This window comes from Amphiprion ocellaris, chromosome 11, assembly GCF_022539595.1.
Source record: "Amphiprion ocellaris isolate individual 3 ecotype Okinawa chromosome 11, ASM2253959v1, whole genome shotgun sequence".
Lineage (NCBI taxonomy): Eukaryota > Metazoa > Chordata > Actinopteri > Pomacentridae > Amphiprion > Amphiprion ocellaris.
This window is the reverse complement of record NC_072776.1, coordinates 6,337,540-6,572,539: the sequence shown is the minus strand read 5'-3', so window position 1 is coordinate 6,572,539 and position 235,000 is coordinate 6,337,540. Positions and strand designations below refer to the sequence as shown.

The 235,000-nt window shown below is 39.4% G+C and overlaps 12 protein-coding genes and 3 long non-coding RNA genes across 39 annotated transcripts in view; 7 read left to right on the top strand and 8 right to left on the bottom strand.

The window, feature by feature from the left end:
* The window catches only part of si:ch211-214p13.3 (nectin-3-like protein), a 35,728-nt gene extending 16,116 nt beyond the window's left edge, over positions 1-19,612 (bottom strand). Inside the window, exons 1-9 of one of the 6 annotated variants that reach the window (XM_055015077.1) lie at positions 19,003-19,611; positions 17,446-17,550; positions 14,070-14,411; positions 13,644-13,946; positions 8,400-8,493; positions 3,244-3,404; positions 2,586-2,682; positions 2,368-2,467; positions 1-1,387 (exon numbers count right to left, since the gene is read on the bottom strand). The exon at positions 1-1,387 is cut by the window's left edge and continues 6,374 nt beyond it. In XM_055015077.1, coding sequence (XP_054871052.1) covers positions 2,377-2,467; positions 2,586-2,682; positions 3,244-3,404; positions 8,400-8,493; positions 13,644-13,946; positions 14,070-14,151 — 828 coding nt within the window. In that variant the 5' untranslated portion in view covers positions 14,152-14,411; positions 17,446-17,550; positions 19,003-19,611 and the 3' untranslated portion in view covers positions 1-1,387; positions 2,368-2,376. Of the gene's footprint in view, positions 1,388-2,367; positions 2,468-2,585; positions 2,683-2,755; positions 3,164-3,243; positions 3,405-8,399; positions 8,494-13,643; positions 13,947-14,069; positions 14,412-17,445; positions 17,551-18,755; positions 18,900-19,002 lie in introns of those variants that run through there. The other 5 variants (XR_008603202.1, XM_023285985.3, XM_023285989.3 and 2 more) reach the window with 5 other exon arrangements.
* A 12,736-nt stretch (positions 19,613-32,348) lies between these two features.
* LOC111578116 (uncharacterized) lies at positions 32,349-36,649 on the bottom strand. Of its 2 annotated transcripts, XM_035954806.2 has the most exons (5): positions 36,561-36,648; positions 36,153-36,470; positions 35,982-36,072; positions 33,382-33,439; positions 32,349-33,287 (listed from the first exon to the last, which is right to left on the bottom strand). In XM_035954806.2, the coding sequence occupies exons 1-5, from the start codon at positions 36,634-36,636 to the stop codon at positions 33,219-33,221; spliced, it is 612 nt and encodes a 203-aa protein (XP_035810699.2). In that variant the 5' UTR covers positions 36,637-36,648; the 3' UTR covers positions 32,349-33,218. The 2 variants fall into 2 exon arrangements, with proteins under 2 accessions (XP_035810699.2, XP_035810698.2); XM_035954805.2 differs by having other exon boundaries at positions 36,153-36,649.
* Positions 36,650-39,168: 2,519 nt separating this feature from the next.
* On the bottom strand, positions 39,169-51,812 carry LOC129350012 (uncharacterized). The gene is made up of 3 exons (XR_008603207.1): positions 51,595-51,812; positions 49,610-49,783; positions 39,169-42,989 (listed from the first exon to the last, which is right to left on the bottom strand). It is a non-coding gene; the product is annotated as an uncharacterized LOC129350012 (long non-coding RNA).
* A 5,712-nt stretch (positions 51,813-57,524) lies between these two features.
* fstl1b (follistatin-like 1b) lies at positions 57,525-82,701 on the top strand. Its single transcript, XM_023284705.3, has 11 exons — positions 57,525-57,677; positions 57,815-57,871; positions 73,471-73,572; positions 73,659-73,788; positions 75,609-75,641; positions 75,943-76,073; positions 77,904-78,022; positions 78,415-78,527; positions 79,333-79,443; positions 79,539-79,633; positions 81,225-82,701. Exons 2-11 carry the CDS (start codon positions 57,815-57,817, stop codon positions 81,264-81,266), a joined length of 933 nt encoding a protein of 310 aa, XP_023140473.1. The 5' UTR covers positions 57,525-57,677; the 3' UTR covers positions 81,267-82,701.
* A 1,245-nt stretch (positions 82,702-83,946) lies between these two features.
* lrrc58b (leucine rich repeat containing 58b) lies at positions 83,947-94,911 on the top strand. Its single transcript, XM_023284706.3, has 4 exons — positions 83,947-84,648; positions 90,876-91,004; positions 91,172-91,449; positions 93,026-94,911. The coding sequence occupies exons 1-4, from the start codon at positions 84,191-84,193 to the stop codon at positions 93,217-93,219; spliced, it is 1,059 nt and encodes a 352-aa protein (XP_023140474.2). The 5' UTR covers positions 83,947-84,190; the 3' UTR covers positions 93,220-94,911.
* A 5,470-nt stretch (positions 94,912-100,381) lies between these two features.
* On the top strand, positions 100,382-115,548 carry gpr156 (G protein-coupled receptor 156). 4 transcript variants are annotated; one of them, XM_023284708.3, is made up of 10 exons: positions 100,382-100,634; positions 103,003-103,155; positions 106,131-106,258; positions 106,348-106,483; positions 106,575-106,685; positions 108,881-109,006; positions 109,305-109,400; positions 110,085-110,321; positions 111,016-111,174; positions 112,502-115,548. In XM_023284708.3, the coding sequence occupies exons 2-10, from the start codon at positions 103,015-103,017 to the stop codon at positions 113,840-113,842; spliced, it is 2,475 nt and encodes an 824-aa protein (XP_023140476.2). In that variant the 5' UTR covers positions 100,382-100,634; positions 103,003-103,014; the 3' UTR covers positions 113,843-115,548. The 4 variants fall into 4 exon arrangements, with proteins under 4 accessions (XP_023140476.2, XP_035810705.2, XP_054871046.1 ...); XM_035954812.2 differs by having other exon boundaries at positions 100,615-100,750; XM_055015071.1 differs by lacking the exons at positions 100,382-100,634; positions 103,003-103,155 and adding an exon at positions 103,410-103,770.
* Positions 115,549-117,404: 1,856 nt separating this feature from the next.
* On the top strand, positions 117,405-161,691 carry gsk3ba (glycogen synthase kinase 3 beta, genome duplicate a). Of its 4 annotated transcripts, none has more exons than XM_023284703.3 (11): positions 117,405-118,331; positions 128,308-128,501; positions 139,089-139,172; positions 147,616-147,726; positions 150,129-150,259; positions 151,210-151,316; positions 151,520-151,617; positions 151,726-151,833; positions 156,247-156,433; positions 157,758-157,881; positions 158,410-161,691. In XM_023284703.3, the coding sequence occupies exons 1-10, from the start codon at positions 118,244-118,246 to the stop codon at positions 157,859-157,861; spliced, it is 1,212 nt and encodes a 403-aa protein (XP_023140471.1). In that variant the 5' UTR covers positions 117,405-118,243; the 3' UTR covers positions 157,862-157,881; positions 158,410-161,691. The 4 variants fall into 4 exon arrangements, with proteins under 4 accessions (XP_023140471.1, XP_023140468.1, XP_023140472.1 ...); XM_023284700.3 differs by having other exon boundaries at positions 117,408-118,331; positions 157,758-157,856; XM_023284704.3 differs by having other exon boundaries at positions 117,409-118,331; positions 151,726-151,821.
* A 2,957-nt stretch (positions 161,692-164,648) lies between these two features.
* On the bottom strand, positions 164,649-173,099 carry nr1i2 (nuclear receptor subfamily 1, group I, member 2). 11 transcript variants are annotated; one of them, XM_055015074.1, is made up of 10 exons: positions 172,931-173,099; positions 172,758-172,812; positions 170,509-170,705; positions 169,085-169,215; positions 167,686-167,855; positions 167,292-167,599; positions 167,046-167,191; positions 165,238-165,354; positions 164,959-165,064; positions 164,649-164,871 (listed from the first exon to the last, which is right to left on the bottom strand). In XM_055015074.1, exons 3-10 carry the CDS (start codon positions 170,691-170,693, stop codon positions 164,715-164,717), a joined length of 1,320 nt encoding a protein of 439 aa, XP_054871049.1. In that variant the 5' UTR covers positions 170,694-170,705; positions 172,758-172,812; positions 172,931-173,099; the 3' UTR covers positions 164,649-164,714. The 11 variants fall into 11 exon arrangements, with proteins under 11 accessions (XP_054871049.1, XP_035810691.2, XP_035810690.2 ...); XM_035954798.2 differs by lacking the exon at positions 172,758-172,812 and adding an exon at positions 171,273-171,356; XM_035954797.2 differs by lacking the exon at positions 172,758-172,812 and adding an exon at positions 171,273-171,356 and having other exon boundaries at positions 170,509-170,699.
* Positions 173,100-174,817: 1,718 nt separating this feature from the next.
* cfap91 (cilia and flagella associated protein 91) lies at positions 174,818-182,795 on the bottom strand. Its single transcript, XM_023284711.3, has 17 exons — positions 182,616-182,795; positions 182,452-182,528; positions 178,818-178,966; positions 178,588-178,668; positions 178,373-178,429; positions 178,111-178,283; positions 177,829-178,006; positions 177,150-177,307; positions 176,892-177,041; positions 176,649-176,782; positions 176,465-176,569; positions 176,291-176,362; positions 176,027-176,173; positions 175,723-175,944; positions 175,476-175,624; positions 175,290-175,381; positions 174,818-175,052 (listed from the first exon to the last, which is right to left on the bottom strand). Exons 1-17 carry the CDS (start codon positions 182,701-182,703, stop codon positions 174,844-174,846), a joined length of 2,241 nt encoding a protein of 746 aa, XP_023140479.2. The 5' UTR covers positions 182,704-182,795; the 3' UTR covers positions 174,818-174,843.
* A 2,206-nt stretch (positions 182,796-185,001) lies between these two features.
* Positions 185,002-189,131, top strand: si:ch211-214p13.9 (cell surface glycoprotein CD200 receptor 1-A). 2 transcript variants are annotated; one of them, XM_023284716.3, is made up of 7 exons: positions 185,002-185,381; positions 186,462-186,497; positions 187,101-187,406; positions 187,764-188,033; positions 188,167-188,263; positions 188,356-188,398; positions 188,504-189,131. In XM_023284716.3, the coding sequence occupies exons 1-7, from the start codon at positions 185,312-185,314 to the stop codon at positions 188,570-188,572; spliced, it is 891 nt and encodes a 296-aa protein (XP_023140484.2). In that variant the 5' UTR covers positions 185,002-185,311; the 3' UTR covers positions 188,573-189,131. The 2 variants fall into 2 exon arrangements, with proteins under 2 accessions (XP_023140484.2, XP_054871053.1); XM_055015078.1 differs by lacking the exon at positions 186,462-186,497.
* Positions 189,132-190,447: 1,316 nt separating this feature from the next.
* Positions 190,448-193,537, bottom strand: si:ch211-214p13.7 (uncharacterized). Its single transcript, XM_035954808.2, has 4 exons — positions 193,410-193,537; positions 192,643-192,662; positions 192,494-192,531; positions 190,448-192,208 (listed from the first exon to the last, which is right to left on the bottom strand). Exons 1-4 carry the CDS (start codon positions 193,427-193,429, stop codon positions 192,020-192,022), a joined length of 267 nt encoding a protein of 88 aa, XP_035810701.1. The 5' UTR covers positions 193,430-193,537; the 3' UTR covers positions 190,448-192,019.
* A 2,994-nt stretch (positions 193,538-196,531) lies between these two features.
* On the top strand, positions 196,532-203,195 carry si:ch211-214p13.8 (B- and T-lymphocyte attenuator). Its single transcript, XM_055015079.1, has 7 exons — positions 196,532-196,543; positions 196,768-196,822; positions 200,027-200,359; positions 200,458-200,496; positions 200,581-200,709; positions 200,801-200,832; positions 201,345-203,195. Exons 2-7 carry the CDS (start codon positions 196,813-196,815, stop codon positions 201,654-201,656), a joined length of 855 nt encoding a protein of 284 aa, XP_054871054.1. The 5' UTR covers positions 196,532-196,543; positions 196,768-196,812; the 3' UTR covers positions 201,657-203,195.
* A 2,069-nt stretch (positions 203,196-205,264) lies between these two features.
* zgc:113337 (uncharacterized protein LOC503741 homolog) lies at positions 205,265-219,747 on the bottom strand. Of its 2 annotated transcripts, none has more exons than XM_023284713.3 (7): positions 219,564-219,747; positions 219,017-219,097; positions 218,597-218,917; positions 216,673-217,002; positions 211,940-212,224; positions 210,582-210,683; positions 205,265-206,710 (listed from the first exon to the last, which is right to left on the bottom strand). In XM_023284713.3, exons 2-7 carry the CDS (start codon positions 219,087-219,089, stop codon positions 206,703-206,705), a joined length of 1,119 nt encoding a protein of 372 aa, XP_023140481.1. In that variant the 5' UTR covers positions 219,090-219,097; positions 219,564-219,747; the 3' UTR covers positions 205,265-206,702. The 2 variants fall into 2 exon arrangements, with proteins under 2 accessions (XP_023140481.1, XP_023140480.1); XM_023284712.3 differs by having other exon boundaries at positions 205,265-206,694.
* Positions 219,748-221,686: 1,939 nt separating this feature from the next.
* On the top strand, positions 221,687-226,484 carry LOC129350009 (uncharacterized). Its single transcript, XR_008603204.1, has 3 exons — positions 221,687-221,811; positions 222,705-222,805; positions 225,197-226,484. It is a non-coding gene; the product is annotated as an uncharacterized LOC129350009 (long non-coding RNA).
* A 1,558-nt stretch (positions 226,485-228,042) lies between these two features.
* LOC129350014 (uncharacterized) lies at positions 228,043-234,835 on the bottom strand. The gene is made up of 2 exons (XR_008603209.1): positions 233,963-234,835; positions 228,043-229,387 (listed from the first exon to the last, which is right to left on the bottom strand). It is a non-coding gene; the product is annotated as an uncharacterized LOC129350014 (long non-coding RNA).
* Positions 234,836-235,000: the final 165 nt, after the last annotated feature.

Genomic DNA, 235,000 nt, shown 5'->3' with positions numbered 1-235,000 from the left:
TCCTGTGCTGGGGTGACTGAGGTCTTATAGTGTGTGCAGGACACTATTCAAAACCATCTTCTGCTTCTGCATCCTTCTGTGCAGCACTCTCCTCAGGATATGGAAGAACAGACAGGGACAGAAGGAAACTAAACAAACTAGTAAGGATGATCAGCTCTGTCCTGGACTGCCCTCTGGACTCCATCAAGGAGATGAATGAGAGGAGGACGTTAGCCAAGCTGACATCTATCCTAGAAAACATCTCTCACCCCATGCATGAGACTGTGGGGACCTTAAACAGCTCCTTTAACAAGAGACTGCTGCATTCACAATACAAGAGGAAGCAGAACTGCTCTCCCAGATCAATCAGCAAAACATGACACTGTTCTCTTACAGCTCCTCATGTGTACTAATATCACGTTCAGCACAGGTCTTTTCCCCTTGATAATGTTTTTGACTGAAATAACAAAAGTGTGGGTACATTATCCTCCATGTCATACCCGTATATATGCATATTCATACATATCCATGTTTACTCATCATGTCATAGCTATGTTATCTGTATATGTATATCTATCTATATCTACATCTGTATGAAATTGAAAGATGGACAGGCGTGAATTATTTTTTTAAAATTTGGTGAACTGACGTGGAATGAAACCAGCTGTCCTCACAACCACTGAGAAAATATTGTCAACGTTGGTCTTTTGAAAGGAATAATAAGTGCCACATCAAATGTCAAACACTGACTGTTCCCATGGATCCCTCTGGAAGAAATGTTAATCCAAGAAAATGGAAAACTTAGAACTTCTACGTAATACACTGTAAACTCATGAACTTCAAAATCCCTTTGACGTCATTCAGGACCCGACGGGTGCAAGAAAACAGACATGTTTGCATGCATATGCTAATGTACATGAAACAGTTCATGCTTATGTGTTTGGGTCATCAGAGTAACCTGGTCTCCTGTGTATTTAACAACCGTTAAATCTGTTGATGTTAAGGAAGCAGGCAGTAAAGCCACATCCTATACAGATGAAATGATAGGAAAAGTCAGTTAAGAAGACTTCCCTCTTCGGTCAAAACAGTCGTACATTTTGGTTTGATAGTTAAGCAGTCTCTATTCATTTTCTGGCACTTATTTAGTTTAATACTTGCTTTGCGTACTTGTTGACAATTGCATCAAGCAGCCAAGCAGGGATCCCCTACAACAACTGCAAGACAGAAATTTCATGCTAAAGATGGAAACTACAAGAAAAAAAAAAAACAACTGAAACCAGGAATGTGAACTGACACATGACTCTGCACCTGTTCTCCATCTGTTCGGTTGTCGTTTGTGGTGAAGCCTTTGAATTCCACACTCTGACTGTTGTCTGTCCTGTTGCTTTTTCATCTGTCAAATGCGTTCCTGTGGCAGACAATTCAAAGTATTTGATTACAACAAGATTTCATTTCAATCCAGAATGAACATTTTAAGAATACAATGCATTTTTAAAAACTCTGCTGTATAATTGAACACACAATACAAAGTAAAAAAGATGACTTTTACTGTTTACTTTGGCAGTTGTGTCAAAAGAAGCAGATATAACTAGAAATGCCCCCTGGTGCTTGTATACTTCCATCAACCAGTCAAGCTGTAGTTTACATCCATGTCAGCAACACAGTACAAATATACAAAGTAAAGATTGTAAGTTCAATGAGAAAAACAAAAAAATCAGCAACTTTCCTCCTATGTGTTCAAATGTTTAACCAATAAGGCTTCTAATAGAACACAACACTGTAACACATAACAGGACAATATGGATGTTTCTGCAAAGAAGCTAAAGATTCTAAAATGCTTCACCAACAACTTCAAGTGGCAGCATTTAAGATTTTTACAGTCATCAAAGTTTGGCATCCAAGATTCATCACCAATTCAGTATCTGAGCAAATGTGAAACACGCTCACACTCTGCCCTTCTGTTCCTGAGTTATGGTGCTTAACAATCATCGTTATTTCATCATTTTATTCTATTAGACATTTGTGTGCAATTTTAGCATAATATATGCATGAATTCCTAAGTTTGCCCAAAACTTGTCTGACATTTGGTCACCAAGTTCTAATAAGTTCTCCCTTGAATCCAAGAGTGCATTTTTGCAAAATATAGTGAAATTCCCTTCAGGCATTTCTGATCTATTGAGTCCACAAAAATGGCATGAACAACCCAAAAACATGGCTGTTGCCAGCCAACAACATAAATAAACTGAAATTACTGGTGCAAAAAATATAATACACCTCAAACAACATAATATGCATGAGAAATATTATGACCATAAATTAATTCTTTAGTGCACAGAACGATTTTAAGGCACATTTTAATAAATTCACAGTTACAGATATTTTCTCTACCTCTGCTTGTTAGTCTTGTACTTCTACTGGTCCTAGAGCGTGAGCTGGTGAGTTGGAAGATGTGGGAACTGACTGATGGCCACGTACAGATTCAACCATTCTGTTTAGTGAAATACCAATTAATAGACAGCAAAATATTTACATTATATGTGCAATACATGCTCACATATTGATAGTATATTACACTAAACTGTATGCAGAAGTATTTTAATTGGTACCTTTGTAAAAGCCCAGATTTATAGAATTTATAGAAGCCCCACATTACAATCAGGGAAAGCAAAAGACCAAATAAGATCCAACCAGCAACGCAGCATCCTACGAAACCAAACACACAAGAAAAAAGAACACAGTCAGGAGAAACACTGACATCACTGCTGTTATCTATTAATAAAGGTTAGTGTGCCAACACGTGCAGTTATTTATTGTAATTTTTTGTCTCTTTCATGGCATTTAGTTTCATTACACATTATATCACGCATCACTATGTACCTTTGTTAAACATTTCCTGAGAACCTTTCTTGTGCTTACAGGCACTGAAGTACAAAAGTAATTGACATATGAAATGAATGTGACCACGAACAGGAATTTTTATAAGACGTGACATGCTCCAAGCTTTAAGTAGCTGAGTTCAGTAGCTTATTGGGTGGATGGTGGGCAGATATCCATTAATTTACTTGTCTGAGTTGTGTTTTCAGCAAACCGGACCAGCCAACTACTTCTTTTAGCTCCTAGTTGCATTCCAAGAATTTCCTTGGTCTGGAATGTGCTCCTCGTCGGCCCTCTGAGTTGTACATGTCTGGAGAGGGCCAGGAAGGTCAAAAACAAGCAGTGATTTTATTCTAAAATAGATTCAAAAAATACAAAACCTGAACAAACCTTTTACCACAACAACCTCAATATAGAGCTTATGATTATTTTTTCCATGTTGGTTCCGTGCTTCGCATTCATAGAGGCCATTCAGATCAGGGGTCCAGCTCAAAAAGTGTAGTTTTGCACCATCTACTCTGACAGAAGACTGAGACAAAGACTCGCCGGATCTGGAAGAGATGAAGAAGGATCAACATTAAATGCACATTTAAAAAAAAAACAACTTACAGCATAACAATAAAACGGAAAAACATTGCAAACTAGAGTTGTACCAAAAGTCAAATGAATTTCAATTCAGAAATCTTTATTTGAGGTAGCTGTTAACTATTACTGAAATACTGCATAAAGGCAACAAAATAAAACAATAAGCATCTGGACAGCTCGCTTAAAAACCTTTTAAATCCAATTTCTTCAATCTGCATAATAATAAGTCCAGTGTCAGGATGGTAATTTGACCATGCTAACAATTTCCCTCTGTTTCTAGTCTTTCTGCTAAGCTAAGCTAACTGGCTGTTGTTGTAATTTCATTTTTAATGGACAGATATGTGGATTTTATCCTTACTGTCATGTAACTATGTCAGAAGGCAAATAAAAGCTGAACCAAAACACTGGACCATTTATTCTGTTTTTTATTAAGGTTTTCAGTCTCCAATGTTGGACTAGGAAAAGGTCTCAATGAGCAGCAGTAAATACACAAATCCTACAGGTGTAATATCTTCCTTCAACTTCTCACACAGTAAAACTCCTTCATTTAAAAACTGACTCTTAACCTTGAAACAAACAGCTCAGAAACCAGTTTCCCCGCAGGCTCCTATGAGTTGACCTACATCAGCACAAAGAGTTTCCCCAGTTGTCGTGTAATCATAAACGTGTTCAAAATTCCCTAAAGCACTTCTCATGGGAAATGACTTTAACAGCTGTGTCTGAAATTTCACTCGTGATCTTGGCAACAGCCCTTGGGCGGACAACCACAAGACCACATGGTGCATATAGCAGTTAAAGCCGTTCATGATAAGGCAATATCTTCATTAGCAGATGGAGTTCCGTTGCTGGTGGAGAGCAAAGAGAGTGAAATTCTTCTTTGTTGCCAACACATGGCACGACTGACCATGAGTCTGTGAAGAATGACAGTTTAAAGTTTACTATCCATCCATCCATCCATTATCTATACACTGTTTAATCCTCATTAGGGTTGTCATTAGGGCTGGCGTCAGTGCATCAAGTGTCATCAAGCACAGAGGTCTTTTCAGATGAAAGTACATTTTGCATTTCATTTAGAAATCAAGGTTTCAAAGTCTGGAGTACGACTTGAGAAGCAGCATCCAAGGTGAAGTCTTGTGTGAAGTTTCTGCAGTCTATGATGATCTGGGGTGTCATGTCATCTACAGGCTCCCGGAGGCAGGCATTTTATGAACCTTATATTGTATGTGTTACTCAACAGATATCAAAATAAACAAGAAATGGGTCTTATAGACTGAAGAATTCATGGCAATCATTTAATGATGGTAATACAGTAACACTATCAATGCTAGCGACAATGGTTGAAAGTAACAGTGTTTATTTACACAAATTTTGTCCTGTTACTTGCGTCCATTTCAATTTACTGTATTTTGTAGCTCAGATTCTATGCAGTTGTAATAGCAGAATACTCTTCCATGCCCCTGTATGTATTTGACAGCAAGAAGTACAAATTAATTTTAACAAAAAAATAAGAGATTTTATTTTAAAATATATAACTCGAATAAAACACAATAGTTTTTTTTTCTCAACCAAACAATGCATAAAATCTGCTCCATTTGGACCAAATAAAATGTTTACACATAAATACTGTTCTGATATCATATGTACCCGCTTAACATTTTATTTGTAAGCATTACACTGAGTTAGACATTTCCTAATAAAGTAAAGAATATGAGTACCTTTTTTACAACTTCCTATTAACCCTCTGAACTCCAAGCAGTTTGTTTTTTGCTCTTGTGGGATAATTTTTCACAGCAATATTAAGTCCTGCACCACTATGGAAACAGCACAACCATGGTTACAAATTTGGAGAACTCAAAATGTCTTTTCTGCAGTAGAACAAAGGTATAATTGTCATGTCCAGGTTCCGCTCATAGGTCATGTTTTAATTAATTCCTGTTTTATGTCGCTAGGTTCTGTTTTGTGTGCATACTCACCCTTTGTCTCGTTTTACATAATCTGATGCTCCCCAGGCTTCATTTGCGTTTCCACCTGTGTGATCACCAGCCCACGCTGATGTGCTCCATCTGTGTGATCATCTTACCTGCCCTAGGGTAAATACACTCAACCCTCTCCTAATGTTCTCTGCGAATCTGTCTTGAGGTGTCTGGACGACATCAAAGCGTGTTACTTGATCTTCCCAGTGTTAGCTCTGCGTTTTTTGTGCTATGGATACAGTTGCCTGATTATTGTGCTTTTTGTACGATAAGCTTGGAGTCGTGCATTTGATTCCACACGCTGGTTGTACTGTATGATAATAAAGCCATAAAACATAAAAAAGAAAAGAAAACTTTTAATTATTAAAAAAACAAAATGAAATAAATTAATTAAAAAACTGGACTCTACAAGTAAAGCATTTATCCAAATACCCGCAATACTGTCAAACGGTGGCTTTACATACAATACATATTTAACTACTTAGATTTTCAATTTGTTTCCTCCATCTGCACTATGTCAACACTCCCTGCAGTCCAGTCCAGTCTAGCAAAAAAAAAAAAAGTCACTGAATTTTTGTTACACGACTCGTTGGTTAGAGATGAGTCACTAAAAGGGGGAAGCATCTATAGTTTCCCCTCTTGTCTTATGTGAAACAGGTTTTTGGTAGCCACACTTAGATTGTTAAAAAAAAAAAAAAAAAAAAAAAAAAAAAAAAGTCGCATTAAAGGCAGGATTGACTATCATGTTTATTGCTGCAACATATGGGCCAGTCTCGACAAGACATTGTGTAAACAACAATTAATCTGGGTTTCAAAGGCAACTGTCTTTGGAGATGATTTAGGCCTTTAATTATTGACTTGCTGCTTCCCAGTTCATGCAAGCTCAGTGTCATGTCAACATTTTAGCATTTCATGATTGGTAGCAACTTCATATAAAAAAAAACCCTACAGTAATATTGAGTTGGTGGGTAAACATTCATCAGCAGCAACGGAAAAATGGAAAAACTGGAAGTACTGATGGTTGAGCCTATTATTTCTGGTAACAAAGCGTGACCTGCATAAAGCCGAGTGTGACTCTGATCACAGAAATGGAAAAGTACAGTCATGTGAAAAAAATAAGGCCATTCCATGGAAATTACTGACTTTTTCAACATATTTGAATTGGCAACAATTCAACCTTCTTTGAAACAGTCCCTGCAGACACTCAAATGACACATTATTTACATTTTGCACTTATTTACATAATTTAAATATTAAAAAATTAAAACGGTGATGCACGGCGGTAGAAATGTTATACTTTGTTGCCTCTGTGACTCAGCAGCTTGTTGTCATTATCTCTATTAATCTGCATCCTGTCAAAGAGTGAATATAATGTAAGGCCATGTGAATCTGTCAACACGGTAATGACATTAAATACATTAGCAAATCCACCAATGAAAGGTGGATGGATATGGAAAAAGCCCAGTCAAAGCACAGAGTTGAGTCTGATTAAAATGATAATGATAGGATTTGAAAACTGTACTTTTCTGTCAGGAAACTTGTGTAAATTTATCCAAAAAGTCAACTGTTTCCATGGGAAGTACATATTTTTTCACATGACTTTATGTGCTGCTAATTAATGTTAGCTGTTGTAGCAGGACACAGCTAACATCAGCAGCCTCTATATTTCTATATCTGACCTTTAAACGTCAGTGTCAGCCAAGTTACTGTCTATAGTCTATTGATATCACAGCTGCAGCAGAAGTAGTTTGCATTTTTTTTTTTTTTAAATCTCTGACTACACTGTTTCATGGTCTGGTTATCTGACCATCCAACCATAGATAGAAAAACACAGAAACGAGAACAACCAAGTCCCGAGTTCAACTACTAAAACCAGTAAATGTGAACAACTAATCCAAATGTGACAATGTAAAACCAACTGAGGAAAACCTACTAAACCTAAGAAAACACAGAGGTTTCCACGAGATATGAAGCTGACTTCATTCAGTGATGCTAAAAAAAACATTACAGCAAACTTCCTTACTTCCTTTTTTCTCTCTTCTATTCATACATTAACAGCTGAATTCAATACTGCCCTTTATTGTGTTTATTATTAGAAAAACCCACCAACAATATTCCATCATGTGGGTGTGGTTCTAAATACAAAAAAGCATATCTCCAGGGTTTGAACTCTCAAATAATAAATGTTGGGAAGTATGCTTAACTACTTATCTTTGTCCCTTTCATGGAGACATTTGGCTCCTGTGCTTTGAATGAACCTATTCTGAATACATAACACCTCATAATTCAGCTGTGTATACTTTACAAGATGCCAAAACTGCAGCAACAACAGTCGCTTACTTTGTAATAAAAGTAAATGCAGTACTTTCTTACCTTCTATGTGTTCCTTTACTCTTTTTGTTTAGCAACGAACAAAACAAATAGAAAATGTTAAGAAGTGAAAAGCAAATAGCGATTTCATGAGGCAGTGGATTTTGACTGTACAGTCATTCAAAGAAATATTCATGTTTTCAAGCTCTCAAGTGGTTTGAAGACATGACTTATACATTTACCTTACATTTGACAAAAGGCAAGTTGATTCCATTCATATTTTAGTGGGGAGGCTTATTCAAGGCCTGTCCCTAATAAGCTGAAGTTTAATTGCTGACTTCTTTACTTTGGTACAACAGTGTGTTGATCATTTGCCAAGTTATCACACTTGTGACTTTAATTTGACATTGTGTTCTGACGTTCACTTCTCAAAATTCACTTTCAGCACCATTTAAACTCTTTTTTCTGTGGGATGCGTAGGACTCGGTACTTAAAAATTCCAACTAAAATACACATTCCATTACATTTCAGCACACGCAATTCAAACCACGTAACTGTCCGTTGACTTCATTTGACTATTGGCACAACTCTGTGATCACTATGCAAAGCAACACAAAGCAATACAAAACAAAAAAAACCTGTTGTTTGGTGTGTCAACTGAAATTCAAATTACTGTACCTTCTCCAGGTAAAATTTGCTGGAGGGTTTGCTTTAGCCTCGCATTCAAATGTGTTTGGTGATGTTTTAACGATGTTCACTTCCACGGGGGGAACTGCAAAAGAGAAAGGTAAAAGGGGACTGTGTTATTTCTTTAACTCACTTAATCATGACTATACTAGCCATCACATAAACACACAGTAACAAAAAATAAAATAAAATACATGAATAAAGTTTGTGTCTCTGTGCTTCCTGACACAAGCTGATCGCAGGAATCAACAGACCTGACTACAGGAAACTATAATTTAAGTTTGCAACAGTAAAACCTCTACGATAGGGGGGACTCTTGGAAATTTAAATGGATGTTAGAGATGTTAAATTATTAAGATGGCTTTTCCCAGTTTCTGCATCTCTCGAAGAGTTTTTTTGCGGCCACTACGAGTGGGACCTTTCAAAAGCATCAAAAGTTGATGACGTCACAGCCTTCAGGTGACATCGCCTTGGTGAAAGTTGATGATGTCATGATGGGACTTAAGTCCGTGACTTAATGGTGGCAAAATAAAACTAAATATGACTGAGAGATTGAGCAGCACCTCACCTCAATTAGTTTCAAGTTTACTTTTGATTCAATTTTGATTTTGATCAAACTGTTTTTTATTCAGTTGTATCCTTTGTTCCACTTACATCAAACCAACACTGTTGCTATCAGAATAACATGTTTGAGTGCTTCTAAAAAAACACGTTTTGATTCATTCGTGGTGAGAGTCATCCTTCAAATTGTTGTTGATTGAAACTAGCAAAAAAACAGTAAGAAAAAAAACAAAAAACAGTTTCTCAGGAACACAAATATAGTAAATCAGGGTCAACCCCTTAAAATAAAAAGCAGAAACTGCAGCTGTAATTCATCCACAGCAGGCCTGACACAAAAATAAAGTGTGGGCTTGCAGGGAAATTCCACCAGAAACCAAACATCCTGAACGACCACGAGTATGCTTTCTACTGGATTACTGTACTGCGTAGGATTCACAGGTTCCTCAAGATTTTGGGAGCAAATGTGAGATTCAGCTGCACATCTCCAGCTGTACCAGGGTCCAAAAGTATTCACCTCTGTAGTCATGAAATCCGATGGTTTCGGAGGTCACACAGGCACAGAACTCATTGTCGTGTTTGTGAATGAAGCTTGAGACGACTTTTTCTTTGCGACTTTGTACATTATCATGGTGGACAGAGCCATTAGAAGAAGGCAAACTATGTCCATATGAGGAATCATGCGGCCACAAACAGTATTCAGCAAAAACCATAGCCTTCAGATTATAAGTGGATGGAATGAAGAGACTCAAAGTGTACCAAGAAAACACTCCTCCCACCATTACTTTCTCAACAGCCCAGACTCTTACTGCAGGGCAGGGCAATCTCACGGGTTCATCCTGTTGAAATAGTCTGAGTGGAAGATGGTCACATCAGTTACTTGAATTGCATGTATTATGTTACACTATAATGACAGTGAATAAAGCTCATTTATGACAGTTGAATGCAAGGAGATCCAGAATGAACTTCCATGCTGAGGCACTTTGCAACTGAAACTGTTGTTGTCAAGTATTTACTTATTTTTCAGACAGTGTCACAGCTGAGCAGTTTGGTGAGGGCTGCTGAGGGTTTTTTTCTGTCGAAAGAATTTGGGTGTGTTTTAGAAAAATGATTACAAGCTAAGTCTGTTTAATTCTGGGTTGACTCTGAGGTGTCTCCTCCCCTCCACACCGCAAAAATATTGCATCTGACCAACAAGACTTATTGAACAACTGACAGACGCTGATAAAATTTCTGATAGTGTTTCTGTGTAAAGTGACAAAGCAAACTGTCACTTCACAGAATTAGCCGTCATTTCCTCCTCTGTGAAACTGCATTTCTTGATAAAATAAATGTGCTGTTTCTTGTGAAGGTTTTATATCTCGTCCAATTTTAGTTTGTGTCAGCGGGCAGCTTGACCTCGATGGAGGTCAAGCTTGACTTCTCTCTCATTTGGAGAACCGGAGAATGCAGTGGCAGTGAGGAGGAACTACTGGACACCCCTGTGAAAAGAGAGTATATTTTATTAGCTGACAGACCTCTATAGAAGTGGCCAAGCGAAACCCAGAAAGACTGACCCTCACCGTGGTCTTAATCCTGGGATGGGTATGAGAGACAAACTCGACGATAAGATGTAGTGAGACTATGCATTTTGCTCCAGTCACAGGAAATCATCACAAAATTCACAACAGTGAGTTTTTGCAGTATTTCCACAACAAAACTCAACCACAACATGCCAGTGTAATTACGCATCGGTACAAATGGAGCTTTATGTTAGCTCAGACACAGAGTCAGCTAGTCACAATGACGTTCTGTATCCAATTGTTGACTCGTAAGTCCATCCATTAAACATTCCTTTAACTGAGGCAGCATTCATTCACTTTGCTGCTCTACGGTCACCGCATCGCTGTATCACTGCCTCTACAGATCCCCAAATCATTGGTGCTGTTTAGAATCAATTAAGAGCCTCTCAACAGTCAAGTCCAATGTCCAAGTTGCATAAGTAACCAAGAATTTTTGATTTGTTTCGGCTACTTCAGTTTCATAACTTCAAAACCACACCAGGAAATGTTGGACGTCCCAGCCCCGCCCATCTGGACTGTCCACCAGCACAAATATCCGCTCCAAAGTACAAAGTATGTGCTCCAAGATATGTTAGATCTATTTGGATCAATTCAGTGGGTCTACTTGCAGTGGAATGGCATGACCTTCTGTTACAATGACACAGTAGAGTCATTGCTCAATAAAAAGTTCTTATCTGACGCTACTGCTTTAGCAGGTAATAGGGGTCTTCTTTAATAACTAATGTTTTGCAGACGTAGGGGCAAAGGAGCTCTCATCTTTGCCCACTAGCTTCCAGCCTACCCATCTGTAAGGATCTATTCTCCTTCCTGCAGGAAGATTAATGGCAGAGGAAACAATTGCCATGTTGTTGACTACAAAGCATCAGCCAACCTTATTGACAGCGCTCCTCAGTCACATCTGTGCCACAAACGCAGTCTTCCTTGCTATCATTTGACCAAACAAATCGAGTGCAAACATCGTCTGGTTCTCTGTTTGTTCAGCTCATCCCCTTCTTCAGTCTTACAACTTCATTTGTGAATTCCACATTCATTTAAGACATTTAGACCATAAGAAAGGATATTGTCACATCTGTCTCCTCTTCAGTGGATAAAGAGGGTCACCCAGAAGGCAACAACAAACATCTTACTCTTGCACTGTGTTGGTTCAAAGTCAATTCTCACTTAGTCCACATATAGATACTCTGTTGGAACAGTCCTTTTTGAAGCTTGGGCTGTTTCTTAGATGTGGAAAGTTCATTTCACGCATTGAGACGTTCTATTTCTTGTATGACCTCACTATATTGGTCTTCTCTTAAAGTAAGCATAAACAATCCATTGGCCTTCGGTTTTCAAAGCTGATTAACATTATTATAAAAGGTGCTCCGACCTTCACTGCCAACACTCGTGCTTTCTGTACCCTCCCTTCTATCTTCAGTGGCTGGAATGGTAAACCAATGCCAGCCAAAAAGAGATAAGCCTCTATTCAACAAGGACTCTGGGAAGGCCTAGTCTAGGCCTTGGTTTGCTCGCCTCAACATCCCATACCAACGCTGTGGTCTCTCCCCTAGCTTCACAACCTACTCTTTCTGCTCAAACTCCACAGCGCATGAACATATTTTTCACCTGAATGCCATCAAGTCATGCCATAACTACACAGAATTGGGGCACGGTTTTGTGTCAGTTCCCGTGTTCATTCTCCAATTATAGTATATTTCCAATTCCTTCGTATCAAGGTTCTATAATAATGTCTTGCCAGACGTATATCTGTTTGTGTTTAGCACACTGCTGATTCTGTGCATTCAGATGAGCAGGTCATGCTGCTTGCATGAATTCAAAGGAAATGCAACACGCTTGTCGCTACAAAAAGACTAATTTTATTAAATTCCATTTCATTTCAAGGTGGCTCTGCTCATCTGCTACCTTCAGAAGCGCAGGTGTGGGTGTTTGTGATCTCAGGGAGTTTCTTGTGTCATGCTTGCTCAGATTGTTCCAGAGCATCACTCGAGCAGAGTCACCGCCCAACATAAATGCAAGTCATTCCAAAATAAATGGTTAAATCTGTCCGAGTGTCCTATAGCAGTGTCCACATATGAAGCTGCATATATGAATCTGGACAGGAAAAACAGAACTTCCACCTACTTTCAAAGCCCTGTGGGAATACTTAGTTGCATCACAGGATAAGGTCTTTAGCAGTGAAGTAAGAAAGCATTGCACTCATGTGACATCATTTGCCCCAGTTTCCTCATTTTTGTCACCTGATCCTTGCCTTCATGGGGTTAGAGCTGCAACAACAGTGATGCCAGCAATATCATTAAGCCACAGTCTTACAGAGAAAAGAAATCCTCAACTACAGCTGTTGGGTCAAGAGCAAACAACACAAAACATACACTGTTAAAACTGCAGTAGGATGGAATTTAAAAAAGGCCAAAAATAAAATAAAATGTCAGAACTGGAAAATATACAGTCCTCTTTTTGCAATTCCATTATGCCACCACATGCTGCTTTCACCAGACGTTGTTGCAATTTATACTCTCACCTGCTCTGTGTAAAGGCCTGTGATTGGCTAAAAACTGCTGTTAGACTACTTTCTAAAGCCTTTAAACAGAGCAAAGAGGAGGTAAAGTCTAGTTTCTTGTTAGATCACTATAATGACAATAAGCTGAAAGGATAGTGTGAAATGTGTAAACATTTTTTCAAAAACAAATAAACAAAAAACAGCTGAATTTAATTGTCCAAGTTTGAAAAAATTACATACAAGGCAACTTAAAAAATTACTTCATGGTAACACGAGTGCAAGAATCAGCACTATTTAAATTTCCTTTTATGTGAATAAATGTATGGTTTAGAGTCTGTGCACAGCCAGTAGTCTTTTTTTTTTTTTTTTTTTTTTTACAAGATGATCTTATAAAATGGTTCATGTATTTGTCTCATGGTTAAGCAATACATGTAAGCTTTTAAGAGCAACTCCATAAATTGCTGCTGATTGTAGTCCTGGTTGTGTTTGAGTGTTTACCCTTTGTAATAATTAATATAATTAATTAAGCTAGTGTCAAAGTCTGAAATTGCCAATTATGAAATGAACACAAACAATACAAAAATACGAGTCACTGATGCATGGAAGTATCTGTATACCTACAGTGGACCTGGATGGTGAAGGGCAGAGTTTTTTCTTCCGACAGGGCTGCACTGGTGACGACACACGGGACTGATTGATTGTTGATTTCTATGGTAGGCACACCGACCAGTGAGCTGACGGTGGTAGTCGTACCGTTGGCATACTGGGTGGGGCTGGTTGTCACACGTACTTTTTCTCCAAGAGTACCAGTGATCCACTTCACTTCTGCAGGAGGCCTGGAGACAGCAGCAGTGCAGGTAGCAAAGGACACCTCGTCATCACCCACAGTGGGAGTATTAGACTCCAGACTGGTCACTGGAGGCACTAGGAGAGTCACCGTGCACAAAAAGAGTCAACATGCATGCAAGAAGGTAAAAGCAACTTTCTCTACTTTGCTCTTACACACATAAACATCCAGAGCACCTTAAATACAAATTCACACTGTACCAAGCACGTTTAGAGGTATCTCCGTCTTGTGACTGCCACTGGGGAACAACGTGAAGATGCACGTGTAGATCCCTTCATCCATCAAGGTCACGTTGGATAAAAGAAGAGTTCCATTGTTGCCTTTGAAATCCCCAATGAATGTAAATCTTTTGTCCTCTCCATTGAAAAACTGTGGTCCAGTTGTGGGTAGGATAGTATAGAAGTTGTTGTTCCGAGGTTTTTCTCTGGTCTTCCTCTGCCATGAAATCTGAGTGAGGGACTCCTGAGTTTCAATAAGTATGCAGGGTAGAACAGCTTTTCCATCTTGAACCACAGTTGTGTTCCCACCAATCACCTGGAGTGCTGTAAAGTGAAGGAAATTTTATCAGGCTTTCAGATCATGAATCCAACATCAAATTACAAGAGAATCTAATCAGAGAATCAGGCAACCACATTGCTGTGCGGACTGTCTTCTTGCCTAATTAGAAATAACTTCTTTTTTTAAAAAAAATGTTTATTTAGCCTTTATTTAACCAGGTCGGTCCCGTTGAGATACAATGACCTCTTTTTCAAGGGAAGCCTGGCCAAGACAGCAGCCGGAGAAACACTGAAAGCGCAACAATTAAAAACAGACAACACTAACTCACTCAACAAAATAAATAAAATGCATGCTAGATTAAAGCACAGGATTAAGAATTAAGTAGCTGCTGCAAGATACGGTTTTCAAAAATTCCAATAGTGATGAGATCCTTCAGATTCAGTGTCTTCTGCAGTAAGTTCCAGGCAGCAGGTGCAGAATACTTAAAACAGTGTTTTCCTAATTCAGAATGCATCTTTGGCATGTTTAACAAGTATAAATCATTGGAACGAAAGCAGCAGTTGCTGTGAGTTCTGGAAATGTAGTCACATAAACAACGTGGAAGTAGACTTAGGATTGCTTTATAAATTAAAGTTTACCAGTGGATAAGACGGCGCGTCGTCAAAGAGGGACATTCAACTCAATCATATAAGGTGCAGCGGTGAATGAGGCTCTGCAACCCATGATGAACTTTAAGGCACCATCATACACAGAATCCAGAGATTGCAAACAATTCACTGAGGCATTCATGTATAAAAGGTCGCTGTAATCAAGCACAGGGAGAAAAGTGGCAGCAACCAACTTTTTCCTGGCAGCAAAAGAAAAACAAGACCGTCTTTGGTAGAAGGTGTGTCTAGACCATAAACTGTTTCTGGGTGGTCTGGGTCAGCTTTCTCAGATTTACCAGGATTTAGCTTTTCCCCAACATTAAACTTGCTGCTCTGCGGTGAAGTAAAAATGATGAAAAAGCCGACGTATGATAAGATTGATTAAAGATAATCACCCACTCAGTTGAATTTGCCAATTCCTGAAGCATCTCATCTCATTATCGGTGTCATTACTAAACAACAATCCAAGAAATCACCCAAATTATAAACGCATCTACCCTAATAATAAATGGACACCTACTGATGTTACGCAATAAGCTCAGTTCACTTTGTATTTCAGATAAAGCATGCATTCCTGATATAGGAATTTATGACATAACTGGCATGACTATTCAGGTAAAATTTCCAAAAGTCATGGTTGGACTACTCTAATTGGATTTACTGGGACCGTTTCTATGCTACTGCCACAGCAGCAACCACACCCTTACTACAGCAGCCGTTCGCAATTTAAGGTTAAAAAAAAAGTGTCTCTGGAGAATAAAAACATCGGTCTTTATTTACCACATCACCTCCTGCTAGGTTTGAACTGGCATTTAAGGGGACATTTTTCAACATTTTAGCAATTAGATGTAAACATTTTCTTCTGCTATTTGAATTCAGTCACATGTGATGATCCAAGTCACAAGTTCTTGTGAGTGTGGTGCGATGTAAAGTAGTTCGTTTAATACATTGCCTTGAGGTTTTATTTACTCTGGAACACTGGGAAGCTTCATCTTCCATCCATAACCCAGATACTGACATATATCATATAGCGGTAAGCAAGAAAATAAGCAGTTAAGTGCCAATTAGAATTAAAATTAGATATAAATCAAAATTTTCTTGCAATGTAACTGTCATAAACAAGTACCTCTTCAGTGGGACCCCTCAGAAGAGGTATTTTTACAGTTCTGTAACACAAGTTACTGAACACTTTGTGAGCGGCCACGGCTCAGACAGTTTAACAGGTTATCCACTTGTCAAAGCGTTGGTGGTTTGACCCCCGACACCTCCATGTGCTGAAGTGCCCTTCAGCAAGACACTGAACTCCAAGTTACTCCCAGTGGTAGGTGAGCACCTTGCATGTCAGCTCAGTCAGTCAGAGTGCTTATTCTGACCTTGTCTACTGCTAAAAGTGCCAAAAAAGGGCATGTGAGAGTCAGAACTGGACAATAGAGCAGTGTTGCCTGGTGCCTGTACTACGTAGCTAGTTTGACTTATCTAGGTATATTTTAGCTATCTGGCTTTACCTAAACTAACCACTGCAGTGAGGATAAGCGTTCTACAAAGCTGGTTATGAGCTTTGGTAAGTCAACCAAAAGTCTCTGAACAAAGTTTTCTAGATGTGAGCGGAATCCGCAACAGATGACCCATAGCAAACATGGACAGGCCTACTGGCACCACACTGGAATATTTTACAAAAGAAGGTCAAACTATAATAGAGAAATCCAAAGATCTTGAACAAACAATACAGACTTGAAGTTACACAGCTGCAGCAGCTAAAGCAGTGACATTTGCAAAGTGCTGCAAACTATGTGAATGCCAACAGGTGTATGAGTATCACTACCAAATTACGTCAGTAGATCTGACTATCATTACAGCTGTATATTGTGATCAATGATTGTGTCATTTAGATGTGTTTTTCTGCCATATGAGACAGTTTTATTGCTTCAGCTGCAGCACCGGTGATGTTAAACTGCCTGAGAACAAGTAAAAAATTAACATGTAAACATAATCCAAAGCCCGAACCAGACTGACTCTCATATCGTTCAGGAGGCCGAAAACTAACTGTGCACCACAAAAAGAAGAAATTATAACCCTGAACCAAAATGAGGAGCTTAGAAGGTAACACAAGCTAAAAGCAACACAGCTGCTGCAGTCAGGAAGGAAAACCTAAAAAACCCCACAGACTTTGTAAATATGCTTTTAAATATCAGTCTTTTGTGTACAAACAGCTCAGATGTAGGTTTCGTATTCAACATTCAGTTTAATTAACACCATGTGTAATGACAAGCTAGTGGAGACAGCATGGTGCTCTGTGCAATGGAAACTTTGAGTCCTGGCATTATGTGGATGTTATGTTGACGTGTACAACCATGTAAACATTGCTGCAGGCCATGCACACCCCTTTGTGGCAATGTTATTCTTTCATCATATGATAACAATGTGTACTCACACACTGATGAAAGGAACAGTGTTCTGGGAACAACAGAGAGTTCCAGGTTTGACTTGGCCTCCAAATTCCGCAGATATCAGAGTTATCGAGCGTCTGTTGGATGTGCTGGAAAAACAGCTCCAGTCAATGAATGACTCATCTCCCAACCCAGAGGATTTAGAAGATCTGCTGCTAATGTTTCGGTGTCTGACAACAGGACAACTTTCAGAGGACAGTTATTTTGGCAATACGAGGGAGACCTTCAAAATGATAGGCAGCTGTGCTGAGGTTGGAGATTACAACAAATTAAATACTGTTTATCTCATAGTTTCCTTCAAGTGTGTGTCCTATAACAATGCAAAAGGTCCTCTAGAGTCAGTGTTTGATTTGTCCATTCAAGGCCAGTGTAGAAACACGGCAGTAGAAAATGGTGGACTCCCTCTGTAGGCATAAAGGACTAAATCTAAAGTAACAAATACAATGATTCTTATACACTAAAGAACACATTTCTGCCTAAAGATCCTCCACAACCTGCAAACTGTACCTTTAATGTTGTTGCTGATTGTCTATTGTCATCTTTGAGGGTGGTGTTGGAAAGTTTATTCATTGATAGCCAGTTTAAACGTGGTCTGATGACAAATGCTAACCCTAACCCAGAGGTGTAAAACATTCTCAGATACTTGACTTATAAGCAATCATTCTAATACAGCAATGTAAAAAAGACAAGAAAAAATCCTCCTCATGAGAAGTATCACATGCAAAATGTAGTCAGATTGGGAAAAGTACACTATAAAATTAGATTACTAACTTTTATGCATCAGTATGCAGGCAGCATTAATAGTGATAATAATTTAGAAAAAGTTGACCTATTAGTTCATCTTTATACCGACTCCTTCTAGTTCCGCATTCACAGCTAAAAAAAACACCCTAGACTGACAGAAATTTTATGTTACAATAAATAACAGCTTTTTTTTTTTTTTTTTGGGACATTTGAACATTGTTTTCTTTTTTGGATGCACAACCATCCCAATGGCCACTATGAATAGAATCACAATCAGAATAATCAAATATGTATTTTGTGTCATTTTGTAGGGTTTTAACTGTAATGTTAAAATTACTCACGTTATAAATAACACTATGGGGTCTTTCTTGGTAAATTCACACTGCCAGTCTTATTTCTCTGAACAGTAATTTGGTTCAATGCCTGTTTTAAACATTCATAAGTGAATAACAGTAGTGATGTCATTGTTTTCCATCGAATCAAGCCTCCAGCCATTAATCACGTTTGAATAATTTATCATTTTTTTGGATCTCCGTCATTAGAATCTTACCGTCTTAGCATCTGAATCATTTGGCAGACCTTTTCGTCAACTCAAAAAATGAAAACAGCTACGAAGTCGAAGCTCTGCGGGCTATGCGACGATAAAATGAGGCTGCAGCGGCCCCTCTGCTAAACGGAATCCATCGGTGCATGCTGCGTTTTGAAACCGTTTTCCATAGTACGGTGTTTGTTGCTAACCACAATCGCAACAGGAAGCTGAGCACCGGTGAGAAAAACATAAAACCACAGTTACGTACCTTTTATTTCTCTAACCTGGTGAAACAGCAGCAGCAGCAGTAGAATCGTGTGCGCCATCCCCCTCCATTTACTACACAAGGCTTCTTCTCTGAGAAGGAGGCTGTTCTAGGAGAGCTGCGTGGTACTAAATGAAGCAGCCACATTGATCCCCTGACACATAGGACTGTCACCACCAGTACTCGTTTTGTTAGTTATATTAGTAACTTTACGAAACGTTTTATTTGTTTAACGTTGTAAACATTTCTGCTGTTTCATTCTGCTGTTGTTAACATGCTAAACTGAGAAACAAACAGTGTTTGAACTCGTCATTAAAGCTGTGAAAACGACCACTTTTATGTAGTGACAGCTGCTGTAAAACCAGCTTAGCTTGTTTGCTGATGTGTTTAATTTAGTCATAGCCAGATTTTGTCAGCCCAGCTCAGAGATGATGATCATTATCTCCAGCCTGCATATTAATCCTTCATCAGATGATAGAAGCATGAAATGATCCCTGTCTGTTACTACATTAAGCAGCAACAACCTTCAGTGTGAATGTTTAATACTGATGGTTTTGCAGGTTTAATGATGTTAATAAAGTTGCAGCTAGCGATGGTCCTCTGATACCCGAGTCTTCGACACATGCGCGGGAGCTCATGAAGCAAACGTATCGAGCCACTGTGCTGACGCGTGGTTTGGTCACGTGACGCGGTGACGTTTGAATTACTTCAGTGACGTTTGAAGCACGCAACTGCTTCGAATCGCCTGATTGGTTCAGTTTGTTATGCGACTCACTGGGCGGGATCGAGTGTGTTCCGGGATAGGAGATCCCTTAGTGTCGTTCATTTGAATGATTTTCCGCAGAATAGGTGGTTTTGTTGCTGTCGTTGACAGTTAGTAGTGTATATATATATAGATAGAGATAGAGATATAGAGATATGGAGATATAGAGATAGATAGATAGATAGATAGATAGATAGATAGATAGATAGATAGATAGAGCTGCAGCAGGAGCCAATCAGGAAAAGGTCTGTGCATGGCATAATTTCCATTTGCTGCCGGATAACAAGGCAACCACGAGTGTTATTTTTATTTCACCTGTATTTACATTGTAAAACTCAGGGCAAGCCCTCATGTACAATGATGCTGCTGTAGAAAATATAATTACACTATTGTTGTTGCCTGTAGGAGCCAATGCCCAATTTCAATGGAATGGAAAATTACTTGAATGCACTCAAATTATGATTGACTTTGGTAAGTGATTGTTTCACAGGTCCAGTGTATGCTGTGTGATACCAGGCTCATCTGTGCTGTGTGAACAGGCTTTTTTTCAGTAAAAGAAGAAACCCCTCGAGCCCGACAACTGTTGATAAATTGTTATTTCTGAATAAAAAATCATATCCAGTTACACAAGCACACCCACTGATCTGTTTTCAAGCACACCCTCTTTACCAACCTCTTTACCAATTAACACCATGACATACTTTGCCAAAATCCATAATATAATCTGTATTTGCACCAGCCCCATGTGAAAATTATATCAGTCTGTATTTAGAGAGCACATCTCATGAATGTAGCAGCACTGTTTAAATGTTTCATAACACAGGATATAAGTGAAGAGTATATAGGGTTACAGACAAACATGGCAAATAAGAAACATGCTCTTCAATAGTTATTGTCATTATTATTTCCACCAAGCCCTTATCGATCATTTAGGGGAGGAGCCAAAAATGATGACGTCTGAAGCCTCGATGCCCGGCTGTACCAGTAGGTCGTGAGATGTGAGATTTCGCTGTGGGAGTCATAGAGCTAATTTACCTTTGTGTGTTTAGCTTTTGTTTTTATTTAATGTTGTTGTATAAAATAAATATATGTCTGCCTCCAGAGTTGTCCATGTGTATTGCCTCTTTCCAACCTTTGAGACTGTCCTGTTTGAGATCTAGACACCACAAAGGCCATTACAGATGATTCTGTTATTATATTATCTGACAATTACACAATTTGTCCAAATGCAAGTCTTAGCAACCAAGTTATGATTTTATATATTTGGGTGAATTAAACCTTTAAAATCTTAGGTAGGATATGAAGTAGTACTTTGTGTGGAATACTCAGTGTAGTTCTGTGGACAAACTTACTGGGGGCAAAGTAAAGGTGGAATGCTCCTTGAATAAACCTTTTAAATTCTAAGTTCCCTTTGAATGAAATCATCCTGTAAGTTGTGCATTTAAATAGTAAATTGTGCACTTTAGCGATCATCTATTGTGGTAGCTGTCTTTAAAAAATGCTCTAAATGTGTGGCCGTAACAGAACGGTGCAGCCTTGTGAGTGCAGCCTCTGGGTCTGCAGACATTTGTCATCACTGGCAGCAGCACATGAGACTTTGGAATACAAGTCATCTGCAAATTTCTCCATGACTGACTGAAAATATGCCTCCAGAGCACACAGTTACTGGAATACTGGGAGTAGCTACAAAGCTTTTGAAGTGATCTGAAGGAGGCTTGTTGTTTTCTTCATCATTAAAGTTAAAATTAGAAAATTAAAGCTGCAAGCAGCGTTGGACGGGTCCTCGCATCCATGCTCGTCGTCGAATCCACGCACGTCCACCAGGTGGCGCTGCGACCGAGAGTGTATATTGGCCTATGGATGTGATCACGTCCGCACTCTGATGACACATATAACATTTCAGGCAGATCGGACCATGTCCAGGCTAGTTATAGAGCTTTTCCTTCTATCCACCAGGTGGCGTTATGACTGTGGCTGTATTTCAGCATGTGAATGTCATCAGGGCGGGACTCTGATCATACATGTAAAGTTTGAGGCAGATTAGAGTATGTTTAGGGCAGTTACACAGCAGTTGATGTGTCATGTAGAAGCATCAAAGTTTGGGAGCCTGCCATGGCCACGCCCTCAGACTTTTGTGGAGCATTTTGATAACTTTTGATCACCCATGCCTGGAGTACATCCTGGCTGAATTTCATATCTGTCGGTGTTACCCTGTTTGAGTTGATAGCTTTTCAAAATGTCTAAAAATGACCCAAAATTGAAGGTTGGTGTTAAATTCTAGAAAGAAGAAGAAGATTAAAGAAAGAAAATACATAAAAAAGAAGCAATTAAATAAATGGGAAAAAGTTAAGACAATTAAACTTTTATAAAGTATGGGGGGAAAAAAGATGTAAGAAATTAAAGAATTGTATTTAATAAATAAACAGGAAATTTGTAAATAAGTGTTGTAGTCTTTTGCAGTTAATTGATGGATAGGCGTAGTGAGAGACAGCCAGACAATGGGGTAGAAATAAGAATGAGAACAACTAATATAGCACAGGGTTGCGAGCGGGAATCGAACCAGGGCCTCAGCATTGAGGACCAACTACATGCGTCAGTGGCTTAACCCGCAGAGCTATATGATCACACATGTTGGCTGTCAGCAAAGGTGTATCAATCCAATAGAAAGTCTAGGGGTAGGGTTCGGGTTACAGAGGAAGGTCCTGACAGTAGCAATGTACCAAAAACATGGATATAAAATTATACATTTTTTCATAATTTAATATTAAGTCACACTAGCCAAAAAATTCTTAGAATAAAGTTGGGGTTTTTCCTTCAGCCGTTGTGGTTGCACTGTACCTTTAGGTTATCTAGACCTACAACGGCTGAAGGAAAAACCACGGATTAATTTCTCAGAATATTCGGCTGCTTAGTATTAACATTAAAAATATTTATGTGTAATATTAATTACCCTATTTTTTTCATTACAACTGTAAGGACCTTCCTCTCCAACCCTAACCCTACCCCTAGACTTTCTATTGGATTAATACACATTTTCAAGACCAGAACATGTGTGCTCATGTAGCTCTACGGGTTACGCCTGTGATGTTCAGGACTCATTCTTGTATTTTACACTCTCTGGTGTTTTCTTTTCTTCATGTCTAGTGTGTGAATCATTTCTGGTTTGTCTCTTCAGTGTCTCATGTGGCCCTGCAGCTTCTCCTCCTCCACCTCCTCCTGAAGCCTTCATCTTCTTCATCATCAGCTGCTCAGTGACTCTGTTGGACGTCTCACCGTGTGGCAGCAGCTCAGGTCAGTGGTGAAGATCCTCTTTATCAGCTCCACACCCACAGACGTAGTGAACGCAGCGTCTGTTGTTGTGCTAATAAGAAGCTGCATCTGAGCAGCAGCAGCTCTGTTCACTCCAGCCTCAGTCACACATGGAGTCAGAGCAACACTCTGTCAGAGCTGATTCCTCAATGTTAGATCTGATTAATCTCTCTCTAGTAACAGGTTATGTACCACAGGCTTTTAAGGTTGCTGTAATCAAACCTTTACTTAAAAAGCCCACTCTAGATCCAGATGTTTTAGCCAACTATAGACCAGTTTCCAACCTCCCATTTCTCTCCAAAATTCTGGAAAGAACAGTTGCAAATCAATTATGTGAACATTTACAAAGGAATAGCTTGTTTGAAGAGTTTCAGTCAGGCTTCAGAGTGCATCATAGCACAGAAACAGCTCTGGTGAAAGTTACTAATGACCTTCTCATAGCGTCAGATAATGGACTGGTCTCTATACTTATTTTATTGGACCTTAGTGCAGCATTCGATACAATCGACCACAAACTTTTATTACAGCGACTAGAACATTCTATTGGCATTAAAGGGACAGCACTGGACTGGTTTAAATCCTACTTATCAGACAGGTTCCAGTTTGTGCATGTCGACAATGACTCTTCTGAGCATACTAGGGTTAATCATGGAGTTCCTCAGGGTTCTGTCTTAGGACCAATACTGTTCACATTATACATGCTTCCCTTAGGCAACATTATTAGGAAGCACTGTATTAATTTCCATTGTTATGCTGACGACACTCAATTGTATTTATCTATGAAGCCAAATGAAACTAATCAGCTAGCTAGACTGCAAGATTGTCTTAAGGACATAAAGACCTGGATGACCTATAATTTCTTACTACTAAATTCAGACAAGACTGAAGTCATTGTATTTGGCCCCAAACATCTTAGAGAATTGCTTTCAAAGCATATAGCTACTCTGGATGGCATTACATTGGCCTCCAGTACTACTGTGAGGAACCTCGGTGTTATCTTTGACCAGGACATGTCCTTTAACTCGCACATAAAACAAATCTGTAGGACTTCCTTTTTCCACCTGAGAAATATTGTGAAAATCAGGAACATCCTGTCTCAGAGTGATGCAGAAAAACTAGTCCATGCATTTGTTACTTCTAGGCTTGACTACTGTAATTCCTTATTATCAGGTTGTCCCAATAGCTCTCTGAAACATCTACAGCTGATCCAAAATGCTGCAGCCAGAGTACTGACGGGAGTTAGCAAGAGAGATCATATTTCTCCTATATTGGATTCTCTTCATTGGCTTCCTGTTAAATCTAGAATAGAATTCAAAATCCTTCTTCTGACATATAAAGCTCTTAACAACCAATCTCCATCATATCTTAAAGACCTGATAGTACCATATTATCCTAGCAGAACTCTTCGCTCTCAGACTGCAGGCTTACTTGTTGTTCCTAGAATCTCTAAAAGTAGAATGGGAGGCAGAGCCTTCAGTTATCAGGCGCCTCTCCTGTGGAACCAGCTCCCAGTTTGGGTTCGGGAGGCGGACACCCTCTCTATTTTTAAGACCAGGCTTAAAACCTTCCTTTTCGACAAAGCTTATAGTTAGGGCTGACTGGGGGACCCTGACGGGGTATGCTTGTGTTTTCATTTGCACAACTGACTTCCCCTCTTGACGTCCCTTAGTTCTGCCCCTAGTTATGCTGCTATAGGCCTAGACTGCTGGGGAACCTCTCTTGATGCACTGAGCCCTTCTCTAACTACCTATGTATTTACTACATATACCATTATTGCATTACATTCACTCTGTTTCTTTCTGTGTCCTTTCTCCGAGTGTCCCTGGTCCCAGAGCTGGATGCTGGATGCTTCAGATGTGTGGCTGTGTTTTATGGTCCTTGTGTCCCACCCCCCCACCTGTCTATCTCTACCCCTCTATCTCTACCTCTACCCCTCTATCTCTACCTTTCTACCTCTTCTGTCCCTCTCAACCCGCCCGGCCAGCAGGCAGATGGTTCCCCCCACATTAGAGCCGGGTTCTGCTCGAGGTTTTTTTCCCTGTTAAAAGGGTGTTTTCCTTGCCACTGTCGCCTTTTGGCTTGCTCTGGGGGTCAGGCATATGGGTTCTGTAAAGCGTCTCGAGACAATTTGACTGTAATTGGCGCTATATAAATAAAATTGAATTGAAAATTGAATTGAACTGAGAGCTCTCAGCAGTTTTCTACCCATTTAAGAACAGGACAAACCGAAAAAGCTGTTGTATCGATTTGTCCACGATTTCCTCTCATGTGTCCATTTTAAGGAGTTTGCAGTCAACCAAGGCCGACTCAGAATCACTCCCACCGGGAAGATCTGTGAAGGAAGGTCCACCCGGCTGGTCCAGAAGCTCCGGTCCAGCAGAGCAGCGTCAGGATGGAGACGTAACCGGGTGAGTTAACTAGAGAGGTGACACATTCACATAGAAAATCCAACAATTCCTTCTGTTTTTACAGTTTGTGACTCTGGTAAATGGTGTCATTTTTCAAAGCTGGTGGGTTTTGGGCTTCACAGATTGAACCTAAATGCTTTTCTTAAACAAACTGCTGAGCTGCTGCACAGTGAAATGTTTGAGCGGAGCTCAGGATGAAAGCATCAGAGCTGTTTTACATGTTTTTATGTTCAGCTAATATCATTTCCTCTGGACAATGTTTGTGGTGTTAGAAGTGGACGTTTGTAGGGAGTTTTCAGTTGTAATACTTAAATGCATAAATATTTGCAGTGGTGGTTTCACTGCAAGCATCTACTGATGTCACCAGTGAAGTAAATAAAAACAGCATTTGTTGAACTTTACGCCTCTCAGTGTCTGCAGTTAGTTTAGCTGAATCAATGCAAAGATATTTCTATTTTTCTACATGACAGGAATGTCAGTGAAATCCAAATGCTAAGAATAAACAAGTGATCTGCCTGGTCACAGATCCCACTTTAATCCAAAATAAAGACTTTGCAAGGAAATGAACTTGAAATATGAGCCACCAGTAAAAGTTGTGATCAGACAGAAGGGCCTGTATTTTATCTTTGGAGAAGTTTAACATGTAAGTTTGTGCAGCTGATCAGTGGTGAGGCCTGTGGATGACTGGAGATGTCTGTGGACACTTAGACGAAGCAGCAAATGTGTTGAAAATGAGTTGTCTTCTCAGAGTCTTGAAGATGTTTTGTCAGAGCTAAGAAAGAAGTAAGAGATCCTGCAGGTGATTGTTGAGTGGTGTTGAGGAATTTGAATGTAGAGGAATAGCAAAGACATTTTGAAGATATTTAAGCCATAAGTTGTATTTTATTTGTTTGCTGTTCTCTCCCATTTGTAGTGAAGATAAGTGATTTGACATGAAGAATGTGATTTGTGTGGCTTTGAAATTGTGTTAAAATGTAAAAATGAGTGATGAGGAGAAGAGTGTGACTTTTTAGTATTGTGTTTTTTAGCGTGTTCTTTAAAAGTTGTAGGTAGATTATCTTCTTTTTTTGATTTTGTGGATTGTTTTTTTTTCTTTCAGTGTTGACGTCACCGCCTTGACGAATAGAAGAAAAGCCTGTATTTGGGTATGTAGGACTGGTAGTCCAGAGGTAGTGGTGGTGGTTTGGAACCTGGAGAGTGCAGGTTTGATCCCCCACCCTGCTCAAGCTTTTTTTTTACATTTGGGCAAAATTTGCAAAAAATCTTCTTGAAAGACACGTGCCTTCGTGCCTTCGTGCCTTCGTGCCTTGCTTATGGGTAAATCTCCTGGTTTTACTTTTTGCCAGGATCCTGGTCCAGTCCAGTGACACTCCACTACCACCCTCCACAAGGTTCCCAGCAGGGATTCGAACCGTGACCATCCACATGACAGACACACACCCTCTGTGTGAGCTATCTGTCACACAAGGTCCCTGGTGGAGTTTGTTGTAATGATGGTTGCAAGAGGTTGTCATGCAGCCAAAGTGTAAAAAGAGCCTTGAGCTGGATTCAAACCAAGGACCTCCTGGATGAGAGGCAAATAACTTACCACTGCACTATCCTTCCTACTGGGTGTAGCTGTTAGTTTTCGTAAATGATGGTACACAAAAGTATTAAGGAAGTGAAGATAATAAAGGTACTAAGGTGGATTTGAGAGGCAAAAAAACTTACCTCTACACCACCTGTCCTACAAGATGTTGCTCTAACTTTGCTTAAATGATGCTATCAATTAGTACTGGCGCAACCAAACGACAAATAAAAGGTGTGAGTGGAGATCTGAATCATGTGAGGTTTGTTTGAGACTGAATACACCCAATCTCATCTGCTCTGCAAAGCTAAGCAGGGTTGGGCCTGGTTAGTATTTGGATGGGAGACTACCTGGGAATACCAGGTGCTGTAAGCTTTTTACTTCTCCTCACAACCTGAACAACACACTGCTAGCGACAGCTATCAACTAAAACCTCTTGGTTTCTTTATTATACACTCTATGAGGTGGATAAGCTGCAGCTCATGCTGATTTATTGCTGCTTCTGGTTGGAGCCAAAGAACAAAGGCTTCACCTGTTGGAGCAGCTGATGTCCTGCAGCCTCTTCACCACAGAAAGCCTCTGACAGCTTCAATTCTTTACACTCTGACTGCAAGACACCAATCACATAGGAACATTTACATGTATGGAACAAAGAGCTGAGCTGACACTCAACATGTGTTTGAGCATTTATTGATAAAGACATTCAAACATGTCTAGAGATAGAACACCAATGCACGGTATAAGAAAGGTCAGAACAGACTTCACCTGCTCAGGAAACTGAGGTCCTTCGGGGTGCAGGGAGCAATTCTGAGGACCTTTTATGGTTGTGTGGTGGTATCAGCCATCCTGTATGGACTGGTCTGCTGGAGCAGCAGCATCACGGCTGCAGACAGGAAGAGACTAAATAAACTGGTTAAGAAAGCAAGCTCTGTCCTGGGCTGGTGGTAGACAGGAGGATGATGACAAAGCTGTTGTCTATCATGGAGGACATCTCCCACCCCCTGCAGGAAACAGGACCATCACCGGCAGCTCCTTCAGGGACAGACTGCTTCACCCACGATGTTTGAAGGAGGTCCTTCCTTCCTGCAACAGTCAGACTGTGTTCAATCAAGCCTGCTCCCAGTAGTTCAGATCACCCATGAAGTAACTGCAATAAAATGTAAATAAGTCAATATGTGCAATTTCACAGGGTTTTTTTTTTTACAAGCATTTGTATTTCTTCTCTAAGGAGAAAGCATCTATTTATATCTGTGCACTGAGTGCTGCCTTTTTTTTTTTTTTTAACTTTTTTTCCTATCTGCTACTGCCACACTGAAAATTTCCCCACTGCAGGATCTACCTATCCATCCATCTATCTATGGTCCATCTACCTCCCTACCTATCTATCCATCCATCCATCCATCCTTCTATCCATCCATCCATCCATCCATCCATCCATCTCTCTCACAGGTGTGGGGGTTGATTCACCTGTTCTCAATCACCTTAATCCACGAAGGCCCGGTTCTTCATTCTTCCGCTCTCTGCCAGACCACAGACTTTGAAACCAGAACCTTTCTCCTACAATTAGTCTGGTTTCCCCTTTTTGTTTTCACCTTGGTTTAGTTATCCTTTCTGTGTTGGTTTTAGTTTCATTCGTTAAATAAACTCCTTGTAATCTTTGACCTGTGTCTGCAGATGTCCCTGTGACACCAATGATCCCATCTGATATTTAGCATGTTTTCAATTATTGGTCCCATTTCTTAAAAAAAAAAAAAAAAAAAAAAAAAAAAGCCCCCTGAAATCTGATCAGATAAATGAATGTGAAACTACTTTGGGTCTGCTGCAGCTGCCTCCCTCTGATCTTGTTCCTGCCCACAGCACAATCTGATCAGTGAAACACTGAAGGACAACTTCAGCATGTAAAACATAAATAAGCAAAGGCTGCAACTCGTGATTATTTTAATTTTATGTACTGTTCAAAAACTTTATTTTTCCTGCAAATGTGTAGTGATTCCAAATCTTGGTTATTGATCTCCTTAATCTGTATCGACCCGGAAAAAAAACAAACATGTCAGGCACCCTATGATGTTAACTGTTTGCCTGAATGTTTTTGTTTAAAATCCTCAGTAATAACCTTTGACTGGTTGCTCTTAACCCTGTAAAACTCACTGCTGCAAAAATACAACATCAGCTTATTTTTTAATTACTATTTTCTATTATATATATCTGAAATAAACCCTAATCTGTGGGTCTGACAGCAGCGTGAGGTCAAAGAAGCTGCCATCAGCTGCTGCACTTCTGTCCGTCCAGCAGATGGAGCCATGGAGCTGCAGTGAAGTGAAGAGCAGCACAAGGCAACCACCACTTCCATCCACTGACGCATTCAATTTGACTGACGCTAATGTTTTATTGACTTCCAACCACTAAACCAATATGATCACTGATGCACTGAGCTGAAGAAGTAATGTTACATTTCAAACATAACTGGGGAAATAACCGAAACTTCTTCCTTAGGAAAGGAGAAAGTATAAGAGTATAAAGGCAGTGCAAGAATAAATAAGAAAAAAACGGTGCAAAAATTGCCCATAGCATTATATACAGATGACTTTATTCTTAAAAAAAAAAAAAAAACAACAAACATGTAGAAGACTATATACAGAGGATCAGGTTTCAGGTATAGATAGATCGACAGATGAATCCTTACTGTGAAAATATTTAAAGACATTGAACATTGTGCAATATAAGGTCAGTCAGCAGCCTCAGTTCATGCACCAAGAAAACTTTTATGCATTTTTTAAAAATAAATTTTCTCCATTTACAAGGCAGGGAGATAACCGAAACTTCTTCCTTAATAGTTCCTGTTTAGTTTGTATGCTGTGGTGTCAGGATTACTACACGTGGAAATGAATATCAAATTAAAATCATTTCCATATCTTGACAAGTTGTTGCGATCAAAAAGTAAACTAAAGCTGCAAGCAGCGTTGGACCAGTCGGTGCTCGGACCCTAATAATTCCTTGCATTCCAATAGGGTCTTCGCACCGTCGGTGCTCGGACCCTAATAATTCCTTGCATTCCAATAGGGTCTTCGCACCAGTCGGTGCTCGGACCCTATATATATATATATATATATATATATATATATATATATATATATATATATATATATATATATATATATATATATATATATATATATATATATATATATATATATATATATATATATATATATATATATATATATATATATATATATATACAAATATCTTTTTAGGTCGGAACAACACTTTAAAAATTCACAGATGTTCAGAATGCTATTATATAAGACATGAAAAGCAAAAAGCATTTGATAAATTGGAAGTAACAAGCATTTGGCATTTTATTTTGAAGGATGCATGATTTGAACATGTATTAATAAGCAGTAGCTGCATATTTTCTGTTGTGGAAAATGTTTTCTCACGTCCTTCTTATCTCTCACAATCTTTTTTCACCGTCTGACTCCTTTCTCTGTCATTTCCTGGTTCATTCTCGATATTGTGAATTTGTCGCCCTCTGCCTTTCCTTCCTGTCTCTCCTGTCCTTCTCTCCATCTCTGACCTCTGTAGGTGACGCCTGCACTTTTACTTTCTCATTTCTGTTAAAATGCTATTTATAAGTGAAGGGATGCGCTGTTTAGAATGTGTTTGATGTTAATGCAGTGAGTTACAATCAAATCATTAATTTACTGGTAATAGTTGATATTTAGACCATTCTTCTTCCCGTTTTCGCATCCTGTTTGTGCACATTTACACATCACACAACAGAGAGAAGATGACATTTATAAGCATACTGTATTGATTTGCTGGCAGAGAAAGAGCAGTTTTCATGTTAATGCACTTCCTATGAGTAAACTCCTAAACACCACATTCCCTATTTGTTATGCTATTTAACACTCAGTGCAAATGTATTACTTCCATAGTAATGATTGATGATGCATATATCATAATTTGAAATATTATTGATACATTCTGTCTTAAACTGGAAAATAACCCTTATAACTTGAAAAGTATCTTAGCAAAAGTAGAAGCTTCTCACAATACACCTTCAAATTATAAGCAACTATTTTTCTTCTTATGGGAGCAGCAGAAACTCTTTTAATGGCCAATATCTTGGCTTGTCAAAGCAGGAAGAGCACACTTCTTGTTAGTGATACTACCCACATTTCGGTTTGGAGACAGCTTTTGGTATTGTGCACAATCACTGACTTGTCTCACTGGAGCACTGACACTTCATGGTTGTTAAGGTTGTTAAAACTTAACCTAACTGCACTGACAAATCAAAACATCTGTTGTGAAATGTGTTCATGTGCTGCTGAAACATGATCTCGGACATGTGATATATATTCAGTAAAAACAGAAAACACTGCAGCTAACTCAGCTAACGATATTGTAACAGTGAATAGAGAAGCATTTATGAGGTCTGCACTGAGAAAGCAAAGGCTCATGAATTGGCTGTAAAATAAAGCATATAAAGATACAAAATTCTACAATGTTAATAGGCAACATTTCTTTTTTTACAGATAAATGAGGATGATCTCTCACCTGCAGAGGACGAGAAATAATATGATGCAGCATAGAAGCGGTCCGACAACAGATGTGAGCGCCAAATAACTTGACGAGCGGATTTCTGCATGAAATCAACAGTGAATTAAACTAAGTAGCATGTGTTGTGTTGTGTAGAAATGATTAGCCTTGCTTTGTGCTTTACCTACCTTTGTTCTCAGACACAGTTAAATTCCACTTAATACTGTTTACACCATGCCTGCCAGTTACGGTACATTCATATAGTCCTTGATCCTCAGGTTGAGCATCAATAATACTCAGCTTTGTAGGTAAATTACAGTCTATTGTCACTCTGTTAGAGGAGAAATTTGATTGTGTCTTATTGAGAGAGATTCCATGTGTATAAAAAGAACTGCCATATATCCAGTTGATTTGTGTTGTGTTTCTGTCGGATATGTTGCAAATGAACTCGACTGATCCTCCTCTGGACACCAGCATGTCCCTGCAGTCATCTGCAGGAGGAGAAGCTTGAAGGAAACAACCAATAAACATAAAAGGAACTCTGTACTTACATCTGAATGGAAAGCATGCATCACAAAGAGAAATCAGCTCTGTACCTGCAAAGACATGCCACATCCCAGAGAGCTGAATAAAGAGCAGTGCTACTTGGTTCAGGCTGAACATGATGTCCATCAGACAGAGGAAGACAAAGTGGAGTCTGACTAAACTGAACTTTTACATGTGTTTTGTAGTGGGGGTGACAAGAAACGGAAGTGGTTAGTCGAAGTTTAAAAGAAAATGCATTTAATGGAGCATAAAATTGAAGTCAAAATCAAATCAGCAGTGTGATTTATTATTTCTTAATTGAAAATACACTGCAAATGATTTCATTGATCCTAATCATTTGATGAACTCAATTATAAAGTGTACATGAGGTGACACAACAGGAAAAGCATTTCTAGTGGTGAAGACACTTTAACCGCGTAGAGTGAACCTGCTGCTGAGCATGTTCACAGTGCATGTCAAATATTTAACACAATCAGGTCTCAGTGAGCTGTATATGCCTGCAGGAGTCAACAGCTTGTATGGATCACAAGACACTGTTACACGAACCAGATCTGACTTCCTACCAATGTTAACCGTCGAGGTTTATGCCATTTTGTGCGCTTGCATAATTACAGCACAAATCTCGTTCACTCCTTGTGTAAAGCAGCAGAGCAGTTCACACTTGTCTCCTCCACTGGACTAATTGAAAATGAAACTGTACATTAAAAGTAAATAGTTTAAAACATAAGAGACTTTCATGTTATGAAGCTTTATGATGGCCAGGCCCCACTTTTGGGTTGATTTGAGGTAACTTTACTGTCATTCTGACAAACATTGTTAGGAAATGACTTTGAAAAACAGGACAACATTCACTGTGCAATGCTATTATTAAAACATTCATGCATAAGAACATATTAAAACCATAAATATAAAAGATAAGTAAAGGTAACCATATGTCTTAAAATGAAGACGCTTGTCCTCCCTCTATTGACCTTCCTTTTAAACACCTGCTTTGAAACTGACAAAATAAAACAAGACGTCCATAAAATTTCTTCTCCTTCTTGTCCGTGTATCTTTGAAGCTGTCGTTTGAACGGCTCTCCAGCTCAGAAGTGACCATAGATTGAATTCAGCCTCTCTTTGTACTGACTCCTCTTATTTGTCCTGCCGCCACCCTGATGGAAGGGCACATGTGAAGACAGGCAGTCAAATTAAGCCAGAAAATTAAACAGAAAAACTCAAAAATAGTAAAGATGACAACGTTCTCACCTCTCCTCCAGACTGGTCTTGGTCTAGATCCTGATTCGGTGTCCTGGTCCTAAACCTTCTGCAGAGATAAAGCAGTAACCACTAATGAAACCTCACTTCTTAGCACTTTAACACGTCAGGTACTTTATTCTATCAGCCTGAGCGAGTAAAAGTTCCACAAGCATGATGGATCTTATAGCAACAAAAGAAAATTTGTCCAACATTTCTAGCTCCAATTCTGACTTTTTTCAGGTCTTATTTTTTTTTTTCAAAACAGAAGAAACTATTCCAGATGAAAGCAAACACATTCTCAACTGCACACAACATAAACTACCAAGTTACAGCAAATTTACCATAGAAAAATGATGCTCCTCATTAAAGTGTATGTACGCATTCATCCCCATAATATTTTCACTCTGTATATGAGTATTTGTATTTGTTTTTAATTGTGGTTATTATAATAATGGGTTTGTAATTACTAACATTCTGTTGAAAATATTCACGACAGTAATGTGTTTACTGATAAAACAGAAAGTGACATAATCACTCAGCCCACTGCATCAACTGTAAGTTACCAACGGTCATTCTGTTTGCATGATGTTGCATGACATTTACAGAGTTATATTCATGCATCTTTCCCTTCCCATATCTCTTTTCATGTTGCGACACTGCAGTAACACACATTTGAGCTCACGTACGCGTCCGCAGTGGAGAAACATGTACAAGTTCTGCATTGCCAGGAGCATAGCAAGCATTTCAGGTACATTTGTGCAGAATTATGGTCCACAAAAGCACCTTAAATAGTTCCTTGACGCATATACATGTTTTATGTTGAATTATATTGTGTATAAGACACAGTTCATAGATATAACATCTGAGTGCTGTTTCAAGATTTGCTGTTTCAAATTTCTGTGTGGAAATACTGATGCTCAAAGGGCTGGATATCAAACTTTAACACTAATAAAATGTGCTCTTTACACTGAATGTTGATAAAATATGGAATCAGATGTTAATCTCAGTTAGCGTCTTCCACCCTTTTCTTAGCAAAACTATCTAAAATGAGATAACACAATCAAATTCACTGTTTAAAAACAGCTCTGTATTAAAAAAAAAAAGCTGTAAAAAACTTGCTGCAAAGGTGCTGGGAAAACGTTAAAAACAGAATATTGGAATATTCAAAAACTGGAAAACTTGTGAAGAAAATGACAACTATTTGTAAATTAATATTACTATTAACACATATAAGTACACTAAAATTGTGTCATTTTATTTCTGCGCTATAGAAATAAATAAACTTGACTTACACACTGTAAAAAATGCTATTGTAAAAGAATACAGACTTTTGACGTTGATATTATTTACAGTTTTGGCCTGTTTTTTGTTTACTTGTTTGTTTTGAAGTAAACATCTACAGTTATACTTTTTGGGGGATTTTATTAGATGTTAGATTAGATTAATTAGATAATATAATATACATAAGCTTTCTTATAAATTCTTAAAAATATCTGTCAAAATTATATATTTTTTTGCAGATTTAAATACAGTAAAACAGTGGAATTTTATGTTTGATTGTTTTAAATCCAAGAATTACTATTGTAGGAAAAATGCAGATTTTTTAGTGGACATTGTTTACAGTTTAGTTTTCTTTTTACTAAGGGTTAACATGTGGATGATTTTATTTATTTATTTGTTATTTGTTGTAGTTTCACAAGTTATTATTTGCAATTTAACAAAACAGGAAAATGTAAAATGTAAAATACCAGTGTATTATTGTTAAAGTTAGCGTTAAAAACTATTTTTTGACAAATTTTTCTGTATTTTTTAGGATTTTTGACTGTAGCATTTTAACTGTTCCAGTTATGTGTATGAATGCAGTCTTGTGACAAAGAGAATATGCTACAGGTCCTTGAGAAACCCAGAGGTGATTCAGAAACTTGCTGTTTAAGTCAGTAAAAATTAAAGCTGATACCACTGTTGTCCTTTTTTTCTATTTTATAATTTGCTAATAAATGGCTTAGGTTTAAGCAGTTTGAGTCTAAACAGCCAATAACTAACCATTCACATATTTTTTTTTAAAATAAAAACTCCTCAAAGTTTGCCCCAAACACAGAGAAAACACACAAAGGCAATAGCTTCCGTGTCCTCAGTGTTAGCTGTGACCTTGAACTATATTCCATTGCCACTTGTCATTGCCACATTTTCACCACCTTGCAAATTTCCTCTCACTAGGGCACCACCTACTTACAAAAACAAGTAACAACTTAGACTGAAAGTGCAGACAACGGACATTTAAAGGCCAAAGGGTTGTGAAGGGCTGATTTATTTGTGTTAAATTACAGTTCAGACTTTGTTTGTGGTGCTCACACTGTTAGATGTTTAAAATATTCAACACAGCCAGTTTCTTTAAAACCTTTTATAGAATCTATGGTAAATAGTCAGAAATTATGCTTTGTTTTTTAATTGTGGATAAACATTCAATGTAGGGAGACACGGAATCACAACGCGATTGTGCTTTATAATCAAATCAGCCATCCCAGTACTGACAACCGCTTTGTAACCGAATAGAAAAGTGTTCATATTTACAAATGTGAAACAAAAAGGAATTAAAATGTATCACTCACCTGCAAAGACACAGCGCTGACAACATGATGCCACACAGAAGCAATGAAATAGAAGGAGCGAGGATGTATACCAAATACGGTCGATCGATTTCTGCATGAAATCAACAGTGAATTAAACTAAGTAGCATGTGTTGTGTAGACATGATTAGCCTTGCTTTGTGCTTTACCTACCTTTGTTCTCAGACACAGTTAAATTCCACTTAATACTGTTTACGCCATGCCTGCCAGTTACGGTACATTCATATAGTCCTTCATCCTCAGGTTGAGCATCAATAATACTCAGCTTTGTAGGTAAGTTACAGTCTATTGTCACTCTGTTAGAGGAGAAATTTGATTGTGTCTTATTGAGAGAGATGCCATGTGTATAAAAAGAACTGCCATATATCCAGTTGATTTGTGTTGTGTTTCTGTCGGATATGTTGCAAATGAACTCGACTGATCCTCCTCTGGACACCAGCATGTCCCTGCAGTCATCTGCAGGAGGAGAAGCTTGAAGGAAACAACCAATAAACATAAAAGGAACTCTGTACTTACATCTGAATGGAAAGCATGCATCACAAAGAGAAATCAGCTCTGTACCTGCAAAGACATGCCACATCCCAGAGAGCTGAATAAAGAGCAGCGCTACTTGGTTCAGGCTGAACATGATGTCCATCAGACAGAGGAAGACAGAGTGGAGCTTCACGTTGAGCTTGTACATGTATTTGTGGAGGAGGCGCTGAGAAAAGGAAGTGGTTAGTTGCTGTTCTGCTCAGCTCAAAACTAACTATTGTAGAATAATACATGAAGTTGTGTAAAAAATCTTGTTTAGAATTATTCAGTTCAACAAAGAAATATCGACAACCAAATTAAAATCCTTTGTGACAAAGAGCTAAAAAATACGCAACACACAACAAATATCTTTCCCTCTAAACCTTCAGTGGCTCATGTGACAAACTGAAATATAAAATGCACCTATATAAATGACAATGTTAAATGGCAGGAAACCCACTCCTGCATAGTGCTCAAAACACTTCGCCCACAATGTGTGAACCAAGACTCTAACTGATATGTGAGATTTCACGGCTGCACAACATGTTGGGTACTTTATTTCATGTGTGATAGACATAATAAACAGGTACTCATGGCAGTTATCTGAAGTTGCTCAGCATGTGATAGAAACACTCTTTGTCTTGTCTTGTATCGTGACGATGAAAGCCACACATCCTAAACACCGATTGACGCTTTTAACAAAAAACATTCACAACTCAGTCAGAAAATCAGGGTTCCGTCTGTGCACATGGTTTGCACTCACATTGTCATGACAGAATACAACAGAGCCATTGGTAGCTGTGTAAGTGGCAGTCCATGTTTCCACTGATATTGTCCCCAAATACTGCTTTCCCTTATTTCCCTTAGCGTGCAGGTGATATGACACATTTTAGAGACCATGTGGACATGAACAGATGCTTAACTGACTGCTCCCTGACTTTGCTTTTAGCTGCATTGCACCTCTTCTTCATGAATCTAAGACACATATCCCCAGCTGTCATAAAACTACACTATATACAATAACTGTGTAAAACATAAAAGAGCAAAAGGTTTTAGGTAGTAGACCAGCAGATATACAGCACAGTGTACAAAATAATTAGAAGAAAATCACCTTTTTTTTTTTTTGCATAATTCACTGTGGATTTTGCTCCCATCATCCACACTTGGTTGTGCAGAAGTCTGATAAGAAACCTCACATTGTCTTCACCACCACCTTGACAAGAATAAGGAAGTTGTTCAGACTGATTCCTGCAACTCCTCTACAAAGCACTTCATCACTGTGTTTCCACTGTTTTTATACTACAGTGATTCCTATTTTATTGACTGATGTCTAGTTCTGTTACTGAATTTCAGATCTAATTGAGTGTAGTCCCGTCACATGACTTCAGAGGGCGCCCTCTGGTTAAAACTCTGGTTACTCCCTAGCTTCAGGTGCACTTTATTTAGTTGTGGTGGTATTTTTGTGACCTCATTGAATGACCTCATTGCAAATTACACATGGAAAATAGTGCAGATGAAAATATTGGAGAATTTTTTTTCTTAATCTGTATATTGTCTTTATAATCAGGGGTTGGTGATAAACCTACATTCTGACTTTGTTTCAGCAGAACTGCTGCACATTGGCTCGGTGGTTAGCAGTGTTGCCTTGCAGCTCGAAGATCCTCGGTTCGCGCCTGAGATCTTTCTGCATGGAGTTTGCATGTTCTCCCTGTGTAGACGTGGGTTTTCTCCAGGTACTCCACAGTCCCACAGTAAAAAAACATGCTGAGGTTAACTGGTGTTTCTGAATTGTCTATAGTTGTGAATGTGAGTGTGATTGTCTGTATATGTCGTCCTGTGATAGACTGCTGACCTGTCCAGGATGTCCTCTGTCTTCACCCTAAGTCAGCTGGGATAGACTCCAGCCCCCCTGTGACCCTAATGAGGATTAAGCAATGTACAGATAATGTATGGATGGATGGATATCAGCGCTGCACAACTAAATATTGAATGGCACATTAAAGTCGGCCAAGTTTAAATATAAAAGAGAAGATTTATTAGAAATGGTGTTCTTTTATTAATGCGATACACTTAATAATATCATGAACAAAGGATCCCCATTAAGACGAGAAGAAAGATTCTGCATCATTTTTTAAAATACTGGAAAAAGTCAAGCCACAGCATCTAAACAGCAAAGACTGAAGAACTGAAAGGTGAAGAAAAAACTGATGATCATCAGCATCATTCATTCTAGTCACACATGGTGTTGCTCCACTTCAGCTAGAAAGAAAAAGTCGCACTCAAAAAGCTAAAAACTTAATGACAGGATTAATAAACAGCCTTTGTAAGTTCATATAGAAATGAAACCCAATTGATGAAGTAAGAACATGCATGCTGCTATGAAATAATAAGTGTCCATATGTGTATGTGTTTGTCTACCAAACTCAGTCTCCACCACTGTACGAGGAGTCTCTCATTTCCTTTATTTCTGTACACACACACACACACACACACACACACACACACACATACACACACACACACACACACACACACACACACACACACACACACACACACACACACACACACACACACACACACACACACACACACACACACAGACTGAGGGGCTTGACTCTTGACTAGACAAAATCAAAGTAGAACAGGAACAGGAAGCTCCCCTCCTTCACAAAGGTGTCAGAAACAAATTCACTTCAAATCAATTCGTACACTGTCAGGAAATATACATGTAATGTGCATGACGTTCTGCTGAAAGGCTTTTACCAGGTTTCTGTTTGTCTACGTCATTTTCTAGTCGCAGTGTCTGTCATTATGCTCAGGCAAGAAATGCACTCCAGTATAGATCATGGTAAAAGGCAGGGCAGGATGGCTGCAGTAAGCATTCATGAAACGTAAAATCTAAGAAGGCTGTGAGCAGTGAGGAACTGCTTTTATTTTGTTATGCGCCAGCAGGTGATGCTGTCATCTCCTCTGTCCTTCTTCTTACTGCTGATACTCAACAGCAAAGCAGCAGATCAGCATATGCAAATACAGAATGTGTAACTGGAAGTATGATGAAATTAGCATCGCTAAAGAAGCACAGAGATCTGTCAAGAAGATTTGAGTGTCTTTATGTTTTTTTAAAAAAATAAGCTTTAGTCTTCCTACAAAATCTGGTGTAAATGCCCTCTAGTGGTGACACTATAATGCAACTCACCTGTCATAGTTTCAAAAAAAAATGTTGCCAAGTTGTAAAAACACTTTATTATTTGGACAGTTCACAACAGCACTGACTTGAACATTATCAACAACTTTAAATTTTTAAAAAAATTCATTATAAATGTACATATATACCACATGCATGTGTGAGTTTAGGTTACTGTTCCTCAGGTTGTGGCATTTTAATACACACTGGGTAGTAAAATGGGCTCTGTTCATTCACCTTGGAGTAATTACATCTTGAGCTCATGCAGTTCTTTGAAATCTGAAATTTCACAGTTGAGCTTGTTAAAGTAAATGTTTCTTGTTTTAGTGAATGTTGTTATTTACAGTTTTTGTTGAAACTGTTTTCAAAATGTGTTGATAAGACTGTACGATCATTTTAAAGGATACAGTTTGAGGTGCTGTGTCGCTGTGGGGGTTTTTTTGTAAATGTTTTAACTGTGTTTCTATCATTTAGTGTTGCCTCACTGATGTGCAATGGAATTCAAAGAAATTTCATCATCAAGGGATTTTTTGATGCTGGTACATTATTTTAATGACAAGTTTAACAAATAGAAACAAACAAAAGATATTTATTAATAGTCAGCAACACAGACTTTTTATAGGGGTGGCCAGGCTGAAACTGATAGAAACTAATATCTCAAATGTCTGGAGGCCAAACAGTCAAATTTTTTGGATATTTTTATTGTTCACTTATGCAGGTATGACGTTTAGAAATACACCTTGAGAACTCATATATGCCAAGCTTTTTAATTTCAAAAGATTTGAAACAGTCAAAGTTATGCTCTTTTCACTTACACTTATTCCAGTTCTATGAGTATGGCCAAACCCCTCTAACAGGCTTCACTAGTGGTTGTCTGAGGTGGCCAGAAGTTTGCCAAGACTGTAGCATAAAGGGGCCAAGAGCATCTTGGAGTCACCTCTTGGCTCTACATCAGTTAATATTTAAGGCAAAGCTACAACACTGTTGGTAAACATAACGTTTGTGGCTGAAATATTACTGGAAACCTTCAAGTCTTTTCATTTTACAGTGTAAACATCACCATGCAGGAGCAAACTTAACTGAACTACCTCTGGCCCTGATGACAGCAGCACACCTCTGAGGCAATGTTCCCTGTAATTTTTCCTGAGTGTGAGCAAACACACAAACTCCCTGAGCGTCCCTTGGACCACTGTGAGCAACATCAGACGTGTGCACTGTGGTCACACCAGCATCACATCCATTCAAGTTACATGGTTCATTAAAAGAATCAAATTACAGCATTTACATTTCTGTTAAAACACTTTGTCAACAGGAGCCAGTTGAAGGCTGCAGTGATTTTAGTGACACTACAATGTATAAGAGTGAAGTTATTGAATATTTGTCTCTCTTTACTGTTGCAGTGGTTTTGCAAATTGCAGAAGGACCCTGTTCACTCCATAGACACCAATGTTATTCCTGTAGCTTGAAAGACAGCTACTTTTGATAAAACTGGGCTTGTAGCACATTGTCTACCTTACAACAATGGGAAAGAGGCACCGTTTATGTTTTGACAACCTATATCTAATGAGTTATTGATGCTGGAAGTGTGAATCTGTGAATATCTTTCCAACTTTACCGAACTTGGGGCCACTACCACCTAAGGAGTGATATATTTAATTTTGAAAAAAGCATTTAGCCATACTTAAAGCTTTAAGTGCTTTATTAACACGGAACTAAAAATGTTGTATTGTTTTATTATCACAGGTTCTGTCTGAAAAGAGGTGGCATCATTTTAAACAGTGAAATCAAACTAACAAAATGAAATGACCAACCAGTGAGCAACACTGGATTCTGCAAAAACATAAACAACTTTTTTTAAAAATCTAAATCTTATCTTAACACAGTTAATGTATTGACTTATTTTTGTGTGTATGCATGTATTTATTGATTTATTTAGTACTGTTAACATATCAGAGTTCTGAGTGAATTTTTCTTAAGATAGGCAAAGGCCATTTATTGATTACATATAGGCTGTTAAATGTTTATTAAAAACTAAAAAGCATTAAAAAAAAAAACAACTTAGGCATTTATTGAGTCACTAAAATACTGTAGAGTACAGACCACAGCAGCATGATTATAAGCATCCTCTGGTAAATTAACAACCAGATACTGATGTCTCTCACCATATGGACTTCAGGAGATGACTGGGGGATGATAAACTGTGACCTGCTGGTTGGGTTCTCTCTGTTCTCATGTTTCTTACATGTTTGTCCCCTGACAGCCGGGTCCTAATGTTTTTTGAGCAACACACCATACTATGACGTTTTTACAATGATGGTTCTACTATGGAACCAGTTTGACATGTTCAGGTGTTCTTTGTGTGAAAACTCAGAGATTTCAGGTATCAGAAGGTGGTTTTCAACTTTCTTTGTTAACTTTCTGCTTCAACTTTAAACTAAATTTCCTTCACTAACCCCGCCCTCTGGACTTCCAGGAAGCTGTGTTCCTATTGGCTGTCCAGGTGGCTGCTTGGTGTTATCAGGAACACCTGAGCAGCTTGGTGTTATCAGGAACACCTGAGCAGCTCAGTGTCTTCCTGCTTTATTTAGCTGCAGTCAAACATTTCCTCTGCTTCTCTTCACCACTGAACCTGGTTTGGCTTCGTTGCTTTAGTTTGTTATTTAGGCGTTGGTTTGCAGCTTCCAGCAGTAAAATCGTCTTTAATGTGTTTCTTGGTGTGTTTTAGGGCTTTGTACTGGATAGTTGTCTTGGTAAATGAGGTTCTTTAGCCACAGGTAGCACATGGTGCTAATGTGTGCAGTTATTAGTGGATTTGCTGCAGCTGAGTTGTGTCTTTATCTTGGCTGTAGTGAGTCTTCAGAGGTTTTTGGTCAGACACATTCTGTATTTTGGTTTGTGAACCAACGTTGGTTGTCCAGAAGGTAAGAGTTCCTGTCCTGATTCTCTGTTCTCAGAGGTTCTCTGGTAGGCTGCAGGAGACTTTAGCGTTTGGGTTGTGCTAGTTTGGTTTTTGTATGGTTTCATTTGGACGACTATCTTGAGGCCCCTCCATGTGGTTTAGTGAGGTTTTCTGGAACAGTTCTACAAAGCAACCTGCAGCAGAAGAGCCTTTGAGAGTTTTTAGGAAGTTCTGGAGACCAGACTTTAGAGCAGCAGAAACATCTGTCAGCAGTTTGAGCAGGAGAAGGTGAGCTTCAGAGTAGAAATGAGACAGAAACCTTCTTGACCCGTGTGGTGAGGTCCTGTACCAAGAGTTTGAGCAGGTTGTGAAGAGTCTGTAGTTCTTTGTTCTGAAAGCACAAGAAGAGTCGACTCATTAAAGGAGAAAACAGGAGATATTGTTGGTTCTTCTGTCGCTCTGCAGTTTCCTTAGACTGAATATCAAGTTTATATTTTAAATGATTTCCCATGTGAGCCCCAGAAGACTTCAATAAACTCCCTCCATCCCCTGAACACAACACATTTTATTACCATGTTAAATCTTTTTTTTGTTTAATGTTTTTGAGTTTTAATCATAGTTTTAGCATAGTTTTTTTTCCTCTTTGCTTGTTTAGTTTTGTCATCTGTGTAAAAGGTGGTAAACAAATAAAGTTGAATTGATAAACTGAATAATTGACTAACTCATGATTGTGACAACAGAAGTATTTTCGTTGTGATTTAAAGGTTAATTTAATTTTTAAGGTTGGGGTTAAAATCTTGACCAAAAAAGAAGGTTAAAGAAATTAACTACATAACAAAAAGCAATTAAATCAAAGGGAAAATAATTAATACAATAAAACTTTTCAAAAGGTTTATTATTAAAAAGTATTTTTTGAATGTTTAATTATCAAAAATATTTTATCTGTAATTTTGAATATTTGTATTTGAAAAATTCTGTTTAATTTCATAGTGACATGTATTGTATCTTGTTTAATTATCTAATTCAGTATTTTGTCTGTTTAATATAGTTAAACATTAAATACAATTAAATTCTATTAAACAGACAAAATATTGAATTAGATATTTCAACAAGATACAATACATGTAATTATGAAATAAAACAAAATTGATTTTTTTTCTTTCCCAATATTTAATTTTTTGATTAAATCTTGAAGGTTTTTCTTTTTAAATGTTTTACCACCTTCTAATGTTTAATTTTCTTTGTAAGTGCTACATTGTATTTTCTGTTTAATTCCTATTTGAAGTTTTATTGTCTTTAAGATGTAATTTTCTAATTAAACATTTAATATTATAATTAAATATTTTGTCTCGTTAAAGGTTTAATAATGTAATTAAATGTTTTGTATTTTTTTAAAGATGTAATTTTCTCATTAAACATTTAATTTTTTAATTACATATTTTGTCTCTTTAAAGGTTTAATAATGTAATTAAATGTTTTGTATTTTTTTAAAGATGTAATTTTCTCATTAAACATTTAATTTTTTAATTAAATATTTGGTCTCTTTAAAGGTTTAATAATGTAATTAAATGTTTTGTATTTTTTTAAAGATGTAATTTTCTCATTAAACATTTAATTTTTTAATTAAATATTTTGTCTCTTTAAAGGTTTAATAATGTAATTAAATGTTTTGTATTTTTTTAAAGATGTAATTTTCTCATTAAACATTTAATTTTTTAATTAAATATTTTGTCTCTTTAAAGGTTTAATAATGTAATTAAATGTTTTGTATTTTTTTAAAGATGTAATTTTCTCATTAAACATTTAATTTTTTAATTAAATATTTTGTCTCTTTAAAGGTTTAATAATGTAATTAAATGTTTTGTATTTTTTTAAAGATGTAATTTTCTCATTAAACATTTAATTTTTTAATTAAATATTTTGTCTCTTTAAAGGTTTAATAATGTAATTAAATGTTTTGTATTTTTTTAAAGATGTAATTTTCTCATTAAACATTTAATTTTTTAATTAAATATTTTGTCTCTTTAAAGGTTTAATAATGTAATTAAATGTTTTGTATTTTTTTAAAGATGTAATTTTCTCATTAAACATTTAATTTTTTAATTAAATATTTTGTCTCTTTAAAGGTTTAATAATGTAATTAAATGTTTTGTATTTTTTTAAAGATGTAATTTTCTCATTAAACATTTAATTTTTTAATTAAATATTTTGTCTCTTTAAAGGTTTAATAATGTAATTAAATGTTTTGTATTTTTTTAAAGATGTAATTTTCTCATTAAACATTTAATTTTTTAATTAAATATTTTGTCTCTTTAAAGGTTTAATAATGTAATTAAATGTTTTGTATTTTTTTAAAGATGTAATTTTCTCATTAAACATTTAATTTTTTAATTAAATATTTTGTCTCTTTAAAGGTTTAATAATGTAATTAAATGTTTTGTATTTTTTTAAAGATGTAATTTTCTCATTAAACATTTAATTTTTTAATTAAATATTTTGTCTCTTTAAAGGTTTAATAATGTAATTAAATGTTTTGTATTTTTTTAAAGATGTAATTTTCTCATTAAACATTTAATTTTTTAATTAAATATTTTGTCTCTTTAAAGGTTTAATAATGTAATTAAATGTTTTGTATTTTTTTAAATGTTTAATGTTCTTCTTGTTTAATTGTATTCTTTGAACGTTTAATTGTCGAAAATATTTTATCTGTAATTTTGAATATTTGTATTTGAAATATTCTGTTTAATTTCATAGTGACATGTATTGTATCATGTTGAATCATCTCATTCAATATTTTTGTCTGTTTAATATAGTTAAACATTAAATTACATTAAATGCTATTAAACAGACAAAATATTGAATGAGATGATTCAACATGATACAATACATGTCACTATGAAATTAAACAGAATATTTCAAATACAAATATTCAAAATTACAGATAAAATATTTTCGACAATTAAACGTTCAAAGAATACAATTAAACAAGAAGAACATTAAACATTTAAAAAAATACAAAACATTTAATTACATTATTAAACCTTTAAAGAGACAGAACGGCATCAGTATAGCTCAACGCGTTAAGCAGGTGATCCATGTACAGAGATTAGTCCCTGACACAGTGATCCGGGTTCGATTCCCGCTCGCGGCTCTTTGCTGCATGTCCTCCCCCAACTCTTTTCCTCTCTGTCTTTCTCTCACTGTGCCTGTGAAAATAAAGCCAAAAAATATCTCTAAAAAAAAAGACAAAACATTTAATTAAAGAATTAAATGTTTAATTAGAAAATTAAATCTTAAAGACAATAAAACTTCAAATAGGAATTAAACAGAAAATACAATGAAGCATTTAAAAAGAAAATTAAACATTAAAAGGTGGTAAAACATTTAAAAAGAAAAACCTTCAAAAATTAAATATTGGGAAAGAAATTTTTTTTTCTGACAAGCCGATAAAACATTTGAAAAAACAATTAAACATTAAAAAGACAAAACATTTTGAAATCAAATCAGACATTAGAAAAGAATAAAAGGTGAGAAAAAAGCAAAACTAAACGTTTAAGAAGAATCAAATTAAAGACAAAACATTTGAAAAGACACCAGTTAGTCTGAAATGAAAACATCAAGTTGTTTCTTCAAACATTTCCTCTTTCTATGTTCTTGGTTTGATTGTGGACAGATTTACTAAGAACTCATTTCAGAAAACTGATTTCCAGATAAAGTCTACTAGTAGTTGAAGGCATTTATCAAACTAATGTTACCTTCTGATCTCCACAAACTTTACTGTTCAGTGAAGAGAATCAAAGTTTGTAAAAAACCCACAGGTGAAGGTCTGAGAAGAACTCAGATGGATGGTCTAAATGTGAAATCAAGACTCATGGTCACAAGTTTTAAGGCTTCTGTGGAAAGGTTCAAACTAACAGAGAACTACTCAGGAACTTAGAAGATATCAGTCCTTGGACTGTCTGAAAGTTAAATCTAACAAATAACAAATCTCTATGCTTTCATTTCAGAATACAATGAGACATTAACATGCATAATTTCCAATTTTAAAAAATGGAAAAATTGGGGTGTTCTAAAACTTTTTACTGGTAGTGTATATTCCATAACAGCTTAGTAGGATTCCTGAAATTCGGTTTTAGTTCTTGTGTGCCACCACAAGATTTTCAGTGGCCCCATCTGGCCCCCTCATAATAAACTTCTGGAGGTATATTCACACTTTTAGCTCGATGACAGGGAGCAGAGTCTTTCTGAAAGATGCACTTATTTGGCAGGTTGAAATGGTCCTTAATGGTTGGCAGCAGTTTTTCCTCCAGTATAGCCAGGTATCCAGCGGTATTTAAGGATCCATCTACAAACTGCAGGCGACCTGCTCCATGACAGGAAATGCGGCTCCATATCAGCTGGCTGGTCGGGAATCTCACCTCCAAAGAGTTTGGATCTCCACTCTGTCCATCAGCCACACGCAGGATGAATCTCTTCTCATCCGTGAAAATGACAGACTTCCACTGCTCGGGTGTCCACTCCACATGCTCCTTGCACCAGTTTAGCCGCACCTTTTTATTTTTTTTCTGTGAGGAGGGGCTTCTTCTTCTTAGGGCGTCTGTTCCTCAGGAGGCGTCTCCTGACTGTCACTGCGCTCGCCACCACTCCCGTATGCTCCTCCCATTCGCGTTTCAGCTCGAACGAAGACGCGCTGCGGTTTTTGGGGAACAGGCGCTTCAGAACTCGGTCCTGTTTGGCCGTAGAGACTCGTTTGCGTCCTGTTCCTTGTTTCCTCGCTGCAGAGCCGGTGTTCTTGAGTTTGGAGCGAAATCTGCTCACTGTCGACTGATTACAAGACACTCTCTTGGCGATGTGACGGGTGGAACATCCCTCCTCGTGTAAAGCAGCAATAGCAGTCTTTTTCTCCTGCGTTAACTGCGCGTAACTGGCCATCCTGACCAAAGCAAAGGTTGCAACAGCTGAGCAATGAAAGTGCATCACATCTTAAAGTGCAGTAGTAGCAACCCAAGCAGCTTTATAGCTTTATTTCGTACAGATTGCATAAGGTAAGCCTGACATGCGTGGGTGGTGATGTAACGTTGCATCAGCTGTGACTTTCTGTCATGTAAACATGCTCTGCAAGAGTTGCAGTTGTGTCAGGATGCAGTCAGGAGAACTTTTCATTTTGTTTTCCATTTGAACCACTTGAGGGCTTCAGGCAGAGGGGCTGGTGGGATCATCAAACACTGGGAGTTCAGATCAGCCCAACTTTGTAAATGTAACCAGTTATTTCAGATGTTTCAGAGTAACATGAATAGAAAGTGCAAGTTGCCGAGCTTTAAGTAAAGTATGGTCATCCAGCTTTCTTTCTATATGTAGCCCATGAGCCACATTATTATCACAGTGACTGCATGATAGCTTGTTTATTATGATTTACAGTCACTCTCCCATAAAGCTTTGATGCTTGTAGCTCCATTTAGGAAGTCATAGCTGTCTTGGTGGCCACCCTCACTAGTGTCTTTCTTGCATGGTCTCTCAGTTCTCTGCTCTGGGCAGATTCCTGCATGTTTTTTTTTCCATTTCTTAGCAATGAATTTAACTGTAACCCCCCCACCCCCACCCCACCCCCCCACCCCACCCCCGTTTGGACATAATATGGGTTGTAAGCCAGGCCGTTTTATTTAGTTTTTTGTCTTAGTTCACGTAGTGGCCACTTTTGTTGATTATTTCTTGATTAGGTCAGAGCTCTGTTTAGTTTTAGTATAATTTGTTGATTTCTGTGGGAAGTTTGGTTGCCTTGGTTAGTTCAAGTCTGTTTTTAGGGTTCTGTTAAATAAAAATCCTTGTTTGAGTCTTAGGCCTTGTCCACACGTAGCAGGGTTTTTGTAAAACCGAATATCCTGTCCCCTCCGTCTAGAAAAAAACTTACGTACACACCACCTCGTTTTTAGAAAAAAACTTCATCCACACCTAACCGCATAAGTGCCTTTTTCAGCACATTCATAAGCATGCCGGACCTTTAGGTGGCAGTAGTTCCCCAAATCCTAGCAAGGTGGTGGAGAATAACCGTCCTTAACGTCGTCCTTCGCCTGTGTTGTTGAATGTGGAGCAGTATCTGGGCTTGTAAAAACAAGCAAGTAAAAAGCGCCTGTACAAGAAACAGCGCCCAAAACCTTGTGAGAGCATCCATACTGTTACCGAATGTAAACACAGGTCGCATATGTGACGTAAGAACATATTTTGTCGCAGGCGGTGACGTTTCAAAACGCAAAATCCCGGTTACTGATGTCCACATGCAGACGCATAAAACGGAGAATTCGCAAATCTTCACTTTGGTCGGAGTTTTTAAAAAGAATCGTTTTTGATGACGTAAATCTGCGTTTTCGTGTGGATGATAGGCCGAATCGTAGAAAAATATCTTCGTTTTGTGAGATACCCGGCTATGTGTGGACAAGGGCTTCGTCTGTCTGTCGTCTGTGGTGCCTGCGCTTTGGGTTCAACCCCGCCGGGCCCCTTGACAACTACATAATTCCATATGTGTTAATTCATAGTTTTGATGCCTTCAGTGAGAATCTACAATGTAAATAGTCATGAAAATAAAGAAAAATCATAAAATAAGAAGGTGTGTCCAAACCTTTGACTGGTAGTCTATGTTACTGTACTGTTGTGATAAATATTTATCACAGTTGTAACAATTGGAAAGGTTGGTGCACCATTGAACACTATATGATGGACAATTTCTTGTCATTGTATAAATATGCACACCTCAACAGCAGTAGCCAGAAAATTACAACCACTCCAAAATAATCAAAAAAAAAATTTAACAGGAGTATTATTATTATCCTGAGATTTTGTTGCAGCTTTGTTCTATTGGATTGAGTTAGTTTGACCTATCTGTACCTAATAAACTGGCAGATGCATGTGAATTATTTCTCATTTCTTCTAAATTGCTACTCACTTGTTCCCTAAATTCTTACATTTTCATCCATGGTGCCTAAATTACCAATAAAACCATTAAGTACTTTTTGTTACCTGATTCAGAATTGTGGGCTGTATTACAGACTGTTGCCATACAGACTTCTTTTCTGTCACTTTGTCCGGTTTCTCCTTCTCTTTCTCCATTAATGCAGAGCTGATGGAGCAGAATTTGATTACAGGCTGAAGATCTGTTTAGCGGGTGCAGGCTTACTGAAGGTCTGTAGAGGGCTGGAAAGAAAACAAGCTTCATCAATTTGCCTGACAGATGGAAGGAACATTATTTAAATGTGTCTCCAATATCCTGATGTTCAAAGAAAGGGCATCACTCTTTTAAACCGTAAATGTCATCCAATTCTCAGTATTATACGGTGTTATTTCTTAAGGATTGCATCAGATAAGATTGACACGCGTAGGTAATAATATAATATTTCATCAGCTGTTTAAGCACCGCAAGAGCTGCAGTCATTCCTTCCTGGTGTCTGGATGGAGCCTGCTGAACTTTTCACTTTGCTTTCCATTTAGAAGGATAAACTAAAGCAACCCAAGGGCTTCTGATAACATTTCAGCTATAAATGTCATGTGGAAAACTGTTGCAAATGCTCATTTTGGAACATTTTGAGAGCAATATTACTTACTTTTGCCTAAATTAGAAATAAATATCTATTGGTTTTGCACTTTCCTCGAATTTATTATATGTGTGTGTGGGCGCACTTCTATGAAGGTGCATTTGTCGGTGTTATATCTGTGATGTGACAAGCTGCACGCACACATTTGCACTCACTTCCCCTCCCTTTCCATATGCCGTATTGTATGCATTTGTTGTGTTATGTGTCTTTATGTCATATGCACTAGTGTGTATGTGTGTGTGCAAACCCTGGGGCCTCTTTTGTCCAAATTCTTGGTTAGTGAATGAGGTCTTTGGCAGCAGCAGCCAGCAGGTGCCCCTGGTTATATTCACCATTGTGAGTAGAGCCTCAGCTAACAAGCAGAAAAAGAGAACATGGCCTTTCACTAACAATGTATGCGTCCTTCCAGCATCATCTCAATCTGATTCCATTAAGGGCAGAGAAACGTCCCCAAACCGTCTGTCTCTGAACACAGCCGTGATTAGGGCTGATTACCCGTTTTGATTACAATCATTATCCGTCCTCCACTCTGTTTGATATTTGCAACTTGGAATTTATGAGGACAGAGCAATATTGTGCATAATATAGTGAAACAGGAGCCCTTAAGCATGATCATATTATCTGATTCTGTGGAACCCACCTACACACATATGCAGCTACTAGAGGATGCGTCTAGCCTCAACCCTTAACCACACAGTTTCACAAGCACAGGGTGTTGTTTCCATCTTCTCAGGGGTAATTGCACTGACTTAGAGTTATTTTGCGGAGGCATTTATGTTTGTAGAAATATACATACAATGACATACAGGATTTAAAGTTCCAGTATTTACATTTTTGTTCATATTTGACAAATAATGATGGACAAAAAGAGAAACAAGTAAGAATTTAGGAAGTATATCTAAAATCCAAAAGGGTAGCCTTAATGTCCAATTCAGTCGCATTCTATAATACAGCAGCTTCCCTGTAAAGCTACAATATAATTTAGACAGACTGGGTAAGGAGAGAGGAGTGAATACAACTGATTAGATTAGACAGCTGAATCTCATTCAGGAGGCAACACGGGTTGTTAAAATCTGATATGAAAGATTGCATTTTCTTTGCAAAATCATAATTACATCCTCTAAAGTGCATCAGCTTCTTCATTCAGTCTGACATGGTGAGGTAAAAAGAGTGGTTCGAAACAATAATCTGTTTTTCTGCGGTGCTATTTAAGGTACAGATGGGTTACAAGTTTAAAGAAAAAACATCATAATATGTCTTATAAGGGAGCGATGGAACACAATTCTCCCCAGTAGATATTTGGAAGTTTTGATGATATGGTTAGAAAGCAGTTCAATCTCTTAGAGGTATTCAACTGAGTTAAGATGCGCATTGATTAAAATAATATTCATACTCATCAAATCCTTCACTCACCCCTCGTGCCCTTTGGATGGAGGCACCGTCATCCTGGAGGAGAGCCATCTCATCAAGATAGAAATATTAATCACAGGATGAAAGTGATCACTCAGGTCAACTTTGTATTGATTTGCAGTCACCTTTCCCTCTAGAGGGACGAGTTTCTCTTAACCAAGCCAGAAAAGTGTCCTCCACAGCATAACAATGCACCCAGATCCCCCTTGCTATATGTTCAGTTTTCTCCTTTGTCAACCATCTGTTGGTTTGGCTGGCGCTCCAAAAACTGCCAGAAGAGGGCATAATTGTACCTTGTGCTCTGAGAATGTCTAACTAAGAGATCATAGCACCAAAAATCTCTAAATCTGACAAGTCCAAAATGTATGTTTTAAGTCTGCTTGTAGGTAAAAACAATGGATGCATCTTGAGACGTGATCTGAAAATATCTGAACTTCCCTGCTCCAACTAAAAGCATACTATGGAGAGCTTCAGATCGAAAAAGTCTGCCTCAACGTGTGCTCTAATTCATTTTCTCATTTAGTTTTAGTCATGATCAACGGCAGTCATTTTCTGATAGTAGGTATTAGAGATCAGTCCTCTCTGAGGTGTTTCTAATAATGTCTTACATGGGAGTTTAGGTTATGAAGGAAACTGTTTCAGCACAATGTGATGGATCTGAAAGCATCTGAAGAGATTTGACGAGGCCACATCACATTTCTTGCATAAAGTGTCACAGCTGAAATCCATCCTAGACGCCTCTGAAACACCTCGTTGTCCTTTTTCTCCACTGTGAAAAGGTCAAGTCCACTGTTGAAGGTGGGAATAAGTGATTCCTACTAATAGGACCCAGCAAGAAAGCTGTAAAAAATTTAACGTGAAGGCGATTTATCCTAACCCTTACCCCAAACTTCACCCTAAAATTGAATGATTTACGCTGTGGGGACCTGCTTTTTTGCCTCCTCTACCCACACACTCAGTACAAGCTGCCTCTGAATCCCACTCATGCTTTTCCTCTGCAGGCCTCAGTGAAAGAGATGATAGAAAAACTGTGATTAAAGAAAACTCTAGAAGCCAAAAAAAAAAAAAAAAAGAAATTAATTGAATGTGTATGGTGTAGTTGTGTGTGTGTGGGATTTGAGTGTGTGGGCTTCTTAGTGACTGGGGCTAGTTTCTGATCCTTTCAGGCATTGATGGATGTTTGTGAATATTTGAGATGCCTCTTCGAAAGCCTCTGGCAGAACACAGAGAGACATCAGAGGATCTAATACCTCTGTTCTGAATACTGCACGGTTCGCTCGTTTGTGCGCGCGCAGTGCATGAATTTAAATCAGTGGTGGAAGAACACGGTTTTTACACTAATGGCTGGAAGAGAGGGAGCATGAATTGTTTGTTGGACGTCTCGGCAAGAGGAGAGATTAAACCGTTTGTCTGCATAAGTGCTCATCTTCTCTCCCAGCTGCTTCCAGAACATGGTGAAAGGAAATGTGATGTAAATATGAGTCAGTGTTTCAATTTTCACACATATCTGCACTGGGGTGAGTGTATATGTGTGTGTGTGTGTGTGTGTGTGTGTGTGTGTGTGTGTGTGTGTGTGTGTGTGTGTGTGTGTGTGTGTGTGTGTGTGTGTGTGTGTGTGTGTGTGTGTTAGCTGCAAAGGAAGATTCATGCTACAGTTATGTTTCTTTCATTTCCACAACAACTTGTTCAGCTTGTGTGTGTGTATGTGTATGTGCAGCCGTGTGTGTGCAGATGACACAATGGATGAACTGTAGATCAGCTTTTGGATATCAATCAAGCCGCTCTTGGAAACGTTGCATTTTTTCTATTAATATATTGTGTATATGTTGTTTCGGATGTGGACATGAAGAAGGAAAAAAAGCCTGTCACAATGAAGAGGGTGGTCAAGGTTTGGAAAGTGGATGTCAAATGTTAATTGTAATTTATTTGATGCATTTTTTACAACTCTGTCCTGGGTCAATAAATAATTGCGGGACTTTTTGTAACATAGTTAACAGGTATCATAGTTGACATTTTTGCTATTTTCAGGCCTAAAATCAACATGGCCGCCTATAACCAAACACCACATGGTATTTTTACAGAAAGATTCTTCTAAAATATTATATATACAATTGAGTAAAATTGAAATTGAAAGTTATTTTTAAAGATATTGTAGTAAACCTGTTGACATGCCATAAATCCACACTTGACTCACACACTACTTTATATTAAATAACTCAGAAAGCCTTGGAGTCTGGCCAGTCTTTTCTTCAGGAGGAAATGACATCATGTGGAGCAAGTCATGTGATCTGGAATTAACACACTTCCTTGAGAGGTGTTTTTGTAATGGGGAACTTAGTTGAAGGTGATTTCTCAGACACAGATACAATTTGTTATTTTCCACATAAAAATATGTCATGATTATCTCAACTTAATAAAAAGAACACAATCAAAACAATTTTTGAATAAGCTCATTTTATTATTGTTTAGCTCATTAGAAGGTGGTTGTTATTCTCGGACGGTTATTTAGTTGACATTTTAGTGACATCCAGTCATTTTTTATTAATAAGTGATTAATAAATAATTATAGAATTTGTAAAGATATGATCATAATGAACATAAAAATACATTCATTTTTATTGTTAATAAAAATGTATGGAAGATATATCCTATGGACTTCAAAAGTCCCTCAGTTAAATATTGACTGTCCTAAAGAAAACGTGTTTACATGCAACTAATTTCTTGTGAGAAATACTTTTGGCCTAAAAACACAAAGTGCAGGACTGCAGAGGTTTGGTGTTTGGGTCTCCAGTGTGGTTAGGACTCAGAAAAGACTGTGGTTTCCATTAAAAATGAAACATCTTTGTTTCTCATGCTTCAAGTCACGTCAACAATCTTTCCTTTACCTTCATTATGTGCCGCGAAGCCACGAACAAAAAGTGCAGTTTGTGGGAAAAAAATGAATAAAATATGTTCTCAGTGAATGTTTTTGGAACGACATTAAAAGAGTGCTCTGGTGATTTAGCATTGCGCTATTATAACCTTGTCAAATTTAGAGTGTGCAGTTTAAAAGGGGATTAAAGTTGATGAAGCAGAACCAGAGATGATGCCTTTTTTATTCGCCGCATTGTTCTCGTCAAACCTCTGCACCCACATGGCCCTAAAACATGCAAGATGAGTGTTGACAGTTTGATCAGAGGTTGCAGGGCAGCAACTAAAGCCACAAACCACTAGCCTCAAGCAGAGATGAGAAGCAGGTTATAGGTCTGCTAAGCTCACTTTTTTCTAACGCAACACCCCCAGATGTTTATTTTAATTTTCAAAATCATAGACTTTAGGCTTCACCTAACTCTGAGTCCGCATCCTATCAGTCATGAGGCATGTTATCAGACATCACACAGCTCCCTGTAAAGCCACAAAGGGTCTGGTTTAATATTTTCACATGCAGTACTACTCCCCAAGGCCGGTAAAAGAAGACTTTGATGTGTAAAATCAGTTGAGATCCCCTTTAAGTATTAACATTTACTGTAGTGGCAATTACATTCTTCAAAACACATTTTCTCCATAAGCAGTTTCTATAGGAGTCGTGGTTGGTTAGCAACAAATTGCCAAACAAATGTCAGCAGTTGAGTCGTCTCACCGATACACTAAAACAAGTTTGTCGGTGTTGCATTGTTGCTTTGTTTCACAGAGGAAGTTTGCTTCTGCAACTCCCAGTGGAATCACAAAGAGAAAAAAAAAAAGCATTTTCTCCTACTTTCACTCAGCTTCCTGTATTAAGAGTAAAACAAGGAGGAAAACGAAGGTCACTGAACGAGTGAGACAACATGGAAAAACACTGACTATCCATCGCCATATGCACAAGGTCATCTAAGAGCAGAAGCACCTTTGGCAAACAAAGAAAAGGATTTTTTCCCCCATGTTTTTCAATAAACACCAGTAGAAACATAAGAACATGCACACACACAAATACACACATGCAATCACACTTATGCAAGAAAGCCTAGAATGTCAAATAATTTAAATAGGTAGATTTACTCAAAGGGGATGAAGTTATGTATAATTGATGGCTTGGCGATGGGAGAAAAAAAAATCATTCATCCTCTTCTTTCTATTCACATTCAGCGTAGCTTTCAATGCCTCATGCTGTCCTTCTTTAATCACTCCACAACACCAATAGTGGTGTGTAGTGCTGAAATAACAGGAGCCTTTGAAAAAGCTTTAAATGCACAAGGTAAAAAGGTCTTTCTGTCCAGGACTTCTATGAACGGACTGCTAGAGAAGGACACGTTGCCTTGTAAATCAGTGATGAATATGTATATACAGTGAAAAACATTTGCATAACACACATATGCAAAACACAATCTGCTATTAGAAAACCCTGCACTTATACACACACACTCATATCCAGACAGACAATGCATGCTTACATTCACACATGCACAAAGGCAGAATATGTAGAGAGATTGGTATACGAGGCTAAAAAGTGAATGAATGAATGAAAAATGCAGGCAAACTACAACCACATGCATAAAATCTCTTTTGCACACATTTTAAATTCTGAAGGCAAAAAGAGCATTACATATATTTATAAATTTATTATGGATTTCTATGCAAAGTGTCTTAGAGTGATAATGTTGCAAAAGCAATGACACATTTAAAATGAGGCAGAGCTAATTGGAACATGGCTTCTGTTGTGGTTGTGTGTGGGCGCATGTTTTCAGTTGCTGTCGACTCAAATGAGCTTCTATTAATTCCATTTTTAACATCAGCACATATTTAAAAAACAAAAACAAATGAAAAACTCCAAATAAAACAAAAGAAAACTACTACTAAAATAATAATCATAAAAATTACAGTACTTCTTCACATTTAGAGGATATTTTCTAGCCTTAATTTTATATTAGATTTAAATGTTTATTAAATGATATTTACATGTGTGAAAATAACTAAATTACTTACATTATATAATAATTACTGATACAAGGCATCTCTTGTTCAACAAGCAAATTTATGTAAAACTACATAACCAATGCATACTTCTTTTTCTGTTAATTGTTGTTGATTTTATGTAATTTTAGAAACATATTTACAGTATTGAACTTGAATTTACCGGTTCCATCTATTAAATAAAAAAGGAAATATTTGTAAATTTACAGCAAATTTGCAATAATATTTTAACAGTGATTTATTGTTAAAAATCCATTTGATTTGATGGAAAATTTAAATTTTATAATTGTTCAAAGTTGTGTGTTTTTAGTGTTGTTTTATGTGTGCATTTACAGTCTATTTTTATAAATGTGGACATTTGTGGATAACTGTGGATGTTTTTATGTATTTTAAAAAAAGGAAAAATCTGTGAAATTAAAAAATACTTTTTTTTCTGGTAGTACAGGTATCCAGTTTCAACAAATACATGTGAACTTATATTGTATGAAATCTGAACATCCAAACAACCACATTCTTCCCCCAACATAAATCTAAAGTGAAAAATAAATTTCACTTGAACATCACACTGACACATCAAGTGTCAAGAAACTCAAATCCAAAGGAAAATTCACATTACAAATATGTTTCTTTCATTTCCAGAACATCTTATTTAGCTTATTTTGAAGTTCGTCTGCCCCCTAGTGGCCAGAAATAAACTAATACAGCTTTAACCATCTAAAAACAAGCCAATATAAAAATACTAGATGATTTAACAACTGATGTCACTTGGAACTTACATTATATCTAATGGATCACTACAGGAAGGTTGGAATTACTGCTATAAACTCAAACTATATTAGAATAGTAACGGATCTGAAGCCAGAGAATATCCAACCGAGCAGTACCTTCAGTGCAAAAAAATGTATTTATTCACACACAATCCAGCCTACACACCTTCTTGGTTCCTCCCCCTCCTCTACTCTTCTGTAAACGTCCTCGGAGGACTCCAGACGTTTTCATTGGCCGCAGCTCGAGCAGAGGAGGAGGAGAGACTGACGGACTGGCAGGAATTCCACAGCGCTCCTCAAATTTCTTGAAATCACGGACCTTCTGCTCGACCGCGTCCCGACGAACATCCAGACCTTTTCTCGGAGCAGATTTCCGCTTTTCCCACAAAGGTAACGTAGCAGACCGAAACCAGGCTTTTCCACAAGTTTTCCTAACACGAGAAATTGGCGTGAAAACCGATGTTCGCTCGCTCATTTGCTCTTTCTTTCCCTTCTGAACCGTACTTTCTCTTTTTTTTCATGTCCAGATGTTGCGAAGTGTCGCTGTGCTCCTTCTGCTGGCCGTGGCTCTCTCTAATGCGGAGGTAAGTTTGGTTATTTTCACTCTTAACTTGGAAAATATTGCCTTTGTTAGGTCAAGGTTTGGCACCAAATGTTGTTTTACGCACGCACGAAAACACTTTTATCACCGTTACGCACCGAGCTGTCTGTTTGGAGTCACACACAGCAGCTTTGTTCACGAAGCTAGACGGCTAGAACACATCTGGAAAAGGTCGGGATCAGTCTATTATCCGAGAAAACATGGTGCAGTGGTATAAAATGCACCAGGTTCTCCAGACAGTATTGGGTCTGTATGTTGTTAGGCTATATTTATCTGCTTAAGGAGAACCAAATATGCCATTATTGTTGGCACTGTGCGCAATTATGGGCTTCATTGCAGAGAAAACTTGACAGTTTGCCTAAATTGCCACTGGACCAGTCTCTTCTCATTCAAATCAGTGCACATATGAGGCACTGGAAAAGTCAGTTTTTCTCCTGTCTTCACATTTTCCATCTTGCTGGACCACACATAAGCCCTCCTCCTAGTCTCAGTGTTTTTTTGAGGAGTTGTGAAGTTAACAGCACGGCAAAAGCTGCCATAAGAGGACAAGAGTGACACAGGAGTGACAGACAGCTGTGAAAAGGAAAGAAGGGTGGGTGAGTGTTTGTGTATATCTCGCAACCTCTGCGCTCTTTGGGGGGTTTGATGGCCCGACCTCATCAATATTGTAGGATGTTGTGGTGGAAAACGCTCTGCCAACTGGCAGCTGCTCCAACGGCACACAAACACGATGTTTGGGTGGTCATTCGGAGAGCATGTGTGTTTGTCTGAGGTGATGAGTGTGCTCAGGGGTTGTCAGGATGCTCACCTTGTGGGTCTCGCACTGCAGCGCTAAGTAGCCCAGCCTCTGAGTAAACACAGAGGTAATGTGCTGTTAGATTAGCTGGCCTGATGGCACACGGAGATGACCGACTCAAACAACACACGAGTTTCAGCACTTGAACAGTGTGATGGACGTAAAGTCATGTATGTGTGGACTCATAGAACTAGCTTTAGACATTTTGCAAAATTTGCTTTGGTATAGCGGTTGACTGACATTTTTCTCAACATCAAGGGTCAACATCAAGGGGAATGATAACGGACATTTGGAATCGGTGTACATTTGCAGAGAAGATGAAAATCTTGGGGTCAAAATTTTGTAGGGGCCAAACTCTAATACAAAACTTCATTGAAATGTATGTGTTTTGTGAAGTAGACAGCTCAACATGTAATCGTCAATGCAAGGACTTGTTGCACATACAGCAACATTGTGCTTTATATGGGATTTTGCTTGAGACCACCATGTGGTGACTGCAAATCAAGAGAAGTGACTGCATCAGAGCCAAAGCAGCATATATTTTTTTAATGAATTTATTTTATTGGTTTTCAAAAATTTAAACCAATAATCAATAAAATACTGAATATCAGATCTGAAAATCAGCTTAACCAATTTTTGGGCGAATCCAACTTTGTTACCAAGAGCTAGGTGAGAAGATCAATAGCGTTGTTATAATTGCATTGCCACACTATTCTCTAATGCTACACAGCGCTGTGTAGAATGGTCTGACTGCACCTCATTATAAATGTGCTTTAGGGGGAGAATCACTCTGGCGTGTTTGTATTTCTTTGTCAGTCACGACTATCTAGGGTGGTGCTGAAAACAGAGTGCAGCAGTGATTGGGTGGCTTTATATGATGATCCAAACCTTTGACAAAGCTTGGAATTTTCATTGTGTAAGTTGTTACTCATTGGTTGTTGTTGCTGTTTGTCGTAGTGAAGGGGATTTTGAAATCTATCTCCAGCAAGTCAGACTAGCAGCCAGCTGGCCTAGCTTAGCATGAAGACTGGAAAGTGGCGCAAATATTTTTTTTCCATCTGTTCAACTGTGATCAATTTCCAACTACCAGCGCCTCTAAAGCTCAAAAATGATAGCAACGTTAGCAGTTTCTTGGAGTCTCTGCTGGTTGCCTGGTAACTGGTCCGAGCCAAGAAACAGACGAGCACCTAATCCGCTGTTTCCCACTTTTAGCCTTTGTGCTAAGCTAAGCTAAGCTAACCAGCTGTTCACTGTAGCTTTATAAATGCCATCCGCACATGAGAGTGATATCAAACGTCTCATAAAAGCCTTCATAAAAAAGTTATTTATGTCCGGATACATTCCTTAAAAAAACAGTAACACACACATACCAGGTGGCTCTTGATGGCCTTTACCCCCAAAGACACAGCTGTTGCACACCTGGCTTTGTGCTGACTCCTTCCGTTGTCCTGCACAACAATTACAGGATGAAGAATTAAACAGGGGAATAACTGTAGCCTAATTAGAGTGTAGATTTTTCAGCGACGTGCGGCTGTGCCAAATGTGGGACACCAGATAAACCAATTGTCTGCTGCTTAGTCTATCTTTATAGCTTAATGCAGATGGCCATTAGTGTCTCAAATGCAGCAACATCGCTCATAGCCTGGCATGCGTTTCCTTCCCCGCTGGCCTTCCGCCGCTGTTCCTAAATTTGCCTGCTGGCTGCTAAATGTTCCATTGTGTGCATCTTTATTGAATCCATGACCATGCTCTGTGAGGTATGGCGTGGTGGAGACAGAGCACACAACAGGCTCTGTTGAGTGTAGCCACTAAGTAAATGGGGAGGAAAGGCATCTATTCTCCAAAGGTAATTACCTTGATAATATATGGCCTGTTGACTGACCGTGGGAAGGGCCTGAGCTGGCATACCAGTGTGCCGGTCTTAAAGAGGTCAGAAGTGAATCTGATGAACCTATAGAGTTTAAATTTGGGTTATGTTTGGATGGTGGAATGCGCGGACTGCTGTTTTTATTGGCTGGCACGAGTGTAGGCTATTAAAATCTGGACACTAACTTCTGATTTATTATGAAGGAGAGTGTTTGTGTGCTTCCTGAGGTGAGAAATTGCTGTGTTTGAAGATAAGCTGCTCAGAAATGTAGTGTGGCAGGGTGGCCGGGGTTGAGACTCAGGCAAAGCTGTGTGTGTGTGTGTGTGTGTGTGTGTGTGTGTGTGTGTGTGTGTGTGTGTGTGTGTGTGTGTGTGTGTGTGTGTGTGTGTGTGTGTGTGTGTGTGTGTGTGTGTGTGTGTGTGTGTGTCTGCAGGCTGGAAATGAGATATGCATCTTGTGAGTAAAATGTTGATGTTTTACTCAAACACACCGGGAGCTTGATATGCAAAGGAGGTCGGATGCAGGCGTAGTGAAAGTCATAAGAGTTTGTGTCCTCGGGGGACACGTGCACACACAGCCGCATACAAACAGAGAGCGAGGGAAAGAGACCACTGTTTGTATTTCCGTTTTTTTTATGGCATGCAGTGTTATTGTATTATCCTGCATCATCCATGGTGACAGGGTGGAATGACACAGCGGTTAATTTAGTTATGGGCGCAGTGGATTTTGAGCAAACGCAGACGTCAAGAGGAAGTAAGCAAAGCAACGCAGCCAGACTCCTGCCTTCTGGTCCAACAGTTGACAGGATAAAGAACAAACAGAAGCAGGAGTGGCTGGCTTTCCTTACTGTGGCCCTGGATATGTAGCATGCTCTGATTGAGCCACGGCCTCTCAGGCACCCCGCCATGTTGCCATGTTGATGCTTGTTCTTTCTCATTCAAGGTGGGCTAAAAATATCTGCCCAGGTGGAGGGAACATGAGCATGAGGGGACGCTGTGTCCTCTGTCTCTATCAGCCTGCTCTAATTACTGTAGCTCAACATCCAGTCATGGATCCTGCGCAGGGCGGTGAGCTAGAGTGATGTAAAACAGAGAGGAGATGGAGCCACAGTCATGCAATTATAACAGGGGAGATTGGGAGTGAGGTAAGGCTTGGCTGTGTAGTGAGGGGGTAGAGAGGAAAAGAAGAAGAAAAAAAGAGAGGGTGTGCTGTGTTTCATGTCCCTGCAGTGTGTTCTCTTCACTCTTGGCTTGGCTTGAAAGGAGTCCTCATTTAGCTTACCAGCTGTACTGGTGTCTTATCATTATCGGCGCTCTGCACTCAAAGGCACTACGCACATAAATTAACACACACAAATGAGAAAGAGCGGACACTAAAGTCTTACTCAAAGACTTTGTAAGACACAGATAATGAATATGTGACATACCTAACTTACTCTTTCGCACTGAAAGTTAAACATGTGTTTTAGCAGAAAGGCTTAAAATCAGTCCATTCAATAAGACCCCCTGAAGTTATAGATGATGACAGCTTCCCACTTTATTCTTTCTTTAAACCTGCAGTCAAGTGCAATGAAAGCGTTATTAGTGGGACATGATGAAGTCTCTGTTTGGTCACTGATTTATCCTCTAAAAACAAACAAATAATCCCTGCCGGCCTTAAAATGTCTTAGATGCAACTTGCTTCCTGTTAACATGTGCAGATCCATGAAGTTTTTGCCTCTCTTTCCATCTAACTTCCTGCTTGCTGCAGCTGGAGCACACCAGCTCACCGAAATCAATTATAAAGAAGACGAATGACACAGAAAGTCACACTTTGCAACTGAAATCCTGGATGAATCTGTATATTTGGGACTGTTATCGGTGCAATGCAGTGTCAAGGTGGAAACACCCAGCTGTAGAATTTACTACTTTTTTGTGCTTATTACGTGTCTCCTAGCATATGAAAAACATCATGGACATGTTTTGCAGGGTGAAAAAAAATATTTCAAGGCTTTAAACCTGAAGCCATGAACTTGATTTACTTCCAGCAGAGATTGCCCTGTGTTCAGTGGCCTGTGAAGATGCGCTCTGATATCAGGTCCTACATCTGGAATGCTGTTTGCTTTGTGAAAAGGGCCCACTGTAGGATGAGCGATTAACTGGCTGCTATTGTTCTCTTCCATCATTAAGCAGAAAACCCATAAAACTACCACAGGTTTAAAGTGGCTTATGTGAACTGATGCAGCTGCCACATGGAACAAATTTTGTTTTCTTGCAATGCAATGAATCAGAGCTGTTTGCTACATTTCAGAAGAAATTAGAAAAAGAAATCATCTACCATTTACCACAGACTGCATTGTTTGTGTTTTTTATTATCGACCCACCAAAGTTGACCGAAAATATTTTGCTTTAAAAATGCCAAACATCTCCTTGCTCCATTGTCTGCATTGTGAGGATCTGCTGCTTTTTGCTGCCCCTGTAATACTAAGCCCAATATAATTATTGTAAGTGTGTATTTTGGAGACAGTGATGGACATTTTTCATTTACTATTTTCTGGCATTTTATAAAACAAACAGTTCACTGAGAAACCAATCTTCAGATCGAATCATAGAGAGAATAATCATCAGCTGCAGCCTGATTTTCTTTCTCCACTTAAATGACCAGGATCAGATTATTTTCACATTATAAAAAAGCAGTACTGCACTCCCATCACATAAAGCATTAGTCAACTTGTGACCCACACCTGCATGTGGGTGTAGCAGTTGTCAGGTGTGGCGTGAAAGACTTCAATAGAGGTCAGCCTTGTGCTCAGAAAAACATGTCAAACACAGGTCTTTGTCTGAGCAGTAACGAAATGTAAGCTCAGAGGCCCAAGTAGCAGCTTTTTTTGAAGCTTCAACTGCACATGACAGTCTTCGTCCAGGGAATGGAGATGTCAGTCTTAGAGCTTGGGTTATTTTATTAGACATTTTATTGTTGCTTTAGTATGCATGAGAAAAGATGTGAAGCAGGGGGATGACTTTGAATATCCAGCACAAAATCAAAGAAAAATTTGACAGGATGATGAAGAGTTGGATTTGCAAGATCTGTAAGTTATTGCAATTTATCTGATCAACAGCCCCAAACCCAGATATATTCAGGTTAGAAGAGCAAAAAGCAGAAGAAGCTAGAACTAGTGAATACCCGGTGTTTTTATATGTTAATGAACTGATACAATTCATTAATTATCAGAGGAGTTGGGTCAATATGTAATTGAGAGACTTGTGAAATCCATGGGATATATCTTGCATACATTTTTATTAAAAGTTAAAAAACATATATGTTCATTGTGATCATGTTTTTACAAATTCCATAATTATTTATTATGAAAACAATTACTTATTCATAAAAAATCACTGGATGTCACTAAAATGTCAATTAAATAACTGTCCGAATTTAATATCAACCACCTTTTAATTAGCTAAATAATAATAAAATGAGTTATATTCAAAATTAGTTTTGATTGTGTTCTTTTTATTTAGTTGAGATAATCTTGATAGATATTTCTATTTTGGCAATATATCAAATTTTATATGGAAAACCTATTCCAAAAACACCTCTCAAGGAAGTGTGTTAATTCCAGATCACATGACCTGCTCCACATGATGTCATTTCCTCCTGAAAACAAGACTGACAAAACTCCAAGGCTTTCTTAGTTATTTAATATAAAGTAGTGTGTGAGTCAAATGTAGATTTATTGCATGTAAACAGATTTGCTACAATATCTTTATAAATAACTTTCAAAACCAATTTTACTCAATTGTATATATAATATTTAGAAGAATCTTTCTGTAAAAATGCCATGTGTTTGGTTATAGGCGGCCATGTTGATTTTAGGCCTGAAAAGAGCAAAAATGTCAACTATGATAGCTGTGAACTATGTTACAAAAAGTCCCGCAATTATATATTGACTCAGTTGCTGATTAATTTGATCAGCCAATCAGTCCTTTCAGCTCCCATGAAATCCTGATGTTTTGTCAAAGGTTTCTACCAACAGCAAGGACAAGTAAAGTACAAACATGCCTACTTAGAGCTCATTAGACCTGGCATGTGTCCCAGATAAAATATGTGGGTATAATATCGTCACAGCACAGACGGACAATAAAGGTTTGTTCTCATGCATGTCCGTAGGGCGACAGATTTTCAATGGCTGCACACAACAAACACAATCCTACAGCCTGTAAATGGGCCTTTTTCCTTCTACTAACGCGTTCTAGCTATTAGCCCCAATACTGGCCTCAGAGAGGGAGCAGAGAGGAGGGCAGGGAATCCACTCATTCCCCCGGCATGAGTCGGAGCCTCCCTCCTTCTCGCCCTCACTTCCCCTCCCCTGGTGGTGGAAGAATGCCCAGAACAGAGCAAGGTGTGGGTCAGAGAGGAGAGAAAGGTGACAAAGTGGGGAGAGAGGGAAAGTTAGAAAAGGATTAGGGGGAAAGAAGAAGGCTATCTGGTCGAGAAAGAGGGAGGAAGCTGAAACAGATGACAGGATCTCATTTTTATAGGGAATAAAAAGGGTGACAAGAGAGAAGCAAAGAGTGGGGGGGTTTGAATGAATAGAGTGTGAGACAAAAACAGGTGGTGAAGACAGGGGACACCGTTGTCCTGGTAGCGTCACAACAGGGTGAACATTGGAGAGCAAGCGGGGGCTGGTTCACAGCAGTTTTAACTGCTAGCAGATGTGGCCAGACTGTGACTTAATTTCCTGCTTTTCTTTTCTACCGCTCACTCTTACTTTCTCTGGTTTCCTTCCTCTCTCTGTTCCTCTTCCTTCCTGACTGTACTTCATCTTTCTGTCGTCGTCCGCTTTTGGCTTCTTCTCCTCGTTTCTGTCAGGGTGTAGCTGCTGCATTTCTGCTCTTGAACAACGGGTCTCGTGGGTGTAAAATAAGAAGCTGCAGACTGGGGTGACATCATCCCGTCCGTTGGTGCATTCCTTTCACACTGAATAAGAGACAGGGAGAAGAATAACAAGGCAGATCAGTGTAAACTGGCCGTTACCCAGAGTCCCTTTTGTTTCTGCAGGTTTAATCTCAGACCTGGCCTCCTGGGAGAGCGTTTAAGACCACCCGTGGAGCTCTTAGAACGCGCTCATATCTTTACAAAAGACTCAAATTAGTCTTCCTTTGGCCTCATTATTCCAAGGACACGACTCGTCTTTTCTTTTTTGCTTTTCACTGTCAATCAGTTGTCATATAATCCATGAAATTCTATCCGGGCGTTTGATCTCACAGGATTCGTGTCGGTAGATTGTGTCATTTTTGGGGGATGGATGTGTGTTTCTGACGGGAGGCTTTACTGTGATCTGATCTCAAGAGAAGAGGCTGAAACTGATTTGATATGAATGAAGATACAGTCGAATAGATTCGAAAGGGAGAGTTTGAGAATTGTGGGATTTGAATTATTGAGGACAAACACTACAGCTTTCTAAAACGACTCAAAACTAGAGCCGGTGATAGTCTGTGATGTTTTCCCCCGTGTGGTGGATTTAGCCACAAGCTGGACTGAATTCCTTAAAGGAGGAAGCTGGATCATCGTAAGCTTACAGTGTGTGCTGAGTAAGAGTGGTTCTCATTCTTCTTTGGCTGCGCTGCACTTCTTTTCTGGTAAGGCCTGGTTAAGGAGAAGCGAGAAGGAGGTCTTTATGGGCTGGAGGAAACAAGCTGCTCAGTTTGAGCCCTTCTCCGTCCTTTTCTGCTCCTGGCATGAGTCCATGGGTGTCATGAAGCTGGAGCGTGTTGGACAATTTAGAGCTGGAGAGACAGACCACGAGGAAAAAAGCAAGGAAATGCTGGAGAGGGGGAGAGCTGGGGCACCTCTGTGACCCAGATACTGAGGAGATTTTGGCTTCAAGATGAACTGTGTCGGACCCCGGCTGAGGCACAACACAGCTCAGGAATGCATCCCCCTCCCTTACCTTCTCATTCTCCTGATTCTGTCTCTTGTCTGTTTGCCTCGCTTCCACATCCTGTAGCTGTAAAACGCTGGGCTGCAGTTCGAGGTTGTGAGGGTGAAGTTTCCACATTTGTTTGTCCATCTGTCACTCGGAGTGTCTCTGTCTATGTCGGTTCTGCTTTGAACAACAAGAAGATGCTTCACACATCTGTAAATCAGCATTTGTTTAGACCATGTATAGACTCTGGATACGCATTTCAGGAAATACGCTTCTTTGCTTTCTTGCTGAGAGTTAAATGAAAGTGCAAGAACTTCCTGACTCACAGTCCAACTTGAAACTTCAACTTGTTATTTAACGCTTTGGTTTTGGTTCTTTTCCTTTGTGTATACCTTTATACATCCAGTCTTCCAGTTTTACTCATGTCCTTCTTCAACTCTCTGCAAGAAAGCTAAAAAGTGTCATTACAAATAATCTCAAAATGCCAAACTACTCTTTTAATACATTCATATGCATGCAGCGTCCCCACAGCGGTTAAAACAACCACATTCAATAAGATGTTCAGTATTAGCACCCGATTTTAAGCACTAAGTTTATTATAAATAACACCTTCAAAATCTGCAAATGGAGACAGATTGGTGCCTTCAGGCCACAGCTGGGAGCTTTAATGCCTGTCTTGACTTGACTGCTTCATGTTTATGTCAGAATCATGATTACAAGTCTCTAATGAGTTCCCAAATACGATTCCTTTTATGAAGATAAGTTATCAAAACATCATATCTAAATCTTTTACTTTATTCTCAGTTCTGTAGTCAATAGTTTGCCAGTGTTTTTCCATTTTCATAAAATTAACACACAACATGGTTGTCATGGTTTTATTCAAATTTGTCGCAGCTTTCTGCTGTTGAAAGGTCAGAAATTAGTAATGTAGATGTAACTGCACTGTAAGTAAAATAAATAAGGTGGCAGAATATTAGAAAACATTAAATAAGTTTTAAAAGAATGCCTGCTCTCTGACACTGTATGTAAAGTAAATAATTCTACAGTAATAAGTGAGGCAGTGTGAAGGAGTTTACCATCTTTAGATTCAGATTCAGATTCACTTTATTGTCATTGCAACAAGTACAACGAAAGGTAAGGTGCAGGCCATACAGTGCAAAATACAAAATATATATAAAAGCTTTGTAATAATAAAAACAAAAACACAAAATGATAAGATGGATTTAGTCAATGTTTAAGTGTTTCAAGCGGTCTAATGTCCCATCTTTACAGCGAGGTGCATGCTTACTAGACACATCTAGATGCTTTTCATAAATCCAATACAACACCCCTGCAATGAATCCTGTCTTGTTGAGGCTTTTTGCATTCAGTTCTTGTTGCAACTCTGTGTGTCATAGAGGTGTCGATGCAAGTGAAGCTGAACCACTCTTCACCTTTTTATAATGCAGAACCAGAAAACACAGCCTCCACATTGAACATAGCGCTGAATCAACACCTCTCCAACGCGGCAGAGAGGAAGAAAAAGCTCGATGTGAGAAGGATCGGACTGCGGGCTTGATGTATCGGATTGCATTAGCTGAGGCTCGGTGTACCAAATGGACTGATCCAGCTGTTTAAACTGATCTTTTTTTTTCTTTTTTATTAACGGAAAAGCAACATTCGCGATTTAATGCACTTATTTTTTAAGCAACTTCCATTATGCTGTTTGCTGGTGTAAGCATATCCCCCTGCAGCGTGTTTACAATCTGTAAATCAATGTTTTCTATGCTAATGAGGGGCAGAGTGCATTGTGGGAATGGATTCACAGTGGCAGTAAAGTGACATCCACAGGAGAGAGGCATTGACTGGCTCACTGGAATCAATGGAACATCTCCAAGTTGTACTCACGAGCACACAATGTGCACAAAAGACAAAAATGCACATACTGTTTTGAGTGTGAATATGTGCGAAAGGACAAGGAGATGAGAAGGTTGTGCTGGCAGATGTTCTAATGATGTTTATGTGTTGGTCTGTGCAGATATCTTGCCCTGCTGCTGTTGTACCGCCTGTTTCCTCATCAGCAGCTGAAAACGGAAGAGGCTTTTCTGCACTGAAGTGAAAATACATTGCCCTTTAACTCAAGTCTGCCTCAGCATGCAGCCATTCAACATGTGGCAGGGGAGAAACTGACTAGTGCACACAACCCCGCCTTCCCTCCTATATCTTCACCATCGGCTTGTTTCCTAATACTTAGTCTGTCTTAATAAATTCCGGTTAGTATTCTTCCTCTCACTGCTCTCTTATTTTCCTCCTCTGACGTCTGAAGCGCTGCAAGGCCTCGTCTCGGTTCACCGGCACATCTCTCGCAGCTGTAAAAGGCCACGGCACTGGGAATAAAATGGCAAGATGGAGGGAATAGCAGAAATTAGAGATGCAGAAAGAGAAAGATGGAAATCATGCTCTGAGGGTTTAGAGAAAAATCACGTAACTTTTAATCTTCTTAAAACCTTTAAATAATTTCATCCTCTTGACAGAAAGACTAAAATGGAAAAAAATTAAAGAGTTGAGGGACATAAGCTGTGAAATGTGTGTGTGTATATATACGCTATCAGTAATATGCTTGAGGCAGACTTTTCTACCGAGGACTGTGTTTATTCTGTTATCATTCACTAGTCATTTACCACAGCACTGGCTTCTGTGATTGGTTTTAAATGGGAGAGAAGTCATCATTTGTTGTCAGTGAAAAATTCATATCATTTAACTAGAACACCCACAGTGGGTGTGTTGTTTGTGCTGCGCTTGTGCATTTTTTCTAATGTCAGCTCTGCTGGTGATTGGGTTAATGAGTGTGTTTACATGAGTTCTGCTTATGGTCGAGTTAGTGGACAATCTTTATCATCCATCCATCCATCCATCCATCCATCCATCCGTTTTCTTTCGTTTATCCGGGGTCGGGTCGCGGAGGCAGCAGATGAAGCAGGTCAGTCCAGACGTCCCTCCCCCCGGTGACGCTTTCTAGATCTGCCTGGGGGATTCCAAGGTGTTCCCAGGCCAGACGAGATATATAATCCCTCCAGCAGGTTCTGGGTCAGCCCCGGGGTCTCTTCCCAGGTGGACATGTTTGGAAAACCTCCAAAGGAAGTTTCCCTGGAGGCATCTGAATCAGATGTCCAAACCACCTCAACTGGCTCCTTTTGACGCGAAGGATCAGCGGCTCTACTCTGAGCTCCCTCCGGATATCTGAGCTTCTCACCCTATCTCTAAGACTGAGGTCAGCCACTCTGCGGAGGAAGCTCATTTTGGCTGCTTGTATCCGCGATCTTGTTCTTTCGGTCACTACATAGAGCTCATGACCATAGCTGAGGATTGGAATGTAGATGGACTCTTTACCACGATGATTCAGTATACCACCCGCATTACTGCTGACGCCACACCATTCCCCCTGTCCATCTCTCGCTCCATTTTCCCATCACTCGTGAACAAGATCCCGCGATACTTGAACTCCATCGTTTGGGGAAGCAACTCTCCCCCAATCTGGAGGGAGCAGTCCACCAGCTTCTGGCAGAGAACCTTGGTCTCAGACTTGGAGGTGCTGATCTGCACCTCTCTCTCTCTGCTGATGATCTTTATCATGTACATACTAAAAATGCAGTGGTGTTCCGAAGTGGATATCTCAAAGGAGGAGCATGAAATTTGGGGATATGTGAAGATAGTTGAACATTGATAACACTCTCAAATCTGTAGATTAAAGGTGAAAATCAAGTTTATTTTACCTTGTGAATATGACTATATGATGTTTTTACATGCTTGAAGAGATATCATGACTTAAATAGGCAGTTAACATGATGGCTGACCAACTCCACCATGAATCTGCAGTGTACCGGTAACTGCTTAAAAAACGCAGATTCAGACTTTCCGGGTTTCATGCATAACAAACGTAATGAACCAATCCTATCAGTTCCACCAGGGTGCAGTTTTCCATGTCATTATCCATCTTCAGAGCTGTATTCCCGTTTGGCAGAATTACTCCAATATTACAAGTTACCATTCGGTAGTGTAAAGAACAGTTTTGCAGTGTTTGAGCAGAGTCATAGATGAGCTGGTGTGCTTGAGTTGCAGCAAGATGGGAGACCTTCATAGATCTGTGCATTCTCCAGGAAGAAAAAAACTACATTAAAATTTTTTTTAAGGCAGACAGGGATTATTTTTTATGCAAATACCTTCTTAATATGTAACTTTAATTCACAGACATGACTTTTTAGATGTTTAAAAAATGACTGTAGAGAGAGACTTTAAATATGAAGCTGCAGCCAAAACACATTTCAGCTTAACATTGCATAGCAAGACTCAAACAGGATGAAACAGCTACTCTTGCTCTGTCAGAAGAAAAAAAAATCTATCTGCCAACACCTTTAGAGCTTACTAAATAGCACATTTTATGTTGTCACATCATATAAGTCTTATCCTGGCACTCAGCTGCCAAGCAACCAGCAAAAAAAAAAAAAAAAAAAAAATCGACTTGGCCCAGAAACAGCATATAGCACATAAATTAATGTAAAGGCTTGAGAAAACCTTGAAAAAAACCTTTTTTTCATATTTATCAGTTAACTTCAGAGTTCTATTTTAATCTTTTTCTTTGTGCTAACCTAAGTTTACACTCTACACGCTCTAGCTTTATATTTAGCTTACAGACCTCGGTTTGGTGTTACTCTGCTCATTTAACCGTCAGCAAGAAAGATAAAACATCCATTTCAGAGTTTGTATTGAGGATATACTATATGGTAGTTAACATACCTTGAGCATTTCTGCACTGGTGTTTCTTATTGGTCTTGTTCTAGAAATGAACGGAAGGGATGTGGAGGAGAAAGATGAAAATGAAACCTGGATATTGTTGGAAATATTTGTAGGACTATAATTGTCAAGGTTCGGTGTAAATACCAAATTACACCTGAGATTGAGTCTTGTAGCTGGGCTACTATTGTGCATGGGAACATGCTCGGTAATAAAGGAGAATGTCTGGCCGGTCCTGCTCATATCAACACTGAAGGCTCCAGGCCACATGCAGGCATGATTTATGACCACATAAGGAAATCTCCTGTTGTTTGGTGAAGGTGACATGCAGCCATTTTGTCCATTGTTTTCTACAGTTTTGTGTTTTATGTCTGTGTCAGTGGTGACATCTGAACAACACGCTCTGCTGTGATCTCATTACAATACCGGTTCCATTCGCCTCATGTGATTGACACTTCTTTGATCTTGCCACAACAGGAGCCTGTACATGCGCTCACTATGGCAACAATCCACTTGAATCGACTGCAAAAAAAGAAAAAAAAAAGGGACCTCTTGCCTCTGTATTCATTAGCTAAATGTCAGGGATCCTCTGCCGGTTCTGCTCGGAGGGAGATGGACAGACGGAGCTCCTACGTTTTTTACCAGTTTCATCTCAGGCGCTCATCCATTATTCATGTTCTTGTTGGAGGTTTCTACAGGTTTCAACAGGCCTCTAGCCCATCTGTGTCAAACAAACTGAATTGTCCAACATGCTCAAGGCCACAAGGATCGCTTTGAAGATTTTCCATGACCTCAACTTAGGAGTGCAAGTGTGTATGTGTGTGTCTGAACCGTGCATAGAAATGAAGTAAATCCTCTCTCCTCTCGCCAGTTTTGAGTTAAAGTTTGCTCCGCTGCGATGCTTGCATGTGACTGCTCCCCCCCTCCTCCCCTCAACCCTCAAGCTCCATCCTGTTATATTTTATCATTAGAGCTTATGAAGGTTCAGTGACAACAATCCACCTCCATTTTAACCTACATACCAGACCGTGCTCACATAAACACACACACACAGAAACTTTGGAAGCCAGCTCACGTGCTTCACACATACACAAGGCCAACGTTCCGTCTCAGAGGAAACAGCGGCTTAGGGAGGAGGGAGGGGGAGTCTGGAGAAACAGGGAGGAGAAAAGATTTCACATAGCATGGGAATGGGCCCAAAGGAAAACACAGCTCTGACTCCAGATGTGGGAACACCCTGTATACACATGCAAACTGGAGTACACACACAAATACACACATGTGCAGAGGGGCACAGACGGGGGAGAGGAGGAGGTAATGAGGGTCATAAACAGCTCTGGAGGCTCCGCTTGGCGTCTTCTGATTGGTGGGTTTGCAGCTCCGCTGAACTCATTTTTGGAATCTGTTGGCAATTTGCTAAAATGTACAAACAAAAGATAAAGTGTCAGCAAGAGATGCAACGCAAAAGAAAGTTTAAGCCGAGAGAGAAAAACTAGAACAAGAAAAGAGTGTTTTGGGGCTGACAGGTCGGCTGCACTCCGACTCGCTGGTTCTCGCCCCGTCTTCGTTCTTTGTTCCCACTGCACACATACTGTTTTAATCTGCATCACTGACTTGTTTAATTCTCTCCGACTTCTTGATCCAAGTGTGGCCATCACTGATAGGATGACTATGAATGCGTCTCCAGAGACCTCAATAAAAGTACAGACACTGAAATGCAAATTACTTGTTAAAGAACAAAGCAACAACCAGGAATGTAAATGAAGGCCAGAAAAACTGTGGCTTTTAATTCATCATTTGGGGATAGAGCATCTCCTAGAGGGGAAATGCTATCAAACTTTGTGGGATGACTCAGAACTAATATATGCAGGTGGCTCCAATTAAACAATATGTTGAAGAACCACAAGTAGTTATGTTAATTTTTTCCTTATTTTAATTTGAAATACCTTGCTAATTAACAGACAAATACAGAAACATGATTTCATGGTGGATCACCATCTGTCATTTTGGGTGTTCTGTGAATTGAATGAAGAGGAAGTATTTTAATCAAACTTGATTACACACCACTTAATGTGACAGTAAAATTTGAGTCCTACAGGCGCATTTGTGTCTTAAATATGTGCTCAACGTGTTTTTAATGCTCTTAAGTAGTCCAGTTAGAAGAGCAACAGCGCCGCCCTGTGTGTGAAACCAGTACAAACTATTTCTAGAGCGCCAACGATGTGTTTTCATTTCTTTCAGGAGCTGCAGAGCAAAAGCAAAGTGTGTGCCAATGTGTTCTGTGGGGCCGGCAGAGAGTGTGCTGTCAATGAGAAGGGGGAGCCCAGCTGTCTGTGCATAGAGGTGAGTGTTGGGTGTGGGGTCCTGCAGCAAAACAAGATTTCCCCAAGTTCACTTCCATTCTCACTCTTCTTGTTCTCTCTGCTCAGAGCTGTAAACCCCACAAGAGGTCAGTGTGTGGCAGCAATGGCAAGACCTACAGGAATCACTGTGAGCTGCACAGAGATGCTTGTCTGACCGGCTTGAAGATCCAAGTGGCCCACGACGGACACTGCCAGGGTACGAGCCCCAAAACTTTGGATGATAACATCACTATCACACAACTTTCCACTTGAACTTAGCAACACCTGGCTTTGTCAATGTCACGTTTACACTCATTGTAAATTATCCACGCATGAGGGAGGTTAAGACCATAATCATGTTATCATCTTTATATCAAAGAGATGTTCTTATCAAGGGCTGTAAAGTGCTCCGATAGTCTGCAAATTGCTTTGATTGTCTAGACGACCTGCCAGATCTGAACAATGGTACTATAAACGTGATTTGAGACACTTTTCTGTTAGTTATTCTGCTTTTGGAAAACACAAAAGAAATACAGTATTTTATTTGGTGGTATATGTACATCTAAGAAGCAGGGTTTTTCCTGCATGGAGGCATATTTCTGGTGCCTCCCTAAAGAAGTTTAAGCCAGCACCAAAGAAAAATCACTAGTGCAGTAATAGTGACACAAACATCTCAATTTTTTAAACCATTTTGGGTTTAATTTACTCAAGAAAAATAGATGTGTTTTAATTAAATAGTCACAAATAACAGAGCGGTGCATAGATTTCTGTCAAAAAAAGTGACATAAACTCATTGCTTCTACTGTACAGGGACCAAGCATGCTTACTGTTGTGCATAATCACCCCCCAAAGTCGCATTCTGAGCCAGGAAAAACCCTGAGAGTGAACATAGCGATCAAAGTTTTTCTCTCCAGATGCTGATTTAGATTCCTCAGCCCAAGTTGTCTGCCAGTACAAAGCACTAAGTCAATACCAGTTCCCCTTGTTTTCCAAATTCAAAATACTTTACTGCAAAGAACTCAGTGGAATGAGTTTGATCTAAAGTAATGTGAAGCCGGGGACTGCTGGAACAACTCACATCATTGTTAACTCAAAGTTAGGTTAAATAGGTAGTGGCAACAATGAATTTTTGTGATGCTGTTGACTAAAAACCTGCATTTATAAGTACAGCGTTGACACCATGAACAATCCTGTCTATGGGATTGGTATATCTCTCTTTCTACTTAAATATTCCAACTTTGTTATTATTGTTGTCAACAGCAGCCTCTTATTGTTCTAATATGACTCACTATTGACTTTAAACCACGACACAATCATTTTTCATCAGAGTACATTTTCAGTTATCGACTCAGAGCCTCAGATTTTCACTAAACTAATGACTCACTGATTTATAATGTGTGTGAGGTAGAAAGGCCAAAAAGCCTGTCTGGCATGCTGTGAATAATGCCAGTCAACTCACCTGGCAAATGGTGCAAGTGCTGATAAAGTTGCTCATAGTTAATTGAACTGATTAGTATGTGATCTCTGAACTAGCACATATTCACGGAGCTGATAATCAGAGGTGACTGGGTTGATAGACAGCCATATATGGCCACACACGCACGCACACACGCACGCACACACGCACACACGCACACACACGCACACACGCACACACACACACACGCACACACGCACACACACGCACACACACGCACACACGCACACACACACACACACGCACACACACACATTGTGCTGCCGTTCCATCCACACCTGTGGCCTCTACTCATCTTCTTAATACTTCTAATATTATCTCGAGTGAACTTTCACTTCTCACACTTCACTTGACAATGTCATACACTTTGTGTCCCTGTTGGCCTGAACATTGATCAGTGAGAGAAAAGGCACTTAGAGAAAAACCGTTACATCACACTGTCCTCTTTTTAGACCTTTGGTCAATTGCTCAGTGACAGCCAGCTCATCTCCAATAATCTGAATCAAGGCAGTGCAATTGATTTAGTCTCAAATGTAATTTTCTTTTTTAATCACCTTTAGAGAAGAAAGCAGAGCAGGCCGCTGCCAGTCCAGGTGAGTTTGCATGTTTGCTCTCTTTTTTATGCTTTGACAACTAACAGTGTTTACAGTTTTTTTGTGAAATAATAAAGATCCAGATAATAGTTCATAGATGGGTTGGGTTTAGTATGTACATTTTGCTATTAGACATGTGCACTAACCATAATTTGTAGTCTAACAAAAAGGCCATAACAAACCTTGAAATACTGATGTATATACACAAGGACAGGGGTCAATTAACTCTTTCATGATAAATTTTATCATTTGGATTATTTATTAATGCTGCTGACCTTTGGAAATTTTCCCACCTCTGCAGTTGTGTGCTACGCCGCTGACCGCAATGAACTCAGGAGTCGCGTGATCCAGTGGCTGCAAACTGAGGTTGTCCCAGATGGCTGGTTTGTCAAGGGGTCCAACTTCTCTGACATCCTGCTCAGATACTTCAAGGTGGGCTTTTATTTTTCTCTGTTGCAGAAAGACAGAATGTACCCTTGTCTATATTTGTGCACCCCACTCCACCAACGCCATTCTTTTAGTGAAAACCCCAGTTTATTTGTCCGTACGGGCCTTTTCCAACCGTCCTGATCCTTAAAAGCAGCCCGGGACTGTGCCTAATTATTCATGTGACACAGCTTTCAAGCGTGTCAGCTGATGGTTGTAATTCAGTTTAATGAGGATCTCTGTTCTGCAGAGGAGGACCCCTGCCTCTTCATGGTCTCACATGAATGACATTAAAGCAGAGGCGCAGATGGTGCATTGAACTGTTTGCTGAAGCAACTGTATTTATTTGTCCGGTCTTCCCCAGAATAAAAAATTTTACAGCCATTTTTATTACTCCTAGCTTTATATAGTATCCCATGAATGTTTTCACTTCATTTGTCTTACACAAACAACAAAAATAGGTCATGCAATGGGTAAACTATCTGAAGGGTCAAGCACTAATACTGCCACCCTATTTCTAAAGCCTTTGTGAAGTTGTCCTCCAGAGACGGTACTGCAAAGCCAAGACATACAAACAAAGCACAACTCCTGGTATTAATTCAGTGCGAGCGATGGACGCACAACACAAATGCCAAAAGTAACTATTTGAACCGAATTTTTCACGTTATGCCAAAAAGAAACACAGGCTACAAGGATGTGCCCAGCTCCCTAGTGCTGATGCTGTGGGGAAATTATTGCGTTCCCAGACAATGAGAGAACTCCATTGTGAAGTTTTTGGATGACATCACCATTATCGGCCACATTACACACAACGAATAGAATGTATATCAGGATTAAAGCAACAGCTGTGAAGTCTTGTACACAGAAAACAACCCACTGCTCAATAAAAGCAAAGAGCTGATTATTGATTTTTGAAAAAATGAAGCAAAGACATACACACCTGTCTGTATTAGTAGAGCTAAAGTGGAGCAGATTACACTTTAATATCACAGAGAAGCTTTTATGGTCATTAGCAAGCTCAATAATAACTTCTTAAGAATATTTGGAAACTAAATTTCCATGCCAAGTTCTTGTTAACTTTTACAGCGGAACAATAAAAACCATTATAACTGGAAATACCACTAGTTATCTGGTATGGAGTGTGCACGTGTCAAAACAGGAAGTTTCTGCAGCAGATGATTAGATTCAGTACCTGTTTACTGAGCATCAATGATATAACTGATGTTGCTGTTTGGCGAGTGATACAGAATGTCAATGTCAATGTCAGTATATTTATATAGCACATTTAAAAATGCCCATGGCCAACCACAGAGCTTTACAGTAAAATAATCATCAACAATAAGAAACAATAAAAGCAAAACAATAAAACAGTAAATTAAAACAGATAAAAGATCCAGTAGAAGTGACTCTGCTCAGCTAAAGGCCAGGGTGAACAAATGGGTCTTAAAACGTGTTTTAAAAATGGAGAGGCTATTCGCAGACCACACAGAGAGGGGAAATGCGTTCCACAGTGTGGGAGCCACAACTGCAAAGGCTCGATCTCCTCTGGTTTTCATGAGGAGTCGAGGAACGTCCAGGACCATCTGGTCAGCTGACCTAAGGGCTTCAGAGGGTTAATGCACCAAAACAGATAAATATTCTGGGGCCAGTCCATTCAGAGACTTAAAAACAAATCACAGCCTCCAGTAACTTTTTTTCAGAGTATTATTTTCATCCTGGAGACATAATGTTTGAATCAGATAGTTCATTGTGAAATATGAACCATGTTGTTTAGTCCTGCTCAACCATACAAAGACATTAACTGTGACTTTGTTGTGTTTTTCCGTGTTTTTGCAGTCGTACGACAATGGTGATTCTCAGCTGGACTCCTCTGAGCTGCTCAAATTCATCCAGCACAATGATTCGGTTGTGGAGTTGCAGTCCTACGCAGACCAGGAGAGCAACAAGCTGCTTAGGTCAGTGTGTTTGTGGCTTTTCGCATTTTCATGAGTGTGCACAAGAGAACGGGGTGAAGGAGCAACAGTTTCCTACTGTTTGCAATTTTTTTTCCACTCGCTGTCAAACATTTTCTTCTGTAGTAATGCTTGTACATACAGACTCGTATCTGTTTGTGCTATTTTAAGGCACGTTGGATAAGCCATTAAACCCTATCTGGGCCAGAGCAAACATTACTGAAGGCCTCCTGTGGGAGCCTGTGCTGGCGTAAACACCTGTACTCTGTGGAATAATAACCTCTAAACTAATTAGCATTTCCACAGCATGCTTATTGTTTCTGTAGTTTCCTGTCGTCACTGTATGTGGCAGCTAATATTTGTTCTGCATTTGCATGTGTGTTTGTGCTTCCCAGGAGCCTGTGTGTTGATGCCCTCATTGAGCTCTCTGATGAGAACGCTGACTGGAAGCTGAGCTTTGATGAATTCCTGAACTGCTTGAAGCCTGGCTTCAATCCACCAGAGAAGAGTGAGCTTAAAGCAATACTTTCTATACTTTGACATAGTGGAATGTAAAGTTACACACTGATAGACATACTATATATATATATATATATATATATATATATATATATATATATATATATATATATATATATGCAATGATAAAATGTCAGTAGTGTGGCCCAAACTGTGGAAATGAGGCTGAGTTGCTGCTCTTTTCTGAGGAATTTGAGACAGTTTCATGGTAGTCGCTTCAGTCTGCTCAGTCATCTGGTGCCGATGTATCTGGGATAAAGTTCACAGGAAGCAGAGGCATTGCTCTGTCAACCAGCGCTTATGAAGTACTGAACCCTGGAGCTTCACCAGATCCAACAACACACACACACACACACACACACACACACACACACAAACACACACACACACACACATTTGGCAGTCTGACTGTTTACTCCTTTTTAAAACTCTGGTTTTTAAACGCATACAAGATTCCTTTGGTCACGGAAATCAAGATTTTCTAGCCAGGAGATTTCAAGAGAATGATGCACATCTTTAGACATTTTGAAAAATGTCTTGTTCTGTTTTTTTCCTAAAGTTCTGCTTATCGTGGGTGTTGGCAGATTTTCAGACTATACATGACTAAGCTAAAAGCAGCTAGCAGCATGTCACAGGGCAATTAAGCTGTGTGGCATAATGTGGTATTTTGAAATGCTGACAAGTCTGTGTCATGGAAATTGGTATCAGTGTCGTGCTGTTCCCCCTTACCGTGCTGCTACGGCCTATTATCTGTGGTCTTGGATGGATAACTTGTCATGTGTTTTTTCCTTCAGAATGTGCCTTGGAGGATGAAACGTACGAGGACGGAGCAGAGACCCAGGTTGAGTGTAACCGCTGCGTCTGTGCATGCGGTAACTGGGTATGCACTGCCATGACCTGCACTGGTAGGTTTAAGTGCTGGAAGCCATCTTTATTTAGTCTATTCTACGAAACGTTTCCGTGATTTATTCTTCAAAACAACCATTTTTTATCTGTCCAGACAAACAGGCGACTGCGGATGAGTCAGCAGATGCTGGAGCAGAGATGACTGAGGAGGAGTGGAACCTCCGTGTGGCTGAGCTCAACAAGCACCAGGTCTGTTTTTCTAATCTGAAAATCCACCTAAAGTATATCAGTCATATTAATGACGACATAAATCAAAATCAGAAGCCCTTCCCCTTTGTCTTCCCATCCTGAAAGTCTTCCCCAGAATTTAACTTTCCACACCATGTGGCTGCACTGATGGTTATTAAAGTGTATTTCAAAGATCCATCACTGTCCGCCACTCGGTTTTAAAGTCCATGCAACATCCCAAACGTGAGCCATAGGTTCAGTGTCTGCTTTTAGATTCCTTCAGGGTATAACCTTGATTGCTTGCAATGTGTTTCTGGACAAAGCGTATTTGAATCAAATCGCTCAGGCAGCACAATACAATTCACAGAGGAATTGGTAGGTGTAAATTTTTATGAGTGTGTACCTCCCTAACACAGCCCAGTGAGCCTCAGTATCAGCCGCTTTATCACTCCTGGCATAAAAAAGTAAAACAATAAATCTAAAGCTGTGAAATAAAAAAAAAAAAAAAAGTTTTGTAAGTGAGATCAATAAAACTATGTTGTAGTGATGGCACAGAGGGCAGATTTCAGATAAGAAAGGATCATCGGCACCAGTTTTCATGTTCTTACAGAATTTTCGAAGGCTGTGGATGTGCCTCAGTTACTAATTGCTTAATAATGTGTATTTCAAAGAGTGAGTTAACTTAAAAATAGACACAGATCAGCAAAAATGCTCTACATAAAGAAGAGTTTTTATGCGGTGTGTGTGTGCACATGCTTACGTGTGAATGACAAGATAGCTGTAGGGATCTGGCTTGAGGCCATGGCTGAATCAGCAAGGTCACGTACTCTGTGTCCCAGAGGTGCAGCTTATAATGCCACTCTAAACAAATGTAGCGCTGTGGGTAAAAGTTCCCTTTAGATACAGTACACCTTCAAAATACAATGTTAATGGAAAAAAACATTCACGTGTAAAATCTGAAGCCTGTAGATGCGTAGACGCATGTACTCAAGGCATTATTTATTCAGAATATTACATACACTGGAAAAAATGCCCTTCTCAAAACAAGAAAAAAAAACTTATTTCAAGGAACTTTTACCTTGAAATAAGTGGGAAAAAAATCTGCCAATAGAACAAGTGAAAAATGGCTTGGTAAGATTTCTTGAAATAAGATGTGATATTTAGAATATTGAGATCTTAAAATTAGCTGGAAAAACTTATTTTAAACAATATTTTACAAGGATTGTAAAGCTTAGGTGTCTTAAAATAAACCAGACATGCTAAAAAATAGTAGCAGTTTTTCACTCAAAAATAGATTTTTGCTTTCATGTAACCTCCTAATTTGAGATGTATTTAACTTATTTTGAATTTTCTTGTAAAATACAACTCAAAACAAGATAATTTCAAGATTGTTTGACTTAACAAGATATTTAAGATGCATTGTCTTAAAACAAGTCCCTCCATCTTGCTGAAATGTCGCTTGTTAAGTGAATTTATCTTAAATCAAATGGGATGAGACATTTTGACTAAAAATAAGACACACAGACTTGGTATGATTTTGAGTTTTTGCAGTGTATTAAGCTGTATCTCATATTTGTTTTTCTTTTTTTACTTTTCATTGTTTCAAATACAGGAAACAGTTGAGAAGATGAAGGCCAGCACAAAGGAGGTCTAAGTCAGGATGCAATGAAGGAGAGGATGTACGCCATCAACCCCTTCTTCCATTACTTGATTTGCCTTGTGGCTACGTGTTACTAAACTGACTTTTTCATGTTTCTCTGCTATGTTAATTATTATACTTTTTTTTTTTTTTTTTTACAGTGTTTATGTGTTTGTGTTGATGTTTGTTAGATTCGGGGGCAATCTAAGAGTATAATCGGATTCCCCTGCGTTCAGTACTGTCATGTTTGATTGTATTACTGCGCCCCTACACTAGCCCTGGGGCTATTTTTACTACAATCCTTATATTTTTTACAGTTATTATGAAAAAAATACTGTCAAGTTGTCACTGTTTTGGGCTGTGGAAGTCACTGTTTGAGAAGGTAGTGAGGTTAGGAGCCTGTTGAAAAGAGGGAGCTGACAGAGCAGAGGGAAAGCTGACTACTTGATATCTGGTGCAGTGTGTTTCTCCATACCTTTGGTCAGCAGATTGTTTGAAAATGCTGGGACAAGAGGGTAAAGCTACTAGTGCTTTTGATTATGTTGCCCTTTAGAACTGCCACAGTAGGCCATTACTTGACCATTGCACTTCACTTTCTTTCTCCTTAGCTTTTTGTAGGCTTTAGTTTACCACAAGGCTGAAATTTAGTTGTATCTTACTGCTAAAAGTAATAATTTTGCTGCAAAAAAAGAAAGTTAGCTTCTATGTACAATATGTTATTGGCTTGAGTTGGAACTCACATTGTTCCTGTGTTACATTTAGGCAAGTCTCTTTGGTGCTTTTTGATTCAACATATCTGACAGAGACATAGTAGTCCAGCTTCCGGTGTGAAGCAGCACAACTACACGACACTAACTGAGACTTGATCTGAATGTAGCACGGAGAAATCTGAAACCAAAGTCTTGATGAAGTATTTGAATGATGTACAAAAATTCTCCAGGTAAAACATTACCCTGGACCCAGCAACAACACTATACCTGTGCTTTCAAAATCACTCTAACAGAAGGACTAGCCTCACTGTCAGCTAAGGTAGCGTAGATGCATCAATAACTGGGTGCAAGTAAAATGTGCGTGTGTGTGTGTGTGTGTGTGTGTGTGTGTGCTGTTAAAATATGATGGAGTGTAGTTTGGTTTGTTAAATGTGTTCATTTGTTTGAATCTTGTATTGAAATTGGGAGGTTTGACAGTAAAAAAATTAGTGCCTTAGACCTGCAAACAGTCCAGGTCTCTACCTTTGCCTGCATGTAGGCTATCATGTCACATGGCATCGCAAGAATGAGTGTGCTTTGCTGATGTTTAGCAGTAAACTAGTGCTTTGTGACTCTATCCCTGATAAATGTCTGTGTGAAAGTTGCATTGCTAAGTCCTGGCTAAATCTTTATATTCCACTAAGAATGCTCAGACTGTAAGGAGTATGTATGAATGCCAATAAAGCCCATTCACCACAACACAGCTTTGTCACTTTGCGTGTGCTTTTATCTGCAAAATTTTACTTTGAAAAAAAACTGAAAGGAGTGAAGGAGAAAAAAAAAGTTTCTCTCTAAGGAAAATAATTGCTTTAAGTAGAAGCCATTAGATGAAGCTATTAGATTTTCTAACAAAGACAAAGTGCAAGGAGCTGCCAGTGGAGTTTAGAATTAAAGTTAAAAATGTACCCATTACTTCTCAGGCGGTATTCAGAGAGGCCATCGAGTACATTCCTGAATTGCACTGTCCACATAGTGACCTTAAGCCTCTCAAGTCGGCAAGTCAGTGGCTGCTGGTTGTTGTCAGGCCCGACTTAAAAAGACGTCTCATTCAGTTTTGCTGCCTTTGCTTCTAGATGTTAAAAAAAAAATGTTACTGTTGGTAATACATATTAATAAGAAGGAATATAATAATAGCTTTTTAAAAATGAACTGACATTTTTAAAAACCTAACACTTGCTCTTCAACTGTTTTTGCTTTTACCACTTTGTTTCTGATGTTTTTTTTTTTTTTAAATCTTAAAACATGTTATTGTGGATTGTAAAATCTACATAGTTAAACCTTTACATATGCACTTGTATTAAAATACTTTATAGGGGTACATAAAGTAGAGGCTATTGGCAAAATACATTTATGGGCTTAACATTGTAGTGTCTTCCAGCTGGCACAAGTCAGTTCAATACACACAAACATGTAGTGTTTTGTTCCTAAAATCTTAATCTACACAATAACAACTTATTACAGCAGAACCAGTTCCTCAAAACTGAGCATGAAGAGTATCCACTTCTGCATTTTGCCTGAAAACAACCTTGACAACAATATGTAGAGATCTGGTTTCAGTGGGAAAAACACAATTATTCTGTACATATTTGCAATTCTGTGCACATCAAGTAACCACACTATTGCATAATGTAACAGAAGCAGGGTGTTGCATAATGGCTCAAGAGGGGTGCAGCTAACAGGATGGATCATCAGCTACAGTGTTCAGGGAGACTTAACAACCTAATCATGCAGTTACATACAGGAAAGTTTTAACGTATAGCTGTAAAATGTCAATAAACTGCCGCAAACCTGCAGTCTGTGGTTCCACCTCCCTTAATTAACACTTCGGTAATGTAACAGATTGGGAAAGCAGCCAATCCGAGATCGAGTAGGCGGGACTTATCACAGAATCAGCCAATCTGTAAACACGGCTGCAAAACTCGCCCTGAATGGCTGCATTGTTGAAGCGTGCAGAGTAGATAAATGTGGCTCCAGAAGCATGTCGACAGAGCAAAATTAGTGACCTAGATTTAGCTAGAGATGCTACTAAATGGTGCTGCAAAGTGTATAGAAACATCTCCGTTGTCCATGTCAACAATAGATAGCGAGTCCTGGAGCTAACTCGCGCTTTACGGGGGACTTTAAACTTGCAGCAAAACTTCTGCACGGACTTCACACGGAGTCAAAGAAATTCAAGCTAAAATCGCCAAAATGGAGACTCACGAAGGGGCAGCGGCGGTAGGAGACGGTGTGCTCGACTTTTCACGTTTGAGTTTGACCACTTTGAGCCTTGACAGCATGAGCGACGAGAGGAAGAGGGACACCAGACAGCTGTACCTGAACTACAACCGACTGGCTTCGCTGCCGTCGTTGCTCAGCGTTTTCTGCAACCTCGAGTTTTTGGACATCAGCAACAACGGACTGTCGGCCATCTGCGAGGGCATAACGAGGCTAACCAAGCTGAAAACGCTGCTAGCGAAGAACAACCGCCTGGACGAGTTGTCGCTGCCCAAAGAGTTCGGCTCTCTGCAGCTGGAGGTGTTGAACTTTAGTGGGAACCGATTCGAGGAGATCCCGCTGCAGTGTACGAAACTGCGGCGCCTGCAGTCACTTTCACTCGGCGGAAACAGACTGAAAAGTATACCCGCAGAGATAGAAGACCTAACCAGGTAGGTCACACACCAGCTAGCTTAGCACCGACAACTAACAAGGCAGGATTCATGGGCGACTGTCCAGCAAAGTAAACGCACGTAGCCTGTTTTCTTAGTAGCTAGCTTGTTGGCTTAATCGACCATATTGCATAATGAGATTATAAAACAGTCGAGCTTCATCTTCAAAGTCCAATTTTAATATTGAGACACTTTGGAATGTACTGTACACTTTAGACGTGTTTTTTTTTTTTTTATTTTGCCGTTTCAGTCGGTTTAGCCAGTTTGCTAACTGTGGTTCCCAGGTGTTGTTGCTATGGTTACACCAGTTGTTTGTTAGCCTTTAGCAGTGATTTACTGTTTCCTGGAACTTTTAACCAACAATGCCAGCTAATCAGTAACAAGACCAAATTAGAGCTGAATGTATCCAGGTAAGTAATTCCATTAGTGAGCTGACAGCAATAGTCTTAACCCTCCTATTATCTTTGGGGTCAATTTGACCCCATTCAATATTTAACGTCTCTAAATAAATGATTGACAGCATTTTTCTTTTCTTTTTTGACCCCAGGCTTTTAGCTGCAGAAAACATGCAAGAAATATCAACATTTTACACAATTTAGTTTTGGTTTTTTTGGATGATATTGAGGTCACTACAACAGGCAATTTTATTATTTTCAAAAAACTTTTGGGCCCTAAACTTTTTGAAATTGTGTTTGTTTTTCCTGGGGTCAAATTGACCCCGAACATAATGCATGTTACTAGTCTTGATTGCAGAAATTATTTTTCCATTATATGTTATAGAGAACATAAATATGTACTTTGAAGTAACAGAAAGCTATTAAAACACCAAAAAGATATCTCTCTCCAATTTCAGGTCAGTCAGTGAGATTATATTGTGATCTGCAGATTTCTGGTATTCTGAATGTATAATTGAATTGGGTGGGGGGTTGTTTTTTTGAAAGGTTTGCTCAGGCAACAAAAAGACATAAAGTACCTGACATATAAACTTGGGGAACGATTTTAATTCTAATAATTTTCTGGAGGTTTAAATTGCTGGAGTCAAATTGACCCCAAGGATAAAAGATGTAAGTACATTTGAAGGTAATAGGAGGGTTCATCGGAATAATAATAATGATCATAACTGATTTATTTAAATAAATGAGACATTTTTAATTGAAGGATTGTTCTCTTCATTGTATATAACACTAAATTGGATGTTTGAAAGTGCATAGGTAAATAAACAATCAACAAGTTGATAAATAATTAACAAATAACTCTTTATTGTGAGGATTTGATGATGTTCTCTGTCTTGTGCGTTTATAAATTGAAAATGTAATGGTTTTGAACTTTTTGTTGCTATAAAAAAATCTACTACATTTAATAGAATTCTGACAGGTGTCTTTTACAAATGACTTATTTGAGCAAACAATGTTGCAAATGAATAGCTAAGCAATAAAAAAAATCTATGAATACATTAGTCTCACTCACTGAATGTAGATTGTGGGTATAAGTTTGCCATTGGCTGCTCATTTCACGAGTCATTTCCCTCCGCTTTTCAGTCCACGTGTTTAAAAATCCCCTTCACTAGGAGATCAACAACCTCCCACACTTAAAATTTCAAATTTTGCAGAGGATTTGGGTTTCACAGTAATTGTGCTAGTTGTTTTTTTAAGTCATTTTAATGGCTGTGCTTGCCTCCTTGTGCCCAAAGATATGAAACGGATAAAAACAAAACAATCATGCATTACACTCACAACCACTCAAACCAAATTCTGGAAGTGTGGTTACCATGACCAAGAGTAAGGGTGGAAAAGCTACTCTTTCAGAATCTGAGATTCGTGCACAGGCTGTTTCTCTTCGAAATGCAGGAAAAACTGTTCAGCAGGTAGCACAAGCCCTTGGCGGAAGTATCCATTGGGTGCAGAAGTAGTGGCAAAGGTACAACAAAGGAGGATCCTTCAAAGACTTGCCTTGCTCAGGATGTCCATCTGGCCTAACTGCAAGAGCCAAGGATCTCACAAGAAAGCCCAAGGGTGTGCTCTTTCACAGTATCTGCGTGCAGGATCTGACATGAGTCACTTTTTATTGTTGTCATGACATATGGAGTACTGTAAACCCACTTTAGTTGCACTTAGCCTACTTAACCCACCTATTTATTCGGCCAGAAATATTTCTTTTTTCAGTCACACTGAGGCAACTGGTAGCGCTTTTAAAGTGAATTTTAATGCGGCTGAATTTTCTCTTTGTTTTTCTGTGTCTTTTTGGGTTTAAAAATATTTACAAGTTAATCAGCTCTTAACATCTACCTCTTCCAGTCAGTTCATTGTGTAAACCTGGTGATTCACAGTGTGGACAGGGTAATTTTCTGCTCAAGGTGTTCTGTAAACATCACGTTGTGTTTTTTGAGATATTCCAAATAACACTGTTCGTAGTTTCAGAAAGCAGGAGTGTCATGGAGTACATTTGGGGCACATTCATTGTTACAGGACAGTGTATTAAACATGATTAGATGCAAAATTGCAGCAAATAGTGAGAGACCTAGCTACATAATTATATGTTGTCATTCAGGAGATTTCCTAAGAAGAAAATACCAAATAGGGAGAATGTGGCTCATGACAACACACAAAGGGCACTAACCTTTCTGTTATGTGTTAAGAGTGTAGAAAGCAGAAAAAGGCTGCCAGCGATGAGCCTGTTGTTAATCTTGGCATGTACTGAGTTTGACATTAGAAAGTCACAGTGACCCATTGTCAGGGCAAAGATCGAACCTGTTTTATCAAAAACACGTGCACAGTGGTGCAAGACGCAGACGGTAGAAAAAGTCACTTACGTTAGAATTGCATGGAGACAGGCCGTAGTATTTTGGAACTTTAAATCTCCTTCGCTTTAGCTGCCAAACTCAGCCACAGTTTCTTAAATAGATTGAGGTCTGGTCTCTGACAGTGCTGCTTTTGAGAGTTGTTTATCAAGCCGAAAAGGAATAGTGGGTTTTATTGTGAAGAGTCTGGCTTTCTAAACTTAAATGACCTGCATAATTAAAGATGAACTCAGAGCTGCAAACATGCAGTCCTTTCTGTTCATCTGCCAGCATCTGAAGCGGTTGGCTTCATCTCTGAATGAGAACCCTGTTATTTTTCTGAGTTGCAATTAAAATCTTACCAGATTGAACCTAGTAACATTTGCATATAATTTTCAACAGCGCACAAATGTGAACTGCATGCATAGACAGCCTTAAGCATTATATGTCACTTAATGTACTGTCCAATCTCACACGTGGCAAAGGTGCTGCATATGCTGACACTCTCCATCACTGTTGTGGGTCTGAATGAAGCCATAACGAACTTTAAATGAAAGTGGCTCAGATGTAAATGGCAGAATGCTCTCACTTAACAGATTGACAGTCATCAATGTTGAGCCATATGGGTCCAGTAATGTCATTAAACAGATTTTTGGTATAAAGCAGGATTCCTATTTTCAATATAATAGATATTAAAGGTTGGCAATTTGATGATCTTTTATCACAGAGCATGTTAATATGGCATATGATGTTCTTTTCAAAGGAATTGTCCAAATCGTTGCATCGTTAAATAAAGAAATTAACTACAGTCCTACTCAAATGTTTCTATGAACTAAGCAAAAGTGCGACAGAGTTGGACACACATTCTAAAAGAAGCATCAAAGTGGAAGAGATACAAATCACCACTTTCAGTCAGATGTTTTGGAATACAATCATGGCGAAAACAGGATGAATCGAGCCCCGTTAGTCTTGAATTGTGATTTAGATTGTGAACTGTGATCTTAACCGAAAATATCATGTCACGGGACCTTTTGGCCAAATCGCCCATTCTTAATACTGCAGCTCTACATATGTTATGTTTTTTTAGTTTCATTTAAAGTGGGGCCAAATTTTGAAAATGTCTGATTGTCTTTCATTCTGAGTCTACGGTGAAACATTGAATTACTTCTTTAATATGCAGAATATACAAGGCCTAACTTATGGTGTTGCATAATAAAACATACCTCAGATCATTAGCAATGTTCTTTTTAAAATATTCCTGTGTATCGTGTTCTTAATGTTTGTTAGCGTTCATCCGATCCTTTGCTTTTACAAATTCACCTTCAGATTGTGTGTGGTATTTAGTATATTAGGCTGCAAAGGCAAACTTTGATCTCAGCAGATGTATGAGTATCTTCTGCTTTTAGAAGCTCCGTAATTACCAGCCAAGGTGCTCGTTTTCTTGTATTCATTAACACTTGCATCATTTTTGTGACTCCACATTTAATCGGCATCTCCTGAAGCATCTTGGCAACAGATGCCAGCTACTCCAACCTGTAGCTCCTTCAAAGGGTCTGTAGGCCTCTTTGTGATGTAGATTTTGTCAGAAATTTTGCTAATGAGCTATAGGAGTATTAGATTAATTGATTATACACAGGAGATTGTCATTTCACTTTTCAATCCTCCCAAAACAAACTATATTTCATCTGATCACAGTTTGGAAAAACACAGGTAAAAAAAATACAATGAATGAGGCAGAATTACCTTAAAGTTTACTGAAACACGTGAATAGAACAGAGGTCCTCCCATTACTGTGGTGCTTTTTGTGCTTTTCCATTTTGACAAGTCTAAAGATCTATTGTGAAAGAGGTCTGTTTGTATATAATTTTGACCCTTTGTCGGCATTCTTTTTACTGTGGCTAATATCTAAGAATAGGTAAAATCTGTAAAACTGTAAGATCTCTGTGATATAATATATGTCTTGGTGTTTGTACAGAAGAAAACTTCTCCAATGTTTCTTGGATGAAATTTCACAGAAAAAAAGGCTACAGTTGTGCTTAGCTGTGAAAACTTTGAGTGATTTATACCGTCCTTGATACAACCTTATAACCACCCAGTTTGGTTGATTTGTGTCACTGTGTCGGTGTGGGCTGTGTGGGCTGTGAGCAGACCCTGAATGTCTCAGTTCCCCTCACAGAGGGGGTTGCTCTGTGCTCAGCCACCAAGGACAGTATAATGGTTTCCTGTCTCGCAGTCGCTGTGTCATCAGTTCCAGCGGGCAGATGGCCTGACAGCTTACTTTCGCTGACCAGCCATCCATGGCCCTCTCCCTGTCTCCCTCTTTGACTCCCAGTTACCCCCTGTGTACTCTATACCTCCATTAACCCACCAGGGCTATTTGTTGTCTCGATAACACAAACATGTGCAATCAATTTTGCTGTCTGCTGAAACTGATTGTAGTGTTTTTCAGATCAGCACCTAAAAAACCTAATTTATCTCAAAATGAAAAGTATGTATTTGTGCTCTTTACTGTGTGCAGGAAATGCATACATGCATGCACAGTACAAAAAAAACCCCATTTGTTCTATCTGTCATTTGTCTTTTTGATATTTTGTAAGCAAACCCTGAGAAAAATTTAGACAAATGCATCTGCATGAACTCTTAAACATGATGTGATGCATCTTTTGCGCCCCCTTGTGGCATGGTTTGTAAGTTTAATGCAGTCACTTCGCTTTATTGGTTAAAATAATGCACTTTAATTTCATTTTTAGCCTTGTTGTTGAAAATGCTGACCTAACTGTGGTCAACATTGACGCTGCAGCACATTTAAGTCGGATCTCAACTGTTGGAACTGAACCTCTAAACATACGTTGGTAAATCGCTGCCACATTTATCAAAATAATAATTAATCATTAAGTTAATTATTACATGCTGTACACTACAAACAGAGTGTGGGCTGGGGTGTTTTCCTCATTCATTAGCAATTTTTTATTTATTTATTCAACCTTTATTTTGACAGGTGTAAATATTTGATAAGCAGTTCTCATTTGCAAACATGACCTGGCTTGATTATTGAAGACTCGGTAAGATATCAGATGTACAAAATTAAAAGCTGTTTCTTCAGTCTCAAAATCACATTAGGATCAACTCAGTATCTACAGCAGTAAAATAAATATATCTACATTGAACACCATTCAGCAAAATAGACAGAGTGCTTCTGGTCTGCATTTAAAAGGTAGAGATGCAGGTACTAGAAAAATTGCCCACACACTGGCAAAACAGTAGCAGGCTCTATAAGGACAGGAAAGAATGAATTCATGAACAAAACTGACCGTCAGCAGCACAAAGAACAGAATAAAAAAGATGCGATTAATTGCAACAGCATGTGAACATCACTGTTATACTATGCACTTCTCAAAACACAATTTGATGTAAAAAATGTGTTTTTGTTCTCTGTTATATTTTTTGTCAGTTTGGAGTTGTTGTATCTGGGCGGAAACCTCATCTCAGCCATCCCTCCTGAAATAGCGAACCTGCCCTACCTCAGCTATCTGGTCCTGTGTGACAACCGCATCCAAAGCGTCCCACCGCAGCTCACCAGGTAACAGAATCATTCTGTCACAACCTCCAAGGAACGCTATCCTCAAAGAAAACTTCAAAAATGGAGCTATACATGATATCACGCTGCACAGATCTGATAGCTTCCCGTTCCTGTGGTCGTGATTTGTAGTTGAAAGCATTTCAAAGTGCCTCTGTGTCGTATTCTAGACTCCACTCGCTGCGATCTTTAAGTCTCCACAACAACTTGCTCACCTACCTGCCGAGAGAGATCCTTTGCCTGGTGCACCTGCAGGAGCTCAGTCTCAGAGGCAACCCGCTGGTGGTGCGTTTCGTCAAGGAAATGACTTACGACCCCCCGTCGCTTCTAGAGCTGGCAGGACGTACCGTCAAGAGCCGGAATATTCCTTACTACCCTTGCGACCTGCCCTCGAACCTGCTGCGCTACCTGGACCTGGCCAGCAAGTGTCCCAACCCCAAGTGTGCTGGTAAGACTTTCCCTCTCAGTGCATTTGCACGTTGATACTGGGTTGTTTCTAGGTCTAAAATGTAAGGACTAGTCTGCTTTTTTTCTTCCATATGCAGCTCAGCCTTTTGCACTTGTTACCTGCACTTTGACCAGTTGGGCATGTTAAGACTTTGCTATTTATTAAGTAGGTCTGGGGTTGAAGCCCCGGCACTGTGAAGCAGCCTTTGTTTGGCCCTTGAGCAAGGCCCTTCAACCTGCCATAGAAAAATGTCCTTCACAATTTCAGTTTTAAAACATTTTAAAGACCTGAAGAAGTAAAAATATGCTGTAACCTGTAAGAAAAAGGCAAATAAGCATAAAAAAGCAGAACTCAGCCTAACAGGTTTTCTGTCTGTTTTCCTCGTCTAATAACTATTTGGGGAAACCTTAATTTTATCTTCACAAGTTGGGAACCACTGTGATAACATATCCATATCCAAACTGTTAGGAGGCGTACACAGAGACACTTGGGAGACTCAGATGGCTTAAGTAGAGAAAGAGGTTTACTGATATCAGGAGAAGTGATACAGCAAGCAACACAGTGATGTGAGCATTGGCAGCATCAATTCTTAGGGTTCTCTTCAACCTTGGCTATATACTGAGTTGGAAAGAAGGTCTTGTTTAGATTACAGCCCAATATGGAGACAATATCTAATCTTGACCAATTATGTTTGTCTCACACCAGTTGTCTCTCATGTATCTTCTTCTGCAGCATCTGCCTTTCTCACGGTCATATTAGAGGCAGAGGGCCTGGACGTACTTAGAGCCTTAGTTTAAAAGAAGCAAATAGCAACAGAGTTCAAAAGTAATAACCCTTAGGATCATTTGAGATGATCTATAGGATCTACAGGATTATTTAAGGTGACTGTAGTTGACAGATGCAACCTGCAAAATATTCTAGGATGTCTTCAGCTAACAGCTGCAAGGAAATAATTCAGTAAGGAGAAAGAGAGTAATTTTTCCTTCACACAAACTGGTCTTTTTTCTTCATTCTCTCTTGCTAGGTTGTGTGTTCTTGTGTACAAGTTTCTGTGTTTATCACTGCGGTTAAATATATAAATACAGTGGTGTAAAAAAGTTTTCGGACACCCTTAAAATTTTACACAATCTCAAATATTATCATGAAATATTTGTGGAAAAATCTTTTTTGTCTTTCAAAAGGTGTGGCTGCATTCAACAATCATAAACAAATACAAATGATATTTCTTTGTTTATTGTTTACCAGAAAACTAACAAAACTAAATTCTAACAAATTGACCCAATACTCTAAATTTCTTATTTTTATGGAGCCAATCCATTTTCAGTTTTTAATGGCTATTTTTTAGGATTTGTTTAGTATTTTGACTTTATTTGTACTAAAATAAATTGCACTTAAAGCCCCAAGAGTGATTCTCAGTGCAATATACATGCAAGTGTATGGGGTGTATGAAAACGTTTTTCCACCACTGTATATTTTATCTTGATGTACACACACACACAAGTACACAACAGTACAAATCATTGACCTGCCACTTTAACTTGGCTTTGCTTTTCCTGTCGCTCCTGACTTCCTCCAGGTGTGTACTTTGATTCATGCGTGCGCCAGATCAAATTTGTGGACTTCTGTGGGAAGTACCGGCTGCCCCTCATGCACTACCTGTGCTCCCCTGAATGCACCTCTCCCTGCAGCTCCAACCCCCAGAGCGACGCAGAGTCCGAGGACGAGAGCAGCGTGCCGGCCGACCGCCTTCAGAGGGTGCTCCTGGGATAATACGACACGGAGGAACCTCCGAGCCTGCGGCTAAGCAGCGTCTTGTCAGTCTCTCACTGTGTTCTATAATTCTACAGGGTGGAACTTGCTCCAGACTTTACCAGATGTACGTTCTCACACACATACTTTTACATTCAACCACCTAAACGCACAGAATGTGAGACTGCCTACGGCGGCCCTGAAAGGATGCTAAATCAGTTTTATGAAGAATTCTCTGTTTAGTCTCACCGAATGTCATCCCAGGTAACTCGACTAAAGGATGGCTCACAGTTCTCATGTCGCCACGAAAAGCCACATCTGCCAGTGCTGTCTTCTTAAACATGCTTGTCTCCTGATCGAACACAGGAGGGCAGTAAAACTCCTGTTTGGACTGTGAAACCCGAAAGAGCAACAGGATTCTCTTTTCCTTACAGGGCAGCATGCTTTATCTTCAGTATGACACTTTATGCTTTTTAGTAGCTCCAGCACATTATTCTGCGTTTTCAGTTTTGGAGATGGAAATTTTATTTTTTCTCCAGCTGTTGGAAACACTCAGCCAGTTTTCATTTACATTTCCAAGAAAGCATCGAAGCAGTTATCCTAACTTAGAAAAAGCCTGTGGGTTTCTTTAAAGTGTGCCAAGAGAAGCTTAGAAGCTTTGAAAGTTGTTTTAAACTACAGTAAACTCTAAATTGATTGAGTATGACGTGGCAGACGGCCCTATTTACACTGGATGGTAATTAGTGTGTCCCACACAACATTCAAAGAACAAGGTGGCAATCTTTTATCAGTGTTTTTGTCAGCACAGTGTTCATGGCACACCACCCTTGAAAAAAATGTTGCCGTGATGGCTTGGTTGTTTTAAATGAACTCGGAATAAGGGCTGTGTATGTGGAAGAATGCTTGTCCAGGCTTACTCACAGGAAGTGGATGTGGGGCGGACCAGGGAAAACCACTCACTGTGTTAGCACAGAAACAATAGCTATTCATACAGCACAGTGGCAGCCTTCATGTTTATGTTCAGAGCTGTGAGTTTTCTCTGTGCATAAACATACAAATGCATGTGAATGAAGCCCACAGTCACACAGGTTTTTGCTCTGAGTTGATCTTTTTTGAGGCAGAAACGGAATAATTTCAAACGGGAGACAGCGCTCCTGGTTACATCTCTGCTTCGACTTTCGGCTTCTGTGGAAAGCTGGGAGATTTTATAGCATCCCAGACAATTTGTGTCCATTAGTGAGGAGGAGAAATCCTCGCTGGCTTCACACTAGACCTTAATGTTTAGAAAACAGAAGAACATTTATGTTACAGTAGCACCTACACTACAATGATTGATAAGTGCCTTACTAATGGTGACTTCCAACATATTAAAACAAGTATGTATGAGTATGGGAAAAATGTGACATATGCACCCTGAAATGTGACAAATTTAACATTATGAATTACAAAGTCCTTTTTAACAGTTTTTTGTACTCATCAGCTTAACCACAGTAAAGAGAAAAAGTAACCTTTTATAATAAACTGCTTTTTTACAAAATCTTTTTTTTCAAATGTTAAATACTCGACATTTATAAATGACCTGCAGAATAGATTGCACTTACGCCGAAAATATATTGAGATATATTAATAATATGTACTTTTGCCCCATTCAGATAATCTAAGTAGAATGTATACTTTAAAATACAATAATAAAGACTTATTGTAATATCTCTAGATTGTGTTTGTATTGTGACCTTTTGTGATTCAGTTTCGTGTGACATTAGATGCAACAATGTAGAAAACATTTTAATTTTTTTGCATTTGAAGTCACATTCATGTTATTTTCATGTTTATATACAAGTTGTTTGAAGGGGAACTAGTTCTATGTGTTTGTGCACGTTAGGAGAGTTGTGTTTGTGCGTGTTTAAATGTGCGAATCCACTTTGTAGCTTGAATCTGTCCAGGTTTCATTTGCATATGAAGGTGAGTTAATTCTTGAATCTGAATGCTGAGAGATGTTTTCTGTAACCCTGAAGTAAGAGAAGCCAGAGTGAAATCATTCTGCTGCTAATCCTGTAACATTACCTGCCAAGAGCCACTAACTAGTTTGTTTCCTTTTCTCTCATCTCTTTTCACAGTTTCTGGTCCTATCTCAGCGTCTTTTTCAATTTCTTTCCACCTCGCTGTTTCTTTCAGCCTGGCTGGCAAGAATGATGCTTTGAGTTTGGCATATTTTGTTTGTTTTGAATGGTCTTTGACCAAGTCACAGCTGGGTTCCTGTGTTCTTCTACTGTGTCTTTTCTCCCTCATTTTTTTACTCTCAACTCTTGCACACGGGAGCCTTTTGCCAACAGCAGGCACCTAGGAAACACTCCAGCACACTGTGTGGAGTTGCATTACCACCATGTTTTGTGCACACACACACATATACACACTCTTGGTATACATTGTGTGTCAAACAAGGGGGTGTCGTCACAGATGCAACCTGAGATGGAAGCCAGGATGAAGTGCAGTGAGTTGTGATTGGCAGATGAGGGGAGTAGCTGTCACCAACATCCAGGAGTCAAATCAGCTTCTGTTCTTCAGCACGGACCTTGGATCACTCCTGAAGTGGGAAGATGCCATCCCTGCTTTAGTCACATACAGCCGAGCAAGGTAACTATGTTGTCTGTGTGGTTATAATTCTCCTATACAGTGATTGTCTTCATTGTTTTTGAAAATTACTATTTAAATTCAGATTTTTTTTCAGTTTCATGAGACACACTTCTCTTAACTTTGAGGCTAACAGTACATACGGTATTGCAGGTGATCAGCACATCAAAGAGGAAAGTGCTTCGATGTTAAGGGGTGGTTGATACTCTAATCCTCTTACTGCCCTCAGTCAGAGGCATACCAGCCCATATCAGCTCACAGTATAGCGAGTGTGCAGCAACATGCGTGCCAGACCTCACACATGACAAGTTTCACATTTACACTGAGCTGAGCCTTTACATACGACAGCCACACACTGCAGACACCCCGATAACAATCAAGCCTTGTCTTTGAAGTTACACTGCTAATCCCACGAGCAGAAAGTCTGCTTGGAGGGAGGAAGTAGTGGATGTAGGGTTGAGGAGAGGAGAGGTGGGCGAATAATCAGCCGCTGCTGAGTAACTCTGTTTAATTGCTGTGGTTAGTAAGTTCCTCTTTCCTGTTCCTCTGCTATTCATGCTGTCACATTCAGTCTTGACCTCATCATTTCCTCCTTTATTCATCACTTTGTAGTCACCGAGATTGTAATAAAATTGTCCCCCAGCTGTGCAGAACATTAGCGGAAACCTTTGTGAAGAGTTTTGACCACATCGGATAGTAAACATTTGATTTGTACCCTCATTGCATCGTATTTAAAGGGTATTTTTGGACATTTTTGCCTTGCGTTGGTTGTGTATAGTTCAGAAGCAGACCTGACAAGTGGTGAAAGAGAGAGAGAGGGAGACGACCTGCTGGAAATGAACCAGAAATAAATTTTCTAGTTTTCTTTGAACTTTTAGCTATAATTTTCATCAGCTTTTCCAAGACAAGTAATTGCATCTCGTTGCTTTATTGTTGGAGCTGAAGATGACATAGAGGTGATGCAGCAAAGACTCAGCTGAAAGTGCTACAAAAAAAGCATTTTTGGGGGGAGAAGTACTGTGGAATGCTCTGAAAAAGGATAGTAAGTGGCCCTTAAGTTGAGTTTTTCTTGATGGCATGTAATTTTTGATGCTTGTATGTGGGCTTTGGATGACTGGAAGCTGAAGCAGGGTTGGAACATGAATTATCTTCAATAATCAGTCATAGTTCAACTTTGTTTGAATAGAGTTTGTTTCATGATCTCAAATCCTGCTATAAAAAGGCCAACAGATTAAATTCAAAACCAACAAATAAACAACACAGTGCATTTAGCATTTAGCAGCTGAAGATTATTTCCTTTGTCGCCAGAGGAGACCATACAGCAAAAATGATGTTATAAAGTGTTGGATTAAGAGTGGAATTGTCTTCCAGATTCAAATCCAAATTAATGATTGGCTTCATATGAGCTTAGAACTGTTTCAACTCATTAATCACTCACATGATCTAGCAGTTATTACATCATCAGCTGTTATGCTGCCTTGTACCAGCAAGACTAAAAAAATCATTTTTGCAAACACACTGAGTAGGTTAATGCTTTACCTCTTACATTTACCATATTAATCACTGCCTGCATTAGAAACACAACAACTGGAACCTGCTAAAGAGCTTTGATCCAATGCTGCTAATCCAGGCCCATAGCAACACTGCAGGAGGAGCTGCAGCGTTCCAGAGAGGGATTTGTCTCCGGGTATGTTAGTGGGCAAACCTGGGCATGCCACAGGGGAGCGTCCAGGCTCTGGCAAGGACAGCACAGCGCTGGAAGGGGTGTGTGATGCTTCACACGGAGAACAATACATATCCACCCACACGCTCGGTCTCCAGCGTTACAGAACGGTGGGACTCGCTGGCTTTTTGGTCAGATGTTGAATCACCGTTGCAGATGCTTCCATGTCAGGAAACGGTGGTGCGGCCTGTCAGGAGTGGTTCAACAGGAAATGGCATGTCAGGCATTTTGAAAGCATTGCTTGTTTTTTGTTTCGCTTGGTGGACTTCCAGCCGCCACACGTCCACAACATGAAAGATAGAGACTGTTACCGACACCCGTATTTGGTAATTATAACATCTGAATGTTACTCTTGATCCCTGGTAACGTCAGTAGAACATGAGTCCTGTTTCATCCAGGTCAACCTCCCAGCCAACTTGTCCTTCTTGACTCCTGCTTTTTGAGTAACAGTCTCATGTCCTGAGATGAAATATTCAGGCTCCTGGTAATCTGAGTATCAGTGCAGCCAACCTGCTGCTGCTGCTGTGGTCTATTTGAACCTGATCTTTAGGGAAACCTGAGAGTGATTGCCATGCTTTGGCTGTAACAGAGCTGTGTTTCAGTCCCTCAATAGGGTACTAACATGGTGTCATTTGATCCTAACCCACATGTAGAGATGGTGAGTTTATGGGCTTTTGTCCTAAATCCTGCAGGAATTAACCACTTTGTTAAATACTGGGGGGGTCTTTTGCAAATGATCCAGAGTCCTGGCTGCTAATGAACATCAAATGGTCCGTTCTGAGTTACTTAATGCTGTATTATGGTTGTGTTGTGTAACTTCATAATCAGCTGTTCTCCCTTTATCAGAGCGTGGCAGCACCCGGTCTACATGAAAACATCTTTCAGCACCTTCCAAAAGGAGTGTCTTGGAAGGTGCTGAAAGAAACCTATAGTATAGATCCAACATAGACACAAGTTTGGTCTTGAAGCTTGACCTGATGGCATGCATCAGTTTCCTTTTACATTTAGACATAAACAGATGTTTAATTTGATTTATCTGTTTCTATTTGATTTGACTTTTGTTTTCCTTTAAACTAAAGCTTCAAACTGTAGGCGGTCTAGCGAGGAAGTTGTTCAAACCGTAGTAAATTTACTTTTACAAGATTCTATATAGATTGTTTTAAATTTATATATCCATGCTATCAGATTTTAATGTCAGTGCTGTTAGTCATCAGCACACTTAGTAAATAGTATCAGGCATTGGGTGAGCATTTAGAAGCCCAGTATTGTGCAAAATGCAGTCAGTCCACCCATTAGTATTTTTTGTTGATCATGTGAGTCTGTGCAGGTCTCTATGTGTTGTGTTTCAATCAACTCTGCATTTCTGGCCAGAGACAAAACAATTATTCTGAAATTGAAAACAAAGCTTTTGATTGATTTTATTCCAGGCCTTCCTGTTTTGATGCTAAGTTTATATTTTGTTTACAGTGTTTCGGTGTGTGCCAGTTTGTGTTTAAGTCCAGTGAGAAGCTTCAGTAACACAAAGTTTTTCATAACTAAAGCAATCTTCAGCAATGCACAAATATGAAGCACCCAGCTCCTTTTTATTTCACGGGTTTTTTAGTACAGACTGTGAATTTACGTGTAGAATGAACACTCAGAAACTGAAACTTTGAATAAGAGTTTTTCAAGAAAATTGGCAATTTTTAACATAAACTGTTAAACAGATTTGCAAATGAATCATAACTTCATGTATATTTTCTTTACGTTTAACACATGAAACTATTTAATTCAAGTTTAATAGTGAAGATGTGTCTAAAATTAGTGACAATTAACTCAAAAATGAATTCTTTCTATAATTTCACATTGATTTGTTCGTTAAATGAGACTATTATGTATGATTACAGAATTTTTCACAACAAAAATGTTGAATAAATGTGTTTTTGTCAGTATATAATACCTGTACGTCTTGCAAATCTTTAAAATAATAGATTTTATCATACATAACTTAAATTATCTAGCTATATATTGTTAATACTATACAATATAGGTAATTTAATTGTTTTTGTACTTTTAAATATCCTTGATTGAACATTAAAAAGCCACAAAATAAATAAAAAAAATAGGCTATACATAATCTCATGTAAAATTACAGGTAGAGATGAACAGAAAATTTTTACTTGTGGAAAACTACCTAGAATGAACTCGTGCTAAACCCAGGATAAAGAAAATCATGTGTGCGTAAAACTGAAAGGGGGTTTGATGAGTGGATGAATGAATAACCGCATATTCTTTTCATCAGAAATAATCTCCCTGAGTGTCTGTTAAGCTGTCAGTAGTGGTGGCACTCCCTCATCAGGAATGACCCCGAGTGTAGGCTCCCACTGTAAATCTCTGTGACGTCTTAATAACACCTTTATGAATCTTATAGCTGGCGGAACAAATGCAGAAATATTCCTGCTGGCTCACTGCGCTCACAGGGGAAACTTGTTTTGTTGTTGTCTTTTGATGTACTTCATCAGCCTGCAGAGCAATCTATCCACCATCTCTCATACATGACAAAACAGAGATGATGTCTGTTTCTTTTTCCATTTAAACAAACCCTGTTTTCAGTGCGTTTTATTTGGACATGGAGTGCGACGCCCTGTGCCGTAATTTGCCACCCAGCCCTCCTGGGAGCCCCTGTCACAACCACAGTGGCCACATCACACTCTGAACCCCCTCTGTGGCTCATTTGGAGCAGGAAAGCTTAAAAAAGAGAGAGAAAGAGAAAGAGGGAGGGAGAGAGCGCACAAACACCTCCTATTCTCTCTTATGACACACTCACACACCTCCCTCCCTCCATGCGCAAAGGAGGACTCCTGCAGTTTTGTGGACTTTTCCTGAGTGACAGGATCTTCCCGGAGTGACACTTTTACGGCGAGATCAAGTAGTGGGATTCTTTCCAAGTTTTGCAGCCATGGGAACTATGTCGCGATGTTAGACAACGCGTTATCTTTTGATTTATTTTCAGTTTTTATCGCAGCGTTTTTGAGTCTCGGTGCGCGATGGAGTCTGAAGCCGAACGGGGCGATGGGATCCTCCGTGCGCTTTGAAGACCGAGGTTTGCGCTTTTAAACTTCATTATGGGCTTCTTTACTTTTTTTTTCACTTCTTCTCTTTTAATTTTGGTTGACAAACTGGGTGTTTTACAGTGCAGCTTTAGTGACGCATCCATGGGTGAGCATCTCTTCTACCCAAAATCACCTCTGATAAATGTACTTCTGATGGAGATCACCATTTGTAGTCTGTAGATGTTTCATAAAATACTTCTGCTAAAATAAGTCTGCTCATAACACTCTTGTTTTACTTCCATAATATTTCCAAAAATGTTTATTTTCTCCTTTTAGCTGACAGTTTTATGGAACTCTAACCTCACAAGATGCTTCCTGAAGTGGCTTTCACACAACACTGCTGCAAGCTCCAAAGTTCAAACCAAATATTTTGATCGAATTTTGACAAATGCAGACTGTTTCATAGACCCAGGCTGCAAAATGCACCATGTGCCCAGAAATGACATGCACCAGGCCTGAGGCGGGATTTCAGTGCCCGTAATTGCATTCTAACTCAGCTTAAAGAATAAACTTATAAACGGATTACTGACTCAGAAGGAATGTTTCAATATTGCCCCCTGAACCAGGCTTTACATCTGGCCGTTAAAACGCTCTAATCTTTAAAAGATAAACAGAGTGATTGACAGGACAATGAATGGCTTTACTCTGTTTTTTATTAATTTTGAAGTCACAGGCCATCCATCCAGTCTGCCTTTAAGTGGTCTGTCAAAAATGGGGTAACTATGCCTGATAGGTAAAAAATAAATGTGCAAAATTCACGAAAAAGGCTTAAAATGAGGCTCAGAATTAAGTGAACAAGTGAAAGCGAAGTTGCAGACAGGCGAGGCCCATCCCACATTTAAATACGACATCCAAGGCCACAAGTAGCTCAGGTATTACTTGTGGTTTAGCCTTCAGGACTTCAAAAGGCACTCCTCATGACTATTCTGAACTGTCAAAACGTCCATAAAATCTAACTGGGCTTGGAGTGGAGCCCTGCTCTCGCTGATTACTCAGTGACCCCCACAGCTGGATGCTGGCCGACCTTTGTTGACCTCTGCAGGGTGGCGGGTTTTCTTCCAAGCAGAAACCTATGGAGGCTGGATTTTTTGAAAAAAAAAATGGCGGAAATGCCTCTCTTTGCCGGCTTTTCCTGCGGGAAGAAGCTGAACTGTGATCTAAACTTGGAAAGTGACGAAAGGACATGAACAGGAACTCCAGACATTTCCCAGATATGTTGCCCAGAGGGCCTCATTGTTCTGTTAACACCAGGAATTTTTGGAAATAGGTCACTGTGGACTTCATATAATAATTGACATCTTTCTGTATTGTGTGTTTTCTTCTCCTCATGTCTCAGTCAATTTAAAGAATTCCCACAGGTTTTCGAAGGATCCCAGAGATAAACGTTCTCAGAGCCTCTCAGATCATCTTAGTCATCCTACAGACAGTGTCGAGACCCGCGATGCCTAATTACACGCTTATAAACACACACCTGTCTGCCAATTTGTATTAATACAAGTGGTCGTACACTGTTTCAGCAGCATGTAGCTGAGTCACTGCAGCAACTACCATCATCAGACTCTCAGTCTAGCTTCAGAGTATCAGGTGATACCATGGCGCATAATTAACACTGCAACATGTCAGTGCAGCGTGGCGTAGCCTCATAAAAATGCCTGTGGCAAGAGTGACAAACTACTGTTTGGTGATAAAGTTTACCTCGTCAATCTCAGCGCTAAGTAACTGCGCTGATTGCAGATTATGTGGCTCTTAGTGAAACTTTAAATGATGGGTTTGGTGTATTGGAGTTGAAAGATTTTCTCTCCTTTGAAGTCGTCTCTCAATTTGTGCACAAATATGTTTGTGCTATAACACCTTCATGACATCGTGCTAGTGAGGCTTCCAGTCACACAGGGATCTTTGGTTGCTAAATTTGTGGTATTATGGTTGGAAGTGCTTCATGCTTTACCTTCATTTTAGTCTTTTTTTTATTTTTATACAAGTCTGAGTGTCCATCAGGCTTTTTAGTGCTTCATATTTAAAGCTTTCCCCTGTCGGTTCACTCTTAGTGAAGTGCAGAATTACTTCCATGTCCCTGTCACTCCTCTTCTCTGAGGTTTCTGTCAGAGCACCACACTGTGGTGGCACCAAGTCTTACAACTATTTAGTGCTTTACAACAGTGGAAACAGAAGCAGGACTTCACATAATATGCATTACATTGCTCTCTGATGCTTTCTCTGTTGGCATTCTGACCACACAAAACATGTTAGGACTAAACAGAGCATAAGAGATTTTATGAGTTTTCTTTGTGGTTTGCTGTAGGTCATTTTACTAAGAGCAATGTGTTGTATTCTCATGCATTATCGCTGATTCTTCCATAGGATGTGTGTGTGATGGTGGACAGACTGGGGCCGATCATGGAGCCTGAGCTGAACTGCAGCTCCCAGTGTGATTCCCCACTTTGCTTCATCCAGTCAGGAGTCAACAGGGAAGACGGCCTTGACATTCTGCAGAGACTATGTGGTCTCAGCACGGTAATCTCTTGCTCTTTTTGTCCACGTTAACGCACAAACTCATAACGATAGAGTTTAAAATGTAGCACACATATTATTTCAGGGGTCATACCCAGTTAACAGAATATAGGTGAAAGGTTAAAGTGTCTACATACTGTTTTAATACTATAGTCAAATATGTGCTGTTTTCTGTTATTTTAACTGCTGATAACGAACTGATCACGTGTATATTAAGAGTGATGAATGACACAAGACTCAGATAGTTTAATAAACATCTGTGAATTACTTGTAAAAGTGTTTTTTGTCTGTTCGTCTATTTGGGTTTGCAGTGTAAGATTTTGTAAATTTCTGTATTAAATCAGTAAAAAGACACATGAAATGAGAACATACTAGAAATGTGGTACTATTCCACTGGAGAAACCATTTAAATAGTAAAGATCCAGAAAGGGAATGGGGATGGACAACTGAAGCTATGTTTAGTACCATGTCAGTCGCTGGTGCCTTTAAGAGCAGAGCAGATCGGCACTGTGAGGCGGCCACAAGAAAGTCTAATGTGACTTTCCAAACAGAAACTATACACAGTGTCAAGGAACACAAACAAGCCTTTCTCTCTCTGCTACACCGCACAGAACCGAGGTGAGTTATCTCTTTGATTTCTTTCATGCTTTATGATGTTAATTTATGCATAAATCAGTCTCAAAGAGCAAATAGCATCTTCACCCAAGGGGGAAAGGAAGAGTGAGCCGCACTGTGTTTGCTTTGTTATGCTAATGTTTCATGTGGCAAGATAATATTTTAATGTACTGTTTTACTTTATTCTAATATCCCTGCAAACCCGCTTTATTATCTGTTGAACTCAGATGACACGAGAAGTGTTTAGCTAGAATGAAATACCCTTTGATGAAACGTAACACCGTGCATTTGTGGCTATTTGGGGATGTAGACGGCTCGCCCGGCACAAGTGTTTTTAAGCCTAACTGTGTAGTGGAAGGACAAAAATACAAGGAGCTGAGCCAACTTATTCCATAAAATGCCACCTGTTTTTTCTTTCTGGATGTGTTCCCAGATATGGCTACTGCTGGCAGTGTGCTGTCTAAGGAGCAACTTCTTTGCCCCATCTGTCTGGATTTGTTCAACCAGCCAGTCACCACTCCTTGTGGTCACAACTTCTGCAGGGAGTGCATACAAAGATACTGGCAGAGCGCTAATCTGGCCCAGTGCCCCATGTGTAAGCACAAGCTGTTCATGAGGCCTGACCTCAAAGTAAACACATTCATATCGGAGGTGGCATCTCAGTTCAAGGAGTTGGCAGAGAGGAGATATGAAAATGAAATCAACACCGTGGATGGATCAACAGGCCATGAAGCAGAGGTTTCATGTGATGTGTGTGTCGGAAAAAGGGTGAAGGCTCTCAAGTCCTGTCTGGAATGTTTGGCCTCATTCTGCGAGACTCACCTGGAGCCCCATCTTGTCCTCGGCACCTTCAAGAAACACCGCTTGATTAGCCCCATGATGAACATGCAAGACAGAGTGTGTAGGAAGCACGAGAAACTGCTGGACCTGTTCTGTAACACGGATCAGACGTATGTGTGCCAGTTCTGCATTAAAAAAGACCACAAGGCTCATCGCACTGTTCGCATAGAGGACGAGAGCAGAGACAGGAGAGCTCAGATTAGAAACATGAATGGAGAAGTGGAAACAATGATCCACTGCAGACAGAAGAAGATCGGCAAAATCAACCAAACTGTTCAACTCAGCAGAAGAAACACAGAAAGAGAGATCGAGGAGAGTCGACAAATCTTCAACAAACTGCTCCGGTTTGTCCAGAGGGGCCAAGATGAGGTGCTTGAGGTGATCAGTGCAAAGCAAAGGCAAGTGGAAAGCAGGGCAAGAGGGATTATCATGGAGCTGGAGCAGGAGATTGATGAGCTGAGGCACAGGAGCACCGAAATGAGCCAGTTCTCGCGCACCGAAGACGATCTTTACGTCCTCCAGTGCTTTCCGGATTTCTCTACAATTCCAGCCACCAAAGATTGGTCTGACATCTGCATGGAAAGCGCTGAATACGTGGGTACGCTGAGGAGAGCGGTCAGGAGAGTCTCCTGTCAGCTGGAGGAGACAGTAAAGGCTGAGGTGAAAAGGCTTTGTGAGACTGAATTTCAAAGGGCTCAACGGTGTGCCGTGGATGTGACGTTGGATCCTGACACAGCTCATCCCAAACTGGTGCTTTCTGAGAACAAGAAACAGGTTTATCACAATGATGTAGCCCTCAATCTCCCTGACAACCCAGCGAGATTTTACCCCGGCGTTAGCGTTTTGGGAAAGGAGGGTTTCTCCTCTGGCAGGTTCTACTATGAGGTCCAGGTGAAAGGGAAGACTGAGTGGGATATCGGAGTTGGACTTGAATCTGTCAACAGGAAAGGAGGGAGTATACTAAACCCAGAAAACGGCTACTGGACTCTGGGGATGAGGAAAGACGGGAGCTACTGGGCGCTCAGCAGCCCTCCTATTTGCGTGCCGCTGGTTGAGAAGCCCGAGAGGGTTGGGGTGTATGTGGATCTGGGGTGGGGCCAGGTTTCTTTTTATAACGTGGACTCTCATTCCCATATCTACACGTTTACCGGATACTCTTTCGGTGAAAGACTTTTCCCCTACTTTAACCCCCGGCGCAATCACAACGGGGTCAACTCAGTCCCTCTTATCATCTCGCCTGTCAATATCGAAAATTGATCTGTTTCTGCTACTTGAATCCTTGCAACTATTTTTTATTTAGCATTTTAGATATAAAGTTAAAAACCTGTAGTGTGATACTTGTTGCTCTGTGTGCCTGAATAAAATTTTGCCTACTGACATGAATCATGTGCTTCTTTTGATTGCTTTTGCGTCTATCATTCAAAAAAAGAAACTGCAGTTTTGGACTGTGCATGTACACGAGTTGCTTCTGAAACATTTTAGTTGTGATTTTAAGCAGTTTGCATGGATGTGTGTGCGTACAGATGGCAGTGGAGCTCCCGAGGCGTTCCCTCTCTCCAGTGCTGAGTGCTGTGGTGTGGACACTGCTCTCCTGTGGCATCCTGCTGGCATTCTGCTTCCTCCTCTTCACCCTGCGCTTCAAAAACAACAGGTAGAGTACAAAGTGAAACATACACAGTATATAAACCCAAAGAGTTCCAAAGGTTAACTTATTCACTGTCATGTGTGTCATATGATCAGGATAGTGAAGATGTCCAGTCCCAACCTGAATGTCCTGACCCTCTTTGGAAGCATCCTCACCTACAGCAGCGGCTTCCTATTTGCTATTGATGAGCGAGCTCACTCACAATCTGGAGCCTCTATAGCTGTGCTACAAGTAAGCATCTATCCAAATCGTCACTCAATACTTCATTATAGTGTTGGGTATTCTAGATTGTTAGGTAATCACATGGTGCTCTCCCCTGCAGGCTCGGATGTGGATGCTTTGTGTCGGGAGTACCCTGGTCTTTGGCCCAATTTTGGGGAAGACGTGGAGACTGTACAGAGTGTTCACCCAGCGAGTGCCTGACAAGAGAGTGGTAAGCAGATTCTTGGGTTTGGTTTGGTGGTCTTGTGTTGAGCATCAAGAGATCAGGGAGTTGAACTCAATAAAAATGACTACACCGCTGTGTAATATCACTAAAATGTTAAACGGGTCAAGATACAATGGCAGGACTTTTTGTAACATAGGCGACAGGTGTCATAGTTGACATTTTTTAGGCCTAAAATCAACATGGCCGCCTATAACCAAACACCACATGGCATTTTTACAGAAAGATTCTTCAAAATATTATATATACACAATTGAGTAAAATTGAAATGGAAAGTTATTTATAAAGATATTGTAGTAAACCTGTTGACGTGATAAATCCACACTTGACTCACACACTACTTTATATTAAATAACTCAGAAAGCCTTTGAGTCTGGCCAGTCTTTTGTTCAGGAGGAAATGACATCATGTGGAGCAGGTCATGTGATCTGGAATTAACACACTTCCTTGAGAGGTGTATTTGTAATGGGGAACTTAGTTGAAAGTGATTTCTCGAACACAGATACAAATTGTTGTTTTCCATATAAAACTTGATATATTGCCAAAAAAGAAGTATCTGTCATACATATACAAGCAATACACAATCCTCACAGATGACTAATTTCTGCTGCATTTTGCTGCAGTCGGTATGTTGCTCTGCTTTCAACTTTACAATCAGGTGTTTAAGTCTGGGGCTGTACTTGTCCTGACCACTTGTCTTGGTTTTCATTTTTTCTTCTTTAAAAACTCTTGTGTGGTCCTTGCAATGTGTCTACGATCATTGTCATGTTGGAAAATGCCTCATTCTCATATTCTCAAACACTGAATCATCTTTCACCCAGTATTTGGGAGTACAAACTTGTATCCAGTGTGCCATCTATAATGTCATCCCTCCTACACCATCTGTACTCATGCCACCCCATATCTGCACATTGACGCCTCCAGGTTTCACATTCAGCATCAAAGAATCAGCTTTCAATATTTATCAAGCCTCTTTTAATGTTCTCTGGCAAAGTTTAGTCTTGAAGTTTTTGTGAGCAACGGTTTTCTTCTTGGGCACCATCTGTAGAAGCAGTGTGCTCTGCTCTGTTTCACTGCTGCTGTCTGAGCATCACCGAAACACCCGCTTCTTCAAACAATACTTGTTCCAAATCAGACGCCCTCATCTGTCTGTTTCTCAGTGCACGATTGCCGAAATGGCAAATTTGTGTGTGGTTGTAATTTTTTGAAGACAGCTGCTGCGCCTTCTGTTTTTATGAGTTTCCTAAACCTCCTATCCGCTGATACAACCGTGTGTCAGCTTTCACTGATGCTCTTTTATCCTCTCACATCTTTTGTCAAGTCTTACAGTCTGGTTTCTTACTTGTTGAGGGAATTCCTCTCTATGTGGAGCAGTGTTACAGTATGCACAACCCAGGATACAGCTGAGAAGGCTTTGGTGTTCACAGAGTTGTTTTTTTTTTTTACAACCTTGCTCTTGCAGTTAGTATTTAATGTAAACGACCTGTTACTACTTTGCTTGCAGTTATTGCAGGTTAACTGACTTTTGTTGCCTCAGGCTTCTAATGTAGGGTCTGCATCTGATCAAACACCCCACACTTAATATATTATAATAGAATTAATTCAAGATGATCCAATTTAAAATAATGTAACATGTTAGTGATATTGTACAGGAGTGCACCTACATTTATACTGTAATTTGATTTTTCAGTTTTAATTTGCAACTGGTTTTCCACATTGCAGTTCAGATATGGGTTGAAGTGGATAAAAAGAAGTAATGTTGACAAAGCTTTGAAAGAAGACAGCAAAACATGAGGCATGACAGACATTTTCAGGCCAAGATGTGTGGATCTTATATAGATCTTATATAGATATTCATCATGCATTATCTGTTCATCTTAAACTTTTCTACCATCACCTAATTCCACCAAGATTGCTTTTGTCACATCTGTTTCTTTCTTTTTACTGCTGTGTGAATGTTATTATGGATATTTGTAATAACTGCTTCCATTTAAATAAAGAAGATCTGCTGACACCTTTATAATTTAGATGGTGGTAAAGTCTTGGTATGAACACTCAGGGAGCTTTTCAGTCCTTTTTATTACACCCTATCTGGTGTCTGACTAGTGTCTCTGTATGGGAATCAAAATCCTGCCCATGTGAAGTGTTTTGAATGCAGTTGGCGACTTTTCTTTCTGTCACAGATCATTCGTGACATCCAGCTCATGGGCATGGTGGCTCTGCTGATCCTGGTGGACATGCTGGTTCTCACAGCCTGGAACCTGGCAGACCCCATCAGGTGTTTGCGATCTGTCGGAGCCGTTGTCAAGGTAGGATTTACTGATGATTTTGTGAGAAAAATAAGAAGTTATGAAACAAGTTGGGATTTGGTTTTGCTGGACTGCAGAACAGTGTGAGAGCTGTGACATGGTTAACTTAATTTATGACTGATGAGCTCATCTGAACTGAATCATCGTGATTTGAATGAGCCTTACAGGAAAGCAGGCTTTGTGACTGCAGCAGTACAAACTCATCCTCCCACTAAAATGTCACTGTTGAATCGTTGTTGATGATAGAGCCAAAAGAATCAAGTGACAACTCACTGATAGTGTTGGTTTCTCTTGATAGGTGGTGGAGAGAGACATTTCTTACTCTTTGTCTCAGCTGGATTCATGCTCTTCTGTATACTCAAATCTGTGGATCATCATTATTGTGGTCCTGAAGGTAAATGATCTTTGTTCAATCACTATTCTAATGCAATAGTAAAGCAAATGACTATTTTGAGATATTTGCTTGTAATTATAACAATATGTATGAGTTTATATTGGATTTTATGTATTTTTTTTACATGCAAAATTGCTTTATTTCAATGTAGAAATAATAAAACTAGGAATTCGTATGCAGTAACAGAGGGCTTTCCTGGTACTGTATAATTTGTGCATGTTATGACAAGTAGTTGAAATGGTTAAGCTAGCGTGTCCAATGGGAACTGTTGCATGTCCGAGCTCAAAACTAAACTTCAGATTTCTAATATTTAATGGGTTAGTTACTTCTGAATGTATACTTCATCCTCTGTCATCTCAGAAGTCATTAAGGCCATTTAATACTGAAAATCTAGATCTGAAGTTTAGTCCTGAGCTTGGACATGCAACAGTTCCCGTTAGACATGCTAACTCAACCATTTAAACTACTTATTCTAACTTGTGTGTTTATTTACTGTCTAGAACCAAAGCTTTTATTTTGCAAGGAATAATGACTATTAAGCTTTTTATTGATAATCAGACAATATAAGATATTTCCTTGCACACTCTACAAACTACAAGAACTCAGCATTAACAAAAAGTTTGATTTAACCATGTTTCTTTAAAATATCTTTCTTTTCACTTCATCCCCATATCTTTTTCTTAGGGCTGTCTCCTCCTCTATGGCACTTATCTGGCTGGACTGACCAGCAACGTCAGCCATCCTCCGGTCAACCAGTCTCCCACCATCATAACCACTGTCTCTCTGGTCACCTTCTCCTCTGCCGTGGCCATCCCTGTGTCCGTCTTCTTGCAGGCCTGGCCCAACCTGGTCTACAGCACCGTGGCTGGAGCCATCTTCATCTGCACACTGGCCACTAACTGCATGCTGTTTGTGCCTCAGGTTAGAAACAAACACCACAAGATGCACATACAAGATGCATGACAGTGCTGTGAAAATGACATCTCAGGAAAAAAGTGCATCGTACCCACATTAATGCACCAGAGTTTCTTACTTTGGATCCTTTCTTTTTGATTAGAAAAACACCTCTAACATCTCCCCAGTTTAGTAGCTTCATCATGTAGTTAGAACTGTCATGCAGTGATACAATACAGTGTCTAGAAACCGGCTGTAAATATAGAGAATCTATCAGCCAGGCAGAGACTGCAGATAGACAGACGTATGACAGATGAATGACAGCTATGTGGATGACTTTCTCTTTTTGTTTGGATAAGGCTAGTAAATTCTATGAGTGACACTTGAAGTTTCCGTATGTGTGTCGGTTTTCCATGTCTGTCAATGGAGCGTGACTCACACAGAAGGTGTTTATGAGTCAAACCTACGTAGGCTGCTGCAAACAGGTTTATGACTCTCTAAGAGTCTGGCAGAGAGTCTACGTTACAATAAAGGAATGCATCTCCGGTGGAAAGGAAGGAAATACTTGAACAATGAGCATCTCGCTCAAACACACCTGGTCAAAATCCCAGGTCAAATCATGACGTTTTCTCCTAGTGTGTGCAATGTAGCACTTGCTGGAAATTAGTGTAACCTACCGCATTTTTCTGCTCTCTAAAATATCACACTTGCCACCACACAGCTGACCCAGTGGCGGCAGTTTGAAGAGGATCAGAACAACCCAAGTCAGATGGCCAAATATTTCAGCAGCCCCAGTAAGAGCCAGGGTTCTGTGTACAGCCAGGATGAGATCTACTACCTGCTGGGGGAAAACAGCTCTATGAAAAAACTCCTGAATGAGGTACGGTATTGATGTATTTTCTCTAAATCCATTCAGTAAGAAGAAACATGAAAAGAATTTAAATGGAAATTCGATTTACTGTCTCCATTTTCCTTAATATCAGTCGTTTACACTGCATAGTTATTCAGCTGGTTTATAAAATGTGTGCTATTTTAAGCTATATTTTTGTATTCATCGCATTTTTTGACTAAACCCAGAGTAGAACTCACATTAGCAACAGTTAGCATCAGTTCATTGTAGAGCTCCAGGGAGGTGATGGAGGTGAATGAAGGAAGCTGAAGAGAGCAGCAGGATGGAGAAGGAGTGACAAACAGCCACATGACTGTTGGTCACAGCTGAGTCACTAATAGCTTCACAGTTGTTCAGAAAAGTGCACAATTTTTAGTTTTTTTTAGAGAATGTGGTTGGTGTAAATAATTAAATTTTGGCTTTTTTTTTTTTTTTTACACAACACGTGTAGGGTAACGTGGTTTTGATGAAATGTCATGTTTTTTTGGTTTCATTGTTGATGACATGGCACTCATGATTAATTCAAGGTTACAGATTTTAAAGAAGAGAATCTAAAAAGTGGGCAGAGCAGGGTAATGACTCTTAGTTCTATTTAAGGCACTTTTTTTTTTTTTTTTTTTTTTTACATAATCTGATTGGAATAAACTATATTTGGCAATTTTTTTTTTACATAGCACATATAGAATGAAGTCATTCTGGTGAAATATCTCAAGGAAAAGCCAGAATTATTTACACTTTCAAAGACATGTCCCACATTGTAAGTTCAAGGTAGCTCAAGTTGCAAATGTTAAATAAGTGAGCGGAGCAGGGAAATGATTGTTAGTCAGAGTTTTACTGTTGTGTCAAGGAGCACAGAATTTTTCGTTTTTTTTTTTTTTTTTTTTTTTTTTTTACAGATTCTAGTTAGAGGAAGCAGTTTATTTTTACCATTTTTTGCATGATTAATGTACAGTCAAATAATTTTGATGAAATGTCATAATTCAAAGCTTATTATTGGTTACATTTTTGCTTGAATGGCACGTCATTAGCTTAAGGACTGCCAGAATGTTGCAAGTCCAAAGATATTTTTTGTTTTGCAGTTTCTGCATTTGATAAATGTTGTAATTTTAGTGATTTGAAAAAAAAAGATAACATGCCTTTCAAACCCACCAGTGGGTTTAGTGATTTAGAGAGTTAATAGAATAACATTATTAATTAAGTAAGCAATATTGCTCTGTTTGTATTGATTCAAAATGCAAGAAACCAATGTGCAAACTTTCCTCAGGAGCAGATTTTTTCTGTATGTCTCAAACTTGTGTTTCTCAATGTAATCTTGCAGAAGAATGCTGTGATTGACAGTCTTCAGGAGCAGGTGAACAACGCCAAGGATAAACTCCTTCGACTCATGTCAGCCAGCCAGCCGTCTGAGGACCAGGACATGGACTCCTCGGCCACCAACCTCAACTCCTCCTCCACTCAGACCACAGAGCTTCAGTCTGAAGGCCCCTCTTCTTCTTCGCTATCTCAGAGAGAGTCTAAATCCAGACTCTCACCCCCTCACCTCTCTCCTTACCTCCCCGCTGCTCCTGTTTCATTATCTGTGGTTTCACCGTCCTCTGAACCTCCCTCTGCTCCAAACTCTGCAGCCCCTATTTCTGTTTCCTCCCCTCTCCCGGTTGAAGTTTTCATGAGTGAAACCCAGAGAGATGTTGCCGTTACTGGCCCTTCAAGCAGAGACACAGCTGAATCCAGAACAGGGGAGGATCTCAAACAGTCCCTCCCGTTTCCTGGTTTACTCAGGACAGCGGAGGAGACGGTGCAGTTTGTCACTTCTCTACAGTCCCGTAGAGGTCTAAACCCCTCTGAGGCTGACACTCAGAGTGGTCTAACAGTTCAGCTGGGACCAAACGCAAGGCCAGCTGGTTTTATTAGCAGCGAACAGTTGCAGGAGATCCTCCAGGAGCTCAGCGTGGATGCAGTTATGGAAACCACACTTCGATCTCCGGGTCAAGCATCCAGAACGACACTGACTAAAACATCCGCACTCTCCCCTCTCTCCTTGCCAACGCCTTCCTCCCCTCATCCACCTGTTCTCTTCCGCTACCCCAGCATCTCCCCCTACGCCATGAGGAAACGTCGGCCGCCCTTTCACTCCCCCAGAAGAGGTTTGTCCCCTCCCTGCTTCTTCACAGGATCAGAGATTCCTGCATGTGGGAAGACAGGAGATACTTGTAAGCACCAAAACAACCCAGGAGAACTCCCTGAAGGCATCACGGTGGATGACGCCTTTCTGCAGGTTTACAGCAGCGACCTTGATGTGGAAAAAGAGGAGGAGGAAGAGGATGCAGAAGGGCATGGAGTTAGAAAAAAATGTCAAAGATGTATTTTAAGGTCTCACAGATGTGCAGAGCAACATGAAATGGAAGTGGGTGGTGAAAACGAGCAGCGCCATAAACGTATCAGAGACTCCTGTGGGTACTGGGACTCGGACTCGAGCAGCTCGACAGATTATTGCTACTACCACCGTCCTTACTGTGACTCTTGCCTGCAGCGAGGCTCGCTCCTGAGCTCGGACAGCTCCTCAGACTCCTCCGACAGCGAGTACGACGACTATACGAGCCTCTACCGCTCCCCGCGGCCCGTGGTGTTCAAAGAAGACCTCAAACCCACCTTTGTATGAACACATTCACTGCACTTTAGATATTTATCCATTTCCACCACTTGAATTTATGTCCTCACAAATGTTGTGCTTCTATGATGAGAGATAATTTGATAATTGATACATACCATATGAAAAGATGATCAGTCTTCTTCAATCTTGCATTACTGGATGGTCATTATTTTACCCATGAGGCTAGTTTTGTATCTCAAAGGCACACATTGTTGTTTGTTTTTTAATATTTCTCATGGCATTATTTGTATATTTCTACTGGCAGATGAAAGTCCTTGACATTTAGAAAAGTGCTTTTTCAAGGAACTTAATTTTAAAAAATGGGATGACAGAAGCAACTAAATTTAAAAAAAGTAGCAAGTAAAAGCACAATGATGCAAAATCAAAGAGTGTCACAAAATATTATGTACACTCTATTAGCTGTATTTATTTTGATATTTATTTGCCGATGTTTTGGTGTACTTTATGGTTCATTTTTTTTTACTATTTTACATTATCATACGTATATTTTAAACTGATGTAATGTCATTTTGTTGCAGAATCTGAGATCTCCTGAACAGCCTTTATGGATCTGTCTAGTTACTTTTCTCTGTGTGCTTTTGTTCTCAGTATCATGCCCTGTCTTAAGAGTAATTAATATGCAAAGGTAGCAGTCAGTTGGAGTGTTTGCCTGATGTGTGTCTGTGTGAGAGACAGAGACCTGCTGACCTTTGGCTTCTAAATCCTTACTCAGGACAGCGAAAGAAACTCCACACCACTCGTTCTGCATCTTTTCCTGTTTTACTGTAGATGAGCCTCCTCAGCATGAACGGCCAAACAGAAAATGTCAAAAACAGCGGCTGGATGCAAGCCTACATTAATGTGCTCAGGGGCCACGGTGCAAAAATGGGCCCCTGTTAAGTCCCACTATCACATTACCCCAAAGCACTCAAACCAGCCTGTATTTATGTGCATATGTATTTAAGGCATATACTATATAAGCATTAATTTGGACATCAAACAACTGATCCTCAAGATTGTGAAAAAACTACAGGAACTACCTTAGGACCCTCATCATTTCAGTTTATAATTGTGCCTAACAAATGTGTCATTAAGCAAGCATATTACCAAAAAGAAACTGTGTTAGAGGATCTGATATAGTTGCATCCCTTGTTTCTTTGCTGACCTTCATTTGACTTCTAGTGCTAAAAGCAATGTTTTCCCGTATAAGAAGAGCTCCAGCCTCCATATCATGAGACTCTAATCATCAGTAAAATGGTTCATGAAGACAGATTTCCATAATATTCCTGCAAGACAGACAGAAACTCTCTTCCATCTTATTTCAGATTTCTCTTTCCTAACTTGCCGTTTGCTCTCACTCCCTTCCACTATCTGTATTTTTTCCTTCCGCAAATGGGGAAAATGTGTGTTTGCCGGGGGAAGTGTTGCTATGAAGGGAAAAACACTGTCTTGCATTACTTCTGCTCAGCTGCCTGCTTTTGAGATGCTGCTGCTCTCTATTCTGCATATGAAGCATTGAAGGGCAGCCTGGGAGAAATTCCCTTTGATATGGAGCATTGCAAAGTATAAATAAACCACACAAAAGACAGACCAGCAGCCCACCGATCACTGTGAAGGAGGGAAGACTTTCCTGCCACGCTAAGATAGCTGACCTGCATTCTGTTTCCGATGAGCAACACTGGCATACTGAGGAATAAAAAGCTGTTGGCAATCAATCACCTGTGTTTATTTTATACATTTGTTTCCCTAAATAACCTGATGCACATTATAAAATGAGTTACACAGCGGTGACAGTCACACTGATGCATGTGAGGGCAAGTGAGTTTAGGTCACCAGAGAGGCATAAAATGTACAACTAGCTAATAAATCACCCTTTGTTAAGGGTTTAGAATTTGTACCTGATTGCTTTATTCATGGTTTACGCCTTACAGATTGGTTAAAACCTGTAAATAATATTAATTTCTAGACTTGAAAAGGTATTTCACTGATTGGAATCAAAGGTTTGCCATTTAAACATTCACAAAATATTATTTTTTTTAACCAAATATTAAAAAAGAAAGCCATTATTGCTACACATGTAAAATGTACAAATAAGGCAAAGATATTAAATCAGAATTAAATGTTGATTATAAATAGGAAATATGGCATAATATCAAACTGTACAGCCTATTGTTGACAGAAATTTGTGATTTTATATTTTTATTTTGTTTCAGAAAGTGCTTTGCAAATTGAAAAAAGAATTTACATTTAAATAAAAACAAAAATGTAAATGTCAAAATGCCTTTTACCAAATAATGCTTAAGATGAAAAATGAAGAAAAGGAATTTTTCAGAGGTTCAAGGTTTAAGATTCAGCTTTATTCAGCAATGCACTCTGCAGTCTGTGTTACAAACTAAAAATAAAATGTACAAATAAGTCAGATGTGTTAAATTAGAACACAATCAGTCATAAATAGAACAGGTAGTGTGAAAACAAAACTAAACTCTGAGCCATAATACCACACGCCAGCAGTAGCGAATTATATGTGCAATAAAGATAATTCAAAGAATTGGGGTAGTGTGGGACTAAATTTTAGCAACAGAATTTTATTCATTGCATTTTTTATGCACACAATGCAGTTTAAACTGCAGTGCAAATTGAAAAAGAGAATAAAAATAAATACCATAAACAGCAAATATTAGGGATAGAAATCCTCAGCCAAAGGAATTTTTCAAGGCTTTAAGGTTCGGCTGCAATCTGCAATCTGTGCTACAAAGTCAAAATAAATTGAATAAGTAAGTCAAATATGTTAAATTAGAAAGGAATCAGTAATAAATAGAGCACGTAGTGTAAAATATAACTTTCATCAATATTACTACATAGCCTGCAGTAGTCAATGATATATGCAATATGTATTTATACATAATTCAAAGAATTAAGGTAGCTTGAGACTGACTTTTAAGAATAAAACTTTATTTATGGCATTCTTCATAGACACGGTGCAGCTTAAAGTTCTTTACCAACTGAGAAAGACCATTTATAAACCAGTTAAAATGGCAAGATAAGGATGACAAATGAACCTGGATGAAGAGTGGCAGTGACAGGTCAGCCATGCACACATGCATGATCAGAATTACTAAGCAGTACAATCAGATGGACGTCTCAGAGGGATGCGTTAAGTGGAAAGTGTTGGAGTGAGGTGGAGGACTGGCTTTTGTAACCAACATAGCAACAGTGCTGCATGACCACCGGCGCTCTGTGACAGCTGGGTCCATTTGAACTGACAGTCTGCCGCTGGAGCTCCATTGGCGGATGAACTCATCAATCCTAGGCGTGGATCCGCCCCGTGTCCCTGTCGCGGCGTGGGGAAAAGCCTTTGAAGTCGGGGAAGGCGGCGCCGAGCAAATTATGCCATGTGGTGCTCCGGAGCGGCGCTCTGATTGGTCCGCCGGAACCCCGGTTAACGCCCATTTCTGAAGGATCCCCTCTCTGATTGGCTCATTCGGCCACCCCAGATTCACCGTTTGCGCGTTCACGGTTCTCCAATTCTGCGCCGCGGCTTGCGTCAGCAGCGTGAACCGGTTTGGATGAGGACGCAGCGGTCCTTGGAAGGTTTTACGCAAACGGCGCAGCTCACATGCGCAGCGACAAAGACTGCGAGCCCGAAACCTATGGGGAAGGAATAAAAAAAAAAAAAAAGAAAAAAGAAATTCAGTATCGTCGCAATCTGTACCTAAAGACCATCATTTTGTGAGGAGCTCGCTGCCTCCGGGCCTCGGTGAAGACGCCGAAATTTGACAGCGGCGTGGCCGGATTTTGTGTCGGCGTTGGGCCAGTGAATTGCTTGTACAAGACTGTGGCAACTGGCAGATTTTCCGTTGGACGGTCTGTAGGCTAGGGTATAGCGAGGGAGCCGCCATGGCAGTCGGATCATTGAGCCTCCACATCGGGATATGAAGAGGAGCTGCATGTGTCCCGATTCATCCAGAAAACGCCGCATTTCTCAGTGATCCGCGCCGGATCAATATCTGAACTCTTTGTGAAACTGATTCCGCGTCCTGAAAAGAAATCACTTTTTTTTTTTTTTTGCTTTTAAACCGAGGGGGCCACAGGGAGAGGCCAGATTCATGACTGTTTTAGTCGGAGACGTGTCTTCAGAGGCCCGCTGAAAGAAAACCTGGAATACACGGAAGAAACGATGCTCTGATCGGACGTCTGCTGGGAAAGAAAAGGGTAGTTCATTCGGTGATACCAAGCAGAGTGAAGGATCGTGGGATAAAGGGAGCTCTTTCTGCCTGTCCTCCCTGTGAATTCCACTCAGATTCATTTACTGTCATCCTTTTTGGATGAGAAGGTTCGGCGAGTCGACCTGTCCTGCCGTTTAGCGAGTCACAGTCTCCGAGTCGAGAGAATCTAAAAAGGGATCGGATCATGTCGGGTCGGCCCAGGACCACATCCTTCGCGGAGAGCTGCAAACCAGTGCCGCAGCCCTCCGCTTTCGGCAGCATGAAAGTCAGCAGTAAGTACACCCCCATGTAATTCTAGAGCACCTTTTTCTGCATGCACCAAGGCCCAGCGTGGGGCTGCTAGAGGCTCGCCAAATGCCTCCTCGCTAACCGGGCTGGAAATGTGTCAAGCTAGCACCCGCTGTTAGCTTCCCTGCTAGCCTAGCCCTGTCATGTATCTGTGTCACAGACGGTGCCGTGAGCGCACACCGCTGCGCTCTGACGCGCCGCCCCGGGTCCGGTCAGCCTGACCAGGGTTAGCAGGCCGCGCCGGGCAGGGCCGGGCCAAGAGCGAGGTAGAGCTGGCACCGGCCCAGGTCACACACAAAAACACCCAATCCCTCTCCTTTCTTTTTTTTTGTGATTATTGTTCCACTTGAATGTAGATTAGGTCTCACAGCGGCGTTACTACACAGCGCCTATCATATGCGTAATGGAGTTAAAGCGATAGGGCCGGTTTATTACGCAACTGTTAAAGCAGGAAGGTGCGCCCGTGGTTGACTGACGCGATCCTGGAAAGGGCTGGTTTCCGCTGCTCCTGTTTCTATGTCGAAATTAGACGTCGCGACGCCCGGAGGAAGTGTGACACACAGTATCCTGTTCTGTGAAGCCTCAGTGGCACCGAGCCGGAGGCTGGTTATAGACTGGCTGCAGAGATGGAACCATGCGGCTGTCAGGGCCTAGCAGGGAGGCTGTCAATGCTGGACACATGCAGTTCATCCCATTTCTGCTTCATATCATCCCATCTAATTAGTGTGTGTATGCCGGAGGTTGCAAATAGGAGCTTGATCACATGAGGAGCTGCTCCAACTGTCCAAAAGTCTGCATTCCAGTGACCTCAATTCTAATTGGTCAGACAAATGAATGAAATTTGAACACCTACAGCACCTTTGTCTTATCTTACACACATTTGGGTGTCTGTGAGGTGAAAAAACGTGTTTGTCGAGGAATATCGGTGGTGCTCCAGGGCTGTGATGCGATCATGATGTGTGGTGTTGGGGTGAGGCCCGAGGCTGAGGCTCTCCTCTGGGCCTTGGCACTGGAAACCACTTAGTGGACGATGACACACACAGAAGCAATGAGATGCACTCCAGCCCCAAACCTAACACTCGCCTTGCCCCAGATACTAGTATGGAGGTTTTGGAGCATCCCTGTCAGTGTGATCTAAATGGAAAGGGCAGGGGAAATGCTTCTCAGTGTGTGGAAGTCTTTTGTCAGTAGGTCAGCTATGTGTAAGAACTTGAGGACCTCGTGTTTGGCCTGATTGTTTTTCAGACATAAGCCACTGAATTAGCAGAAAATGCGAGGCTGACCTTGTTGGATTTAACGTTGTAGAAGTATTTTTTTCTTTTGCTGTGTTTTTTTCCAGCCGGATTTTTTTTCTTTTACTCCTAGAGGCTCATCTGGTTCGTCACTACATAATTATGAGTCTTAAAAGGCTGAACCTGGAGTCGCCCAATTTAATGAGCGTTAAATAATTGGATTTCTACAAACAGGTGGCGTCCAGCCCCGTAGAGGAAAGTGCAGCCGTTGATTGCTCAGATGTCCCTCATGGAGAAATGTCAATGCAAAGCAGTTCATGCAATGATCTCTGAAGTTTTATCTTATACAGGAGGCACTGGGATGATGTAAAACAAAGCAAATAGCTGGTGACACTCAAGAAAATGGGAACGCCAACTGTCACTTGTGGGTTTGTTAGGCTGCGTTTTGCCATCTTAATAATGGATTGTGGTCAAAAAGTTGACAGCAACATCTTGTACTCCAGTATAAATGTCGTAGTCACCTTGTCTCAAAGGTTGAATTCCAGTTAAATGTACAGTTTTTGCCATTCCGAGTGAAATTACAGTGATTTTCATTTTTCTTCTGCTTAGCAATCTGATGGATAACACATCAACGAATCAAAATTGAGTCTAAATGCAGCATAAAATCACCAAATAATGTGTTAATATTATTTGGTGCCAATTCACAGTATAAATAATCTCAGGGCACATTAAGGTCAAGATAATATAATATCATCACCTTCCTAAAATAATGGCCGATGCCAGTTTTTGACAAGAATGTTTTTTTTATTTTTTTTTCCTAAATCATCTCCCATGATGCTGCCCACCTCTGGTAAAATCGCCTACATCCTCATCTGAACAGATCATGCGATTCTACCCCTGCCTAGGCCAAGGTTCAGTATGGTGCGGTGTGGTTCAGTTCTTTGTGTTTTCTGAAAAAATAGAAAATTGACTTAGGCCAATATTTTATGAAGATGTCTATTATATTTCAGCAAAAAAAAACAAGTGAATCCAGTCATTCTCTGAGCAGACACTTTGTGACTAATTAGGAAATATTGTGAGGCTTAAGGATGCCGCTCAACAGTTTGTTGATATTTAGTTATCATTTATTGTCTTAAAACTGTAAAAAAAAAACAAATGGTGAAAAATGCCTCATGACAAATTCCTTACAGCTGAGGTGACGAGTGTCTTTGGTGTGGTTGTTCTTTTCGACTAATAATTCCAAAGTTATTGAGTTCGCTGTCATTGAGAAGTGAAATTTTCACATCTTTGGTGAAGGACCCAGCAAATTATGGGCCTTTTTGCCTGGATAAATTGTTTAAGCTAATCAGAATCTTACTATTTTCAGCTCTACTGTAGTGTAAAGAAATGGTTACTTTTGTGAAAATAGTGGATTTCTCAGAAACAAGTGGCTACAGAAACTTTTGTTATACTTCTTCTATTTTCTTATTTATAAAAAAATTAAAATCAATCAGATTTCACTTTCGTAGGTGCAAAATATGCAGCATCATGATTGTACTTTGGATTGACTTATATATAGCACCATGGCACTTTGTTGGAATCTACCTTGACTTGTTTATTTCTCCCTTTCCAGTATGTCGTCTACCACCACCATCACATAACATGTACACACACACGCACACACGTATACACACACACATGCACACACAGACACACACACACACACTTATGCTCATTTGTGTGCGAATAACTTGGCTGATGATCCTAAGCAGCTGTATGATCCTGGAGAGAACACTCCGACCCCTCCCACACATGCAGACGGAAACACACACACACACACACACACACACACTCACACACACACACACACACACACACACACACTTACATTCACACACCCACATGAGCACTCTTAGGTTTTGTTTTTTGGGGGGTGAGGCAGCTGGCCAAGAACAATGAGCGGCTTGTTTAGCATTTCAAAGCTGCAGATCTCTCTGCCTCTTTCTGTCCCTCGCTCACATTTTGCAAGTGATGATGGGAACAAAATGAACTAATTATACTCTTTGATTCCAAATGAAACAGCGGGGCTCGCAGACAAGACAAGAGCCACCAGAATCGCTCAGGATTTTCCACAGAGGGCTGAGTTTTGAGGGGAAGCGTAAAAGGAAGATGATCAACCTCTGCTCGGTGTGTTGGGTGTAGTCGGCGTGGTGGCAGGACTGTGGAGCCGAGGCTCTGCAGGCTGCACACCCATCTGATCTCTAAAATCTCTGCGCCCACATCGTGTCTGGTCATTAAAAAGTCTCCTGTCTCGGTGTGCTGCTTTTTGCTCTGTATCAGTGGTGACATTCCTGCGACTGGATATTCCAGCAGTTATCTCATCAGCTTTACAACAGGGACCAAACACTTTGCACTTTGCGTGATGCTCTGCACCGACACAGTGTGTACATGCTTCTGCTGGCGGCACAGACCAGGCATGTGGGCAGCGGTGGCCGGGTGAGATTCCCCACACTGGCAGAATGCTGCTCAGTGACCAGCAGGCCGGCTGTGGTCGGACTCAGCAGCTTTCCGGTGCGAATGTCATCTGGGCGTTCCTGTAAAAACAGAGGATGCATGTCAGGGAAACTAAACTTCATGAATGAAGGTTACAAAAATATGTCTGAATACAGTTATAACAAATACCATCTTGATCTGCACAGCTACAACCATCTTACTTATGTTTCTCTATACTTTATATTGATGTGTTCACTGTCATAAGCCAGGTGAAAGTGGTCATGACATTTTGAAATGTTTGAAATGTTTATAATTAGGGATGTCCGATAGTATCGGCCTTATATTGGCATAAAAATGTAATATCAGTCAATATTATTATTGTTTTTTTTGCCGTTTTTTTTTGAAAACCGATAAAATAATGCCTGGATTTCACCAGCATTTACTGGACTAATGGAGGCAGTGAGGGAGAGTGTGAACTGTTGTTGGAAATGATTAAAAAAAATTACACACATATGATATTTTTTCCGTAACTTAAGTTGAAGTAGTTTTCTTATTTTGCACAGACAATGTTTACATTTGGAAAGCCTTGTTGCACATGAGAATGTATCCAATGGGCATCACAATAAAATTAGACACGATGTGTTAATTCCACCGCAGGAGATATGTGATGTTACCTACAATTAGTTAAATAGCCCACATATTTTCACATCTGTTGATAACGGAATCAGAAATTGAGAGTTGTACAATATCAGTTATTGGCAAAAAAATCCAATATTGGACATCCCTACTTATAATGTCATCCTCTGGTCTGAATTCGCATTACAGTATGTGTTGGGGATAGACCAGCTGTCGGTATGGTTGATTATTTTGACCGGTATTTGGCATTTTTGTGGTTGGTATGGTTTTATGGTCTATCTATTTGTCTTATTGGTATTTCTATTGACCGATTATTGATAAACTAAATGTGCTACTTCAGGTCTGATGCAGCCATGTGTCTATAGCAGTGACTCCAAAAACTGAACAAGAAACACAAGCCGTTGCCACAAACCACTAGCTCCTCTTACGGTGGCTACGGCTATGCTAATGGCTAGCGGCTAAGTTAGAAGGCAGCCACATAGAACCCTGAAGTCTGGAAAACAAGAATTATTAATGCTTTAAGATGTGAACCTTATTGGATAATAAAGATTATAGAACATATGAAAGATTAAGAAAATAGGAAAGACGTAACTGCAAAAGACAAACTGATCAATCTCACTTGATCCCACATAAACTAGAGGAGAGCGTCCTAATTTAGTCAGTCCTATTTCTATTTTACATATTCAGTTATAGTTATTATTAATGAAGAAACCTGGTTATGAATGACAGGTTTCCTTTCTTGATTACCAATAATTTCCACTGGTATCGGCCCTAAAAAAAGAGAGGGTCTTATTTCGGTCGATCCCTAGTTCGTGTAATATTATATATGCAGTATATACACAAGTGATTGTATGCATTTGTTTGCCAGATTTCCAAGAGCAGTGAACACATGGACAATTTGGCAGGTTCTTATTATGTGACGTTGACTTGTAGTGATGCCACATGAATGGTGTGAAAATCTTCCTTCACCCTGCAGTAAATACGTGATGAATTTTACTACCACTACATGATTACCACTGTAAATGTTTACCCTTATAGTGCCTCTAAATGGGTCGCTCATCGACTTTATACACATAATGTCTATATTTAGTCTTCTGTGCAGTACAAATGTGAAAAATGCACCCAGACAGTTATTGATCCTGGATCTTGCAAATGAAAAGTGAAGTATTCGACTGAGATGATGACATCTGTGTCAAGGAAATGCTGTATCTCAGCACAGTTTTCAATAATGTTGGATTATTTAAGTATTTATCATGTAATGTGGGATCATACATGCCAGAATGAGTGAACAGCAAAACGCAATTTCTGTAAGATTTTGAGCTGCGAGTGTGTCAGCGCCTGGAGAAAAGTTGTAGTTGTGGTGGGAAAAAAAAGTCCTGAATGAAGGTGTGAATAAAAATTTGCCAGGTCACACCAAGACTTGGCAGAAAGGCAGAAAACTGAGACTCGGCACTTAAAAGTTCCCACGCTGTGTGTGTCACTGAAGTACACACAGAATCTGAATCACCAAACAATTCACACTCCATCACAGAGGAATGATAATTCATCCTGAGTGTTGTAAGATTTTCGGCATTGTTTTGCAAACTTGTACTTTTTGTGAGCATATAATAAACTTCATAGAATGTGTAGCACCTTATTTATTTGTGTGATGGCAGAAAATGCAGAATATGTTTTAAGGCAGGGGTGTGAAGAAGGCGGTCCAAAACCAGCCAGCCACAGGGTTATCATAAAAAATACTATGTTTCTCATGGTTCTTTTGTCATTTTGAGTTTAATTTTTTAATACTTTGTCTTTTTTTGTCTGACTTTTGTTGTTTGTCTCATGTTTTTGTCGTTTTGTGTTTCCTTTTTGTCTTGCTTGTGTTGTTTGTCTATTTTTTTGTAATTTTATTTCTCGCTTTTGTCATTTTTTGTCTTGTTTTTGTCATTTGTGGAATTTTTGTTGTCTTATTTTCACTGTTTTGTGTCATTTTTTTTGTCTCGCCTGTGTCATTTGTCCATTTTTATTTTTTGCTGTGTAACTTTTTGTCAAATTTTTTGGCTCTTCTTTGTTTTGTTTTGTGCCTTTTGTCTAATTTTTTGTTGTTTAGTGTCATTTTGCATCTCATTTTTGTGATATTTTGTCTTGTTTTTGTTGCATTTTGTCTTTTTCTGACTTTTGTTGTTTTTATCATTAAGTAAAATGCTACATCATTCAGTTCCAGATACCTGTGGCTAAATGTTTTTTTACTTTGTAGAAAGTCTGTGATCTGTAAGTTGTAATGCGTAAATGATAAAATGAGGTATAATATTGTTGAAATTGAACTTATTTTTCTTCAGAAATTCCCGGTTGTTCATAATGTTTTGTAAAAAGAAAATTCCTTAAATGTGAACATTTTCAAAACGTACCATTTTGTACTAAAACAAAGTAAAAATTTGGAGTTGTGGTTATTTATAGGTGATTATGCTGTGATTTTACTGGTCTGGCCCACTTGAGATCAAATTGGGCTGAATGTGGAACCTGAACTAAAATGAATTTGACACCTCTGCTTTGAGGTATTCATATTTACACAAACACAGATGAGTTTAAGACATTTTGCATGTGTCGTTGAGTGACAGCCTTTATAGACAGACATTACAGTATCCGTATCAAACTTTAAATGATCCCCAGCCCTGCTTTTATCCTCTAGCTGCTCGACATTAGCGCTGCTTTGCCCCCACTGTGTGCATGCGTTAGCCATATTCAGTTGTGACCTGAACTAGTCTGGTGACCTGAATTGAATATTGATGCCTCTGGCTAAAAGTTGCAACAGCCATCTCTCTTGTGCCACTTTGCATCTGAGCAACACAGCATATGCACATGAAGCAACGCTCTGTGATTTCTTACACCAGTTGTATTCTGGCGGCAGGCTGATTGACAGTAACCATGGCAACAGTTGCAAGCTCACGCTGCAAGGTGTTTGTGCTTTCGCCAATTTCTCGGTAATTGCTGTGAATTTCATGTTTGTTTCATTATAATTTAGGGGACACTTTCCATGTTCCAGGGGACGATTTTGACATTTAATTTTCTAATGGTTCCATCCTGAGGATTATTTATTAGAATAAAAAGGTGTCTCTGGCTTCTAAAGAAGGTAATCCTTCATTTGCTGCTTATTTCCCGTGACAGTTTCCTACTATTATAAAATGAAGAGAAGTCTGTGTGAAGACTGACAGATAATGAAAAGGATTTGAGGCTTCTCCAGATTAGTGTGTGAAAGGTTGCGCTTCCTATAGGCTTACAATCAACCAGTGACAATGCAAAAAAAAAAAAAAAAAGCAATTTCAAATACACTCTGATTTCTTCCCGTTTTACTCCAGTGTTGGATCTCACTGTGAGCTCTATGTGTTCGTCTGTGTGTGTGAGAATGTGCAGACTTTTCTCACGGTTTGAGGAAGTGCAGAGGCGTCATAGAAATGGCCCTGCTGGAATATGTAGGCAGAGTTTTATTCCTTTCTCTCTCTCTCACACACACACAGACGCTCTTGGAAAGTCTATTTCTGTCGTTACAGAATCCTTCTTCAGTTTCTCTTTCTAGACTGTCCTGGAGAGAGAAAGTCTTTTTGGTTTCTTGGGCCTTTTCACCTGTTTTCTCACATTCTTTCCCTGCTCTTTGAATGTGATTGCATCTTCAGTAACTGGACTCTTCAAAATAAACGGTGGAATCACACAAATAGTGCAACACACACTTGCATAAATTAGTATTTTCTGTCCTGGTTGAACCCTGAGCGTTTCGCTTGAGTGATTGTGTGCACGTGCAGGCATCAAAATCAATAACCCTGCTGGAAAAAAAGCCCATCCAGCCAGTGAGTATGAGACGGATAAGACCAGGGGACGTCCACTCTGTCTGTTACAATCTGAGTCAAAATTACAGCTTTAAAATAATTCAAACCCTGCAGCGTTAATCAACATAAGCAGATTGTTTAACGAAAACACTCACGCAGACGACTTAGAGGGTGGTGTTTTGCCAGAAGTCAGCATGACACGTCCACATCCACCCGTCGTGGACAGGACACCGTGGCCTGCCAGCGTCCTCCATGTGGAGGTGTTCTGCTAACACTGCATGCTGCACGAGCTCGCTGCTAAATAACACCATGATCTGGAACAGCCAGGCAGCTCTAATCCATCCATCAACACACCATGAGCTGCTGGCAAACGTGTCGGCTGCCGACTATCTCCGAAACGCACCTAAAATTGGAGGTGAAGCTATTTTCAATGCTCTTGCATTTATTTAGGCTCCTCTGCTGATGTTTGTGTGAAAGAAGGATATGCTCATGAGAAGCTGATTTGGAGAGGATTTGGGTGTTGTTGGTTGCGTGGGTTGTGTGGAGGTTTTGGGGTTAATTCTGGAGTCATTCAAAGATTGGAGATATAGAAGCTGTAGTTGTAACTTGTGATACACACTCTTGTTGGTCATTATTTCCACAGCCAGCTCGTGTGGACTTTAGCCATTGACACTACTACAGAGAGGAGAAGGGAGAGGCAGTCTGAGGTTACATGTGGGATTTTTGGGTTGTTTAAGACAAAAGTTGAGAAATATGGGGAAGTCTTTGGTCCTAAATCAAAGATGGTAGAAATAAATCACCTTATAAGACGTGTCTATTGGAAGTTCGATGTCCAAAACAGCCTCCAGCAAAAAAAAAATCTGACACTCAGACTGTTCAGAACCAAATTCTCACACTGTCTGCTGCTACGATCCACGTCTACAAACCAAGCAACCGCCAGAGTGCAACATTAAAGGATGAAGAAAACACTGGTCTCATGTTTGAATAAAGTTGAGGAGTTTGGAGTCCAAACTTTCTGTTTTTTATGGAACACCACTGGCTTTTGGAATGTACAGCAAGCAAAAAATAATTTATTTTTTCTCAGTTTGAAGAATGGACTGGCCATTTTTACTATTATTTGACATTTTATCAACTGATTGCTTATTAGAAAATACGATTACAGATCAAGAAAATCACTGTCAGTTGTGGCATTTCTTTAGATTACCTTGGTAAAGGTGCTGTCAACCAAAAAAAAAAAAAAAAAAACCGTGGTCAACTGAAATTTTACCCACTTTTCAACTAATTGATTGGTCACGAAGGGGAAAAAAAATCTGCATGTTATGTATAGATTAACTAAATCAGCTACAGTGCCAAAATAAATGATGCATAAACATAAAAAGCTAGTATTTGCAACACATTAAATCAGTTGTTTTTCAGTGAAATGATGGTAACAGCACACTCAGTGTCTTTGACATGATGTCAGTTAGTTTGGAGGCGAGTAAATGTTCAATAAACATAAATGCTAAATTAGTTGGAAATCTCTACTGGGATCAGCAAGTTCAAAGTTGGGAAAATACAGGAGTGTCTGTTCCTCCCACTGCCAAAAACAATGGATTAATCCCGGAAGGCTATTGATGTACCTCTTCAGTTTAAGTATGTTTCCTAATGAAAGCAGCGCTGCGAACCGTCCCACCAAATTGGGAGCATATCGAGCATACAGCTGACTACAGCCCTACATGCTAGTTCTCTATGACTGTAGACGCTACTCCTTGATATGAAGTCCTGATTTTGTGCCTATTTTCTTCTGAGCATGTCTCCTATCTCTTTGTGTCTCTCTGAAGGGGATAAAGATGGCAGCAAGGTAACGACAGTCGTGGCCACCCCCGGCCAAGGCCCCGACCGGCCACAGGAGGTGAGCTACACGGACACTAAAGTCATCGGCAACGGGTCTTTCGGCGTCGTCTACCAAGCCAAACTGTGTGACTCCGGGGAGCTGGTGGCCATCAAGAAAGTCCTGCAAGACAAAAGGTTTAAGGTAAAAAAACAAAACAAACAAAAAACCTGCACATACACACTCACAAACACAATGTCAGCTGACTCCCCTCTCTGTCTGAACAACAAAATGCAAGAAGCAAAAGAACAGAGATAGACAGTGTGTGTAAATGATGACGGTGCACATAAACGTCTCTTCCCTCCTTAATGGATGTGACTGAGGAACTGAACGAGACGTGAATGGAGCGATCTTTCACACGAACAGGGAGATCAGAGAAGCTGCGAAGCGAGAGAAAACAAAAGGAGAAACTTCGGAGTGTTTTGCATTCAGCACATTCCTGCTTTAATGTGTGTTGCAGGAAGTGTGTGTGTGTGTGTGTGTGTGTGTGTGTGTGTGTGTGTGTGTGTGTGTGTGTGTGTGTGTGTGTGTGTGGTAGTGGTGGGAGGGTCTTTCGTCGCACAAACAAACTTGAACCCATTAATACTCAGACATCTGTCAGGTTTAGTCCAGTTGCCACCTTGGAAATGTCAGGTTTCTTTCCAAGTAAGGCTCTGCTGGAATGTCCCTCCTGAGCTTTGAATAGATTTGACTGATGGCTTGTTGTTCCTTCACTGGGGACAACGTTGTCTCAGCTCCAGTTTACATGTTTGTACATGGACTTTAGTAGCCTGGTCATGAGGCTGCTGATCATACTTTGGATATAATGGTTACATGGACATGCAGGAATCTGGTCTGTACATTACAAAGATTAGCATCCAGGTTAAAGTTTACTGACCTGACCTGTATCCGTTGGGAAACCTGCATCCTGTTTATTACAGACTTGAAAACAGTGTTTGTTTAGAGTGTACCAAGCATATTTAAAGCTTTCATTACCAGAAAAATCTTTCAGAAACCTGGGTAGGATACATACATTCAACAGTATCTCAGTTTCTTTTGGAGTAGCTGACACGTTCGGTTTCTTGACACCTAATTAAGGACTTACCCAGGTTTCTAAAACAGATGATTTACCTCCAGAAACACAAAACGATTATATCCAGGATGTATACACACTCCCTGTCACTGGTGCTCGATTTCAGAAGATTCTCATTAAGTTTTATGAGCTTTAAAAATGAGGCTAGAGCTGCACAGTGTTTTAGTCACATGCTCAAGTTAAAGAAAAAACAGGATAAGGGCTCAACATGTTATTAAATTGAGAGTTTTGTCATAATTCTGCCTGATATTTTGGCGGCTACATTTATTAAATAAACCAAACTTAAACCCATGCAGTTTAAGTCAATAGCCCTGCAATAAATCATGACTTTAGAATATAGGTTATATATTAATTGCATTAATAAGAGCACCCTATTGTCATCTGTATAAATGGAGACAAATTATTAGTTTAATTCACATGCTACGTACTTGAAAATGACCTTAAGTTTGAATCTCTCTAAACAAAGAAAATGATTTATTGCATGCTTGTGTATTATGCCACATTAATTTTGCAACATGCACTTAATATACCAGCATTTAACAATTGAGTGGATGTTGGTATTTCTTTTAGTATTTTTTTTTTTTTTTAAATTTCAAGTATAACATGAACTAGTCTCATCTAAACATAGCAATTACTAGGCACTTCTGGATGCAACTTTTTAAGCAATCATGAAAAGCTTTTGTGCTGATTGGAGGGAGCACATTTCTACCTTCTGATTACTGACTAGAACCGTTTACGCCGTAGTGTAACAGTGTGACTGTCAGTTTTGTAGCAGAAACTTCTCCTTCAAGGTTCTGCCAGTTATAGGGGGGAAAAATAGACAGAACAAAGACATTTGCAAATGTTATTCCCAACGTGAATCCCTTTGTGTCTCTATATCACATATGCTCAGGCTTTTACAGAACAGCCAGTGTGCACAGTGAGGATGATGCAGTACAATGTGGTACTATAGTGTTTCCCACATGACTGCTGAAAAACCTGCACATGACCGTATTCTAAACAGGCTTTCAGTTCATTTAAACATCTTGCATTAATAATGGAGGACGGCAGCGATGGGAAAGAATCTACCTTAAGTGAGGTCTTGGAGCAGCACCGCATTTAGTCTTCTGCTGAGACACTTGAAGTTTTCAGGGATGCACAAGGGAAGAACATCAAACCCCCTGACCTTCTGGATCTGTGTGTTTACGCATATTTCAGTCATTGCAGAATAAGGCTTTATTTGGTTATGTGACGTAAAATTGCTCACAGCAAAAACTCTGACTTGTTATAGTAGAAAACGAGCACGCATATTAGCGATGGCTACTAGTGTTCCAGTAAACCGTAGCAGTGAGCATGAACAAACACTGAAGTAGCTAAATGCCATTCTGTTATCAGAAATTGTGCTTTTCCACCGTGACATGGGAAAATGTGTTCGGTAGGAAAGAGTCAGATCAAAATCAGTCTGTTTATTTGTTCTTGAAGGGGTGCTTCGAGATCTGCAAAATTAAGAATGCGTAATTCACATTTTCACATTTTTCACATTTTCACATTTACGCTGCCAGTCCAAAAAAAAAAAATAGTCGCACTCTAACATTTCATTGGACCGCCTTTAGCTCTGAATATGACACACATTCGCCATGGCATTGTTTCGATAAGCTTCTGCAATGTCACAGCATTTATTTCTGTCCAGAGATGCATTAGTTTTCTACTATGGTCTTGCATTGATGATGGGAGAGTCGGACTGATGAGCAAAGCCTTCTCCAGAACATCCCAAAGATTCTCAGTGGGGCTGAGATCTGGATTCTGTGGAGGACAATCTATGTGTGAAAATGATGTCTCATGCTCCCTGAACCACTCATTCACAATGTTCACCTCATAAATCCCAAGATCGTCGTCTTGGAACATGTCCATGCCATCAGGGAAGAAAAACTCCATTGATGGAAAGACCTGGTCATTCAGTATATTCAGGTAATCAGCTGACCTCATTCTTTGGGAACATAACGTTGCTGAACCTGACCAACCCCAGATCATAACTCTAACCCCCACAGGCTGGTAGACACTAGCCATGATGAGTTCATCACTTCATCTGCCTCTCTTCTTACCCTGATGCCCCCATCACTTTGGAACAGGGTGAATCTGGATCAGACCACATGACCTTCTTCCATTACTCCAGAGTTCAATCTTTATGCTACCTAAGCCTTTTTTTCTGATTATTCTTGCTGATCAGTTTTCTTATTTTGCACAGACAATGTTTACATTTGAAAGCCTTGTAGCATTTGAGAATGCGTCCAATGGGGCATTACAATGAAATTAGGCATGATATATTAATTCCACGACAGGAGATATGTGATGTTACCTAAAATTAGTTAAATAGCCCACATGTAACAGTATCGGTTGATATCAGAACCGGAAATTGAGTTATCGGCAAAAAAAGCCAATATCGGACATCCCTACACAGAAGCTCAAGCTGTTTCCTTCTTGCTCATTATTTTATTTTCAACTTTGAATTATGTTCTGCTTTAAGTCAAATTCTCTTAATGTTGAGAGGAGTCGAGGAGTAAAAGCAGCTTCACTGTTGTCTGCCAGACTCCCAACCTGCCGCTCCTTTTTTCTGTGAGAGGCGCTGAAGTTTAGTCAGATCTGTTTGCCTGTAGCGTTTTCACCAGACTGGTTCAGCGAAATACTTGAGCAGCTCAGCGCCCGGAGTTTAACCTCTGAGGTTCGACACAGTTTTCCAGCATGTGTTAGTCTATCCGAAACCAGACAAGATAAATGAAGTCACTTAATGGTGTGGGGGTCGACCATCTGCCACCAAACTCACACCGCTTGTTCAGGACGCACACACACACTCTCTGCGACTGCGGCCATGATGAAGTCATATCCTGTTCTTCATGTTAGCCTGTGGTTAGCCAGAAACGCTAGCAGGTTGCATCTTTAAGCAGCTCAGTGGTCAGCTGAACGTCACGCTGTTTTATTGTTCAGTTTCCTCCTCAGAGCAGACTCTGCTCTCATCTGTCTCTCTCTTTCTTTCTCACTTGCTCCTGCTTGCTCAGCCTGTCCTCTTTGTGAACAGCTTGTTAGGAAAAATGAAGCAAATGAGCGCTAAGACTTTTCACATGACTGTCAAGCACGCGCCATCAAGTGTGCGTTACCCCGTCGCACACAAATACAAACCCCAAACACCTGCGTTCTATTTTCTTCTTGTCACTCATCTTCAAAAAAGTCTTTTCTCCACACTTCTGTTTTTTTTTTGCTGTCTGATCTGGCACTCATCTTTGAAGGGATCCTGGCTTGACTAAACCCTGTCAGTCCAACATGTGCTTTGTTTTCTCTCACGAGTCACATAGGGTGATCATGTGAACGGGCTCTGCGTTCGGGTGGAGCTGATGAATGTGTGAGACAGTCTTGGTGGGCTGCTTGTGGTGCATTATGGGATAGGTCCTCCTCCCTTTGCATCTGAGGGATCACATATCAGCCGATTGGAAAATGGATGCTGGCATTAGAACCAGCGCTCACTCACAAATACACAGTGCATATGTGAGGATCATTATCTTGTTGAAAGGTCCACTTCCGGTTCAACTTTCAGACAGATGGCCTCACATTATCTTCAAGCACTCTCTGATCTGATGCAGAATTCAGAGCTGAATCAATCTCTGCAAGCTGCTCAGTCCCTCAGGCAGGGCAGAAACCTCAAACCATAATACCTCCACCACCATGCTTCACAGATAGTATGAGGTTTTTCTCTAGAAAATCCGCCGTCTACTGTTGTCCGATTCATCTAAAAAGTCCCGCTCTTTGCCTGTATATACACTAGCAAACTGTGCTTTTGCTCTGGTGTTCTTTTTGGATGGCGAGGCTTTTTCCTGGCACGCCTCCAGTGCAGGTTGAATTTGTGCAATCTCTTTCTCATTGTAGATGCAGCACTTTGACGCCGACGGCTGCAGCAGTTAACTGCAGATCCTGTGATGAAATGTTAGGATTTTTGGACGCTTGTTTTTGCATCAAACTGCCTGCTGCTGGGCTGAATTTGCTGGAGCAGCCAGTCCTGGACAAGTTGGCAGTCGTTTCAAAATGGCACCACTTGTAGATGACTTTATTCACAGTGGAATGATTTACGTCAAATAAATTGGAGATGTTTTTTTAAAATCCATTACCAGGCTTAGGGTCATCCGCACCAGTTTTTTTTGTTATTGTGAAGGCCTTAGAGAGCTCTTTAGATCTTGGCATGATGACACCACGCATGGCAACAGCAAAGAGAACACCAGACACTGGATGTCAGGGGTTTAAATAAGACAGGCTCCATCTTTTACTCTCAAATGAAGCTGAAATAAGTGGCACCTAATGTGGGACTAATCTGAAACCCCTGATTCTAATTGTACAGATTTGAAGGTGTAATAAATAAGACCATACTATACAGCAGGGTTCACTAACTGGCGGATCGCGGTCCAGATCCAGACCCAGATGACGTCTTATAGGACCCGGACCTGTAATGGGATTTTAAATATCACGTTTCTATTTTAACGGCGCAGTTTTTCCAGTGTTTACGGCATTGGTTATCAGCTCAGGAAACATACCGACCAATTACGTACGAGTTCAGCCATCCCACTTGACTCTACTCAGCCAATGAAGTTGTTCAAAAAACAGTTGACAGGTGACGGACAGACAGGAAGAGGACAAACAAAAAAGGACAATAAATAACGCGACACCGAGAGGAAAGTAGCCCTGCACATACTGACCATGTTTGGCTCAAAATGTTTAATTGTTTACATTTTTTGAGATTTAGGTATCGTTATAGATGTATATAAGTTGATTCAGGTTGTTCAGTCATTATTTTTTCAAGTTCTGTGATTTATTTTAAGATGTACAGTTATATCAAAAGTTATTTATTAATAAATGTTGTAAAAATGTTTTTGAACTGTACTGAATTTATTTGGTTTGATGGTCAGTTATTGATTACATGCAGACACTAATAAAACTACTAGCTTACATCAACATATATCACACTAATTCAAGTTAGACATTATGATGTTCCAGACCTTTGCTTTCATAAATTTTCTCTGACTGGACCTCTTGGAATTTTAGTTGAATATCCCTGCTATATAATATGCCGGCACAAAGCTGTGTATGACCCAGTAGGTAGTATGTCAAATGTAGTGTACGATGTCAGGTTAGATTTTAATGTATGCGAGCCAGCAGATTTTTCTGGCCACAATCCCTCACATACGTTACGGTGTCTCATGTGAATATAAACAAGCTGACAGATAACAGCTCATTTCGCACTACAGAGTCTAGACAAAAGCTTAAGATGTAAGATTATGATAAAGTATGTCAAAGCTATATGTATACTGCATGAGACAGTTTGTACTTTCTAAGCCAGCTGTACTGAAAGTGATAAAAGTATGCGATTTTGAACGCAGCTTAGGGCTATACTTACTTTTTCCCACGTGACCCATTTGTCTTCTTAAGAAAATGACTGCAAAATGTCATTCAAACAGGATGAAGTGTTTACTTTTTAAAATATGTTGAAAGAAAGCATTATTTTCAATGGGATGAACTTTGTTTTTCACAACTATATGGCAAAAATCTTGCAGCAAAATCAAGAAGCTGATAGATTTGTGGGTAGTTACGACAGTAATCTCTTTAAACTGTAAAACTACTTTATTGTTTACAGTCTCTATCATCCGTGAGCTTAAGCACAAAAAGCTATAAAACCAGCTGTGTGTCGGTGCAGGTTTTACGGTATCGCTCCGCACACTTAATCTTTTTGCAAACTGCATGTGGCTTCATTTGGCAGTTGACATCAGCAGCATGAAGTGGTCAGGTGTAGCACTCCCAGCAGCCTGCAATCAGAGCATTTCTCTCCCTCTGTCTTTACTTCCACTCAGTCTGTCTCCTCCTGTCTCTGCCGGCTGGGCGGCTGACACACTGGAGGATGACAGGTCAGCAGGAATGACTGCAGTATAAGTGGAGCTGGGCAGCCTGTCTGCTCTCCCTCCATATGGTACAATCTCTCTCACACATTACAACACACACACACACACACACACACACACACACGCACGCCCTCAAACACTCTGGTGCAAGAAGACGAGGGCGTTGCCTGCGGTGCACGATGGTTCGATGGCTGGTCTGTGACCCATGCACAATGATGTCACTTTATGATGTGGGGGTTGTGTGATCGTAGTTGTGCAAAGGGTGAAAAAGCAGCGGGGAGGACTGTGGGAAGCATTTGCATCTGCTGGTAAGTGAATTAGGCAGGGAGGAGAGGAGGGGTTGTCTATACCAGACTGCTGAGCTACAAGATGCTGCTGCCGAGGTCGAGTAGTGGACAGACAGGTCTCTCTGTTCTGTTAAAAAATGAATGACAGGGTTTTATATCCTGAAAAAGTGAAGGACAGCAGCGATTTTCACTCCACCAGTCAGCCTGGTGCTGACCCACATAACAGGGAATCTCATTAGATCGTTCAACGAGCATCACGGACGGTTTTTTCCTGTTTTGTCGAACTCATTCAGTCAGTCGGCCGGTTGCCTTGTCTGCTTGTCAATCAGCCACGTAGCTGCTGTATAGAGCTAAAATTCTGATAATCAACCAACAAAGTGTGCTGCCAAAACTTGAAATGTGCTATCAGATGTCTTGTATGTGTGATATATTGTGTATTTGATGCTATTTTGCACTTTGAAATAGGTTTCCATACAATTTTGTTGTGCACGTACAATGACAAATAAAAATCTTCTCTTTTTAGTCAAAATACCAGACGTTCACTGGTTCCAGCTGGTCAAATGTGAATATTTGCTGGTTTTCTTTCTCTTCTATGACAGTTAATTGAATAGCTTTGCTTGAATAGCTCTGTTTTGAAAATTCTACTTGGGTTCAGGGAAATTGTGATGGACATTTTTAATTATTTTATGACATGTAATGAACAAACACTGTTTCAGGGCTGCAAAAAAACCCAATTAATTCCACTATCGGTTAATCTTCTAATTTTTTCTAAGAAGTGTTTCTTGTAGTCGTGACAAATAATACCCATCACAGTTTCCTACAGCCCAAGGTGACATGTTAAGATGTCAGCAGAACAAGTAAAGATGCTCAGTTTATTACCACATAAGACAAAGGAAATCAGCAAATCCACACAATTTAGAGGCTTGAACTCAGGAATTATTTGCAGTTTTTATTGACTAGACTTAAACAGTTAATCAGTCCAAGTAATGGTCTGTCAGCTAAATAATCATTTCTAGCTGCTGCCCTACATAACTAGTCATATAATGAAGATGCTAAACCTCTTAGTTCTGTATGATCAGAGTTTAGAAATGCAACTTTTTATGGGTATCTTCCACTTCTTGAATCATATCTGGAATCAATTGTATTTCACATCTGAAATCTGGGAATTATCATCCAAACTTGAGTGTCAATTTGTCATTCATCCTGTGTTGCATGAAGTTTTTTTGCATTAGTTAAAGGAGCTCATGAAACAGGCTCCTTTTTACATCAAGTATCATTACTGTGCACCTCGAAAATATCACAAAAATGAGAGTGTTTTATTTTTTCCACGTTCCACAAATGATCAACTGGGTCAATATATAATTGAAGGACTTTTGAAGTCCATGGGATATATCTTGTATACATTTTTATTAAAAGTAAAAAAAAAAACTAATGTTTTTTAATGTTCATTATGATCATGTCTTTACAAATTCCATAATTATTTATTATGGAAACAATCGCTTATTAATAAAAATTGATTGGATGTCACTAGAATGTCAACTAAACCGTCCCAATTTAATAACAACCACCTTCTAATTAGCTAAACAATAATAAAATGAGCATATTTAAAAATTGTTTTGATTGTGTTCTTTTTATCAAGTTGAGATAATCATGACAGATATCTGTTTTATATCAAATTTTACATGGAAAATCACAAATTGTATCTGTGTCTGAGAAATCATTTTCAACTAAGTTCCCCATTACAAAAACACCTACAAGGAAGTGTGTTAATTCCAGATCACATGACCTGCTCCACATGATGTCACTTCCTCCTGAAGGAAAGACTGACAAGACTCCAAGGCTTTCTTAGTTATTTCATATAAATTGTATATATAATATTTTGAAGAATCTTTCTGTAAAAATGCCATGTGGTGTTTGGTTATAGACGGCTACATTGAGTTTTGGGCCTGAAAACAGCAAAAGTGTCAACTATGATACAAGAAGTCCCACAATTGTATATTGACTCAACTGAACTTGAGCGTTGGTTGGTCATTCAGCCAGCGTCAGATTTCAGTGTGTGTTTTTAGTCAATTAAGACAGCTGATGGTCCCATGTGAGCCCATTTTGACAAGTGAAAAGACGACCAGGGGGTGATTTTTCTGTGCCAAACCTGAAGTCTATCTCTACACATGACCACACCGGTTAATTGCACATCTCAGAAGTGTCTCCACAACCTTTTCCCCCCAGAAATCTACATTTTTTTGTCAGCCAATTAGCTCAGTTTTCAGTGTGTTTACAATTGAATAAGTCAGCAAGCACATCTACTGATGAATTACATTGTCAGTGGCAATATATGTCTGGATTTTCACAATAAGACTCCATTTATACATATGTGTGGCTTGCTTCAGGTAAATCCCACATTGCAACTTAAAGATGAGAAGCTGTAATAAATTTCTGATTCAGGATATTAATATGCACGTCACTGCACTCGGTTTCCACCATTCAAATCGCACATGACTTCTGAAACAAAAGTCAGATTATTATGTAACGACTCGACTGCTCTGCCACAGACTGGTTTTTAATTTATCCCTGCATTAAGCTTTCTTCTCTGTTCTCTGCTATGTTCTCTCTCTGTTCTGAAAACCACCCATTTATTTCTCTACACTGGGGTCCACGCTCTCCCAATGTTACACAAGTACTTTAGATCAAGTCATCACAAAGCACTGTGATAAAGAGGAGGAGGAAAGGAAGGAAAATGGGAGAAAATATGAACTATAATGGTGCTGTTAAAGCTTTATGCAATGCTTGAATTCCTGCCCACCCTTGAGAAAGTCCATATGCACAGCCATTTTCTGCATGGACACACTGTATATGAATATAGATGGAGTGCCTCTACCAGGGTTCAGTGCTTACATTTTGTTCTAGTGGCCCTGAACAGGCCTGTAGCTCTTCACACTAGAGGATACGAGATAATCTTTACTTTGACTCTCTTATTTTCACATCCTTTTCTGCTTTCTGCTTTCCAGTGGTTGTCTTTTTTATTAGGTTTTGTTGCTTTTAATGTGAACGGGAAACAAGCCACACAGTGCTTCATTGTGTCATCTCTTAGCCTGTCAGATTGCTGCTTCCACGAAGGAATGAATGTCCATTATTTTTCTGTTTAATAGCATTCTTTTGCTGCTAGCACATCCGTTTTGCTCAAATCTTGACAAACTGGCACATTGACTTGTGACAGTGACGTCGCTGTCAGTGAGATTATTGTTGAACCGGATGACTAAGTGTGTGTTTTCTGTCATAAGACACAATAATATAGTGTTTTTTAGGCGCTGCAGCTACTCCTTAGCAACACTAAATACTCAAAATAAAGTGTTCTGCAGGTCCAATGCCAAGCTTTGAAGATAACTTGAAGACCACAGACTCAGTTACAGAAATATATATGAATCTTCGATGTAATGCGCTTCTTGTGTTTTGTTTTCTACAGAACCGTGAGCTGCAGATCATGAGGAAGTTGGACCACTGCAACATCGTCCGCCTGCGTTACTTCTTCTACTCCAGTGGAGACAAGGTCAGTTGGCTGCTTGTTACCCTTCATCTGCTCATCTGAGTGGTGCATGTTTTAGTACAGTGGTCCCTCACTATATAGCTGTTCACTTTTCTCACTATTTTTATACAGATTTTTAAATTGCATTTGGTATCATGGATGTTTAACGCGGGATTTTGCGGTATATAGGTATTTTTTTGTATTTATTATTGTGGCGTTGAATGATGCTGGAGAAAGGGTATCTGCTTTTTATGCACTCTGTAACTGGCAGATGCTTTTATTTTGACACGCACAGAAAGTAGCATCATAGAAATGTGACAGGAAGTCATCAAACACACTTCACTTCACACTCACAGTCCTGACAACGTAACACTTAACCAAACTAGCTAGGCTGACTAAACCACAAAAACGCAATAACCACAATAATGACATTTAAACCCCAACACCCCGAACTCCCATGGTGCATTGCACCACAACAATTCAGTCATAGTTACTGGCTCTGCGATCGCTGCATTATTTTAATTATTTTTGCAGGAAAATAAGCATTTTGTAGCCTAAAAAAATGGAAAACAATATAAAAATACATAAAAAATAATAATTAAAACATATTAAAAGCATATTTATTCTAAATAAAATGCGTAGCATACAGCACTGGGGGCTGATTGGCTCAGCAATCGTAGCATCAGTCTCCTCCATATCCCGTGTATAGCAGCATTTAGCATCTCGCTTTGTCCATTTCACATAGACGTCTGATTGCTGCATATAGTGTTGCTCTGCGATGTTGTGTGGGGAGGGTTTATAAAGCCTTAAAATATATATAAATAGTAACATAAATATGGTCGCTACTTCGCAGAGACATAACAAGGAAATGGTTGTAAGTCTTGATTTCAGCGTGTATGAAATCTGACTTTGGAGCGTCTTTTATCAATGTAACAGACAACAGATTTATTACATCTGGTGCAGTATGTAATGACGTGGCCTCAGGTCTTAACCACATGGATCCTATAAAACATAGAAATATTTCTAAACATATTAGAGCTTCTATGGGTGCAATGCAGCTGAAGGGTTTTGGGATATCTGTAAAAGAAGTCATGGTAGCAGCATGTAGCCACAAGCGCATGCTGACAGTGGTGATTTAGTAATTGTAGTCATGAAGGGTCTAAAAAGGCCTAATTTTCAGTGTAGCAGCTATCCAAATTATATGTATGTGTTTGAAAAAAGGAAATAAATGGCCTGGTTCATGCAACGAGTTGGTCTGGACAGTGAAGGTTAAAAGTGAAGAATCCAGGTTAGCAGAAAGACACTTAGACATCACCATACTAAAACTGAATAAATAAATAATATTTGTAAATATCTGCAGCATTTTCTAATAATCGTCTTCAAATTGGCTGTGCAAAATGTTCTATTCATCCCACCCTGAAACGACAACAAAACATGTAGAACAGTGGGTATGATACACTAAATAATGCTTCTTTTGTAATATAAAATCTGAATATATGAATCCCCCTGAACCCTGTTGATCAGTGTTACATCTCAAGAACACAACCTCTTGCTGGCATTGTTTTTTACTTCTGGAATAACTGTGTTCTATAAACTTGGCGTATTCTGTCCCTGCTCTGTTTATGACTGCTTGAAGAACCCTTCTTTTATTTTTCATCTTCAAGAGCACTTTAAGGTCCACTGGACTCTCTGTGTTTTAAAATGACTGAGCACATGGCTTTGATCAGAGTAGTAAAATCATTTTGCTTTCTCCCAGTCACAGTCAATCTTTTGTTGTCCCTGGGAATTAGCTTTTCCTCTTTGAGTTTCTTTTCATGCTTTCTTTGTTGCCTTTTGAACCGTTGTGCCTGTCAGAAGCGTCGTCTCTCATCATATGTCTGCCTCCCGGCCCTGTTGCTCTTAATAGATATAATAGTACATAGAGGCCGGCGTGACAGGGAAGTCCCTTCTGTGCCTCGCTGTCCGTCTCCGTCGACCGTTGGTGGTCCCCTGGAGACTACAAGGCTGGAGGATGTCATTCAGCTAGCTGACAAACAGGCAGAGGCCTGCGTGTCAAATATAGACCCACATGGACTTGGCACACATGCTGTCGGGACTATACCCATGACGCTGCAGTTTGGAATGCTCCCCTGCTGCACACCTACCGAGGCTAAGAGAGCTGTTGAGGATTATAGGGGAGGGCCGATAGTGAGGATGGGTGGGAGCAGAGCGCACTGAAAGATGGTCAAGGGGCATCTGTTTGCCCGACAAGAGGGTGCTGGCTAATTATAGATTTACTCGAGCCCTCCCCTCCTAACGGGAAGCTCCACCTCCTTCCCCACCCCTCGCCTTATGCCATGTGCCCATTGACCTCTGAGAATCGCGGCTGATTCTTGGTATACTGACACACTGGCAGGTGTGACGCAGAAAATGACGCTTCCCGGCTCGACTTTTCACAGTGATTTTTAGATAGATTGCGAGGTCTGATTGCGTCCTTTCACCTTTGTACCTTTTTAAATCCCTCCCATACTGTGGTCCCTTTCATGTATCCATTCCCCCCCTGCTTCCTCCCCGTTACTGTATCACTTGGCTAATTATGGAGACTGGCACCATGTTGCTGGTATGGGGATTTACTACCGATAGAGCCCAGACTGAGAGGAGGGAGAGGCTGAGTGAAGTAGGCAAAAGGTAATGTCAGAGGTTAGTGGTCGGATGGAGACTTTCAACAGGTTGGTGGATAGATGGCAAATGTGTAAAATAAATAGAGAAATAACTAAATAAGACACTGAAAAAGGGATGAAATGAGGTCGGGCCAGGTGTAGGCGGGGGCCGTTTGCGTCCTGAAATGAGGGTTCCTGCTGGCTGCAGATGTGACACACAGGAGGACTGTTGCTACTCTATTTGTCTGCATGTGCACAGGTAGTCTTATGTAACGGCTGGCATGTGGCGTGCCTGATGCACACGGTGTGCTTTTGCTTTTACCCTTTAACCACTTGTATAATAGTGTGTTTAAACAGAAGGCCACCGGTCCAAACAGCGTAGGCAGGTAAAGCAAATAGTCGCTTGACTTTTATCTCTTCAAAATACGAAGTCGTAATGTGAGTGCAGGTAAGATGTTGGCTCTCAAAAGCACATCTATTATGGGAAAATTGCACACAATCGCTTCCAGCAGCCTGGCTTGATTCTCTGATGTACAGAATTGGCAGTAGGTTTAAAGCTACTGCTCTCAATTCCTTCCCAAATTGTGGTGCATGTACAAAATTATAAAGGAGTTACAGAATTCATAAGCCAGCAGGACATGGTGACAAATCAATAGCAAACTTGGTTGTCTTCCCATAATCCCCAGAACCAGTCTTTCTATGGAGTCACACAACCTGATACCAAGTCACCTGTGTGTTAGTGACGATGTGGTCATTTTCTTTAATATGGGAATATGTAATCTTCTTTACTACTTTATAACTGTTATATGTTAGTGTTACATAGCAAATGCAACTAGATGACACTCAGCAAATCTGGACATTTTGGGACTCACTTTGCCAACTTGGTAATTTAGCTGGAGCAGAGATAGAAACAGTCTGCTAGTTTTCTGTGCTGATGATTGCTAATGAGCATCTACTTCAGTTACTGGCACTTTCAAAAGCCTTTCAACAACAAGCTGAGTCAGTCATTAGCGCAAAAATACTTCTGCTGAGGTCCTGTATCACAATTTCTGTCTCATCTTTTGCTTCTTTTATGCAAAAATCCTGCTATATTGCCAGTAAGACAGCCCCAAGTTAATGCTGGCTTTGCTTGTTTACACAGAACCAAACAAGTCTGGCTTAATGGTGCCCAAGTGTGTGATTTTTAAAAAGCAATTTAAACACACTGTAAAAAAAAAGGAAAATTTTTTTTTAACAGTTTGAAGTCGTTTTGCGGATTTTCCCAGTTTTGTTAGATTACAGATAATAACTGGTAAAATCTTTGAAAATTTGATACATTTTTGGACAAAAAAAAAACTAATAAAAAATAAATGTAAATAGCATCCACATTATTTTCCCAATGACCATAAAATATATCTTTTTTTTTACTGTATTTAAATCCACAAAAAATGGTGTTATTATATAGATACTGAAAAAAATAAGGATTGAAAAACAGTATTTTACTGTTATTTTACGTATTTTACAAATTTTTGTAAATACACATAATAAAATACAATATAATAATAATAATAATAATAATAAAATAAATTCAGTGAAAAAAGAACTATTTTTACTTTTTAATTGTTTTTTTTTCCAATTTTTGTATGTTACAGTTACTGCTGCCAAATTGTCACCGTCTTTTACAAGATTTTTTAAAAGGCTCTCACGTGTAGCCTTAAATTTTTAAATATTTTAGATTTTGCTGTGCTTCTGCTGCATATATCTAAATGAATATATTATCTCAAAGTGCTAAAAACAAGCGATTAACATGAAACCAGAATCATTACAGTAGTCTGTTGTTGCACTTGATATGAGGAGCATTTAAAGATGACTGGATATGAATACAAAATACAGAAAAAATAGCTAAATAAGGGGTCACATGGGCCTGCTGGTCAATTCTGCTGCTGGGTCTCCTTTCAGTTTAAGCTGGATGTGTAACTCTGTGGTTGCCGGAGCCATCAGGCAACCTTAATCGTTGAACCCTGCATACGAGAAATGTATTCCAAACACATTCGCGGATGCTGATACACAGACTGTGGTTGAGTAGCGTTGCTTCTGGGTAATGACTCAGGTCCAGTGGGTTGGTTGAGCTGCCGCATTATCTTGCAAAAAAAAAAACCAGTGATCTGGCTGTGTCCCCTGCACATATTTACACACTTACTCTTAGATGCATAGAGTGCCATGTTGCAAGTGTCCTCATTAGTGCGTGTCAAAATAAGGATTCATTCGCCGTATGTCCCTCCAGCCTTTCCAGTGCAGACTCATTAACGCTGACTGTTGTGTAAATTTCTTGAATCATACGGATTGGCGCGAGGTGCTTTGTAAGTGTTGACTTGCGTAGTGTGTCATGTGTGACTGCAATAAGAGGTGCAAGACCAAGAGGCACAAATAAATGTTAATCGAAGCAACACTTGTGGACTTGCATCCTGTGTAACATATGGCATAGATTCCCTCAAGTCTTTTACGCAACGTTTGTGTGGCGTTTGTGTTTATGGAGCCCGTCGTTTCAGGTGCGTGTGTTTTTCTCACCAAATTAGAGGCTGAATTATTTAGCTGGGAGTGAACAAGGAGCCAATCAGATCCTCGCCTGGCTAACCTTCTGGGAACAAGCCAAGGAAGTGGCTTTGTAGTGAGGCAGGAAGTGAGTCATCGCTGTTGCTAGGCTAAATATAGCTTTGGTGTCGCTAGCAGGAGGCGGAACAGCCTCTCCAGCCGTCACAAACGTTATCAATGGGAGTTTTGCTGGTGAAAGGGAAATTACTGCACACACTCATGGCTGGGGAGGAGAGAGAGACATGCAGAAAGAGTGCTAAGGAATGAAAGAGATGCCAGTGACAGATTAGGGTGCAAACTGAAGATATCTGTGCCAATGTGCTGTTCGGGAAATGCTGCTCATCGTCACCAGCATCATCATCTGCCTCCCAGTCTTTAAGGTGCCAGATTTGTCTCATTCCCCCCTTATATGTGTAATTATCTGAGCGGGAGAGAGCAGTCACTGCAAAGCGGGACATTGAGCTGACAGAAGTGTACCGTACAGTCTGTCTGGGAGCTTTTTCACAGGGCCCGGCTCACTGATTGTGCTTTGCAGAGCTGTGGGGAGCCAGTGCTTAAGCTGCATGTCGAGCAGACTGGTAACGCTGCTAACAGATGGGGGAGAGGAGGCAAAAGGATATGGAAAGTCAGTTCCACACCAGATAGGAGGCGGAGAGGAGGCAAAAGGAATAATTGATTTAGTGTCATTTTGAAGGCCTGCTTTACTACCTGAGGCTCTATGTCTCACAGCTGCTTTTGATGGCTGGACACTGATCAGCTGTACTAGTCAGTGACACAGATGTAGCAGAAAGTGCTGTAATTCAAAGATGTAGAGACTGTAAAACACATTAGGTGGGTCAGTATATAATTGCGTGACTTTTTGTAATATAGTTGACAGGTATCATAGTTGACATTTTTGCTGTTTTCAGGCCTAAAATCAACATGGCCGCCTATAACCAAACACCACATGGCATTTTTTCAGAAAGATTCTTCTAAATATTAAATATACAATTGAGTAAAATTGAAATTGAAATGTATTTATGAAGATATTGTAGTAACACTGTTGACACTTGACTCACACACTACTTTATATTAAATAACTCAGAAAGCCTTGGAGTCTTGTCAGGCTTTTGTTCAGGAGGAAATGACATCATGTGGAGCAGGTCATGTGATCTGGAATTAACACACTTCCTTGAGAGGTGTTTTTGTAATGGTGGCTTAGTTGAAAGTGATTTCTCGTACACAATTATTTTCCATCTAAAATTTGATATATTGCCAAAAAAGAAACATCTGTCATGATTATGTCAACTTAATATACAGAACACAATCAAAACGTTCCTGAATAAGCTCATTTTATTATTGTTTAACTAGTTAGAAGGTGGTTGTTGTCAAATTTGGCCAGTTATTTGGTTGACATTTTAGTGATATCCAGTCATTTTTTATTAATAAGTGATTGTTTCCATAATAAATAATTATGGAATTTGTAAAGATGTGATCATAATGAACATAATAAATATTATTTTTTTGCTTTTAATAAAAATGTATGCAAGATATACCCCATGGACTTCAAGAGTTCCTCAATCATATATAGATATATTTTTCATGAATTAACACTCCTGGTTCCAAGTGTGGCGATGGGATAAATGACTGGGTCATAGTTAACCCTTAAGCTTGTGATAGGAGATATATTTGGCGTGTCCAGAAGTACAGTTTGTCACAGGATTGCAAGTTCTAAATAAAACATACTCGTGAATTTGCCTGAAATGCCACAACTGCAGGTGAACTTTATAATGTATCAGTTTGGCAGCAAGCGAAAGGTGCATCATCAGTTAAGTGCAACACACGTATGACTTTTTACAGGTAAATGAATCAAGAGAAAGCTGGCAGTATTCTGCTTTTTATTTTCTGTGAGCAATAGCAACACTGAATTGATCTCACTAATAAGCATTCCCCGTGTATCCAGAGCCTGATATAGCTTATCCCTCTCCTCCATATGCTTCAGTTGCTTTCCAACAACTATTTAAAACACATCAGTGAGCCACATTGTTGCACTGGTTGACATGTTCTCTCATTACCACAAACATGGCCAGTGTAGTTTATTTTGGGCAGGTCCCACTTCACCATTCTGATGCCATAAATATGGACTAGAGGACCAAATGTGTATTCATGCCCTGATGAAAATAGTCCCCTGCAAATACACTGTTTATTCCAGTTTGAGTAATGGAAGTGAAATCAACAGATGTTGCGTAGTTTTCTTAGAAAGTGCCTAAGAATTTTTTCCCAGAAGCCAGATTTCTGTGATGAAATGTCTGCTGTAGGAATTCTTTTGCTTAGTGCTGAATGTGATAGAATAGAGAGGAAGTATGAACTGTTCATTTAGGGCTTTTTTGGTATTTTTAGTGGGTGAAATCTAAGTAAAATGTAAAATGATGCCAGATTTGTCTTTAATATGCTTATGAGGCACTTTTTTCAGACTCCACTAATCACAGATTCAGCCTTTCACTGATAGCTGATTTATTCATCCCAACCCTTAACCAGGGCAAAGTGTTCTACGCAGTGAGCTCTGTTCCTTCTAACACGGCATCAGGGACGAGCGGAAAGCTGTGAATGCATGAATGAGTTTGTGACTAATCTCCTTTGTGACTCTATAAGGTGCTTTGTGTCTAAAAATATTTCTTAACTGTTGCGTTTCGGTCTGAGATTCTCAGCGGTGATTTATGAGACAATAGTCTCACAAAGGAACCGTGATGCTTAGTGTCGGCCAGCTCCGGCCAGAATCAAAGGAAAAAGGAAGTCCTAGAATAATTGGGTGGAGAACCCTCACATACGGCATCCTTTTCGGGGTCAGCGCGCTCCAGAGCAGAACGTGAACCTCCCCGCCCTCCGACACCGGCCTCGTCCAACCAGGAAGCCAGGAAATGATGTCACTGTCTGCGGCCACTGTTTGAGCGCAGGCCGTTGTGACGCACGGTTGTGTGCTTCCTGCCCTCGGGGGAGACACAATGGATCCCCAGTTAGACTGTGAAAAAAAACCATCAGCTCGAAGACGGCTTCTTTTATCAGGAAAAGATGCATCACAGCTGAGAAGCTGCAGACTGAAAGTAGTAATTTGACATCAACAGGCAGCTGACGTGAAGTAGAGAGCATGAATGAGATTTCATTCTGTCAGTTTTGTTGGATTTTTTATTTTTTTTTTGTCTTGCTTTATATAGCAGTTCTGATATGTTTGTGTGCTGTTATGTTTGAGCTAATTTTTTCTTGTTTTCTCTCTCCAACAGAAAGACGAAGTGTATTTGAATTTGGTTCTGGACTATGTTCCTGAGACGGTCTACAGAGTGGCCAGACACTACAGCCGAGCCAAACAGACTCTGCCCATGGTCTATGTCAAGGTATAAAACACGTGTGTGTGTGTGTGTGTGTGTGTGTGTGTGTCCAGAATAGTCACGGCAGGAAGGACTGCCCTTCATTTAATTAACTAACTTTAATTAAGACTGGGAATAGACCATATTTAACCAAACTCCTATACAGTGTCTTATATATCTTTTTATGTCACTCAGTAGAGTGCTGTGGGGATGTTTCGTCACTGACAGCATTTTGTTTGTTTGTTTTCTACAAAATTAAATATTAATCCCATCAAAGCATTTCATATCCAAAGTACGCGTTATTTTATTTTATTTATTTATTTTTATTTAGCCTTTATTTAACCAGGTCGGTCCCACTGAGATACAGTGACCTCTTTTTCAAGGGAGCCTGAGAAACATTATAACTGCAACAATTAAAAACAGACAACACCAACTCACTCAACAAAACAAATAAAATGCATGCTAGATTAAAGCACGGGATTAAGAATTTACATTAAAACAACGTGTGATAAGTAGCTGCTGCAAAATCTTTCATACAGTTTTTAAAAATTCCAGGCAACAGGGGCAGAGTACATAAAACAGTGTTTCCCAAATTCAGAATGAACCTTTTTCATTTTTTATAAGCATCAGACCCAATAATGCAATTTAGGCTTCATTGTGTTTGTATGACATGCAGCTGAAATCCCTGTTCTCCAACATTAATATGTTTTACTAATTATTTGATTTTATGCAGCTGCTTGCGGATTTTACTGGAGTCTCAGTTAACCCTCTGCATCTCAAGCGGTTTTTCATTCTTTTTTTTTTTTTAACTCACCGTTGCTGAGCTTTTCACTGCAGTATAAACTCTTGCTCTGCGTAAACCAGCCCGCAGTTCAGCCCAGTTAAGCAGAAAAGTCCCTGAATTTCTGCGATGTGACTCTTGGTCACAGCTGAGTCATTAATGGCTTCTTGGTTGTGCAGAGGAGCACAGAATTTTTTGTGTTTGACAGAACATGGTTAGAGCAAATGCTTTCATTTTAGCTCATTTTGACAAATTGACATGCAAAATAAATTGATTTTGATGAAATATCACAATTTTAAGCTTAGGTTTGCTTTGAAATGCACGTCACAAATGAGTAGTTCTGTTTTATAGTTTCTGGCTCTCATAAATGAAGTTAATTTAGTGTTTGTTTTTTAAAGGTAATCATGGTGGCAGTTTCTGGGGTTCAGAGGGTTCATCTCAAGGCATAGAATGTCTTAAAATTCATGAAGTAGTTTGAAGTGTGAGGGTCACTTTTGGACAGCTGTTATTTTGTATCTCAATTTGAAAACCAAATAACTAAATAAGTAATTGTTGGTACTAAATAAATAATTATCTTTCTGTGAGTGTATCCAAGATTATGCTTGGGTGTATTTTTTTTAGAGTATAATCATTCTTTTTTTCATATCGACCCCAAATTGTCCCTAAATGAATCACGCATTTCATATTATGCTTCATCCTACATTCTAAAATCCACAGATGTCCCTCTAAGATCTGTTATTAGCTTGCTGACAAGGTGGGAGGAATTTCAGCTCTACAGACTAAATATAGGCAACATAGAATATGATTTTACAACCAAAAGTTTCTCCTTGACCCAAGGGAGATTTTCTACATGCTCTTTTTCTTACCCATTTTTTTTCTTAGAATATTTTGTATGGAACAAAATCATAAAGAGCACAACAAAATATGCAAAAACAGAATTGCACATCACCCGTTTCTGTCTGTATTAGAGCTTTTTCAGTTTGTATAAAGTGTTCCTGTTGTGCTTGTGTGTATGCTGTGCGCACAGATAAGACTTTTAAAGCATTTTTCTGGCTCTGACAGATGTGTGACACAAATGTGAGAATAATTTGGCAAAAAGCTCATTGCACACCTTCAGTCTGAACCTATCAGTGAAATGATAATAAAACTCCCACACTTTATTAGTCTCACAGGACAGAAGAAACACTCACTGTTACCTACACACACCAACATGAATGTTCAATAGCAGGAAATTAGGCATTAGAAGAGCACAAATATAATGTCTGAGATCAAGACTGCAACTTTTAAAGAACAAATTCCAGATTATTTTGAAGTCTTGAAGTTTAAAAACCACATAAATAAACATGTATTTCAACCAGAACCTAAGGATCTTTTTTTAAATGTAACATCCACAAAAATCACTATTTTCTGATAGAATCTGGTGAGAGAACAAGACTGTACAGCTGCAGAGACATGATTTATTTTATCTTTACGAGGCTCGCTGTCGTCTGAACATCTGCTGATAAAACGTCATGCACTTGACTGGACTGAAATAGATTCTTAAGTGGTTGTTTCTAGACTTAACCCTGCAATGAAAACTGAGCTTTCTGTAACTGCTCTAACCTTTGTGTGTGTGTGTGTGTGTGTGTGTGTGTGTTTCCCTGTGTAGTTGTACATGTACCAGCTGTTCAGGAGCCTGGCCTACATCCATTCGTTTGGTATCTGCCATCGGGACATCAAACCCCAGAATCTGCTGCTGGACCCAGAGACAGCCGTGCTCAAGCTCTGCGACTTCGGCAGGTGAGATACGCTTTTATAGTGGTCTGCTTTTTCCTAGCATCTAGAGGAACACTTTGAGATTTAGCAAAATATGCTTATTTGCTCTATTTCCCAGATTTAGATGTTCAGATTGATACCACTGTCATGTCTGAGCTGTAAACTAGAAGCAGGCCTCAGCAACCAGTTAGCTTAGGTTAGTCGGATAAAGAGGTCTCCTGAATGTGTCAAAGGAACGAAATCTGTCTACCAGCACCTTTAACCCTGTAAAACCACTGTGGCAAAAATACACCGGTTATACACACATATATATATATATATTATTTTTTGGCTAATTTCTTTCTATATTTAGTTTATATATATATATATATATATATATATATATATATATATATATATATATATATATATATATATATATATATATATATATATATATATATATATATATATTTTTTTTTTTTTTTTTTTTTTTTTTTTTTTTTTTTTTACATTTTTGCTTAATTTTATTTTTTCCTGTATTTGGGTCTTACAGGGTTAAAGGTCTTTAATTAACACGATGCGTCTCGTTTCTTGTTGACGTCTCTGCTGGTTACTTGGCAAGTAATTATGCCTGTTTCTCTAAATGTCAGACTACTCATTTAAAGCGTTATGTCCTTCGTCTGAGACATATAGACTTTATAAAGTGTTAATATTGCTGCAGACCTGTAAAACATGAACAGGTTAAACTTACAGAGAACTGAATTGAGTGAATTTTTGAGTCTGAATGTAGCGACAGTGTGAACTTCCTCTGCAATTTGGCAATAAATATGATACTGTTACACGCTGTAATTTAGGATAAGTAGGCGGTAGTTTAATACTTCAGTCTGTTCTTAAATCCTGATCACAGAGTGTAACTTTGCGTTGATATTTCCATTCTGTTGGAGTATGGGGATTGTGATAATGATGATTATATGCTTTGATTTTATGTGCAGTGCTAAGCAGCTGGTCCGCGGAGAGCCTAATGTGTCCTACATCTGCTCTCGCTACTATCGAGCCCCTGAACTCATCTTTGGTGCCACTGACTACACTTCCAGCATAGGTAGGCTGACTCCAGCTGCCACCATCCACCCTTAACCCTTCAGCTACTCAATAAGCTTTACTTCAGCACATAAATGATATGGTAATCTATAGATAAACATGCATTTGGGCTGAGATTTTCTGTGTTACTTTCTGTGGCCGTTTCTGCTCCTCTGTGTCTAAATGGGACTTCTTTTTCTTTTGGTGACCTGCCTTTTCCTCTAGATGTGTGGTCAGCCGGCTGCGTACTGGCAGAGCTGTTGCTAGGACAACCAATCTTCCCTGGTGACAGTGGAGTGGATCAGCTGGTTGAAATTATCAAGGTAAGGCTGACCCACATGGTGCTGGGTGCAGTATTATGAAGTTTGTTTCTTTTTCATGAGTGAATTCAAGCTCGTAATGTCGCTAAACTTAATGATTTTTCGTTCCAGGTTCTCGGCACCCCGACCCGAGAGCAGATCCGTGAGATGAACCCCAACTATACCGAGTTCAAATTTCCCCAGATTAAGGCACATCCTTGGACTAAGGTGAGTCAACAGGTACAGGAGCCCTTTTACTACTCTTTAAGATTCACCGCTACAGCATCTCGCCATTGTTGTTTTGTGCCTGCTTGCTTCTCCACAGCCATCCAGCATCATTATCTCCATCCAACAGAGCAAAGTAGGAACCGAACAGCTCCACACACCACACTTAACCTGAGCTTTTAGACTCTGTAGAGAAGAACTGATGCAATGAAGTGATACTGAGTTTCCAGGCTAGAAATTCAAAATCTGTTGCTTCTTCTCTTCACTAGGGTTGGGACAAAATATCGATACAGCGATTTGTCGTCGTCCTTCCTCATGCGATATGAATATCGATAGACTGGCACCAAATATCGATACTTTAAATAATACAGGGTTATTCTAAAAGAATGAACCGGTTTCATTATGCACAAGTATTTTACTCACAATCAACTTTTATTTCCTGTCATACAAGCGTTCAGTGTGTCCACCACCTGAAACATGGGCGACATCAATGCGATAAGACAATTCCTCCCAGACATGTGTCAGCATATCATGATCCACTGAGTTCATTGCTCTTGTTATTATTAAACATCAAATAAAAGTTGATTGTGAGTAGAATACTTGTGACTTGGCTGGAGTTTTCCGTTGCTTTTCCTTATTAAAATATTGCGTAATGAAATCGTTTCATTCTGTTTGAATAACCCTGTATAACAAGGCGCTCTAAACCCTGCCGGATTGCTCTGCCAGCTGCCATTTCCCCAGCATCACTGCTCCTGTCGTTCCCCCCAGACGACCACACAGTCTCTGCCTGGATGTCATCATGCCTTGCAGATATCTCGGCATGGATGAAAAAACGCCACCTTCAACTTAACCTCTCCAAGACTGAGCTTCTTGTCATCCCAACTAGTCCATCTATTCAACAAGAAATCAACATCCAACTTGAATCAACCCAACTGAAACCCACAAAGTCTTCCAGAAACTTGGGTGTCATGATCGATGACCAACTAACCTTCCAGGCTCATGTGGCCTCTGTTGCTCGGTTGTGTCGATTCCTGTCTGAACATGCAACACAACTCCTGGTCCAGAATCTCGTCATGTCACGGATCGACTACTGTAACTCCTTACTGGCAGGCCTCCCTGCATGCACGGTCAAACCTCTGCAGATGATCCAGAACGCAGCAGCACGTCTGGTTTTCGACCAGCCAAAAACAGTATATCACCCTGCTGTTTACATCGCTTCTCTGGCTTCCAGTTGCTGCCCGCATAAAACTCTAACACTTGCATTCAAAATTACAATGAAACCTGCTCCCTCCTACCTGAACTCTCTCATACACTCCCTCCCGCTCACTATGCTCGGCCAACAAAAAGCGGTTGGTCCAACTACCACAACAGGCTGGTCGATAGCTGGACTCTTCTCTTCTGTGGTTCCCCGATGATGGGACGAGTCACCAGACTCTATTCGATCTGCAGAGTCTCTCTTAGTCTTTAAGAAAATACTAAAAACACAGCTCTTCACTGAACACCTTTGCACTTGACAGACTGCAAAAAAATAAAATAAAATCCTATTACGTCTACTTATCCAGGTTGTTTACTCTTGACTAGATCCTGGCTTGTGTTGTATCTACTCTCAGATGTAAGTTGCTTTGGATAGAAGCGTCTGCTAAATGAGATTGTAGAACTGTAGAATTAGTGACTCCATATGGTGGTATTAATCACATGAATGAGGGAGATTTGAGGGGAAATTAATTGACCGAAGAGGAGTTTGTACAGGTATAACGGCAGGCAGCAATGCTACCATAAGAGACGCCCCATCCACATTTAAGTCCAAAGTGTGGAAACATTTCGGCTTTCGCAACATTGAGGGAACAAGCCAGCTCAACAAAGACTATGCGATATGCAAGAAGTGCCTCGTAAAAGTAAACAGGCAACACCACGAATATGCAAACGCACCATCCTGAACTCCTCGCCGAGAAAGTAGCTGGTGCGACTAACGTTGCAAGTCAGCCTGCAGCCGTGAATACAGTGTTAAAAGTATTATTTATTGGGCATTTTTGCCTTTATTGTATAGGACAGTGAGTGAGAGAGACAGGAAACATGGGTAGAAAAATCTGGGAATGACATGCAGTAAATTGCCCTGAGCAGGATTCGAACCCATGACCACTGCATCAGAGACTATAGCCCCTGTTCATGGGTTGCCTGCCCAGCCAGCTGAGCTGTCCAGGCACCCTGTGACTACACTGTTTAAAGCAAAGCTTCATTTCTTGTCCCTGAAGGCCGCCAACATTACAAGCTCCATCACTGGGTTCATTTGCAAGGACCTCCACCCGTACAGCGTGGTTGAAAATGAAGGGTTCCGAAAAACGCTATACTAGTTGCTGCAAAGCTCTGAAATGTTCCCAGGTTTATGTAAAACACCACTGAGATGTTCTTAGGTTTGCATAAAAGAAGCTGGTAAATTGTGAAATGTTCCAGGTTCATAATACAGGTTGACAGGCCATAAAATCTGTCCAGATGTACACAAAAACGAGCATAAAATGTGTATAGGTTTGCATACACTAGTTGGTTATGCACTAAAACACCTTTTTAAAAATTTGCCTTTTACCGTAATGTTCAGACTATTGAGCGCACCTGAATATAAGCCGCACCCGCTGAATTTAAAAAAGAAAAAAAACTTTGTACATATATAGGCCACGCTTGTCTATAAGCCGCAGGTGTCCACATTGTAACATGAGATATTTACACAGAAAGATTTTTTTAAATTTTAATTAAATAATGCTTTTTTCCGAACAGTGCCTGTAACACGGCAGTAAAACACTTTGAGTCAGTTCTTCATGTTACCGACTCCAACGTCTCACCATGGATTCATTGATGCCAAGCTAACATGCAGCAGCTCTATTTCCTTCTTTGACAGGCAGATCGATTGCCTTTAACCTAAAAGCTACATCTTATGCATTTCTTTGTGCGTTTTCCATGATGAGGGTGTGTGCATGAAGCGCAAAATGACTGAAGAATTTAGTGTGAGTGCGTTTGATTTAATTCGAACAGTTTCATTGGTCCACTGTGATCTGTTCGGTAATTTCATTGGTCTGATGTGACGAGGCTAAATGTATTGGCGGCATGAAGCTCGTTAGCCTGTAAAAATCTATAAATTAGCAACATCATTGTTTAGGCCATAGGGTTCAAAGCGTGTGAAAAAAGTAGCGGCTTATAGTCTGAAAATGACTGTATAAAGAAATGTGTTGGCACGTGTGGACATTAGTCGTAAGTTGTAGTCGGTGTGTTTGGAAAAGAGGCCTATGGCAAGACTATAGACGGTTTTTGTTACATGTTTCATCATTTTGTGTCAAATCCAGTGAAAGTGACACCAAATTGCAGTAAATAACTAAATACTTAACGTTTTACATGTATTTTGTGTTTTTCAGTTACAGATATCAGGATGCATCGTTATGTGATTGTCTTGCAATATATCGATAGTCGCAGTATTGCAGTATTGTATCGTGAGGAACCCTGTGGTTCCTGCTCCTACTCTTTACTGTTCTTTTTTATTGCATGTTAAGTTATTTTTAGCTTGACACCAGGTTGTATGGGGCCTGTTTAGTCATGCAATATGGCTGCTTTGTAGTCTTGTCACATGGCTTCTTGGAGATCCTTAGGAATTCAAAGGTAACGCCTATCAAATTTACAGTCTATCTAGTGTTGTCGAAACCAAAAAAAAATGCACATTCATCGAGCCAAAATGGTGTTTCTCTGTTTATTCATCACAAGTTGTAGCTAAACATTTTTAATTATTAAAACTAGCAAGTTGGATGGAATGTTTTAAGATTTCCGAGTAAAGATTAACTCAGAAATGGGATCAGGACGACTTTGAAAAGGCTGTTAAATCTGTGCCGTCTCAGTTCCAGCACAGTGTTTGGAACCACAACATCCAGACTGACCAGAAATGCCACTCTTTCAATCACTGAGCTGTTATCAGCTTCAGATGTCAGCCTGAAATGTCATCCTGCCATGTTATTTCTCCGCTTTGAGCTCTCGTTTGGACGCTTGCTGTCAGTTCTATCTGCCACAAAACAGGTGGTAAAATGTAAACGGACGTTCTCCCCTCAGCAGCCCCACACTCTGCTCTTTCATTGGAAAATAGTCGTCCAATCAGCAGGCAGCAGCAGGTCCTCCTATTCACCTCAGAGGCACCTTGCTGTGGTTCCTCTCTGCTACTGCATTTAGTTTACAACTGCAATCAAATGCATTCATTGACTGATTTGTGACCTTTCATAAAAAATACATTGAAATGGCTGCATTAGCTTTCATCCTTCATCCGCTAACCCTTTATACAACATGTGCTCTTTTGTGTGTGTCTGTGTTAATGGAACTGAAATATCTCCTTTTGTTTGACAGCGCTGTGGAAGAGACTTCACAAGATCACTGTTGACTCTGTCTCTGATTGGTATTCAGGTGTTTCGGCCACGCACGCCGCCAGAGGCCATCGCCTTGTGCTCTCGCCTGCTGGAGTACACACCGACGGCCCGCCTCACCCCTCTAGAGGCCTGCGCACACTCCTTCTTCGATGAGCTGCGCGACCCCAACGTCAAGCTGCCCAACGGGAGAGAGAAGCCCTCACTCTTCAACTTCACCACCCAGGGTACGCACACACGACAAACACAAACCATTAACATGCACTCAGAGTAAAGTACAAACCGTAGAGTGTCATTTTGCATTGTAAAGACAATTTATAACCATTTTTAAAAGAAAAAAATCTAAAGGCCTGGAGGTATGCAGTCTGAGTGCTATTGATTTGAAATACATTCATTTTTATTTTGTTTACATGGACTTGTCCCGACTTACATTTGACGCACAGCAAGCTGCAATCATTCTGAGTGTTCAGAAATGCACCACTTTTATTTAGTTTCATTATATTTTAGTCTGAAGGGTCACACATCTAAAAATATAATATTAATTACGAACCTGTGTTACTTTTCTACCGGATAAAGAAATTAATATTATATCTAAAAATAGATACTGCTCTAAAATTATGTGATATTAGCTCATATATTCTTCAGTAACATTTATATAGTATTTATCCAAACTAAATCTTGAGATTTTGGTCTGCTTACCAGGAGGGTCAATATATAATTGCGGGACTTTTTGTAACATAGTTGACAGGTATCATAGTTGACATTTTTGCTGTTTTCAGGCCTAAAATCAACATGGCAGCCTATAACCAAACACCGCATGGCATTTTTACAGAAAGATTCTTCTAAATATTATATATACAACTGAGTAAAATTGAAATTGAAAGTTATTTACAAAGATATTGTAGTAAACCTGTTGACTACTTTATATAAAATAACTCAGAAAGCCTTGGAGTCTGGCCAGACTTTTCTTCAGGAGGAAATGACATCATGTGGAGCAGGTCATGTGATCTGGAATTAACACACTTCCTTGAGAGGTGTTTTTGTAATGAGTAGCTTAGTTGAAAGTGATTTCTCGGACACAGATACAATTTGTTATTTTCTATATAAAATTTGATATATTGCAAAAAAAAGGAAACATCTGTCATGATTTTCTCAACTTAATATACAGAACACAATCAAAACTATTTTTGAATCAGCTCATTTTATTATTATTTAAAAGAAATTTAGAATTAGAAGGTGGTTGTTATTAAATTTGGATGGTTATTTGTTGACATTTTAGTGATATCCAGTCATTTTTTATTCACAAGTGATTGTTTCCATAATAAATAATTAAGGAATTTGTAAAGGCATGATCATAATGAACATAAAAACATTATTTTTTACTTTTAATAAAAGTGAATGCAAGTTATATCCCATGGATGTCAAAAGTCCCTCAATTATATATTGACCCTCTATTATGTCTTTCAAATTTATTCATGTCAGACATTCGTGTGGAGTTGCAGGTAGCTGTGGAACAACATGACATAACATATTCTGTTCTTTGTCTTTCAGAGCTATCTAGTAATCCGTCTTTGGCCTCCATACTCATCCCTGCTCACGCCCGCAGCCAGGCTGCCGCCTCCACCCCAACCAACGCCTCTGCCACCACAGGTTAGAGGCACGCTTCCTCCATCAGGTCCTTGTTTTATGTGGCTGCTCGTTCTATATTTGTCACTTTGAAGTGCTGCTTGTGGCTTTTGTTACTGCAAACATGAAAAAAAACATTTCATTCCCTAAAGGCCAAATTATTATTATTATTATTATTTAGTTTTGAGTTGAGGTGATTTTAACTTTAAAAGTTGTTGTGTGTTAATGTGACACTGAGAAGCACTAAACGCTGCATTTTAAGTTGTTACTCAGTGTCAGTTTAGCACATTTATGCTGCAATCACTGTAAGCGTTGGTCACTAAACACCTCCATTTGGGAACTAAGGGCCTCATAAGTCTGATTCATAGCAGGAGTTGAAAAAGGGGGAAAGCATTATTTGGGCCCTTTAATTCACAATGTTTTTCAGTCCAGTTTGAGGTGCTGTGAAGGTAATTTACTCACAGACACACTGACTTTTGCTTTTTGCTCTCACTGCGTCTCTGTCTGCCTTCTTCTAATTCCATCTATGCATCTGGAACTGTTTCACTAAACGACTGTCTCCTCTTGCCGTTCATAGATGGCAGCAGCACAGAGCGAGGTCCCAGCACCACCACCGCCGCCGCCTCCGCCTCCAACTCCACCTCCTGAGCCCACAGACAGACCGACCGCCCGCCCTGCCCCGGTCTCAGCCCCAGCCCACAGCCTCTCCATTGCCCTGGCCAGGGGGTGAGCTCTGCTCAGCTCTGCTCCGCCCTGCTCTCCTCCCCGACAGCAGCGGAGCGATGCTGAAGCAGTCCGGGTTCAACAGCTAACCGACTACCCCACGCCACGACCACGAAACCAAGCCTACCCGACCTGCCTCGTTTCTCCCCTCCCCTCCTCCTCATACAGCTGTTTGAACTCTTCTCCATCCTCCGTCAAAGACATCTCTCCGTGCCCTTTTAACGGGCAAAGCGAAGCGCGGGGCCAGAGGTGTTGTCAACTGTACTCTTGATAAAAGTACACTGTACATGTATACACAATGCTAGCCTGCTAATGTTTGTAAGAGGACAATCTGTAGAAAAGTCCTAAGCTGTTCACCTTGGCCTCCCTCCTTATCTGGCCTCCCCCTCTTGTCCTCCCCCCCCAAAGCCCCGGCATTGTTCCATTTTTCTGCATCCTCATCCTTTGACCTCTGACTCCTCCTCCCCATGTGTCCCCCTCCTCCCTCCTCTCCCCTTTGGTTCCTTCTGTAGTGCATGGCCTGAGTATGGTAGGATCACCTGGGGGTCGCCACGCCCTCCCACCTCCACTTCTGCAGACAAGGCATGAGGCTCACGCACGCGTATACACACATACACACTCACGAACAGACACGCACACATCCCCACACACATGGATGCATGATGATCCTGACGTACGTGGAAAGAAGCAGTTGATGTTCGGACAGTTTTGTTTTTGTTTTGTTTGTTTCTTTGCCTGGGGTTGTTTTTAAATGGTTACCAAGTTGTTTTATTCAACTTTTGTTTTAATTTTTTTTCTTTTTGTTTTTTAAACTCCTGGGCAGATGTTTGATTGCCATGTGGAATGGATGTGACATGTATCTGGTCCTGTGTGCTTGTATAATATATACATACAATACAAAACAAACATGCATACATACACAGTTTATATATTACTTTTCCTTATGTATAAAAAGTATATATAGATATATGTATATTAACTACAATGGTTCAGAAATCATTTATGGTGAGCTCATATCTGGCAGAGCAGTGGCAATATTTGCTGCTGCCTAAAGACAGTAGATTTAGATGAGGTGGTGTTTTATTTTTTTGTTCTGTTGTTTTTTTTTTTTTGTTTGTTTTATTTGCTGGAGTGTGGTTAGATTCCAGCAGCCACTTCCCTGTTCTCCTGTGTTGTCTGTATTAAGGCTGTAGATGGATTTAGGGCATCGCTCTATTCCCCGTCTTTGTACCGACTCTGTAACAGCATCTAGACAAACTCTGCTCTCCCGTCTGAAACCTCCCTCTCCCCCCCCCCTCTCTCTTTCTGTCTCTGTGAAGAATTCAAGATGATTCGTTTTCACGCTTTTTTCTTTCCTCGTCTCTTTCGAGAAGTCCCGCCGGTGGTCTCTGGCGCACCACTGACTGCCTCATGTGTTGTGACCACTGACTGAAGTGTTAGCCTCTTAGCGTCGTCGCTCCTCCACCTGCAGCACATAGACCCCACCCGGTACAGTCCGTCGAAATCGTCTTATTTACAGAGAATACTCACTACATTTAAAGAAAACAAGAAAAAGAAAAGAAAAAAAACTGAATTTGTATATACAGTATAAATGCTCCTCACCAAAATTATGACTTGTATGTTGTTTTTTTATGTTGTTATGTTGATTTTTTTTTCCATGTTGTGTTCAAGGTATGTATATATGCAGACCCATGTACTGTTTATGAGCAAAAACAAAGATGACGAAGGGTGGGGAAAGGAAAATAATAATGAAAAAGATTTAAAAAAAACAAAAAAAAACAGAATCAGGGCAAAACTGATGTGTTTATGGATATTGTAGATGATGATGATGATCAGTTTTATCCAGCCATATGTTCAATCTTACCTGTACAGTACAGTAGATGACAGCTGTATTATTGTAACAAGAACTAGTCATGTATAGTGTAACTATAGTTTGGAGTGCCTTTGCTTTCATACACCTTCGCCTTGTTTCCACCCTCACCTGGCCCCGCCTCCATCACCCCCCCACCCCACCCCCTACTCCTCACCTGATATTGTGACTCTCCCTTTGGTGCTGTTGAATGTCCTGCTATCCTGCAACACACACGATCCCTCACCGACACACACACACACACACACACACACACACACACACACTCCTCCACTTCAGTCCCCTCTTCCACTTGCACATCCTTCTCCGCCCTTTTCATTGCACACTTAATGTAATATACAGACGTTAATTGTAAGGATATTTTTCCTTAACTGAAGATACAGTAGACGAGTGTTTATTTTAATAGATGTTTTATCTCGGACACACATGTATACCGCGGTTCCTCGCACGGACTCCGGGGTATGAAGTGGGTGGGTGGGGTGTTGTGGATGGCAGCAGGGGGTTTTAAAAAGAAGATAAAAAATAAATAAAAGGCCTCATATACTGTATATATACAATACAGTACAGTTTCTGTATTACTCACAGTGTTGGTTCTGTTACCAAAGCCAGACTATGATGTAGTTGTGATGAGTCATCCTCAGAGGCAATAACGCTCTTTCTTCTCTCTCTGGATATTTTGTTGTTTCTCTGTCCTCTTGCTTGTGTCTCCTCCTGGTTTGCATATTCGGGGGTGGATTCAGTAGCACCTAAGGGGTCGAGTCATGTAGCCTTTTACTCCCGTCTCCTGCTTGCTGTAATTTTGCATTCATAAACGTGTTGCTACCCTCCACCACAAGGTTTGACCACTTCACCCTGACCCCTGACTCCGGTTCAATAAAGACACCACAATGGTTACCAAAAAAAAAAAAGAAAGAAAAAAGCGAGTATATATACTAGTATAACACGTTTTACTAGCATATATACCAGTTGAACATGCTAACTGGGTTTAACTGGGGTTAAAGAAAAGAAAAATCTAAGAAAATACAACAAAAACATCCTGTATAACAGTACTACTACTACTTGAATGCCTCTGTTTGTGACTGAAATTTTGTTTCATTTGTTTGTTCGTTTTTTGGTTTTTTTTGTTCTTTTTTTTCTTTTGTTCTGTGAAGGTATGCTAAATGTGCGCCTCTGTAAATATTCCCTCTGCGTGCTCCGAGGAATAGTTCCCTGGTACTGTAATTTGCATTAAATAAAGAGTAGGATAGCCTTGAAATGATCAAGAAATGTGTCTGTTTGGTCATTCTTTTAGTGTGTTGGCAGTTGTCTCTTGATAAAGCCAATTAAAATCATTGTGTGAGGAAAAATTCACTGCAGAGATCTATGTATGCAGCTGCTTAGAGTAAAATTTTGGACTGAAATACGTTTGCATATTAAGAAAATTAGCAGCAGAAAATTACTTAACGTTTTTGTTACATTGTCCGTATTATACACTTAGATGTCACTGCACCCAGTCAGCTTCTTAAACTTTGATAAAAGTTATTTTAAGCCTCTTTTTTTACAGATTTTTGACCCATATATTAGCTTTAGGTTAGCTTCTAAAAGGTTTTATAGATATTAGCTCACATGTTTGCTGTGACAACAATCAGAACGGGATTTACTGTCATCTTCTGTGCAAGTGTGACCACAGCGGGGCAGTGTTTGTCTTATTATGCTGTTAATTACCTAAGACACGTCATCGTACAGCTGTGCACAGTGGATCAGTGGTTAGTACCGTCACCTTGCAGCTTGAAGATCCCCAGTTCGTGGCCTGGGTCTGGGATCTTTCTGCATGGAGTTTGCATGTTCTCCCTGTGCATGCGTGGGTTCTCTCCGGGTACTTCGGCTTCTTCCCACAGTCCAAAAACATGCTGAGGTTAATTGGTGATTCTAAATTGTCCGTAGGTGTGAATGTGATAGATTCCAGCACCCCCATGGCCCTAATGAGGATTAAACGGTGTATAGATTATGGATGGATGGATGGATGGATGGATGGACATCATCAAACAGTTCAATCTCAAGAACACCTTCATGTCAGTTTTATTTACAAGTAATGTTGAGATTTTTTTTGTTTGTTTTACAGATATATGTACATACTGGAATTAGAACTATTAACAAACTTTGTTAAACTTATTGCTATCCTACTTGTGGTTTCTGTGATTTGCAGGTAGTGTACAAAGAGCAGATGATGGATTACTATTCCAGCAGGATTTGACTCATTTAGACTGAGAGGAGCAATCTTCGTGTGTTATGAATTTTGTGCACTTTATGCATAAGACCATTACAAAAAGGAAACATTCAGTTTTGGGTCTCCATTATTAAATAACTGGGTCATTCTGCCTCAAGTCACTGAATGCCACATGCCTGACCGTCTTCAATTTGACAGATTTTGTGGGGAACATTGAGTTGTGTGTGTGTGAAATTTGGGGTCATGGGTAACATTAGCTTTTAAGTTGAACATTTTTACAGAGTGGAGAGGTCATGTTGATTTTTCTATTGTTTTCTTCGCTTCAATCTGTGGATCAGGTGCCACCACTTGAGAAATAATGTAACTAGAGTCCTGAAATTTTGCAGACTCACTCTTACGCCCCTCCAAATAATTGAATTCAGGTGTTCCAATCACTCCCCTGGCCACAGGTGTATAAAATCAAGCATCTAGGCTTGCAGACTGCTTCTACAAACATCTGTGAAAGAATAAGCTGCTCTCAGGAGCTCAGTGAATTCAAGCATGATACTGTGATAGGATGCCCTCTGTGCAGTAAGTCCATTTGTGAAATTTCCTCAAAACTAAATATTCCACGGTTCAGTGTTCGTGGTATTATATCAAAGTGGAAGCAATTAGGAAGTGGTAGGCCACGTAAAATCACAGAGAGGGGTCAGGGGATGCTGAGGCACACAGTGTGCAGAAGTTGCCAACTCTGCAGAGTCAGTAGCTACAGACCTTCAAACTTCGTGTGGCCTTCAGGTTAGCCTTCAGATTAGCTCAAGAACAGTGTGTAGAGAGCTTCATGGAATGGGTTTCCATGGCCGAGCAGCTGCATCCAAGCCTGACATCACCAAGTGCAACGTAAAGCATCAGATGCTGTGGTGTAAAGCATTGTAGAGCAGTGGAGACGTGTTCTCTGGAGTGACGAATCACGCGTCTCTCTCTGGCAATCCAATGGACCAGTCGGGGTATTGAGGTTGCCAGGAGAATTTTACTTGCCTGACTGCATTGTGCAAAAGTGTAGTTTGGTGGAGGAGGGATTATGGTGCGGATTGTTTTTCAGGAGCTTGGCTTGGTCTCAGTTTCAGTGAAAGGAACTCTGAATGCTGCAGCATACCAAGACATTTTGGACAATTTCATGCTCCCAACTTTGTGGGAAGAGTTTGGGGATGGCCCCTTCCTCTTCCAACATGACTGCACACTAGTGCACATAGCGAGGTCAATAAAAACATGGATGAGTGAGTTTGGCGTGGAAGAAAACTGACTGGCCTCCACAGAATCTTGACCTCAACCTAATAGAACACCTTTGGGATGAATCAGAGCGGAGACTTGGAGCCAGGCCTTCTGGTCCAACATCACTGCCTGACCTCACAAATGCGCTTCTTCACAAATGTGTTCTACATGCAATGGGTGGGCCAACTCCATATTAAACCCTACGGATTAAGAATGGGATGTCACTGAAGTTCATATGCGTGTAAAGGCAGACATCCCAATATTTTTGGCAATATGGTGTATGTGCATGTGGACTTCAGTAGCTTTGATAGAATAATAGAATCCAGTTCTGTGATTGTCTAAATTTGGTCAATGTTTTTTATTCTATTCCGATATTCCACCAAACATAAAACCTTTATTGTTCACCCTCAAGCTGATTTTTCCCCCGTGATTGGCACCGATAGGAGGTTCACAGCTTTAGAGGAATACTTTATGAGAAAAATGTTTTTTTTAAATTACGTATTTTGCATTTATGGTCAATATTTAAACATTTTCCAGGTTGTATCCTTGAAGACCATATGTACATATCAATGAGCCTACAAAATTTCAGGACTCTAGCTACATTATTTCTCAAGTTATAGAAGAAAACGGCGCAAAAATCGTCATGACCCCACCCCTCTTTAAGAATTTTTAACTCAAAACCTGATGTTACCTATGATCCCAGACTTTACACATTTTACTCAATAACATACGCTTGCACAGAAAAAAATTGACAAATATAAGATGGTCAGGTGTAAAAAAGAATTTAATGTGGCGAGGTGGAATGACCAGCAGTGTTCTCAGAGTGTCGATATCAGAAGCCATCGCACGTGTCTTTACTGACCACCTCCATTATGAGGGGAGAAATAGTGTCAGGCTGGATGTCCTGGATCTGCAGAATCTGTTTGCTGTACTCCTCAGTCATCGTCCTCATCTCTGTAAAGCAGGCGATCACTTTGGGATACAGCAAGCTGAAATAACAACAACAAATGTAGAAAAAATATGTGAAAAATGTCACACTGAATGAAATGAAAGTTGCCATTTGGTATTTCGCTCACTGCTTTTTAGGGCCTGTCCTCTTGCAGTCGATGTAGGTTTTTAACGTCAGCGCCAAGTTTTCATGGACCTTATCGATCACACTGTGCTGCTGTACACCTGGACGATCTGGTAGAATAAAAACAAATCCTTTTGAATCTGAACATGAGAATGTCTGAAAATACACTTGCATGTGTGGCTCAATATAAATGCACACGGTTTGTCGGGGGTTTAAATATTTACAGGGTTGATAAATGATTGATTAGCAGGAACTGGGATGAACTGATAAAACCTGCTGCTACCTGGAGAAAACAGGGACATGGCTTGCATAAGAACGTACTCTTCCTCCTGCAGGTCCAGTTGGCGCAGCGTGTGGTGAAATTTGAACACAGGCTCCAGCAGGAGTGGCTGGAAACCCGCTGCAGAGCACAGAAAAGCAGGCCAGAGATGGAAGGAGGAGGAAAACAGCCACAGTTAAGAGTCAGTCAGAGATTGAGGAGAGCTATTGGCAGCAGCTCATGTAGCCTCAAGCAGAGATGAAAAATCTTTTACATCAATGTGGTAAGTTCTCTTCTTTCTAACTCCACACGCCCGTCATCCCCAACTGACACCAACGTGAGTTCATTTGAGGAACTTTATAAGACTTTGGTGACTCCAGAGAGGGCTGTTCAAAGTTTGTTCGACACTTAGGAAGTCTTTATGTCAAAAAAACGACATCCCAGAACAGCAAAATCTCTCCAAGACACCATCACACCCACAAAACATCACACACACAATATACTGTTTATTATGGAGAGCAGCTTTACATAATTTGCATATAATCATTTCATGATTGGCAATAGCTAAATAACAGGCTACAGATCAAGCCACATTCCTTATTCAAACAAATATACTATCCATTCTGTCCATCTTCAGTGAATAAATTATTGTTCAGTCATGACTCTATAGGTTTTTGAAGTCATTTATCTGCTGCATGTGGCTCAGCCGGTAACCATCTACAAGAGATTTCTGCTATTTTGCTTCTACAGTAAATATTTTCTGCAGGCATCTATATTTTTTTGCTATTCTCCAAATAGAGGACACAACTGTCAATTAGATCTGCTCTAAAATGTTGAAAATTATAGTAGCAGTATAATAGAATTTTTTCCCCCACAGACCCCCACATTGTGGTAGTGATTGGTCTAAACTTACCAAAGATTTTTCCAACACACAAGGCTTAGTGATGTGACTGACAGGTTTTCATTCTTGGAGCAACAAATCCACCTTTATCCTTACTGATGATTATTGTACTGCATATAATTTCCTGGTTTGGTTGCATTTTCAAAATAAATGACAATGATCATGATATAAAGATACAGCAGCATCTGAAAGAGTGACTTTTTTTTATAGCGTGTATGTAGAGAGACATCACCATGATAAAGTTATAGACTGTCTGCCGGCAAACAGAAGCAGGAAGACAGTGAATGAATGTGAACTCCACTTAGTTCAGTCTTTAAACCAGTTTGACAACACTGCTGAGATTCACCACAGAAGTCACATTGCACCACTGCAAACATGTGGTTGGAGGTGAAACGGTGCACATGCATTATTACACATCTGACTGCATTATTTATAAACATGTGCAGAGCATGACATTTCTGTTCACATTCGTACTTTGTAACTTTTTATGCACCTTAAACGTGCAGCAATCGAAATGCCAATGTGCACTCATTACTTTTTGTCCTGCATCTGTAAATCAGAGACTCTCAACATGTCAGACTGGTTTTGCTTTGACTGCTTTCACTGGGTCGATCTGGTAAACCTGGATTCCTCACAGACAGCATATACCTCTGTGCTGCTGAATTAATCAACATCGCATCGTATTTGTGTCCACTACTGAATGTATGTTGTGCTACTGCAATAGATCTAAATAGGCACTGTAATCAGATAGTTCACTTAGAAGTTAGTGGAAAGCAAAACAGGGCTAACATAAGGAAATGTTAAATGCAAAAGTGTTTTCACAATGTGTTCATATTAATCTTTACATTTTCATACTAGCATTATACTGGGCCAACTATACTATTCTGTACTATTCTACTGCTACTTGTTGTTTTAGTCGAAGCTGTCTTACCTCGTACGGCATCATCTATGCAGTATGTAATACGTCCACATTCCCAGTTGCTCGTTCTCGAGTTGAACACCATGTTAAAGCGGATCTGCATTATTTCAAACATGGCTCCCTTCAGCAGAGATATTTGGTCCCCTATAGGTAGAGACCTGGAAGAGACCAGCTTGACATGACACACATCCAGTTCTGCCAAAAAGGCATTACGCACAAAAAAACCCTACTCAAACATGCACTGATGCACATATTTACCGGAAGTCCTTCAGACTTTTGGAAAAACTAATGATGTCCTGGATCATGTATGTTGTGACGTCAGCCAGATGTGGAAGAGCAGTGAAAACACAGGTGTTTTTCACCTCATCTTCCTTGTGGTTCTCTTGTGTTTCTAAATAACCACAGTGGCTGGAGAAGAGGGAGGAGGCTGATGAAGATGCTGTGGGGTCAGCTGCAGATTTACTAGCTGTAGTGCAGGTGTTTGTAGGGCAGCTGGTCAGTAGGTGAAAGGGCTCACTGGCAGACTGCTTGTATTCACTCCCAGAGAGGATGTTTCTGTCCATAGGCTGAAAAAATAAATCGTCAGTCTGACAACATGCTTAAAGAAATGGAATTGATGGACACTTTAACCTGCATGAAGTCAGTCACGCACCCTGCAGCCACTGGAGCGGGAAAATCCTGAGTCAAATGTGCTGCGGTGGCTGGAGAGGAGCTCCTGGATGACTGTTTCTTGTTGAGATGAAAGCTGCGTTGATACATTATGCATCTTTTTCTTCTTGATTCGGATTCTCCTCTCCAGTACCTCTTTCTCAGACATGACCACTAAATGGACACAACAAAAATACCAGCTTTTAATAGATGTCACCACAGAAATGATAGAAATATCCAAGACTCCCATAATATGCACATTTACAGATTTATTATTTGATTTGTGGGGTCTAACAGAATATCTTTGCATGCTTTAATATTAAAGAAAAAAAATGTTTTCCTCATAGTGTACAGTGAGACCCCCTCTACTCTCATTTATCTACTGGCCAAATGAATGCAAGGTAACACTGGCCACCTACCAAAACCTCAGATCTATGAGCGTAGGTAGAGAAATGTAGTCCTAACAGAAGTGGTGAGGAAATATTGGAAACATAACTGTGAGGAAGCTGCTCCCAAACTAGTTGCTAGGCAGGTGTTATGAATATAGACTACCGTTCAAAAGTTTGGGGTCACTTAGAAATGTCCTTATTTTTGAAAGAAAAGCATTTTTTTCAATGAAAATAACATTAAATTAATGAGAAATACAGTCTAGACATTGTTAATGTGGTAAACGACTATTCTAGCTGGAAACAGCTGATTTTTAATGGAATATCTCCATAGAGGTACAGAGGAACATTTCCAGCAACCATCACTCCTGTGTTCTAATGCTACATTGTGTTAGCTAATGGTGTTGAAAGGCTAACTGATGATTAGAAAACTCTTGTGCAATTATGTTAGCACATGAATAAAAGTGTGTAGTGTATGTTACATGGTGACACTGATAAGTAATGGAAGAGAAGTCTGGACTTCCAATGAAGCAGTTTTCTTTAGGAGAGAAAAGCTCCCTTTGGTGTTGACTTGTCTCTTTGCAAGTTAGCAGATCTTTAACATGCTCAGAAAAGCTACATAACAAACAAAAGGAAAGGGAAAAAACCCAAGAAGCATACATGCTCTTTAAACTTATCCACTTCTGCATCATCTAATTGTGCTCCAATAGTCTCAAAGTAAAAATATTACCGATGACCTTAAATGTTTATATGGTGTCCATCCAAAGACATAAGTTTTCATACTATGCATAATAGTATTGTAGACACTTACATAAGTGGCACTCAGTAATTTGCAAATATTGATGCCATATCAATGCACATTTAATAATACATGATCAGCACTCTAGCATCATAATGATGAACTCTTGGTATCACATACTTCTTACTGTCACTCTAAAAAAAAAAAAAAAAAAATACAATATCAAAGCTGTTTTTTAAACAATAAGGCATAACTTGTTGTGTCTGGATGTTACTTACTCTCTGTACGCATGCCAATGGCTTGGCATTTCCGGAAGCGGCAGGCTTGACATGATCGGCGGGTGTCCTTCGTTATAACGCATCTACTGAACAATGGACAGCGGAGCTTGGATGATCTCTGTGTGGCACGTCTGTGTATTTTTCAAAAAACACAAATTTGAAGTGAGAAATCACAAAAATGAAATTTTATTATAGTATCATTCAGTGCCATGTGTGCCAAGTATATGATGGCACTGAAAAGATGGTAAAATTAAACATATTCACCCATGTAAAGCTATTGGACCTCACAGGTCACTACAGTGTATTTGAATAGCAGGGTCAAAGAGAAATCTGGTGGCAACAATTAAAAAATGAGGAATGACTGTTTTGAAATTCTAACAAAAAAGGTGCATTAATCAGGAACAAATAATTTAGTGAAATATTCAGGTTAATGTGTGAGGTCTTTGTGGACAGACTGAAGAACTGCCTGGGTGTCTGTCTGAGAGTGCTCAAGTGGTTTCAATCTTAAGCGCATAACAACAATTTCAATATCACTCTTAGAGACTTTTACTCCTATAAACATGATAGACTGTGTGGGTTCTCATTAGGGTTCATCATTGCTAACGTGCAGCTTTGAATTGTCCCATCTTTGAAGACTTGCATCCCATAAACTCTCGAATCAATAGTTTGGATGCCTGCAAAGTTCCTACAGCTTAACAGGAAGGAAACTTAAACGTTGGTTGGGGGTACTAAAACGTGTATCACAATAATCTGTGAGAGTCTGAAAACACAAACCCTATGGTCACCTTTAGCCGGCTAGGAAATATCTAAAAACAAAATCACTGTTTCTGAGCCTGATTCTAAATAACAAAGATGTACGTACAGTGTGCGTGTATGTGTGCCTCTGAACTATTTTTGTGTGAAAATTCTAATCAAGCTAGATTGCACATTACCCATACATCTATTAAGCATATAACCTTTGCCTGTTATTAGCTTATTCCACTGACATTTTCACTTTCCTTTCCACTCTCAATCACTGTGTATGCATGTGATTGTGTGGGTAGCCAGCTGCTGAATAAACAAAAGGCATACTGAATTGATTTCTGCTAAATAGATTGAACCATTTCACAGAATGTTTGAGATTAGAAAATGTCTCTTATTTTAAAAATGAAGGGCTGTTCTGTTATTAAAATTGCACAAATATGACACGTATGTTTTGCAACAGCACAACAGAAAATCTTCTTAGGCAACTGAAAAAAATAGTGTTTTAGGATATTGGTTTCAAGCATACATAGCCATATGAAAGAGAAGTAAAAAGCTCATTGACTGGTATAATTACTGTCCCAATCAGGAAGTAGAAATGCACATCAGAGAATCAATAATGAAGAAATTGCAGCATACAGGTGACAGATAAACACAGCGAGCAATTATGAGAGAAACATCACCTGAAGAAGCCCTTGCAGCCTTCACACGTCAAAGCATTGAAGTGGTAACCCTTCGCCCGATCTCCACACACACCACAGGCTCTGGGCTCTTCGTCTTCCGTCACCTTTCCCTCCTCATCCTCTTCATTTTGCATTGTGAACATTTCGCAGATGAGCTGCACCCCGTCCCCCGTTGTCTTGCTCATTCTCCCCTGAGGCTTGATCAAATAAATGTGGCAATCACTGCATTTGTATTTGTTCATTTCAAGTGAAGCACTACTTTTGAAATAAGTGCAAGGAAGTGGGGTTGTAACCACAAGAACAAACAACTCCGTTAGATCAAGGTCATTAGTCATTTCTACCATGTCCCAATTAGTTTGCAGACAAGACAAATGATCTGCAGTCTTGTGGTTACGATTGTGTTCAAATATTTAAAAAAACTATATTGTTACTGAATACATTTTTCTATTATATTTTTGAATAAAAGTATAGTGACACAACCATGACTAAAGGCTCAATGTGAAGTCTGTCTGCATAGATTCTCAGTCATCCAGTAATCCTGAGAGCTTCAGAAGAACGAAACTGGACCTCTCTTTTTGGTTCATGAAGTTTCACCTCTCATACAAGAGGTTTCTTCAGTTATAACCAACGGAACAGGCGTCCCAGGTATACGTCACCCATAATGGTCCAAGACTCATATGCCCTGTGGTGTGATTGTTTCTGAAACTGCCAGTACAGGGATGAGTCAAGGTGTAAATGGTGGTGAAGTTTAATAATGTAGGTACCTGTTAATGTCTGTCTTAGATCCCTGCCACTGTTTGGAGATGGCTGCTCCATAGTTGGCCTCCTTCCTGACCGTGTTGAGCACACTGAGGAGGATGGAAGTGTCAACAATGAATTTTAGTGGAAACTAACACACACAAACCAGTACCTACTGATTGACTACCATGACCCACTCCAACATAATCTGGTGGTTATTTGAACCTAACATGACCAGACTGAGACTGTGCCCACTAAGACAGGGTAAAGAAGAGGACCAAACCCATATCAAGAAAGCACTTGAAACCTGTGGATTTCCCAACTGGGCTTCATTAGGTCTGCAAAGATGAAGAAAAAAAAAAAAAACAGTTGGAGCAACATTGCCTTCCTGTATGTTGCTATTGTGTCTGATAAACTTAGGATTTTTTTCGAAACACATCTCTGTGCACTTCAGACCCAAACAAAAACTGCTTCACCCTAAGAATATAGCACCCACTCAAGAGCTGAACAATGTTCTATATGCAGTACAATGCATTGGGGACTGCACAGTCCTATATATAGTGGAGACTAAACAACAGTTCTACAAGTGCATGAAAAAAACAGGAAGTTCTCCTTAAGTCTCAGCAGTCCACCTGCATCTAAAGGAGAAAGGACACTCCTTTGAATGCAGCAATGTCCACATTTTGGACAGAGAGAATACATGTTTACGGAGAGGAGTGAAAGAAGTCTTCTATGTTAAATGAACAGCCATGTCTTAACAGAGAAGCAGCTCAACACGGCCACTTATCAGGTACTTAGAACACAGTCTTGAGATCTTTCGCCAGACAGTTTCACAACCACCCACACCTCAAGGCACGGTAGTGGGCCATCAGCCATCTGATTTTGGGGTGACAGCATATATCTGTGCTGCCCAACAGTCAGTTAGAAATGGCAAGGCCTCTTTGATGAGAGCTGAAATATCTTCGAGAACAGAAATGAGAAGTCCAAATGCCATCTCCTGAAGCTCAGGATCAGGGTGAAGTCATCTGAGAATTAGAGGTTTTATTTGAATCTACTGAATAAAACTAAATGGTCTCAGGGAACCACTTCATACTTTATCAAATGTGAGATGGTTCCCTCAAAGTGTAATGTCTGGAAGTGAAGCTTCATACATCACTGTATGGATTCTCATCATTTCTACTGACACAGGGTTTAGAAGTTGCCTTATGCTGGCACACTGTCATCTTTAGTGAGAAGTACTTATCCAAAACTGAACAGATATGCGCCAACATATGGACTCTTGAAAAACTATTTAATTTACACTTTGATTAGTCATTTATCACGGTATAGTTTTTAATCTTCAAGCCAATAAAGACAGCCTGCACACAATTTATGATTTGGAAACACAACACGAATATACCTTTTATGTGACGTGATTTGTGTCTTTAAACCATACACAGCCACCATGGGCCGTCCATTCATTTTTATTTTCACAGTCCAAACAGTGTACAAATAGTAAATTAGAATATTACCTGACAACTCTCTTCTTTTCTTTAAACTATGCTGTGAGTTCATGACACAACTCACCTGTTATTAAAGTTAAAAGAAAGGGTGTCAACATTAAAGAAAACGTTTCGTATCTCTCCTTCACCTGGTTAAAGGTCGACTTGTAAATCAAACAGAAATGTGAGATCATTCAACTCACTCACTCGATGATCCAACAGCTGATCACTCCTCAGCTTGTCCACACGGCAGTCAATCCAATAGAATTTGGGATTTAATAAAATAGTAACAGGTGGGAACTGTCTCGTCTGAACTTTTCCTGCTGGGCGTGTTTCTTGAGGTTTTTGCGCCAGGGTTGGTTACTATCCAATACTCCTGGCTGCGGCTCTCGCGTGGGCGGAGTTAGAGGTGCAGCAGCGTCCACGTCGATCAGACGCTTTTACCTTCTGTGTCTGAGGTCAATAAGTGATAGTTGAGGCAGGATGGCGGTGAAGCAAACACAGCAGCTGCACATCAGTGGTGTCTGCAGCTGTCTGTGAGTGTAATAAAGGTTTAAGGGCTTCATCTGTCTCATGTTAAGACGATTACAGCCGCAAATACTGACTTTTTTCATGCATATTTGACAAATCATTTAGGAGTTTTTCTGCCCTCTAGTGGTAAAAAAAATTTATCTCTCCCTTAAGAAGTAGTTCTATCAAAAGCTATTTATTAATAAATGTCAAAATGTTTTTGAACCATACTGAATTTGTTTGACGGTCAGTTATTGAGTACATGCTGACGCTAATAAAACTGCTGGATTGCATTTTTTCCCCAACTTGTCAACAAGTTTGTATAGGTGTCTAAAGATGTTTTTGAATTTTTGTTCTGAAAATCCAACCTTTCTGTGAGTTTTTGTCCTTGCATTCAGTCAACCAATAATTTTGTGGGCAATGGTCTGGGCCAAAAATGCCAGGGCTGACTTTTTTGCCCCAGTCCACCCCTAGTGTGGCATGATCATGTCAAGATATAAAGAGCTCGGTTCAAATCACTTCAGTGTGCTTCACTGGCATGAATATTAGGTCAATAATATAGCCAACACATCAAGCATAGTGCAATCTGAAATAAATAAATCTAAAAATATATACAAAGTGAAATAAAGAATTGAAATAGTACAAAAAAAGCAAGTGAATAAAAAAATAGAGGAAAAACAATGAATACATGTTGTGTGTATGTGCCAAATATATAGCAGGCCTAATTGGTGACCACCTTATGAAGTTCATTGAGAGAATGCCAAGAGTGTGCAAAGCAGTAATGAAAGCAAAGAGTGGCAGTTTTGAAGAATCTAAAATATTAAACATGTTTTGACTTATTTCACACTTTTTTGTTTACTACATAATTCCAAATGTGTCCATTCATAGTTTAATCCCTTCAGTGAGAATCTACAATGTAAATAGTCATGAAAATAAAGACAAACCATTAAATGAGAAGGTGTGTCCCAACTTTTGACTGGTAGTGTATATCGAAAAAAAACCCAACAACTTCCATGGATTGCACTTATTTTTTCACATCTCTGGATAAAATTACTGCAGTCTATCAACAGTCCTCCAATAAATCATAACTTCATAGAGACTGCAATGTGTTTTTTTTATGTGAGTGTTTTAGAGAGTTGTTGGTTCAACTTTGTGATACATTTGGATGCTGTATAGTTTGTGGTACTGTTATAATTTATTGTTTCACAGTTAGAGATGATTGTATACAACGGATAGATATGTGCATTTCTATTATAGAAACATTTCTTTGTTTAGTGTAATACAGTTAAACAGCACCACTACAGTGGCCATCCATTTGAATCAACACTTCTCAACAACACAAACTGGATCAATCTGACGAAGGAAGGATTTATTTCACGATTGTTGTATTTGAGAGCATTAGTTTTAGCTGTATGTACATCATACACATCAAGGTGTACGATAATGAAAGAAAGTAACTTATGTTATAAGGACTGGAGAACATCTTTACCGTTGGGGAATTTTTTTTTCTGTGTCAACAAATCCCTCTGTAAAAATCTGTCAAATAATGACAAACTTTAATAATAAGACAGTACATCAAATCACACAGCAGTATATTTTTAATATTTTAGGACTGTCTTTCCTCAGGTTGAGTGTGGTCCTGCTCTGCTTCCTTTCCCTGCTCCACTTGGCTGATCATCTCCTCGACGACTTGACTGGAGGCTTTAATACCAGGACAGGTCAACTGTGAGGCTCCCGGAGTACTAGGAAGGATCCCAGAAGTCCCCTGAATGATGCTCTGAGCTGCCAGCAAGTGTCTGTGCTGCTTCTGGTGCACTGGGCAGAGCAGCACCAAGAAAAAGTATTAAGATTAGACACCTGAGGTAAGATTATGCCTTTATTTTGTCACTTACGTGGCATATGCCTTTGTTTTTGTTATTCTAAGTCATGCAGTGCTATGAACAGGCTTTTACTTGTTGCTACAAATATTGTCAACTCTTTCATTTCTGGTAATGAAAATCTACTCTATGAAACCAAACATGTGCATACAGTAGAACAACAAATCCTTCAAACCTCTTTGCCTGAAGCTGGTCTTCTGGCCCTCTGGGATAAGGAAGCTGTACACCAGCTCTGACACAATCTCCTCTGACTGAAGATTGTTCCGGCTATTCACACACACAAATTATATTTCTCCATTATTACTGTGGGCTTGAATTTCTGCATACAAAGAGTCGACAGACATACTGAGGTGTCCGTTACCTTTCTTCCATGGCATAAGCAACGTCGTTGACCTCCTTTGCCCTCTTGTGGATCTCCTCTCTGGCCTGCTGTTCGGCCACCTGATCCAAAGTCCCCAAGATGATGTCCTCCAAATACAAATCCACACTTTCCTGGTGTACCTGCACCACCTAGGACACAGTGTTGAGCAGAAAAACCATGATCTTCTCGCCTGCACACATGCTGTTATAGTTATTTACTTTGCAATGTACATACTGTATGTACATACTTGTTTAAAGATCTCATCTTCTTCTCTGAGTCTACGCTCCTCCGCCTGTCTCCTTCCACTCTCCTCAGCCTCCCGTATACGTCGTTCTCTCTCAGCCAGCAGAGTAAAGGCATGAATCCTGCGCTCCTCCTGGAGACGAATCAGCTCCTTGGACCAAGTGTCAAACAGCTGTCCTAGCTCTGCATCTACCACACTGGCCTGAGATGCCTCCTCTCGACAAATCTGGCAAGAAAAATAGAAGGTGTAGTAAGACTGTTTGAAGTTTGTAACATTGTAGATGTGTGGCCATGCCTGTATATTCTACCTTGTGTCTTTGGTTGTCTTTCTGTTTCTTCAGGTTCATTATGAGGTCTTCATCTGCTTTGTGTTGCTTCTGCCCATCTTCCTGCAGGGCGTGGACAGACCGCAGCTCCTGGATGAGATCCAGATGTTTCTCCTTACCCTTAAACATCTGTAATACAAAACACAGACAGAAGTGAATAGCAAAGTGCTTAAGATAAGAAGGACAGGCAAACTTTTCAGTAGTACTTCAGGGAAATAAAAAAAAAAAATCCCAGGATGTCCAGACCTCATATTGGACGCTTCTTCCTCTCAGTACTTTCTGTAAATGGATTACTGCAAGCTCGCTCTCCTCATCCCCCTAAAGACAGATATGTAAATCAGTTAACAAAAAGGACCTATGGTGTAACATACGTAAGATTAACAAGTTACGAATCAGTTACAGTTAAAGAACCCAGCTGACCTCTGGTGGCTTCTCCACTGTGGGGGTGACAGGGCGAGGAACAGGTTTCTCCTTTTTGACAGGAAAACGCAAGGCCTTTTGCTTGTTCACCTCCTCTCTCAGGCCCTGTTGAGCCAGAATTGCTTGTCCGTCTATATTTGAAACTTAACTTACATGCTTATTGAACATATTTTTTCTACTTTACCCTGTATTTCTCCAACAATTCCATGGCTTTGTCCACAGGTGGCTTGATCACAGGTTTGATGATTTTGGATTTGGGTCTTCTCACCGCTGACTTGTGGACCGAGGCATTGAGACTTGCCTCTAGCTCTAGCAAGCCTATGATTGACAGAGAGTTAAAAATGACCTCAACAACCATTGTCTCTGAGATTCTATAATGAAAATTAGCTGCTTAGTTTTACTTGTTCAAAAGGGTTTGGATGCAGACCTTCATATGTGTCTAAGTAGCAGCTTTTTAACTCATTGTTGCTGGTGTTCTTGTTTGTATGTGTCTGAAGGGAATATATCCGAGAATCAAAGCTACGTCGCTCCAGCTTCCCCTCGACATTTCTCCTCTTAGCTTCCAATCTTCTCAGTGCTACAGTTAAAATAATGAAAAAGGAGAGACAAGTGAGTGAAACAAAGACTAGATTATTACACTTAAGATCAAAATGTATTGGTAAAACAAGGATGGTGGTTGTCTTACAGCGGGCGTAATCATTTTGGATTTTTTCCATCTTGGTCTCCTTGACTTTTTGGTGCTTATAATATATCTGTTTCAATCTCTCATTTGTGACATCTTTCTGAGCCTCATCTCTCTGCTTCAGCTGGTCCTTCAGCACAGCAAGACGAGCCTCTTGCAACCTGGACATAATCCACATAAAGTTGCAGAAGGACCTTTTTTGCATGGTGAAAACTGAAGGTGCATCAAAGTGTGGTTTTCCAGTATTACTTAATAGGGCAAAACCAACAAATCTGGGCTACTACCAAAGTTTGCACACACATTACACCCAAGAAGTATATGACTGTGGGATGGAAGAACTTCAGTTCCTTGTGTCAGCATACACTCACTCCATTTATAGCGAATGATGCATGCTGTTATTTACTATTTTCGGCTACTTGGGGACAGCAGAAACAAGCTATTGACACAAAACTGAAATTAAGTTTATCATAAATGTATCTGATGAGAGCAGCAAATGGGAATTGAGACAATGACAATTCAACCCCTACTATTTAACATTATTTGCTCAAGATGAACAGGTTGCCCAAGTTCAGCCAAATATTGTAGCAACACAATTTTACACGAGTAGTAGTTTACTTCACTATTTCTGTCTTTTTTCAGTTAGAGATTTAAAAAAAAAAGTTTGAATAGCAGCACCACCCACTTCTGGATTTCTCCTTCTCTGAAAGCCCACTCTTTCGCCTTCATTTCCACCACCATGCGCCTCCTCTTGTCAAGTTGGCTCAGGTCACTCAGCGGAGGAAGTCTGGCCTCCCAAGCTTGTTTGGCACGTGTTCGCTCGATCATTTCCACTTCTGCTAGGCCTGCAGGGAGACCACGACCTGTGGAAGACATAATACACATAAGGTGCAGGTAGACCTTTTAGCTGCACAGCAGGAAGGCTTTAACAATATAATATAGTGTAGAACAGCTAAAGATCTTGTACCCCAAGACAACGGTGCCAGCTGGAGGAGTTTAGAGGCAGTCGTCCCGGGTTGCACCACATACTCCGGGCTGTATGGATCTGTTTGTGTTTCGTTTTCCCTGTAGTCTGTCTGGACGCCTACAGTGACGTGAGTAGGCTGTTGCACCACTTTCTTTACAGTTACCAAGTCTTCTCTGAGGTGACACAAAGAGAGAATGCGGCTACTGAGCTAACCAAAAAGGTCACAGCAAAACCAACAACCTGAAGAACCCGTTGAACTTACTTTGGCAGTGCAAAGATTACATCCGGGCCAAGCTGCTGTGCAAAAGGAATCAGAGGGCTAAAGTGGGAACAGAATAAATCACCTATGTGAGAGACAATGTCAGAATTTACAGAAATCTGTACAGCACAGCTTTTATCTTATGTCAGGAAAAGATGACTTCTGAACTGTATTCCACCAGAATCACAGTATCAGTTTTGTATCCTGTCAAATCAAACCGTTTAAAGTATTTCCAGTTATCAGCTCCGGTTACATGACACTCCTTCCTTCTCAGCCATGCCTCAGCATTTGGATTAAGTCTGTTAAGAAGAAGATAAGAATCACTCAAACAAACTATTAAACATGTTAAAGAATACAATTTATGTTTGCAATGAGTAAAAGATTAAAGCTTGAATTAATTCAGTTCAGTAACTGTTGCTGCCTGTTAAAATTGTGCGTGTTGTGTTACCCAGCCAGCTGCAGCAGCACCTCTTTTCGCTGTTCTGTGTGGCCTCGCCATTGGTGATCAATAAAAGCTGGTACTGGTTGTACAGGATCCAGTTTAACAGTAAAGCGCGGCTGGTCACTGAACATAGATGCAAACTCAGGCATTTTCCTCTGAGTAAGGCAGAGAGAAACATATATATATATTTTTGTTCATAATTTAACAGTAACCTGGAAACATTAAAAGTCATAGGTCAGAGTTTGGCCACAGAGAGACTTGTGCCTAGAGCAGAGGTGTCAAACATACGGCCGTGGGCCAAAACCAGCCCACCAGGGGTGTCCATTATGGCCCTCGGGATACCTTTGCAAAGTGTAAAAATTACAGTGGAGATATTGTAAATTTGTAAAACTGTACATTTTAAATAATTTCTAGACCTTGACATGTTGTTTTGATCATAAAGTAAAATACTATATTCTTCAGTTCCAGATACCTGTAACTAAATGTTTGGTGCTTTTGTAGACACATTGTGATCTGTAAGTTGTAATACACATGTGTAAATAATACACTGAGGCATAATACTGTTGAAACTGAACTTTTTGTACAATTATTTTTCTTAGAAAATTTCAGGTTGTTCATAATGTTTTGTAAAAACATAGTTCATTAAATGTGAACATTTTCAGAATGCACTGTTTTGCACTAAAACTGTCACAGCCACAGCTTAAGGCTGTGGCTGTGGTAGTACTCTCTCGTCCTCCGGCCCTGCTTTCTCTCTCTCTCTCTCCTAGGTGTGTGTGGCGTGAAGCTGGCGGCAGGTGTGGCTCGTGGCAATCAGCAGATGAGGTGCAGCTGGGAGCCACCTGATTGCTCACTCTGGCTTCTACATAAAAGCAGACTTCACCGTTGTCTAATCTCCAGTCAGTGCTGGGAGTAGTGGGGAAAACAACAGCCTTACTCCTAGAATGTCAACACCACCTGGAACACCTGCCCCTTCCTAATTCCTCAGTTGCCAATTCACCAACTCTGTGTCGAACATCTGGGAGCAAGTGAGCTGGATGAAGTCAGGCCCTAGTTGGACTTTTCCCCAAATCAAGTCAGCTAAGTTTTCGAGCCCTAGTAACACCAGACTATTTGTTTATGCAGTTGTTTTACATGTAGAATTTTCCAATTAGCGTTCCGTGTTTAGACTTCTGTTTATTGTATTTTATGTTTAGTGTAAAATAGCCATTAGTCTTGGGTTTTGTTTCAGGGGAATTCTGTAGTCTAGGCTTTTGTTTAGTTTAATATTTTTGAGTTGTTATCCTACCTTGGTTATACCATACGTGTATTAATCATAGTTTCAGTTTCTGTATACATGTAGTTATACCTCCGACCCTCTAGTGGGTATAAAGCTCCATTCCATCTTTGATAGTATTTTTATTTCCATTTCTGGGTTATTAGTTCGGGTTTATATTTGTAGTTTGACTTTTGTTGTAAATGAAGCATTGTAAAAATGTTTATTCTGTCTGCTCTTTCATTTCCTTCTTTTGAGCCTTTTGCATTTGCCATAACAAAAACAATGGGAAATATTTCAAGTTGTGGTTATTTATACATTATGCTGTGATTTCACTAGTCCTGCCTACTTGAGATCAATTTAGGCTGTATGTGGTCCCTGAACTAAAATGATTTTGACACCCCTGGCCTAGAGGATGAGAAGTAAACAGAAACATATTAAATTATTACTTGCTTGTGAGTCATGCACATCATTCAAAACATGAAAGAATACAGTCAACAAAAATATAAATGCAGCATGCAGATTTTTTTTTTTTTTTTTGCTGATTTTTGCCTGAAATTTAAGAATCTAGTATCTATTTTTTCCATTTGAAAAGGGTTACATTTAGACAACTGCACACCAAAAGGGTTTGAGTTGTTCAGTTGGTGATTAATTCAAGACTACTGAGTTAATCCCCATCCTGTCCTGGTCATGTGTGGCTTTGAAGGACTGATCAGACGGTGTCAAAGATCATACAGGCACTCCAGTGACGAAAGACCATCTTAAAATGGCAATGTTATTCAAATTAGACAATGACACAGATGATGAGAGGCAGACAAGAATGGGCTGTTGGCATGCTGGATGCTGGTATGTCGATTAGGTTTTCCATAGAGCAGGCACCCATCCCAGCTGTAGACTCAGGTTGAAGAGCCTGTGGAGAGGTTGACACAGTTGTGCGGTACAGTCTTTAAGCAGACTTGGACACACACCATCTGGGCCAGCTGCCTTCCCAGAGCATAGTCTCCCAAGCTCCAACATCAGCCCTGTCTCTGTGACAGAGAAGGTTACAGGTGCTAGAAGGGAAGTGGCTGCAGCTGTGGAGATGCGTAGGAGAAGAAGGAGCTATAGTGGGGATTTCCATATGCTAAGAAGGAGGGGCAGCAGTGGAAGTAGTTGTGTCAAATCTGTTGAAGAACAGGTTGAGTTCCATCACCCACTATTGGCTCCCTTTTCTTTTTGTTATGTCCAGAGATGGTACTGATTCCTCTCCACACATCATGGATGTTGCTGTGTTGAAAATTCCTCTCTATCTTCTTTTGTATTCCATCTTTGCCATCTTCAGTCTTCTTCAACTCATGTTGTACTTCTTTGAGCCGTTCTTTGTCACCATCTCTAAAAGCTTGTTTTTTCTGGTTGAGGATTGCCTTTATGTCGCTTGTGATCCAGGGTTTGTTATTGGGGAAATGGCGAACAGTTTTTGCAGGTATGACTGTGTCTCTACAGAAGTTGATGCACTCAGTAAAACAATGAACCTGTCTGTCAATGTTCATACTGTCCTCATCTGTCTCCAGCAGCACATTCCAGTCTTATGATTCAAAGCAGTCCCTTAGAGCTTCACTAGCTTGAGGAGTCCATCTTCTGATTTTGACTTTAGTTGCAGGCTGTCTCAGTACACAAGGTTTGTAACAGGTCTGCAGATAAACCAAGTTATGATCTGACCTGCCCAGTGGTGGTAAAGCAGTAGCTCTGTAAGCTTCTTTCACATCGGCATACAGCAGGTCTAGGGTTTTATTTTCTCTGGTAAGACAGTTAAACTGTGTAAATCCAGTCAGGTGAGAGGAGAGGCTGACATGATTGAAATGACCTGATATTATTACAGTGTCTCAGAATGGTGAATCTGTATCCTAGCAACAGTATCATGCACAACATCACACGGAACCAAGTCAGTTGCCTTGTGTGGGATATATACAAGTATTGTTATATGACTGAACTCCCTTGGAACATAATATGGCCGCAGGGCAACTGCCAACAGTTCAATATCTGGACAACACAATTTCTCCTTAACAGTTACACGTGAGGAGTTACACCATCTCTGGTTAACAAATAAAGCCAGACCCCCTCCTTTCTTCTTGCCACCAGCTTTAGCATCTCTGTCTGACCTTATGAGAGTGAAGCCAGGTAGATTATCATGCTTGAACAAAATTGTGTGCATTAAACCTTAAACAAAATAAAACCATAGTATATCATTTAACCCAACATAGCATGCCTTTAAAAAAAAAAAAAAAAAAAAAAGAACAGCTGCTAAAATGGTTAACATTTGAGAAAATACTCATATTTGACAGTTACATCCCTCTCTGATTACCAACAGAAGCGATGTTTTTCTGTAATGCATGTATGGGTGTAACTCACTATTCGGTTCTTCGAGGTAAAGGCTTTGACGTTGGCCCTGGCGTGGTCTGCCTCCGATGACACCGTGTAAACCGGATCTGTGGCAAACAGTTCAGTTAATGCTAACCGAGTCAGCTAGCAAGTTTCCACCGTCACTTCGCTTTAGCTTTTCTACATTTACTCACCATACAGGTGGTCATAAGCACGCTCCCGTCTGACAACTTTACCGCCGTCATTTGTCTTAGTCATCTTGTGGTTGACAGATGTGCTCATTTTCGTAATGAAATGGAAAAACACATTTTTTCCTCCCTTAACCAACGACAGAGAAAGCTAAGAACTCTGGGGTATTTACTATTGTATCCATGGAGACCGGAGCCTGACGGAAGTGGGAGGAGTCATCTCCTGCATCTGTTCAATTACTGCAGACGTCAATAGATGTAGTAATTTAAAAAAGTAGATTTTTATTTTAACAATCACATTTTTAAAGGACTATTGTATTTATTTCAGAGGCTTTCACTTCATAAGGCCGCATTTGTTTATTTATTTATCAAAAATCCTTCTTCTTATAAAAATACAATTATCCTGAGCTTGTAGCTGAAGCAATAACATATTTTCAGAATAAAGATTTTGAATTACTTAATTGTCCAATGTGCTCCCCAGAAAAATATCAAATTTAATAATTTTGTGCTAACAATTGTGATCTGTCCAATAATTTTTGAAACCCTAAACTTTGGGCCACATGTGTTGAAGAGGCTGTAACTCCATTCAGTTCCATCTAAACTGATCTAAACCCACTTAAGTTAAATATAAAAGAAATTGCTGATGCACAAAACTTGAGGAATAAAAAAAAAAAAACAAAAAGTGGAACCATCCTAGCACTTAAAGTCTGGAGTGCGTTTGTCATTTCAGTTTGTGTGTATTTTTTCCTCTACCCTTCAGAGCATATTTTTGAGGAGCTAAAAAAGGTTGATTTTGACATCAACAGGAAGTCGGTTTTATCAAAGGGAAACACTGCATGCATGTGCGCACACACACACACACACAGATGCACACAATGTGACACACAGGGTTATGCTTCTCCCCCTTAAAGTCCCTAATCAGCTTTTTTATTATTTTTCTTCCCCCTTTTGGATTTCGATATTTGGATAAAACAGCTGACTGAAGCAGCATTACTTGACGGCTGGCAGGTTTTGCAATGTCTGTGGAAAAGCTAGTTCCCTCCCCAAGTGTGCCAGCTCACTGTCAGCTGAACTTCTGCTACCTATATGTAAAATAAACACTGTCTAATATTAGATTTCATAAAAAGAAGAACTGCTTCTGCCTGCTGTTAACCTAGATTCTTGCAGATGGTGCTTCCTCACATGAGTGTTCTTAAGAATTCTCAAACCATCCGCTCCTACGGATTTTATGAGGGGATACAAATACGTCAAGTTTGTTTAGATGGGAGTTGATTTATGTGATTGTTCGAGAATATTTTTAATGACCTTTTTGCAATTGATGGGTATGCATTGTGTGTTTCTGTTCATGTTTTTTTTGTTTCCAACATTCACAATCAGACTGAAAGTGCAAACAAGAAAGGGAAAAGCTGCGTTTTTATTGTTCATCCGCCCTTTCTGATTTTAAATGGGGCAGTTAATATCATGGCTCATTGCAAGATGTGCTGATGAACCACAAACTCCGCATTCAGCTCGCAGATCTTAACCACATTGACCGAAATGACACAACAGATGTGCTGCTGACAGTTTATCTCTGATGTGCAAAGTGGGGATGGATTCAGTAATAACGCCTGCACCCACAGTAACTGCAGTTAGGCAGCTGTGCACTGTGTGAGCATTCATCAGCACGATGTTCTTACACGAGCAGATAGGACACCACATTACACCTACTCAGCAAAAACAATATCCTCTCTGAAATCTTTCTGTACAGGTAAAATGAGTACTGAGCAAAATGTTGCAAAAACTCATGCAGTCAAATACAACAAAGCTAAAATAAATCTTACATTTATGAGAGATAATGTTTTTTTTTCCTTTTTTTTGCTAAACTGTTTTAACGAAGTATGGACATTTCCATTTATATTCTCATGTTCTGTCACGTTTCAAATAAATCAAGAGGACAGACTAAATGCTAGAACCAGAAGTAGAACTTGTCTGAGTTGCAGTGAAAACCGAACATTATGACCTTTAAAAAGGGAGTGAGTGCTACTGAGGCCTTTAGTATTGCACCAGATTTCATTTTGGTGAATGTATTCCTGGTTGTTAGGCATTTATACAGAGAGAAACTATAAACTATTGGGTAATCACTGTTGAATGTTGAAATTTGTGAAACAAGTTGTGAATAAATGTTTTGAATTTAACCCTAAATGTTTAATGTATACCTTAACTTCCGGAGCTGCACAGTTTATACTTGCTTTGTGATGTTTTCTGGCTTCATGTGGTCTTACATGCACTTTGAAACAGGATGATCATGTGACTGGCAAGAAAGGAAACTGATGCTGTGACTTATCAGACGTCATCCTGTCTGTGCGGGAGAAAAAGGCAGATGTTTCAGTGGAAAGCAGCTTGGAGTAGGGGGAAGAGAAAGAAGAGGGGAGGGATTTATGTGTCACACTTCTTAGATATTTCTTTACCACGAAGCGGTGTCAAGGATTTTGAGTTTGTCTGAATGGAGTGGAGGAGCTGCTGCACTCAAACTTGATAGACGTAAATACTGCAAGTAGAATCGTACATGTCAGGTGAATGATAGCACAGGAACCATGCACGTTGGTTTGATGTTACTTTAGTCAGCATTCAGAGCTGGTTTAAGGGTTCAGTTAAACACTAGACTTGATGTTTTATGGTACGAGAGGTAACTCGTTTACAGAGGATCCTGAAGACAAGCAAAGATGAGAGACGTGATGTGGATTTATATCGTATTTACCTTCTTGGCTGAAACAGCATGGAGCCTGGAGAAAGGTTTGAACATTTTAACATTTTGCTTCTTTGTTGTGGTTTCAGATTTTGTTGCGCCTTGATATGAAACAGTTTTTAACAAAAACAAGTTGTTCCCTAAGGTCAAAAACCTCCAGAAAGATCATGATCTTGTAAGGAACATCTGAAAAAGTAATATCCGAGCAAAGTCATATTTGCAAGAATTTAATGGAGTCATTTTTAGACTTTACAAATGTGTATTGTCATTTTTAACTTTAAATGAAATATCGTGTGTTGTATTGTCAAATAAGGGAAGCCACAATAATATGATTGGTTACTGTGCAATCGATGGTACTTGGAAAAGATGTAAACTGTATGTGTAGGTGGTTGACCAACCAGAGATGAAAGCAGAGTGAAACAGTTGTGATGTGACTCACAGTGTGACAGTCTGTGGAAAGAGAAAACATGAAGGTGGGCAAGTGAAGGAGCCGAGAGGGGAAAAAGTTGGCACTTTACAGATGCATATGAAGGTTGTTTCATATTTTCAGAATGAACAAGCAGCGCTCTGCCACTTGTTCCTGTTGTGGAAATCATGATTTCAGGTCAGGGTAACGGTATGATGCAGCTTTTTTCCAATGTAGGGTCTCTGCTCGAGAGCTGTGGTTTTACCACCTCGCTGCGTTCACAGTGTTTCGCCTTCACACATCAAAAGTAAACAAATGTCAGACCCCAGAAAACCCCTCTGTAAGCATAATACAGTGAATCCTAAATTCCAAACGTCTTCTAACTATATAGGGAAGACTGGTTGGTGAAGTTTTACAATGAAATGTCACAGCTTTAGCTAATGCTTAGAGTGTGTTTGTTTCACAAAAGCTCAAGAAAGGTGCAGTTTTTCTAGTGGATATTTCTTATGTAGCCCTGCTGCAGATTGGTTCTGTCAGACCAGCTTTAATCACATCACTTTACACCTTATCTAACTAACTAAACAACTACTAACGGACAAGCCACCTGGTTGCTGCTCTGCTGATTGAACACTTTAGAATGAAACACTCATTGCTACTTACTGCATGAAGAAAATCACAGTATTTTACTAACCTTTTCTTTACATCTACCTCTGTTTCTCAGAAAACCCTTTTGTGAACACCACCCTGTCCCCTTATGGTAAACTCTTTTTCCTGTTTCTTTCCAGCTTCTTTGCATTTTGAGTGAAATATTAAATGCATGTTAAGTAAGGCTAGTAAAGACATAGAGAGTGAAACACTACAATATGCAGGAATCCTTCTCATTGGTTATTTTAGCTTTTATACACTTTTTTTTTAGTTGAAACACAAAGAATCAAAACGTGCTTTGAATCAAGTTATTTTTGATTAAGAAATATGTAGACAGTTTTTATTATTATAGCTTTTGTCTTTCTGTAGAAAAGATAAAATGTACTTTTGGATTTTCTTAGTCTGAGTAAAATTTTCGCTTTCCATCTAACAGCTTAAAATGTAATCAGAACTATTTTAGGAAGTTTTCTCCCGGATGAAGTCTGATTCATTTTATAAATGCCTTTTATCCTGTCACATATTTCAGTTTTATTCCTGAACTTAATTCTGTATGTGCTATTTATAGTTTTATTTTTGTTTTATGTGTTAAATTAAATCGGTGTTTTATTTTTTGGTGTCTATTTTAGTGGATAATGTCCATATTGTTTTCATCCAGAATAAACTCGGGCCATTCAGCAAACCAAAAATAATAATACTGTGCTCTCTTTTCTTTCAGTGAAAAGAAATACATCGTTCAATCTTGGGAGCGATGGTAACCTTACATGCAGCAGTAAGCCATGGAATGAGACATTGTTTGTTATCTGGACTCTAGACTTGAAATACAGAAAGTGTAGAATTTCCTTTAACAATGACGGTCGAAGCGAAAACTCCTGCAATGATGGCAAGTCTCTCCGAAACACATCCAGTGCTCAGTCATACCTGCACATCCCAAACTTCTCTGCTGATGATATAGGGCTCTACAAATGTGAATCGGTTTACACAGGAGGAAATGAAAACTATGAGATCCTCGTAGCTATCACAGGTAAGATATCATTTTAGATGGATAAATTCTTAGAAGATGTGTTGCACTCAAGTCATACTTTCAAAATCTGATAAAACAACTAATTTTGGTTACCTCTAGTTACATATACCGACGCAGATATTTAAAATTTTAGATATCCAACTAATTTTTTTGAGCACATAAATGGGACTAAATTAGTTTTCTGTTGCTTGGCAAAGCCTTCAAAAAGGGACATTTGAAAACTATGACAAAGGAAAAGTACAACTTTTGGTGTGCAAGTTAAAATGACTTAATCTGACTGATTATTGCGAATACATTTCTTGTGATGTGTTTGGGAGGCCATACTGTATTTCTCCTGTTTTGTCTTCCCTGCTTCAGTTCCTCCTCAAGTATCCATCCGGTTAGAGCGTAAAGATAACAAGATGGTGGCAGTGTGCAAAGCTGAAAGAGGAAATCCTGCTGCCAACATTAGCTGGAGTCACACAGGAAACTTCTTGCCTGTGAACACGCAGCATGACTCCAATGGATTTTTTACAGTAGAAAGTCATCTGGAGCTCCCTGAAGGCATGGATATACAAAATCTGACCTGTATCATCAGGCACCCATTATTTGAAGAGGATAAGATTCTGAAACCAAACTCCCAAAAAGGTCAGACTGCTGCAGACTGGATAGCATAAGAAAAAAAAGCACAGAAGCAGAACGTTGAAGTTTTTAGACTTGTTCAGTGTTAATTAGATGTTCTGTATCGTGTTGTAGTTAAACCTTTAATCTCTCACTGCAGCTAATTTTCCATGGCTGGGCATACTCATTGTGGTGGTAGTCACTCTATTTTTGGCGGGATTCATATTTTTTGCACAGAAGAAACTACTACCGTTAAGGTAAGACATTTGATTTAATAAAAAAGTCGCCACTTTCTAAGCTATTCTTGTTTTTGCTGAATCACTGAATTTGTTTGTGAAACGTTTGCCAGGCCATGCAGACAGTCACACAGATCACCATCTAAAAATCCACGGGTGGGTCATTTTTCCTGTTTGTATTTTATAGTTCTGTGTGTGTTTTACTGCACCTTGTTAAGTTTTGTTCGTGACACTTCACTGTTTTTTCTTTTTTTTTTTCAGTTGGAGGATGTGGAGGAAGTGGAGCCCTATGCTAGCTACATTCAACGTGTGAACTCTATCTACAACTGATCTGCAGATTGATTTGCGTAATAATTCTGCACATGCATCGACTGCCTAAATGCACTTGGGTCTTGGTGAGAAAACTGAAGGCTGTGAAACCGAGAACTGAAGAAATAGTAAAGAATGAGGAGCGTCAGATCAAAAGCTTTCGATAGGAGAGGGAAGCCTCTCGGTATGAATCTGTCCTAACAAACCTTTGCTGGGTGGAACAGGGGATGTACCTGAAGCCGTGCACATGCTACCCACTGCTCCATCTGTGGGCGTCATGGAGAACATTAATAATTATTACTACAAATGCAAACTGCTGAAATTGAAAGGATCGCATCTTGAGCGGGATGCAGCATGCACAGAACTACAGACTTTTGATGTTGCTGATGAAATACAGCCGCTGTACATATGTATGGTTACACTTATTTATAAATGTACTGTATAGAGATACTCATCTTTTAGGGAGGTACAAACACCAAGTGGAGAACAGATAATGTGGAAAAAAATTGGTGATCTATTGATAATGTTTTAATTTGTAACCATGTTATTTTGTGTATTAAAATCCATTTAAATGCTTTGATCTCTTTTAAACTTAATTCTAAAGACATGAGAAAAACACTAATGAAAGTAAATAAAAATGACAAAACATGAACACAGATTCAATTCAAAGCTGTGTTATAGAGAGAACCCAAACACTGTTCATTGGGTGTGTCAGTAGTTACAAGAATGAAACACAAAGTCTAAATGGCACTCAACTGCTTTTCATTGTGGCTGCTATTTCAAAAGATTGTGTTGAGTAGACTTTTACATCTTTTGTTGATTTCCAGCAAAAATATAACTAACATTTTGTTGAAAATCCCCTTTGTGGCACCTGTTTGATTATTATCAGCAATGAACCATTCGAAAAACAAACAAGCAAGAAAAAGAGTGGGGTATGGAACAAAAATCTTAGTCACTGTAAACACATTTCCGAGAAATGAAATCCTGCCCTCTACTGGTGGACATCAGCACAGTCTCCTATTGTGCTCATGAGCAACAGTCTGAGTTGAGATATCCAATTAATATGAAGTGTTTTATTAGTGTTAATATGTACTTGAATGAAGAAATGCTGTAAGGTCTGCCATATTTCTAGTCTGTCCTATACCACAAAGCTGGTGCCATTTAAACAGTTTTCCTGTTTATGTTTGCTATGAGGAAGTCCCTTTCTCGTGTATAGCCAATGTAAATGGTAGAAGATAAAAGCCATGGTCCTCTTTGTGTGCAAAAATGTGTCTGAACTGTTCCAGTCTTAGTTGGACAATTCAAAAAAGTATCTTACACAGGAACAATACTTTGCAACAAAAATATGTCTTTAAGACTGGAGGATATACACTTGATTTGACTAAGACTGCAGTTGACACCTCATATTAGTCACTGCTAAACTTTACTGTTTTTGCCCTTGTTTTAACCTTATTACTTAGAATGGAAACATGATGAAAACCGTGTACTGTACCTGTTTACTAAGGCTTTCAGTTTTTACTGCTGTGGTGTTCATTTCAGTAGTTAATAATGAATAGTAGATATGTGAGAGGAGACCTTGATACTTACAAGTGTCAACCAATTCTTTCTGTATGAATTCTGCTATTGAATTAGAAGCTGCGGCAACTATAATCTGCCTGAGCATCATCTCAGTAGTTTTTATTTCTGTATACAAAAAGGGGAAACTGTTTTAGCCTAACAAATGTATTTCTGTCTACATCAACATGACTCATTTGGATTCTCTTTAATATGGAGAACGCATTAACATGATTTCCACTGTAAAGCAGCAGCCGACAACGTGACAAAGACATTACTTTTATGACCTCTTTTAAACATTTTAAGAGATTAGGTTGAGATTCTAATAATGAGCAAAAGCGATGTGCTGTAAACATTTAATCAATAAAACAAATCAATTAAACTACACTGAAACTAAATCAACTTACAGTAAATGACACTATTCTACCCTTTCTTACAGATCCAGTCAAACATATAAATAATTCTGTCAGATGCATCAATGTACACACACAAAAAAAACAACAAAACATGTCAATTCTTTAGCCTTGAACATATGTTTCTAGCATATTCAGGAAGTGTCCGGTAGTTCTTACGAATTACATGCTGTGTAAATTCATATCATAAATTTGACAATGGCACAAGTTCTATTGACATTTTGGCATTTCATTGTGAAAGTAGTTGTGCAATATTTTAGGTTTGGGTTTACTGGCATTGTTAATAAAAGGTTGATAGTTCAAGCATGAGGGTCGGTTGTGAAACTTAAAGGTGGAGCAAAGCTTTGGCTCTGTTTCAACAATGTGAACAAGCTGTTAGACAAAGATCAAAACCTTCATCTGCAATAGGAAATCATAGAGATATACTGACGCTAGCCAACAGACAGTCACCGTGCTTCCTTAGTATCTACTGTCTGTTTATGGGTTTCTTCTCTCTTCTCGTCGTTCTACCATTTTTGTTGCACATACACCCTTTGAAAGCAAAAAGAAATGAGCTTGATAATCAATGTTGGTGATTTTTTTTCAGAAGAAAAACCAGATGCCATCAAATAATTTAAAAGTTCTACGTGTAGTGGCTTTATGTCTCTCAGACATTCAGGTCAATGTGTAACTAACAGCAGTTTGTCAGAAGCTGCTGGGTTTGCATCTTTTGGGAACACTGTATTGTGTAAACATCAGCTGCATGAAAGTACTATATTCATTGTGATTTTGTGCTAATGCCACTTTTTTTCATGAATCCAGGCATGAAAAAAACACAAACTGTATAAATTCTTAAACTTTGTGCTGTATATTTTGGTGATATGGGGTAATTACCAGTCCCACACATGCTGACTTTAAAGACAAAGACAACTCGTGCATTTAGATGAATTTGAAAGTCACACTGAGTTTTCATTCATTCAGTTGATAGTAGCTGTAGCATCTCAGAAGCCGATGAATATGCGGTTTTGAAGATGTTGCTGTTCTTGGAGATGTTCAGAACTGATTAAACCTTTTTATTCCAGTCCGAACACCAGGCCCAGCTTCCTTTGACTGACTACTTCCAGGTATTTTGTTAATTTCATGGTGTCTCAGGAATCACGGAACATTTGAAAAAAAAAAGTTCATCTTCTCGTGAGTTTCTTAAGCAAAGACATCACATGCAAGTTTGTTTTTTGAGGTAGGAACCCCACAGTTGTGTTCTGGATTAAGTTACCTCAAAAATGGAAAGAAACATCTATAGACACGTCCACAACCAGCTGCAGTCGAGTGTGAATGTTCTTTTTCGGCTTTCAGCTGTGATGATCAAGATTAGATCTTGATTCAGCTGTTAACTTGACTGTTCAACTGCAAACAAGTTTTGTCATGAGACTACGGGATATTAGGCATCTTTTTCTGTTTGTGATATGATTTACTAGTCCTGCATCTTGCAGTAGCCCAAATGAACTTTTCCTCTTGTTTCTTTTTATCCCATCAGAACATAATCATCTGCACATTCCTCTTTGGACGAGCACTCGGACTCAGGGTCGGGTTGAGGAGCCGCTGGGACGTTAACTATGGCATAGTCACAATCATCGTCAGTGTTAATTCTGGCTCTTCTCGATCCTTTGGAGGTGCTGTGGTTAATGGAGGCGTATGTTACATCCTCGTTAGGCTGTCAAGAGATAAGAGACGGTCAGTCATCTTTCCTGAAGACGTGTTTCACATAATTTGAATATTTCCATACAGTGCTTCAGCAACCAGCTCACTTTTGGATGTGCTTCAGCAAACAGTTTATTTTACCACAGAGGCCTCACAATAATGCTCATCCAGTATGCAAATCTAACCTCTGACTGGGTTATCAGAAAAGCACAGAATGTCCCATGAGAAGCTCAACGTGATAACTGTGACGATATATGGGAAACAGGAATAGACAAGGTATTGATGCAGGGATGCCTACCTTATTATCTCTGCTTTTATTATCTGGTGAAAAATCCCCTGAAAGAACAATTTTGCGCACAGTTTTTATATACTATGTGCACTGAATATTATAAATATAAATAGTAATATAAATGTAGACTGTAATGGTATAAGAAAAAGGAATTTTACCTTTACTTTTCTTCTTTAGCCTGACAACAAAGCACAGTGAAATGATGAGACCCCAGTAAGGACATGGACACGTAAACAATATAGCATCACATACAGAACAACAAATATGTTAAAACGACTGAAAATGTTGATTTAATTCCCACTTTCTCAGCTTCTTGTGTCTTTTACATCATAAAATATCTGAAAATGATATCTGGAACAGCTTTTCAGAGGTGGAGGTTTAACCACCACAGCAGTATTTCCTTGACAGCTTAACAGATGAAAACTTGTGCTGCAACAGGAAACCCTTCACACAGACCTGCAACTGTCTGTAACCAAATGTCTATGTCGGTGACTAACGGCACACAGCGTAGAACTTTGCATGCATCCAGATGTGAGATCATACTAATATAAACACACACTGTAACTCACAGCAAAAGTAATTCTCTGTGTTTGAATGTATGCTGATAAAGACACTTGCAAACACCAAGTCTATTTATATCCACTGACTGCTGTTTCCTTTGCTAAAGCAAATGCAGAAGCTGATTGCCACAGCTCCAAAAAGTGCAACATCATTTCAGTTAGACAAGTGCATTTAGACTTCTTACAAATGTTATTTTTAATGACTGTTTTTAAAATGGTCATTTTAATTCAGTTTGATCTTTCTCAAAATAAAAATAATTATGTATTTGCAGCAGTTATACAGTTTAAGATTGTAAATACTACATGCTGTAAGATTACTTTGCAGCGTATGAAAGTCTTTCTACAATGCATGTCTGACAACTTACCCTGAAGTGCAGCTTCCCATGATGATCCCACAGAGTGGCTGGTTGCTGGAGAACAACCCTGAAGCCTGACACTGGAGCAGACACTGATGTCACTGATGTCTCTGCCGCTGTATCAGAATGCACACAGGTCACAGCAGCGAAGTAGAGAGAGACAGAGAGAGAGAGAGACAGAGAGAGAGGGGGGGGAGAGAGAGAGGGAGAGAGAGACTACCAAGGGCCTACTTGTTTGCTATTTTGTTTGCTATTTTGATTTCCTGTGCATGAACACCACAAACATGCACAGGAAAACCTTAAGTACAATTCAGTGAAGAGTCAGACCACCTTCATCAATCTATAATTGAGGGACTTTTGAAGTTCATGGGATGTATGTTGCATACATTTTTATTAAAAGTAAAAAAAAATAAATCATGTTTTTTATGTTCATTATGATCATGTCTTTACAAATTCTATAATTATTTATTATGGAAACAATCACTTATTTAAAAAAATTACTGGATATCACTAAAATGTCAACTACATAACTGTCTGAATTTAATAACAACCACTTTCAAATGTTAGGATTTATTTTTTAAGGCACTGCTAGGTGAACACTGAAATTGATATCACATATGAGTAATACATTATTGATATTAATAACCATTTGTTGTATAATTAATGTATGAGTTGTGTTGACCTGAATAGAGAGAGAGCATTAACCCCAGGCTCTGAAGGGTTAAATACATGATGGATACAGACAGGTCAAGCTGGACAGTTACAGCTGCACACACACACATCAGTACAAAGAGTGTTTTCACATAAACACACACACCGAAAAGACAGAGACATTGGCTTTGCTTCATGGTATATTCCTATTTCCTTATAAGGTAAAAACTAATTGCACTGAAACTGCTAAACTCAAGGTTGTTTAAGGGTGGAAACCATAATAATCCTCGCTATGAGATACCACCAGCAGCTGCATCACATCACAGCTAACAAAGGAATAAGACTGGCCCGTAGAGAGCGGGAAGAAGTTTGCAGGAGGTTCTTTTTAAAGGGTGCAGCTCCAGGTCAACACTAATTAGCTAAACAATAATAAAATGAGCTTGTTCAAAAATTGTTTTGTGTTCTTTTTATTAAGTTGAGATAATCATGACGGATGTTCCTTTATTGGCAGTATATCAAATTTTATATGGAAAATAACAAATTGTATCTGTGTCTGAGAAATCACTTTCAACTAAGTTCCCCATTACAAAAACACCCCTCAAGGAAGTGTGTTAATTCCAGATCACATGACCTGCTCCACATGATGTCATTTCCTCCTGAAGAAAAGCCTGGCAAGACTCCAAGGCTTTCTGACTTATTTAATATAAAGTAGTGTGTGAGTCAAGCGCAGACAGTGTTACTACAATATCTTCATAAATACATTTCAATTTCAATTTTACTCAAATGTATATTTAATATTTAGAAGAATCTTTCTTTAAAAATGCCATGTGGTGTTTGGGTAAAGGCGGCCATGTTGATTTTAGGCCTGAAAACAGCAAAAATGTCAACTATGATACCTGTCAACTATGTTACAAAAAGTCATGCAATTATATATTGACCCAAGTGAATCACACACAACAGACAGAACATATTGTAGTCCAAAGACTTTCAGTGAAAAAAATAACCCAATAAAATTGGTTGGTTGCTGCAATTACATTTCCAAAAAGACACATTTTGTTAAGTAATGCTTTGAGGACTATGGAATAAAATTATATTCCTCTTACTCAGTAATATCTGCCACTGGATCAACACTATAACTGTCTGTAGTGATGGATAAAACAAGGGGTAGGAAGATTTAGGTGAGCTGACCCCATGTTTGCCCTTGTTGCTGATTACCCTCATTTGCATGATTGTGCAAATTTTTCTTTACAAGCAGTATAAGGAAGTCCCTGTACAGCTGAAAGTCCAGTTTGCTTTTCAAAGTCATGTCTTTGACAAGGGCAAAAATAGACATTTATAGACATCAGGATGCAATAATATGCAAAATGCAGTGAAAGAGCATCCCAGAATTATAGAGGTTTACTGAAGTGAGATGCGTGATCATTTTAGTTGTAACATATTTAATGTTGGTGATTGGATAGATCCAAAGAGAATTTCATTGTATATTTTACATAAAACCTTGCATTCATATATAGTAGCCACTGCTACACGATACACTAGAGGGTGCCCTTGAAAAAGACTGAGTGCTCTGTCTCTGTCTGTGTTGTATGGTGTTTGACAAATGTGGAAAAACTATTTTTTAATTCATTTCTTGTTGTGTGGATGACGTCTGTCAGCTTTAAAGGTCTGTGACAAGTTTCCCATTGCCAAAGTCACAAATAGAGAAAATAATATTGATCCTAGAGATGCACAGATCATTGAAAATGTTCTCAGTGTTCAAATATTGATGTCTTACACTAACATTTTGACTCTCATTATTGTGGATTTTAGTCAAGATGTCAAAGAGCAGCAAACTCCAAAGGCTGGATGTCTCAGTTAACTTAGGCTTAGAGTATTTTTCAAGTTTGATGTAGCGAGTTTGTCTTTAAGCTGAAAAAACTGAGTTCCAGACAGTGTTCTTTCAATGCCCCAGTCGAGATTAAGATCCCACATTGTTATTACTTCAGCAAAGGCATAAGAGCACAAATTTTTGAGGAAGGATAATAATCTCTAGCAGCGGTCACTGTATGTCCCATCAAGAAGAAAATGTTCACATATTTTTCAGTGTTGAGAGGAAAAGTTGATTTTGTGAAAAGCAAAAGAACATTTAGATTAGACCTCTGTGTCTTTGACTTAATTTATTAGCATTAGCATAAAACATGATTTAAATATTTGGCATCTTAAGGACAACTCCATGAGGTCATCTGGGGAGGTTTCATCCATCCAGACTTGATTTGAATATAATCCAATTTTCAGAGCAGGCTGCTTCTTCTGATGCTTATTTATCAGTCTTGGTCACAGTCTTTGAAATACCGAGAAGTTTCCAATGTGGCATGCTCACCAGTCATAGCGATTCTGGAGCGAGTGGGTGTAACAGTGTATATGTGATGCTGGAATCTGGTTGTGTTTATTGTTGTTGGCTCAGTGGCGCCCTCTCTGGAGCTGTGGTGTGCAGCTGGCGTTGGTGGCACGAGGTGGGTTAGAGAGCACAGCACGGGATCATAAATGGTTTCTTTCGTGTTGTTCCTTTGTTTATCTCACAAGTACATGTACGCTATGATCTATCCAGATGATGATTAGAGTGAGGTGACATATTTAATGTATATATGTGTTTTGACATGTAATTAGGGAGTTTGAGACACTCCGTGAGCTAGCCATGTAGCTAGCATTAGCTTAACGAACGTGCTACTTTCTTTAGTGTGCTGTGCACGAGACGACTGAGCCACTGACCAGAGGTTTCCTGATGTTACCAGGTAAATATTCTGTTTCATTATCTTGTTGTATTGTATAATGTATTGTATATTTATGTAAAAACCCTGTCAGTTCCTGGGAGGCGTGCACGAGTGTGCTGTGCACGCGACAACCGAGCCACTGACCAGAGGTTTCCTGATGTTACCAGCATTAAACGACTCAGGAGGAAAATATCGACCTTCCGACTTCTTTATTAAACATAACACAACGCAGAGTCGAGGGGTTTGAACCAGCCAGTGACAGAGTGTTACATGGTTACATGGAGGGATAAATTAGATCATTGCAACACGCACTGAAAGGTTTCGCATCATGCCGAGCCAGGTGACTAGATTTTTTTAAAATGGAAATTAAGTTTTTGTTGGCCGAACCAAACTAACTTGATTGAATTGTACATGTTCAAAAGGTAACTTTAATTTTTGTATTAAAGAGTAAATCCATAAAAATCAATCAATAGATGGTCAGCCAGATAATGATAGGAAAGCTGTAAAATTTTCAACAGGAAGGAGGATTTAAATTAAATTGGTTTGTGTTTATTATGGTTACCTTTATCTCTACCCAGTGTGCTCTGCAGTGGTTGGTGGAAACACATGTACACAAGTTCGGAGTTATCCTCATTATTGACATTATAAAATCTTTGTCCTGTAGAGCCTCAAGAACAGCAAAGAATTGGGAGCAACTTTGAAAGGTAAACTCTTATTATTTTGACACTGTAACACATAACTTCTGACCGCCCAACAAAACTGCATTTATATCTCTGGTGCTACCATGAGCCAATGTACAGCAAATTGTACTACTTTCCCACACCAGAGGGTGCTGTTGGAAAAAATCTGAGACAGATTAGCACGATGAAGACAAATATGACAGTGTCTACAATAGAAATACAAGAGTTGAGTGTCATTTTACACCATCTGCTGGTTGCATGGGAGGAAGCAATGAAAAAAAACAAAACAGTCACAATCAATTCTAACTACTGTCACACTTGTGATCAAAAGAATGAGCTCTCATACGCTCTATATTTAGTTTCCTTTTCAGAAATAGGCATCTTTGGAAGATTTTTCGAAGCCACAGTAGCAGCTTGTTAGTTGCAGTTGTTACACAGATAGGAAAAAGCAAATGTATAATTGTTTCACTAAGCTAATGAGAACATTCCTGTGGCCTGAAGTACACACGGCCCAAAAATATAAGCTGTTCACGACCAGACTTGTTGCCAGTATTTTGGTGGAGAATACTTTTAGTTGTTGTTGTTTGGCCTAAAATTGGTTTAATCTCCTTTTCACCACCCTTTGGAGTGAAATTCATCCAAGGCCACAGTATGATTTTGAAGCCACGCTGTTAAAACTTCCTCATGAGTTGCTGGAGGGAGTGTGAGAGGTTTTTTTGTTCAGATAAGTTACCAAGTAATCAAAGCGAGGCCCAGTTCACCCAACAAAAAATGTCTATGTCTCAGTTTCTGTAATGAAGATGGTCTCTGTAAATATTAATTCTCTAAGTCTGTTATATTGCAAAGATAAAACACACTTACACTTACACTGGAAACTTTGGCATTTCATAACATATTAAAATAGATGCGTGCGCTGGATGGTCGTAGAAAACAGTGGGTGGTCAGGAAGTGGTGAACTTGTCACAAGTGAGCCTCTGCAGTAGCTACAGGAGTTATTTGAAAAGTTTCAGGTGACGAACACGTTGAGCCTAATGGACGGACTGAGCTTTCTCATGACATTTTGCTGCTTTGCATTTGTCTGCAATAATGGAAGAGGTAAAGTTAAACCTTACTGATGATATGAGAAAGAATTAGGGAACATTTTAAGATACTAGAGTGCTTAGTTGGCTGAAAGAAAATGGTGATGACTGAGATTACAGTGAATTTATTAAATTTAATAATACCCAATGAATAGTTATGTAAGTGCAAGGGAAGAAGACAAAGTTGGGAATTTACCTATTTGATACTTGTTTAATAATTGACAGAAAAATAGTGAAAAAAGAGTATTGATATTACAATTAAATTAATAATGGTATGAAAGACAGTGTTTTTCCATGCTGTGGCTGCTGGCAAACAAAATAAGGAAGAATGATTTTAAATCTATCAAACATTTATCTGTTACACATTTTTTTATATGATGGTAAAATATTGGGGCATATTAATGCAGTTTTGAGTTCCAGTGTTTGTGTCAAGATGAGCTTTTATGTCCTGTCAGGTGATCAAATCAAACGCAATTTATAGTCCACATATGCGTACGTTTACCTGCAAACAAACTTTATTGAGGTTAATTTGACAACATAATATATAAATATATATAAATATATATATAAAGAACGATATGGTGAGCTATTCATAAGTTCGCTGAATGACATAAATAATTTGTTTCCTTTTCTAGTTTTCTTTGAAAGGCAAACTTGGAAAAATAATAGCCAGGTGATGGGTGTTACTTTTGATGTCAGTCCACTATGATGAGTACAAAGCATAGAAAATGTGGGAAAAGCTGTCTTATTACACAAAAATTTAAAAGAAATTAAATAAAACGGTCACTTCACTGTAATGATATATAGGCTGTAGAAACTGTGGGTCCCTAGTATGTTGCCTGTAACTATTTCTAATCTCAATGTAATTGAATTCTCATCTCTCCTCTGTTTATTCACTCTTTCTTTCCTCATAGTTGGCCAGAAAATACTTTATTGGTATCTGTGGACAAAGACTTTACACTGTCATTTGTGCCCATTACCAAGAAAGTCATACAATAATAACGAAAATCATCAAGTACAAATAATAATGCCTTATAGACTAATACTTAGATGTAACTGTCCTGTGAATCTGCTGTGTGCTTTGAGTTCACACAACCTGTCTGTCCATCCTAGAAGAGTTGTTCTTCCTCAGCTGGTCTTCTTGTTTGTTCAGTTTTTCCCAGCTTAAGAGTTTTTTGGATACATTTTCCCCATTAAAATGAGTGGAACGTGTAACCACAGAAGCAAATTTGTGATTTGTAATATTGACCATAGGAAAATTGGCAATTTATTTAAAAATATAGCACAATTTGTAAGCAAGTAGTCAACCATACCGTAAGTATGACTTTGCAGTATCATTCAGAAGCTGTTTTCTACTATCATTCCCCAGTGCTTGAATTGATAAACAGTTTCTCATTTAAACAAAGGAAATCTGAAGTGAATTATACAAGACATTAACAATTTGATCTGTATTTGTTCAATTTCAGACTTGGTTGCGTCATGTGAAGTTGTGGCCTTGGTCCGGAGAGGCACGACATGGAAAGTCGCCCCACAACGAAGTCTGACAGTCAGCTGTCCTGTCAAACACTGTGGACGAACATTAAATATCACCTGGTGTAAAGTCCTCCAGTCAAACTGTGAACAGCTGAATAAAACAGAGAACGTAGAACTAAGACAGAATCACAACCAAGCTAATGATCAACTAGTATCTTATTTGAGTTTCAAGCAGATTTCCATTTATGATGACGGTCTCTACAGATGTAAGTTTATAGGAGACAAACTTGGAGAATTTAGTCATTCCATCAAGATCTCAGTTTCAGGTATGTAGTATTTTTTGTTCTTCCTCACTATCAAAATGTGATACAAATACATCTGATTTCACGTGTTAATTTCATCTCCTTATTGTGATTCCCCAAAGACAAATACCAGGGTGTTGAAATGCCTAAATTTGAAGCAGGTAGGAACCTATATATGTCAGATATTACATGTACATTTTAATGAATGCAGTTTAGGACCGCTAATGGTTCTTCTTCTTCTATAGTCAAGATATCGAGCACTGATGGTGAGGATGATTATTCCTGGCTGCCGTATTTCTGCATCCCTGTGAGCATAGTTCTCCTGATTGTCACACTGACAGTGATAACGATGCTGAAATTTTACGGCTGGAGGCGTAAGAACAATAATATATTTCAGCATTTTGGATTAGTCACTATATTCATCGGTTTTTACCACTTAAAACAATGTGGTATTTGTCTTTACAGGAATACTGACCATCAACCACACAAAAGGAGAGGTAAATGCAGTTTAACAGAAGTTCTTCCTGAAAGATAAGATTAATAGACCTCTTTTGTATGAGGCATTTTTATTTGTCATAGCAGAAAACAAACAATTTTGTTTGTCAAAGCTCAATTTTTTTCCTCTTGCACCATGACAGTGATGATGACTGTCCAATCATTTGTAATATAATAATTTATACCTGCTTTTTCCGCAGTGACAAACCAAACTGTCAACTGTGGAAAAGATCTAGGTCATGACTGTAGCATACAAAAGCCACAGGTAGCATCTGGTTAGTCTAGTTTAATTATGAAGATTTAATGCATGAGAAATGTAAAAATCATGAAAAAAAACTGTGAACCACAATGAGTTGTTTTCAGCAGTTTTTTGTGCAACTAGTGAACTTTAAAGAGGCCGACAGACTGATTTAGGTTCTATCGGACAGAGCTAACTGAACTGTTCATGTTTACTTTAACACTTTGATACATTTTATTGGCTTATTCATCTTCATTCTGGTGTTGTGTGTCACAGGAGATGCCCACTCATATGATACCAGACTTCCCCAAATGGACCCATTCTTTCTCTCCTGTCCTACGAAGCAGTGTCTGTACTGTGAATGACATCTACTCATCAACTAGTCCAGAAACCCCAAAATCGTCACCTGCCCTGTCACCCACTGGAGACCAGCCCGCTGTTTCAAACACAGCAGATAAAAGCCAACCGTCAGCCTCTGCAGTGTACGCTGTCATCAGTCATAGGCAGACCGGGATGGCTGCCAGAAAACAGAACACAGCGCCAACGGAAGATAAAAACCCACAATATGCTGTCATCAAAGTTCCCTGAAGGTTGTTGAATTGACACAGACTCTCACAGATGAAATGATGGAAAAAGTGTTGACAGGTATGTGTTGGTGTCATGGAACAATGAGATGGTTAGACATCAGCCACGCTGCAGAAAGAGGCGAACGGAGGAGGCTTGTGGTCATGTAGATGCACGGTGTGTCATCGTAAGTTAGCGTGATAGAACAGAAGCAGGAATGTATTTAATCTCTCATGCTCAGATTGGTCAATTCCAGTCCTTTTCCAATTCTGTTTTGTTTCTTTTAGTTTGCGTGACTTGGATGGCTTTTTTGACTTTGGTGGTTCTTTAAAAAAAGCCAGTGGTTAGGTAGATGTATCATGTACAGATTTACTGAATACACATTGTACATTTTCCTTCCTTCTTTGGTATGAAAATGGAACTTTGAGGCAGATATCCATGTTGTAAAGAAAAGCAGCTTTGATGTATAATCCTTGGCAGAGCCCTGATTTATTAGATTATAAATTTTTTGCATTCCTTTTGAGCTCATTATTTGAATATTTTCAAGAAATGTCCCCATATACACTTTATGCATTCTAAACATATTTACAGTTTTTTTTAGTTCACACATTTTGAGTCCCATATACAAACCTGAGTCTGTACGTCTATGATCCTCAGCACCTGGCCTGTTGACCACATCAGTGTGGTTTTGCTTAAATGTGTGCAGGAAGTTAAAGACGGAAACATTTTTGAAGCTGCTAAACTCTGTGGTATAGACCTCATTTCCCTTAGCTTGTCAAACCTTCTCTAGTTACATAAAAATCAAATAAGAGTGGTATTTGTTGGCTATTTAAAAGTACAACAAACTACAAGCAAAGAAGAGCAATGACAGGAGAAAAACAATGTGCCTAAACCAATTTAAGATATAATTTAAAAGAATGATATGCTGACTGTAAGGTAGTAGTAATTGTTTGGGGTTTTGACCCCTCCAAACAAATTGATATCCACTTGCAACCCTTGTAATGACTCAAGACAGAATGATTTTATGAGGCAATGCAAAATGACAGCATTTTACCACGAAAAGAAGCAGCAATTTTTAAAGAAAAATTTGAGATAAAGAAGTGGTACATTACGTTTTTTCTTATACATCTGATTATCTTGTGATACCTTCAGATTTATTTACTTGTTCTCAATCCTGGTTAAAATTGTGATATACTGTACAATGCTGTTTTCTTTTGCCTTTGCTCATTTGTCTGGAGACTGCTCAAAAAACATGCATTTCTGTTTTCTGTAATTGGAATGAGTTTTATTTCCAAGTAGGTTTTTTAACATACAAGGAATTCTGCATGGTGCATTGCAGTAAATGCTTAAAATTACAGAATTTTTAAAGAAGGATAAAGGATTTTTAAAAACCCTCTTGCAAGTCAATAGACACTAAGTGTTGCAAAACACATATAAAGCAAATGTTAAATAGCAAATGTAACAAATATGAGTACTTTTAAGTAATAAGGAAATAAAATATTTACAGTGTGCAAAAATGTGCAAATTATTCACCTGACAATGTGCAAATAGTGTATAATGTAATCAACTTGAGATATAGGACAATAATTTGATAAAAAGTTGTGTGTTCACTGACTACTTAAGTAAAAGGCTACTTTGATTAGGCAATTGAAATACCAAGAAACTGTTTTTTGTCAGATTGATGGTTTCTTTTTCAGCTGTGATTGTGATAGTAACATGGTCACAGGTCAAATACATTCAGCAGATAAAACTGTGGCCTTTGTTCTGACCACCTGCATTTTGTTAGCAGTCTGAATAGCTCTAAGTCAACGAGATAACAGAGTCTGAATTTCTGGCATTGCTGTGTGGACATTGTCCTTCTCACCATGTTCAACCACAAGTATCATCTCGTCACACATTCACTTTGTTACATAGACAAGCATGTTGATTATTCAGTTTTCTTCTGATGACGTCCAGAGAAATTCCTACAGATGTTCCTTCAAATGTAAAACATGAAGCTCTAATCTACCTTTCACTTCAAAAATGGCATGTTGAAAATGTCCAAAAAGCTTATATATTCTGCTCACTAGAACGCATACCTAGGAGAGGACGGTGAAAAGTTTAAAATGTAGACGACATGCTGTGTGTGAATCGTGTGAAATGAGTAGAGGAACTACTTCACTGTCTTTGGGTGGAAATGTTTCATCACAGCATCATGTCTGGTAGCCGCAGCCCACACACAAGTTCTGTGCCTGTACTCGCTCTCTCACACACCCTCCCTCTCTGACACACACACACACACACACACACACACACACACACACACACACTGGTAATTGTATTTTTTCTCGGTTGGACAAAGCACTGATTCAGACTGCAAAGAGATCGAGAGCGTGGAGGCTTGTGCGAAGGCAGCGCTCGAGACAGGCCTGATTAGATCGAGTCTGAGGTCACTAAGAGAGTGTGTGGACCAGTCAGCAGCACTGCAGCTTAAAAACCCTGACAAGATGCGCATGAGCCCTGAATGCTTTTGGTTCTGCTCCAGAAGCAGTCCAAAAGATCTAGTCTAAAAGCACAGAGCACTATGAAACAGTCATGACATTCAAATGTGAGAAAGTGAAGAGATATTTTTCACTGCTTAATGAGTGGAAATTCCCATTTAACATCAGTTTTTTGCATTGTACTTAGACATATAGATGAAATACTGACCCAGAGCAGCACATAAATGAGGAGGCAGGGTTTGAGGGTGCTGTTGAAAGATACTTGGGAGGACAAAAGTGGCTCTTCTCTGGGTTTACAGACTTCAAGTAAACATCTAATCTGCTTAAAGTTATTACTACTACTCACTATTTTTTCCATAGGGGCATGCAGCATTCAAATGAAAAAAAAAACACGCCTCAACCTATAGCGCAACCTGTCCACTCACACTCCTTACACAAACTCACAGAACTCCAAAACATACAGTAACATTCCTTTCACGGAAATGAAAAACGTTCCAGCCTCGGACTTTGGAGAATACACATTTCTGACTGTGGGATCATGCACATGCAAACAGGCTTTAAAACAGGTCTAAGACGTGTGATTTGAACCTGCATTTGTCCTCAGCAGTGCAACATGAAAACCCTCTGAGAGGGTAAGCAGGAATGCTCAGGGCATGTGGTTTTTATATTCTAAAAATACAGATGTCTGCAAGATGAGTAGGGAGCATGAATCAATTAGAAATGTAGAACAAAGACTCTTAAACGTAATATTTTTATTGTAATATTTTAACAGTTTTAAGGCCTAATTAAGGTCCTGTTTTAGCTACACATCTGTTATTTCTAGTTCATGTATACATTCCATATATTTTTCCAAGTTCTGAAGTCAATGCACAAACACATATGTTCTGTTATCCCAGAACTTATGAATACATCATACATCAGAGAAAAATTGACGCACAGTCGGCTCTCTGTGTGAAGCCGTGTGCACAACATGTGTGACTTTTCACTCTGCAAGATCCACCACAGCCTGCCTGCCTTGTGATTTTTAAAAAAGCGCCCTAAAAAATGAGCATCTGGCAGCCATGTTTGGAGCAGGAATTTCATGTTCTCCTGAATCCAATGTAAGATGTACAAAGCTGAGCTGAAAAGCGAGACATAGATGAAGACACAGAGTTGTATGACTTTTTAAAACATTTTTAATTCGGTTTGCTGCATTTATTACAACAGCTTCACATACGTTGTTGGTCATAATGCATCTTTTTTGTTTTTCCTGGATGCAGGGCTGGATGCTACAACACATTTCTGTTTATATAAAAAAAATGTTCTGAAACCACTTTCAGAAGCATTTTACTTCAACGTTTGTGCTCATGATCAGTGTCGTATGCATACACTGAAACTTCACGGACAGAAGAATACTGCCTCAACTCTGGGAACTTTCATGCCGAACTTGTTAAAGCAAATAACTGACAGATGCAAATCATATGCTTGGATATGCATTATTATTTCAGCACGAAGCATACTTCTTAAAAAATGCACCTGTACACATGCAATCATATTACCTCAGCATCATTGCATTATATTATGTAAGTGTCATTTTGATCCAGTGCAACAGAAAAGAGAGCTGGATATGTGGAGGAGCAGAGTGGCTGTGGCAATGAGACATGCATTCCTTTCAGGGGCACCGTAAAGGTTTCGGTGTTGCTTCCTCAGGCAATTGATTCAAGCCAGCTGACCATGAACTGAACCTCTAACAGATACTTGAACACATGACAGATTTTGAACACGTAGAAAAGAGATACTACACAAATAAGATATAAGTATGCAGCCCTTTAGTTTATCTAATACCACCCATGACCCCACCCAGTTTTCACAATGCACCAAAGCAGCAGTGGCCTTCAGCGGATGTATGTGTTAGTTCATCTCTACAATAGTGATTTGGCTGGGAAATTAATTAAGTCCTGGCGCGAATATATATTAATGTTAAAAAAGTTGTTTCCTAAAATAGTTGGGCATTGTACAAGAGTGAAAGAGTTATAAGGGTCTTATTTCAGCTGTGGATAAATACACATTTGGTGAGCAAGTGAGTATTTACAGAAGAATAGCGTCTATTAAATTGACTGAACTAAACCCCAGAGCCCATGTTCATGTAACCGGTGCATTTGCTGAATAAGACAAATATGGAATTTTACGATACTTTTCCACTAAGGAGCAAGTAAAAGAGGCAAAGACAGGAGAGTAGCTTGAGGACACGCAATACGGTGCAAAATCACTGTATTAAATTTGCCGTTGCTCGTGGAATGTGTGATCATCAATTACAGAGTTGGAGAGAAGTAAAACGATCCGCTCAAGAGTCCTTCATAGACGCCATGTGAGGACAGCCTGGAGATTATATAAAAGTCAGACGCAGAGGCAGCAGAGCAGAGTTGAATGTCGTTTGTCCAGTTGGTGCTCATGAACAGGATTGTACTGGACATCCTATAGAGGTGTGTCAAAACGTCTTCCTGTTGTACGAAGATAATGATGATGAAGGTGCAGCAGGGAAGCCATTCTGCAAGGCTGGCTCTGGAGAAACATGGCCTTTTCCTCTCAGTGTCTGGCCTCATCTGAAAGATTAATCAGCTGAAAAGAAATGTGTGACAGAAAAGCAACAAATGCTGTAGAAAATTTAAAACAAATCACATGGATTTCTACTCTGACTTCTATCTCCTTTCTATTGTTACTGTTAGAAAATGGTTAAGGCTAAGTTTAGCCAATTGTTCACAAGAAGTTTTGGACAACCACACAGTGGCTATAAAATATCACTTTAAAATGTGGATTTACTCAAAAGAAACTATCACATATGACAAGAGACAGACAGAGAAACTGGCTGTTGGCATGCTGGATGCTGGCATGACAGATCGAACCATAGCCAGGCACTCAAATGTGCACAACTTCGCCATTTGTTACCAAAGAAACCGTTTCAGATAGTGCAGTATGACAGACAATCTGCCACATGACCGCAGACTACATATCACCATCCACTTCCAGGAACATCACATATGATTTGTCCATTTGCAATGTCATATGCAATCGCCTAAGAGACTGCTGATGAAGCTGTTGGTGCACACTACCAGCGGATATCTGCTCAAACTGTGAGTTATCACCTGAAGGAAGATGGTTTGCAATTTTGTGGTGCTCACTGAGACCTTGATCTAATTGCAGAGTGCTCCTATAATCGGCTCAAGTTGTCATGGACCGTGTGATCCCCCCATTGCTGTGGTGGGCTCACCGGTTTCTGCCTCTCTCCCTCTGCTCGGCTTGGTGATCAGTGCAGAGGGAGAGCAGCTGTGACTATCCACACCTGTGGCTAATGACAATCACCCCGGCTTTAAGAGCGAGTCCCACACTGCATGCAGTGTGGGAGTACCGTTTGCTCGGAGAAGACCTCCAGATAGAGGTCCTGGACCCCCGCCGAAGTCCGGAATCAGCACTGGCCTACAGACAGAGGTTGTGCCTCCACCTCTTCACTCCAGTGAGTTTCTGGCCCTAGTGGCTAATTATTGATTTTGTCAATCAGAATAAAGAGATCTGATTGTACCTGCCTTTCTCCTGCTCTGTGTACATCTCAATTTGGGTTCCAAAATTACCACTGTGGGTAAATCAGCCACATTTGTTGTACATTAGTAAGATGGTGGACACTCCTGATCATTGATGAATGCTGTTTCCAGCTGTACTTAACAAATTGTAAACATACAAGGGACCACTGGGAGTGGCTAAATGAGGTGGAAGACTGATGGTATTGGCAGGGATATGCCATGGACAAAGAACACGTGCGGATTTCATTGATGGCAATCCCAATGCCCAGTGATATCGAGATGAAATACCCACAGTAACCTGTTTATTTGTTGCCACCACTTGAAACTTCAACAAGATGCAGCTGCTCCTCTTGTTGCAGAATATGCACTACTCTTCAGCAAATGATAAAGTTGCATTCCTACTACTGTGAACTGCTTACTCTCCAAACATGTCACCTGTCAAACATCTGTGGGACACTCTAGATGGACATGTCCAACGACATGATCCTGTCCCTCAAAAAATCTGCTAACTTTGCCAAGACCTTCAGAAAAAAATTAGGACCACATTCTACAAGCCAGCACCAACAAAATTGTTAATGAGTTGCTGACTTGTCTATGGCCCCATTCACCATCTGCCCTTTATTTTTTCCAGTATAGTGTGTACATTGTTGTTTGATGATGTCCATTCTGTTGTAGAGATGCCAATGTCTCAGAATAACAAACGCTGATTCACCTAAGCTAAAAAGAATTTAATAAAATATATATTTATATTTTTGTTCAGTACATTTCCTTTGTTGGATCGGCTCTTCTTTTTCTGGCAGTAATCACTGGACAAACCTGAGCTCCGTTCCCCAATCAACTTTTTTGCTTCATAAACTCGAGCCCAGTTCTCCAAAGTTGCAGCCCCACCGTTCTGCACATGGTAGTAGAGCCTTGGCCAAAGTCTACTCAAGTTCTTCTGTTTCTGTTGTGCTTCAAGACACCCTTTTGTGCCTCAGGTCCAAATCTCATCCTGCCAGTTTTGCCAGCCTTCACTTTGGTCACACAGCTGGATATCCACCCACTGCTCCAGACCTCCATACTCAGCTCTTGAGCCTCTACACAGTCATCCCAGTCTCATTCTCTTATCATGCCCAGTATCTCCATAAACCAATCTACAGATCATCACCAAGTCCTCCATTTCATTAACTAGACACTGAACTCTCTTCTTGGATCACCAAGCCAGCCTTATCACCAATTAAAATTGTAACAATACATTATTCTTTAAACCTCTCTTGTGTGCTAGTATGGCAGTTGGGTCCATGTTTACCACATAATTAAAAAAAAAAAAAAAATTACTTCCCACAAAACATAATGAAGTAATTCCAAAAACCAAGACGGATAAGTTCCTTGTCTAACATCGATTGTTCCATTGTGTTCAGTGTGTAAATCCAGCTGTGTGCAGCAGACCTCCAGGCTCCAGATCCCTTTTTTAATTGTCTTGTCTGTAGAGTCATTTTAAGCTCTGCTTTGACTGATGCACAGATATTTCCTCAGCACTATTATACTTGACTTCCTTCATGCACTGATGGAAAATGATTACATGTGTCAGTAAAGTGCAAATACAGTGCAGTGAGCAAAAAAAAAAAGACAGAAAAAGAAGCTGAAGTTGACACAGCTGTTATGTTGTCATGTATGGATAGTCTGATCTGGACATCATGTGATTAGTGCAGAGTCCAAATCTCAGTATTTAAACTGTGCAAAATATATCAAAATTTAAGTACAACTCACTGCAAGGATTCCATTTCTCATTGTAGATAGTAATTTGGTAATTTGATTAAAAAGACAACTGATTAATACAGTACTTTATTTTAATTTGATAATATTCCTTTGTGAGCACATTTAAGGTACCCTTAAATATTTAAAAGGGAATGTTTTGTGTTAGTTATTCATTTAATTTCAAGGGAAGGTACCCCATCCAGTTTAAAAGGTACCATTTTGAGGTTTTTTTTTTTTGTTTAAGAAATTAGAAAATTGAAGGGACTATATTTTTTGCCATTTTATTTTAAACATTAAAAGTGCTTTTATTTTATTTAACTACGACCAAGTTGTCGGGGGTCAGTTATTCCAATTAGCATGTAATAAATGTGGATAGATCTAAAGGTTTGAAGTTTTGTAAGCAAGGTAAGTCTAATCCACAACAGGTAAACTTTAGGGTAGCTGCCTTTAGTAGTACTAACCCAAACATCCCAGCATCCTAAATTACCACTACTCCTTAAAAGTCATCGTGTTCTTAAATTATGGGTGCTGAGGTGCTACAAATATTAGAGTTTCTAGATAGCCCTTTAACTGAATCAGCAGTACTGAGTATTGTACATACTCTGATTTATTTAAAGAAAAAAATCTCAAGCATTAAACACCAGTGTTGTATAGTTATGACAGTGTTGCACTGCATCCAAATGGGTCACTGTTCTATTATAGCTTCAGGAGCATCTGGGCAGGCTACCAAAACCCACAACAAGGAGGGAGCCCTACATTATAAAGTCTGTTGTCTTTTAATGATTCCTGGAGTTTAAGAGGATGAAGGCAGAGTGAGTGGAAATCTGTAAAAAAACTCTTCTAAATAAGCCAGCAGAACATCACCACCAAGAAACTTACATTATTACACATACAGTTATTAAACATGCTACAAAATCCCAAATTATACTGTATTTGATTTCGTTTGTTTTATGCCAAATTCATGTGAAAACAATTTCCAGTATTTCCCATCTTTCTTTTCTGTTCCTGTAGATTATCTAGTCTATTTGAGGTGACTAACTTACCCCATGTTTCATATAAAAACACCCTTGACATAAATAGTTGGAGTTAAATGTCCAAGAGCAGGCAAAGACATCATATATATACACAAGAGTATCATACTTGCTCTGACGTTTGCCTACAGTTTCTGACACACTTACCTTCTTTGCGCAAAAAACACTTCCAAAGGCAGAAGCACAGTGACATAACCAGCAGAGCTGCTACTGTGGTGACTGAGATCAGGATGGTGAGCGCCGTCCCAACTAGAAGGAAAAGAACAGATTAGATCTGATTAGGAGTTTTATGATCTGCCATAAATGTGTCATTTAGGTGCTGGTGTTTATGTGGCTGCGTATGCCAAAGCCTGAGCCAGTCTGGGCACAGCTTTCCTTTTATGGACCATCACCGATTAAAATTGAGATTTAATTGATATTGTTGCTGTTTGATTTCTGTAATGGGTGCACTCGTGACCCAATAAATTAAATTATAAAACTGAAGCTGCGACAGTGGTGCTGGTGTTACAAGTGAACACATTTATCTGCAGCTGTCCTCCTGCAGCTGAGTGTGGGCTTAAATGTGCACTTCAACCATGCAAAAATAAGTCAACATTTACTTCTGGCTTCACACAGGACATAAACCCCTCTTTCCTGATGGAAAGTCTTCTGTTTAACCCATTCAAACACCACATGTTGCTTCCACTGTAGACTTGCTCTTTATACAATCTCAGCTGACCTGGTTGAAAAGCCCAAGTCTCCTGTCAGGGGCTACATTAGAAATCCTGAAGACGGAGCCAAGAGGAGGTTCAAGAGTTTAGTTTCCACTAAGACTACTTGGATTGCAATGTTTGAAGGCTGCGATGGATTGTTTTCCCAATAATGCTATAAAAAATGCTGCCTGCCCTAGCCTTAATTTGAAGCTATAAATATGTATTACATGTCTGTTAGCTTAATTTAGCACCAGGACGAGAAAGAGAGGTAGGTTAGCCTGGCTCTGCCCAAAGAACAGAATCCAAAACCCATCTGGCAGCCCCTTTATTGAAGCTCGCTAATAAACAGATCTTCTCAGACAAATCTGGTCCTGGTTGGTGGATCAGTGAATTGGGCAGAGCCAAATTTGCTGTTTCTGTGCTTTACCAATCTTTGTCAAACCCTCTACAGTACCATTACTGCCCATTACTGATTTCAAAATCCTCTTCATTATGAGAAACAACAACAAAAACCTCTGGACAACAACCTACCACGCTGAAAATTTTCAAGTTTTATTGAAATTCCAGATCATGCAATAAGGCAACCTTGCTATTTTTTTTCTCTGTCAGTGTTGAGTCTGCATTCAAATGCTCTACTAAAACAATTCCTTTTCACTATTTTCAGCAGCCTAAGCTTAGCATCACCTCAGACAACACAAACAACCCAGGCATTTTACCCTCTCTGCTGTCAGAGAGGGTAAAATGCAGACGCATTATTAAAGATTTTCTGATGGAGAACTACAGGAATGCAGAGATTCACTGACGCCAACTCACTTTTAGTGTTCATTGATACAGCTATCGGTGATTCGAGCCCTTTGTGGTGCACCAAGCATTTGACGGACACGTCTTTGAGCAGCCCTGATTGGACGGTCAGCGTACTGATGACCAGAGTGGTCCCGTCTCCCTGGGGCAGCTGTGTGGTCACAGGGGGGCCCATGGTGCGGTTATCTCTCTCCACGTTCCACACAATCTCCGCCGGAGGCCTCGACACAGAGGTGCAGTTGGCCTCGATCACACCTGCAGTGATGGTTTTGTAGCTCACCTGAGGTTTTGGCAGCACTGGGAGAAAATAATACAGAGACAGTGAGGTAAAAGTAGCATCACAATGCAGCACACTGGCGGACATTTACACACCAACAAGCTCATACTGTTCGATATATGTGGCACAGATGACAGGTTTACTGAACTGCACTACTACTTTTTCTGCTTCGATCTAAAAGCTCTGAAAATATTATGACATAGTGACAACAAAAACACAGCAATCAGCAAATTGGCCCAAATTCATATCTTAGTTTAGTTTATGGTTGTGTATCTTGTGTCTTTGCTGAGATGATACCTGGGATAAAACCTTAAAGCTTTTGGATCAGTTAAGATATGTGAATTCCTGCACTCTTCAGATCCATAAGTAAATGTCTGGCTGTTTCCAATTCCCTGTACTCCGGGCTCAGTGAGGAATGTGATACACTGGAAGCGAGAACGCTTTTGTTGGCAGGAACACATTTAGCCACAGATATTTGGCCCTCATAGTTTCAGCGTCTTCTCAGACTTGTGAGTGGTGAACCTCACCCATCACTGTTCTGTATTGCGTCAAGATTTTGGGGTGGTTCAAAGGACAACAGGAAAAAATTCTGACAATAATCCAAACCGTAATGATTCCCAAAGGAGTGTGAAGCTGCCGTGAAATTTGGAAAACCTGTGGTTTTTATTTAAAAGCTAATTCCACTGTTTTTCCCTGATCTTGCCATACTGTGTATCCACCAACTCGGTATTACCATAAAACAGATAATATTAAATCAAACATGTCCAAATGTAAATCTACTTAATTTTACTGTTATTCTGACATGCAACATAATGATTCTCATTTTCCAGCAACTCAAAAAGTAATTTTATTTATATATTTACAGTTATATAGTTTAAAATTAAATGTATTTATGGAAATATTGCACTCAAATGCAGTTTTGGGATGCTTTAACTTGACTATGTTCAAAACTTACAGAAACGTATTTTACTTTATTATAGTTAAAAGTTATTTGAAAAAAAAGAGTTTGTGTACTGATAAAACTACACAACTGTATATAAAGAAGTTAACTTTAGCTCCACTTTGACCAACTACATCAAATTTGAAATGGTAATTACTAAATTAATACAAATGTACCACTAAGTGTTTCAGTATACTTCTTTTTTCTTTGTGGGGAGTACTTTCTATTTTTGAAACTTAGAATTAAGCATTTTTTATTGCTAAACTGTTGCTGCTACTCATACGTAAGTAAAGAATTACAATGATTCTTCCACCACACACATTTTGCAAGACAAATTGGCTGAGAGTGTAAAATAACCTTTATTTCAGTCACTTGACGCTGTGTTGTTCCTTGTGAACCCACTGACCTTCTCAGTTGTGGTATGATGACTCTAAGAAGAACTATATTACAGAACAATTTCTAAACATGTTTGATATTTTTCATATGCTCATAATTTAACTTAATTAATTTAATAAAAGTTTTAAGCCTTTTTCAATGTCAGTCTTTTCCTACAGGCTTCTTAGACATTTCCTCGCTTACAAAACAATTTTTACATTTGCATAAATACTCAAAGGCCTTACTCATGTTGTAAAATCATAATTTCTAATTGTTGCGAGACTTTTTCAAACAATCTCGGGTCATGCAGTCACCTGTTAATGACAAGAAAAATCCACTTCTGAGTGTTTTCGTCACTTTTGTTCATGGACAGTGTGTTTGAAAGTGGATGCAAAGGCGGGTGGAATCACATCATGTCTAAAGTGACTTGGATGTAGAAGCCTGCTGGCAGCAACGAGCAGCAAGAAAAAACTTTAATGCTCATCGTGCCTCAGCGCTAGGAACACCTACTGTACTGTACAGTTCAATTTCAAACAAAAGCACATCTGTTTCTTGAGATAACTGTGAGAGAAAGGGAACGGCAGAAAAGTGGAAAAGCGAACAAGCACAAAGAGAGAGAGAGACAAAGCACAGAGGGAATCACTGTGTGCTGCGAACACTGACACAGTCATGCATCAGGACCTCACGCCCTGCCTCCATCATTCTTTCCAATGGTCCATTCTTCACATGAACACATTTGTTCTGTGTGTATGCGTTAACATATCAGCCGACAGCCTGGCCTCACGGCTGTATCATAGAAACTTTCGGCGGCCACAATCAGGAAGAAAAGATCAACATTCCTGTCTAAATCCCAGGGGTACCTGTCTTTCCTGCCCTCAAAGTCCAGGCTAAGTCCTCCTGCACTTTCATCAAAGTCTGGCTCCTTTGTTTTCCTCATGTCTTCTCAGCTCCTACATCCACTGCAGGGCTGAACGATTAGAGGAAAATATCTAATTGAGATTTTTCTGACAGATAGTACGACTTGATTAGAAATACAACTCTTTAAAATCGAGCTAACGGTTCATTATCCTCTGTGTTATAGATTTAAAACGTGATGGAGCGTTACCATGTTAGACAACATCTGAAGTGTGACCGTCACACAAGGTGGATGCCATGAATTTCTGTTGACAGGACAGTTTAAGTTGTGCTGCATAGCATATATTCTGGACTGCAACCTTTGGAATGTGCTAAGTGAATGAGGTTTTGATTTAAGATGTATTGATAGTTCACTGATAATCTATTGTAAGGCATATTGTAACTACTATAGCCAGTCAAAAAAGTGCATCTGAAAAACCTTTCTAAGTTCTGCCACTGAAGTAAACACAGAGGTGGCACTATTGTAAAACAAAGCTGTGAAAGACTTATGGCTTTAGGGATGTAATTGTGGATCTGCTGCTCCAAAGTAAACTATGCCAATGTGATGGATTGCCTTAAAATTTGGCATGAACAGTCACACAGTCAGGGTTATTGTCCTCTTGACTTTTCATCTCATGCCAGCAGCATCTCCAATTTTCCACTTCTCTGGCATTTAATTTAAAATCAGCTGAATTATTAGATCACAGAGTAGGTTTAGGCATTTCAGGAAACTAATTAGATGCTTTAATTGCCTGAATTACCTAAATCAAATGAGTATCTTCCCAGGTCACCGATTATTTAATACAATCTTTCCCCAATGTTTCCACGAGTTTGATATTTCTCTGCTGAGCTACAGCAGATGGATACATCCAACATCATTGCATGTAGGCTTGTCGCTCAGATAAAACACCAGCACTAAAGCCACATCTGACTGCCACACACACACTTCATTTGGTTTTAACTCCAACTGAGGGTTCAGTTCATATGCTAAGCTAAAGTAGCTTCATATTACCATACAGACATAAGAATGGTATCAATATTCTTCTCTTGCAAAAAATTCGAACTGAAAAAAATGTATTTTTCTGGAATAAACCTTATTGTTAGGGAGATGTTTTTGCACAGAGCAAGGATTTTGGATTCTCTTATGTTGGGCTGCCCTAGAAAGGGATCGCTTTACAGCCAGCATGAGCAGCAGGAAGGATTACAGCAGCTAATACGTCTTTTAATGTACAAATGAGAACGTCAAGATTATATTGAGTTGAAAAAGTCTGCACCTGTCCTTTTCTCAAATTTTATATTGTACATAAAATACCCCAAGTTTGGTGTCCCCAGCTTGTACTAGGTATCAGTATACCCCTGCAGACCTTAGACATGTGTTCTTGCTTTGCCCATCTTTGCACAAATACTGGACAGAGGTTTTTGAGACAATTTCTGTAATTTGTGGGGAAGAAGTAGAACCAGACATCTTTGGAGCTTTTTTGGGGTCTTCCCTTCATTGCAATCTTTCCCAACAGACAAAAAAGACTCCTTGGCTTTCATCAATTTTCTGGCCAGACGACTTAAAGTGACAAAGTGGAAGTCACCCATGCCTCCCTCCCACACTCATTGGCTAAGAGATGGCCTGTACTTTCTTCGAATAGAAAAAAACTGACTTTCACTAAGCGGGCCTACTGAAAAATCTCTTAAGATTTGGGGCTCATTCCTTCAATTCATTAAGAAGAAAACTTTCCCCTCCATCCCGGACTGAAACCTCTTTGTTGGCTAAGAGTGGTACTTATATTGTGCTGGTGCAGACCAGTTGTTACAGCATCCACTTATGGTTTATGACTGACTTTAACGTCCACTGACTGATGGGGTTGTTTGCCTTTTTTATTGTTTTGTTTTGTTTTGTGTTTTTGTTTGTGTGTTTGTTTTATTGCAAGAGGGTTAATGTTTGGTTGTAAAAGTATTATTATCACACTTCCTTTGCCATGTTTCATCTTTCTTGTATATTTGCATGGATCACTATTATTTTATCTATCTATCTATCTATCTATCTATCTATCTATCTATCTATCTATCTATCTATCTATCTATCTATCTATCTATCTATCTATCTATCTATCTATCTATCTATCTATCTATCTATCTATCTATCTATCATATATTTGTATCCATGTGACACCACTGTTTTTTCTGAAAACATACCCCAGGTTTTGCGTGTCCCTGCATTTCTATATGGGCCACACTGTTCGCTGACTGATGAAAACAGATGCTTACCATAGGTGGAGAGGCAGATCACGGAGCTCTTTGGCCCTTCGGCTAATGTGTCATACAGGCAGGTGTAGCAGCCCTCGTCCTGGATGGCGACAGGCTGGATGGTGAGCTGACTGTCGGACAGGGAGGCACTGAGCCAGACTCTTCCCTGGTATGGAGGCTCGATCATGGGGTCGCTCCGCTTTGCAAAGGAGGCCACCTCTGTAGACTCTCCTTGAGGAGAAGTGTGTTTCCATACAATCTGCTGCACCTTTTCAGGCAAACCGTAGGAGCAGGAGAGGGAGGCTCTCTTGCCACTCACTGCTGTTTTGTTGCTGTCAACGGTGACTTGAGCTGTGGGGGGAAAGGGAGGCCACCGTCCAGTGAAGGAATGATGGATTAGGAGAAGGGGTAAAAAAACGGTGTGCAAACAGGACAATGTGAATGTTCAGAAATATGAGGAACCCAAACAGAAACCAGTCACTGGAATCTGCAGCAGCTGTTTCTGGTTAACAGAATGATCCCTCCTTCTCCCACTGCTCCACAGCTCTTTATTAACATGACTGGCTGAGCCTCAGCAGGCTCATTGACTTGTGTTCAGAGGTTAGCAGTGGTTAAGCACAACTCTGTTCACATATTTTGCAACAGGCAGGTATCCAAAATCGGTTAATCCATTAAAACACCGACAGGTAAAGAAGTGATGTTCACTGAATTCAGATCTTTTCTGATTCTCATGTGATGTCATCGGTATTAAATCCATGTTAGCCCTGAGTTATACTGAGAGATACCTTATATTGAATAATTACTCTGACAAATCTCTAATCAAATAGAAAACAGATGTGAATGATAGTAATACTTTATCAAACAGAGGGCAGGCCTTTGATTCAGGCCTCCATATCTGGATACCCGAGATCCTCATTTTCTCCCAGAAGGTGAGATCTGTCTCCCTTTACTGTGTCACCAAGATCATTACTCAACCAGGCTTTAACTGGAGGCTTCTCCCACCCAGGTCATGACTTTTTTTTATATCACAATAGAGAACCTTCCTCACTAGAGTTGAATATAGCTAAGTCTATATGTTTTGTCTTGTTTATTCTGCTTACTGTAGGTGTCGCAGCTGCTTTTCTAAGCTTCATCACTGCATATTTCATAGGCTCAATTCCTTTCAGTACATGGCTTTGACCATTCAATACTTACTTTTGATCATATGTACCAGTGATAGTCAGAGAACCTAAGTTTGTTCCACTTTTAATCATTTTAAAATCTCTAAAATGAGTTTAAAGAAAGGCGTCGGCTAAACTCTTAGATCGAAATCAGTGTGTTCTTTTTTATCCCTCCAATCTAATCATGAGGCTACAAAGCAGATGCCTTATTTTAAGCTTATTCGGAGTAACAGACAGTACAAGGATGACAGGAAATCTGATAAGAAAGATATAGAGGATGAAATCTAGACTCCTCACTGCTCGAGGTGCTAAAAGGGCACCTCCAAGATACCATAAATCATTCAAAACTTTCACCCCTCTTCCTAAGGATTATTGTCTTTTGAACACTTAGTGTCTTTTTAAAAAACAGTAAATCTTCATCTTTTGGAATATTTTTGAAATAAAGTACAGCAACAATAATCTCAGACAGCATGAGCTTATTCAGTAGTTACATACAGCAGTTGTAATTTTAATTCAGTTAAGTGAAGATAATTTATTCACATTTAAATAATAAACTATCTCCACTAGAGTCATTTGTTTTTGCTACAAAAACGTGTGTATCCCCTTCTATTCTCCACTCAGATTATTATCTATTGGGATATCTATGATAAAGTATATTGTTAGTGACCTGCAGAATCTCAGCTTAAACATTCATAGTCTTTCTCTGAACTACAACATTCTGGGAGTTTTCTCTTTCTCAACTGAATATTCATTCAGATCAACATAAAATTAAAAGCCTTACTTACAGGTCACAGTGAGACATGTCTGTCCCTGCTTTGAACCGGTAGGATGCAGGTCAAAGATGCACGTGTAGCATCCTTCATCCCTGAAGCCCACCCTGCGGATGGTGATGGCCGACGTGTCCTTTGGGGAGGAGGCGAGCTCCACGTGGTGCTGTCCGCTCACGCTGTCCCTGTTGCCGGGCTGGTAGCTCAGCAGGGTTTGGTTCTGGACGTCCAGCCAACGCACCTGCCTCAAGGATTCACCTCGCTCCCTCGAAACACTGCAGGTCAGAGTGAAGGGCTTCTCCACCGGAGCTTCCAGTCGCTCTGGTGCTGTTACTCTGCCTGAAACATCCAGCGATATGTTCATCTCACACTGTACGTAGGAAATAATAAGCCTAAAAGGTTTTTACTTTTCTGATTATCTCCATTTGGCATACTCACCCTGTAGTTGTCCCACCATCCATAGGACTAAACACACCTTCAGATAGGTCCAACATGAGGCCTGGATCATCATCTTCTTCGCTGCTCAGGTGGAAGAGAATGAAAAATGGTGCTGAGATTTCATAAATTGTCATTTTCCTCCTAACAGAAATTCTCCCACAGTGAGTACAACAGATTATACAAAGAGTGATACAGTCTAAACTCATTTTACTTTACTTCTACCTACAAAGTTTTTTCCTTAAGGGTTCTAACACCCAGTGTGCACAGACTTTCAGATCAGTAAGCTCAGCGAACCTCAAGGTTATTTTCTCTGCCACTTCACTGACTAAAGCCAATTCAAGGATGAATTCAAGTATAAAACAACGACATGCATAGAAATTACATTACACAGCAAAAATATACAGCACTCACATAAAAGTTTCACATATTTTTGATTAAATGAGATCATCTGTAGTTAATCAAGCGAGCAAAGCAGAACTCGATCTGTCACATATTTTGTATTCGCTTTATCATAGAAACTATATACTAAAAACTTGTAGACACTTACCTCTTGCGTTTTAATACCAAAATCCAACAGTTGAAGGTGTTCTACCTCTGCAACATCTCGGGCACCCTTATGAGCCAGCAGGTTTTGGTAACATCTCTCCGGAACAAGCGAGAAACTATTTTTACGCATCCAAATGTTTTCTACTGAGCGCACCAGCAGCACAGTGACCAGTAGCAGGCTGCTGCAGCGCACTGGAGTGGAGTTCTGAGGATACAGCTCCAAACACAGATCATGTTTTGGGGTTACACTGCTCTCTGGTGCCACATTGTGTGTATTGCTTGTACGAGGCAGATGGAGATCTATCTGCATGAAGTTTCTCTCGCAGCAATCTCATACCAGTCAAAAGCGTGGACACACCTTCTCATTCAGTGTTTGTTATGTTATTTTATACACTGTAGATAAATAATGAAGACATCAAAACTATAAAAGAATACATATGGAATTATATTGTAAATTTAAAAAAGTGTTTATCTTCAGTATTAATCTACAATGTAGAAAATAATACAAATAATAATAATAATAATAATAATAATAATAATAATAATAATAATAATAATAATAATAATAATAATAATAATAATAATAATAATAATAATTAAAGCATTAAATAAGAAGGTGTGTTCAAACTATGTCCCTAAAACCCAGAACGGTCCACCTATATTGAAGAGTTTCTGTATAATTACACATGGTTAACACAGCAACAACAACAGCAAAACATTCTTATTTATTTTATAACTTATAATTTTATTTTATTTTTTGCTGTTGTTTCTGGGTCCGTGTACGGATCTGGTAATTGGATTTTCCGTTCTGAAACGGGTATTGAAAAACAAAAAACGAGTGGTTATTTGATTTTCGTTTTAAAATACAAATATTAAAATTTAAATACAAGGCGTTTTTCCTTTTCATGATCAAAAAGGGATATACGAAATTTTAAAAATGCTTTGATTTTCATTTTATATTTAGAATGACAAGAAAGTAAAATCAGTAAGAGACAGAAACGAAAAAAGGTCTTTTTTTTTTTAAATTTTCTGAGACCGGAATTGGTCATCATGAAGTGTGGAGCCAAACGACAACAAGATTCTCAGAGGGCGGAGCCAGAGAGCAGCGATTGGTCAGACCATAGATAATATAGAAGACAGCGCCCTAGCGTAACTAGTCTATGTATATCTATGGTCGGCACCAGTGATGGCGAGATGGAGCTTCATGAAGCATTGAGGCTTTCCATCCAATTGTTTCACTCATGGTTCGAAGCTTCATGGTGCTTCATTTGCTCTACTGTGCCATCAACTGGACAAATAAAAGTAAAACAGGCAGAGTGCCTATAGTGACACGAGCTTTGCTATGTGAAGCTTTGAATTGTGCTTAAATGATAATGCCAATAAACAAGTAATATACTTAATATATTGTCTGCTTTTCCTGATAGCAGGGACAGAGGGGGAAATGGAAACAAACTGGGGAGAGATTTGTAGCTTAACTGCTTGATTGATGTCAGGTTCTGGCTTTCTGTAAAGTGCTTAGATATTTTTAATTGTAATAAGGGCTATATAAATAAAATTTATTGTGCTTTTGCTACTTGTTGTTTTGTGACTGTGCGTGTGGTACAGTGACAACCTGTAAAACAAAAGTAGGGACAACATTTTATTTGCTTTCATTCAAAAATATCAATTTTTCCACAGTGCTGGGATTCAGGTGGCTTCTTTTTTTGGACAATATTTCTCTAGCTCCTTGGAACACAACAGACACTTCACCTTTTAAAATTCCAGAAAAAGAAGAAATTAGAACAAGCGGTATGTGGTGTTGTTGCAGTTATTCATATTACACTTCACTTGTTGTGTGCCTACTTTATTAGGAGAAATCAGGTCAAAATGTTCCCAGACAGGGGAGAATGTTCTCTTTCTGGCTGGTTCTATAAAAAAGAGTCTCAAACCGATTGAATGCAAAGATACAGCAGGTAAAAATCCAACAAATGTGAACGGGGAATCCATTGCGTTTCACTGCCCTTTATATTTTGAATTACACGTCAAACCTGCGAACCACTTCCTGAACCAGTCACGCGGTACGCCCGGTTTGCGAGGCTTCGAACGTCATCATTTTGGCTCCTCCCCTAAATGAAGCAAGCCTTCGTGGACACGCCCCCTCCATTACTCAGCACACGCTTCGAAACCTCGGCACATCAGGTCACATCACTAGTCGGCACGTCTGGTAGCATCTCTGGCTGCTGTTGACCTTGTTTTTGGAGTAAAACACGGTAAGAAGATAAATACTTCTAACCTGTAGCGTTGTTTTGTTGTACGTTAAGTCAGCGACTTGTGAAGAGTTGTGTTTTGTCGTGTTTGAGCAGTTGGTCCGGACTTGTTAGCTAGGTAAGCGGCTAAGTTAGCTAGCGGGCTAATCAACACAGGTGGCTAACTTACCGCTGAACACCTGTGTTAGTTGCTGCAGCAGCTGTCCTCATTATTAGAATGACCTTCTCAACCTGTATTTCTCTGGTGTGTATTTTAGCTTTTAAAAAAGTTATTTTACTTTAAGGTTAACTGAAACCCGTTCAGCTGCACTGAAGTTTAACATTCAGCTGGTTTGAATTAAACTGTGCTTAACATTGCGCAACATTATCTCTCTGAATCGCCATAATTTCATTAAATTCCTTCTCTCTTCCACTGCTCAAGTTCAGTCCAGCATATAAAATTACATTAATAGTGAATAAACTAACAACCAGCCATTGTATTTATTTATTACTACATGTATTTGTAGTAAAACATGAGTTGAAACGTCCTGCTTTTGGATCTAGAACTGCACAAGCCGTTCATTTTCAGTCACCTGATGAGTTAAACTCCCCTTTTTATGTGAGGTTGAAGCAGAAAGTCTGAGTTAACAAAGTTGTTCATAATTTGCGATACCTGTTATCTCTGACTGAGGCTTTAGTTTTTGTTGAGCTGATTTACACGTAGAAACTTTGTTCAGGAAGATTCCTCAGTAGCTCAGAGGACAGGCTGCTTTTTACACAACCTTGTAAGAGAATGTCTGTCAATGCTTTCAGCAGAATTTAGAAACACAACACTTCCTAAACAGATATTTTGAGGCTGTGAGGTTGAACGTTTGAGAGTCTATCAGTGTGTTTGTTTGTGGTCTTTCTGTTTCTAGGTGGAAGCTGAATTAGTGAGGATGACTCCTGCTCCTGTCATCTCTAAGCTCCTCACACATCTTTACCTGCACATGAGGAAAATCACTCCTGTAGAATGCAGGTATGTTTGTCATTATTATAAAAAGATGTTGCCTGGTGAACTGTCAGAAACCCATTATACAGAGTCAGCCAAAATAATGTTTACACACATCAGAAAAAGAAAAACTTGCATAAATATTTCAATACCAAATTTATTCAGACATCAGGAGATTAATAAAAATTATCTTTGGCCTCTACAATTACAAGAGGTGCTCAAAGTGGAGGCCACTGGCTTCCAGACATTTCTGTTGTGTTGTAGACGTCACTTGTTGATGCTCCATTCATGAGGGTAGCGCCATCTGTTGGGAAAACATTGTACAACAGGACACAGAGTTATCGTGATTTGATCAAACTTTGAAAGAGTTATCTATATGTATAGAAGTACTTATACAAATGAAATATTTATAAAAGTTTTTCTTTTCCTGATGTGTGTACATTATTTTGGCTGACTCTGAACTTAATGAGAACAAAACTGTCATTTAATTGTTGCTCTGAAAGCTTCTTTAGTGAAAACCAGCTGGTGTTCTGCTTTGAAACAAACTGCTGTTGAGGTCTATGTTTTTAGGTTTAACCCCACAGTTTCTGAATGAACTGAGTTTGTTTTTTTTCCTGATCAATGTGGATGTTATAATTGATGGTAACATTTTTTTTTTCCACAATATTTTTATTTTGTTTTCCACAGCAATTGAAACATCTTTGCATTGTATATAAAATAGAATACAAACTGTTTTGCTGCTTTTTAAAAAAAACAACAACAAGAAAAACACAAAAACAAACAAAAAAATAACAGCAAACAAATAAACAAACTGCTTCTCTCCTCTATAAACTTTAGTGCAAGTCCAGTTACAATCTGTTATTTCAAAGATAACACAACAAAATCAGCACTTAAGTGCCCTTATATTAGTACATAAGTGCACATGCATTCCTATGAGAATATACACAAAAATAAAAATGCAGGTGCAGAAGCTGCATGGTCCATCAATCACTCATCAATCTGAGGGTCTGCTAAATCTTGATCTTTGACGTACTTCACAAAGGGTCCCCATATGTTTTCAAAGACCTGCTGCTTGTCTTTCAAAATGTAAGTTATTTTTTCTACAGGGAGATTTGACAGCATCTGTCTAAACCACTGGCTGATACTTGGTCTACTCATTGATTTCCAAAGTAATGCATTTACTGATCATATAATCAGCATGACAATATAACAGTACAACATTATGACCACCTGACTAATACTGTGTTGGTCCCTTTATGCTGCTAAAACTCCTCTGACCCAGTGGTTCGTCAGAACCTCTGGGGATGTCCTGTGGATTCTGTGGATCCTGTGGGTTGCAGGGTGGGTCCTACCTAGACCAGGCTGATCCTGGACCATCCCACAGATGCTCAATCAGATCTGGATGTGGGGAGTGTGGAACCCAGGTGAACAGTTTAGCTCTGTCGTGTTCCTTGGATCACTCCTGAGCAGTTTGTCCTGCTGAGGGTGGCAGCTGGCATCAAGGACTGCTGTTGCCATGGAGACTAGGGGGTTGTTTGTCCTGCAGTGTTTAGGTGGTGGTACATGTCAAACATCCACATGAACGTCAAGGTTTCCCAGCAGAACGTTGCATTAGAGCAAGATGATGGATGTTGTTCTCTTCAGCTGTCAGAGGTCAGAATGTTGTGGCTGATTGGTGGATCTGTCTGCCTTTACTCTGACATCCAGAGTTATACAAAAGTGTAGTATGTGTGCAGTGCAGAAGAGATTTACTTTATTGTATGCATTTATTTTTTTTTTCAAGGGAGAGCATTTTTTTAAGGGAGAGCATTTTTTTTTAATCCACCTGAAGAAGACCTAATCTTTCCCTTCAAAGGATAGTTAATTGTTACTACGGCTTCCATAGTGGTCCCATCAGAGAAAATCATATCCATATACAGATTTTTATTAATTCCAGGGCTGGTTCAGTAAAGATTATAATAATAACTACATCAGATAATTCTTGGTCGCAGTTGGAATTTTGCAGCCTGAGAGATGGTTGAGAAGGTTTGCAGTTCTTGTTTTAGCAAAATATGTTATAATAGAAGATCTTTATTGTCATTGTACATGAAATTATCTGCAAACCAGCAAAGTGTATCAGTCTGAGGTATCTAAATATAAATAAGTAAGGACAAATGTTTCTAAAGCCAATAATAAACAGAATATTTTGAGGGAATATTCTAAAAAGGAAAGAAAAGCTCCATTCTCACTCCTCTCAGGATAAACTGTCATTAAAATTGACTTTAAATTTAGCTTCAACATGAGATAAAAACATTTACTTTCATTACTGATATTGTCAAGTTTTAATAAAGTTCATGCTACTTTTATAAAATGATTTAAGTGAATAAATTGTATTTCTGTGATCTGTGTTTGATTTCTGTCTTTTCTTCTGTCATCCAGATGTTCAGAGGGAGATGATGCCACATCTGGTCCAGCTGATGGAAGGTCTTGAAGTTCTCTGACTGGCCTCGACTGAAGATGGTCGTCTCACTGGATTTAAGGTTCAGATACTCAGTAACAAACTCCACCAATGTGCCAACAGGGAAGCTTTAGGTTTATTAAATGTTGCTATGAAGGTATCACTGTTTTTCTTTGTGAATGCAATGTGCTCCAACTGAAACTTGAATTACAACTTAAAAGTAAATCCTTCCATCTGAAAGGATTTAGTTGCATTAATAACCTCATAACATTCTAATTTTTATTCCAGTCTTGGTTGGAAATAGAATCTCTGTATTGATTCAGGTAAAAACTGAACTTCACAGCATGTTGGAGCAAAACAACCAGATGAAAACTGTGATGGTGTTGGATTATCAGACCGTAATGTTGCAGCTCAAAGCAGCTTTTCTAGCTCAGTTCATTCTGACATTCAGCTATGAATCAACACAGCAGATGGTGATCCATGCTGTGGAAGTCTCACATCTCCTCATTTAATGGAGCTGCTTTGCACTTTTTACACTGTTTATTCACCAACACTTTATTTAATAAAAGTCCCATCTAGTTTTTATGAGGAATGTGATGTTTTAATTTCTCTGTGAATAACTGCAGTCTAATGCAACAGCTGGAGTTGTAACATCTGTCCTGATGTTGATCATGAAGTATTGATCAGAATACTTATGGTCAGCAGTCATCCCTGAAGTTTTACATTAAAATCTTTACTTGTGTCGTGAACTTTGGTAAGAAGCAGAAACTTTAGCGTTGCCATGGATACTTGAGTGTTAAATTCTGTCCATGTTTCCATTTTGGGAAATGCAGTCCAGTTCCAGAATGTGGAGGAATTTAGTCTCACAGTCACAGACAACAAATATTATCTGAAAGTCAGGTTATTGTTGTTTATCAGCACAGTACAAAAAGATTAATGTTAGAAATATTCCAGTTAAGACTCTAGAATATCATGATTTATGTAAATTTACCTCGATAATATAAATGTTCAGGTTAAGATTGTACAGTGATATTTATTATGTAAGTTTATCTGATTAAAGTTTATGACTCTGCACTAAAATATTATTTAAATTGACATCATTATTATAATATTTAGGGTCAGACCCTACAGTATTGAGATTAAGAAATCAAATATTCTATAAAAGGTCCAAGAGTCTCACCCAACAAACAACCTACAGAGTGAAGACCTCGAATCTGATTGGACGGCCTCCTATTCAGCCACATGTGTGAACAAATGCCTCTAAGCTGATTTGTTTCTAAAATAAATCTAGTTTGAGTCCTAATCTATGCCTGTGTGTTTGCTTCTTTACACCGCTGTTAGCAGTTTAGGCTGTTAGATTGTTCCAGATAAGACAAGTACAAGATTCTTCAGAGCCGTTCTACCACAAGCCCGACAGGAAGAACTCCAACAGCTACTGAATGTTCCTGTGGTCCCCTCAAGGCTACAGGAGGAGCCCTACGAGGACGAGCCGGTCCACCTGATGGTGGCCAGTCGCTGTGGTTCAAAGCCAACACCGACTACGTGGACTTCTACTGGACCACACTGAGGCCTTCAAACCGGACCAACAAGTTCAGCGACTCCCCGACTCGTGGGTCTGAGGATGCCGCCGAGCCTCAGTCCAGCCGGCCTCCTGTCTGTGGGTGTTTGAGTGCTGAGAGGTTTATGGATGCATGTGAACATGTCTGTGTTGAAACAGCAGCTTTGGACTCAGTAACGCTGGGAAAAACCAAGAGCTCCTTTATTTGTGACTTCCACTAAAAAAACTGATGAAAATAAGTTTGCCAGGGTTCTGACTGATAACAGATTATTAAATAATGAAAATAATCGTTTAAATATTCCTTTAAACAATCCTTTTAGGTCTACATTTCCTTTACACTGACTTCTTGGTATATGTACAAGTATTTCTGGTGGAATATACCATTAAGCCTGATGTTCAAGGGTTCTTCTGTGAATATACCATTAAACCAACCTTTTAGGTAAATGTTCCAGGATGTTGAGTAGAATATACCATCAGATAAACCTTTTAGGTCTACATTGGAAGATTTTAGAGTAGAATATTACTCCAAGCCATCCTTTAGGTCTACATTTAAGGTGGAATACTTCTTTACACCAAGATTTTTTGGTCTACATTGAAGAATTTTAGGTGGAATATTCCTTTGAACAAACTTTTTAAGTTTATGTTCAAGGATGTTGGGTGGAATATACCATCAGACCAACCTCCAAGGTCTACAGTAGGGAATTTTAGGTGGAATATACCATTAAACTCACCTTTTAGGTCTACATTGGAGGATTTTAGGTGGAATTTTCTTCCAAACCATCTTTTAGTCTACATTTAAGGATGTTTAGGATGGTATATTCTTCCGAACCAACTTCTCAGGTCTACATTTCAGGTGGAATATTCCTCCATACTAACTTTTTTGGTCTACATTGAAGGATTTTTTCTAAACCACCCTTTCGAGTCTATATTTGAGGTTTTAGGTAGAATATTCCTTTTAACCAGCCCCTTAAGTCTCTTTGAGGATTTTGGATGGAATACTCGGTTAAACCAACATTTTAGGTGCATGTCCAAGGATTTTTGGTGGAATATTCCTTTAAGGTGGATGTATGAGGACCTTGTAGGTGGAATACTTCCTGAAACCAACCTTTTAGGTCAGCATTCAAAGATTTAAGGTGGAATATTCTTTAAATCAACTTAAGTTTCATGTTTTGATCATTATCAAGTGAGAAACCTCAATCCAGACTCCTCATAATGATGTTTGAGATTTATGCTGCTGTTATTTGTTTAGTCCAGACTAAATGACAGAAATCCACAACTGTAATTTTATTTCAGGACTCGGTTATTAAATGTCAAAACAATCCATGTGACTCTAAAAACTCAACAGCTTTACAAACTCTAAACTCTCCACAAGGATCCAAAATAAGTTGGACTTCCACATGAGAGCTTTAATTATTCTTCATCTACTTCCTGAAAAGTTTGGTCAATAAAAAAGACAAAAACTAATATTTTCAGCTGAACTAAAGACAGACTTTGTGATTTTTCTGCTCACATGTTGTGTTGTTGTAAACGTATTCTTTCAAATAAATAGCCGCCTAACCCCCTGGAAACCAGCGTTTGTCCTGTTTTTGTGTTGCTCCTCGGCGACCCTAGACAGCCGGGTCGTAATGTTTTTTGAACAACACACCATACTATGAAGTTTTTACAATGATGGTTCTACTGTGGAACCAGTTTGACATGTTCAGGTGTTCTTTGTGTGAAAACTCAGAGATTTCAGGTATCAGAAGGTGATTTTCAACTTTCTTTGTCAACTTTCTGCCTCAACTTTAAACTAAATTTCCTTCACTAACCCAGCCCTCTGGACTTCCAGTAAGCTGTGTTCCTATTGGCTGTCCAGGTGGCTGCTTGGTGTTATCAGGAACACCTGAGCAGCTCAGTGTCTTCCTGCTTTATTTAGCTCCAGTCAAACATTTCCTCTGCTTCTCTTCACCACTGAATCGGGTTTGGCTCCATTGCTTTAGTGTGTTCTTTAGGCGTTGGCTTGCAGCTTCCAGCAGTAAAATCGTCTTTAATGTGTTTCTTGGTGTGTTTTAGGGCTTTGTACTGGATAGTTGTCTTGGTAAATGAGGTTCTTTAGCCACAGTTAGCACATGGTGCTAATGTGTGCAGTGATTAGTGGATTTGGTGCAGCTGAGTTGTGTCTTTATCTTGGCTGTAGTGAGTCTTCAGAGGTTTTTGGTCAGACACATTCTGTATTCTTGTTTGTGAACCCACATTGGTTGTCCAGAAGGTAAGAGTTCCTGTCCTGATTCTCTGTTCTCAGAGGTTCTCTGGTAGGCTGCAGGAGACTTTAGCGTTTGGATTGTGCTAGTTTGGTTTTTGTATGGTTTCATTTGGACTATCTTGAGGCCCCTCCATGTGGTTTAGTGAGGTTTTCTGGAACAGTTCTACAAAGCAACCTGCAGCAGAAGAGACTTTGAGAGTTTTTAGGAAGTTCTGGAGACCAGACTTTAGAGCAGCAGAAACATTTGTCAGCAGTTTGAGCAGGAGAAGGTGAGCTTCAGAGTAGAAATGAGACAGAAACCTTCTTGACCCGTGTGGTGAGGTCCTGTACCAAGAGTTTGAGCAGGTTGTGAAGAGTCTGTAGTTCTTTGGTCTGAAAGCACAAGAAGAGTCGCCTCATTAAAGGAGAAAACAGGAGATATTGTTGGTTCTTCTGTCACTCTGCAGTTTCCTTATACTGAATATCAAGTTTATATTTTAAATGATTTCCCATGTGAGCCCCAGAAGACTTCAATAAACTCCCTCCATCCCCTGAACACAACACACTTTATTACCATGTTAAATCTTTTTTTAAAAAATGTTTTTGAGTTTTAATCATAGTTTTAGCATAGTTTTTTTTGTCTTTGCTTGTTTAGTTTTGTCATCTGTGTAAAAGGTGCTAAACAAATAAAGTTGAATTGATAAACTGAATAATTGACTAACTCATGATTGTGACAACAGAAGTATTTTCATTGTGGTTTAAGGATTTGTTTCATTTTTAAGGTTGGGGTCAAAATCTTGACAGAAAAAGAAGATTAAAGAAATAAACTACATAACAAAAAGCAATTAAAGGAAAAAAATTAATACAATAAAACTTTTAAAAAGTTTTATTATTAAAAAGATTTAAGAAATTTAAGATGTAATTTTCTAATTAAACATTTAATTTTTTAATGTTTTGTCTTTTTAAAGGTTTAATAATCTAATTAAATGTTTTGCATTTTTAAAAATGTTTAATATTCTTCTTGTTTAATTGTATTTTTTAAATGTTTAATTGTCGAAAATATTTTATCTGTACTTTTTAATATTTGTATTTTAAAAATTTTGTTTAATTTCATAGTGACATGTATTGTATCTTGTTGAATTATCTAATTCAATATTTTGTCTGTTTAATATAGTTAAACATTAACTACAATTAAATTCTATCGAAAATTACATCTTAAAGACAATAAAACTTCAAATAGGAATTAAACAGAAAATACAATGAAGCATTTAAAAAGAAAATTAAACATTAAAAGGTGGTAAAACATTTAAAAAGAAAAACCTTAAAGATTTAGTCGAAACATTAAATATTGGGAAAGAAAAAAAAACTCAAACAAGCCGATAAAACATTTGAAAAAACAATTAAACACTAAAAAGAAAACATTTGGAAATCAAATCAGACATTAGAAAAGAATAAAAGGTGAGAAAAGAGCAAAACTAAACATTTAAGAAGAATCAAACTAAAGACAAAACATTTGAAAAGACACCAGTTAGACTTTAGAAGATCAAATTAAACAGAAGAGACAATAAAACGATCAAAAAGAGCAAAAACTGATATAAGTCTTAAAGTGTTTTCTAGTCTGAAATGAAAACATCAAGTTGTTTCTTCAAACATTTCCTCTTTCTATGTTCTTGGTTTGATTGTGGACAGATTTACTAAGAACTCATTTCAGAAAACTGCTTTCCAGATAAAGTCTACTAGTAGTTGAAGGCATTTATCAAACTAATGTTACCTTCTGATCTCCACAAACTTTGCTGTTCAGTGAAGAGAATCAAAGTTCAAGGTCTGAGAAGAACTCAGATGAATGGTCTAAATGTGAAATCAAGACTCATGGTCACAAGTTTTAAGGCTTCTGTTAACTAGAAAGTTCAAACTAACTGAGAAACTTTTAAGATTTCAGTCCTCAGACTGTCTGAAGGTTCAAACGAACAGAGAAGTACTGACAAACTTTTAAGATTTCAGCCCTCAGACTGTCTGAAGGTTCAAACTAACAGAGAACTACTCAGGAACTTAGAAGATATCAGCCCTCAGACTGTCTGAAAGTTGAATCTAACAGAGATCTACTGTGGGACTTGGAAAATTTCAGCCCTCAGACTGTCTGAAGGTTCAAACTCACAGAGAACAACTCAAGAACTTAGAAGATATCAGCCCTCAGACTGTCTGAAAGTTCAATCTAACAGAGAACTACTGTGGGACTTAGAAAATTTCAGCCCTCAGACTGTCTGAAAGCTCAGGTCCTGAGGACTCGGGAGGTGTGGAGGCTTTGGAAAGTCTTGGAACTGAGGGTTCCACCCTCCAGCACAAAGGCTGAAGTCCAACCTCCTGAGAAAAACGGTCGAGTCGAGACTCAAGTTAAAAAAAAACTCGAAAATGGCAAAAAAATAGATGATAAATGCGCAAAAACCAGAAGAATTAGTATCTGAGCGAGTAGCTCAGGGGGATAAGAAGAGGACTACCAACTGGAAGGTAGCCGGTTCAAGACCCGCCACCGGCATGTTTATTTCTTTGTCTTTGTCAGGACTTTGATAAAATTTAAGAAGGGACTGGTCTTGAACCAGCGACCTGCAGCTCCATAGGCAAATCCTTAACTCACTGAGCTACAGATCAGATAAAAAGAAATAAATTCGTCGTCCCTTTGACATCGTAGTTCATGAAGTGACCACATGGGTGGAGCCAAGGCGGAGTCTGGGTGGAGTCAGGGCGGAGAGTAGGCGGGGAGGTGGGTGGCGGCCTCCCCCCCCCACTCCCCCACCACCCACCACACCTTCCCCCGCCCCACGAGTTCTTCGAGTCTCCACGAGTTCTTCGAGTCTCGATGGGTTTTCCCGAGTTTCTGGAGTTTCCACCAGGTCGGAGGCAGAATAAGTTGTCATGAAGAGGTGTTGAAGTCGGCCAGGATGGAGTGACTTTTTACAGCGACGAGAAGGAAGATGACTAGAAGAGCAGGTCTTTAACCACCATCCATAAAATCCATGGAGTCAACTCCAGAGAAATGAAGGTAAGCCAACTTTTATCAACCTCCATCCAGATGTTCAACTTAATATCTTTACTTAGAGATTTTTAGCACCACAAACCTTTAGTATCACACTTTATTATCATTTTTTAGGACTTTAATGGAATCCACCAGCAGATTTAGTTTTTGTTGACAAACTTTATTCTTGTCGTCGTGGGACTGCAGTATTTAAAACTGTTCCTTCTATTTGACCTCATGTTTATTAGTTTTAGTGGAGAAAGTTATTTTAGTTGTCCATTAGTCTCTTAAAAACCAAATAATAAATTGGACTAGTCAAGAGTTTTAAGTTTCTTACTTTGTCATATTTTAAATATGAAAAAAAATAAAATAAAAATAAAGCGTCTTGAGAGAATTTGACCTGTAACTGGCATTATATAAATAAAATTTAATTTAAATTGTATGTATCTTGTAATGGAGTAATTCAGCCATATATGCTGGAAAACACATTTTCTTTGTCCATTCATCTGTTGATTGTTTTCTCCAGTAATTCATTTCTTGTTTTGGTTAATAAAATGTCAAACCCAAATATATTCAGTTTACTGTCCTAAAAACCAAAAAGATTTACATTCATGATGCAGGAATCAGGCAGTTTTTCACTTTTTATCTTAGTTTAGTCAGAAAGATAGTTGATAATGTGTGAACTGTTGCAGCTTGTGAGCCGTAGAATGTTTTAATCTTTGGGGCCGAGTGTCAAAAAACATTTAGAAACCAACATCAACAAAACACTCAGCAAAGATTTGAACATCATTAAAGGGAAATCCAACTTTTGCATGACAATGTCTAATTAATGGACATTTATTTCCAACCTAAATGTGTGATATTCATCCTCTGGAGCTTTCTCTTCACATCGTCTTCCACCTGGACTGCTTTGGTTGGGAGCATGTGCAACAAACATTTGAAAAACTGCACTTTAACATCAATGAATGACACTGAAGTTTAATCTCTACATAAATGAGACTGAGTCTGGATGTGCTGCTCTGTCATTAACTCCTAAGTTTAGGGAAAGTTAAAACAAAAGAGGACAGTTCAGATCAGACTTGAGAATGAGCTTATTTTGAACAAACATCTCAGACTTTCTGAGCTTCAGCACCTCTAGCAAGATATTTTAACAACAAGCAACTCAAGAGATCCAGAAGTTGGAGAGAGTTAGCTTTAGCTGAGCCAAAGAACACGTGGGAGGCTAACCTAACCAAACATTTCAGACTTTTCTCTGTGAATTCTGAGAAATAATTTACTATTTAATGACAGAGCTACACATCTTAACTCAGTCTCATTAAAACAGACTCTAATTTAGTGTCATCCATCCATATTAAAGTGCAGTTACCCAAAATGTTTGTTGCATGAGCTCCAACAAAACCTGTCCAGGTAGAAGGCCACTTTGACAAACAGGAAGTGGAAGATTCCAAGCAGATTTATAGAAGGGGGAACCGGACTATACTAAGTGTGGTCGAGTATAGAGGGGTGTTTTGTGGGTTTTTAAAGCTGATAATGATTATTAGTGAGACATTTGAAGTAGATATTCATTTGCAGTAAATGAAAGTATTTAAAATCTTGGAGTTAAACTTTGAAGAACACAAACTCTAACAGAAAACTTTGTTGATACGTTTTTGTTTTGTTTACAGATGTTAAGTTAAAGGAGTTTTATTCGTGACGTATAACCAATCAAATCACTCCAGAAGACAGAGCGACCACAGGTAGATAAAGGTTCAGAGCCAAAGTAGCCCCATTTTAAAAATTATTTATTACCGTAAATCAGTAAAAAATACTGACAATCAGGAAATCAGTCAGCCCACAATTACTACAATTCTACAATGTATGTCTCTTTCCTTTGACTTGTTATTTGTACAATATATGATGTATATTATGGCGTTTTTTCACACCAAATGCTATACTATGATGTTTTCTAAGAGACATACGATGCTACTCTGCTTGTTCTGGTTCTGGGCTGCTGCACTCCTCTGTTGTTTTCTGGATTGTACTCAGCTGCATGCCTTCGTCCACCAGGCCTCCGTTGACTCGTCCCGCCTGCCGTCTCTGGAGCTGAAGCTGGATTGGAACAGACCAAAGTACAGTCCAATCACGATACCAGCTGCCTCTCAAAAGGCTCCTTCATCTGGCAGGTGGCGGCACTTCTTCTGAGGGGAAGCTGAGCTGGCCCGGCAGAACTTTGGAGATGTGTTCCAGTGGTTGGTGGATGTGTGGGGAGATAGAGAGGAACCTTTGAATTGTTCAGAAAGGAAAACAGGGAACTCACTGGTAGTTTTAGTTTAGGGTGCTACTGCAGTGTGTTTTTGGGTTTTAAGAAGTGAACAGGAAGAGTTTTTTTTCGTAATGATTATCTTTTACTTTGTTCCTGGTTGGAATGCCCATCAAAGTCAACGTGAAGTTCACTTTTAGTTCTGTTGATTCATTTTTATTTTACCAAAACCCATTTGCTTTTAACCCCCTCACATGTTGTGTTGTTGTAAACTTACTCTTTCAAATAAATACTCGTCTAACCCTCTGGAAACCAGCGTTTGGACTGTTTTTGTGTTGCTCCTCACCTACTACAGACAGCCAGGACAAAACAACGTTGTGTGGACCAAAGGCTATACTCTGATGTTTTTGGAGTGACATGCGATTCTATGAAGTTTTTAGAGTGACGTGCTATACTATGATGTTTTTTGAGCCACATGCTACAAAAAAACTGTCAAAAAAAAATGTGATTTTTCAACATATTGTAAAAATATGCCATATGATGAAATAATGTAAAGGAGGCCGTGAAAAACACTCTGGAAAGGTTTTCTTTAAAAAAAAAAAAAAAAAATCATGAATTTTGCCGCAAAAAAAAAACGCCTTACTATACTATGTCGAAAAAAAATGCCATTTTTCAAACATGTTGTAAAAACGTGCCATATGATGAAATAATGTAAAGGAGCCCATGAAAAACACTCCAGAAAGGTTTTCTTTGAAAA

Excerpts from the sequence above, each read along its gene's own strand:
- LOC111578116 (XM_035954805.2), bottom strand. The coding sequence starts at position 36,636 with ATGGACATCATGTTCAGCCTGAACCAAGTAGCGCTGCTCTTTATTCAG. Across the intron at positions 36,073-36,152 it reads AACTGTGTCTGAGAACAAAG|AAATCGATCGACCGTATTTG; the intron begins GTAGGTAAAGCA and ends GATTTCATGCAG. Across the intron at positions 33,440-35,981 it reads TCAGCGCTGTGTCTTTGCAG|AAGGTTTAGGACCAGGACAC; the intron begins GTGAGTGATACA and ends TTATCTCTGCAG.
- fstl1b (XM_023284705.3), top strand. The coding sequence starts at position 57,815 with ATGTTGCGAAGTGTCGCTGTGCTCCTTCTGCTGGCCGTGGCTCTCTCT. Across the intron at positions 76,074-77,903 it reads TCCTGCTCAGATACTTCAAG|TCGTACGACAATGGTGATTC; the intron begins GTGGGCTTTTAT and ends GTGTTTTTGCAG. Across the intron at positions 78,528-79,332 it reads CTTCAATCCACCAGAGAAGA|AATGTGCCTTGGAGGATGAA; the intron begins GTGAGCTTAAAG and ends TTTTTCCTTCAG.
- lrrc58b (XM_023284706.3), top strand. The coding sequence starts at position 84,191 with ATGGAGACTCACGAAGGGGCAGCGGCGGTAGGAGACGGTGTGCTCGAC. Across the intron at positions 84,649-90,875 it reads GAGATAGAAGACCTAACCAG|TTTGGAGTTGTTGTATCTGG; the intron begins GTAGGTCACACA and ends ATTTTTTGTCAG. Across the intron at positions 91,450-93,025 it reads TCCCAACCCCAAGTGTGCTG|GTGTGTACTTTGATTCATGC; the intron begins GTAAGACTTTCC and ends GACTTCCTCCAG.
- gpr156 (XM_023284708.3), top strand. The coding sequence starts at position 103,015 with ATGGTGGACAGACTGGGGCCGATCATGGAGCCTGAGCTGAACTGCAGC. Across the intron at positions 106,484-106,574 it reads CCTCTATAGCTGTGCTACAA|GCTCGGATGTGGATGCTTTG; the intron begins GTAAGCATCTAT and ends TCTCCCCTGCAG. Across the intron at positions 110,322-111,015 it reads GCATGCTGTTTGTGCCTCAG|CTGACCCAGTGGCGGCAGTT; the intron begins GTTAGAAACAAA and ends GCCACCACACAG.
- gsk3ba (XM_023284700.3), top strand. The coding sequence starts at position 118,244 with ATGTCGGGTCGGCCCAGGACCACATCCTTCGCGGAGAGCTGCAAACCA. Across the intron at positions 156,434-157,757 it reads CTTCAACTTCACCACCCAGG|AGCTATCTAGTAATCCGTCT; the intron begins GTACGCACACAC and ends TTTGTCTTTCAG. Across the intron at positions 157,857-158,409 it reads CAACGCCTCTGCCACCACAG|ATGGCAGCAGCACAGAGCGA; the intron begins GTTAGAGGCACG and ends TGCCGTTCATAG.
- nr1i2 (XM_055015074.1), bottom strand. The coding sequence starts at position 170,693 with ATGAGCAAGACAACGGGGGACGGGGTGCAGCTCATCTGCGAAATGTTC. Across the intron at positions 165,355-167,045 it reads CATAGATGATGCCGTACGAG|CGGGTTTCCAGCCACTCCTG; the intron begins GTAAGACAGCTT and ends TGTGCTCTGCAG. Across the intron at positions 164,872-164,958 it reads AGGACAGGCCCTAAAAAGCA|CTTGCTGTATCCCAAAGTGA; the intron begins GTGAGCGAAATA and ends TTGTTATTTCAG.
- cfap91 (XM_023284711.3), bottom strand. The coding sequence starts at position 182,703 with ATGAGCACATCTGTCAACCACAAGATGACTAAGACAAATGACGGCGGT. Across the intron at positions 178,669-178,817 it reads GTGCTGCTGCAGCTGGCTGG|ACTTAATCCAAATGCTGAGG; the intron begins GTAACACAACAC and ends TCTTCTTAACAG. Across the intron at positions 175,053-175,289 it reads GACCAGCTTCAGGCAAAGAG|TGCACCAGAAGCAGCACAGA; the intron begins GTTTGAAGGATT and ends TGCTCTGCCCAG.
- si:ch211-214p13.9 (XM_023284716.3), top strand. The coding sequence starts at position 185,312 with ATGAGAGACGTGATGTGGATTTATATCGTATTTACCTTCTTGGCTGAA. Across the intron at positions 188,034-188,166 it reads GAAACCAAACTCCCAAAAAG|CTAATTTTCCATGGCTGGGC; the intron begins GTCAGACTGCTG and ends CTCTCACTGCAG. Across the intron at positions 188,264-188,355 it reads AAGAAACTACTACCGTTAAG|GCCATGCAGACAGTCACACA; the intron begins GTAAGACATTTG and ends AACGTTTGCCAG.
- si:ch211-214p13.7 (XM_035954808.2), bottom strand. The coding sequence starts at position 193,429 with ATGGGAAGCTGCACTTCAGG. Across the intron at positions 192,663-193,409 it reads ATGGGAAGCTGCACTTCAGG|GCTAAAGAAGAAAAGTAAAG; the intron begins GTAAGTTGTCAG and ends CTTTGTTGTCAG. Across the intron at positions 192,532-192,642 it reads GCTAAAGAAGAAAAGTAAAG|GGGATTTTTCACCAGATAAT; the intron begins GTAAAATTCCTT and ends TTGTTCTTTCAG.
- si:ch211-214p13.8 (XM_055015079.1), top strand. Across the intron at positions 200,710-200,800 it reads GAAATTTTACGGCTGGAGGC|GAATACTGACCATCAACCAC; the intron begins GTAAGAACAATA and ends TTGTCTTTACAG. Across the intron at positions 200,833-201,344 it reads TCAACCACACAAAAGGAGAG|GAGATGCCCACTCATATGAT; the intron begins GTAAATGCAGTT and ends TGTGTGTCACAG.
- zgc:113337 (XM_023284712.3), bottom strand. The coding sequence starts at position 219,089 with ATGATGATCCAGGCCTCATGTTGGACCTATCTGAAGGTGTGTTTAGTC. Across the intron at positions 217,003-218,596 it reads GACATGTCTCACTGTGACCT|CTCAAGTCACCGTTGACAGC; the intron begins GTAAGTAAGGCT and ends TTCCCCCCACAG. Across the intron at positions 210,684-211,939 it reads TGTATCAATGAACACTAAAA|TTGGGACGGCGCTCACCATC; the intron begins GTGAGTTGGCGT and ends TTTTCCTTCTAG.